Source organism: Natator depressus, chromosome 3, assembly GCF_965152275.1.
Source record: "Natator depressus isolate rNatDep1 chromosome 3, rNatDep2.hap1, whole genome shotgun sequence".
Classification (NCBI taxonomy): domain Eukaryota; kingdom Metazoa; phylum Chordata; order Testudines; family Cheloniidae; genus Natator; species Natator depressus.
This window is the reverse complement of record NC_134236.1, coordinates 150,041,636-150,303,297: the sequence shown is the minus strand read 5'-3', so window position 1 is coordinate 150,303,297 and position 261,662 is coordinate 150,041,636. Positions and strand designations below refer to the sequence as shown.

The following is a 261,662-nucleotide window of genomic DNA, read 5'->3' as shown; positions in this document are numbered from 1 at the left end:
TCCTGTGAGCTGTGGGCCAGCGGGATAAATGATACCAAGTTGCACTGCTGTGATTAAAAAGTATGGAGTGTGCTTAATGAATCTCAATTGAGGCTTTCAGGATTCTCCTTCCGGCTCATTCCCATGATGAAGTGGCAACTTGATCTAGAGAATTAAATTTGTAAAGACAACATCATTAGAAACGGTTTAGCTTTACAAGAACAACCTGCTTCATTGAAAAAGCAGTGGGGAAGCCAGCAGCCATTTGTCACCACAGAGCGTGGATGGTACAAGCTCTGCAAAATGCTGGTGCAGAAAGTTTCACACTGGGATGAATCTGGCTGCAAACAAACAGATGCCCACAACTACCAGCTAAAATGCACCTGTAAGAACCTGGAGCAATGCAGGACTCTCTCCCCCTTAAGTGCAGCTTTTACGACTTAGCCTAAGAGAAGAATTGTCATTAACTTGCACTTCTTACGGCTTTTCTCTTTGTAGGTCTCAGCCACTAGACCGTGAAAAGAACCTACATGGTCACGTTTCATTCTATTTAGTAGAGGGGGTGCACACGCACGCACGCACACTTAAACATGGGCTTAGGAGGAGTCAGTTTTAATTGCTAAATTGTCTATTTCTCCCTTCATTTGAAAACCATTGTTAACTACCAGCCTTTCCGAGAGGGGAATTTAAACACATCAGATGGGCAGCAGGTATCTCCATGGGCAGCTGTTCTACTGTCTATTCTATTTGGCAATGAATTCCTAACACACACACTGGTCAAATCTGACAACTACTGAATCAGTTACATATTGACTTCTACGGCCATTGAATTTTGAACAAAGATTTAGTACCAAAGGGTTTTTGGTTTTTAATTTCCTGCTAGTACAAAATTGTTAGTCTCCCTCTGGCAAACACTTTGACGGATACCATCAAATCTTTATACCCAACAGTGTAAAAAAAATTAAACTTCCCAAATGCACGTATCTGTGCTAGGTGCTTGAGAGACTCTCAGGGCAGCAGAAAAGACAGTTTGTAGTTACAGCACTGGACTGGGATGCAGGAGAGCTGGATTTGATTCCTGGCTCAGCCACGGACTTCCTATGACACCTTTGGTAAGTCACATGCCTCAGTTTCCCAGGTGTAAAATGGAAACAGCACTTCCCTACCTCACAGGGGTGTTGGGAGGATAAAATCCTTTAATGATCGTGGCGCTCAGATACTATGGTGATGAGGGTCAGATATTTACTATTTGTATTAACAAAGCACTTACGAGCCCTAGAGATAAAGGCCTGTACAGAACTGGATGCACAGAGAAAGACTCTCACCCTGCTCTCTGTCTACTCTAAGCCCAGGGATGCTGTAGTCCATTTAGGGCCTATTACAAAGAGAAATCCTATTATTTTATTAGAACAGACAAAAGTGGTGTAATCCATGGGAGGGGGTTGGTGATCATCTTTAAAGCTCAGCTGGCAGCCTTTCTATGAAGATTCCGGCTCTAAATGCGATGGACCTAGCTTTAATAAAACAAAGTCACAGGTGCTTTCTTTGCAGAGGGTTAAATATAAATTTTATTTCACCTTTCCCCAAACTGCGAAAGGACGTGCCAAAGCATCAGAAACAAACCAAAAGAAATTCTGATTTTACAGCCAGGGTTTTCAGTATGCCAATCTTCCTCAGTGCTGCCCCAGCTCATGAGGTTGAACAATCCCAGCATCCAGATTCGGCCTGCCTGTAGCTTTCAGCCTTCAAACTGACTGCATAACAGTTTCAGCACTCTGCTCTCAACTTCCTGGTCTGAGCATCCGGGTTTTCATTCTGAAGGCAGCAGTCTCAGTTCACAGGCTTCAGCCTTACCTGCACACATAAGGCTTGCAATCTTTCAGAACTACTCCCCATTCACACACTCAGGAAAGCTGCTCTTACCTGACCCTACCCCTGCCTTGACTGGCCCAGACTCTACCTTCCTCACCAAGCCTCACTGGATCTTTTCATAGTTGGATTAGTTCCTGTTTTCCTGGCTAACTGTTGTCATGACAGCCTCAACTTATTTCCAGGTGCCTGCACTCAAACTCTGGAATTTATTTAATTCCCAAAGAAAGTGAAAAAGGAACTAGAACAGGAAAATGCTGCACCATAAATAGACAAAACAGGTGGGGGGGGAGGAAAGGGAAACATTCATACTCCATTCATATAACTTTTACTCAATCATATCTCATGCAACACAATTAGTTTTATAAGCCACAGAAACTTCTTAAAAGAGGAAAAAGGCTTCCCTAACTCATACAGCTCCACAAAGCCTCAGACAACCCTGTCACATGCCCTTCCCCTTAAGAGGGAACTACTGTTTCCATCTGCATCTCTCTATATCTCAACAGGTGGTCAGCATTTTTGTGTTGACTTCCTGCTCCCAAGTTTCTCTCCAATTAATACAGTTGTAGGGCTAAATACCACCTAGTAAAGCATGTGTTCTTATCCTTCATTGTATTAACCAGGTGAGCAGATGGTGATGAGTTACTAGGATGAGAATGGAGCCTAACAAGTAATATCTTTGCATTTCTACATCTCATTTTATTGCAAGACATTCTTCTTCTAGCGCATTGACCCATTGCTCCCTTAGGAATAGTTCCCTACTAATATAGGAGATTAGGTATTTTTCTCCTTTCTTCTCTTGGATTAATACAACCCCCAATCCTACTTCAGATGCTTCTGGTTAAACTATAAAGGGCTTCTTAAGACAGGATTTACAGGAGGAGTTCTGTGCTACAGGCCTTTTTTAATGCATCAAAAGCAATTTGACATTCTTCAGTCTAGTTTAGCCCTTTTCTTTTTGGCTTTTTTACTAAATCCATCAGAGGAACAGTAATCTGTGATAACTGGAGAATAAACCTATGATAATAGCCAGCTAATCCCAGGAAAGATCTCCCCTCTTTCTTTGTGAGGGGGATTGCAGCCTCCATAACTATTTTAACCTTGAACACTTCTGGCTTAATTTTTCCATTGCTAACAATATATCCTCATTATCTGGTCTCAGAACTGCCCAGCAACACATTTGAAGATTAACAGTCAAATGGCTTTAGATATCGCACCTGTCACCAACTCTATGTGCTTCAGGGGACTTTCCCCATCAGGACTGTAAATGATGTTATTCAGGTACACCATAGCATAGCCTACATAAGGCCGTAAGAGCCAGTGCACAAGGCACTGGAATGTTGCTAAGGTCCCAAACAAGCAAAACAGCATTATCTTAAACTGATACAGTCCCTGAGACAAGGTAAAGGCAGTTTTACATTTGAACTCCTTCTCAAGGGGAACTTGCCAATAACTTGAGGCTAAATCCAAGGTACTGTATGTAGCACTGCCTAATAAATCCAACAAATCATCTATCTGTGGCATAGGAGAATTATCAAATTTTGAAATGGCATTCAGTTTTCTTAAATTTATACAGAAGTGGCTTTCCCCAGGTTTGTTTGTTTTTTAGCTATCACTATTGGAGAGCACCTAAGGGCTGTTTGATGGCTCAATTATTCACAGAGCTAACATTTGCTTTATTTCCTCCTCCACTTTTAAGTTTCAAGATGTCCTGGAATCTGACATGATCTTCTGGGGAGAGGAGCATGCCCTTCCCTGTCAATAACATACTGAATCACATCATTTGTTCCTGGCACAGCAGAAACTATGTGCTGGAATTTATTGATACACCAGTTCTAATCTGCATATTCAGCAATTAATCCACTGCTTTGTGGGATGATCTCCTGTCTCCTGTACTTTTTAATCTGTCCTAATTACATTATTATGTACTTCAGGGAGAATTGATGTTAAATTCCTAGTTTTCCTTTAAATCCAGAGTTTAACACATTTAACAAATGTATCTCTCTCTTTTCTGAGAGTCTGATGTCATAATCCACCAGTTTTACTGGTCTTAATATTATAAATGGGCCTTGCCATTTACCTAGCAGCTTATTTTCGGTAACAGAACTTTACTCCCCATCCTAAACTGTTGTTCCCAGGCCTGTTTATTGTACCACCTAGCTTGTCTAGCTTGGACATTCTCTAAATGTTCTTTAGCTAGTGGAAGTGTTCTGCAAGTATGTTCCTCATGTTTATAACATAATAAGTAACACTGGAGGAATCAACCGTTTGTCTCTCCCGACTTTCTTCAATCACGTCTAATGGACCACGAGGGCTGGTGGCCACACAACAAATTGAACTGAGCTTGTGGGACTTCTCAATATGAAAATAAGAGACAAAGCAACACCGTATCCCTTCATCTAAGTTCTGACTACATAGCTTTTCAACATCTTTTTAAGGGATTGAACAATCCTTTCCACTAGGCTATATGGGAATAATAAGGGATCATCTGCAGGGGTTTAATGCTCAGGAGTTAGTATAATTCTTAACAGGGATGCCTGGAAATTAGCTCCCTGATCCATCTGAATTTCTCTTGGGATTTCCACCCGTGACCCTAAGAACCACTCATTGCCAGCTGACAAAGGGTTCACTACTTAGGCTATGTCTACACTAGCACTTTTGTCAGTAAAACTGTCGCTCAGAGGTGCAGAAAAAAAAAACACACCCAAAGGCTGGTCAAATTTAGCCACGTTAGGTCAATTTTATAAGCAATGCGGCTACACAACCAACCCATTTCGTCGACCTAAAGAGCTCTTAAAATTGGCTGCTGTACTCCTCCCCGACAAGGGGAGTAGCGCTAAAATCGACCTTCTTGGCTCGAATTTGGGGTAGTGCAGACGCAGCTTTGTGCAATTCGACAGTATTGGCCTCCGGGAGCTATCCCAGAGTGCTCCATGTGACCGCTCTGGACAGCACTTTCGACTCCAATGCACTAGCCAGGTACACAGGAAAAGCCCAGGGAACTTTTGAATTTCATTTCCTGTTTGGTCAGCGTGGCGAGCTCAGCAGCACAGGTGACCATGCAGTCCCAGAATCACAAACGAGCTCTAGCATGGAGCAAACGGGAGACACTGGATCTGACTGCTGTATGGGGAGAAGAATCTGTGCAGACACAACTCTGATCAAAAGGAAGAAATGCTAATATATATGCCAAAATCACACAGGGCATGGTGGAGAGAGGCTACACCAGGGACACACAACAGTGCTGCGTGAAAGTTAAGGAGCTCAGGCAAGCCTACTACAAGACAAAGGAGGCAAACGGTCGCTCTAGGTCAGAGTTCCATACATGCCGCTTGTATGATCAGCTGCATGCCATTCTCGGGGGGGACCCTATCAGTACCCCACCACTGACCATGGACACCTGCAAGGGGGGAGTCTCACACAAACACGGAGGAGGATTTTGTGGATGAGGAAGGAGGAGGAGGAGAATGCGCAGCAGGCAAGTGGAGAATCCATTCTCCCTGACAGCCAGGACCTTTTCATCACCCTGGAGCCAATACCCTCCCAAGGTGAGTTCCTGGACCCTAAAGGCGGAGAAGGCACCTCTGGTGAGTGCACATTTGTAACTACACTACAGGGGTTAAAAGCAATTGTGTTTAATGTTTGATTTGCCCTGAAGAATTGGGATGCATTCACAACCAATACAGCTACTGGAAAAGTCTGTTAACGTGTCTGGGGATGGAACTGGAATCCTCCAGGGACATCTCCATGAAGCTCTCCTGGAGGTACTCTGAAAGGCTTTGCAGAAGGTTTCTTGAGAGAGCTGCCTTATTTCGTCCTCCACGGTAGGACACTTTACCACGCCAAGCCAGTAGCAAGTATTCTGGAATCATTGCAGCACAAAGCATGGCAGCAAATGGTCCTGGGTTTTGGTCGCACTCATGCAACATTCGGTCTTTATCTTTCTGTGTCAGCCTCAGGAGAGTGGTATCATTCACAGTCACCTAGTTGAAATAGGGGAATTTTTGTAAGGGAACAGTAAAAGGACCCTGTTCATGCTGGACTATCTGTGCTTGGCTAAAAGGGATCATCCTGGAGAATAGCCACGTGGTGGCAGGGAGGCGTGTGCTGCACATCCACCCCAAAACCGCAACCCCTCCTTTTAAACGGCAAACCCCACCGGCAGTGCTTGCTATGGGAAAGGAGGGCGCTGCAGTTTGAAACCATTCCCACATGTTATGAAGGCGGAAGAAGCCAACCCCGCGTAGCCTTTGACTTATCATGGCTGCCTGGAAACCGAATTCTGTTGCCCAGCTGTGTGTGATGTGTCACCATACCAGCAGGCGCTCAATATAAAAGGCAAAATGCGACCTTGTACCTAAAGCACAGGTGCTGTCTGCTGTGAATTGCTTGATTCACTGTGAAAGTGTCTCCCTTTTGTTCTCAGAAATGTATCCTCTTAAATTTTATTCTCCCTTTTTATCCCCCCTGCAGGTGCAAATATTTCTATGCTCCCCATATCAACTCCGTCTCTGAGATTATCACAGATTAGAAGGTGGAAAAAAAAAAAAGCACTTGCGATGATATGTTTTCCGAGCTCATGCAGTCCTCCCACGCTGATAGGACACAGCTGAATGCACGGACCTTTCCAAACCATTCGGTGGCAGAGGCCAGGAAAGCATTCAGTGAGCGTGATCAGAATATGCAAGAGGAGATGCTGCGGCTGATAGGGGAGCAAGCGGACATGATCAGGCATCTGGTGAAGCTGCAGGAAAGGTAACAAGAGCACAGACCGCCACTGCATCCATTGTATAACTGCCTGCCCTCCTCTCCAAGTTCCATATCCTCCTAACCCAGACACCCAAGAAAGCTGGGGGGGGGCGGGAGGGAAGGCTCCGGGCACACAGCCACTCCACTCCAGAGGATGGCCCAAGCAACAGAAGGCTGTCATTCAAACAGCTTTGATTTGTAGTGTGACTACAATAAGCAATGTGGCCTTGTCCTTCCCTCCACCCCACCCCGGCAACCTTGTCAGTGATCGCACTTTTTTTTTTTTTTTTTTTTTAAATAAAGACAGACTACATGGATTCAAAACAATAGGGACTTTATTTCTTTTGTCAGCTGTGGTCAAATCGGGGGACGGGGATTGGCTTACAGAGAAGTAAATTCAACAAAGGGGGCGGTTTTGCATCAAGGAGAAACACACACAACTGCCACACTGTAGCCTGGCCAGTCATGGAACTGTTTTTCAAAGCCTCTCTGATGCGCAGCACACCTAGCTGTGCTCTAATCGCCCTGGTGTCTCGCTGTTCAAAACTGGCCGCCAGGCGATTTGCCTCAACCTCCCACCCCGCCATAAACGTCTCCCCCTTATTCTCAGATATTATGGAGCACACAGCAAGCAGCAATAACAATGGGAATACTGGTTGCACTGAGGTCTAAACTAGTCAGCAAACTGCGCCAGTAGGCTTTTAAACATCCAAAGGTGCATTCTACCACCGTTCTGCACTTGTTCAGCCTATAGTTGACCTGCTCCTTACCCCTGTCCAGGATGCCTGTGTATGGCTTCATGAGCCTTGGGAGCAAGGGGTAGGCTGGGTCCCCAAGGATAACTATTGGCATTTCAACATCCCCAACGGTAATTTTCTGGTCTGGGAAGAAAGTCCCTTCCTGCAGCTTTTCGAACAGCCCGGAGTTCCTAAAGATGCACCTTTCCTGACCATCCCTCACTGATGTTGGTGAAACGTCCCTTGTGATCCACCAGTGCTTGCAGCACCATTGAGAAGTACCCCTTGTGATTTACATACTGGTTGGCAAGGTGGTCCGGTGCCAAGATAGGGATATGCGTTCCATCTATCACCCTACCACAGTTAGGGAACCCCACTGCAGTAAAGCCATCCATTATGACCTGCACATTTCCCAGCGTCGCTACCCTTGCTAGCAGGTGGTCACTGATTGCCTTGGATATTTGGATCACAGCAGCCCCCACTGTAGATTTGCCCACTGCGAATTGATTCCTGACTGACTGGTAACGGTCAGGCTTTGCAAGCTTCCACAGGGCTATTACCACTCGCTTCTCAACTGTCAGGGCAGGTGTTATCTTGGTATTCCTGCGCTTCAGGGCTGGGGAAAGCAAATCACAAAGTTCCAGGCAAGTAGCCTTACGCATGTGAAAGTTTTGCAGCCACTGGGGATCATCCCATACCTGCAACACTATGCAGTCCCACGAGCCTGTGCTTGTTTGCTGGGCCCAGAATCGGCGTTCTACTGTATCAACTTGCCCCACTGCCGCCATGACGTCCCAATTGCCACATTCCATGCTTTCAGGAACATCTCTGTTCATGTCCTCCTCACAATTGTCCTTGTGCTGGCGGCTCCTAGCCAGGTTCTGCACATACTGCAGAATAATGCATGAGGTGTTTACAATGCTCACAACAGCAGCGCTGAGCTGAGCGGGCTCCATGCTTGCCATGCTATGTCCTCTGCATGGGTAACCCAGGAAAAAAGGCGCAAAACGATTGTTTGCCATTGCTTTCAAGGAGGGAGGGGAGACTGACGACATGTACCCAAAACCACCCGCGACCATGTTTTTTGCCCCATCAGGCATTGGGAGCTTAACCCAGAATTCCAATGGGCAGCAGGGACTGTACGATAGCTACCCACAGTGCACCACTCCATGAGTCGATGCTAGCCACAGTATTGAGGACGCACTCCGCCGACCGACTGTGCTTAGTCGGGACATACACCATTGACTGTATAAAATCGCTTTCTAAAGATCGACTTCTATAAAATCAACCTAATTTTGTAGCGCAGACATACCCTCAGTGACATAAGTTACACCAACAGAAGCATCAGCGTGGACAGCACTATGTCCGTTCGCTGGGGGTGGTTTAATTATGCCAACAGGAGAGCTCTCTTCCGTTGGCATTGAGACCTTACAGTGGCAGAGCTGTTGTAGCACAGCTGTGCCGCTGTAAGGGCTCTAGTGTAGACATGGCCTTAATGTCAACAATTCCTAACAGATCTGAAACTCACTATACCTAATACTACTTATGGATAAATACCATGAAAGAACTGTGCCTTGACCAATGTCAAACAAAAGCTGGTATCACACTGGTCATTAATATCGCTATGATACGTATGTCCAGATTATATTTAAAGAGGTATGTGCTCCTACTGAAAACATGTTTTAAACTATGTAACAAGGCAGAGTTGACCAACAGATTTTCTACCAGGCAAAGCATGTCTATTCACCTATTCCTGTCCTCTGATGTGAATAAAACATTATAACCCAGACACAATGGGAGCTACATTTGCATGTCAAGTCAACATAAGGATGCGAAGTTGACATGGGGTCAGCACACTAGAGAACAAACAAACAAACGAGGGCATTTCAAATGTTTATGGGACTCTACCTGGAGAAAAGAAAGCCATTTGAGGTGTCTATTTACTGAAGAAATCACTTCAAGGGGATGGGGTATTCATGAAAACTTGGATCCTGGTTTTGACTGAAAACCAGCAGCACTGTCAAAGACTGAATCCTTGGGAGAAAAATCTTCATTAAATAGGAATCTACTTTATTAAATAGGAAAAAGATTTTATTAAATAGGAAAGGTAACCATTAGTAAGTATGGACGTAGGATTGCATTTTACGTTATATGTGTAACCCTTTCAGTTTCCACTTATCTTCACTCGCTACCTTTTAAAAAACTTCTTTGATTCACAATAAATGTATTTCAGTGCTGTGATGTTATAAAGGACTTGATTTTTTACCAGTGAGTTTGACTGGTGAGTTTTACCAGTCAAGCAGTGTGTGTACACAGTTGCTTTTGGGAACAACATACCTGACAATTTCTGTGAGCGTCCAGTGGTTAAGGACTGGATACCACAGGGGGATGCTTTCAGAGGGGCTTAGGGATTGGAATGCACCTATTGCTAACCTGCAAGGGGAAGTGAGGGCTTGCAAGGCTCTGAGGAGTCTGCTTGGGTGGTTAAGACTGGCGGATCAGGTCAACCAGTTTAGCACCAGCCAGACTCTCTCTTGGTGAGGCAGGAGGGAAACAATGGTGACTCTCAGTCCTGGGCACCGCAAGAAACTGTCACACCACCCTAGTAAACATGGTCACCAGCTCCTCTGCAATTCTCCTGGCAGTAGCACTGTGTAAATGGAATGCCTCAGGATATTGGGTTATACAGTCAAATAACTAAAATGTATCTGTTCCCCTGGGTACTCCATTCTAATGGGTCCACAATATCCATTACAATCCTTTCAAATTGTATGTGTACAGTAGGACTCAATCAATAGATGTCTTTCTTAATTGCTTCTGGTGCCACCAACTGACATTCAGGGCAGAACTGACACCATTAAGCTACTTCTTCAGGAACACTGGGCCAGAAAAATCTTTGTAAAATCTCTTGTCCCTCCCCGTAGGCCCACTTAAGGAACTTGATGAGCCATCTTCATGAGCCCCTGCCTAAAACCCTGGTGACTACCAGCTGTTTCACTCACTTTTCAGTCTTAGGGTGCTCACATATCCATACAATATACCATTCTGGACTATACGGTAAGGGAATTTAGTTTGACCAACATTCTTCTCACCTAGTCCTTTAGAGAAAGGTTTGAGGGCATAATCCCTCTTGCTGATATTTAGCAATATCCATATTGTATATATGGATACTTGCAAGCCCTTAGCCCTTTTCCTTTCTCCCCTGGTAGGGTGAGTCTTTCCCCCCTCCTTCAAAAATATCTGAAAAAAGGAAAGATAGATCCTCATCCTCCTCTTCCTTAAAACTTTTTCCCAACTGATTATAACTGTTACTACTTGAAGTCAGGCTATCAGTCTCCTTTATTAAAGTTAGTGAAATTAGGAAGATCTTTCCCCAATACTACGGGGAAAAGGAAGCTTTTCAGCCATGCCCGTTCTCATAGGAATCTCTTGTCCATCTACTTGGAGCTTAACTACCACCAGGGAACATGCTTTAGTGTCTCCATGGACACACCTAACTGTTATTGAGTTTATTGGCTGTGTATGTTTCAACATGTTCTTGAACCAGGGTCTGGTGACTCTCAAATCCACCAAGGCTTTTACTAGCCTTCCTTTTAGTACTACTAGTTTTGAAGCGAAGGTCTCCCCCACCCATCATGGAAAAGTTACCAAATTTTCCCCAGGAGCGGGTCTTAGCCCTGGAACAAAACCTCCTCAGGTGCCACAGTTTGTCACATTGGTAGCGATCTTCTTTTTGGGTCTCCCATCCCACAACGTTCACCTCACAAGTAATGATGGGATTTGTTCTTAACCAGATTCAACATTGTTCCTGCTTCTGCCTTACAGAGAGAAAATGCTGACATTAGGAGAAAGAGTTCCCCAGTCTATGCTCCTGAACCCAGATCTGAAGATCACCTAGCAGGTTGGATAGAAACAATTCCAGGACAAGTATCTTAGTTATTTAAGCAAAGGTGCAACATTTCTGAACTTAATCCATTTTTTAAATAAATTCCTTCAGATGTTTACTATCTTCAAGGGTCTTCAGAATTTCTATATCAGAAGGACTAGGACCTTTGTTGCTAGATCTCTGGATTATACTACCATCTCTACAGGGTTTCCATAACCCTAGGCTTCTTGGCTCTCCAGTCCACTAGGCTTGTAGAGCCTTTTCAGTGAGATATGGGGTAAGCCAGAGGATCTTGTGGCCATCTGCAGGGCTGAGTTACCCTTCTGAATGTCAAGAGACTTGCCTCCATATCATCTTCTATTTCTGGATTCTCCCATTCTGTGGTCAGGCAGAGTCATCTCAGCCCACTGCTGATCCTCCTATTTGCGTTGCTCTTCTTGGCATTTTCTGAACTCTGCTGTTAGTCACTGTTCAGTCTCCATCTGCTATCCATCTTAACATCCCCGTCTCTTCGGGTGAGTCCCCTTGCAGTCCTTTCAATGTTTTAATATCTGCAACTGGGGACTTTAAAGACCATCCACCCTCCACTTGGGGCCTGCCATCCAGGCTCTGGTCCATGCCTGGTATAAGGCCCTACCTCCAGTATAGCATCTCCAGTGGCTCCAGCTAGCTCTTCCTCTGACCATCTTTCTTTCCTGGGCAGTCAGTAGCCAAGCAAAAGTCTTACCACTGGGTCTTTTGGGCTTTGGTCCAACTTCCAGGGCCTCAGACCACCCTGTCACAATGCTACAGAGCAGCAAAGGCTGGAAGAAATATGCATCATGTAGGCAACTATTGGAGACGGGAGGATCAAAAAAAAGAATTGGTCACCTGAAATTACAAGTTAGGCAGGCATCTGGGGGACAAGGCTTGAAAAGTGTAGTGCAGCGTCAAGATAAGTGGTTAATATTGTATGGCATGAGCACTTCATTGACAAATGCCACACCCTAGAAGATCGAGCTTTTCTCCAACACACACAGGGCTAGTTAGTGAAGTATATTCAGAAAGCCAGGCGTTGGATTTGCCACTGTTGGTGTCCAAAGTGGACTTAATTTGCAAAATCCCTTATTTGGTGACCAAACTCACTCTGTCCATGCACACACGCGCACACCACTGTAGTCAGAACTCACACTGAATCCATTGTGCTCTACCAGGTGAAGTCACCAGGCACCAGCTCTCCAGCTGGCTGTGCCAGTAGTACCTGTGCTATTCCCATGTCACAAAGGGGTATCACTACTTTCACGTCCCCTTTTTCTGATATTTGTTAGCTCTAGAAGTTGCTGCCCACTCTCAGGCTGACGTCTCAGAAGCCCACAGGGGATCTGGTGCTACTTGAAGGAAAGATTATTTTTAGTAATATTTGGAAGGCCCGCTCTGAAGTTATAGCAAAGTAAAGCCTGCATGCCACTTTAATAAAAGCTTCTCCAGTTGCCTCAGTGGAAAGGTCCCCAGTTTGGAAATGGTGATATAACACTGATCTTCATCAAGTTTTACAAATGATGCAGGACTCCAGCGCCTCAAGCTCACAAATGCATTTACATTTAAATGTATTTCAAAGATTTGCTGAGCCACAAACTTCCTTGAAATTCTGCTGCCTGGGGCTAATAGGAATAAGTTTCTGTACAGAATGTGTGTGCAGCAAGGCTGACTTGGATTTGAATGGAACATGTAGTTAGTTGGACTGAGTCTCCCTTGCTACTAAGAAAGATGAAATTCACCATGGTTCTAGCCTTCTAATTAGCATCTGATCTGCCCGCCGTCAGTCATCACTGACTGCGATTAGTGCAAACAGAACAGCGCTCTGCATAAATCCTGAGCTTGAAAGATACAATGGTGAATGCCAGGGGCATCTCTCACAGCAGAACGTACTCAATTTTGCTCTCAGCTGCTCATCCGGTTTTAGCAGCATGCTCAAAAGTGACTTTGACCTACCATGAGCTTTTGGGAGACGCTGTTATACATGGAGTAGCGGGAGGAGGTGCCCTCCACAAGAGAGTCTGCTTTGAACTCATTGCTGCCAGAGCCGAAGACTGGACGCCTCTCATCGCTCTCACTGTCAGACCCACTGCCACTACTGGAAGACTCTGAAAACGAAACAGAGGGGAGAAATTAACAAGCGTTTGTTTCGCTAATCAGAGGGGAAGCTGTATATGGGAATTCCAAATTCACATCCCAGAAGGCTAGGGGATAGTAAAGAGTCCGCTTCAATAGCTCAGACTGGCTGTGGGGAGCATGCAGACTTCAGATACAACTCTCAAGACAAAATACCAGCTGTCTTGCTACTTCATTCCACCATAAAGAAGGTGAAAGACAACCCCCCCCGCCCCCCAGGGCTGCCACTTGACTTCTCCCTTGAGAACAAGCTGACATTTACATTTGTGATAAACACCAATTCACACTCTTTTCTGACTAGTAGAAAATGTTTTAGATATGTGGATTTACCATACCTGATAATACCAATGGGGAAAGTGGGGGTCATTCTTGACCACAATGATAATCCACTTATGCCCTGAACTAGGATATTTAATTATCCTTATCTTGCTGCATATAGGTAGGACCGAATTCTTTACCTTGCACATGTAAGGTGCAGATGTACCATAGCCTTGTATTGAACACATCTTCTCCCTAGCCCTCTATAATTGAGCAGTACACTGAAATGCTGTCAGAACATGATCCGAATTTCAGCAATCCTGAGGAGACCCCCATATGGCAGAATCTTCCACAACAACGAAGAGTGGGCAGCTGCCAAATCTCCTAGAGGTAGTGTTATCAGGGCAGTGGGACTGTTACTGAATGAGATTATGTGGGAAAGTTGGTGGACAATACTCCCTCCTTGAGCAGATGCACAGCTCAGTGAGGCATGCTGGAGACTTAGAGTGGAATACCAGCCCAGCACACTGGATTCCAGGAAGGCAGATGCCAGGATTTATCAATAAAAAACCCAAGAATAAAATAAAGCTTTTTACATGAAACCTCTGTTACACTGGAAACCAAACTCTACCCACTTGCTGGGAGTAAGTCAGTGTAAAAGGCTCCAGCTCTCTCTCAAATACCTGCTCACCAAGTCTCTCTGGCCCTGTCAGCATTAAGGACTTTACACTGGTGTAATTAGACTGATGGAGCTACACCAGTGCAAACCTCCACAGACATGCAAACCCTTCATACAGACATCATTTATTGCAGCCCTTGCTACCTCCACAAAATAAAACTTAAATGCTGGACTGTAGTGTGTGAGTGTGAGTGTGAGATTCCCCAGCCACCCCACATATAAGATCCTTGGATAAGGTGGCAGGGACTGAGTTTTCCCTCCTCCTGAACCAGACCCCATCTCACCCAAAAACAGGGAGCAGTGGCTCCCGACTACCTTCCTACCACAGGGTTCTGTGGGATATCATCCAACTTATATAATCCTACCAAGCAGAGAGCTCTGTGGGAACCCCACAATGCAACCCTCTGCTTGGGTTCAATGATCCAAATGCTGACACCCGTCAGCATCCCCTGCTGCAGGGAGTGGTAGAGGCCCTGCCCAGGGTCATTTACTCTTTGAAGCAGTGGCTGGGGTTCCAGCAGCAATGACCGGGTTCCCTGTGCTCCTAATAGCAGCCGTCAAGTCCTTTCCACCTCCCTACTCCCCTCCCCATAACACCACAAGTGGCACAAAAGCAGCCATGGCTGCACCAGGTACACTTGGGTCACGTTTGGAAGGTTTCCTTCACAACCATAAGGACTAACACAACCTCTCTTAAAAGGAAAGCTGACTCAAGAGATTGAAGGCACTTGCCCAGGAAAGATTCCTGATCATCCCGATCGCATGAGTTTTTCAGGCCTTGCTCTAGCTATCAGAAGTTCCACAGATTGATTGTGCGTTGTGTGGAGAAGTACTTCCTTATGTTGGTTTTAAACCTGCTGCCTATTCATTTCATTGGGTGACCCCTGTTTTTGTGTTAGGTGAAGGGATAAATAACACTTCCTTATTCACTTTCTCCACACCAGTCACGATTTATAGACCTCTGTCACGTCCCCCATTACTCCCATTATTTTCCAAGCTCAACAGACCCAGTCTTTAATCTCTCCTCATATGGAAACTGTTCCATACCCGCCCCGATCACTTTTGTTGCTCTTCTCTGTACCTTTTCCAATTCTAATATATCTATTTTGAGATGGGGTGATCGGAACCACACACAGTATTCAAGCTGTGGGTGTACCATGGATTTATATAGGGGTGTTATGATATTTTCTAGTTTATTATCCATCCCTTTCCTAATAGTTTCTAACACTGTTAGCTTTTTGTTTGGTTGGTTTTTTACCACACACAGCCGCTGCACACCGAGTGGATATTTTCAGAGAATTATCCATGATGACACCAAGATCTTTCTAGAGTGGTAACAACTACATTAGACTCCATCATTTTGTATGTCTATTTGAGACTATGTTTTCCAGCGTGCATTACTTTGCACTTATCAACACTAAATTTCATCTGCTATTTTGCTGCCCAGTCACACAGTTTTGAGAGATCCCTTTGTAACTCTTCACAGTTAGCTTTGGACTTAACTATCTTGAGTAATTTTGTATCGTATGCAAATTTGCCACTTCAGAGTTTACCCCCTTTTCCAGATCCTTGGGGGACCCTACTGTTTACCTCTCTCCACTATGAACACTGACCATTTATTCCTACCCTTTTTGTTTCTTATCTTTTAACCAGCTACTGGCTCATGAATGGACCTTCCTTCTTATCCCATGACTGCTTACTTTGCTTAAGACTCTTAGGTGAGGGACCTTGTCAAATGCTTTCTGGAAGTCCAAGTACACTGTTGGATAACCCTTGTCGACAAGCTTGTTGACACCCTCAAAGAATTCTAACACACTGGGAAGGCATAATTTCCTTTTTCAAAAGCTGTGTTGACTCTTCCCCAATATACCATGTTCATCTGTCTCTCTGATCATTCTGTTCTTTACTATAGTGTCAACCAGTTTTCCTGGTACTGAAGTTAGGTTTACCAGCCTGTAATTGCCAGGATCACCTCTGGTGCCTTTTTCAAAAATCAGTGTTACATTAGTTATCCTCCAGTCATCTGCTACAGAGGCTGATTTATGCAATAGGTTACATACCACAGTTCGGAGTTCCGCAATTTCATATTTGAGTTCCTTCAGAACTCTTGGGTAAATAGCATCTGATCCTGGTGAATTATTCTTAAATTTATACATTTGATCCAAAACCTCCTCTATCGACACCTCAATCTGGGGCAGATCCTCTGATTTGTCATCTAAAAAGAATGGCCCAGGTGTGGGAATCTTCCTCACATCCTCTGCAGTGAAGACTGAGGCAAAGAATTAATTTAGTTTCTCTGCACCTCAATTATCCATTGGCTCACTGGTTATTTGGCAGGCTTCTGATGTACTACTTTTTTTTTTTAAATTGCTATTTGTGTGTCTTTTGCTAGTTGGTCTTCAAATTCTTTTTTGGTCTGTCTTATAATACTTTTACACTTGTTTTGCCAGAGTTTATGCTCCTTTCTATTTTCCTCAGTAGGACTGACTTCCAATTTTTAAAAGGATGTCTTTTTGTTTCTAACTGCCTCTTTTACTCTGTTTAGCCACGGTGGCTTTTTTGGGTCCTCTTACTGTTTGTTTTTTATTATTTGGGGTATAAATAGAGGCTCAAATTAAATTTTAGTGTTTTTAAATAGTTTCCATGCAGTTTGCAGGCATTTCACTCTTCTGTTTGTTTTAATTTCCATTTAACTAGATTCCTCATTTTGTGTAGTTTTTTGAACTCCCTTTTTGAAGTTAAATGCTACTGTGATGGGGTTCTTTGGTATTTCCCTCTTACAAAGATGTTAAATTATATTATGGTCACTATGCCAAGTGGTTAGTTATATTCACCTCTTGAACAAGATCCTCTGCTCCTTTCAGGAGCTTGCCTCTCCCCTTTTGGGTTCCCGGAACAGCTGCTCCAAGAAGCAGACATTAACAGTGCCTAGATATTTTCTCTCTGCATTTCGCCTTGAGGTGACAGGTACTCAGTCAATATGGGGGATAGTTGAAATCTCCCATTATTAGTGGGTATTCTGTTTCTGTAGCCTCTCTGATCTCCCTGAGCATTTCACAATCACTATCATCATTCTGGTCAGGTTGTTGGTAGTATATTCCTACTGCTATTATTCAAGTCTGGAATTTAGTGGTACAGTTTGAATCATTTAAGATATTTACTATATTTGACTATGCTTTCTTTCACATATAGTGCTATTCCCCCACCAGCATGACCTACTATGTCATTCCTATATACGTCTAATTATTTTGCAGCTTGGCACAAATCAGAAGCAAAACTAAAGTAGTAAAGAAGCAATATCACTCACAATTTTCTAAACATACTAAAAATATACAATAAAAATCTAAATATTAAGCTATATAATTGCTTAAATAAATGTATATAGTTATACTGTACCCTTCTACGTAGCAAAAAGATGTACCAAATCTAGCATAAAGGCTCTATGTAGTTGTAAATCAACATGTTTTAATGGCTATATCAACCTGTAAAAATGCACCTTTCTTTAGAAAATCACTGAAGCACAAATGGAAAAGTTGATTAAAACTGGTTATTTAAATTGTGGCTTTCCACGTGGTGATTTAAATTGGTGACTGAAATCAATCCACCCTGGCCCCAAGGGTCCTTGGCACGGACATGTCGTTCCCAGTGAGGATGGAACAGCTCTTTCAGAGCCATCAGGTTGCCAAGGTTTTGTAGAATATTTTTAGTGACCGCTCAATAACTCTCTTTATTGGCTGGGAACATTTAGCAAGAATAGAGACCAGAGACTGTCTGGCAAGTGTCACCACAGCCACATCCTAGTTAAAGAGACCCAGCTCCAACCTGGAGCACCCCCGGAGTCAGCGCCTATAGGACTGAGTGGGAGCTAGGAAGGTTTCTGCACTGCAGGGCACAAAGCTGCCTTCTCCCATATTGAGCTGGAATACTGCCTGAGGCCTAATATTTTCAAAGTAGTCTGAGTGGGAGAAGACATTAGCCACAACTCCCATCTTAGTCAATGGAAGTCACTCAGTTAACACTTTTGCACAGCTTCGCAATCAGCCATTCAGCATAAGCAGAGCTGCTGGGCACCACTGTGGTTCCATGGTTAATGCTATCCAGTTAGAACTCAAGAGTGGGCAAAGCTATTACATTTAAAAAAAAAAAAGTCTAAATGTGAACATAAGAAATCAGGATTTTACAGGTATATGGAAAAAAAGCAAAATGAGTTTAAAGCAGAAAAAACATACTTAAGAAAGTTCCATTAAGGCCTTAATGGGCAATATTGTAATGACAATATAATTAACCTGAGTAATATGACCATCCTCCTTTAAAAAAAAAAATCACAAATTTTTAGGCAAAGAATTACTCTGCCAAAGCAAGTGACAGGCATAACTGCCTCTACAAGGACCTTGTCAGATAATCTGTAAAACATTATTGAGAATCCAAGACATTATTTAGGATTGTCATTTAAGACTTTTTCATCTGAACTAATGCAGCAGTTACTCTTATGGCTCTAGAAGAAAGGAAACAGATCAGGAGTAAGAGATAGCACATTTTTCAATACATCAGTGATTCATAGATACTAAGGTCAGAAGGGACCATTATGATCATCTAGTCTGACCTCCTGCGCAACGCAGGCCACAGAATTTCACCCACCCACTCCTGCAAAAAACCTCTCACCTATGTCTGAGCTATTGAAGTCCTCAAATTGTGGTTTAAGGACTTCAAGGAGCAGAGAATCCTCCAGCAAATGACCCGTGCCCCATGCTACAGAGGAAGGCGAAAAACCTCCAGGGCCTCTTCCAATCTGCCCTGGAGGAAAATTCCTTCCCGACCCCAAATATGGCAATCAGCTAAACCCTGAACATATGGGCAAGATTCACCAGCCAGATACTACAGAAAATTCTTTCCTGGGTAACTCAGATCCCACCCCATCTAATATCCCATCACAGGCCATTGGGCCTATTTACCATGAATATTTAATTATCAAAACCATGTTAACGCATCATACCATCTCCTCCATAAACTTATCGAGTTTAATCTTAAAGCCAGATAGATCTTTTGTCCCCACTGTTTCCCTTGGAAGGCTATTCCAAAACTTCACTCCTCTGATGGTTAGAAACCTTCGTCTAATTTCAAGTCTAAACTTCCCGGTGGCCAGTTTATATCCATTTGTTCTTGTGTCCACATTGGTACTGAGCTTAACTAATTCCTCTCCCCTCTCTGGTATTTATCCCTCTGATATATTTATAGAGAGCAATCATATCTCCCCTCAACCTTCTTTTAGTTAGGCTAAACAAGCCAAGCTCCTTGAGTCTCCTTTCATAAGGCAAGTTTTCCATTCCTCTGATCATCCTAGTAGCCCTTCTCTGTACCTGTTCCAGTTTGAATTCATCCTTCTTAAACATGGGAGACCAGAACTTCACACAGTATTCCAGGTGAGGTCTCATCAGTGCCTTATATAACAGTACTAACACCTCCTTATCCCTTCTGGAAATACCTCTCCTAATGCATCCCAAGACCGCATTAGCTTTTTTCACAGCCATATCACACTGGCAGCTCATAGTCATCCTATGATCAACCAATACTCCAAGGTCCTTCTCCTCCTCCGTTACAGTTGAAAAGGGCAGCAATATTTCTGGTATTGAAAAACAGAGTAACATCTCACAGGGCATGCTCCCTGATGCTATGTATATCTAAAGTGAGTTCAAAGGAAAAAAAGACACATGTGTGATGAATTTTACAGAACACAATCGCACCAATTAATAAAGTACTAAATTTCATCTGAGTTACAGCCAAATGGTGAATCATTAAACCAGCTTTAATAGCAATCTTATTTTTAAGAAACCATTTGACCACGATGAAGGTTAGGTTTTAAAACAAATAAATTGGTTTGGGAGAAGGAGTTAATCAATCCAGTGGTCAAATACCGTTTTACATTTACAAAATAAATTTATCAGAGTTCACGCTAAATTCAATCACAGCCATCTGCAACCAATGTGGCAGAGCCTACTGTGTGCACACAGAGATGCCTGAGGTGTGCCAAACTGAAGGCTATACTGGCAGATTCCCAAGAGCCTGAATGTGACACCGATATCTATCTGTCCATTAGGAAGAAGCAGAAAAGGTATGGGGGTAATGAGGGGGTTTGTGTGTGTGTTTCGATATTTCAGGCCTGTTTTTTAATGTTAGAAATCCAGGTAGTGACTGAAGAACAAGTGAAATGAGGTCAGCAGAAGAACTGAGAACTGTGAAAGTTACAGCAGTGGAGAGAAGAAGGGAAATGTAACGACTTTTAAAAACCTCTGTTAAGGTTATTCAACTTCAGTGACTAATTAACACTACAGAGAATGGATACATTTGGATTCAGCACACTGCCCCTTCAATTAAGGTGCATGAGCTCACAATATGCATCTTTTGAGAAATTCAGAAGGTCGTCCAGGTAAGTCCATCCATGACACTCTCAATATTTCTAATGTACAAAAGAAAAAGAGTAGATACAAGGGACAAAGCAAACAAAGGTTATATGATTGTTATTTTCAGATGGCAGTAAAGAGAGTGTCCAGATAAGATTATGGAGGAGAAAAATTTAATTCCCCCCCCACCCCCAGTTTGGGGATAGAAACTGTATAGTCCTTCCTTCTAGAGAGGAAGGATGGTCCTGGAGTTAAGGCACTGAATTGGGATCCAGAATACCTGCATTCAATTCCAGCTAATTAATTAAATCCCTGAAGAGAAAAGCAGCCTTTCCTACAGGGCTATCTCCTTGCAACTCTGGTGCCCGTACTACTTCTGATCTTACCTTGAGTTGCATGATTACTACATGGAGGTTCATCATCGGAAGTGGAACTGAGGTTCAGCCCCAGATCTTCTGCCCTCTTTTTCTGCTTCTGGTTGCTGTTAAATTCGGGCTCTGCTCGTCTCTTCATTTTTACTGCAAGGAGAGAACAAACAGTAAGCATCCAGCAAGTTCATTCCCTCCAATACTGGGGCAAGATCTGTGTTGTTGCTGCGGTCCAGCAGAGTGCATGGTTTTTCATGCTATTTGGGCACTATGCTTTGCCTCCAAAACCTGCCACAGATAAACGTGGTTGCTTTTCCCTTGCTGCCATCCAAAGCTGTTAGTCCAAAAACAGGGAACCAGGACACACAGCAGCTTTCCCTACTGTTGACCAATTTAAACCACAACTGTATGTGAAACCCCGCAACCAGGAGAAGAAAGTAACTGGTGAGAGGTCTCCCCACACTTGGGAACTCAGACATTTGATTTGGCTCCAAAAGGGCTTTTTAACAGTGCATATTAGAGATTCGTTCTGCACTAGCAGTACAGAATTGAGGAAATGTAAGATCAGTTCAGTGGGTGTTTTCAGTTTCCTCTGAAAAGCTGCATAAAGGAGCCAACTTCTTCTGAAGGAGGCAGAACATTCTGAAACCTGATCCTGCAAACGCAGATTTTTAAAAATAGTTTTCCCACCCTTTTTATAGCAAAGCTGTAAATAAGGATGCATACGGAAGTCTCTTTCCCATTACACTACATTAGTTGGGACCTGTCTTTCCTATTAAATTACATTAGTTGGGACCCTCCTTCCAGATGACATCATGGTATCCTCTCGCACTGAGGATCTCTCTCCGGGGGAGGGAACTCCAGTTATTAGGAAGAGACAGGTAAGTTGTGGGGGATTTGATCATTAGAAACACAGATAGCTGGGTTTGCGATGACCAGGAGAACCGCATGGTGCCTTGCCTGGCTGGTGCAAAGGTTGAGGATCTCCTGAGACATCTAGATAGACTTATGTGTAGTGCTGGGGAGGAGCCAGTGGTCGTGGTACATGTAGGTACCAATGACATAGGGAAGGATAAGAGAGAGATCCTGGAGGCCAAGTTTAGGCTGCTAGGTAAAAGATTGAAGTCCAGGACCTCCATGTTAGCATTCTCTGAAACACTTCCAGTTCCAGGCACAGGGCCAGTTAGACAGGCAGAACTGCAGGGTCTCAATGCATGGATGAGATGATGGTAGAGGGAGGAGGGGTTTAGGTTTATTAGGAACTGTGGAAACTTTTTGGAAAGGGGGAGCCTATACAGGAAGGATGGGCTCCATCTAAACCAAAATGGAACCAGATTTCTGGCACTTAAAATTAAAAAGGTCATAGAGCAGTTTTTAAACTAAGGGTTGGGGGAAAGTCGACAGGTGCGGAGGAGCACGTGGTTCAGACAGAGACATCCCTTGGGGAGGATCTATTATTGGAGATTCTTTATGTCCTAGGAAGGAGGAGAAGATGGAAGATGATAAAATACAGGTAGGATCTGATGAGAAACAGTCAAATGAAAAAAAGTCCAATTCAATTACATCATGTACTGGCAGATAGCTAAAAGTGACATGTTTTTAAAGTGCTTATATACAAATGCTAGAAGTCTAAATAATAAGATTGGTGAACTAGAGTGCCTCATATTATAGGAGGATATTGATATAATAGGCATCACAGAAATTTGGTGGAATGAGGATAATCAATGGGACATGGTAATACCAGGGTGCAAAATATATCGGAAGGACAGAACAGGTCGTGCTGGTAGGGGAGTGGCACTATACGTAAAAGAAAGCGTAGAATCAAATGAAGTAAAAATCTTAAATGAACCAAACTGTACCATGGAATCTCTATGGATAGTAATTCCATGCTCTAATAAGAAGAATATAGCAGTAGGGATATATTACCAACCACCTGACCAGGATGGTAATAGTGACTGTGAAATGCTCAGGGAGATTAGAGATACTATGAAAATAAAAAACCTCAATAATAATGGGGGATTTCAACTATCCCCATATTGACTGGGTACGTCACCTCAGGATGGGATGCAGATAAAGTTTCTTGACACCTTAAAATGACTGCTTCTTGGAGCAGCTAGTCCTGGAACCCACAAGAGGAGAGGCATTTCTTGATTTAGTCCTAATTGAAGCACAGGATCTTGTCCAAGAGGTGAATATAGCTGGACTGCCTTGCAGTAGTGAAGACAATATAATTAAATTTAACATCCCTGAGGCCCAACTTGTAGCATTTCATTTCAGAAAGGAGGGCTACACAAAAATGAGAAAGTTAGTTAAACAGAAATTAAAAGGTACAGCGCAAAAACTGAAATCCCTGCAAGCTGCATGGAAACTTTTTAAAGACACCATAATAGAGGTTCAATGTAAATGTACACCCCAAATTAAAAAACATAGTAAGAGAACCAAAAAAGCGCCACTGTGGCTAAACAACAAGGTAAAAAACAGTGAGAGGCAAAAAGGCATCCTTTAAAAAAGTGACAGTTAAATCCTAGTGAGGAAAATAGAAAGAAGCACATAAAACCTGGCAAATTAAGTATAAAAATATAATTAGGAACGCGAAAAAACAATTTTAACAGCTAGCCAAAGACTCAAAAAGTAATAGCAAAAAAAAAATTAAGTACATCAGAAGCAGGAAGCCTGCTAAACAACTAGTGGAGCCACTGGACGATCGAGATGCTAAAGGAGCACACAAGGATGATAAGGCCATTGCGGAGAAACTAAATGATTTCTTTGCATCGGTCTTCGCAGCTGAGGACGTGAGGGAGTTTCCCAAACCTGAGCCATTCTTTTTAGGTGACAAATCTGAGGAACTGTCCCAGACTGAGGTGTCATTAGAGCAGGTTTTGTAGCAAATTGATAAACTAAACAGTAATAAGTTACCAGGATCAGATGGTATTCACCCAAGAGTTCTGAAAGAACTCAAATGTGAAATTGCAGAACTACTAACTGTAGTCTGTAACCCATCATTTAAATTGGCTTCTGTACCAAATGACTGGAGGATAGCTAATGACACGCCAATTTTTTTAAAAGGTTTCCAGAGGTGATCCTGGCAATTACAGGCTGGTAAGCCTGACTTCAGTACCAGGCAAACTGGTTGACTATAGTAAAGAACAAAATTATCAGACACACAGACGAACATAATTTGTTGGGGAAAAGACAACATAATTTTTGTAAAGGGAAATCATGCCTCATCCATCTACTAAAATTCTTTGAGGGGGTCAACAAGCATGTGGACAAGGAGGATTCATTGGATACAGTGTACCTAGCTTCTCAGAAAGCCTTTGACAAGGTCCCTCACCAAAGGCTCTTAAGCAAAGTAAACTATCATGGGATAAGAGGGAAGGTCCTCTCATGGATTGGTAACTGGTTAAAAGATAGGAAACAAAGGGTGGGAATAAATGGTCAGTTTTCAGAATGGAGAGCGGCAAATAGTGGTATCCCCCAGGGGTCTATACTGGAACCAGTCCTATTCAACATATTTATAAATGATCTGGAAAAAGGGTTACACAGTGAGGTGACAAAATTTGCAGATGATACAAAACTACTCAAGATAGTTAAGTCCCAAGCAGGCTGCGAAGAGCTACAAAAGGATCTCTCAAAACTAGGTGACCGGGCAACAAAATGGCAGATGAAATTCAGTGTTGAGAAATGTAAAGTAAATGCACATTGGAAAACATAATCCCAACTATACATATAACATGATGGGGTCTAAATTAGCTGTTACCACTCAAGAAAGATCTTGGAGTCATTGCAGATAGTTCTCTGAAAACATCCACTCAATGTGCAGCACCAGTCAAAAAAGTTAACAGAATGTTGGGCATCATTAAGAAATGGATAGATAATAAGGCAGAAAATATCATGTTGCCTCTATATAAATCCATGGTACGCCCACATCTTGAATACTGCACGCAGATGTGGTCGTCCCATCTTAAAAAATAAAAAAAAAATTGGAAATGGAAAAGGTTCAGAAAAGGGCAACAAAAATTATTAGGGGTATGGAACAACTTCTGTATGAGGAGAGATTAATAAAAGACTGGGACTTTTCAGCTTGGAGAAGAGACTACTAAGGGGGATATGCTTAAGGTCTATAAAACCATGACTGGTGTGCAGAAAGTAAATAAGGAAGTGTTAACACAAGAACTAGGGGTAATCAAATGAAATAAATATGCAGCAGGTTTAAAACAAACAAAAAGAAATTTCTTCACACAGTGCACAATCAACCTGTGGAACTCCTTGCCAAAGGATGTTGTAAAGGCCAAGACTATAATAGGGTTCAAAAAAAGAACTAGATAAATTCATGAAGGATAGCTCCATCAATGGCTATTAGCCAGGATGGCGTCCCCAACCTCTGTTTGCCAGAAGCTGGGAATGGGCGACAGGAATGGATCACTTGAATATTACCTGTTCTGTTTATTGTCTCTGGGGAACCTGGCATTGGCCACTGTCAGAAGACAGGATACTGGGCTAGATGGACCTTTGGTCTGACCTAATATGTCCATTCTTATGTTACTGAAGAGTTTGCTGACAGATAAATAACCATTGTTTAACCCCGGGGAGCAGTAACAAATGAGAGTCAATTACCTTCCACTGAACTCAACCAAGCCTGAGGAGTTTGCTGGGAAAAATGCCAGGGAACGGAATGGGACATAGGGATAAAAATACATATACTACTTAAGAGCAAGAGCTAGGTTCTGTTGGGGTAGGTGAAGTGCTGCAGGAATCTCAGTTAAATATTTAACATGAAGAACAAACAATATCAGTGTTTGTAGTCTAACAGGATTAAAACCCAAGGAAATAAAGAACTGAACGCTAACGGTCTGACAGGACCACAGAACCATCCAGACTAAAAATCCACCCAGGTGGAGCCACGGGGCTTGAAACTACTCTTACAGTAGCGTCAGCAGGAAGGAACTGAGCACAGTTCTGCCAAGAGATACACGTCGAGGGATGTCGCGAATGTAAGCGGGTGTTGCGGGGTTGTAACCAATGGCAAATTTAGACCCACAGTTGCCAGCGATTCTCTCCTACTCGGAATTAGGAGGTACGTACAAAGCCCTTCACAAAAGACCGCAGCACCAGACAGATTCATTAGCCCAACGGGGCCCACTTCATTGGGGGCCCGCGGTCTGCTCTCAGGGCGGCGTCCCCAGAGGGCAGCGCAGAGCGGGTCCCGTTCGCAGGGATTCGTGTTTCTCCAGCCTCTTTCCACCGCAGGCCCCCGGGAGCGCTCCGCGGGCCGGGAGCACGGGCGCGCCCGCGATGTGGGGAGGGGAGGAGGGGCAGGGCACCAGGGAAGAGGCACGGCACAGCCGCCGCGCAAGAGCCAGGCCCTGGGACTGGGGCAAACGCCGACCCCCGGCAGCTCCCCGCGGGGAGCAGGAAGGCCCCTGGGCGGCGGGCGCGGCAGGGCCGAGGGTCACGGGCGGCACTCACTGGGGCGGGGTCTCAGGCCGGCACCATGGCCCGCAGGCGGCGGCGGCGAGAGAACCAGGCCGACTCCGCTCCGCTCACTTTCGTTTCTCCAGCTCCCCGTCGCGCTCAGGGTCCTCCCTCTCGCCTGGCGCGTGCCAGTGACGTATGTGCCGGCTCCGCGCCTGCGCCCAGAGCCGCTAGGGCCGGGGGGCGACCCGAGAGCGGGTTGAAAACAGGGCAGGAGGGAAATGAGGAGGAAGGAGAAGGGGGCGGGACCATTAGTCGGGGCCCGCCGCTGCAGGGCGGGGCATCCTTGGGCCACGCCCCGCCACTAGGCGGGGCTAGAGCCGGACGGGCCGAGCAGCGGTCTGCCGTACCCGGCTTTCGCCGGTCCCCACTCCCAGCGCCGCCCTGGGGGCTGGCCCTGGCAGTCTCTCTGCAGGGACGCAGAAACCCTAAGGCCCCATGGGCTACTGCCTAGGGCTGGACGGAGAGGTGGAGCTAGGCCCAGCTTCCATAGGAGGAGAGATTAAAAAGACTGGGACTTTTCATCTTGGAAAAGACACGATTGAGGGGAGATAGGATAGAGGTTTATAAAATCATGAGTGGTGTGGCGAAAGTGAACAGGGCAGCATTACTTACCCCTTCACCTAACGCAAGAACCAGGGGTCACCTAAGGAAATAAATAAGCAGCAGGTTTAAAACAAACATGAAGAAGTATTTCTTTACACAGTGCACAGTCAACCTGTGGCGCTCGTTGTCAGGGGATGTTGTGAAGGCCAAAAGTATAACTATGTTCATAAAAAGAATTAGATAAACTCATGGAGGACAGGTCCAACACTGGATATTTGCCAAGATGGTCAGGGATGCAACCCCATGCTCTGGGTATCCCTAAACCTCTGACTGCCAGCACCTGAGACTGGACGACAGAGGACTGATCACTCCAAATTGCCATGTTCCGCTCATTCCCTCTGAAGCTTCTGGCACCAGCTACTATCGGAAGACAGGTTACAGGGCTAAATGGACCATTGCTCTGACCCACTATGGCCGTTCTTATGTTCTTGCATCAGGAACAAGGTCGATGACTAAGACTTACTTACCAAGGACCTTAAAACTGGGAAAGGGTTAAATGCAAGATGCCAGGTTTTAGCCTTACTCTTGTTTTCCAGTAGACATTCACTTACCAGACCATGTATTCTGTCACCACCATAAGGTAAATCTTATTTTACATGCTTTACTAATATCTATTGGACGAAGAACTCTATTTGTGCCTTAGAACCCAAAATACATGAAGCTGCCAACTATTGCTCCATTTGAAATATTGCTGTCACAATGTGGTGCCCGTTAAGGTAACCCTACTTAGCAGAACTCACTTTTCACATGGTTGTTCCTTGGATAGTCTGTCCTCAGTGTGTTTCTGCTATTCTGCTCCTTGCAAAGAGCACATTTAATTTTAAAGGGGGGAAATTTACAGTTGTGAAGGGCTATTTTGTTGATAAAGGGTACATGCAGGTGAGCAATGCCTCCCTGGGCCTGGTCTATCACATCATCTCATCTACACCCAATGCACCTACTACTGACAGTATTGGAAGGTGAGCAGATTTCATTAATCCTAGTCCTCCTTGCATTGTGGTTTTAACTAGCTTTAGGGAAGAATAGAAACCACCCACAGACACCCTGAGAAATTAATTTCTTTGACTTAAGTTTTGGAACAGGTATAATTAGACAATGACAGAAATAGCAAAGAAGCAAAATAAATATATTTAGTAAAAATAAAACAGGCAGAAAGAATAATACAGCAACATGGCAAAATACATCAGATAGAAGAAATCTGTAATCCTTGGGCTCCCAAGAGTTTATCCCATGTTAGATGGAAACAGATCCCCTTCTTCCACAGAGAGACCTGGGTTAGTGTCAACCATTCCCAATCCTCTATCGACACTCCTCCCCCGCAAGTGACTAGCACTTCTAAAGAGAATATGCATGTAGGAACTGAATGTCAAGAGCACAGGAGAGCAGAAAACCTCAAGGTAGTGTTGGCTCCTCCACAGCAGGAGAGAAACCTTATACTGAAGTTTAAGGAGGGTGACAGTTACCTGCACCTTGGTTCCCAGATCAGACATTTTGTCCCTGTTACAATCCTGATCACACAAATCATGTCAGGAGGACACACTTGCCTCATGGAATGGCAGCATCCTTCACACATTCCTGCAGTGAGTCCTTTCTTTAGCACAGGATAGTTTAAATTAAGAAATACTACATCCCCAGGGTTAGGGTGCTGTGTGTTTTAACTATATTAAATTGTTGGCTTATCTGCCCCAACGAATGCAGGGCACAATGGTCTGTGTGATTTATCATACAACTCCCTGAATGAACGAGTCTTTTGGAATAACTTCATAAAAACAGTAAAATGCTAAGGCTGCTATGACTATCAGAAGGGAAAATGTTTTTAACGTTAAGCAACCAGATCTATAAAAATGAGATCAGGACCCATTTTTATCATTAAAGTCAAAAGTAATTAGCAGAATGAAGTTTGTGTCTCTGGGTGTGGCAGGCAGAACAGCAGAAGTGCGTTCACATTTCTCTTCTTTGAAGCAGGAGAAATACAGAAACGGGTACATACATACACATGGATAGAGAAATACTACTACAGATAAATGTGTTTTTTTTCTCTCACACACTCAAACAGTACCTTTCAGCTAACAAAACTAACTCAAGTATATAGGCCAATGAAAACAGAACTTCACAGTCAGGTGCTTGCAAAAACGAGGCAAGATTTGTTCACCAGCTCTTCAGTGAGGATTTTCTTTGCTGCAAGGCTAGTGTTATGTCTCAGCTGAACAGCAACATTTTGTAAACAGTAAAAATATGTAGATACAGTACTTTCTCCCTTCTTGCCTTGTGTTTTGCCACAGATGCTACCTCCCCACCAGGACCACCGGACATTCCATTAACTCAAATAGCAGCAGCACTTCTGAAGAGATAAAAGTTCTCTCTGCTTCTGACAGGGACTGACTAGGTTTTTTAAGTTATTGTTCCTAGATGTGCTCATTTCCCGCTTCCTTTAAGCAGGAAAAGGCCTGGAAAGAGAATGACTAAGATGCTTTGCGAGCAAGAGTACAGCACTGGTTAAGGCTGACACTTGGGTAATTCAGTCTTCTCCATCTCTACCTAACAGAAAATAAGTGACATCGGCAGAGTAGCCAGAGACCCAGCACCCCAACCTACAATGAACTGAGCACTCTAGGATCCAAGGACGGTACAGGTACAGTCAGCCAAGTGTTACCGCTTAACGACACAAAGACAAGCATGAGTCAAGCTGTCATGTAAAATCACACAAGGAAAACCCATATTAAACTGGCACTGTACTGGTGTATTAGGTGTACCTCTGCTATCTGCTGGATGGAATGGCAGGCCTGCTCAAATATCTATCCATTCTCTCCACTAGCTGAAATAAAGGAAACAGACAAACATTTGAATAGGTGTAATTCAACCCAGCAGACAAGCAGTGGAGCATGCAGGGAAACCAGGACGTTATTCTACTGATCAGGTCATAAGTGATCATGGAAATCAAAGTTGGTATGTAAACATACTTAGCATGACACGCATTAGTTTACCCCCACAATTCCAGTTTGTATGCTTTAGAGGGCAAGAAATTATACATTCATTTAAAAACAAAAACAGTGCTCTGATAAGCACTCTTCGTCTGCAGCTCGAATTCCAGGCTGTTCAACGCCTATCTTTCCAAACATCCAGTCCATTCACCTCTGACAGCAGTAGATCCAAGCACACTTGGGTTGATTCTGCATGGCTTACAGGCAATCCAATCTGTGATATGGGAGTTCAGATACCATAGATATCATAGATATCATCGTAGTCAGAGTCCTCCTCAAAGTCATCACTGTCATAACTGCTCATCGACAAGATGGAATAGATAGAAGAAATGATACTGCTCTCACTGTCCGTGGCTGGGTTCACTAAGACATCCTGTTTCTCTGCATTCAAAACATACACAGATACTGTAGTTAGCTGGTGGCTAGATTACAGTCAGTGCTAATTGCTAGAATTCTCTTTGAAACTTTAGTACCTCCTCTTAGTGCCACACCGTACGCTTTACAGCAAGTTTTTCAAGCTGTAGGTCTGGAGACCATCTGGGTGGGGCTTGTCTTTTCTATTTATAATCTTGAAAAAACAACATGAATGGGATTTTCTTTGATTTCTTGTATGCGTATTCCAGTTCCAACAGGGCTGCAGGAATAGCACTGAGGGCAAGGAGACATTCTCTTCACCTCTTGTTAATGCTCTCCCTGTTGGTACCCAACCAAATGCTCCCTTGTTGGTACCAATCAATGTGGAGTCACCAGAGGAGATTGCAGCAGCTGGCTACCTCAGGGCCTTATGAGTAAGGAGGGTGAAAAGGAACAAAGTCAGAGAGGGGCATCAAGGAGCAAAAGACTTCGGAGGACAACAAGGACTCCATTCAAGCCTCTGGAAACTATGGGCCTGCTGAGGCAGGGATTGTCTGCTGTTACTTGTTTGCAGAGGCCCTAATCTTTGACTGGAGTTCCTAGGTACTATTGAAATATAACTAATCATTCCCTGTTGAGCCTGTCTCCCAGCCAGTTCCCTTCTGGAATCCATGTATAACTGGAGCTCATTCCAGTTTCAGCCAATCTTTCCACCACTGCATAGAAACAAGCTCATCCATCTCACTGAAATGTGTCAAAATAAAGGCTATTATAACGCTTTCTTTGCCGTAGTATTCAATTAATAGTTAAACACTGTATCGGGCTCACATGAAGGTGGGGCCTGAGGAAAGGATAAAATATTTGAGAACCACTGATTTCCTGTACGTGAGAATGAAGTGGATTCCCATAAAGACACCATTTCATCTGGTCACCGTTAACTCCACGACAAGACACTTCAATGCTGATTTGGTGTACTCTACAGATGTGCATATTAGGCTATTACACCTGAGCAGAGTCAGTTCTGCAGAGATGAAAGCAATCCATGAAGCAGTGCTGGAAAGCCTCTGAGCAGTGCAGCATTTTCTGAGGGAATCAGACTGATTTGGCTAAAGGTGGTTTTTTTCAGGTTAGCATTGACAATGTTTAGTGATGTCATTCTGTTTCACCAAGGAGGATCTGAAATATTTCAAAAGCACCTTTCGTTAGGATGGATCCCAAAGAGCTGTACACATTATACATAAAAGGGATCATGCACCCACCTCTAAAGGGGAACCAAGTAGTGATTTAACAGCACACAGCAACAACCATTTTTAGGAAGAGCAGTGGAGAATAAATTCTGTATTTCAGCACATAGATAGTAGTGATGGGTGCTCTAGAAACAGATTTGGAACAGGGATGTAGAATGGTGTTACCTACATTGGAATTTTGGCAGGATATCAAGCTTCACACCCTTACTACTCTTGTTTTAACGACAAGTGGACAGGACCATGGTTTTGTGCCTCAATCATGCTGAGGCACTAAATTCAATATTGACTCAGAGGGAAGAGTGAGACCTGCTGAATCAGCAACACTACATGCAGCACTCCAGTTATCTTCAGCGGTCTCCCATCCAATGCCAACTATAAATTACTCCTCTAAAAAGCAGATTAGAAAACAATATCCAGTAACTGTGTGCTGGTGCCACGCTTCTCCCTGGCATGTTGCCCGTGGAACTTGCCAACCAGCCCTCCCACCACTCAGCTTTCATATTGACCTATAGCCAGTCGGTTTAACCCACTGTCTAGAAGTCACTTGATAGATTTTTCAAGACCTGCTCTGAGCAATGATAGTTTACTAAAAATATCACCAAATAAACTAATACTGCTTAGCCTCTAGTAGTGAAATCTTCCCACTTCCCTGATTAGTACGGTTCATACGATATAGTCTCTAGAAAGTTCCTCAAACCATTTTACAATGCAACAATCTGGCTATGTAACATTCTGAAATGATTTCCCATCCTAACCTCTGAAAAATCTACTGGAAATATTGACACAGCCGTAACCTCATACAGGAATAAAGGTTCATTCCCAGGACTCTGTGCATTCCTAGTGCATTCCTGTGGTATACAGGTGACAAAGGAAGTTCTGTTAAAGACACGGAGACAGAGACAGCATTTGTCACACCTCATCCACCCACCTCTCACCTTTGCGCTCTCGGATGAGAGCCAGGCGGTGCTCCTTCATCTCCAAGTTCAAGTTTTCTACCATCCTGTCAATGCAGTTGTCCAGAACCAGGGAGCGCGTCTTGGATTGTATCTCCCGCCTGCAGATGGGACACTCCACTTTACGTTTCATCCATTCATTGATGCAGTAGGAGCAGAAGCTGTGCGCACAGTTCAGAGTGACAGCCTGCGGAGGTCAGGAGGAAGAACACCATCAGAGCACTGAGATTGGGATAAAAAAAAAGCCTGTGAAACTAGCAAAACATCATATGGGCATTTCCCCTTAGAGAAAATATTAGTGCCCTTCTTTAGTACCTGCTGTCTAAGGATCACACAGTACTTATGAAACCACCAATCCTTACAAGACAAGGTACATAGAGATTATCCCTATTTTTCAGATGGAAAAACTGGTAAATGAAGTAACTCACCCAAGATTACAGAAAATCTGTGGCGCACTCGGAAGAGAACCAAGAACTTCAAAATTCCAGTCCTGAGCCTTAAACACTAGACCATGCTTTCAATTTAAAGCATATTTCCTGAGGCACCACTCCATAGTGAAACTAGATGGAGTTTAATTTTCTGATTCTCAGACACCAGAACAAGGTCATTGTGTTCAGGTTTCCACTGCTAAGAAGGAATTTCTAAATGACCCACTGAAATGAAAATAAACATTTCTATTCATGCTTTAATAGCCTACATTTCAGGCCTAATCTGAGTTGAGTGTCCCTTCTAGGATTACTGAAGGGGAGTCAAATTCTACCCTTAGTTATAGCCATGCAACCCCAGTTAATTCAATGTAATTGGGTAGGTATAACTGACAATAGAAAGTGACAATACTCAGCAAGGGGAGCAAAACACAAAAATCTGCGTCAGTGTGAATAATTTCCTAGATCTAAAGAGAAGAAACTTAAAAACAACAACAACAAAAACTTTGCTTTGACTTTTGAAAATAAAAGCTTCTTAAATCCTTTCCCTTCTGAACAAAGCCATGTCAGTTACTGTACCTCAATAAAGTGTTCAGAACAGATTGTACATTGCAGCTCATTCTCCAGTACATCATTCATCTGACTCAAAACCTCCTCCTTTTGCGCTCTCGCCTTCTCCTTCTCCTCCTGTAAGGAAGACACACATGGTCACCTGCTGAGGAGCAAAGGGTTTACTAAATAAGGGCAGGAGATGGGGTGCAGGAGCAGTGGAGGAAAGAGACAGATACAGCACACAATCCCAGGGTTTTCTTGTTTCAGGTCTGCATTCTTTCTATATGGAGAGGACAAGAAAGGGGTTTCAAATCAGCAACCACAGCAGTACAGAGAACAATCCCAGACACTGCAGAGATAGTTGTTACAATACATAGTTTCAACAATTACTGACGTCCTACTTTTGTGAAGAAGGTACAAGCTGAGTCAGGCTTTCCAGAATATCTTCCAGATCTTTCCTAACTACTTAAAGGATATTTCCTTGAAGCAAAAATTCACCGCAGGATGAACTCGGCATAAAAGGTCTAAGGTCAGAAGAACTATTGTAGCAGCAGGAATAGAAAGTATCTGTTCAGCCAAAACGGTTCAAATGGAGGAGTGCAAAAAAACAAGTAGATGCTTGGGAATTTAAGATGCTTCCTTGGTCTCATATAGTGATGTAGAGTGAAATGTAACAGGTTGCTAGTCACCAAGGTATACTAGGCATCTGGTCTACTTCCTAAGTAAAATGGAGAAAGTCACAACCAAAGCTACATTTAAAACAATTTTAAGGTTCTGAAGGAACCGAAAGTCAAAGGAAATGCAGCCAAAGATGGGAGATGCCATGTCCTCCTAGAGTAGGCACAATAGAGAGCTGTCTTGATTGCTTTCCATCATGCCCTAGTGCAGGAGGAGACATGCCTTAATTCAGTCAATTCCTTTGCTGTTTTCAGTCCCAGATAGAAGCTTGATGCAGTTTTAGTTGTATGAACTTTAACAGAAAGTGAAACACTAGTTTTCAAACTCACTCAGTTTGGTAGGGCTTTTTTTGAGGGAGGGAAGATTGGGCCACTGCTCCTGCACATTGTGCCACGTTTCTCTGCTCTGCACTCTCTCTTTGAGTTTGAGCTTCCTCCACTGATGCCTATTCACAGTGCCACTCCATGTAGGGGACTGTCAAAACAAGGCATCTTTTCCCTGTCATCCGGAAAGCAAGCCAGTCACCTCCTCAACATACAAGATTTCCACTGCTCCAGGCAATCGGAAGCTCTAAGGAAAGTACTGAACAACCTATTTCCTCCATGGCAGCAAATTGTGCTGCTCTAATGAACATAACAGAAAAATCAATTTCAGTTCAGTACCTTAGTCGCTTCCAACTCTTTATTCTTAGCTTGAATGATCTCTTCAAAATCCTTCTTGCTACGGCTCAGCTCATCCATCAGGGCACGATGCTGTGAAAATATAAATCCAGAGAGATTCTCATAACTTGCCCCAATGAAACATACATGCTCCCTACCATCCTGATCACTCACTGATTTTTGCCAATTTTTTACTGAATCAATGCAACATGAGCCCAACTCCTAGGGGCTTAAGGACTCCAATTACTTCTTTAGATGAGGAATCAAAAGGATCAGTCTTCTATAAGCAAGTAAAATGTAGTCCACACGGTAACACACAACTGGAAAAAACTCAAGCACTAAGCAAACAGACTCTCAGTTAAAAAGGGTAATACCCTTATATAATACATCAATAGATGGGTTAGTCACTGGATTCAGTGTAGGTCAGAAAATACAAACCCAGTTTATCAGAAGTACATTTCTGGGGAGATATAAATCATACCCCAGTTGTGCCTCACTACACCAGGATGTGCAGGAATGGTGTCCCTAGCCTCTGTTTGCCAGAAGCTGGGAATGCGTGACAGGGGATGGATCACTTGATTATTACCTATTCTGTTCATTCCCTCTGGGGCACCTGGCATTGGCCGCTGTTGGAAGACAGGATACTGGGCTAGATGGACCTTTGGTCTGACCCAGTACGGCCGTTCTTATCTTATCAGGTAGTGACATAAGAATTTGGGGGTTAAATCCCAAGAGGTTCCAGGGTTTTCCAACTCCCAGTGGGAGTGTCTCCTTGGGCTGAGGGTAATCAGGATAGCCCTAGTTAGCTTCTTATCCATACCTCAGGCCTTGTCTACACTAACACTTACTTCTGTATAACTTATGTCGCTCAGGGATGTGAATAAACCACATCCAAGAGCTGGTGTGGACAGCGCTATGCTGGCCAGAGAGTTTCTCCCACCAATATAGCTACCGCCTGTCACAGAGGTGGAGTTGTTATGCTGACAGGAGAGCTCTCCCATCGGCAAAGAGCATCTTCACCAGACGCACTGCAGCGGCGCCTAAGTAGCGCTTCTAATGTAGACTAGGCCTTAACCTAATTAGGCTCTGAGCCTAACAAAAAACCTGGGCTCCTTTCAGGGAGGAGCAGATGGTGCTGCCTGCTTAGATCCCAGGACAAGGAGCAATGGAGACACAAGAGCTGTCCCATTCACATTAATTTACTTTGGTATTTAAACACAAAAACAGATGAACAAAGTTCTTGTATTTTGGTCATTCTAGAAAAAATATAAATATAAGTATAAATATAAATAAACCTAAAACCCTTAATAAAGACACTGGACTGATGGTTTATTACAACAATCTGTAACCCACTAATCTCACTTTTTGTCCTATGACTAAAGGGGTGTTAATGGGCCACTTCACCTTGAATGGTCCCATCAAATATGTGCTAACTATTTATGCTAAACTATCTGTTCATCTTGTATTTAGCTGTGACACTCTCAGGGCACGTCTACACTACAATCTTAAATCAAGGTATGTTAGGTCAACTTACAGCCACCACAGTAATTACTGCGGTGGCTGATGTCCACACTACCCTCCCTGTGTCGGTGGTGCGCATCCTCACCCGGAGCTTTTCCAGCGACTGAAGGGGAGAATGGGGGGGGCACAAAAACTTGCCAGTGAAGACATAGCCTGACATAGTTAGGTCGACATAAGGTAGCTTATATCGGCCTAACTCTGTAGTATAGATCAAGCCTTAATACCTTTCCCAGACCTGAAGAACTCTGTGTAGCACAAAACCTTGTCACTCACCAACAGAAGTTGGTCCAATAAAAGATATTACCTCAGCCAATTTGCCTGTCTAATATCCTACAACAACACTGCATGGAAATACCATGACATGTGCCAATAAAAGCTGATTTAGAAAAAAGAAAGCAGCAGCCAGAGATGTGACAGCTAGCTTATAAAAAGCCAGTTAGCAAAGGTTCAGCCAACTGAGAAGTTAAATATTCATTGCAGCTACCTAAAGCTTTTAGATTGTATTTAGTGTATTTTTGCTCTTTTTCCACAGTATTTCTGTTTGCCAATTATCATGGAGTGTGGAACTTGTCACCGATATCACAGAGATGAAAAGCAGTTGCAATCTGTTCCTGAGGGACAGTCCTAGGGCTCCTGGCCAGTTGCCGGAATAGCAGGCAAAGTTTAGGCATTCCCCACATTACACAGCTGGACCACGCCGAGCTTTGTAGTAAATTACCTCCTGCAGAACCTGGGCCAGTTGCTCCTTCAGATTCTCTTCCCCTTGCTGCTTCTTCACTCCCTGAAAAAATAAGACACAAAAGGAGAGTTTTGCTGGGGGGAAGAAAAACAATTATGGAACCAAACTAAGCAATATAAAGAGGTCAGGAACAGCTAGTTAATTATTTTTGTCAAGATATGGTCAAGGTCCAGACTCCAGAGAAAAGAAGAAGAATAAAAAAAAAAAGATAAGTAAATAAAAAGATTTTGGGGTCCATTCAAAAGTGTCTGGCAGTCCGGCTTTGGCCCACAGTCTGCCAATTGACTACCTTTGGGCTAGAGCAGGGATCTCAAACTCAAATCACCACGAGGGCCACATGAGGACGAGTACATTGGCCCAAGGGCCACATCACTGACACTTTTTCATACAAAGATATAAAAGCCCACCCCTCTGCCCCTGGCCCCACCCGCACTCCACCCCTTCCATGAGGCCCTGCCTCTTGCCACCTCTTCCCTGCCCCCATTCCAACCCCTTCCCCAAAGTCCCCACCCCACCCCAACTCCACCCCTCCCTGCCCCTATTCCAATCTCTTCCCCAAATCCCTGCCCCTGCCCCTGCCCCGCCTCTTCTCCGCCTCCTCCCCTGAGCACGCAGCTCCTGGCTCCTCCCCCTCCCTCGTGGAAAGAGCTAAGTGCCTGGAGGTAGGTGGAGGAGCAGGGACCCGACGCGCTGGGGGCGGGGGATGAGGGGAGCTTGGCGGCCGCAGGAAAGAACACTGGGGGGATGGGGTGGGGAGCTTGGCGGACCGCAGCAAATAACTCCACGGGCCGCCATGTGTTTGAGACCCCTGGGCTAGAGGAACAGGGAGAAAGAGAAACTCCTGTTTTCTCTCATGTTCGAAACAGATTAATTAAGGAAGTGTCGCCAGTGTAAAGCAAACCTAAGAAATATCTCACATTCAGTGCTTCCCAGGCTCTTGAATGATCAGAGCCATTTAAACTCACACATTATAACTCTTTGTAGACAATATCCTTCGGTATTAAATATCTGAAACATCTCCAAGTTATTTTAGCTTTAATGGGACTAGAATGTTCATAAGGCAGAGAAAGGGAAGTAATAGGCTGTGAGTGGGGAAATGGAAATGTTTTAACTCCATTTGGGAACATCTAAAGAGATTAATTACTATAGACAACTCCCACCGCTGCTTTGGATCCCTCCTCCAGCATGGGAAGAGAGAGAGAGAATCATCTGTCTTCCTGTATGCAAGGTTTCTACAATGAAGTGTTCAATTATCTGGACCAATAGGTTTTCCTGGGTGTTCCCAATTACTAGGCAGAATGACCAATCCACTTTCAGTTGGATTCTCTCTTGCTTTCAAACATACTTGTTAACAAACTCAAGTACAGAGAGACAGAGACCAAAACTTTTTTTTTTTTTTTTTTTTTTTAAATCTGACAGCTAGTTACTTATCTGCATGAATGTATACAGGCCTGTAAAACTTCCAGATTGAGCACTTTGTGAAGGAAACCGTATTTACAGGTAAGGAAATTGTCTAATGAATAAAATGCAGGAAGGGCAATCTGGGTCAATGGAGTAGCAGTGCCCACTGATTCTCCTGCTTGAATGGGAAAGGGCTTCCAATGCAACTCAGTCTTGACCTGGTAACCTATGTCTAGAGGTAGAAGAGGAGTTCAGTCTCAACGCCCATTCAGTCCTTGTCCTCTCTACAACCACAAGGGAGAACACAGAAACAATATTCATTTCACACAGACTATTCAGCTTTCAAATGGCAATAATGCTTTTTACTATCAATTTGTGCTGAACCTGCCTTTGAGGTTAAACCCCATTACTAATCTCTTGCCTAGTCAAGCCCCTCTTGTTTCTACCCATTCTCTAGGTCTGTATGTTTGGAAGTGGCATACTTTGGAATGGATGAAAATTTCCATACAAATGTGCATACCTCCAGAAGCTGCTGCTGCTGCTCCTCATAGAATATCTTCTCCAGTTGTTGCACCCTCTGCTGCTGATGTTCCTGTTCAGTGCACAACTGGTCCTGCAATTCCTGCAGCTCCTGCTCCATCACCCTGATCTCTTTTTGGCCAGACTTCCTGCTCTTCTTCACACTCAAAACAGCTGTCTGCTTCTCGTCCACCTTGACTTTCAGCCTCATTATATTTCCCAGGGTTTTCCTCAGCATTTCCAAACCAGTCCAAGACTGTGCCAGGCTAGAGGCATTCTGGTCCTTATGGCTAAGAGATATAGCTTTCTCAGAGTTCATAGGATTACAATACACTGTAGCTTTATCCTCCTCCATGCTTGGTCCAGGAGAAGGTAGCTTGACATCCATGTTTTCTGTTGGCTGTTTGGCCAGTTCTGCCCTCCCCCATGATATACCCAAAGGTTCACTATCGCTGGACACTCTGTCCCTTTTAGATCTTGAATTCGAAGGGCCTTCTACTCCAGATGCCTCTGATTCCTCCAAACTAAGTTTACGTTTAGTTCTTGCACCCTTAGGTTTCCCCATCAGTTGGTCATTCCTCGGGGCTAAAAATGGACTAACTTTCTCCCATTCTTCCTTAATCACTTCATATTCATATTCAGCAGTTTCTTTGTTATCCAAAGGCACTCCTAGTTGAATATGATCTCCTTCACCTATTGGATAGGCCTTTGAGGGATCAAGACGTTCCTTATTCAACCAAACACCATTTAAACTCTGAAAACAAACAGAAATCAGCAAAACTTATCAGGAGTACTTGAGGCACCTTAGAGACTAACAAATTTATTAGAGTATAAGCTTTCACTTCATCGGATGCACAGAATGGAACATATAGTAAGACAGATAGACAGATAAGTTGGAAGTTACCATGCAAACTGTGAGAGGCTAATTAGTTAAGATGAGCTATTATCAGCAGGAGAAAAAAAAACTTTTGTAGTGATAATCAAGATGGCCCATTTAGACAGTTGACAAGAAGGTGTGAGGATACTTAACTTAAGGAAATAGATTCAATATGTGTAATGACCCAGCTCACGAAAGCTTATGCTCTAAATTTGTTAGTCTCTACAGTGCCACAAGTTCTCCTGTTCTTTTTGCGGATACAGACTAACACGGCTGCTACTCTGAAACAAAACTTATCAATGTACATTTAAGTTAACTCCTCCACAAGGTACATTTGGTTGCTGCAAACAAAGCCTCCCTTTTCAGAAAGAATATTTCAAAGACAATTCAACAAATTGTCTAACTAGCTTTTGCACTACTCGAACAACTGAGTCAGTGTCCCTTTTTCGTGTGTATGTGTGAGAGAGAGAAATTTAGTTATACCACTAGTAAGGGTTTCCTTCTACAACTCTTAAGAATAAAATTGATTTAGGCAACCACATGGAAGAAAAGGAAGGAACTATCTATGGTGGTTTAAAGAAGAAACAATGGTCTGAAGCTTAATGGGAAATGCTTGAGCTAGCCCCTAGGAAAGACTCTGCAACAGAGATCTATGACACACTGGAATGATTTGTCAAGAACACTTATTTGGGCATGTCACCAAAGAGTTCAAGAACAGGCTACAAAGAAAGAAGGTTAAAGGGACTAAATTCATACAAAAAGAAAGCAGAGGGGAAAACGTAAACCAGCTCTGTACAAAAGTAGAGAAACACAAAAGGAAAGAGAAGACATACGAGAAGATGTATAACATAGCAATGGTTTTATACTAAAAAGAGGGCTATGTTAGATTAGACACCAAGAGAGGAAAAACTTCCTAACAATAAGAACAAGTTGAGAATTGAATTGTGCTCAGTACAGACTGTAGTGTCATCAGCAATGGAAGTATCCCAAAGAAATATGATAACAAGCTTGAGGGAACAGTAGAGATGATAACATGCAGCAGGTGCAGCAAGGGGTTACATTCAGTGGTGAGCTGGAGCCGGTTTGCACCGGTTCGCTGGAATCGGTTGTTAAATTTAGAAGCCCTTTTAGGACTGGTTGTCCAGCGAGGGACAATCGGTTCTAAAAGGGCTTCTAAATTTAACAACCGGCCACTCCCCCCACTGATCACATCAAAAGTGGCACCTTAGGTGCCGACTCCGTGGGTGCTCCGGGCCTGGAGCACCCACAGGGAAAATTTGGTGGGTGCAGAGCACCCACTGGCAGCTCCCCTCCCCGCCACCAGCCCCAGCTCACCTCCGCTCCGCCTCCGCCCCCGAGTTATGCTCCACCCCACTCTGCTTCTCCGCCCCCCCCCCCCGGCTTCCCGCGAATCAGCTGTTCGTGCGGGAAGCCTGGGAGGGCTGAGAAGCAGGTGGCGGCTTCGCACTCAGGCCCAAGGAGGAACAGTGGAGGTGAGCTGGGGCGGGGGGGTGCGAGGAGGGCTGCCTGCGCAGCAGCAGGTAACTGGGGGGGGGGGGGGCGGGGGGGGAGCGCAGGGGAACCGCTCCCTGCCCCAGCTCACCTCCACCTCCCTGGGCCTGAGTGCAAAGCCGCTGCTTGCTTCTCAGCCCTCCCAGGCTTCCCGTGCAAACAGCTGATTCACGGGAAGCCAGGGGTGGGGGTGGGGGGGTGGGCAGAGTGTAACTCAGGGGCAGAGGCGGAGCGGAGGTGTCCTAGGGCTGGGCAGGGAGCTGCCAGTGGGTGCTCTGCACCCACCAAATTTTCCCCATGGGTTCTCCAGCCCCGGAGCACCCACAGAGTTGGCACCTAAGGCGCCACTTTTGATGTGATCAGTGGGGGGAGCGGCCGCTCCCGCTGCTCCCCCCCTCGCTACACTACCCCGCTCCTAGGAACCAGAGGGACCTGCCAGATGCTTCCCGGGAGCCGCCCCTGCCAGATGCTTCCCAGGACCTGCCCCAGGTAAGCACCGCCGGAACTCCCCACCTCGCCCCCCGGCAGGTCCCTCTGGTTCTTATGGGCGGGGTGGGATGGGCACCCACTTCGGTGGCCCACGAGACCCTCCTGCCCGGTTCCAGGGGCAGTCAGGGGACAGGGGAGGGGGCTGGATGGGGCAGGGGTCCCAGGGAGGGGGGGGTGTCAAGGAACACGGGGGTTGGCTGGGGCAGGAGTCCCGGGGGCGGAAGCAGGCCACAACCCCCTCGTGGGGTGAGGAGGCCACCCCTTGTTAAGATTTTGGCAGCTCATCACTGGTAACATTTGATTACTTAGCACAATGGTTTCCAACCACTGCTATATACTTCAGGACTAGAACTTCAGATTTACGTGACTGGTATGGTAGACACCTCTACCTAGCTTAACAAGGAACCTCTGTTGCCCCAATGAAAGAGAGGTTGGTATAGCCAATGGTATTGCTGTGGATGACTGGTACCCCCCAGAAAGATTGGACACCACAGATTTAGAAGGTCTCTTCCAGCCCTAACTTGTAGGAAAGTTTGGAGATCAGTAGTGCAGTATTGTACAAATATTTCAAGGCAACTGACTGCAGGACTCAGCAAGGCCTTTTCTACTCTGATGTACTACAAGCCAGCTAAGGGGTACATTTCAACACTCTCAGAAACAGAATGAGCATAGTTAAAGAATGCCCTCTGACTGAGAAACTATTGAGAGAGAACAAAGTGAAGCATCACAATGCAGTTAGATATACAACCTCAACATCCGGATCATCTAGAAGCTCTCAGTTACCCTAGCCCCAGAACAAGAACTGGAGCTTTGATCCTTCACCGTGTATTTTCTTGCCTTTGTGGACAAAAAGAACAGAGGTGGAGCTGCCATCACAGACAACACATTGTTCACCCGGAAGAATTTTAAACAGCAAATGTAAAAACAGAAGGTCTCAAGTATAGGAAAGAAAAAGTTAATACCTTTTATTTTTAGTTTACTTTTATAGGGATCTAGCCTATTTCTCGTCTCTATTTTTCCTTCCAAGAAAAGTGTGAAATTTACTTCTGTGGAAGGAGAACTACAGCTAAAATGGTGAGAAGGTGCATATGAACAGATGATTGGGGTCAGCACATCTCCTCTCCCTTACTGTCTCCAGTGGGTGCACACAAGTCACTCTGCAATGACTGTAGTAACTAATCTTCTATTCAAAGTACAACACTGCTGCTACTTGGGGCTGTGTGCAGGAGACAGGGGGCTGCTGATAGGGCATGAGGGATCTTTCCATTTAAAATTTACTCCTCTCACCGCATTTCACCTCCAAAATAACTGGAATCTGTTGACTATTAGGGCATGCTGTAGAGCCCACCTCTTTTCCTGGCTCTCAGGGAGGGAGGGATTCTTGGAGCTAGTATTTGTAGATGGGAGATTGGTTATTTTCTGGGGGTTTTTTTCATATTAAAAATACAAAGCATTTAGAGTCTTGGCTATGCACTTTGTATTGTGTGCATCAAAACAAACAAGGTTGAGATTTTAATAACGCTCATTGTACGTCTTCTAGTCCCTCCACCTATTCTTGGCCTTACAACTGAATCCTTTATAAGTCAACTTGTACTATAGAACATTCCAAATGTTACATCTAACTGGTTTTCACTCAGCTTCCTGACTTTAATAATTTTCCAGCCTGAAGGAAAGTGTGGGGAAAGGGACTTGAATTAAAGGGGCAAGCAACTTGCCATTGTCAGCAAATGAGATAGTAGGCATTTTAGAACTTGAATCTCAATTCTTTACTCTAGCCAAATGATGAAGATGCGTTTCATGTCAACCAATGGAATCAAAAGCCAGTTTCATGATCAGAAAACCATCCCCAACTTCAGTTTATTAAAACTAAATTATAGTTGTGCCACTACAATAACTGGCACCAGTTTGTCATTTAATTAACATTGCAAGAGCAATATCCTTTTTAAGAATGCCAGCCTTCATAGTTATTCTTTGCACAGCAATACAAAGTTCACAGATAGGCTCTTAGGACCAATACTCCCCACAGCATTTCACTATCCGATAGCATTAAAGTGCTCTATTAAAGAGAAGAAGCTAAAAGCAGGAAGTATCCCTTGTAGTCAGACATGAATAAGCCTCACACTGCATTCTGGGTCTCAGCTAGGATGAAGTTCCAGATTCAGGGTGCACAACTAGAAGCAAATGTTCCCATAGGTCTTTTACCCAAGTTAGACTATATTACAGCATGACTCAAGGTTACCTGTACTTCATAACTATGACCCCGCAGCTACTCAGACACAGCTCCCAAATGGGAAGTCATCTTCAATATCTCTCAGTGCAATTAAAACTCCTTCAATCTCAGTACCTTGTTGTCTGTAACTGTCCACTGGCCTTGTGCATTCTGCTTGAAAACACAGTGGTAACGAGAGATCATCAGTGGGCAGGTTTTTGAGACCAGCTGGTAGGTGAGACCAAATCCTCGGCCTATAGTTACCTAAAGATAAAAACAGTTTAACAGTCACCATCAGCAACAATAAAGAAAGAGTGATCTGCTTTGATTTTAAATACAGTAAAATAAACACATGGTATGAATTAGCTTTGTACAGTAGTTTCTACTGGGGTTCAAAGTAGTAAGTTTAACACTAACCACACAAGTGGTTACTATTTATAACTTTTACTGAATGTGACATAACTTCATGTTTAAATCCAAGAGTCAAAAGCTAGGGGGAAGCCTTGAAAAAGCCTGACGCACACTGGTGTTTTAGGAGTGGGGAACATTTGTGTCCATTTAACCAGGGTGGATGTGATTTAAATCATGATTTAAATCACTAGTCAGGAAGACTTGATTTAATCATGGATTTCTACATAAAAGTGCATTCCTGTTGGGTGAAGATCTTGCATGTTCAGACATCTTCCTTTCATCATCTTCAACACAGCTTCCTCCTGAGAAGGAACACTCCGCATGATGTTGTTTCCTTCGGGCAACCAGGCCTTGCATTTCTTTGTTGCACTGTTTGAATTTTGCACGCATGCCTGTCTTACCCACAGGTAGGGGAACTTAATTAAAATATTCCCAAACTGGGTCTCTTTTATGGACTGCTGCCATTATAGGTCTGCCCTTCTAGTGAGAGACTGGTCTGGTAGATCTCAAATCAATGAAGGCTACACTCAGAAAGACCTCAAGACTTCTGGAATATGCTGCTCAAACAGTTTCACTTTTCTTTCTACTGCCTGTCCCTCCCTTCTCACATTTATCTCCAGATTTCTTCTCCTTGTCCAGATCTATTCCGCCCCAACAATCTTCTATTCACTGAACTTTTTGAAACTTTGCACTCTTAGAGAGAGGTAAGGGATTGACTCTGTGTATACAAACGGAGGGGGACAATAGGGTTGAGGTCTGTTATTTTGCACCTCTATATATTTAAAAACATTTTTGCTGTTAACAAGCATGTTATCTCTGGAGACACAAATCCACAGTCTGAGAACCGCAAAACTAAGCATCTGTGATGGTATCTTCTAGACTGAGCACTGAGTCTCATTGAGTAGATAGAAAGATTAACCTAAATAATCTATACAGAAGCCTATGGAACCCCATAAGATTGGGTCCCTAATCCATGAACTATTGGAACTCATTTACAAAACTTTTCTTAAACATTACATGAATATATTATCTCATACTATAGAGTTAGAATTTATAATCCCTATTCCATGATGAGAGATCTTTGAGCTATAATCTTTAGATAGGTTTTTTCGTCAAAAAGCATTTTATCAAAAAAATCCAAATTTAAAAAAATCGATTTTTTTTATTTTTTTTTTTAAAAAAACATTGATTTTTATCCACCCTGCATTTAACCGATAACAAATCTCCTTTAACTGAGTACTCCAACAACCAACCCTCTTCTGCCTTCTGGCTAGAATACTTGGAGCACATCTTCACTGCCAACGAGGCTTGTGTAGTCACAGCAGAGTGCTGGGAGAGAGCTCTCCCAGCGCTCTGAAAAAAAAAAACCACCTCCACAAGGGGCATGGCTCCCAGCGCTGGTGCTCTGTCTATAGTGGCAGGTTACAGCACTGAAACTTGCAGTGCTCAGGGGGGTGTTTTTTCACACTCCTGAGTGAGAAAGTTGCAGTGCTGTAAAGTGCTAGTGTAGACAAACGCTTAGTAAAAAGTCTCTGAAAAGCTTCAGAAAACGTGAGCATCCTCACATTTTCTTTGTTCAGAACTGAGGTGAGCAATCTTAGAAGCTTTAGCTGCATAAAGTCCTTTAGGTTGGTCAAGAATCTACAGAGACATTGATGTATAGCAGTATGACTCTCCAATCTTACTTGAGACAGCTAGAATCTCTTACTGAGCTGGAGTTCAGACATTGAAGGCTCACTTGGAGGGGAGAATTTTCCTGGTGAATAATGAGAGCAGGAGTTGTGGTTCCTCTAACTTGGGAGAGGCTGAAGTTTTTCAATGTTCAATCTCTAAGTCAATTTAACAAAGCATCTGAACAGTTTAGTTATTTCCTCCAATCCCTGTGACTCTCACAGGAGTCATCATTTACCTGAAGAGTATGGCACAGCTGAAAGACAGTCATCAATGCAACTTGAAAGTTCATGCTGAGAAATGAAAAATACCATTGTGGTCCAACAATTAATAGCAAAGGCAGCAAGATAAAGGTAACATCATTGATGTACTGTACTTAGATTTGATAACAGATGACATTTTGATTAAAAAAACTAGAACAATGTAAAATAAATATGGCACACATTAAAGGGATTAAAAGTTGGCAGATAGGTCTCAAAATGTAATTGTAAATGGAGAATCACCATTGAAAGGGTGTTTCTAGTGGGGTCCCACAGGGATTGGTTCTTGGCCCTATGCTATTTAACATTTTTATCAGTGACCTGGAAGAAACACAAAATCATCACTGATAAAGTGATGACACTAAAAATGGGGGAGCGGACAGGCCACTGATTCAGAGCAATCTGGATTGCTTGGTAAACTGCACACAAGCAAACAATGTGTGTTTTAATACAGCTAAACGTAAAGGTATACATCTAGAAACAAACAATGTAGGTCATACTAACAGCATGGGGGACCTCATCCTGGGAAGCAGTGATTCTCAAAAAGATTTGCAGGTCAGAGTGGATAGTCAGCTGAACATGTGCTCTCAGTGCAATGCTGTGGCCAAAAGGGTTAAAGTGACCTTTTGTGGCATAAACGGGAATCTCAGGAAGTAGTAGAGGTTATTTTACCTCTATATTTGATACTGGTATGACTGCTGCTGGAATACGTGTCCACAGTTCAAGAAGGATGTTGATAAATTGGAAAGGATTCAGAAGAAACACAAGAATGATTAAAGGATTCCTTATAGTGATAGACTCAAGGAGCTCAATCTATTTAGTTTAACAAAGAGAAGGTAAACGGGTGACTTGATTACAGTCTGTAGGTACCTACATGGAAAACAAATATTTAATAATAGGCTCTTCAGTATACCACAGAGGTTCTCAAACGGGGGAGGGGGAGAATTATTTTGGGGAAGTTCTATGACCTGTGTTATACAGGAGATCAGACTATATTACAATGGTCCCTTCTGGTCTTGGAAACTATGAAAGAACACAACCCGGCATTTCACATATTTACCAAACAATCCAGAATTGTGCAGAAAGTCACATGATCCTCAAGGAAGTGAAAACTTACACATGCATACATCAGTATTGGTCATGTCTTTTCCAAGGCCCTGAGTACTACTCCACACATAAATTACTTAACCGGTATCTACTTTATATTAGTCATTTCTGATTATTGTACCCTTTTTAGCTTCTGTAAGGCACAGATCAGAAAGACTCATTTTTACAGAGGATTCTCACCTGTTTCTTACATTAGGAATTCATGTCTTGTTAATCCTGATTTTCTAGTATTGAGAGGGGAAATTAACTCACTGCTTAAAGCCTTATTTTGGTTTTTTTGTTCCATTCTGTTTAATATATATCTGGTGAACAGCAGGGTGGAAGGAATCTGTCAGAATTTCAGCATCTCATTCCTTCAATTAAAGATTGAGAAAGCCCCCACTCCAGTTCCCTGAACCTCTGAAGAGAAAAAATTCTGCTTCCCCTCCATCACCACCCACAAACATTTTAGGTCTTTTCGATGTCCAAGAGGAAACAAAAGGTCACAAACTCTCTGCTAGGACTCTAACACCTAGCAGGACCTGTAACACCTCTGGAGAAGACTTTCACTCATTCAGACGACCATTAAAAAGCAACTCTGAGGTGGCTGAGGAAGCTGCCACCACTCTGTCAAGATTTCCACACTTCTGCCCTAGTCAGCAAAGAGACCCTCCGCCTGTAAAGCAGAGCTGGCTTCCCCCAGTGAGTGGGAAGAGCTTGCACTCACCACTACCCACTGGACCTCGCCCCCCACCACCGAAGAGACAAGGGCTGGAATGGAAACCAACCAACCCTCGCCCCATACCCCAAGGGCTGCTGCCTCTACAGCAGTCAACCAGGGATACACATACCCCTGGGGCTATATCAACTCGTCTAGATATTCATCTAGTTTTACAACAGGCTATACAAAAAGCATTAGCGAAATTAGTACAACATAAAATTTCACACAATGACTTGTTTACATTGCTCTATATACACTATACACTGAAACGTAAGTACAATATTTAAATTCCAGTCTATTTATTTCATAATTATATGGTAAAAATGAGAAAGTAAGCCATGTTTCAGTAATCGTGTGCTGGGACACTTTTGTATTTTTATGTCTGATTCTGTAAGCGAATAGCTTTTAAGTGAGATGAAACTTGGGGGAACACAAGACAAATCAGACTCCGGCAAGGGGTACAGGAGTCGGGAAAGGTTGAGAATCACTGGCCTGCAGGGCTCAGGGCCCCATTTCAACAGTGGCTTTGGGGCACATGGGGAACACCAGGGAGCCCTCAGCCCCCCCACACCTCACTGCCCCCTCCCCCCTCACCAGCCCACAGACCCCTTCCCCCTGCTCATCACCTCCTCGCCCACCACATCCCGCCACCAGCCGCCTCCCCCCGCTCATCAGCCCCCCGCCTCACCTCGCCGCCGCTCTCCAGCAGGAGCCACTGGCCGCTCATCCCCACTCGCCTGAGGCACCAGGTCCGGCCGGAGCCCCCCGCGGGCGAGGAGCCGCCGCGCTCCGCCATCCCGCCTGCACCGTCCGGCCTCGGCAGCAGACAGGAGCAATCGCTAAAGGGGACAGTGGCACCATCCAACTCCGGGTGGCAGGACGCTCGCTTGCCTTCGGTACCCACAACAAAGATGGCACCAAACCCACGGCGCCTGCGCGGGCGCAGCAGCCCAGTCAATCGATGCCAGAGCCGTAACTCTAAAGGGGCAGGCTCTGTTCTGCGCGTGCTCAGAACTCACTCCGGCGGCCAGCGTCTTTAGCGGCGAGCCTAGCCCGTCCAGCTGCTGCTCTGCGCTTCACTCCCCCAGCCCCGCGGACTCAAGTTAGGGCCATAGGTTGCAGGCAGGGGTCAGTGATGCTCAAACCGTAGCTACCCCGGCCTGGCTGCTGACATGTCCTGCTCCCCAGGGTACAGGATGTGGATCCCAACCCTACAGGGCTCATCCTCTGGGCCATGATGCCCACGAACTGAGCGGGAGAAAACCAGCAGATCTCCAGCCCCCATTGCATGTTTATGAGAGGAAGCTACATGGCTCTCTCCCCCCGGGGCCACCACGGCTCTGTCGTGTGTACGCAGCGTGCTGACCCAAGCCCAGCAGAATAGGCCCACGGACTGTACTGGCAGTACGGTAAACTCGGGTGGGAGCTTCACATGTGAAAGCCCTATCACCCCTTGCACAGAGGATTGTCAGTACACAAACAACCTGAAGAACGATACAGAGGTCAAACATGTCCTCGGGTCTTTTCACTTTATGGGGATCAGAGGTATTACCTGTAACGTGGTAGGTGTACAATTTTGACACAGAAACATGATTTTTTCCGGGTTGTAATCTTCCTTTATTTGCTATTGCCAACTCTCGTGATTTTATCACAACTCCCACAAAATTTTGATGTCTTTCTGAAAATGTCAGCTCTTGGAAGCAAGGAATTAAGGGAGAATCTCACCTTTCATTTAAAAAAATAAGTTTCTGTCCTAATAGGGAAAAAAATTTTTGAAAACAAGACATGAAGGTATCGTGAAGTCACCAAGGACAAAGGCAAAGAAAAAGACCCCAACATTTTTTTTTAAAAAATCATTATTTTGGGGGGTCTGATTCATGACTCGGGGTTAGCACTGCTGATTATTATTGAACATTGGAGATGTGGAAAGTGTTGTCCACAACAAAAGAAACCTGGGCCCCAGCATGCAAAAGTTAATAAATATATGATGCACAGGGCCCCAAATTGGTGGAACTGAACAACAGGCTAAAGGAAAAGTAAGACCCACCAGCTGCCAGGCCAGTCAGAGAGGAGCCAGGTGGACAATGCTCAAGGGTCCAGGTTCATCAGAGAGGGGAACTAGGGTTGTCAACCCTCCCGGTTTCACTGAGAATCTCCCAGAATCAGGCCCTATCTCCCAGAGGCTACTGACACCAAAAGGGGAGATTTTATGCCGCTAAAAGTCTGGCAGCGTAGCGGGGCTAAGGCAGGCTCCCTGCCTGCCTTGGGCCCACACTGCTTCCGGAAGCAGCCGGCACATACCTGTGGCCCCTGGTGGGAGACAGGCGGTCTCTGTACGCTGCCCGCGCAGGCGCCAACTTTTGTTGGTGTTGCTGGGTGCTCGTGCCCCGGCCCCAACTCCGCCCCCTCCCTGCCCCTATTGGACCCCTCCCCAAATCCCCACCCCAGCCCCGCCTCTTCCCTGAGCGTGCCGCATTCCTCCTCCTCCCCCCTCCCAGCGTGGCAAACTCTGGGAGCCAGGGGGAGAAGCAGGACACGGCGGCACGCTCAGGGGAGGAGGCGGAGGTGGAGGCGAGCTGCCAATGGGTGCAGAGCACCCACCAATTTTTCCCCGTGGGTGCTCCAGCATGGAGCACCCACGGAGTTGGCGCCTATGGCTGCCCGTGCCCTGAGTGCCAGCTCCACAGCTCCTATTGGCCAGGAAGCGCCCTCTGTTCCCCATCTCCCCCAGGAGCCGCAGGCTGCTTCCAGGAGCGGTGCGGGGCCAGGGCAGGCAGGGAGCCTATCTTAGCCCCACTATGCTGCCAATTGGGAGCCACCCAAGGTAAGCACCTCCCAGCCGGAGCCTGCACCCTGAACCTCCTTCTGCACCCCTACCCCAGCCTGAAGCCCCCTCCTGCACCCCTCACCCCCTCCCACACCCCAACCCCCTGCCTCAGTACTGAGCACCCTCTCACACCCAAACTCCCACAGCTTGCACCCTGCACCAGCCCTGAGCCCTCTCCAGTACACCTTGCACCCCCACCCCTCCTGCACCCCAACCCTCTGCCCTAGGCTCAGCCAAGAGCCCTCTCCCACACTCCATACCCCTGGGCCCCAGCCCAGAGCTGGGACATCCCAACCCCCCGTCCCAGCACAGTGAAAGAGACTGGGGGGGGGGGGAAGCGAACGAGTGACTGAGGGAGGGGGATGGAGTGAGTGGGCGGGGCCTCACAAAAGGGGCGGGGCAAAGGTGTTTGGGTTTGTGTGATTACACAATTGGCAAGCCTAAGGGGAACTGTCACTGAAGACAAAAAGGAAATGGACAAGTAAGTAGGGTTTACCAGTAAGACTCCGCCCCTGCCACCAAGCTCCACGCTGCTACTTGGCCAGCAGCTGGTGCAGGGGACCGGAGCACCGAGCTCTGCAGAGGGTGGACCAGGCCGAGCTCCGCACACCCCCACCCCACCGAGCAGCGGGTGCCAGTGCCACGTGCTCGGAGGCCGCTTCAGGCGGACCTGTAAGGGGCGCAGATCATGCTAGAAGGTTGAGCTCTGCACACCCCCGTGCGACTCCCCGATCCCACCAGCCCTTGCGGCAGGGATTTCTCTCTTGCTGCTGCCTCTCTCGTTGAGTGGTTTTCCTGTGACGAAGCGAAGCCGGGTCCGGCTTTCAGGAGTTCCGCCCACAGTTAAGATGGCCGCGGGAGGCAATGTGCGGAGGCTGCTCCGGGTCCCCCCGGGTTGGCGCTGCGGCCCGCGCCGGACTCGATCCGCCGCCGCCTGCCCCCCGGCCGGGCAGGTCCGCCAGGCCTTTCTCCGCTTTTTCCAGGAGCAGCACAGACACCGGCTGGTGCCATCGGCCCCGGTGCGGCCCCGCGGGGACCCCGGGCTCCTCTTCGTCAACGCGGGCATGAACCAGGTGGGGGCGAGCCCCGCGGCGGCGCTGCCTGAGCCTGCAGACAGGCGGCTCCCGGGGCCGACGCAGCCCCCGCCCTGGGCCCCCAGCTGTAGCGGCTGGGCCGTGCCCAAGCTCCTGGCAGCCGAGCCCCGGGGCTGCCTGGCAGTGGCCAGAGGCGCGGTCACCTCGCAACCGCATCGTCGCTGCCAGGGGAGCTCTCAGCAGCCCTGGAGCTGTAGCCCCTGGTGCCCTCCGATCCCTCCCCAGCACCGGGCTGTTGAGTTCTGGGGCCAGCCAGTGTCTGGTAAATCTTTCAAACGCTGGTGTAGTTACCCATCCTTCCCTATCAGAGGGGTAGCTGGGTTAGTCTGTATCCACAAAAACAAGGAGGAGGCCGGTGGCACCTTAATGCCTAACAGATTTATTTGGGCATAAGCTTTCGTGGGTAAAAAACCAACTTCTTTAGATCCATCCTTAGCTGTGAGGGTGGCATACTGCATCGGGGCAAAGGGCTGCAGCAGGCCCTCTGGGCAGCACCCATGGATCCATTGTGCATGTAGCTCACCCTATTGCATCTCTCTGTAATAAAAAAAATAGCAATTTGTCTGGCCCTTAGCAGCATAGCATCTAGGTGCCTCACTGTCACTGCTGGGAACACCCCTGTGAGGCAGGAAAGTGCTGTCTGTGCCTGACAGATTAAGTGGTTTGCTCAGGGTCTCACACGAAGTCTGTGTCTGAGCTGAGAATTGAATCCAGGTTTCTTGGGTCCCAGATCAGTGCCCTGATCGCTAGGCCATCCTTCCAACCCTTATGTTTGTCTGCCATGGGGACCGATGCAATATGCAGTGCTTAGACTGCCATGAGAGTTGACAATTGTCCTTCACAACTCCTTCTGAAGTTGGACTGAAAATGAAACCTTTGGAATGTTTTCCACAAACATGGAATTGTGTTGGGCAGGAGAAGGTGGGGGGCCTGTGGGAGACTCAGGTTCAAGTTCCGGTCTGCCTTGATTTGGGATGAAAAACTCTGCTGTCTGAATCAGGGACTTGATCCTGGGTTTCCTACCTTCTAGGCTAGTGCACTAACCACACGGCCAAAGAGCGTCTCTCAAGCCTATCTGACATATTTCATGGAAACAGATACATCTTTGTGAAATGTTTTGGTTTTGTCAAAACGGCATATTGCCTGAATTTGTTCCAACCAGCTCTAACTGCCATGCCCTAAATACTTCAAGGCAGTAAATCCTGTGACAAGCTTTTCTCATTACTGTTATTATTTAATAATTATAGCATAGTAGTCTCAGAGGCCCCAGTCAGGGGCCCATTCTGCTGGGCAGTGTATGAAAATGGCGTGATTTTCTTTGTTTCATTTCTTTGATTCCTTTTAGTTCAAGCCCATTTTCCTGGGCACAGCACATCCCCGAAGTGAGCTGGCACAGTACCAGCGTGTGGTGAACAGCCAGAAATGTGTGCGCGCTGGCGGGAAGCACAATGATTTGGATGATGTCGGCCGAGATGTTTACCACCACACCTTCTTTGAGATGCTGGGGAACTGGTCCTTTGGGGATTACTTCAAAGTGAGATGCTAGCACATGAGCTCCTTAAGGCAGGGATCAGGTCTTGCTGTAAAGTGTCAAGTGCACCCTGTGGCACTGTAAAAATAATTGTACGAGGCATGTTCTCTCAGCTGCTCTGATGAGCTTGGAATTTTTTTGCTGCAAGTTCCATGATTTAAACCAGAGGGTTCTAACCATAGTCAGCAGATCACATGCTGGCATTCTGTGGAGAATTTGCTGGTCTGGAGGGGCTGGCTGATTTTCCAGCTGCAAAATCACACTAAAACAGGGCTCTCAAACACGCTGCCCATGGAGCTATTTGCTGCGGTCCGCCAAGCTCCCCACATCCGTCCCCCCAGTTATTTCCTGAGGTTGCCAAGCTCCCCTCCCCCACCCCCCGCGCACCTCGTCCCTGCTCCTCTACCTACCTCCAGGCGCTTCCTGGAGGCTGTTTGGTGGCACTTAGCAGTTTCCAGGAGGGAGTAGGGAGCCGCATGCTCAGGGGAGAAGGTGGGGAGAAGGCGGGGATTTGGGGATGGGGTTGAGGTGGGGACTTTGGGGAAGGGGTTGGAATGGGGGTGGGGCCTCAGAAGGGGTGGTGTGGGGGCAGGGCCAGGGGCAGTGGCAGGGAGCAGTGGCAGTGATGTGGCCCTTGGGCCAATGTGTTAGTCTTGATGCAGCCCTCCTGGTAACTTGAGTTTGAGATCCCTGCACTAAAAGAAACTACCAATCCGTTAAATGTTTAGCTAATTCATGAAAGTGGCAGTTTGTGTAGTTGTCATTAAAATAGTATGTGATGGCAAATGAGGTGGCGGGGATAGGGATGGGTGACACCAAATGGGAGGGAAGGTTTCCATGAAGTAATCTCTGGTTTAAAGTATGATCCATATTAGGAAAAGGTTTGCTGACCCCCCTGGTTGTTTATGCATCTCCGAAGGGAACCCTGAATTGGATGCTTACCTCTAGAACAGGGGTTCTCAAACTGTGTCTCGGGACCCCATTTGAATGGGGTCACCAAGGCTGGTGTTGGTCATGGGCCTCAGCAAGTCTGAAGCCCAAGCCCCACTGCCTAGGGCAGAAGCCTTTGGGCTTCAGCTTTGGCCTCTGGGCAGCAGGGCTCGGTCTTCGGTCCCCCTTCCTGGGGTTGTGTAGTAATTTTTGTAGGAATCACGATGCAATGAAGTTTGAGAATCGCTGCTCTAGGAATTACCCAAAGAAAATGGTGCCAGCTTCAGATGACTTGAGCTAAGAACTGCATGGTTCATGAGGGTGGTCTATGGAGTATGTGACCCAAATTGGGGTAGAGGTTGCAGCCTAATTCCTGGGGAACAGACATTCACACTTCATACATCACCGTGACAGTTAGTGCTAATGTTCCCCTTGTTGACTTACTCATCAAGACTTACCCATTGCAAGAGGGTACCACTCATAGTGCTCCGCCTATTGGACAGGCCATCCTGGGATACTCAGTTCACCAGTAGGAAGGTCAAAACTTGCCTTACTTAGATAACTGAAAGCCTACCTTGGTGTCATAGCCCCTTAACACTCTGTGATACACTATAGAATGGCAAAGGGAGAATGTAGCTAAGACTAGCTTCTTGAGTATATGATTCCCTTTCTTTCTACCCCTAATGCTCAAGTTGGAGTCTCTCACCTGGGTGCTGCTGAATAGCTATGCTCTCCTTTGTTTTCCCTCACTCCATTCAGGAGGAAGCATGTGGCATGGCATGGGAGCTCCTAACACAGATCTATGAGATCCCAAAAGACCATCTGTACATCACCTATTTCGGAGGAGACGCCTCACTGGGTCTGAGCCCAGATGAGGAGAGCAGGGACATATGGCTTAGCCTAGGGTAAGTGTGTGAGAGAAGCAGAACAGGAGTATCATGGGCAGAGATGGGAGATGCAAGTTCACTCACCTGCTCTTTAGCTGTTAGGATACAGGTGTGGAAGCAAAAAGGATACATCAGTTCTTTGACTCTGTCTTATTTGAGTCCAGTTCAGTTGGATTGTTATGAATTCAATAGTGGCCTGACAGCCCTGAAATGTTTTATCCCTAGATTGCCACTTCAAATGCAGCTCTGGGTTAGTCAAAATGGTTACTGTCTGGCCTGTGTGAAATGAGACCAGTGGTCTCAGTCCTGTCCTTAGTAAAGATGTCCATGCAATTCCACCACCACAGTTGATGTTACAGTAGAACCTCAAAGATATGAACACCAGAGTTACAGACTTACTGGTCAACAGGACGCCATCTGGAACTGGAAGTAATCAGGCAGCAGTGGAGACACACAAAACAAAAGCAAATATTTTACTGCCATGTGCAGGGGCTGCTTCGGGTCCCTCCGGGTTGGCACTGGAGGGCAAGGGGAGGTCAGGGCTCGGGGCTTCAGCCCTGCAGGGAGCACCGGGGCTCAGGGCTTCAGCCCTGTGGCTCCATTCCTGGCTTCAGGCCCGTGGGGGGTGCCAGAGCTCAGGGCTTTAGCTATGAGGGGAGCACCAGTCTCATCCCCAGCTCTCCCCCTGTAGCTAAAGCCCTGAGCCCCGGCACACCCCGCGGGGCTGAAGCCCCAGTGTTCCCCTCAGATCTAAAGCCCTGAGCCCTAGTGCGCCCAAGGGTCAGAAGCCTCCCCCCTCCGCACGGCTACAGTGCCAAACTCTCCTCCTCACCCCCACCCCCCATGGCTGAAGTCCGTAACGTTTGACAGCAGTAGCCTCTTCTGCAAGTGCAGAGAAAATATTTTCTTCATTTCAGTTTATTCAAGTAGTTCAGTTCAATTACTAATACATTGATTTCTTAACTTTCAGCTGGGAGTTGAAAAAGCAGGAAAGCTTGTTTTTCTCTTCCAGTATATGACTTAAAACTAGGTATGAGAGGATGAGATCTACTAGTTCTAAAATCCTGAAGGACATAGTGACCTAAAACAATCAGTTCAATTCACTAACTACAGATAATATTCCCTTTGTTTAGTAAATCAGTTAGTTTTAAATGAAAAACCTGTTTTGATATCCTTTTTGATACATAAGGAAAAAAGTATCCAGCACATTTGTTTTTTAATTAAAAAAAAAATAAAATGCTGTTTTTGTGCATTAATAATTTAATTTGAATTTCCATCCAAATTGAGCTTGACACAAATTAAAAAAATAATTTTCATATTGTATATACAAAAATGCAACAGGCATCATCTTCTACAATAATAAAGAAATTTTTAAATTAAGAATCTGAATATACATACATTAAGATATATAATTGGTTAAATATCTGTGCATAAGTATAATCCTCCAGGTTATCCAAAAGAAGCACTGAATTTAGCGTAAAGGCCATATTAAGTTGCAGATCAACATGTTTTAAAGGTTACCAACAATGAGAATCAGCCTTTCTTTAGGAAAATACCTTTAAAAGTACAAATGCAAAACAAAATTAAAATCGATGATTTAAGTTGAAATCAAGGCTTTCTACTTGCTGATGAAAATTGATGATTTAAATCATTTTGACTTAAATCAATCCACCCTACTCCAGGGCAGAGAGGAAGCTTGTTGGTTGAAAGGGCTGGTGTGTGCGGTAGCTTGTACAAGGCAGCAGCACATGTTCTTTGGTCCAATACCTCTCTCTCGCCCTGTTGAGTACCCTTTCAGATCTTGACTCTATTGGAGTTTGCTCCAGTGAAGGAAACTGGTCGATTGACCCAGTGGAAGAGGAAACATCTCCCACATCAGCTTGCGCCAAACTGAGTCTGTTGGCCAAGTTCAGCAGTGAACAGGGTGCCACGTGCTGTGACTCAGTTTGTTCCTGCTCAGTGGCCATTGTTGGAATAGAATGTAATTAATTTAGGAGAAAATGGTGGGGAGGCTAATTCAGCCCCCTCTGAGCAGAAGCAAGTTAACCCTATAGAGTTTGGAAGGTGAGGTGGCAATACAGTCGGAGAGGGAGTTCCCCCAGACTCCCTGACCCATGGTAGCCTGTGGCTCATCTACTCTGAAGGGAACAATCTGCTACCCCAGCCCAGTCAACTCTGCTGCTTTCCTTTTCAGGGTGCCTCCCAGTCACGTGCTTCCTTTCCCACTGAGGGAAAACTTCTGGGAGATGGGTGAGACGGGCCCTTGCGGCCCCTGCACCGAGATCCACTATGACCACGTGGGTGGCGGCAGGCACGCGGCAGCACTGGTGAACCAGGACAGCCCTGATGTGGTGGAGATCTGGAACCTGGTCTTCATGCAGTACAGCAGGTACTGGGCTCCTGGGAGCTGCCTGAGAGACTCATTTCAATAGTATGAGACTTGCACCTCACTAAAGACATTTACGTTTGAGGACTCCCTGCTCTTCACTAGCAGATGGCAGCACACAGGGCAAGGAGGAGCCTTTCTCTAGCTCCCCACTGCTCTCATCTGTCCTGACTGGTGTCCCCTTTTCCCCTGCTCTGCCTTGCCTCACAGACCTCCCTGCCCTGCTGCTGCTCCTGTCAGTCATGTCCCTGGGGTTGCCCCCTTTTGCTGTGTAGCTGTGCCTGCTGAGTCACCTCTGTGCCCCTTCCTGCACGCTGCCCTGCTGCTTCCATCCCCAGTCTGTATTCCCTCCCCACCGCACCAAGATGGATCAGCACTTGGCCTCAGACTAACTTCTGCTTCTCTGGCTTGTGTTTTGGGTGGGGGCTGGTGTGTTGCCAGAGAGGCTGATGGGAGTCTGCGTCCATTGCCCCAGCACCACGTGGACACGGGGATGGGCCTAGAAAGGCTGGTGACAGTTCTGCAGAATAAGCGCTCCAACTACGACACAGACCTCTTCACCCCCATCCTGGATGCCATCCACAAGGTGATGATCAGCCGCCAGGGGGTCACAGCTGAGCCTAAAGTACTTCCCACTCTGGGTCTGTAGAGGTTACTTGCTGAGCATTGAAATGCAGCCCCCTCTGGGGTGGGCCGAGGCAGCTGTCAAACAATACACAGCAATGCTGCACAACAGCTTAAGACAGGATGTGTGTCCAGTTCGAAGAAGAGTGGGATTTTAGGGAGACAGGAGAGAATTTCCCAGGTTGGAATTTAACCAGGACACCAGAGTTGATAACCCATGTTACAAGTGGCCTGAGATTTTAATTGCCCCAAGTGGCCAGAGCCTGGGTTTGACGATGACTCTGACATACATGAGCCCTGGTCTCTCATGTGCCAGATGGGTGTTAATGTGGTGCACTTGGCATGCAGGGCAGACTGGCATGAGTGTGGAGAGAGGATTAGACACATGCCTGGCATTAGGAGAGAGAACCTCCCGGGGGTCAGATTCAGCTCTGAGAACACCCACCCAGAGCAACATTATGCAGAGTTTATGGCCAAATGCCTTTTGGAGTAGCTGTGCCGTTCAGAGCTGGGTGCCTTGACTAAAACGTCTCCATTTCTGTCCCCACCCCTCCACAGGGCTGCGGGGGGCCTGGGTACCAGGGCCTGGTGGGGGAGGCCGATGTCGGGTCTGTGAACATGGCCTACCGCGTGGTGGCAGATCATGTGCGCACCCTGTCCGTGTGCATTGCCGACGGCGTGTACCCCGGCATGTCCGGGGCTGAGTAAGGATGTGTGATAATGAGGGGAGGGGCTGCTTGGCTGTGAAGAGGGGGAGAGTACAAGCAACAGTAGGGTGGATGCCCTGGCTGGAGGGGGAATGGGTGAGTTGAGTGTAGTTGAGTGGAGGTGAGAGAGAATATAGGGTATACAGGACAAGAGGGGCATGGAGAAACCGGTATGGTTATGCAGGGTTGGCCCTTTGGGGATCAGATGGGATAAGTGTGAGGTGGGGGAAGCTGGTGTGGGCAGGACGAGGGGAGCTGGCTTTTGGGTCTGTGTGTGGGAATATGGGTGAAGAAGGCAGAGCTGGTTTGTCCGTGTGGGGAGACGTGGACAGGGTGGGGAGTTGGTTTGTGTGTGCGTGCAGGGATCTGGGCAGAAAGGGCGAGCTGATTTGTGTAAGGGAATGGGTAGAGAGGAGGGAGCTGGCTTGTGAGTGGGTCATGGGGGGAGCTGGGCTGGGAACGGGGAGCTAGTTGGGAATACTCAAATGGCTGTCTTAGGAATCCTCCCCTGTCCGCAGGCTGGTGCTGCGCCGCATCCTGCGCAGGGCTGTCCGGTTTTGCTCTGAAGTTCTCCACGCTCCACCAGGGTTCCTGGCCAGCTTGGTTCCTGCCGTGGTGGAAGTTCTGGTAAGTATGAAGGGCTCTTCTTGTGGGGAGGGAGATTTGCTTATCAGCCAGGGTCTCATACAGCCAGATGTTTCTCAGGTGAGCGCGGGAGCAGTTTCTCTTGCCAGTGCTTGCTCCAGAAGACTATATCCAGTGCGGATCTCTGACTCTGTGAGATGTTTATCCCAATGACACTCGGCCTTCTTATTTCTATAGGCTCAGGGCTCGTTGTGATAAACAATACGTTCAGCACAAGCATGGTGCGTGAATGTGAAAGAAGAGAGATGGGCTGCCAGCATAGACACTAGTGTGGTGGTTCCCAAAGTGGTCTCTGGAGAGCTGGCGGGTCATATGGTGCTGGCTCTCCTCCCTTTTGTTTCTTCCTGCTAAATCCTACAAAAAGAAACTAAAAATACATTGAATATTTTCCTAATGTTACATTTGCACATAAGCGTTTGCTAGAGTTGCCACAGAGACGTCATGCAACAGCGAATGGGAGGAGAGGTGGAATCAGGGGTGAAAGTAAGTCGAGTGACTTACCGGTACGTTGGGGCCAGCTCTGGCCCCCAGAAGGGGCTGGGCCTAGGACGGAAGGGGCAGGACTGAGGAGGGGTTAGAGCCAGCCCCAGCCAACCCTGTAAGGTAAGTGCCGCCCCTTCTCCTCCTCCTTCTGTCTGGGATGCAAAGTGTGAAGTGGTTAGATCAGGGGATTTGGAGGTGGAACACGTGGTTCTATTCCTGGCTCTGCTATTGTCTGCACTTGAGCAGGTCACTGCCTCACTCTGTGCCTCAGTTTCCCCATCTCTAAGATGGGGGTATAGCACTTACCTTACAGGGAGGAGAGAAGCTTCTTTAATACTTGCAGAGTGCTCTGAGAGTCTCAGATGAAGGTGCAATAGACATGCAGAGGCATCTGGCTAGCTGAGACCCATCCCTGAGATGGGGCCCTCTGGGGCAAGACCTGTGCAAAGGCATTATTGGGGCTCAGACTGCCCGTGTCCCCAGGTAGGGAGGAGCGGTTGTTGTACTGACACTGCACACAGCTATTTCCTGATGCTCAGTGAAATTTGCTCTGCAGGGAGACGCCTATCCGGAGCTGAGGAAGAATACAGACCAGGTGAGCAGCATGGAATCTGCTGGAGAGCAGCAGTAACCTGTCATGGGAATCATTACCAGCCTGCATCTGGGGGCTCCCGTAAGCCCCCACTTTAATTATCCCTGAGTTCTTGGAAGTGCTGCACAGCAGCCCCTAGCATGCTATCAAAGTGGAGTGGGGGCGAGGGATTCACCTCTTTGGGATGTGGACGGATGAGTTTGCCCTACCCCCAGCATAGCCACGTTCTCGGAGGGAGGGGACAGGGCACAGATATACAGAGAATGGACGAAGGTGCTGCATGCAGAGTTGGGAACTAGCAGGGGCATGCTGTGGACTCCCCTATGGACGCTGACTGTGGATCTTGAAGGGATCTCTCCTGTGCCAAGATTGGCTGGTTGGTGTCCAATGAAGCAGGGCAGCCCCTGTGACTACAGAACTAAGGTAAAGCCCAGGCCTTAGTTGGGCCATGTGCCCATGAGCCTGGTTCCCCTCCCAGCACAGGTACCTTTTGCTCCTCCTGTGGTCATTATTTATGTAGCTAAAGAGGGAACTAGACGCTTGGGAATCCTGAGGGCAGCTGTTTTACAAGCTTCCTCCCTGCCCAGCTCTGCTGATGCCCCTCAATCCTGACCAGCAGCGTGACCTGCTGTTCTAGCCCTGGGCACCTCATGCAGAATTTTCATTGGGTTGCAAATGTGGATGACCTACCTAGAGTACCTTGTTAGCCTGATCTCTGGTTTCTCTCAACAGGCAGCTGCCCCAGGTAACTATTTCCTTGTAGCGAGTCATGAGCCCACAGCTGAGGTATAGGAGGTGCACAGTGATAGCAAATGCAGGGACCCTCCTTTGGCACCCACTCTTCCCGTCCCCAGCCATGTGGAGGGCTGAGTTCTGGTGGCTGGGCTGAGCTGAGTGGTGGCGCTCGCCCACACGGAAGGTGGCTGAATCTGCTCCTCCTCTTCCTGCAGATTATGAATGTTATCCGTGACAACGAGGCTGCATTTCTCTCCTCCCTCCTGCGGGGGCGGCGTATCATTGACAGGACTCTGCAGCAGATGGGTCCCTCCAAGCTCTTCCCAGGTGAGTCCCTTCTTGATTCCACTGGGAAGGGGAGGGCAGCCTGGGGGAGGAGCAGCAGCTGGCGTCTGCCAGTGGTTAAGGGTGGCTTGGACCCTTGTTGCCAGGGTGTCTCAGGAGAGGGCTGGGCTGTGTTGGGCCCTTTGGGCTAAGGGGGAGAGAGCCTTGGAAGCAGGCACCCTCCCCACAGCTGGTGGCCTGGTGTTCCTGTCTTTGTGCTGAACGCTAGGCAGTATTAGGCTACAAGTGCACACTGAATGACCCCTCCTTCCCTTCTGCCCCAGACAAAGAATCAGAGTTCCTCCCAACTTCCAAATCAAAGCTACGATGAATGCCTGCCTACCTGCTGCCCTGCCATGGGGTAATACAGCACCAGCCCCATGCTCTGAGCCGGTACTGCCGACCAGGTGCTACTGCCCCATCACTGGCACTCCCCATCTCCCAAACGCTTCTGAGATGACTACCTCAATGCTTTGCTCACCAGAGCAAATAGGCACTTGTCACTGCTAAAGGGGTTCCTTTGGTTCGTAGGTGCTGCAGTGACCGGCTCTGAACAAATACAAAGGTAGAACAGCTAGCACAGTACCTGCATGGAGGAGCATGTTTGGGTGTGTTAGGGACAGTGTGGCTTAACCCTTTCCTGCGTGAGCAGATTTGAACCAACTTCTCCCCACCTGCTCACTAATCTGTGATTCAGTACCTGGTAGCATAAGGCAATGGGAGAGTTCCAGCTGACACCCTTGTATTACTCAGGAGCTTGCAGGACTGTGTGCTGATACGGTTCACTCTACCTGTGTTTGGAATACCCTGCCACTGTGCTGAGACCTCCCTACATGCACGTGCTCTGTTGAGCTCTTGAATGTACCTAATGAGACAGAGGCAAGATGCACCACATTGTCCTGCTCATGGGAGCAGACGCTTTCAAACCTATATGGAAACATCTGTGCTCACAGTCCCAAGGGAGCTGAGTGCTGGAATCCCTGTGATTTTAGAGCACTGCTGATGGGATGTAATGGGCAGCCAGTCCTTGTTGGCTGCACAGATTGGGGGGGATCCTGAGGATCTCATTAGGGATGTGAAGACACCCCCACACCCTACCCCCAGAAAAAGCAAGAGATTCCCTCCATGACTCTGCTGTATGTTCTCTCCGTGGCCACCTAAAGTTTGTGTTCTCATTCTTGTCTCTCTGCAGGGGAGGTGGCCTGGTCTCTTTATGGAAACTTGGGATTCCCCCTAGATTTGATTGGCTTGATGATTGAAGAAAAGGGGATCCAAATGGATTGGGCAGCTTTGGACCAGCTAGCCCAGGAAGATGCTAAGGTAGGATACAAAACCCTGCCTCCAATGCAAGCCTCCATCAATGTGGCTAATGTCCTATTCTTTCTGGTCAGGGTTCCCATGTGTACTTTAAATCCACTGCAGGTGCTCCCCATCACCTCTGTATTCCATCAAAATCATGGAATGCCTTTCTCTTCTAGCTCAGGGGTTTGGAGCAGTGTCCCCCAGGGATCTTCACTTGGACTAGTGCTGTTAAACATACTCATAAATAATCTGGAAACAGGGGTAAACAGGAAGGTGGCAAAGCTTGCAGATCATATGAAATTACTCAAGATAGTTAAGTCGAAAGCAGACTGTGAAGAATTACAAAGGGATCTCTAACTGGGTGACTGGGCAACAAAATGGCGATGAAATTTAATGTTGATAAGTGCTAAGTAATGCACATTGGAAAACATAATCCCAACTATATGTACAAAATGATGGGGTCTAAATTAGCTGTTAGCACTCAAAAAAGAGATCTTGGAGTCATTGTGGATAGTTCTCTGAAAACATCCACTCAATGTGCAGCATCAGTCAAAAAAGCTAACAATGTTGGGAATCATTAGGAAAGGGATAGATAATAAGACAGGAAATATCATATTGCCTTTATATAAATCCACGGTACGCCCACATCTTGAATACAGAGGTGCAGTTCTGGTTGCCCCATCTCAAAAAGGATACATTAGAAATAAAAAGGGTAGAGAGAAGGACAACGAAAAATGATTAAGGGGGTGGAAAAGCTTCCATATGAGGAGAGATTAAAAAGACTAGGATGATTCATCTTAGAAAAGAGATGACTAAGGACAGACATGATAGAGGTCTATAAAATCATGACTGGTGTGGAGAAAGTGAATAGGGAAGTGTTAATTAGCCCTTCACATAACACAAGAAGCAGGGGTCATCCAATGAAATTAATAGGCAGCAGTTTTAAAACAAGCAAAAGGAAGTACTTCACACAAACCACAGTCAACCTGTGGAACTCATTGCCAGGGGGTGTTTTGGATTCCAAAACTAACTGGATTCAAAAGAGAATTGGATAAGTCCATGCAGGAGAGGTCCATCAGTGGCTCTTAGCCAAGATGGTCAGGCACACAACTCCATGCTCTGGGTGTCCCTAAGCCTCTGACGGCCAGATTCTGGGACTGGACAATGGGGGATGGATCATTTGATTGTCCTGTTCTATTCATTCCTTTTGAAGCATGTGGCAGTGGCCTCTTTTGGAAGACAAGATACTGGCCTAGATGGACCATTGGTCTGGGACAGTATGGCCGTTCTTATGAATCCAGCATGGGTCAGTAGTGACTGAACACTGTAGACCCTCTGACAGCTATTTGGCTGGTGACTTTTTCAGGCCAGTTTCTAGTGGACACATTACAAAAGCCATCATCACAGCTGCACTGAGGTCAGCAGAGAGGGCAAGCATTGAATGGGTCGTGAAGAATTAACACCCCTCAATACCAGAGGTGGAGTTCATCCAGGGCAGGAAAGTGGCCCACTGATGGGGCAGCATGGAGGGATTGGGGTGCGGTTTGTATTGCGACCCCCACCTCCCATGCTGTGGATAAATCAAGGCTTTCAGCCTCAGGGGTGTGTATGCAGCACTACGGTATGCAGGGAAAGCATACATTAGCTGCTGCTTGTGACTCCCCTGGGGGATGGTGCAGGGTAGTGCAGCAGTGCTGAGTGTTTGGTGGGGGCCCCAGGTGTAGTAGCAGCCTGGGATTAATTGCTTCCTGAGGCAGCACAGATTTGACTGTGTTACAGGGATGATCTACTGCCACAAAGTCAAAAGCCACAGCCACTAACCTTATGGAAAAAGAAAAGGAGGACTTGTGGCACCTTAGAGACTAACAAATTTATTTGAGCATAAGCTTTCGTGAGCTACAGCTCACTTCATCCAATGAAGTGAGCTGTAGCTCACGAAAGCTTATGCTCAAATAAATTTGTTAGTCTCTAAGGTGCCACAAGTCCTCCTTTTCTTTTTGCGAATACAGACTAACACGGCTGCTACTCTGAAACCTAACCTTATGGAGCAGGCGCTCCTAGGGTGCCCCCAAATCAAACTTTGTCTTCACTCTTGTATAGCGGAAAGCTCAGACCCAGCAGGCAGAACAACTGGAGGGCTCCGGTGTGCGATTGGATGTGCATTCGCTGGCTCAGCTGCGGAGGGACGGTGTGCCTGCTACTGATGACTCGCCGAAATACGCCTACACACTCGGGCAAGACGGGAGATATGGTATGAGCTGAGGCATGGCCCAAAGAGCCTGCGGAGGGTGGGGGGAGGTAGTGTCCAATTCATAGCCTGGGAACCTCTTAGGGATGGATCTAACCAGCTAACCACCACACCTACAAGGGGAATTATGATCTCAGGCATATTGGAGAGTGCTCTGTACAGAATGTAAACTCGTGTATTATCTCCCTCTTCAGCCTATGGCCAAGAGCAGGAAGCAGGTCATATGCGTGTCCACTGAACACATGCTCGCAATGAGGTTCTGTGATGGTTGCTGAGCTGGGAGTTAAAGACTGCTGTTACCCGGTGGTGTAGATGAATTGTATTAGATGTGGTGTCCGTTGGAGATGGGGGTTCAGTGTGCTGGCAGTTAGCCTGTCTGCAGGAGTGAGGACTGGGATGTGTGGGTGCTAGGCATGGTAAACATACCGTAGCTAGGGAGGTCCATGCTGTTAAGGGTTCAGATGGGTAGGTTCTTTCCTTAAACCTCTGGTTTTTTTTACATTTGTGGCAGAATAGGAGGAATAGTGTTCACCCTAAGAACCTCACTACCTGCCATTACAGCAGCTGGCCACTAGATGCCCCTGCTACTTTACACATAGTTTAATACAGTTTTGGAAGCCTTGGCCCTATTGAAGGAATGTGAAGCTGAACTGTTGCTGGTCATAAGTTGGACAGTAGTTCTCAGGCTCCTGCTGAGAATCCCTGGGCAGGAATCTGAGCTGCAGCCCTGTCCCAGTTTGGGGCTTGGTTAATGAGACACATCATCATGAGAGGTTTCAGAGTAGCAGCCATGTTAGCCTGTATCCGCAAAAAGAACAGGAGGACTTGTGGTACCTTAGAGACTAACCAATTTATTTGAGCATAAGCTTTCGTGAGCTACAGCTCACTTCATCGGATGCATGTGATCATCATGAGACTGACCCTGGCTGCGTTAGGAGTGCACCTCATCCCGACCTGGCCCATTTGCTGAGCCCATGTCTCTGTTAATAAGCGTCCTTTGCCAGTTCAGGTGGTTTGTCAGAGGGTTTTGTCAGAATTAACTCCAGTCCCTCAGTTGTCCCTCGCTTGAGTCCTGTCCCCACACATACCCCTAACTGGAGCTGTGGTGGTGCTTTCCACTCGAGTTGGCTGGCCCATGAGGGGGTGTAGACTAAAGCTCCAATGAGAACAAATCATCAGCCGCTAACACAACCACCGCATGGTGTGGACGCAGGCTAGCTCCACTCAGGTGCTGCTAGTCCTCCAGTGCCTTCCCACAATTCCCCCTACGTGCCCAGAAAAGACCAACAAGTTCTCCCACACTGAGAGAGAATTTACCAAGCAGTTCAGCAGTCTCAGGTTATGTCTACGCTAGAGGCGCGAAACTGCGGCGCTGCAGCTGTGCTGCTGTAGCACCGGAGCGTAGACCCTTCCTACATCGACAGGAGGGGTCTTCCCATCGATGCAGTTACTCCACTCCTTTGAGAGATGGCAGTTAAGTCGACAGAAGAATTCTTCCACCAACCTAGCTGCGTCTGCACCCAGGGTTAGGTCAGTCTAGCTATGGCACAACGATTTCCCCAACCCTGAGCAACTCCTAGGTCGATCTAATTTTGAAGCACAGACCAGGTCTTCGTGCCAGACGCTAAGCGGCGCTGCGCTCCTCACGCACTCAGTGAGTGCAGCACCCGTGAGCACACAGCAGCTCCAGTGTTGTGTTGCAATGTGGCTGCTCTCACTCAAGCTAGGCCAACGCAAGAGAAGTCACTCTCAAGTAGATCACTTGAGTCACCCCGGCAGTGAGATGAGCCTTAATGTCTCTGGTTTGCTGGTGTGAAGAGCTGCCTGTCTATCTCTCAGCCACTTCTGCTGGCAGACTGGAGCTTTCTCCTAGTGTGGACCCAAATGTGCTCAGCCTGCTGGTGGCCCCTAGAGTGCTTAGCCAGTCACATGGTGCTGGCTCCTTATTTCCAGCTGCTACCTCACTGATAAAGAAGCTAGAAACCTCCCAAAGCCCTCTTCCTGTGGCTTTTCGGTGACCGTGATTGCCGTAGATGCCACACAGAGTAGGTGTTCCATACAGCCATGAGTGGGAGAGGTTGCACCTGAGACATTGCCCCTGTTAATATGGGGCCTATACGGTGAAGAAGTCGGAGACTCCCCTCCAGAAACTTTCCCTTCCTTAATATCCGCCCCTGACCCTTTGCCAACATCTCAGCTGCTGAGGAACATTGGGGCCTCGCTCTTCATCCCTGCAAGTCAGCTTGCCCCACTGCGGCAGCTCTTTGTGCGTCTGCGAACATTTCCCCTGTGGTGCTCACTTCTCACTCCCTCGCTCTCACTACCTGAAGCGTGTAATTTTTCTGAGCATAGTTTTTTTTCTGGTGCTTCAAAAAGGACGAAGCTGAATCGAGTGTGCACACCTCTTGGAAATGGTTTTGAAGCCTAGTTAGTGTTTGCACTCAGTGGATTGACACTGCCAGAGTCTCACATGAGTAAGGGTTAGTGATGATGGAATTTGTTGCTGCTGCCTAGCAGGGACTCCACATAACCAAGGGTCTATCGTTGGAGACGAAGTAGTTCATCCCGTTGGCTAACCTAGCATTGGTGACTGAGTGCTCTATCTCAGCTGGTGCAAGGTGCAGTCTGTCCAGTCCGTTTTAACCTTGTCCCTCTGCCCCCTGGCCAGCTACATGCGATTGTTGTTTTGCAGTCACTTCAAACCGCACCCTCTTGTGGGCCATAGACGCTCGGCATCCAGGGAGCATCCTAGACTCGTAATTTGGGGGAGGAGTGCACAGTGTGATCCCATAGCCAAACAGGCCTGTACTACTTAAATAAGATAACCACCCAATGCACGACACTAGATTGAGGGATAGAAAGGAGTTGTCAATGCAGTTGAGATTTCAGATGGACAGGCCAGGAAATTCCGTGGGGGTTCCCACATTACATATGATGCTAATGGCCTATTAGGTGTGTTAACACCATCTGCATAATGCACAGGAAAAATATACATGTCCTGCAGCTGCAGGAGGGGTAGCTGTGAATTTCTTGCGTTTTGTGCCTGGAGTTTGCATTCAGTACCGAAGCAGCTATCTTAATTAAAGCAGAATGGTGACCAAGCTGGCACTTAATCAAATCATGGTTAGGGCTGGCCCCTTGGGGGCTCATTGCCTAATAACAGATTTGGGCTTTTGGAGCAGGAGATTCCGAGCTCTGTCCCCTCTGTAGCTGTGAAATCCCATGTGGTCTCGGGAGGCAGCTGAGTGAAAGCTGTAAAGTGCTAGGTTTTGTTACAAAATAATCACAAATCTTTCCTTCCTTTTTGTCAGTGTCACGGCTCCAGCTCTCTTCCCACAGAGTGAAGTGCCTGGTTTTAAAATACCCTGAATGCTGCCAGGGTTCTGAGACTAACTGAGGCTTCCTCCCCTTGCACAGACTCTGCACTCTATGTGGGGTGGAAGGGCTCCAGGGTGACCTGGTGGGCCAGTCAAAACCCCTGTGCTTCCAAGGGAAGGCAGAGAAGTGGGAGGCTGATGCACGTTACTGACTTGTGCTTATCCTTTGCAGCATTTAGCCCGTGCCAGGCCACCGTCTTGATGCTGTACAAAGATCAGTCTCTTCAGAAGGAGGTTGGGGCAGGCCAGCGCTGCGGAGTCCTCCTGGACAGGACCAGCTTCTATGCAGAACAGGGAGGGCAGGCACATGATCGGGGCTACCTGGTTCGTCTGGGACAACAGGTGAGCCTGTCTGCTGCCTGCGACTGGAATTACTGTCAGGTCAGACATGACCTTCCTGAAGCTGTGATCCCTCTCCGCTGTACTAGGCTGCTGGCTGGAGTCCTCAGGCTTGTCATCTTCAGGCTCTTCCTCTTCTCCCAGCTGCGTACTGAGCTGGGCACTAGCTCTGGGCAGTGCTTGGGGTCTGGGAAAAGCCCAATGACTCAGAGCAGAGATCATTTCAGGGAGCTGACAGGCTCATCTGGTTGTCTCTCTAGCCCTTGTCATTCCATTCCCCTGTTTGTAGCACAAAGTGCTGGGGGTGGCTGTAGACCCTTCCTCCTTCACATCCCTTTCCTTCCAACACGCTGCCTTCTATCTCAACTGGGCCAGGAACATGGAGAAGTTGATCAGTCATCAAAAGGTCCTTGGACTGAGCAACTTCTGCATGGCCTGCCCTAGAGACCTGTATGTGATGCCCAGCCTGAGGCTCGCTCTCTCCCGTTTCCCTTCTCTCCCTCCGAAAGGCACTGCGGAGAATTGTCCACCACCACCACCTCCAAAGCATGTTGCTTCAGCCTTATAAAGGAGCTCAAAGGGAAGCAAACTGAAGCCTCTTTGGGGAATTCTAATGCAAAGGCAGAATCTACTGTAGTCATATGGAGTTGGGCTGGATACAGTACCTTAGATTCAGCCATGCAGTGGCATAGCTCCTTTTCCTATCTCCTCAGCCTTGAGAATCACCCGCATGTCATAGATGCTGCCCTTCTGTCCCAGGAAAACTAGCTGGGATTCCTCTACAGCAGTGGTCCCCAAACTTTTCAGGGTCGCACTTCCCCCTTAGCCCTGTCCAGCCCCCTGGAGCCACGTGCAGACGGGTAAGGGGGCCAGGGCCAGGAATGGAGCCGTGGCCAGGGGCCGGGAGCAGGGCTGGAGTAGAACCGGGAGCAGAGTGGGGCTGTGTGGCACTCCATCCCGACCACCCGTGGGGGCTGACCTGGGCCCCGCCACACCCCTCTCCCCCACCCCAAATGTTCCGGGACATGCCCCACAGTGTGGGGATCTCTGCTCTACAGAACTTATCAGTGCTATTCCTTCATAAGCCAAAGGGGGTGCTATTGAGTAACATGAATTACTGTCTGTCCTACCCTTTATCCAGCCCAATGATCTGAAAGCCATCCCTGTGTGTGAAGTGAGCTAGTGGCTTCAGTCCAGTTCCTAAGGGACAAGTGGCCATGTCTCAGAACATCAGGCTCACAGCTGGCATTGTCTCCCCGCTTGCTGGCAGCCTCAGCAGCGATACATGGAACCACAGGGCCGTAGAGATGGAACTCCTGGGCAGGGCTGAAGCACACTGGTGGCGAGGATGGGATGGTGTTTTCAGGACACTTGCCCTGCCTCTTCCTATCCTGTATCCATTCTGGGGATAGACGGGGGATTCCAGTCTCCACGGAAGTCAAGCAGCCACCTTTCACAAGCCATTGAACTCCCCTAAAATCCCTGTGCGGCCAAGGAGTTGAGCGTCTGTGCTAACCACTCCTCTCTCTCTCTCTCTGCTTGGAGGATGTGCTCTTCCCGGTGGAGTCGGTTCAGCTCTCCGGTGGCTACGTGATCCATGAGGTCACAGCCCCCGAGACCCTGCAGGCTGGGGACCGAGTGCAACTCTTTGTGGATGAGGTAAGGACTTACAGCTCTTAACACTTTCTTGGCCTTGCTGCTAGGGGGCGGTGTGTGGCACTTAGCAACTGAGAGCAAAGAGCTGCTGCTCAAAGGGGCTTTTGTCTGTCTCCCATCCTCCTGAGGTTTTGGGTTAGGGCATTTCTCCTCATGCAATGGTGTGTGGAGGGGTGCTCCCTATGGGTCCTTGTCCTGCAGAATCTAGCCTAGCACTGGTGTCCGCACAGCACTGATCAGACGAATGGGAGGAGTCAACTGGAGTCAGATCATGAGGAGGGCGCTTGGACTGTCGCGTCTACCTAGTGTGTGTGAAATACCCCATTTGCGCACACACTAATGCTTCTCTTCCCCCTGTCCTCTCCTAGCCCCTATATGGGTGCAAGGTCCCCACATGGACTCTGTCACGCTTAGGATATACTGACACGCTCTCCTCCCCTCTCACTAGTAGAATTGTGAGGTCCTCGTGCTTGATCTGCGGCGTGTCTGTGGTTTCAGGTTCAGCGGCTGGCCTGCATGGTGAACCACACCGCCACTCATCTGCTGAGCTTTGCACTCCGCCATGTCCTCGGAGATCAGACAGAACAGCGAGGGTCCCACGTGACTGCTGATCAGCTGCGATTCGACTTCAGTACGCAGGTGATGGGGATCCCAAAGCACCCCACTCTGGAAGGGTCCGTGATGGTCCCTGAGGATCCGGGGAACATCCCTTGTCTTTATAAACCACCCTCTCGATTCCCCTCTCCTGCCTGTTGCCATCAGAACTAAACACTCGAGCCCTTCATCTGTTTCAGCCATTGCTGAGTGTCTCGTAGGGCTGTGCTTTAGCTGTGCTTCACGTTCTCTTGTGATGGGATTGTCCCATATGAGTCAAGCCAGGCTTTGGCTGGCTAGAGGAAACTATGCGCTCAAACAAATCTCCTGAAGTAACCCGAGCCCTGCTCTGACTAGGGCCTAGGGTGACCTCTGTGGGGGAAAGGGTGGGTGGGTTTGGAGGTACAGAGGATTGGCAGGGGGGTCCTGGGGTGATAGTGATGGGATCTCACAGACTTAGGCTTGCTGACTTGATTATAGTATCTGCTGGGGCATGCTTTAGGGGGTACATGGTGTCAATGCCTTAGTGCTCCGAGGGGATCCTTTCTCAGGAAAGGGGGAGGTGTACAAATGGGTTACACAGGCTGTCGGGGGCAGATGAGGAAACTCAGTGAGTTTATCCTTAGCATGTGGGTAGTCTCTCACTTGAAGGACTTTACTAACATTGTTGGATTGATCCTGGCCTGTTTCACGGAGTGGGGCAGTGGGGAGGGAAGGGTCATGATGATCGTGACCCCCATTTACACATGGGGAAAACCAGGCACAGAGAGGAAGCATTTTATTCAAGATCTGACAGGGAACTGGGAATAGAACCCAGGAGTCCTGGCACTGAGCCTTCCTGCTCTAACACCACTTCCTCCTTTGTGACACGTGATACTGTGCCCCTCAGGGGATGTTTCCTGATGGTGGATAATCTCCTCTCCCAGGCCCCTGTGACCACGCAGCAGCTGCAGGAAGTCGAAGGTGTGATTCAGGAAGTGGTTGACCAGAATGAAATTGTCTATATGGCAGAAGCCCCCCTGGCACTGGCAGGTGGCATTCAGGGACTCCGGACCATGGATGAGGTATAGTAGAAGGGCATGTAATAAGCCCAGAAGCCTCAGCAGAGGGCAGCTCCCAACAAGGGTTATGAGGGTCATAAGAGACATACAATGATGGAGTCCCCAACCGGGGAATCTCCATCTAGAGGAGGGAAAGGGAAGTGTGCATTAGAGAGGGGTGAATGAAGGTATGTTCCTGGGGGTGCCCAGGCAGCCTCAGGTCTGGTGATGTGGAGGCTGCATGCTACAGGGAGGTGGGTATGGAGCTGCAGTGTGGTCCCACTAATCTGCTCTCTCAATTGTTCTTTCTGAACAGCAAACCCTCTGTGTCAGCTTGTGGGAGGAGCAGTGCTGCTGTCTGCCGCTGGATCTGCTGTCTCTGGGTGGGGGGTGCAACGGCTGTGACCTGAGGCACTGACTGGTTCTGTGACACCGCATGAATCCTCTTGTTTGTTTGCAGCTGATCTTTCTCCTCTCAGGTGTATCCAGATCCGGTGAGGGTGGTATCGGTAGGTGTCCCCGTAGAAAGTGTACTGACCCCCAACTCTCAGGCTGCGATGCAGACTTCTGTGGAGCTGTGCTGTGGGACGTAAGTGCTCTTCTCTAGGGTCAGAAGAGAGCTTTGTGGGGGCACGGCACGTACTCCTGGCTTGTCGTCCCATCCAGATCCAAAGGCAGGGCTTGACTGAGGGTCTCTAAACAGTCTGTACCTAGACTGTAGGGGGAGGCTATGTTGATCAAGACAGAGGAAGCTGAAAGCAAAACCTGGCTCCCTGTTGGAAAACTGAGACTGAATCTAGACAATGGGCACATGCTGATATTTCCCCTCTGCCCACCTCACAGGCACTTACTGCAGACAGGAGCTATGCAGGATCTGACCATCACCTCCGAGCATCAGCTGGTTAAAGGGATCAGTCGCATCATTGCAGTGACTGGGGAGCAAGCCAAGCAGGTGAGACAAGGGAGGCTGAGATTTCCCTGGTTTGATGGCACTGAAACTGGGGGCTGCTGTATGCTCCTCCCAACCCCCCTCCCCAGCTTTGCTGATGCCCCTCGGGCCTGGCCTGCAGCAACCTCTTATCTCCCAGTCTTGTTCCTCCCACCCCCAACATGTACACATCTGCCATTGCACTTCACCAGTGATCTGTAGCCCCCTTTATTTCCAGTCCTGGGCTCCCCACACATGGCTCTGCCCATGCCCCTCACTCCTGGTCGGTAATACCACTTCTGAGGTGATAATTCAGCACTGAATAGCAGGAAACCTTTAACCTCTCTTCACAGGTGGGATTTAAACCCAGGTCTCAGATAGGAGTCTAATGAATTGATTCTCTCTGCCCTAGTTTCATTTCATATCACAGTAGCTTTTAGCTGCTGACCTCTTGTGCTTATGGGGCTCTGGTCTCAGTCTAGCAATTTTTACTTCTTAGCTTTGATCTTTGACTCCTGCTCAGCAGTGATCCTGGCTGGCGAGTCCATGTGCAGAGCAATTGACCTAGTTACTCTGTGCGTGGGAAGCCCCGATGTGCTTGAGCACCTGGAAGTTAGGGACTTGGCATCCCTTCCCATCTCCTCTCATGCAGCAATACAAGGAGAGTGCAGCCATCAGGAAATTATGTTTCTCCTTGGTGAAACTGCAACCCTTTACCCACCCCAGCAGATCTGTTGCTGTCTGATTCTCCCCTGTGCATTCTCAACAAGCCTCCTCCTGCCGTGAAGGAGTGAAGGCTGCGAGGCGCGCTTGCCCTGCTTGCTAGGAGCGCTGACCTGAAGCCGCCTCTGCAGCTTCGTGTCAGTGGTTCACGTTCACCCACAGGTTGCTGTTGTGTTTGGTGCCAAGGTGAGCGGCTTGCAATCAGGGCTGTGCATGTTAATCAGCCTGTGGATGCCAAAGAGCGGCACAAAGCCAAGGGAACGTAGCCAGGCTGGGCAAAGCACTGTCCCTGCTCTGTGCCGGCCCTCCCGTTACACCCACTGCTCTCCCGGGGCAAAATCCGTGGCTTCCTCCTCAGCTCAGGATGGGCACAGATCCCTGCGGGAATCTGTTTCATTCCTCCTGAGTGTTAGATGGAGGCACCGCAGGGAGAGGATACTCCAAGCTGGGAGAGTAAAGGATGTCATCAGGGAAAAAAAAAAGTCCTGCCAGTAGAGATCTGTGAGCCCTACCACTTGGGATTAACACTAGACAAGGCAATGCAAGTAGAAAATGCACCATGCAATCCTATATTGGCTCCCAGGGGGGTGTGCTAGAAGAGTTAACAGGTCTCCAACCCCCACAGTGCACCTTTTAGTGAAAAACAGCCCAAATGATGGGGCTCAGAGCTTCTCCAGCCAGAGCCCCTGATGTCACTGTCAAACGTTTAAACACGCTGTGAAGTGTTTGTTAAAGGGCCTGTCCTGTGGGTGGCTTGGTTCCCTACAACTGGCCTGTTTATCAACGGCTATAAATCTATGGCAAGGATCGTCTTCCAGACCCTCGATATTTCAGACACTCACCTATTTATCACTAATAAAACCCCAAACAAGAGCCACTTGGTGACAGAGCACAAATCTTTACAGCACCCACTTTCTAGCTGTCTTCCTCTTGGAAGTTTGAAGAGTTAACGCCTGCAATTTCACCCATGCCCGACCCTGCTCCTTCCCGTCCCTGCTGAGTGTGTCTCTCCTGAAGGGCTGTTTCTGTTGCTCTCCTAGGCCCGGGAAGTAGGCCAGTCCTTGGCTAAAGAAGTGGACTCGCTCTCTGCGCGGGTGAAACAGGGAAGCTCTTCCCTTCCCGAGGTGCAGAGCCTCTCCAAGGAGGTGGGCCGCCTGACTGAAGTGAGTACTGCGTTCCTTACGCAGAAGCATCCCAGCAGGTGTTTGAAATGCCGGGTCATATCTCTCTCCACCACTGGGTTCCAATCTCACCCAGGTCAGCAGCAGCAGAAAGCTGCTGCCACCTGATGATCTGTTTGGTGGCTGACATGAAAGGAGTTGGAGAGGTCTCAGCCCACTTCCAAGTGTGTGTATGGCAGGAAATCCTGTTGTCACAGGGAACGTGGGAGGAGGTGGCAGCAGTGGGAAAGCTGGTCTAGCTTTGGAGATGATGCCCAGATCATTAAATCACTTTTCTCCTTGGCACCCACTTAGGTTTTCCCCTTGGCACACCGTTGGGTGGGTGGGTGGATGTTTTTAAGCAGCTGCTTGTTTTTCAGGAGGTGGGCAGCACTGTGATGCCCCAGTGGCAGAGAAGGGAACTGCAGGCCATTCTCAAAGCCCTGCAGAGAGCAGCAAACACAGCGATTAGAAAATTGGAAATCAGTCAGGTAAGGGCGCAGCAGCAAGATCTCTGGCAGCTTTGCAGCCTGCTGAAGGCCACCAGATTGTTCTCCACTGAATGGGCAGATTCTCTCAGCTTGATCTTCCCTTACACAAGAACCACAGCTGTTCTGTTCATCAGAGTGACCACTCCAAGAAATCAGATCCCTGGGAATGCGGGGGAAGGGGAGGCCATTTCCAGCTGTGTAGGAGAAGTTCATGTTGCACTTTTGGTTGCTGATTCACCTAACCTACACAGCAAGTCATCCATTTTGGTTTAAATGTTGAAATTAACCTTTCACCGGGGCAAGCTCCCTGCACTGCAAAGATGGGGAAACAACATGTAAGTGCTTTCTCACAACCCCCGCCCCACTGAGAGGCAGGTAAACATTATCCCCAGTGTTACAGGCGGAGACACTGAGAGACAGAACTACGAAATGACTTCCCCAGGCTACAGTGGCAGAGCACGGACTAGACACTGGAACTTCCTCCCAGCCCCGTGCTTATTGCTCTTGCTCATGCAGCATTCAGCAGCAGTCTGTGTTTTGTTCGCTAATCTGATTGTATTTGACACTCCAGGAATGGTGGTTGGTCAATGAGTCTTCTCTGCGACTAGTTCTGGGAACTGGAGTCTTTTCAGAACACTAGTGCTAACCACTTGGTTGCTGCAAAACATACCTGGGACGTCAGACTGAACTTCCCTCTCCCCTGGGGGGCCCCCCCAGGGCACGGCTGAGGCGTGTGGGCAGGGGTGGCTTGCATAGTCTGTTCAGTGGGTAAATAGGGGATTTCAGTATGCAGATTTTAGTCTGGCCCCTGCATGGCATTCGAAGGCTCCCCACACCATGACCACATTCCCTTCCCCTGTGACAGGGCTGGATGTCCACTCCATCCTCCCATGTCATCGGTGGTCTCCCACAGTGCTGTGTGTTTCCTCCTCCAGGCTGCAGAGAAGGCGCAAGGCCTGCTGGAGAGGCATTCCAAGCAGCCAGTCATCATCGATACCATCCCGGCCGACTCGCTCTCAGTGAGTGTGTGTGTGAGATCTCTCCGTGCAGTTGCCTTCTCCCCTAGCGCAGGGGAAGTCAGTAGGGTTAGGCTCTGGAGCCTGATGGAGCTGACACAGCTGGCTAGGGCTGGGGCAGGTGAATTGAGGCACAGGGGAGCTGTCGCAGTGGTTGGAGCAGTTTGGGGGTGAGGTGGCAGAACTGCCAGAGAGCAGAGTAAGCTGAGCTGCTCTGCCACCCAGCACGCTGGCGGTGCGGTAACCTCCTGCTCTAGTATTTCATCGGCTTAGTCATCTGCTCAGGAATCTTCCTCTCCCTTCCTGACACTGCCCCTCCATGCCTCTCCTAGATCCTGATGAAGGTGGTGAACCGGCTTTGTGACAAGTCTCCTGGGGCTTCAGTGTTGCTGCTCAGCCCCCAGGCATCCGGCGAGGTGCTCTGTGCCTGTCAGGTGTCCAAGGTACGCAGGCTCGTGCTGCAGCTGGGAATCTCTACCTGCAAAGGGTTAATGGCCTGTCTGTGTTCTGTTGTGGGGGGAGCTCGTAGCCCAGAGTGTGGGCAGTAACCGCCTCTGCCCCGTTTGGGAGACAGGCCCTCGGCTGCAGCACGCAGCGTCCAGCAAGAACTATATGGGATTGCCCCTTGCGGCCGGTCAGTGCTGCTGCTTAGTCATCCGGAGGAGTCAATGATGAGACACAACGCGCCCAGGCTGAGTCTGGTGTGGCCCTGGAGCTTCCAGACTCTGCTGGCCTGGAGAGGGAGGAGTCAGGAAAGAGGCCCACGTCTGCCATGGGGCAGAGCAGAGCACAAACTGCTGGGCCGTTGGGCTCAGCTTCCACAGTACCACCAGTCCCTATCGGCTCAGGGAGCAAGGACCCCAGGCTGCCTGCGTGCTGCGAAAGGGCCCTATGTGCCCTCTTGGACCCTTCTTTCCCCATCCAGGCTGTGGTGCCTCGTGGCCCACAGACAGGCTAACCTCTCTCCTCATGTCTCTCCCCAGAGTGCCCTGCCCACATTTTCTGCTGCGGACTGGGCCCTGGCTGTCTGTACTCACATGGGAGGCAATGCAGGGGGCTCTGGCATTGTAGCCAAGGGTACTGGGAACACCAAGGACCTTCAGGGAGCCCTGACTGCTGCACTGGAGTTTGCCCGGACTAGACTCTGAAGTAAGGAAGATTCCTTGTTTTGTGGGGTCAGCTGGAGCCAGCAGAGCTCCCAGCCTCCCGTCTCAGGGATGCTGCCACAGAGCTGTCCCTTTGCTGCACCATGTTTCAGCCTCCAACGAGCCCTGTGTCTTGAGTGGCTTAGCAGCTCCCGTTGCTGAACGCTGCTGCCAAGCACTGTGAATCATGGATATCTGGCTTCCTGCCACCGGGGGTCAACATAGGAATAGGGGGCAGAGTCGGGCCGACCATCCTGCCCCAAAGGACTGTCTGGAGGAGGCAGCTGACTCTCTGCTTCTGGCCGTCTAGGCTGGATTCATGGGGATTGTCACAGAAGGAGCCAGTTTTCTTCCGGCCCTCCAGCTTGTGGGGAGGTTATGGCTGCTAGAGGGGTGATCCTGTGCCATGGCTGGGAGAGATTTACTGCCATGTGAGCCACACGCACAAGGAAGCTCTGTGCGGGAGAAGGGGAACTATCCAATGATATCCTGAAACTAATAAAGAACTGAAATTGGCTGAGCTGCAGTTTCCTTTCTGGTTCAGTGCAGCAAGGCCTCATGGGAGTTCTGTCCCTGCAAACTCTACCCTCAGCAGCTGCTTTAACTCTTCTCCTAGCAGTGCTGTTCACCTTCAACGTGCGGGTCAAGGATACACTCCACCAGGGCCGGTAGTGTAATAGCATGGTCCCCATCTCACAGAGAAGGGAGCCATGCAGTACAGAAACTAAACTGGGAAAGTCCTCTAGCTCACTGTGTGCCCAGCCAGTGCTGCGTAGCTTGGGCTGTCTCTAGGTGGTGAGGTTTGCAGCCCTTCCCCAGGGGAGCTCATCCTGCAGCCCTGGAGATATCTGTGTTAGGAATGTGTTCTGGCTATTCAGCCAGTTTGCTCTGTGTGCATTCCATTACACCTACTCCTCCTCCCTTCACCTCTCTCCTAATGCTTCCCTTCTCAGGGCTGGTGTTCTGCTCCTCTGGTTTGTCACGTTCAGCCCTGGCCCTTATTCACATAATACAGCCAACTCAGCCATGGGGGGGGGGGGGGGAATCTATAGAGAGTCAGGAACATGTTTCCCAGAACACCCTGGGCAGCAAACACTGTTGCACTGGTGCTAATGTCATAGGTGTACCAACATAGAAACAACCTGTGGAACTCCCTGTAGCAGGAGATAGCAAGGCCCAGGCTGCACTGGGCTTTTAAAGGATTGGTTGATTTTTATGGGCACTAATAGCATATATAACTCCACAAATTCACACAACCTGGGTAATTTAAACCTCATTATTATGTGTATTACAGCAGTGCCTAGAGCCCCTGTCCCAGGCTATGTCAATCTAAAGCAAAGACACTCCCTGCCCCAAAGGCCTTGCAAAACTTGGTTTATGCCAAGATGCAAAAGGTGTGGGGAGGGAAGGACTGATGGGGTAAACAGTGAAATTGCTGTAAGCAGTAGAGGTAGCTCACCCCTGGCCTGGTCTTATCAGCTGCTAGGGTTTGGGAGGCATCACAGCAGGAGCTAGAAGGATGAGGTAGTAGCGGCATGGATTTTAGGGGGAATTTCCCCATGCATAAAGGGTGGGATGAGGGAAAGCTTGGATGCACAAAGGTACTTTGGTGTTGCAACACTGAGTGTCACAGCGCCTACCTGTTAGGGCCTAGAAAATCACAGAACCATGCTGCAAGTCACAAAGCCTGAGTTCAGCACCTACCCTCCCTACACAGCGCCTGGGGCGAGACCGGCGCTTTAGACCACATTTCCCAAAAGCCAGCATGGTAGGCAGGGAGCTGCCGACCAGCAGGGGATGTGCTAAGCCCTGCTCCTCTCACAGAGACAGGCACCTAGGTCCAGGCAGGGAGGTGTGTATCTCTGCCAGCATTCTTAGCCAGGAACCCTCTTTGGATTTAGGCACCTATGCCACTTCTGCAAGAGGCTGGGCGGGGAGGAGGGCCTCTTTCATAACTTTTAGCCCAGTGGTTCAAGTTCTCATCTGGGAGACCCCCAGTTAAAGTCCCCCCGAGGATTTGAACTGGGATCTGCCCCATCTTAGGTGAGTGCCCTAATTGTTGGACATGTGTGTGTGCTCTCTGTCTCCCTGGCTCAAATGACTAATTATTTATCCACAGTGAAACAGCTTCAACGGGAGAGATTCAGGGAGCCTCGCATGAGACTATCCCATAGCCCGGTGGTTAGAGTACGTCCCGAGAGGTGACAAGAGTCCAGTTCAAATCCCTTCTCCCCCTCAAGTGGATGGAGGGACTTGAAACGGGTGCTCTCCCGCAGCCCAGGTGAGCACCCTAACCACTGGGCTAAAAGAGCGATGTAGGAGGGCCACCCTCCCTGGCGGACTTGTGTGTGCCTGAGTGGCCCAACTGGTAGGCAGCCTCTAAGCATGCCTATGGCTCAGGCCCCATACATTTGGCCAAACTCCTACTCCCCTCCCCCCCCGCACCCCATGGGGCATAGGCAGGAGCCAGGCATCCAGACCCCTAGAGCAACGCAGCAGTGCACATGCCCAGAGCCTCAAACACTGTCAACACAGGAACTTTTACGTCAGAAACGTGGCACTGAGAGGATTTGCCAGTTCTGTGAATCGCCTAAAACTGAGGCTTGGGGCCTCAACCCAGACTTAGGTGCCTAAGTCCCTTTGTGAATCGAGGCCAAAGTGACTGGGCAGTGCAGTCAGGGAATGCTGGCAGAGCAAAAGCAGCATCTCGGCAGCAGGAGGAATTACTAGAGCAGCTGGGGCTAAGTTGTGAAGAGACAGAAAGGTAAGTAGCTCGTGTTCGATGCCGTGGAGCAGGGGGAGCCCGAGGTGGGCGATGAGTTTGTAGAGTGGCTCTTATGGGCCTGGAACTCAGTCCCTCACCTGATGATCAACTCAGTCATTTTTAATAGGGACACAGGCTAGTGCCATAAAATGAGAGCCAAATGCATAGCTGTAGCGTGAGCTGTGACACCACATCCTTTGAACTCCACCCCTGGTTAACAAACCCTCCAGCCCCGCCCTGCTGCACCTGGCGCATGACCCTGCTCTGGGCAAAGGGCTGCCTTTCCTTCTCTTTAGCGTCACGTGTGCTGTAAGAGCATGGGTGGGCTGTTCAGTCTGGGAGGGAGGAAGAGCAAGCACCTTGTTCTGCCCAGCTGCCTCCAGACTGGAGACAGAGAGGGGAGGGTCTGAATGAGAATACAGAATCAACCTGTTATGTCAGATAAGCAGCCCACCCATGTCTGTCTCAAAGCTTAGGCTGGAATTGCCCCGGTGGCTGCAGCTCTCAGACCTGGAAACTCCATGTGAGGCTTAACCCTTAACATCGCACAGATAGCCCACTGTGATCTCGGCTCCCAGCCACTCTACAAGGACTCTTCCTACGAGGGCTTTTCACTGTCATGTGATTGATGTTAACCTGGTCCTTTGAGCAGGAGATGGAAATGCTGGCGAGGGGGGCGTTGGCCTTTTTGTGGAGGGAGAGAGCAGATCTGGTGCCTGTCGTGCTCCCCAGTGCACTGATTCAGCTACTTCAGCAGCACTGAGAATGCAGGCAGCTGCCTCCGCTCTTCTGGGTTCAGCAAGAGCTTGTGTCCAGTCTGGGTAATTGAAACCCTCCTTAATGAGAGAGGGACTTAGGCCAAGACTCCCAGGTTTTCTCTCGGTGCCAAGGGACCTTGAACTTCCAGCGGGGTGCCCAAGCCTTGCTTTACCATGCCACCATACAGCATAGGGTCACTGTTCCCAGATGTGTCTCCCAGTTGTTGTCTGTTTGCCTTCCCTGTGTTTAAAAACAGCTCAGAGCTTGATTTTGCAGCACACCGGCCACCTCTAGCTGCCACTCATGTTGCCAGCGTTATGGCTCTGCATTGGATGCTGTAGGCTAGAGCGCTTTCTGTCCTGGTCAGAGCAGCACTGGCACCTCGGGAAGGGGAGGAAGCTGAACTCGTGCTGACCTCTTGCCATTTCCAAACACAGAAGAGCGGTTGCCCGTATCTTCTCTGCTGGAGGCCTGAGTAAAGAGAGGGGGTTGTATTATCCAACTCTGTGTGGTTACAGGAGCAGAAAGGCCCTGTAACAAGCTGGAGGAGAGGGGGGACATTGGGTTTGTGTAGGTCACTTCCTGCCCTAGGCTGTAGTGTGTTGTTACTGTCTGCTGTTCAACAGCTGCTGGGTTCCAACCCAGAAGTGGCTGTGTTGGACAGCGGGGAGGGATGTTAGTATAAGGACAAAATAGGCTCCAGCCATTCAAGGGGCTGTTTGTTGTGGGTGTTGCTATATGAATAGCTGCTGCAAACACCACCTCCTTCCTGTACTGGCGTGTGGGTGGGAGGAGTAGCTTGGGTGCTACCAGCAGGAACACCAGGCTGAGCCCCTTTGTGTCTTACCGAAGTCGCCAGGCTGCTGGCAGGAGCATTTCGTAGATTAAACACCTCAGGGCTGAGTTCTGAGTGTGAGTTTACAGCCAGCTGAGACCCTTTGCTGGCTGCCCCTGCTCCCTTTAGGGGTGGGTGTGCAGACCTGCACACTGACCTTCAGGGCAATGCCCCTGCTGATGGAGAAGGTGTAAGTGAAGCCACCCTGCTGCTTGCTCCCCTTCACGTTTGCACGCTGCTGCAGAGGAGACAGCTGGAATGTTTGTGGTGGGCCCTGGGACCGCTCAAACAGGGCCCGTCTCTGCTGTAGGAGCTGCTGGGCTCTCAGCACTGCAGAGGGAGAAACAGTCACGAGAAAGGGTCTGATTTCTCATTTTTCTCTCCACACCCATCCCAGGACTCCATTCCCTGCCCTCCACCCCCCCCCGGCCACCTGTGATTCTGCAGCCCAAGCTAAAGATCCCGTGTGGTCAATATTTGGATTGGATTCCCCCAAAGGGAAGTTCAGGATGATTCAAGGGGGCGGGGAGAATGCTCCCTAAAAGCCTGTACTGAGCCAGTGCCCTAGCACGGTGCAAGATGTAACGCTAAGGTCTTGATTTCTTGTCTTGAGAGAGCCCCTTGCACTTTTCCCCACAGGCAGGAGGCTCCCCCGGTGTTGTGGTCAAATCAACTCTGGTAATTTATGTTCTGCTGCTCTTTAGTCCCCGTGGTTTCCTCTGGACGCGTGATACTTCACTTCCCCTTGTGCAGTGACTGGGGCAGCATGACTGCTGTGGCCCACCCCGTGTTGGCCACACTTAAGTAGCGCTGATTCTTGTCTCTACATTGTCTGTAAAGCTTTTTGGATGAAAAGGGCTCTGGGAAGAGTAATGGATCTGACACTGAGCCCTTGGAGGGACAGTTCTCTCTGCCCCAGCTCAAGGAAACAGCTTAAGTGCTGCCAAGGGACTTCTGCGACTCAGCGTTTTGAAAGGGCAGTTTTGCGCCTGGAGCAGCTGGCCAGTGTGCAGGAGAAATCTCTCAGCGCAGCATCGTCCCTGCAGATGTTTACTGGTGTTGGTAGAGCAGGCACTTAGCCTGCACGAGACAGGAACTGGTGGCAAAAGCCTGGCGGGGCTCCATTCTACAAGGCAGTCCCATGGGGAATTTATCCCTGAGGGCAGGACCACCCTTCTACAATTGCTAGGGGTGAAAGGCCCTACTAGCCTCAGCATTTTATCGGTCCACACAAGGGACAAGAGAGACACAAAGATGAGCCCTGGGGGTGCCCTTTCCTGGGGCCAGAGCTGCACCATGGGCTTGGACTCTACAGTCCGACAGGGACTCAGGGTGATGAACATACCCGGGGCTCTCTGGATACTCTCAAGCGACCGCTTCAGCCAGGCCTTTCGGAACCCAGCCCAGTACGGCAGTAGGGTGCTGAAGACTGAGTCCCTCAGCTCATCGAACAGGCTGGGAGGCGGTGCTGGGACATCCTGCTGGAGGGCCTGCTCAGCTGCCCGGACAGCTCTCCCCAGCTTCTCAGCCTCCACCACCACCTAGGGAGCAAGCCACAAACACACTCAGGGGCTTGGGGCAGGGGAGCAAGTCTCCATGTTACCAGCTGCAAAAACCTTTCCCCCTCCCTCGCTTCAACAGCGTAAGGCCACGGGGGGTGGGAGCAGGGATCTGCTAGATATCCCAGCTGCTTCTACGTGAGTTTGGCCTCTCATTCTGCACAGGCTGATGCTGGGCTCTCTCAGCCCCAGTGCTACCAGGTGCTGCTGTGGAAGGCGTTTCCCAGACCAGGTGAGCTGAGGACAGGCTTCGGGTGTGGGGGGGCTGAGCTGGGGACGGTGTGGGAGCTAGCCTGGGCTGAAGTTGGCTTGGGGATTACGTTGGGGTTGATCACTGTATTTCATCATCTTGGAATTTTTTGGGTGGGGGAGGAAATTGGGAACTAGCCTGTCCCCTCTTACAGCATTAAATATGGCCATTGACGCCCAGTCCTGCTGTCCCTGATTTCAGTGGGAGCCCACAGAGGTTACACACCCACCACTCTGTTTTGCAGAACTCCTGTGTTAAATATCAATGCACAGCTAATACTTCAGACCAGCTCCTCCTCTCTTGCCCTAGGCCTGCCTGACAGTCTCTTTGCCCCGTCCCTACTCTGGTGTCAGAGCATGAGGCCTACCTGCAGCCGGGGCTCCAGCTGGGAGACGAGGAAGCAGTTGCGGATCACCTGCACCTTCTTCCTCAGGAGAGCCCTGTCCGGCATGGCATGATGGGCGTTCTTGAACTTCTGCACCTCCAGCTGGAAGTGCAGGCCGTGCTCCAGCACAGGAGGACCATAGACCTGCAGGTGTTTGAGGAAGTGCAGCCTCTCCAGGGTGGGCCAGCCTTCAGCAGCAGCCCTGAGGAATTGGCAGAAGGAGGCCTTGTCTTCCTGGCTGGGCTGGGCTGTAGCTGCTAACCCCCCGGCGGCTTTCCTGGTCCTTAGACGCTTGAGGGCCACCTTGGCAGCCAGCAAATGCAGGAGCGGCTGAAGCTTGGGCCAGCCCTCATCTTGGATCCGGGAAGGCTGTACTCCGTGCCTGTCCAGCCCCTTGCTCACCTCAGCCCAGAAGCTCTCGAAGGCCGGAGCAATGTGCGCATACAAGGCAGCTTGGATTTCTTCCACGCTCGAGTCGCTTACTGCTCCCTGGCCCACCTCTGTCCTCAGTCTCTTCCTCAGCTCCCTGGGGAGATGAGGGCTCAGCGGCCCAGCCCCTTCAAAAAGGTCCAGGAGCTTCAGCACACAGCTCAGCCGCTTCCTGTCCTCTGGGGCTGCCCGGCACCGCTCCAGCTTCTCCAACAGCCCTAGCACCCTCTGGAGCCCTGCATCTTGCATTTCCTGAGCCGCCTTTCTATAGGCTTTGAAAACCACCTTGTTGTTGAGCAGTTCCAGGGCACGCTGGGGTGTCACTGACCCTTCCCCGCTAGCCAGGCCAGTGTGGCCTGAGCCCTGCGGCTTGGCTGCTGCTTTCTTCCCCCGCCTCCTCTGCTGTTCTCTGCCTTTCTGGGCATGAAAACCAGTATTTTCCTTCCTCTTCCTGGCCCTGCAAGGATGCAAACAGGTTTTCAATACAGCCATAGCACATCAGGCTATGATCTTGTTGGATCTCATAAGCTGAGCAGCATCATGCCTGCTCTGTACTTAGATGGGAGCCCCGTCCTTCCCCCCTCCACACCCAGTGAAACCAAAAAGCAGTGATGGTGGTTTTGAGGGAGTACCTACACCAAATCTGTGCTTTCCCTATGTCCTCACATGATGCTGGTGGTTGCTGTGCTGTTGGAGATGTTTTTCAGGGTCTGACCACTTATGGTCAGTGAAGATCCCATGAGACAGAGGGACTGTCCTAACCCTCTTCCAGGGCAGGAAATTGTATCCTGCCTCCTAACTTCCCTCTGCAGTGGGACACTGTGTTCTTCATGTCCTCTGCAGTGTTTGTGTGGTGGGGAAATAGCTGCCTTAATCCACCCCAGACACAGCTGCATGCCAGTGGAGGGCACAGTGATTCTCAGCATGAGAGTTCTGTGAAGTGATTTGGGTCCTTTCGCAAAAGAGGGATAAGATCCAAATATAAGATCATTATCAATATAGCAGCCTGCATTCTCCTCTGGGTATCAGGGCTCTATAGTTCAAATATCATCCCCAGAGTACATGTTCTTAACTAGGCACATGCAGTAGAGGCTACATAAACATAGTGGGGACAGTGGGCAGCAGGGACTTGATTAAAGAGGCTGGAATTTTAGCTGTGAAAATGATTCATCAGCTTGGTAACACCTCTGGGAATCCAAATGTCCAACTGGACACCTGACTTCCTTTTGGAGCGTTCACAAAGCGGTGTTTGCCAGCCTGAATCCCAAGCAACTGTGTCCCCTTTGCTGAGTTCAGACAAAGAAGTACCTGTCTGTTCTCTGCTTTATTCTACTGTCTTTGCTCCTGACATCCTGCACTTCCAAGTAAGAGGCTGGGACGCAGTACCTGCAAGAAAGAGGGTGGCACAGAGCAAATGAGCCAAGTGGGCAGCTGTCTCACTTAGAAGCAGAGTTTAAAAGATTTTTGTGATGCGCACTCGCCGGTTGGAAAGAATTCTCTCAAGCTGCAGCCCAAAGCTAGAAGTGAATGAAATACCCCGGCCAATCCTTCATTTAGCTGCTCCACTCTCAAGTGGAGGTGCTGTCAGGAGTGGAGCAGGAGCGCTGGCTAGCGAGCAGTTCCCAGCTGCTCTAGTCCTGGCCTCCCACAGAAGAAGGGGCTGTAGGGAGAGGAGCAGGAGCACTGACTCTGGGGAGAGCTCACAGGTACTTTCAGCAGGCTATGTGCGAAAAGGTAGTGGGTGAGCACTGGCTTTGGGGCAAGGGGGAGCTCCTAGATCACTCCAGTCTGAGCTTCTCCCAGCAGGACGTGCTCCAGAAGATGATGCAGGAGCACCTGTAGTAAGATGAGGCCCTGAAACATAAACCCTTGGTATCAGAGGCCCGGTATGAGGCCTAAGGCCTGAACTAAAGTAATTTAGTCAAGACTTTGCGAACAAAGCAAAGTTAAGTTGTGAGCCAGAGGCAGGCCCTGCTCACAGAAGCTGGCAAGGAAAGGGCTGATGCTGCAAGAAGATACATACCTAAAAGGTACTGGACACTAGCTATCAGAACACTCCAATACTTGCACATTCCACACACATAACAAGCAACAGGCTGACCCATCCCAAAGACAGGGGCAAAAGGGTAATATGATGGATAGAGTTGTTTTGTTCGAACCAACATGTACAAGGAGAGAGGCAGCACCTGGCTACGTAAAGGGGTTGTACCTTGTTACGTAGAGGGGTTGCACCTCAATACGTCAGGAGTGATGTGTAACTTGTTTGTACCTGTGTATAAGAATTCATCCCTGGGGCAGTGTCTTTGTCTGGCCTAGGGGGCAGTGGCGTGTCCCGCCACTGACTGAGCCGGTCCATTGTCAGGGAGCACATATTCATAGTATGTCCTGTAGGGTGTGTGGGGAACTATTACTGTGCTTCATTTGACTATAAACCTGGCTGGGTGCCTTCGTACCTTATCGGAGTCTGTGGTCATTGGGGGTTCTCTCAGGATCTGCTGTGTCAGCTATCTGCACAGAGCCAGGGCAGAGCACAGAGGGGACGCAGCCGACTGTTATCAACATTGGATAGAGCAGAGCACTACACCGGTGGCGTCTGACAACAGCACCTACTGTAGAAGGCCTGAATCCAGGACTGCCAGCATTTTGTTTGAGGCTGCAAGGAGCCAAACTGTCTGGAGAGGAGGAGTAAAGCCTTTCACTGGGTGCAGTTAGGGAGCTGTCTCAGCTATGTGTCCATGGATAAAGCAAGAACTGAATTCCCCTATAAACCACTTCTCTCCCCCTTGCCTGCCAGTGCTTTACACCCGTGTCTGGAAACCAAAGAAGAGGACCCTGGGGTTCTTTGGACTCACTCCAGGAAGGTGGCTATCTCATGGCGGAGGTAGTGGAGCCAGGCCTCACAGAGAACAACGAGCACATGCTGAGCCACCGGCTCCAAGGCCAAAGGCTCCAGAGGTTGGTTGCTGGAGCTGAGCATCTCCTGGAGCTGCTGGATGTAATGTGGCAGATTGGAGCTGAGCCCTGCCGGGAGAAGAAAAGCAGAGCGGAGTGTTGGCCTTGGACTCCATCTTCAAAGGCAAGTTCGCTGGGGCAGGGAAGTAAGTAACATGCAGCCACTCGACACGAACCCTCCTCCAGTGCACCCCTTTGCACTGGTTTTCCAGAGGAGTCCAAGGAAATCTCCCCACGAGGCAGTGTGTTGGTCCCCAGCTGCCATTTATGGAAGAAAGTGGTGCAGTAAGTCTACTTGAGCAGGAAACTAGATACTCTCCCTGGCCCCTATACACCAGCCAGTGCCTCCCATGTGTCCCTACAACTGAGATGGGCTGTGGTAGCGACTCCTCTCCCAGAGGATGGGCTGCTTCTCTGGCTTTGGGAATTCACTGGGCTATTGCTCCCATTCTAGACCTTCTGTCACCGGGACCATGGAAAATGGGTTATTTAGCAGCTGGAGGAGGGGGGCAACTTGCTTTCCAACCTCAAATCCATTTTGGGTGGCTGCAGGTTCAGACTCAGACTGTCCCTCTAGACCCCTGAATGTTTTCTGGTATTACACTCCCACTCACTTATGTTCTCTAGCACCAATAATTTTGCTCATTAGTCCCTGTGGTCCCCCTGGTGCAGGTCTCTGGGATTCAGCCCGGGATCCTCACGCACACCCAGCCATGGTTGAACCCAGCACCAAGTGGATTTGGCCACTGAATGCATATGGTGTGGAGCTCACCGACATCATATGGCGCACCGTGCACCAAATACATGTGGAAGATCTGCCAGGCTGAGCGGTGGGGCTGGAGCCGGTCTGCCTGCCACTCCCAAGCAGCCTGGTGCTTCTCCAGCGCTTGCCACAGCTGGAAGTTATGGACCTTCTGAGCATCCTCAAACCTGGGGGTAAGCAGGGAAAGAATGTGCATCAGCCTGGGGGAGTGTGAACAGTGAATTAGTCCCGTCTCCTCTGGAGCAGCCAGCAGGGATAGAGCCCAGCTGGCTTGTACAAGGCTGTATGGTGGCCTCTGGAGAAAACTACCCTAAGCCAACATTTGTCTCTGATGCATCAACTCTCTGTCGCTGCTGGAGGTAACACAGCAGCAAAGTCTACATTCCCAGGGATTCCCCAGCTCAGTCAGGTGGCTGAAAAGGATAGGGACAGGAGAGAGAGACTAACCTGGTCAGGTAGTGAAGAAAGCTCCCCCCGGCCCCAGGATCACACATTAGTGCTTGGAGGAGGTGGGAGGTCAGCGGTGTGTCAGGGAGATTCCATGGGAGGTCTGGCTGCCGAGCTGATGCAATCCTCCCTCGCCAGCTTGCACCGGAGCACGGAAGCTGCATCGGATGGACAGCAAGAAGAGGTTTTCAATGCTATATTCATTCTGACCCTCACTGCTGGCTCTCCAAAGGTGACAGAGAGCTGTCTCAGGCCCTGGCCAGAGACAGATCCCCAATTAGAGAAGAGGAACCACACAGAATAACCCTTAGCTGCATTACCAGTCGCAACCCTGCATGGCTGGCTGCTACTAACAGTGCAGAAGGACATCTCAAGTGCTCGAGGAAGAACTTGAGCTGGAGCAGAATTGGTCTGTCTTTTTTTATGGCCCTTCTCACCCAGGCTCTATTCATTCACCCCCCGCCCCCACAAACTAGCCTCGTGTTGAGGGGGCCTGTGATTCTGCTGGTAGCACCTCTGCCTCCTATACCATTTTGGTGGTGTCCCTGCCACAAGCTTGGTGACTGTCTGCCCCACCTCCCATGAGGCAATTACAGAGCCACCCTTATTTTGGATGGCAGGGTGTTGTGTCCACGTGCTGTTAACCTGCCTCAGTGTTGGATTGCGTCACGTTGGGAAGATGCCCACAGGGAGACACACACAATATCCAAACCATGCTCCCTGGAGGCGTTACGTACGCTGAACCAGTCTGTGCTTCTATTCGTGCAGCTCATGCATCCGTCACCCACAACAGGAAGCGACGCAAACACCTTGAGCGAAGGCAGGAAGTCAGTTGCCACGGGCGGCCTAGGCTTGGTCTGGGAGCCTGAGGTGGGGACAGCCCTACCATGGAGTCAAAATAAATATGTAACAACACCCTGCTTTCCAAGCAGTTCCATCTCCTCATTTTAAGAGGGGAGAGACTGAGCCAGAGGGAGAGGTCAGGCAGGAAGGCAGTGGGAAGAGAACCCAGCTCCCCAGTTGGAAACTATGCCCCATCTCAGTCCTCTAACCACTGGATCTCACTCCCTTACTAGGTCCAGGAATAGAAAGGAGGAGTCCTGATTCTCAGCCCTGCTGTAACCACTGGATCTTCCCTCCTCAAGGCCTCTGCAGTTGGTGAGGCCAACAAGGGCTGTGGAGTCTGGGAAGAGCTCCAGCAAGCTTCTTAGTTCTCTTGTGGCTTGTCCAATACAGCAGCAGGCCCTGCCTCCTGACAGCTACAAAAGGAGGAGCTTTCCCTCCCCGCTACCACATCATCCCATTGCACGAACCTGAGGTGTCTGGTTCTCTGGTGGTGGAGGAGAAACCTGGGAACCCAGTAGGCGCGCAGGCGTCTCAGAGCATCATACTGGCTCCTGCTGAAGGCAGTGAAAGTTGCCTCAACGCTGCCCTGAGCCTCACACTTCAGCTCCTGCCAGCAGAGAGGGGAGGACAGCACCTGTCAGCCACACCACCACTCACCATCGCCCGGGCCAGCCACCCGCACCAGGCCTCACTGAGCCACACTGTGCTCTGGGGTCAGAATATCCCACCATGTCCCTGCTTGAGCATGGCTCAGTCTTGGTTTCCTCCATTCTCTGCCTAGGCTTGGCTCCAGCAATGTTCTTTAATACTACGGTCCTCAGCCTAGTGCCTTTGTGACACCAGGGAAGAGATCCCGACGCCCGGCTCCATGGGGTTCCCAATGTGACAACGATGCCCCTCGGTGGGTTGTCAGCAGTGGGGATCAAACCTGGGACCTCTTGAACTTAATGTATGAGTCTCTACTGCCTGCTGTAAAAGACACAGCCAAGGCTGTAGTAGGCCCATTAATCTTTAGCTGGCCTGACCACTGCTGGAGAGGGACAGAGCACCACACCAAGCAGGCACAACTTACACCAAGCTGGGGCAGAGGAAAACAATCAGAGGGGAAAGTCACCCAACCCCCATCTGCCATTAACCCTTTGCGGGACTTGTGGTTAACAATATCTACCAGCCAAGAGGAAGCACAGACCCTAGAAGCCAGGACCTTGGGGGCTGTTGGTTTCACATTCTCTCTCTCAGCATCAGAAGATAAATGTATCCAGTGAGCACAAAATACTCTGCTGAGCCTGCCTCGTAGCTGACAGAGGCTCATTGCGTATCTGGGGAGGGACTCGGGCACAGAGCATTCACTTCAACATACAGTGTCCCACCCATGCCACCAAACCACGGCTCAGTTTGGTACAGATAGGGCCATACTGACAACCTCTGCGCAGGGTGTGCCTCAGGCTGTCAGTCGGGGCAGGCTTGTGAGGTGGGTGGGGGAGCTCCCTGTGTCTGGCTCCAGCCGGCGCTGTTCCTCCCTCGTTCCTTCTGTCCCTCCCGAGCCCTGTCCGGCTCGCTGCCCTCATACGCTATTGTGTGGCTGGACCCTTTGTCCGCTCCAGCCTGGGCAATCAGTCATGACCCTGCGTTAACAATGATCATTGGCCACCAGCTCCTGGATGCTCTTGAGAGGCAAGCGATGCAGCAGGCAGAGCCGGGATGTCGGGCTCAGCACCCAGATCACGGGCTGCATTAAGGCCAGAGTCAACCCCCACGGATGGCCGGGCAGTCGCCCTGGGAAACAGGCAGCAGCAGGACCCCAGTGTCACTGGAAGGCAGGAGCAGAGCAGCTGATGGGGGAGGCAGTTCACACAAGGAGCGTTCCCCAGGGCTCTGCTGTCTCACCTCTGCTAGCAGCTGAGGTGTGAGATTCACAGACCTGCCAAGCGCAAACGTATGTGTCTGCTAAGGCTGCAAGGGGCGGGGGGCGGGGCTGCAAGGGGCGGGGGGGGAGAGGGTGGGCACCTGCACCCCAGCAGCTTCACTCACCTGGGAAGCCAGAGACAGGCTCAGCTTGTACGTGTCTTGAATGTTCCTGCAAAGAAAAGAACAATGGCTTCACCCCAGTGAAGGCTGAAGCAGCTCAGGCCCTGGGCTTCAGACAGCCATGGTCTCAATGCTAGAGTAGCCAGGACGTGCAGGGTACTTCCTAAGCACACTGATCGCCGCAGCTGAGAACCGGACAAGCCAGCTATCCCCAAGCACCTCCGCCCAGAGGGGATCACAACCTGGACAGCGTCCGGTCCTCTGTGCTTCTCCTGTCGCCCTGTCTTACTGGGTGCATGGTGAGTGGCTACAAGGCCACAAGCATCCAGAGACGTCTGCCAGGCGGAACAGACCCATACAGGCTGCTCTTCTCTCATATCTCAGGCCTCCCAGAACCCTAAAGAGCCCAAGGGGTCCTGAAATTGGGTCTGGTTATTCTGCATGGGGCTGACCCCTGCTGGGCCCAAGGACGATGCTGTCTTTGCAGTCCCTGGTATGAGTCTGTCTGACTGGGGTTCCCTAGAGACTTTGCCTGCTCCTTATACAGACGCAGGTGGGAGATTTGGGGGCTCATCAGAGGGATTTGGAGCTGGGATTCTCCAATCTCTCTACACTATGGTCTGAGTGACACCGCCTGGCTGCTAGAAACACAGTACCACCTGCCCCTACTGGAGCGGGAGCAGATCCAGACCTGTGGGCAGCAAGGGTGTGAAGCCACCACCTGGTATGGGCTCAACAGCAGAGCCATTCCCCCTAGTGTGCAAACAAGGGGATGGGCACAGGAGCAAAGCCACTCCCTCTTGCCCCTCCCCCAGTGTGTGAACGAGGGGGGTTCATTGGGACACCCATCCCTACCGGCAGAGGCTGACACAGAGGAGCTGGGCAGCACTGGCCTCTAAGCACTTCGTGCGCTCCATGACATCCTCACAGTCCATCCAGAAGTGAAGGAGATGGATCCCCAGGGTGCCATGGAGAAACTCCTTGAAGCCATCCATACCAGCCCTCTGCAACACAAGGGGGTGGGGGGCACAGTGGGAGGCTGGGTTCTGCACGTGCGGGGAGGAGGCTGGAGTTCAGCCCCAGAACAGAGCAGGGAGGGTCCTCCCCCTTTAACGGAGTCTGACCCCTCCGGGAATTGCTCTACCAGTCAGACTTATAACGCGGGGCACCCAGGGCCCCTTTCCTGACCATCAGTGCTTGGCCTAGATGCTGCTGCAGCTGTGAGGCCCTCCCATCTCCCACAGGGCTGGCACCCAGGAGAATGAAGACAGTTCCTCAGGGTAATGGCTGCAACCCTGCTTAGGCTTCCCTCTCCTGGTGGACAAGCCAGGAATCTGATGGCTTATCTGCCAGGCATTCACCACATCCTCACCACTGGGATAAACAAGGGTATCTCACTGGCTCGCTGTGGTGAGGCCCAGCCCAATTCTCCCCATGATCTCCTGCCTAGAGGGGGCTGGGAGGTCTCAGCGCTGGGATCAGCACACAGTTGTCCCCGGCTCGCCATGTTACCCTGGGTCCCTATGACCGTTCCTACTAGTGCAGAGCAGGGACACCAGTGCTGCAGGACCAGGGACAGACCGGTGGAGGGAAAGTGGCCAGCCCTAGCAGAGGCTGCAGCCAAGGTTTATTCCTAGAACCCCATAAATCCCCCAGTTCTACAAACTAGGGGAGCTGCAACAAACAGGTTTCCTGCCCCAAGGTCCAGAGCGGAGCAGAACTGGAGAGGCAGCTGCTTGTTCCTGACTGGAGGGGGATGGATAGGGACAGGAGGGAGGTGGCAGAGGGAGGAAGGGAGATACAAGGAGCTGTTAGGAGTGAGGCTTGGGGAGATGGAAGTGGGTGGGGCCGGGAATCACTCGTGGGCCTGCAGGCCGGCACCTGGCACAGGGGAAAGGGAGACAGCATGGCAGCTGGCTAATATCTCCATCAACGTGCACCTCAGCCCCATCCTTCAGCAGGGTCCAACGAGACTCACCGTCCCCAGCACGTCCTCCTTCAGCTGCTGAAGAGTGGAACGGCCAAAGCCAGGGAGCAGCCAGGATTCCTCCCCTCCCTCAGAGGCGCTTGATTCGTCCAGGTCAAACTGCAGCACCTTCCTGGTGCCTGAGGCCGGCTCCCCTTGGCGCCTGCTGTGAGAGAAGGGAGAGGGGCTGCTCTGGCACTGGGCACAGGGTGTGTCAGAGCGCAGAGCCTGGGCAACTCACAGGGACACCTGTGTGCAGGGCTACAGTGGAATTACCCTGCACATCCCATCCTGCCCCCGCACCAGCACCCAACCCCACATCCACCCTACTTCCCCTGCCCCTGATTCATCGCACCCACTGAGCCCCCAACCCCTGGCAGAGAGGGAAACGCCCTTTGGGTGCTAGCTGGGTGGCTGGTGGGTCAGCACTCTGGGAACAATGGGGCCTTCTAAAGGCACAAGGGGTCAGTGATAGGGAGGTTCCCGCCACAGGACACAACACCCCAGCACAGCCCTGTACCCCGCACACCTCCAGCACACACCGTACGCATCCACGGGGCACCCCAGGGCAGCCGCACACCTCAACATGCACAACTCCCCCAGCAGACACACCACGGTGCTTCCCCCAGGGACACACACAGCTCCAGGGCATTTGGAAACAGAGCTAAGAAAAAGGCAGCTCAAGGGCAGTCTCGAACCTGGCCCAGGGAGGTGCATGGAAAGAAAGCCACCGAGAAAGCTTGGCATTGAGGTTATCCCCCCCAGCCCTGAGAGCAAAACAACGTAACACCCAGACCCCCCCAGGCAGAATGTGGCAGAGGGCTCCCAAGTGACAGCCCCCACTAACGCTATGGCAGGCCAGAGACAGCCCCATGCTCCAAACTGGGCCTCGGGATCAGACCCGGAGCAGCTGCAGCCCTGTCCTACGGCCCTTCCTTTCCCACTGCCAGTCTGGAATCCACACTCGGCCACATGCTGAGGGAGAGAATCCCTTCCCCCGCTGTGTCCCCCAAGCTAGCCCCCCCACACCAGGCCCCCTCTCTGAGGGCTTCACAAGATCACACAGGATGCTGCACGGAGCCTCTCTCAACCCCCCTCCCCTCCCATCAGACATAAATCACTCAGCAAGGGGAGCCTGCCACCCCCACAGCGCAGCGCTAGGCCACAGCCCGCCTCCGCATGCCCCTCACACTGCCTCTCTGCCTGGCCGAGTGGTGATGACACAGCACCCCCTCCCCCACCGGGGCATTAAAGGGCAGAGGGCGCCCAGGCACGAGAAGGCGGCTAACAAGGCAGCCTGTGAAATGTTAAAGCATAACACTGGGAACCAGGGTGCCAGGCCAGGCTCTGCCCCAAGACACACTGTGCCACTTTGGGGGAATTACAACCTCCCCGTGCCTTGGTTTCCCCATTTGCAAAGGGAGGCTGAAATCTGCAATGCACTTTGAGGTTCTGGGATAAAAGGGGCTAGGTAAGTGCAAGATATTGTCATGCTCCTCACAGCCCCCCTGAGGAGCTGTCTCTTCTTCTCAGCCTTCGGAAGGAGCAGTCAGTGCTGAGCCAGACCACCACGTACTCTCACTTCAGCCCATTCCCAAGCTCCCAGCTTGATCTGACTGTGCACTTGGCAGGGCTGCTACTTCAGCCTAGTTACTGCACATTGCCTGCTCCTCCTCCCCAGCACCGGGAGGTGCATTAACGCCTTCGTAGCCTTACCTGCCCGGGTGGTACTTGATGTGCCCTGCCGTGAGTGAAGAGCTAGAGGCAGCTCTGGTCAGGCCAGCAAGGGATCTCTCAGACCCACCAGCATTGGTCCAGCCATCCACGGATCCTTCTGTAAGCATGACACAAGTGACATGTCATAAATTAGTCCACGTGTCTAGACTCCGCAGCAGCCCCGTGGTGGCTGGGCCAAAATGCCTCCATGGCTAGCTCCTGTCCAGTGCCCGCAGTGGCCCTAGGTAGCAGCCTGTGGGCTGTACCTGTCTGGGATCCCGGCTCCCACTCTGGGATTTGACAGGAAACCAGGAGCCGTGGAATCCACTCTGCACCCTAGGGAGCAGGGGAACCCAGCTGTTATTTGCTCTAAAAAGCTGCACGGGTTGCCAGCTTTACCTGCCACAGAAATGCAAACACATCTGGGATGGAGCAGCCAATGAACAGCCGCATAACACAGCAGCTTAGGACCAGAAGAAGCGATACAGAAGATTGTCCCCAAGTTAAATGGCAAGGGGCACTCAGGGAGATAGAACTTACTTGTCCCTATTGCAACGTGGTCGGACACCAGAGCTAATACCCCGACACCCGCAAAAATTGCCTGGGATCTTTAATGACTACGAGCATGTAGTCCTTGTGTGCCTCCCATCTAGGGTGACCAGACAGCAAGTGTGAAAAATCAGGACTGGGGTGGGGGGCAATAGGGGCCTATATAAGACAAAACCCCAAATATCGTGACTGTCCCTATAAAATCAGGACATCTGGTCACCCTACTCCCATCCAAGTACTGAGAAGCTCAGAGTTTGGGGAGGGAGGAGATGATAGCAGGTTGAATACAGACTTATCCTCTGACAGGCATTGCGTGAATGTATCTAAGAGTAATGAGCGGGTGCCTTCCCACCCATGACTGGGCAAAGCACTTGGTGTGGGGCACTCCAAACTGGAGTACAAGGCAAACCAGGGGCCCATCACTCAAAGAGGTTTTCAGGCAAAAGCAAGAGGATGCATCTGGGTGCGACTGGCAGAGCCTCCGTCCACCCCCTCTCCAAGCTACAGCAATCTCACCGTTGGCCACTCCTGTGCCAGAGTCAGGCAGGAGGTTTCGGAGGTGCAGCCTGCTCAGCCCCTCTGCAAAGGGAGATTGTCCCAGACTCACAGCAGCTGGGAACTCCACAGGGCTCCCCCAGGGCAGCTGGTCAGGGACACTGGAGAAGCAGCCTGCAGGGAGGCAGAGAGTCAAAAGGGAAATGCCCAAGGACAAACAGCTACTGGTGGTGGGAGTCTCCATGTTGGTGCATGGAGGAGTCTGGGGGGCTATGGGCAAGCACAATGGGGTGGTCAGACAGTGAGTGGCCTGGATTCCTAACCCTGCAGGAGCGATGGGGGTGGGATCTAGATAGACTGTGGGGAGGGCCCAGTCTCCTTGGTTCTTTCAACAGTGAGGTGTCACTGATGCTCTCTGAGACCCTGCCTGACGTGGTGAGATCATCAGCTTCCCAGGAGCCCTTCCTAGTTGGCCAGCAACCCAGGAGAGTGATAACAGAACGGGGCAGCTGAAAGACACTTTCGGAGGAGATGAAGAGCCGATGGGGCAGCCAGTGCTGCAGAGGAGGAGGCTCTCGCACTGAGAATGGCCAGGCTGCGCTGAAGAACAGAGAGGAGGCAGGTGCTAGATAACCAGAGGGAGCTGGGGGAGGAAGAGAGAAAGGCAGACAAGTTCTGCGAGATCACCAGGGACCAAGGAGGGTGATTGTGCAGAGCATAGAGTTGGTGGGGTCAGGGCATACTTTCCCTTCTGTGTCACATAGAAGGCCCTGCTCGCTGTTCTGTGGGGTAGGCCTGCTCTAGGCTGGTCTTTAAACTATACCTGAGCAATGTTTGAAAAAGGGTCCCTGGATAGGAGTGTGGTTTTTAACCACGGTCCCTTAGTTCTGTTTGAGTCTCAGCCCTGCCCTGGGTCTTGGCCAGCCTGGGGAGAGCAGCAGGCAGGTGGAGCCCTTCCGGGTTGATGAGGGCAGACACCACGCTGGGTGGCTTTTAGGGTATGTCTATGCTGCTATACAACACCTGCAGCACCAAGTCTCAGAGCCCAGCTCAACTGTCTTGGGCTCGTGGGGCTAAAAATAGACCCTCCCCACTCATGGGGGTCTCAGAGCCCAGTATCCAACCTGACCCTAAACATCCACGCCAATTTTATAGCCCTGCAGCCTGAGCCAGCTGACCCAGCAGCCTGCATGGGTCTTTTATGGCAGGGTAGACGTACTCTTCCTTATTCCCTTCCTAGCACAGGGAGGAAGGTCACTGTAGGGAGCTCTCTCCTTGCCTTGGGGACAGGAGGATGCTCCTGGAGTGTCTGTGGGGGACTCACCTAGCTGGGCTGGGGTGCTGTGGGTCTGACTAGGAGGCCTCCACAGCCCAAGGCTGGGGACCCTGGTGGGCAGCCCAGCTGTTGATGGGTGACTGGGGATTCTGGAAACGGTGGCACTGTCAGACTGACGGCTGTACCCACGAATCTCATGCCGGCTCACTGGGTAGCCTTCATCCAGGGGACGAATCAGCAGCTTTGCCAGCTTGTACTCCAGGTAAAGGGCCGTCCTAGCACCAAACAGTCAGTCAATGACACTGCCATCAAAGATGGCCAATAAACAGGGGCTGAGCAATGGCCCCATGGCATACACAGGACCCACAATCATCGAACGCACCACTGTACATCAACAAAACAAATCCAGAGATTCTGCTGGGGCAGGGAGCCCAGGGCTGGGATACCGGAGGGGCGGGGAGCTGCAGGTCAGGGGTGAGGAGCACTGGCAGAGCTGTGTGTGGAGAGCCCAGGGCTGGGATAGTGGTGATGGGGGGCTGCAGGTCAGGGTGAGGGGTAGAAGCAGAGCTGTGTGTGGGGAGCCCAGGGCTGGGATAGCAGGGGGGCTGCAGGTCAGGGGTGAGGGGTAGAGGCAGAGCTGTGTGTGGGGAGCCCAGGGCTGGGATAGCAGGGGGGCTGCAGGTCAGGGGTGAGGCTCTCGTCAGAACATCACCATCTGCCCTTCACCAGCTTGATCAAAAGTGGGTTAAGTAAAAATTTCATAGCAGATTCCCTCCCAAGTTCGTACTTTCCTGCCCCAGCCTCCCCAAGCAGGGACTGCTGCACTCGCTTTGGCCCTCACCACAGAGTGCGGTGGTTCCCATTTCATTTGCTGCTCTCTCAGTGTGTGTAGCCCTCTTACTTCTCCCTGCCCCAGAGGTTGCACTGCCACCCCTGCCCCAGACCCCAGACTGCTAGACAATCTCCCAGAGTTCACACCAACCTCCCTTGCTGTGCTGGCAAGTGTTCCAAGCCAAGGGACTACCACACACCCAGTCGCACAGGGCTTCTGAGCAGCAGCAGGGATGGAACCCAGCTCCCCCTGCTCCCAAAGCATGAGCCCCTGCCTATAGCTAAAGGAAAATCTCTGTTACCTCTCAGCACTACGGAGCCCATGACACACAGTGAAATAGTTCTTATCCCATCCTGCAGAGAGCAGCAGTGCGCACACACATCCACACTCACCTCTGAAAAGGGGGTAAGCGCTCCCTCCTCAGCCAGCCCAGGATCCTTTCCCTCTCTGCATCAGTGGCTCCATAGTGAAGAGAGCTTGGCTTCATCCCCGTCTGGCTGGGAGACTCCGAGAGGAAGCCGTCCAGCTCCTGCAGTTGCCCCCTGAGCCGGTCGTAGTGCAGTCTCAAAGGAAAGGCCTAGACCAAAGGCAAAGCCTCCCATCAGCCTGGAGACAGACACAGTGCTGGGGACTGACAGGTCGCAGAAGGCTCCCTCTCTATGGATCAGCTGTTTGCTTTTAATTCTGTTACACTGAATGAATCAAACTGAGTGCAGGGGCAGCAGGTTCAGTGCCGAGAAGAAGCACCCTCTCCCCCGCTCACTGCTGACTTGCACCCACCGCTGTCCCAGTCCTGGGCTCCCCTCACACAGCTCTGCCAGTGCCCCTCGCTCCCAACCTGCAGCCCCCCTGCTATCCCAGCCCTGGGCTCCCCACACACAGCTCCGCCAGTGCCCTGCACTCCTGAACTGCTCCCCCCACCCCCGCTATCCTAGCCCTGGGCTCCCCTCACACAGCTCTGCCAGTGCCCCTCACCCCTGACCTGCAGCCCCCCTGCTATCCCAGCCCTGGGCTCCCCACACACAGCTCCACCAGTGCCCCGCACTCCTGAACTGCACCCCCCACCCCCGCTATCCCAGCCCTGGGCTCCCCTCACACAGCTCTGCCAGTGCCCCTCGCTCCCAACCTGCAGCCCCCCTGCTATCCCAGCCCTGGACTCCCCACACACAGCTCTGCCAGTGACCCGCACCCCTGACCTGCTTCCTGACCCTGATTCTAAGCTATGCCACCTTTGTATCCCATTCCCTGGATTCTGAAGGCAGCTAGGGACTAACCCGGTTCCCGGCATAAGTAAGAGCTGCCTCAGGGGCTGCTTTAATGTACAGTGCCTGCCATGGCCCCTTATGGGCGCTGCAGCAGCACAGAATAGCTGGAATGCAGGTGCTCTGGCCATATACCCTGCCTCCCACAGCCATGCCCCCGGTAAATCCCTGCTTGGGGTGGGGTGGTGATGGGCCATGTCATGGCCCTATGCAACCCTATGCTGGGTGAATTCCTTGGGGACTGGTTCCATCAGCTCGGCAGTCCCTTTGCACTCGCAGGGTCTAAGGGAAGGGGCTGCCTCGGAGCCCAGCTCAGCAGCGACTGTAATAGGCTCTGTGTGACATTAAAGGTGTAGCTCAGTTTCCAGCGGTCACATGTCCACATCAGACCCTCCCCATGAAGATGAGCACTAATTGGGTGCTGAGGAAGATCTCCTGCCAAGGACTGGGGAGGCTCCCAGGTCAGGGCTCACTCCTGTCCACAGCCCGGCCTCCCAGCCACTGGCCATCCCCTGAAGGTGCCATGCTAGTGCCGCTTACCTCTCCCCCATCAGGCCCCTGCCCCCTCCAAACACCCACTCACTAGGAGTTACTGAGAAGGGTTCCTTCGGAGTAAATCTGCCCATGCACTTCTCAGACTAGTGGCCAGGCTCTTCCCTCACAGACACTGATGTAAATCAGGAAAACCCCCAACGTAATGGCTGCAGTCACACAGGGATAAGTGAGGGGAGAATCCATCCCTTGAGGTGAGTGGAGGCAGAGCCAGGCAATGAGAGCAGGTGGAAGGAGGAGCTGGACTCACAGGCAGAGCCAGGAAGGCATTGAAATACTCTAGGAAAAGGTCATCATAGGTCAGCAGCTCCTCCAGCACCCCCGGACCTGAAAGGAGAGAGAGACCAGCAGGGATCCCAGGGCAGCAGCTGGAGAGCCCAGCCCTGCCCATGGCTGCAGCAGCAAAGGGCGCCCACATCATCCGCCCAGCTCAGGTCTCCCTGTAGTGAGCTTCCTGGGGTGCTCCAGGGCAGGCAGATGCATGAAGATCAGATGGTGTTACTAGAGGCTTGGTCAGCATCCAGTGCAGAATGAGGAGGGGAAGAGCCCTGCTCTGGATTTCCATCTCCCCAATCCTCTGGACTGGACCCTGGGTGCAGGTCCCAGCCAGGGAGGAGAGAGAAACTGGAACTGGATTACTGCTCCTGCTGGAATGATTCTGGTGTGCCTGTGGCTGGGGTGCTTTCTGCAGTGAGCTGCCCAAGGAGTTATTCCAGGGATATTTGGAGGCACCCTAGGATCACAATGCCCCCAATAGCACTGGACTTATTCCCCATTCCCCACTCAGTGACCCCTCCTCTTCTATCCCACACACACGCTTGGGGGACTTGAATAGAAGACCCTTGTGGGATGGTGTATTTTGCCGAACGATGGATCCACAAGGCAGCTTCCCTGTATGGGTCACATAACTCAGCAATCATTGTACCCCACGCTCTGATTAAACAACCAGTGTCTCTAGGGGTGTCTAGCTGGGGTTCTGGGAGTGGGGGGTCTATGTTTAAATACATTCCCTCGCTCCGGTATTTTTGTGATGGGAGTGTATTTAGAGCTTAGGAAAGTGAGAGACTGACAGCAACAACCAGAGGCAGACAGAGACAACTTTACTCATGCAGTCCTGCCCATGCCCCTCGCTCCTGACCTGCAGCCCCCCCTCCTATCCCAGCCCTGGGTTCCCCACACACAGCTCTGCCCAGGCCCCTCACCTCCAGATACTCTAGTTCTGGATATCAATCACGCCAAACTGTGCTGTGATTTTGTGTTGGGCACTAACACAGACTAGAAAGAGAGAGACACCAAAGTCCATTCCGCTTATCCTATGCTAAGATTCAAACCCAGAGCTCCTGTGTCCCCTAGGAGTTCCCTCCCCATATCCTTCCTGTGACACCAGTCCTGTCACATGAGCTCACTATGCCTTTGACTCTCTCCTTGTATCAATATTAAGATTCAGGCTCCTCCAAACAAACCCAGGCTGTTCTGGGCCCGACGTGTCCAAGCAACACTGTGTAATCGCCTCCGTGAGCCAGGGAGGCAAGTGCGGGCAGTTCGCAGCGCGGAGGCTGGGTCTGCTCAGGGAAAGTGACAAAGGCTGCACTCCCCTAGGCCACGCTCTGCTCCCTGCCTGCACACTCCACTCTGGGCAGGGAAAGAGACCAGATAAACTGTGTATCTGCGAGGGGGGCAGAGCTGCCCGCCCGGCTGACCCCACTGGCGTGAGGCCCCAGGAAGGGGTGAAAGTGCGTGACTGTAGCACCAGTGCCCCCAGGAGCAGGACAGGCCATACCGGCCCCAAAGAGTTTCCTTGTGCCCCTGTCACTGCTGGGAAGATCCCCCTCTCCACACTTGCTCCCCTAACCCCTGGTGTATCAGGATGGCAGAATCTCACTGGGGTCAGGAAGAAAGTGCTCCCTGTGGGACAGTATCACACAGTTCAATGTCCTGGGAGAGGCTGCTCTTCTTGCTGAAACATCCAACAATGACCGCTTCTAGAGATGAATACTGGACTGGAGGGGTCACAGTCTGATCTGCTACTTGGGGGGCTAGCGTGAAACCAACTGAGAGTAACTGGAGAGGGGCTGTCTCAGATCAATGGTGACCAATAGTTGTCTGTGTCTGACAGCTGTTTGGTGGCCCCATATGCAATGAGTTTGGTGGGCCTCAGTACAGTTCCCCAATGGCCAATTGTCTGCATCACAGACCTTACCCCCATAACAGGCCCCCTCAGTAGTCTAAGCAGAGTGGCCACAAAGTAATTGGGACTTGGAGCCTGAGTAACCCTCCCTCCCCTAGAAGGGGCTCCTTTGAGGCAGGGCTGAGGCAGATTTGGGGGGCAGTGTGTATGGGGGTGGGGGGGGAAGCTGGCCTTGGCTGCACCTGTTCTGTAGCTAAACAGAGGCTCCGAGTTGAGGGCTGTTAGACTGGAATCTTTCACGAGCCTGAAATTCACTCCAAAAATCATTCCCCACCCAGCTGCTTTCCTGTGACAAAACTCTGCCCCTACTGACCTGCCCCGGGAGACCTTGCTCTGGTTGCTCCGTCTGCATGCATGGTGAACCAAGCTGCTCTGGGGGAACTCAGCGTCCCTCTCCTCTCCCCGCTCTGTGTTTACACACTGCTCTGTTTGCCTGGGACATATTTACAGTTGGTGGCAACTGAGTCACTGGGTGGGGCAAGGCCAGTCACTTACTCTGTTCTATGCACCCTGCTCTCTTTGGGCTCGGCAGGGCTTCAGTCACAGATGAAATAAGCAGGATGGTTCTCAGCAATTTGTGCCTGGCTGGAGGCTCCTCCCTCTTGCTGGGATCCAAGCAATCTCAGGCCTAAAATTAACAGATGCTAAGCTATCAGCTGCACCAGACATTCTGCTGTCCTCACTGGAAGGCACAGCTAGCCTTGGGTCTCTCCAACATAGACCAGAGCTGTGCTGCCCTCTGCTAGCTCCAGCATCAGCAACTGTAGATTTAACCTTCACAGAGCCCCTGTACCCCACAGGATTCCAAAGCATCACACAATCACTGCTTGCACTGTCACAGCTGAGCTGCCTCTAGAGGCGAGCATCCAGCTTCACTGCATAGCCTATGGGGGAGAGATCCTTGGGAAAACCTCTCTTCTTACCACAAGGTCCTCTGATGAGGGGTACAAACCCCACACTGGCGAAGAACGGGTTAACAGGAGCCGCTGGGCTCAGTCAGCCTTCCCCTGCTACCCCACTAGGGGTGTCAGGCTTGGAGGGCGGTGACAAGAGGAGAGCCCAGCTCAGCTAGGTGCTGGTTAGGAGGAAGAGCAAATCTTATAGACTCATCGAATCACAGAAGATTAGGGTTGGAAGAGACCTCAGGAGGCCATCTAGTCCAACCCCCTGCTCAAAGCAGGACCAACCCCAACTAAATCATCCCAGCCAGGGCTTTGTTAAGCCGGGCTTTAAAAACTTCTAAGGATGGAGCTCCCACCACCTCCCTAGGTAACCCATTCCAGTGCTTCATCACCCTCCTAATATCAAACCTAGACTGCCCCCACTGCAACTTGAGACCATTGCTCCTTGTTCTGTCATCTGCTACCACTGAGAACAGCCTAGCTCCATCCTCTTTGGAACTCCCGTTCAGGTAGTTGAAGGCTGCTATCAAATCACCCCTAATTCTTCTCTTCTGCAGCCTAAATAAGCCCAGTTCCCTCAGCCTCTCCTCAGAAGTCATGTGCCCCAGCCCCCTAATCCTTTTCCCTGCCCTCCGCTGGACTCCCTCCAATATGTCCACATCCTTTCTGTATTGGGGGGGGGGCCCAAAACTGGACACAGTACTCCAGATGTGGCCTCACCAGTGCTGAATAGAGGAGAATAATCACTTCTCTAGATCTGCTGGCAATGCTCCTACTAATGCAGCCCAATATGCCATTAGTCTTTTTGACAACAAGAACACACTGCTGACTCATATACAGCTTCTTGTTCACTGTAATCCCCAGGTCCTTTTCTGCAGAACTGCCATTTAGGCAGTCGGTCCCCAGCCTGTAGCGGTGCATGGGATTCTTCTTTCCTAAGTGCAGGACTCTGCACTTGTCCTTGTTGAACCTCATCAGATTTTTTTTGGCCCAATCCTCAATTTGTCTAGCTCACTCTGGACCCTATCCCTACCCTCCAGCGTACCTTCCTCTCCCTCTAGCTTAGTGTCAACATGAACTTGCTGAGGGTGCAATCCATCCCATCATCCAGATCACTAATGAAGATGTTGAACAAAACCGGCCCCAGGACCGACCTCTGGGGCACTCCACTTGATACCGGCTGCCAACTGGACATCAAGCCATTGATCACTATGTGTTGAGCCCGATGATCTAGCCAGCTTTCTATCCACCTTATAGTCCATTCATCCAATCAATCCATACGTCTTTAACTTGCTGGCAAGAATACCGTGGGAGACAGTATCAAAAGCTTTGCTAAAGTGAATGTATATCACGTCCACCGCTTTCCCCATATTCACTGAGCTAGTTATCTCATCATAGAAGGCAATCAGGTTGGTCAGGCATGACTTGCCCTTGGTGAATCCATGTTGACTGCTCCTGATCACCTTCCTCTCCTCCAAGTGCTTCAAAATGGAGTCCTTGAGGACCTGCTCCATGATTTTTCTGGGGACTGAGGTGAGGCTAACCAATATGTAGTTCCTCGGATTCTCCTTCTTCCTTTCTTTAAAGATGGGCACTATATTTGCCTTTTTCCAATCATCCCGGACCTCCCCTGATCGCCATGAGTTTTCAAAGATAATGGCCAGTGGCTCTGCAATCACATCCACCAACTCCCTCAGCACCCTTGGATGCATTGCATCCGGCCCCATGGACTTGTGCATGTCCAGCTTTTCTAAATAATCCTTAACCTGTTCTTTCACCACTGAGAGCTGCTCACCTCCTCCCTATACTGTGCTGCCCAGTGCAGCAGTATGGGAGCTGACTTTGTCTGTGAAGACCAAGGCAAAAAAAGCATTGAGTACTTTGTTTTTTTACACATCATCTGTCCTTAGGTTGCCTCCCCTATTCAGTAAGGGTCCCACACTTTCCCTGACCTTCTTGTTGCTAACATACCTGTAGAAACCCTTCTTGTTACCCTTCACATCCTTTGCTAGCTGCAACTCCAATTGTGCTTTGGCCTTCCTGATTACACCCCTGCATGCTCAAGCAATATTTTTGTACTCCTCCCTAGTCAGCTGTCCAAGTTTCCACTTCTTGTAAGCTTCCTTTTTGTGTTTAAGCTCACCAAAGATTTCTCTGTTAAGCCAAGCTGGTCGCCTGCCATATTTGCTATTCTTTCTGCACATCGGGATGGTTTGTTCATGTGTCCCCAATAAGTCTTCTTTAAAATACAGCCAGACTCTTAGACTTTAAGGTCAGAAGGGCCCAGCATGATCATCTAGTCTGACCTCCTGCACATTGCACTCCTGAAATAGACCCCTAACCTCTGGCTGAGTTATTGAAGTCCTCAAATCATGGTTTAAAGACTTCAAGTTACAGAGGATTCACCAATTACACTATTTTAAACCTGCAAGTGACCCATGCCCCATGTTGCAGAGGAAAGCAAAAACCCCCATGGTCTCTGCCAATCTGAGCCTGGGGAAAATTCCTTCCCGACCCCAAATATGGCGATCAGTTAGACCCTGAGCATGTGGGCAAGACCCACCAGGCAGACACCTGGGAAAGAATTCTCTGTAGTAACACAGAGCCCTCCCCAGCTAATGTGCCATGTCCAGCAGCAGCAGATCTCTAGCTTTTGCTCTGGCAGAGAAGCCTGGTGGGGGGCCAGGAACTGATGAAAGACTGCTGGCTGCCATAGCCTCACTGAGGGAAGGGGGGCCTGATGCAGAGAGCCCAGGTGAGTGTTAACCAGCAAAGACAGACCCTGCATAGAAGGGCTGGGCCCAGCCATGGACTGGGACATGTGACCTGTCTTTTGAATGTTTTATATTGGTTTTGGAACCCTGATATCCCAGAGGAGGTGGAATTTTGGCGTGACTTAGATGAGGGCTAAGTCCCCACAGCCCCGAGCCCTGTTGGAAGTGACTGCCAGCCATTGATGATCTGGAGGGAAACTGAGGTAGGGTGAGTAGTGCCATGATAGGCCACAAGGGGCTGCTGCAGAACCAACCCTGCCACAGGCCCATTGGCTCTTTAACCTCCATGCGGGGCAGACAAGAGTGTGCTCCTTGAAGTCTTGACCATGAGGTAAGTCTGATTCACCAGTAAATGATGGACACGCCAGCGGTGGGTCAGCAGTGCTCTTCCTCTCTCTTTCACCGCCCCCTCCCTGAATAACTCATGCAGCCCCCAGTTTAAGTACTACAACAGGGGTGGGGAGACTTGATACTGAAAGCCCTGAGCCATCCCCTGAGCTCTCCCCATCCTTCCCCTGTGCAACCCTGCTGGCTGGCAGGCACTTAGAGGAAGCAGGTGTGATGGGCAAGAATGGCCCCTCATCTCTGTCTCACTCACTTGCTCACACCCAGCAGGTGCTGCAGCATTTCCAAGACTGTGCTGTGTGCAGGGTTTGGGGAGAACAGGGCTGAGCATGGCCCATGTTCCCCAGATGTTGTCAGGGCACTGCAGAGCACTCCCCAGTCCGCACTGTGCTGATGCTAAACCAACAGAAGGGCCTGCAGCTCCAGTCACCAGGGTCTGTCTTTTCTTTCCTCCATCACAAAGGCCTTTCATTCCTCTAATCCCTACTGTGCTGAGAGTTACTTTGAGGGAGCTCACAGTCCAGCTCCTAGGCGCCTCTCAGCTCGCTGCTGGTTTCTGTGGAGCACTGCTGTGTGATGGGCTCATCATCTGGCACACACCACTTCTCCCCTGGTTCTTCTGCACTGCCATAGACACTGAGACCCAGCAGCAGGTGGCAGCCTTGAGTCTCTGCTTTGCTCCCAGCTCACTGCAACGTGCCCAGGGAAGTGATGATGAGGGAAAGGGAGACTCTACAAACTCAAGGAGCCAGGCTGTCAGCCAGCACTGAGTCTGGGGGCTGCAGCAAGTCCCCTAGTAGCAGCAACCACTAACCCTGTGATCTGTACTCTGGGCCTTCAGTGTTAATACTAAGACCTAATATAGTGCTTCTCATCAGTAGATCTCAAAGCGCTTTGCAAAGGAGGCCAGTATCATTAACTCCCATTTCACCGATGGGTAAACTGAGGCACAGGTCACCTAGCAAATTGGTGGCAGAGTAGGGACTAGAATCCAGGTCTCCTGAGTCCCAGTCCCGTTCTTTAGGCACAAGGCCACTCTGCATGCCTTCGAGGGCTGTGGGATTGGGCTCCTCCAGATTAGCTCTTGCCCGGCCCATATGGGTGATAGGGAGGGACACTTCATCATGTGACTTGGACTCGCAGTGCTGGCTTGGCCATGAGTCAAGTGCCAGTGCTGGTTTTGGAGAGTGGGAGGCACCAGGAAGGGGATGGTCTGGGGTCAGGTAACTTCTAGTAAGCGGCGAATTAGGTGAGCCCAGAAACAATCAGGGTACGTGCAACAGCAGAAATAGAGGCATTGAACCCCATCAGTGTCTCTTGCTGACTAGTTGCTCCCATTCACTCTGCACACACCTGCTCCTCTCAGTTCATTGGTGTGACAAGCCAGGCAAGTGCCAGTGAGGTGTAAGGAAGGGCAGGTCTCTGCACAGGGTTACACACCGAGCTTGGGACTGACCCCTAGTGTCCACGCACTACCTAGCGGGCACGGTGGCACATTGCCAGGTGGTGTGATATCACAGTATCTCACTGGTGAATTGGCCCTGCCCCTGTTTCTCTCTGCCCGCCTGAGTCAGGGGACCGGGTTAGAGCACAGTTTCAGTGTGTGGTGTAGGCAGGGCTTTGACCAGATACCTCAGACAGGCTTCATACAAGCCCTAGAGAGAGATGTGGGCAGGTCATGCCTTAGGCTTGAGCCTAGCTACATAACACATCTAAGGACCTGTCTACACGCCACACTGCAGCGGGGCTGGAGCCTGCTCCCCTGACTCAACTGCACATGTTGTGTAGCTGAGCAGAGACAGAGAGACCTGAGGGGGAGGGGCGCGTGCTCCTGCTTAACCCCACCGCTGAGAGCATGTTCCCACGAGATCCCCCTCCTCCCGGCGCCAACCAGTCCCTATCACACTGACAAAGGCCAGTCATGTGACCCACGCTGCTTAGCAACCGCGCTGTATGGGAGCCATGGACACGGACTGTCTCTGTTTCACAAATCTCGGGGGGGGGGGGGAGTGGGAGGAGGCCTGTGAGGCACTGGGGAGTGTCCAAATTCTTCAGACCTCACACACAGTAATTCCTGGGCCTCCCCATCCCTTCCCTGTGCCCTTATAGAGAATCCTCATGGACTCTACCACCAATACCACTGCCCGGATTGTGGGCACAGAGCCATTGGGACCTCCTCCCTGGCCACAATCCCACCAAGCTGCCCCTCTGGGACTGGCTAATGATGCCAGGGCCAGAGGAGGCACCTGCCGAGTTCCTGGCCAGCAAGAAACCAGGTCCTAGTGATGCTCTGGGACGTAACCTTCATCCCATTCCCCAGCCCTGTCCCCGCCCCTTCTCCGGCCAGAGGGAGTTCTGCTGGTGACCCAGAGCATGGGTGAAATGCCAGGCTGCAATGGCCAAGCTAGTCCAACTCCGGGATTCCTCATTGTGACAACCCCTCACATCTGCAGGGCACAGCTGATTCGTGTGTGGAGCAGCTGGGTTTCCCTGGTACCAGGCTGAAGATAGGCACATGGCTCAGAGGGGCTGGAGAGTTCAGATGAGCCTCCTCCACCCCAAGGGGCTGCCTGGGGTGAAATGTCCTGCTCCCAGCTCAAGTTTCCCTTGCAAACAAGCAGCTGGGAGGAGGCCCAGCTAATGTAATCCTGTCCCAGCTGTCAGACAGGGGGTTATAGATTCCTCCTTCCTGCCAGTGCCAAACAGCAATGTGTATGGATGAGATGCCTTCTGCCCCGCCCCCGCCATCCACCTCTAGCCAAGACACAGAGAGGACAGACAGGCGGCCGGATGGAGGAAGGACTGTGCAAAGAGTGCAGGGGGTAGGAGACTTCGGTTGCCCTGCTGATGCACTTAGTGAATGATCAGAGGGAAAGGGGAGGCAGCTCCCAGGGCAACAGAGGAAGAGTAGGAGTGATTTCACAGTGGGAGGTGCAGGGGGGACTCCCAGAAAGGAGGCAACAACTCTCTCCAGGGACAGTCAGAGGCAGCATCCTACTGTGCCCCTTTGCTCCTGAGGGAAAGTCCTTGGCTTGTCTTATGGGATGACTTTCAATAGTGGGAACCCTCCAGGAACCCTGTGAGGCAAAGTCCTCCCGGCATGTCTTCAAGGCTGCATCTGGCCGGCAGCATCTGGAAACCCACCGCCATGCAGAAGAGGTTCTCAGCGTGGCCTCTGGGCTGAACCTCAGGCAGCTGTGAGGTGTGAACCCCAGACATACCCGTGGCGGCGGTTTCCAGCAATCCCCTCCCAAGGCCAGGCATTAGGCCGAGTCTCCTGGAAACCTCTCCACCAAATGTCCATCCCTGTGGACTAATCCATAAAGCAGTGCCCAGGACTTCCTCCAAGGGCAGGATCTGAGTGGTGTTCTCCAGGTCTGAGCCCTGATCCTGGGCAGAGGTGAGAGTCTGAGAGTACAGGGGAACCCCAAGAAATCAGAACAAAGAGCCTCAACACAAGCAGGAACCAGGGTAGAGTGCTGGCAGCTGAACTGTCCAGTGGGTCATGCTCACTCCGCGTCAGAGCCCAGACCCTGACTGGAACAGAGGCAGCAAGACTAAGTGTCTGGATCTGCCATCTCTAGGGCAAATCTGGGGAATCCGATACCCCTGCTGTGCTGCCAGGACATCACAAGGGCCACTGAGCCAGACTGCAATAGCCCAGCCAAACTGGCAAGCTTTGGGGAGGGAGACCTGCCAACAGCTGGGCAGATCCTGCAAGCAGCTAGGAGAGAGGTTCTTAAGGCACTCCAGAGAGAGAACCCCCCAGCCATGAGCGTGATCTCAGACAGAGGCTTCAGGTGTCAGAGTGGGTGGGTGGGTGAAAGGTGGGGTCTGCAGCTCTGGGTGCCCTTCCCAGTGGAGACACTGCTGCCACATCTGGAAAAGCACATTGCGGGGTATGATCAGGGGCTGATACTTAACCAGGGGGACAGAGCTTCTCCACACGGCCAAAGGGGTCTCTCCACAGGCAGGCATTTCCCCTCTGGTGCACTGGGTTACTCTGGCAGGGTTGCTTGCTTTTCCTTCTGGAACTTCATGCAGGGATCAAGAGAGGAGTGTGTATGCCCTGGATTCCCACTGAAGGGTGAGGAGGGGTGACTGTCACTACAGCTCAGCCCCTCCCCAGCCCTCCTTCTCTGAGAGCTACCCTGGCCCCCCATCCCTAGAAGGTTGATGGCACCCTTGCTGTGTGGGTGCCAATGTGCATTTTCTGGGCTCTCAGCCAAGTGTGGCAGCAGGGGGTCCCCTCCTCCCCAGGCCTGGGCCCCATCTGGCTTTGCAGCAAGCTGTTCAGGGCTGGCTGGCATGGCATACTCAGCAGTTTCTGAGCAGGGTGGAAGGGAGAGCCCGGTGGAGCAGCTCGATCTAACATGGAGGACCTTTGTCATGAATTCTGGGCAAGCACTGCTGCTCGAGAAGGGCTGAGGGAGATCAGCACACAGAGCAGGATTCCCCTATGCATGGGCATTTGCACACACTTGGGCAGATGGGCTTGCACGCTTGCTTTGACACGTCGACTCACATGACCAGGTATATCATGCAGGCACTCGCATACCACAGCGCTGAGAGGAAGAGAACTGTCTGGAGAGAGACTGGCTAGACACAAGCCTGTGAACGCCTACATGTTTGGACAGGCAGCTCCACATATTGCCACTCATGGAGCAGTCTGTCTGTGTACTGGGCTTTAAGGCAGCCGTGGCTGTGCTATCTAACCCACCACGGGGCTTCACACGTATGCACCTGCACACTTGGACTTTCACACTCAGACAGCTGAACATTTGCACGGACTCTTGCACACATATACACTCTCCTTCAGTCTTTCGCATGCCCATGCACTTTCATACACACTCCTAGCACACTCTCACATTGACTCACGCCTGTACATACACATGGAGTCGCCCACTCATGCACACACAGGTACTCTCTCCTATGCTTGGACACATGCACGTGGGCTCACATGACAGTCTTACACACGTACACCGGGGAGCCCTGGCTCCCTCTCTTATACCTCTGGCATTGTAACGATGCCAGGATGGTTTCCACATGGTATATTGATTTAACAATGTTGGGTTGGGGACTTACTTCCATTTAAAAGCACCTCCTGTCAATTTAGCTGTAGTGGGGTGTTTACCCATTTAGGCTAAATTGAACTAAGGCGCCTGTATCCACCCGAGGTGGCTGCACCAGTTGAACTAAGCAGCTTCCCCTGGTGTAGGTGTACCAGGTCACTTTACTATCCCCCAACCCCCAGTGCTCTCTTGATTTCGCTCCTCTCTCTCCTGCTTTTCAGCAGAGACTTCCAACTCTGGGCCCCAGACACTGGCCAGGAAGAGGGGGGCAAATCAGAAATGACATGGACCTTATTTTCACATGGAGAGGAATTATTTCCACTTGGCTTGGAATTTGCTGCTCCACTAATTTTGTTGTTTCCTCGTTTGCTCATTTGTCCCACATTTTGGTGACTGCTCCCTCTCTCCCTCCCTCCCTCCCTCCTGCGCCGTCCCCCCTCCACCACTATCCCTTTTGGGACTCGGGCAGGTGCAGACGGAGGCTGCACATGGAAGATAATCCATTAACTCAAATATCACTGAGTTTTATGAAGACGCGGGGAAAGAGATGCAAAACCAATTGACCTTTAAAGCACCGGAGTTCTCGGTTTCCCTCCCTCGTCTGGAAGCAGCTCTCTCCTCTCTGTCTCTGCATTTATTTCTAAGCGGTATCAATAATTAAGAGGCTGCCTGCTTGACTGTGCACCCGCGCTGCAGCACTGACGGAGGCATCGCTGACATTTCCCACTTCCTGGCCACTTTATTTCCACTTTTTGTTTTCTCTCTTCCTTGTTAGAAACTTAGGAATGGCCAGCCTGGAATGGTCCAGAGATCCATCTGGTTCCCTTCACGTGGAAAGCCCAGAGGTCCCTCTAGCCAGGTAACCCACCCCTGGTTGTTCCTGGACTGAACAGGCCCAGGAGTTATTTAATCCAGTGCCCCTGCAATGATGAAACAGATCCAGTCCTTCTAGTTTGGTTTTCCAGTGCCTACTGCACTAGAGCACACGTATATTCCATACAGTCTGCGCTTCACAGTGCCTGCTTCTTGCTGTGTGTTTGTACAGCACCTGGCTCAATGGGACCCTGACTTTGGTCCAGGTGCCTCTCGAGGAATAATAATAATAATAAAAAAATAATAATTAATAATCCATTTCCTGCTGCACCAGAGCAAATGTGTGGGTGTCCTAGCACAGTATCCTGTCTCTGGCAGTAGCTGATACCTAATAGTTCAGAGAACGATGTATCCCCCCCCAGAAGACACTTATTTGTGACTTCTCAGTTATAGGGGGATTACTTCCATAAGCCCGCAGCTGGTGGTAAGTGTGTGTCCGGAAGCTGAGAGCCCCAGTGATTTTATTTAGGTATAACTGCAGCTACTAGAGGGCTGGGTGCACTAACTAGACGGAGACACTATTCTCATTCATAGCAAGGCCTAATCCTTTGAATTGTGCTGAGCTCTTTGCCTTGACTGTATCCAACAGCAGTGAGTTCCACAGGCTGAGTGCACGTCGCTAGAAGAGCCATTCCTGTTGTCTGTTGAAATGAGCTGCCTGTTCGTTCTGCTGAGTGGGTCCTCGTTGCTTTGACATTGGCTCTCCTGGGAGGACAGCTCTGAACCCAGCCCTGAGACCTGTTTTCAGAAGCCCCCACCTTAGCAGTCCGCCCCTACACATCACCGCAACCTGCTGTGCATGAATCCAGCCGGAGGCACATGTTGGGGCTGGGGGGCTGGATAGGAACAGGGTGGGAACGGGGGTGGGGGGGAGGAGAGGGACGCGATGGGCTCCCCCCACCTACCTTCCCTGGGAATCAGGTGCCCTTCCCTAGCAGTGTGACCCAGGAGGCTGGGGAATCATCTTCTCGGGAAGGGGATGGGAGCCCCAGCCCTGGAGTTATTTCAAATTGGACTGGACAAGGAGCAGTCCTGCCCTGCGCCCCAGGAGATAGGCCCCAGCTAGGCTAATGGGGCTTCCCCCTCTCTAGTGTCTAGGACTGCGTGTGGAACTCAGACCCCACTCCAAGGCCACTGGTGCCAGCTGCCTCCTCGGGACAATTCATGCTCTCAGCTGAAATGGGCAGGACTGGGGAGCTGCTCAGAGTTCCAGGCAGAGTCCAAGGGGACACACCACTGACTGGTCTGGGCTTGGCCTGCTTGGGCCCAATGGCCATTATCCGGACACAGTCAGAGCTGTGGGATATTGCTGGAGCCACCCTTGAGAAGACTGGCAAGCATCCCATCTACTGCCAGTTCTGCTCTGGAGTGGGGTGCAGCCCCTGCTGAATCCTAGGAGAGAGATCCTGCCGTGCATATGCTGGGAGTCTGGGTCCCAGGGCTGGTGTATTGGGGAGGGGGGGAATCCTGGTGCTTCCAGGAGCTGGCTTGGTTCCTGGCATGTTAACGGGCACATTAGAAATGCCCAGACAAGCCCTGGCATGCTGAAGTGGCTGGGCTAGTCCATCTGGTGCCTGTCACAGTGGGCAGCTTGCACATGTGCTTCTGTTCTGGGCTTAGGCTTTTCCATCCCTGCTGCCTTCTGGAGGGAGGCTGGGAGTGGCTGGGAGCTCTTCCCTGTCCCAGCACCTGGGTGCAGTGCTGGTTGGGCCGGCAGAGGACCACGGAGCAGGGAGCTGGTTAAAGAAGCAGTGGGAGGCAGATCTATCATGGGAAGTCTCTGTGACAGGACATTGATGCATTGCTGGCAGGCTCCCTGGGCCTTTCAGTGCTGGTCTCTTCCGCTGCCAGGAGGGCCGAGGTGCGCAGGGAACAGGGCACAAAAAGACAGTGTCAATTCAGCAGGCATTGTAGCACCAGCTCCAGGGCTGTCATATCCCATCAGTGTCCGGCTCTCGCCACGCTGACCTCACTGTCGTTGTCCTTACTGGGATGGACAAAGTTGCCTCCCTGCCTCATCTGATCACCCTGGGCTAGACTCTCCTCCTGGCTGAGCTCTCTCCACCAAGTGCACATGCTGCACAGGGACACTGATGGTGCCAGGGGCCTGCTAATGGGGGGCACCATCTCCTCTGCCCCAGATCCCACACCTCTACCACTGTCTCATCAGCCATGTCAGCACACCTCCAAGGGCTGCCAGCCCAGCCCCCTCTGGGGAAGGGGACAGAGAGGGGCTATGAGAAGGGGGAGCAAAGGATCACCTTCCCCTCCACTCTCTGTTCTCTCGCATGCCTTCTCTCTCTTCCTGTTCTGTTGGTCCAGCTCCCTTTGGACCTCAGCCAGAGGGGTCATAGCAAAGCAGGGCTCAGAGATGGAGAAGGCGAGGGAGGGACAGCCCCAGCTGGAGCATGAAGAGGCCTGTGAATCTCTGCAGCGGGGGAGAGAGCCTTCCTCCCGCTCTCAGGAAGGGCTCAGCCTCTGTTCCTGACAGCAGGAATTCCCAGGTGGCCAGGTGAGGTGCCCCCCAGGGAAGGAGGGTGCCATAGAATGAATCCACCAGTCTGGGCATTTCTAACACAGAGATGGTTCTTCCTCGCCCCTCCCCACACGGAAAAGGAGCGTGGTGCCAGTGTGTTGCACAGTCCCCTGGCATCGCCTCCCATGTATCACAGGGGTGCAGATGCCCTCAGAAATCCAGCTGGGGATTCCCTTAGTCACATGGCAGAACAAGGGTCCCCCCAACACCGCCCCACCCCACCCCAAGAGAAAGGAGTGCAGGTACCATGATGTGCTGGCCCAGAGCCTGAAAGGGAAGGAGATGCCTTGAGATGCCCAGCAGAGATCCGGGGAAAAAGATAGGGAGAGGCCCCAACTCTGCGCTGGCAGAAGGGGAGGGGAATAGCTGAAGGCAGAAATCCTTCTGCAATGTTGCCCAACTCCTGGAGTCAGTAGATTCTCATGGAAAGGCCAGGATCTCAGCTGTCAGGAAAACAGCCAGTGTATAGCCCTGATGGTTGCAGAGAAGAACTTGAAAGTAGACTTGAGGAGGTCCCAAAGACTCAGAAACCAGGTAGCTAAGAAAAAAGACAACTTTTACTATTTTTTTTAAATCTCATGATTTCAGAGCCAATCCCATGATTTTGGGGGCCTGACTTGCAGTGTTTCAGTGCTTAGGGTTAGTGATGCTGCCTCTGTAGTGCTCCAGATGGAAGGCCTGCACAGGAGGAGTGGGGTGCATGGGGTCATCCTCCCGAGGAGACACTGGGAGAGGGGCAGGGTATCTGAAATATGTGGTGGGGGTTCCCCTGAGGAGACATGGGGAGAGGGGCGGAGTATCTGAGGTATGTGGTGGGGTTAACCTGAGGAGATATCGAGAGAGGGGCAGGGTATCTGAGATGTGTGGTGGGGGTTCCCCTGAGGAGACATGGGGACAGGGGGGAGGTATATGAGATGTGAGTTGGGGGTTCCCCTGAGGAGACATGGAGAGAGGGGCAGGGTGTCACGGAGTGTGGGGGAGTCCAGGCCCTGCACCCCTCTTCCTGGGATTCACTGAGACTCTCAGCCAGCCAGTAAAACAAAAGGTTTATTGGACAACAGGAACACAGTCCAAAACAGAGCTTGTGGGTACAACCAGGACCCCTCAGTCAAGTCCTTCTGGGGGAGCAGGGAGCTTAGACCCCAGCCCTGGGGTTCCCTGTGTTCCTCCACCCAGCCCCAAACTGAAACTAAACCCTCCTAGCAGCTCTCTCCTGCAGCCTGTCTTCACATTCCTGGCCAGAGGTGTTACCTCCCCCTCCCCCTCCCGGCTCAGGCTACAGGCTCTCAGGTCTCCCATCCCCAGGGCACATTCCCAGGTCAACACTTCACCCCTCCCTGCTGCGACACATGGTCACACAGGGTATCTGAGGTGTGTGTTGGGGGTTCCCCTGAGGAGACATAGGGACAGGGGCAGAGTATCTGAGATGAGTGTTGGGGGTTCCCTTGAGGAGATATACGGAGAGGGGCGGGGTATCTGAGATGTGTCTTGGGGGTTCCCCTGAGGAGACATGGGGAGCAGGACAGGGTATCTGAGGTGTGTGGTGGGCGTTCTCCTGAGGAGACATGGGGAGAGGGGTAAGGTATCTGAGATGTGTGTTGGGGTTCCTCCGAGGAAACATGGGGAGAGGGTCAGAGTATGTGAGCTGTATGGTGGGGGTTCCCCTGAGGAGACCTGGGGAGTGGGACAGGGTATCTGAGGTGTGTGGTGGGGGTTCCCCTGAGGAGACATGGGGAGTGGGACAGGGTATCTAAGGTGTGTGGTGGGGGTTCCCCTGAGGAGACATGGGGAGTGGGACAGGGTATCTGAGGTGTGTGGTGGGGGTTCCCCTGAGGAGACATGGGGAGAGGGCAAGATAGCTGATATGTGTGTTGGGAGTTCCCCTGAGGAGACATACGGAGAGGGGCGGGGTATCTGAGATGTGTCTTGGGGGTTCCCCTGAGGGGACATGGTGAGAGGGTCAGAGTATGTGAGCTGTATGGTGGGGGTTCCCCTGAGGAGACTTGGGGAGTGGGACAAGGTATCTGAGGTGTGTGATGGGGGTTCCCCTGAGGAGACATGGGGAGCGGGACAGGGTATCTGAGGTGTGTGATGGGGGTTCTCCTGAGGAGACATGGGGAGAGGAGTAAGGTATCTGAGATGTGTGTTGGGGTTCCCCCGAGGAGACATGAGGAGAGGGTCAGAGTATGTGAGCTGTATGGTGGGGGTTCCCCTGAGGAGACTTGGGGAGTGGGACAGGGTATCTGAGGTGTGTGGTGGGCATTTCCCTGAGGAGACCTGGGGAGCGGGACAGGGTATCTGAGATGTGTGTTGGGGGTTCCCCTGAGGAGACATAGGGACGGGGCAGAGTATCTGAGATGAGTGTTGGGGGTTCCCCTGAGGAGACATGGGGAGAGGGCAGGATAGCTGATATGTGTGTTGGGAGTTCCCCTGAGGAGACAGACGGAGAGGGGCGGGGTATCTGAGATGTGTCTTGGGGGTTTCCCTGAGGAGACATGGGGACAAGGCAGAGGTATATGAGATGTGAGTTGGGGGTTCCCCTGAGGAGACATGGGGAGAGGGGCAGGGTATCTGAGATGTGTTTTGGGGGTTCCCCTGAGGAGACATGGGGAGCGGGACAGGGTATCTGAGGTGTGTGGTGGGGGTTCCCCTGAGGAGACATGGGGAGTGGGACAGGGTATCTGAGATGAGTGTTGGGGGTTCCCCTGAGGAGACATGGGGAGAGGGCAAGATAGCTGATATGTGTGTTGGGAGTTCCCCTGAGGAGACATACGGAGAGGGGCGGGGTATCTGAGATGTGTCTTGGGGGTTCCCCTGAGGGGACATGGTGAGAGGGTCCTAGTATGTGAGCTGTATGGTGGGGGTTCCCCTGAGGAGACTTGGGGAGTGGGACAAGGTATCTGAGGTGTGTGATGGGGGTTCCCCTGAGGAGTCATGGGGAGCGGGACAGGGTATCTGAGGTGTGTGATGGGGGTTCCCCTGAGGAGACATGGGGAGCGGGACAGGGTATCTGAGGTGTGTGGTGGGGGTTCTCCTGAGGAGACATGGGGAGAGGAGTAAGGTATCTGAGATGTGTGTTGAGGTTCCCCCGAGGAGACATGGGGAGAGGGTCAGAGTATGTGAGCTGTATGGTGGGGGTTCCCCTGAGGAGACTTGGGGAGTGGGACAGGGTATCTGAGGTGTGTGGTGGGCATTTCCCTGAGGAGACCTGGGGAGCGGGACAGGGTATCTGAGATGTGTGTTGGGGGTTCCCCTGAGGAGACATAGGGACAGGGCAGAGTATCTGAGATGAGTGTTGGGGGTTCCCCTGAGGAGACATGGGGAGAGGGCAGGATAGCTGATATGTGTGTTGGGAGTTCCCCTGAGGAGACAGACGGAGAGGGGCGGGGTATCTGAGATGTGTCTTGGGGGTTTCCCTGAAGAGACATGGGGACAGGGCAGAGGTATATGAGATGTGAGTTGGGGGTTCCCCTGAGGAGACATGGGGAGAGGGGCAGGGTATCTGAGATGTGTTTTGGGGGTTCCCCTGAGGAGACATGGGGAGCAGGACAGGGTATCTGAGGTGTGTGGTGGGGGTTCTCCTGAGGAGACATGGGGAAAGGGGTAAGGTATCTGAGATGTGTGTTGGGGTTCCCCCGAAGAGACGTGGGGAGCGGGACAGGGTATCTGAGGTGTGTGGTGGGGGTTCCCCTGAGGAGACAGTGCATTTCACCTAGCACAACCCACAGGATGCAATGGTTTCCACTATACTGGGCAGTTTAAACAGCTAACATGTGAGGTGCAGTTTGCTTTGTAATCCCAGCTCTCCTCCAGAGTGGCCTTGGGCAAGTCCTGGCTCCTCTGTTCCTCAGGCTCCCACAGGGGTGCTGTGTTACTCCAATTTGCACTGGCAGCAAGAAGATCACAATCTCTCTCTCACACACTTGATGGATTAACTTTGTTGCCCCTTGAATAACGCCTCATGCTAATGGGGTTATTGCAACAGAGCTGAAGAGCATGAGAGAAGGAGAAACAGCATTTTTTCCCAACATCAGGAAGGAACAGGGTGTAGTGACTACAGCTGCAGACGGGTAATCAGGACTATTCCTTAGTGAGACCTTGGGTAAGTTACTTCATTTTGCCATGGCTCTGTTTTTTCATCTGTAAAATGCAGCCCATCGTACCATCCTCTCTTGTAAAGCAAGGTGCTGTTGCTATATAAGTGCAAAGCAGGATTGTTAATTTTGTGGGTTACATGGGTGGGGACATAAGAGCCTGCCACGGTGATTGAAGAAGGGATTGTTTAGAGTGGTCCAAGGGGCCCTCTAGAAATAAGGAGATGAAATAAATTCAGAGAAAATAGAGGCTGTATAGCAGGAAAAATGCCTCTACAGTGCAATCTGTTTCTTTCGTTTTTGTCTTTATTAATATGATTTTATTATCATAGTAGCACTTACAGGCCCCAATCGAGATCAGACCCCCACTGTGCGAGGTGCTGTACATTGTATATGGAGCAGGAGTCGGTCCCTATCCTGAACAGCTCACTATGTAGACAAGACAGATACAGGAAGTATTATTATCCCTATTTTATAAATGGGAAACTGGGGCGCAGAACGATCACATGACTTGAGCACTTGAAGGGCTGTGGCAATGCTGGGGATTCAGTGCAGGGCTCCTAAGGCCCAGTCCAGTGGCTTGACCCCAAAACTACCCTCCTCCTAGGGATCTGAGACCTGACAAACCTCCTTGCTGGAAGTGGGTGGAGCTCAGAAGCTCTGACTCTCAGGCTCATTGGTTCGTTTTTGGAATGCTTTATTCTTCTCATTTCTAATTTAAAGAAATGGGATTGGGGTCTCCCACCTGGAAGAAGCTCGTTAAGCATGAAGCATAGCGCCATGTGGTGGAGAAGCCAGCAAAAGGTTGTATGTGACTGTATCTGAGCAAGTTTTGTAACTAGATAGGAAAGGGCGGAGGGTGAGGATGGGAGTTGATGTGGGGTGAGATGGGATGAGAGAAGACGCGGGGGGCTGCAGTCATATTGTATGTGCTGCACAATTATTAATTATAATATAGCCCAAGGGTCTGCTTCTGTCTAGGCCCTTTCCTACCTGGCAGCCATTTGTCTTGGCTTCTGCCAGCCTCCACTGTTTGATTTCCATTGCCCCCAGGTCAAGAGACTGAGGAAGTCTCCACATCCCTAAATTAGCAACCAAACCAGCCAAAAGCTGTTTCTTCATCCTCTTTCCTGGGGGTTCAGAAGAAGGGAGGTGGGAGCCCAGCCCAGCACATGTTGGAGTCTAGTTCATTTCATTTTTAATTGGTGTTCTGGTAGAAGGGAACATAGTCTCCTACTCAGACAGGCTGGTGACAGGGAGGAGAGGGGCCTGACCTTTCTGCCCTGCAGTAATGAGAGCCCTGAGAACCCAGAATGGAGGGCAGAGAAAGAGGGAGAGCCCTGCCAGCAGGGAGAGAAATTGAGAGAGAGCAAAGACTGAGAGTAGATCCCCAGGAGCAGGGAGAGAAATGGAGAGGGAGAGCCCTGACATCAGATCTCTGAGAGTGATCAGAAAGCAGATCAGTGAGAGCAGGACCAGAGAGATCCCTGGGCATGGATCATCCCAGCCTGGCTGCTTTTATCTTTTATATAGAAAAAGAAATCCTTATGAAATTAACAAAAATCTGACAAATTACCTTTAAAAATAAAGTGACAGTTAAACTGTCTAACCCATGGGTTCTCCGCCTGGGGACCTTGTAATGAAGGAGACAGTGCCATGAAACCAGCCATTAGGGGCATGGGACCTGCCCTTCCCATCTTGCTACATGGGATGAGGGTCCTGGCTTGATCCAAACTAGATGGGAAGGGGATTTGAGGGTTGTCAGTGTGGAAAGGGGGTCCTGATATGGAAAAGCTTGAGAACCACTGAACTGAGCCATGCTGGGAGACTGTCTAATCCATGTGAATGAGAGACAGTTTGGCTCATGAATGAGACAGGGTTCTCTCCATTGCTGTCTCCTTGTTCTTTATTACCAGGGCCCTTGGCATGAAAGCAGGTACTTTGCCTCTTTGAAGCCTCTCCAGCTGGGCTCAGTACCCTCTTCTGTGTGATATCAGGCTGATTTCAGTGGAGATGATTCCAGAGTGACTGACAGAACATGCTGGCCTCAGCTCGGGAAGCAGCAGGGGAGATTGTGAAGGGGCAAAGAGCTTGTGTTCATGTTAAGGACCCTGGAAATGCAACTTGGGGGGGGGACCCCTCTGTGATGAAGTGGGAATTTTTCATAATTTTTGCATGAATACTGTGTGCGCCTCAGTTTCCCCTATGTGCTGCATGGTTAACTAAGTCGGGGGAAAGGTTGTTTACCCTTTGCAGAGATCCAGGTGTGACTGACATCTGGCTGTCTGGGGCCTGGGTGCATGCCCAGGGAGAGTCCCAGAAGACAAGTGCCTGTACATTTGGCACCTTGCAACTAATGACCATGGATGGCCCACCCTCTGCAGGAAGCCAGCTGGTCTTGACCAGATGGAGAACAAAGAGGGCTAAGGAGGATGTCCAGGTGACAAGGTTTCCCAGGAACAAGAACAAAGGACTCAGGAGGGGCCAGGTAGGTTGGTAAGTGTGGGGCTGCTGGAAGCAGGGAAGCTTCTGGACCAGGACTACAGAGGGATCAGTGGGCTCTGGACCGACCCAGATGGACTTTGCTATAACTTTCCATTCTCTATGTTAATGAAGGACTTTCTATGTTGTGTTCCAGACAGCTAATAACCCATCCTGCTTTTACAACACTGGCTGCGAGTCACTCCAGATTAAGGAAACTGGGGGTGCATTGCTCCCTTTGGGTGTGTAAGTCTCCCTCTGGTGTCCAGGCCAGGTGGACTCGCTGCAGGGAGCTCACGGCATGAAGCAGGGATGCTGACAGCTCTGAGGTTGGGTCCCAGGAGGCGGTGAAGCAAAAGAACTTACCCCAGTGAGAGAGTGTGACACACTGCAGGGGTTCTCCTAGGGACTGTTCCAGAGCTGTGCGGGGATCCGTGACACCCCCCAAACCAGAGGAAGTGGAATACTGAAAGGACCAGGTGCATCAGCAGTTTTTCTCTAAACAGGGGGGCTTATTAATAGTAACTCTACAGTGCCATTGAGGTGCTTGGTGCCTGACAGTCCGATAGATGCTGGTCACTGATTTTCAGTGGGACCCAGCCTCCGCCGTCAATGGCTGAAAACGTTGCTCAGGGTCCCTGCCCCAAGGAGTTTCCAACTGAAATGGGCGGAGAGGACACTGAGCCAGGGGGCTGGTCAGAGAAGGCCAATGTTCACCCCAAATAAGCTCACTGGGTCACTCATGTCTCTAGCTCTCACATCAGGTTACAGCCGCTTTGTTGGGTGACTGAAAAATCAGTGTGGTTGTCAGTCATTATTCCCACGTATTTGGCACAGTGGTGTGGGGGAAAGGATGGGAGGAGGGTTGGGGAGAGAGTCTCAAAGAGGGGTTGGAGGGAGGGGAGGGGAGGCCATTCTTGTGGTGGAAGACAGATTCACCAGTGTGGTGTGAAGAGAAGTGGAACTGATGGAGTGCAGGACAGTGGCTGGGGACGAAAGACACTGAGGCAGGGGCAGAGCGGAGTGCACTCTTGAAGGATTAGACATCCAGAGCTTTACAACCAGGTGGAAATGGGCAGCAAACACCTAGATGAGAATTCCCCCAGTGCAGATGGCATAGGACATAAAGGCCCTATATCTCCCCTGCTTTTTATAGCCTCTTTAGTAGAGGTGTGCCAAGGTCACGGCTGGGGTCCCACGGGGGCATGTCAGTGGCTGGAACGCTCTGGCTGTTCTGGGCTGGCAGAGTGGCTCACAGAAGGCTGTTCAAATCTGCATAAATTAAGAGCAGACCAGGATATGAGGAGGCCTCAGTTGGGACCAGAATCTGGGAGGTGCAAAGGTGGCTTGAAGCTATCTGTTCCTGGGCTGAGCCTCCTGGAAGGTGTGGCTCAGAGTTTTAACCCTAGATGGATAATGAGACTATCCAGAGTTAGGATAAAATATAATACGGCTATAAACCCTCCTGCTTCAGGGTATGCACTAACCTCTAACAGATGGAAGTAGGAAGAAACTTCCCCTATGGACAGGTAACTTTTAACTGCCCACTACAAGGATTCGTGCACCTTCCCCTAAAGCAGCTGGTGCCGGCCACTCTCAGAGACAGGCTACTGGGCTAAATGAACTGTGGGGCTGACCTTTCCCAGCAGTGAGGCAGGGATACTGAACTAGATGTACCTCTGCTCTGATGTGGTGTGGTAGGGACACCAGGCTCCAGGGACCACTGGGCAGATCTGGTGGGCAATTCCTATTTTTTGTGTCTTTCCAATTTTCTAGAGCTCTTAAAGGAAGAAGGTCTTTGAGTCCTCAGCTCCTTGTGGTCTTATTTGCTTTTACCCCCGACTGCTCCTGTGTCACATTTTAAAGGCCAGGGTGACAACATTTGCAGCCTTCCAGCAGGCAAGCACTACCTCCCTCAGTGTACTGAGCAGCCGTGGGCAGGTGCTGTAAGATGTCCCAGTGAGATAAGCCCCTGCCAGGGCTGCTGAGCGTGACTCCCACAGAGCAATCACAGGCAGCAGATGGGCTGATTTCAGTGTTAGCGTCTCTCTCCATTGGCAGGGGAGGGGGGTGGAACCAAATCCAATCTAATTAAGGGTAATTACCATTCATCCCAGCAAACTGCAGGAGACAGAACTCACTTTCTCCCAGTCTATTAATAGCTGTCGGCAGACACAGGGATCCTGTTGGGAGCCAGGGGGAGCGGAAATCGTTGGGAGGAGATGAACTCAGAGATATGTCGCTCTCTGATGTTCCTTTCAGCATCATCTTTGCACAGGGAATTATTGCCCCCTTCCAGGATGCAGGAGTTTCTTTAACTCCCCTTTTGAGAGAGAGGATTCCACTGCCCCAGGGGTGCAGAAGACAGGTAGCTTTTAACTCACTCTTTCAAAATGAAATCTTGTGTGCTAGAAGCTAGGGGTTGAGTCAAAGCCTGACCCAAGTCACCAGCTGAATTTTCTGGTTCATTGTCATGGCTGACTGCTCCACTCCTCAGGACCCAGGGAACTTTTTACTACAAGGGGAAGCTCATCTGTACAGGAGACAGAGCTCTCCTGGGGGTTGGTCCTAGACAGTGGAACAAACTCCCCCAGAAGCTCAGGGCCATCACAAACCTCTGTACCTTCCGCTCCAAGTGCAAGGGGCGCTGCTTCAACCTGCCTTCTCTAGCACAAACACAGAGCAATGTGTACATGCAGAGAACCCAGCACCCAGAACAAATCTCTCCATGGCACACCCAATTCTGCCCCTGGGGAGAGGATAAACAAGAGAATGAGTCACCCATGATGGATGTTGGTCACGTCACTTAATGCACTGCTGAAAGGCGCTCAGATATCACGGTGATGAGCTGGGGGTAAGATTTTGTAGACTAGACTAGAACCACATCCTCATCCAACGGGTGATTTATAGTCATCACAGAAATGACACGTTCAGTGTGCCCTGGGCTAGAACACCAAGGGGGGACTGAGGAGCAGTAGCAGAGCAGATTGGAGAATGTTTTGCACAGACTCTATGCTCTGTCTGTCTCTGGCCACTACCATCAGTCTCCTGCTTTTGTGGGCATAAGACCCACCCAATGTATTAGTGTATTTCCAAGGTCAAATGTGCCCTGCTGGATCATTATATCCGTGCAAACCCCACAGGGGGGGTCACCAAAATCAATTCAAGGGTAACTGCGTTGGAGTGGGATGTTGCTTTTGCTGAGCAAAGCAGCCTGTATAGGAGACCCACAGAGGCAGCTGAGCCACCTCCTCTGCCTGAGCATTCCTTTGTCCTAATTTGTTACTAATTGATGCCTGCCTCTAGTGAGTCACAGGGAACGCCCATCTGGGAGTTTCCTGCCTGTGTTAAATGGATTTCAGCTACTCCTGTGTTCTGTGCTGCAAGGGGTGAGGAGTCTGCTGTGTTAATGGGGGGATCTCCAGACTCAGCAACCAAAACTCTGGGACATCAAAGGCTGTTTTGGCATCTTGTCAGGACTCTAGCCCTGTACGTGCATCTTCCTTGATAGGTGAGCAGGAACTCAGCTATAGAAGCATGCAGCTGAAGAGCTTTGTGCTTTCCCTGAACTAAGAGGAGAGGGTGGATGGAGAGTGCAGGAGGGTGCTTCAGGCAGAGTTTGGCCCATGGGTTGTGTTTAAGGCACCACTAACCCAATGGATCAAAGATGGTACTTCCTGTTCCTAGAGCTATACAGTGTCACACTGGCCCTACCACCACCACCACCTCACCCACAGCTCTGCTGGACAGACAGTATCAGCCATACTCCCACACCTGGACAGAGAGCCACATCCAGGGCACATCGGGCCAAGGAGGGGCTAGTGGGGACAGTAGCAAACAGGGGAAACATACAAAGAGCTGGGAAACTCCACTTGAACAATAAAAGAGAATTCAAGGGGCCAGGGAATGATCAGAGCACCTTTAGCTGGCCTGCAGCCCCTGCTGTTTCCTGTGCAGGTTTCCATAGGAGGTGGAGGTTCAGAAGCTGGATTGATGCTGTGCACCTCTGAGTTATCTGGATATCTCTCAGCAGTCTGTAACAGTAATGTGCACAGATGTAGGGCATTTCAAAAGATCATACAGGGCCAGGGAAGAGGCTTGTGGCTCTCTGAAGCAGCTAGGGCTAATAATACTGCCTCAGTATAAGTCAAGAGCAATCAGAAGTTCAAGCTTCATCCAGCCAGATATAGTCCTTCACCCCCTCTCAGGACTTCATAGTGCTGTGTCCCTCATTACAAGGCTCTTTTATCCCCTATCTAAAGCTGTTACCACTCCTGTCCTCACCAGAAATCCTTCCTTGTAGCAAAAAATACTTTGACCCCTAAACAATCCTTAGAGATACACAGAGAAATTTGCAAAAAGAAAAGGAGGACTTGTGGCACCTTAGAGACTAACCAATTTATTTGAGCATGAGCTTTAGTGAGCTACAGCTCACTTCATCGGATGCAAATTTGAGATGGAGAAGCCCTGTTAGGTCCCATCTTGTTCAGCCAGGAGCCAGGCTAGGATCATTCTCTACAGTTGTGGTCCATAGTGTCTATGCAGGATACTCAACCTGTATTACAGCAGGGACCCTGGAATTTTGGAGCACTACCCCTCCCCCTAAGATACAATAGAATCAGGACAAACTCATTTATTTTGATGTTAAGTTCAACTGATTTTGTGCTGCCCCCAAACCGCAGTGTGACCCAACAATTTTTGGACTGATAATGCATAACTGCACCAAAGAAGCTGGCTGGGGTGAGTTTGAGATTTGACCCCTGGATGGAGGACAACTGGGGTTTTTTAACCCAGGAAGGAGTGAGAGGCAGGACTCAGGAAGAGGATGAGGCTCTTGATACTGAATAGGGAATGAATCTCTTTTTCCCACTTCCCCATTTTTGGCAAGGGCAGAGGAGACTTTAAATCTGGGTTAATGGGGTTGGATTTTCCACCCAACTGACTGCCCCACAGTGCTGTGCCATATCTGCCACTACATCCAGCACTGATGGAAGCAAACATTAGCTGGATAATCACCAATTAAATAGCTAACAATGATATTTCATTCATTCATTCATTAGGTTTCAGGGTCAACACCTAATTGAGATGAATGAGCCAGTTCACCTCTCTCTGCAAACTCAGTCAGACATCACTGCATCCTTTACATTAGTTTCAAATTTTAGAAGTTATTTCAGCAGCCATAAGGGATAGAGGCCTTTTTTAAAAAAATGAAAATTCAGATACTGTAGCACAATTATGCAGCTCACTCAGAAAGAAGGGCAATTAAATGCCAATTTATACAGCTGCATAATTTCATTCTATAAGGAGTGCTGCCTATAGTCTATTCCCTAGGATTTTGTCCAATCTAGTTTAAAATGTCCTGGGTGATGGGGCTTCCAATCCTTCTCTTGAGAGACTATTCTAGCATTTAACAGAGCTCAACTGTTTTCCAGATGTTTAGTCTAACCATCTCTATTCCTAATTTCATCCCATTACTCCAAGTTATAGGTGTTGGGCCCCTGACATTCTTGGGGTTTATACCCTTCAGATATTTAGTCTTCTGCAATGTTTGGAATTTTCAAAGAATCAATACATTTCATCCCATATCTAGTTCATATCTTCCAGATGCCAGTCGACAGACACATGGCTTGTTGCCATAGCAGACCTATATCTAGTTCAGTGCTTCTCAACTTTTCCCACCCCACAACCCCATGTTACAACAAAACAAATATGGGAAGCCCACTCCCATCTAGTCATACAGAAAGGGAGGATGGTTACAACCCCCAGCTGGAGAACCCATGTCAGTTTCATTCTTGTATTCCTTCTACAGAAATCAGTCCTTCCAATGCCCAAAATGAGGAAGGTATATTGCGTTATTATGCATTGCCTCCTTTTTCTACAGTCTTATTTCTGACTGCTACTTATGCTGCTTTTTTGCTTAAAGGGGAGGCTGTCAAAGAAATTAAGCCCAAAATGTGACCTTCTGTATCTTCCAATTGCTCCGCTTTGGTGGGCAATGTCTTGTGGCATCTGCAGATCCACCTCGCTTTTTAAATCCATCACTGTGTCAGGCAGCAATTAAACAAAAACAAGTCCAGTTGCTAATTGTTGTCTAACCAAGGAATCATCAGTGTCACCTGATGATGAGATTTATTCCCAGTGATGTTGTGAAGATTAATTGGTTGGTGGACCCAATCCTGATGTTTTTCTGAAAGATAGGCACTAGTTCAAACAGGAGTTAATTCAGGGAAGTCTTATGGGTGCATTATACAGGAGATCAGGCTAGTTTATTACAGTGATTCTTTCTGGCCCTCTAATCTATAAACCCTTACTTACATGAGTAGTCCCACTGAAATCTATGCATCTGATTCTCACACTGGTGTAAATCAGAAGCAACTCCACTGAAGTCATGTAAATTAGAGGAGAATCTATCCAAGTTTATATGCTGCCCTCTTCTCTGTAGTATCTGAGCTATTAATGGCCCAGTGGAAGTGTTCACATGCATAAGGGTTGTAGGACTGGGACCACTGTAAAGTGCTCTGAGGATAGAAATCAGTAGAGGCCAGATTCTGGAACTCCTACTCAAATTGAGCAGTAACTTGTCTCCCAGGTAACTCTATTGTTTTCAGTAGAAATATGTGTGGTGAGAAAGTGTGGCAGAATCTGGCCATATATAAACATTGTATAAATTATTATTCTAAAACTCATGAGTCAGGCCTCAAAACAATGAAATTAGCTTAAAATCATGAGATTTAAAGAGAATACATTTAGGGGGGTCTTTTTCTTTGCCTCGTGGTTTCTGAGCCTTTAGGGTACACTAAGGTCACCTTTTTAGGCTTTTCTCCACAACCATGAGGGACAGAAACATCTTTGGTTGTTGTTTTTTAATGAAAGGAGCTCAGGCTTTTAGAAAAACATCAGCTATCCCTAGACTCGCAATCAAATCACAGGAGTTGGCAACGCTTATCATTATTCATAGTTTCACTGAGTCCAAGGCCAGAAGTGACCATTGTGATCATCTCTGTCCTCCGGACAGGGACTGTCCATATGTTTGTGTGTTGCTCAGCACTGAGCACATCATTAGCATTTAAAAAGACACCGTCAATCCATCTGCAAATCTTGTTCCTACTGTTTGTACCAGGAAATGCTAAAATGATTAGAATTGAAAGTGATCGGAGAAAGACATTAATTTCTCTCTCAGTACCTTGTGTGTAGTCAGTTTCACTGTTTTGTTAAGGGTTCATGCCCTTCCACGGTCCCTGAAATAGGGTGTTAACTAGTAACAGCAGCAGTATGAAACCAAACAGACCAATTCCTCTGAGCCAGAGTTGAACCACTGCCCTAAGGGCTTCTAGGGGAATTAAGCCTACAGTCCTCCACTCTACCAGCTCAGCAGATAGGTATGTCCGCAGAGAGAACGGGCTGGGGGAGTGGATCTGGGCCTGTTTGGCAGTGTCCTCTGACCTGCCTAAAAGACCTTCCTAAACATCAGCAACAGAGCAAATAATTAGTTTGTTTCTTAGGAATATTTTTTTGGGACACACCATTTAAAGGGGACTCTATCAGAAAAGATGACTGTTTGGAATTAGCCAATTCCAGAAAATTCAAGTTGACAGTGTACCTCTAACAAATGATAAGTAGCTGCAATAACCGAAAGGGTTACAAACCAAACAGTGAAGCCAGAACAAAATCTCTCAGCACAGCAAAGAATTCATCCTTCTGAGTATAGTGTTTGTTAAGCTCTCCAGGGAAAGATCTTTCTGGAATGTCTGGAAAACTGCAGCAGTTACCACAGCTAGCTTTTCGGTTGTCTCAGGTGGGTTCTAGGCCAACATCCTGAGGGGGCTACTGTAGGCCAGTGCCTTGCTGGGGTGAAGGCTCCTTGTTGCACATAAGAACTTAGATCAACATCCCAGGATCCAGATCCTTTCCAGAGACAATTTTCAGAGTAAACTGTTTGGGCTTCACTGGGACCCAAGAGGTGATGGGGGAGGGATTCTTCCAGATCCCACTCCCTCCCACTCCACTTCCCTCCCCTCCCATCTCCCTCAAGCTCTTGAGGCCTGATTCTCCATTGCCCTGCACCTTGCATAGTCATTTACACCAGTGCAAAGTGCATGTCAAACATTACCAAATCCGAACAGCAATGTGTTACACCCACTTTGCCAGATGTAATGAATATGTGAGGGCCAGGCCAATGGACAATCAGACCTCCAGCATCTAAACATTACCCACAACAGCTCAGAGCAGGATGCAGTTCCCTCTGGAGCCCAGCAGTAGTGCTCTGAGTGTCATCTGTGCATGGGGTGGAAGGGGTCTCTAGAGACTCGGGGCTTGTCTGCACTTACAGCACTACAGCTGCACCGGTGCAGTTGCGCTGCTGTAATGCTTAGTGAAGACACTACCTACACCAATGGGAGAGCTTCTCCCGCCAGTGTAGGTACTCCCCATCCCTCCCCGAGAGGCAGAAGCTAGGTTGACAGAAGCCCTCCTGCCAACATAGCGCTGTTTACAGTGGGAGTTAAGTCAGTATAACTGTGTCACTCTGGGTGTGGTTTTCCACCCGTCTGAGCAACATAGTTATACTGACATAAGTTTGTCCCGTAGACCAGGGCTAAGGCCTGGTCTACACACAGCTTTTACACAGGTATAGCTTTGTTGGTGTGGGATGCAATTTGTTTTACTGCTATTGTTGTACCAATATACCCCTAGTGTGAACACTTATATTAATATAAAGCTACCTTATACTAGTGTAGTTTATTCCCCTTCCTGAATGGGCATAGCTATACTGGTTAGGGTTGCCACCTGCCCAGGTTTTCCCAGGATCCTCCCTTTTTTGAGGAAGTTGTCCCAGGAAATCTGCCAGGGAGCTCTGCAGGCACTGCCAGCTGGCCAGTGCATGGGGTCAGGATCAGCGCAGATATCTCAGTTTTTTGTACCCCATTACCACCGTGAGCACCTTTACACTGGCCACACTCGGGGTCTGCATTGCTCTGGCTGTCTCGGGACAGCGTAACCTGCCTAAGCCTTGCAACTTGTGCGTGTAGCCGAGGCTTGAGCCAGGGCTTGTGCCGCCGGGGCGGCTGACTGCTGCAAATGTTGGGGCGCGGGGGAGGGGGGGGTGACCCCTCCGCTTGTGGGGCCGCTGACCAGACCAGTGCGTGGCTCTGGGGCGGCTCTGCACGGGGGGGTCCCCCGCGGCGGGGGCCAGGGCACGCGAGTCCCCAAGCTCTGGGACTGCTCCCGCCCGCGGCACTGCGAGGCCGCCTCGCTTCCGGCCTCGGAATCCCCCCCCCCGGCCCCGCCCTTGACAACGGGCCGCTTCCCCAGCAACCGCGGCCGGGTCCGGCCTGCCAGGCCAGAGCAGCCCGAGGCGGCGCCCACCGGGAGGCGGTGAGAGGCTAGGGTCAGTGGGGAGAGCTCCCCTCCCCCCGCACACACGGGGGCTGGCTGGGGCGGAAGCGGGGAGCCTCCAGACTCGGGGCGGGGAGGAGGAGCAGCAGGTGTACTAGCTTACTCAGACCCGCCTCGCCCCAGGGCTGGGGTTTCCCGCCGTCGGGGTGACGTCCCTGCCCAGGAGCTTGAGTTGGTCAGGGAATGGGCCCTAGAGCTGGTGGCAGAGGGCTCCACCCTGCCGTGAATGCCTAGAAATCCATGTGGGTCTGGAGGGGAGCCAGGGCTGGTTGCGGCTGCCCGCCCCCCCGGCTCTCCCCCTCAGCCAGCTGAACAATTCCTTACAGAGGAAATTTAGGGAGTTTCTTCCCTACCCGGGTTATACCCACTTAGGGAAATACAGGGGCTTTGTGCTGTCAACTCCTTGGACAGGGACTGCCTGTAGTTGACTGGAGCTTGCTGCCAAATGCCTATGCGTAATAACCTCACAGAGTCTGCTAATTCACAAACTCCATACTTGTCATTTAAAAAACCCTCATCCCAACTTTCAGTGGGTGTTTAACAGAAGAGGTCATGCTGTAGTGAGGTCTATTACTAAGACTTCATTTCTTTTACAAAATATACCACAGTCAGTATGCTACTATGCTCTGGCATATTACTCTTATTAATCAGTACTAAATTATGCTTGTCAAAAGACATGATAAAGCATATTATGTGATGCTTTCAGTATGATTTCTCTAAATTGTGTTTGGTTGCCTACTCTTTAATTTGCAACATTTGGTAATCACACATGGGCCTGTCATTAGTACAAATTAGTGAGGTTCTGTTGCAAATTGGGACTCCAATACCATGGAGAAGGCTCAGAGTAAGAACTTAGGGAGAATACTTTTTAAAATACTTGATTTGAAAATCATTTCTGCCTTTGCTTACTTCCCAAAATCTGCATTGAGGCCCTCAGTTTCTTTTTTCCTCTGCTGGAGCTGATCACATCACTAACTCCTAAAATAGCATTTTTCAGCTTCTGGTGCTAGTAATGCTATCTGCAGTTATAGGAGAAACAGAACTGTGAGGGCTTGAAGTCAGATCTTGGCAGATAGAAAGCCCTTCAGTTCACCTTTAAGGATCCTGACATTTACAATATAGAAAGGAATGCCAGCAAGTCATTAGTGAGGAGAAGGGATCATGTTCTGGTTGTTAAAGCAAAGGCCTGGGAATTTAGAAATAAGTTCTATTCGTAGTATTGTCATGGGCTTCCTGTATGAGCCAGGCAAGTCACTTCCCCTTGCTGTACCCCATTACCCCCAACTGTAAAATCTGGAAATTATTTTGCCTACCTCAATGGGGGATTAAATTAACTGATTGTTAAGTACGTTGAGATCCTTGGATGGAAGGAGCTAAAGAAGGGCAAAGTATTGTTTTAATTAATTATTAAAATTAAGTGACCAATTAACTTTTATTGGGAGTCTAGAGAACAGCTTGATGGAGAGGAAAGAGGATAAAGTCATTGCTAGTTCAGGACGTTGCTAGAGCTAGATTTGACTTGGTTGAGCAAGCACTGACGTTTTTGGAAGTGGCTGGATATTCTCCTTGCCTCTCTGTTGACTCCATATATCTGTGTATTCCCATCTTGGATGTCACCTTTCTCACAATTACTGCCGCATAAAATGCCCCTTCAAGGGTTGACAAGACAGTGCCTGCCACTGCTGACTAGCAAGTGTTGTCACAGGTGGTGGTGAATTCCCGAGCAGCTACCTTTCTTGAGGTGTTACTTCTTAAACACAATGACTTCCATCACTGAGGAGTGTCTGATATGTTGGTGATGACTCAGGGCACCTTAAGTAAAGGGAGATATAGAAGATAATTTTGTCTCTGGCATAGTTTGTTGTACTGTTCATGTAAATAACCATGTTAGCAAATGGATGGCAAAGCTAATTCTGCCAGATCTGAACTTGACAGCTGTTTTCCAACATGACCGTAGCTAGCACACTTTCCTTGTGCAGTATATATGGGCATGCATGTGAGCGTATAAAAAATTGAGAGCCATGCTATACACATTACATCTTAGAAGTCAACAGCATGGTTGCTTAATACAAATATCATACATTGGCAAAAATGGCTCCCATAAGTCACCACTGGTGGAGTTTCACCAGTGGTAGCAGTGGTGAGAATGCTAGACAGAGCTCAGGTGTATTTACTACTGTCATCCAGTCCTGCTCAGAGCAGATCTAGATATTGTGATAGTAAAAACACCTGCAGCTTAGCCAGTGTTTCCACAGTGCTAGAGCAATGGTGAGCAAACTCCCTAAAATTCTGGGTAGACAGGACCTAGATGTGGGTGCAAACTCTGTTGGGCTGTAATTGCTTGAAATAGTTTCAGATACATTTATGAGCTCTAGTGCTGACAGGGGCTTTATGTTTAATCCATTTCTTGGACTGACTTATTGCTGTCAGGGGGCCCTGTGAAGTCAATGGGATTCTTTACGTTGAGTTCAGTGGCACTGGATCAGGCACAAAAGCCAGAAACCTTTCTCTTTGAGCAGACTTCCTTATTTCTTACTTCATGCCTTGAAGAAGCTAGAATAATAGCAGTCTAACCTGGAATCATTGGGTGGAATTATTTACCACCAGAGGAAATAGGTCTTTTTAGTAGTTTTATGCAGAAAGGCAAATTGCCTTAATCTGTGCATAAGTAAAATAGCTTGGGAATTTACTACCTGTCCAATTTAATTGCATATCATTTAATAAAACCTTTGTATTGTAAGTGATTTAAGTGTAGAGTAGGTGGAAAGGAGCATGCATTACTTTTATTGACTATTCTTGGCTTATCGATAATGTTGTGATGGGACCTACCCTCCATTAACTTATCTAATTCTTTTTTGAACGCAGTTATATTTTTGGCTTTCACAACGTCCCCTGGCAATGAGTTCCACGGACTAACTGCGTTGTGTGAAGAAGTACTGCCTATTAATTTTAATTGGGCGACCCCTAGTTCTTATGTTATGTGAAGGGGTAAATGACACTTCCTTATTTACTTTCTCCACACCGTTGATGATTTTATAGACCTCTATCATATCCCCCTTCAGTGATCTCTTATCGAAGATGAACAGTCCCAGTCTTTTTAATTTCTCCTCCTATGGAAGCTGTTCCATATCCCTAATCATATTTGTTGCCCTTCTTTGAACTTTTTCCAGTTCTAGTATATCTTTTTTAGCATGGGGTGACCAGAACTGCATGCAGTATTCAAGCTGTGGGTGTACCATGGATATATACAGTGTCACGATATTTTCTGTCTTATTATCTATCCCTTTCCTAATGGTTCCAAATGTTCGGTTAGATTTTTGACAGCCATTGTACTTTGAGCTGGTGTTTTCAGAGAACTAACCACAATGACGCCAAGATCTCTTTCTTAAGTGGTAACAGCTAATTTTAGACCCATTCATTTTATGTGCATAGTTGGGATTATGTTTTCCAACGTGCATTACTTTTCACTTTATCAACATTGAATTTCATCTGCCATTTTGTTGCCCAATCACCCAGTTTTGAGAGATCCCCTTTGTAACTTCTTCACTGTCAGCTTAGGACTTAACTATCTTAATTTTGTATCATCTGCAAACTTTGCCACCTCCCTGTTTACCCCCTTTTCCAGATAATTTCTCAATATGTTGAACAGCACTGGTACCAGTACAGATCCTTGGGGAACCCTGCTATTTACCTCTGTCCACTGTGAAAACTGACCATTTATTCCTACTCTTTGTTTCCTGTCTTTTAACCAGTCCATGAGAGGACCTTTCTTCTTATCCCATGACTGCTTACTTTGCTTACGAGACTTTGATGAGGGACATCATCAAAGGCTTTCTGGAGGTCCAAGTACACTATATCGATTGGATCATCCTTGACCACATGTTTGTTGACACCCTCAAAGAATTCTAATAGATTGGTGAGGCATGATTTCCCTTTACAAAAGCCATGTTGACTCTTCCCCAACGTATGTGTTCATCTATATGTCTGATTGTTCTGTTCTTTACTATAGTTTCAACCAATTTGCCTGGTACTGAAGTTATGCTTACTAGCCTGTAATTGCCAGGATCACCTCTGGAGCCTTTTTTAAAAATCAGCGTTACGTTAGTTATCCACCAGTCATCCACTACAGAGGCTGATTTATGCAATAGGTTATATATCGCAGTTCGGAGTTCCGCAATTTCATATTTGAGCTCCTTCAGAATTCTTGGGAGAATAGCATCTGGTCCTGGAGACATATTATTCTTATACATTTGTTCCAAAACCTCTTCTACTGACACCTCAATCTAGGGCAGTTCCTCTGATTTGTCATCTAAAAAGAATGGCTCAGGTGTGGGAATCTCCCTCACATCCTCTGCAGTGAAGAAGTTGTAATTTGCTTTTTAGTATCCATCCATCCATCCATCCAATGTTTAAATATATGCGACGCAAACTCAGCTGCTGGAATTTGTTTGCCACATCAGTTATAGTTTTCTGTCTCAGATTCCTAAAGCCAAGATATAGGGGTACATGAGCCCAAATCAGTGAAAGAAGCCATTTCACGAAGGGATTTGTGTCTGGACTGGAAGCATCCAGAAAACCATGCCATTGAACAGGAGCAGGGGTATATGATTACCATGCCAAAGGTTGTGTGAATTGATTCAGTGTGATCAATGACTCAGCGTCAGACTTGGCACTCTACAACACCTTGGAGCCTTTGAGTTGATTCAGACACCTTTGTGGAATAATTATCATCCCATAACAACCTCGCTCCTGCTATATTCATGTTCACGCTGAATGCTAAGTAGGAACAATGGAGAACTGGAAACGGAGAGAAACATATTTTGTATCGAACCAATGATAGAAACATAGGGGTCCAGTCTAGTGGCTGTATGATTACTACTGTGCAGCATCACATGGGGGATTTGTCTAGATTAGGAAAAGAGACTGAGGTTAGGTTTATTTAGATAACATGTGTTACCTAACCCCGAGCTAACTTTAATCTCTTTTCCTAATGCAGACTGACCCAAGATCTATTTAATTCACATCACCACTCAGATCAAAACAGAACATAGCATCCTGGGACATAGATTCCACAGGCCACAGCTCTGTTAAATCTGAGGGCACTTATGTACTGCATTTGGCCCAGAGGCAGCAGAAGCTACTTTGAATGAGGGGAGAGGGTGGAGGTGCTTCTACATGGGGAGTGGGAAGAGTCAGAGGCAACAGGGAGAGGTCAGGGTGGCAGCAGGGAATACTTGGAGTGTGAGAGAGAGGATGGGGTGTAGTAGTGACTTGCTCCTCAGCGCCACAGCAGCTACCTCAGCTCCTCTGCCCCGCACGCATGCACACAGTTTACAGGGAATGACTCGCAGGGGGGGAAACGTAGATCAGGCCCCACAGTATTTCCACTGTGTGGGCGCTAACCGCCTGCCATTCCACCGCCCCTGATTTGGCCTACAGGCTGCAATTTGGTCACTCTTGGCTGATTATTATTTAGTTACTTACCTTGCTTTACAAAACCAAATAAAGACAGGTTTCAGAGTAGCAGCCGTGTTAGTCTGGAACTGAAAAAAGAAAAGGAGTACTTGTGGCACCTTAGAGACTAACAAATTTATTTGAGCATAAGCTTTCGTGAGCTACAGCGCACTTCATTGGATGCATTCAGTGGAAAACAGTGTTCCTGTCGCAGGGAGTTTGCAGTCTAAGCTAAGGGAGGTGCTGTAGCATTGGGAGGACAAGGGTGAAAACAATTTGGTTATGTGGTCACATGGGAGAATGGTGCTGGTATCTTGGGGATGGTGTAGTTTGTTTTTAAAATATCTGTAAGACTGTAGGTTACAAACTTCACAGATTACAATGATCTATTTATTGATTAGTGCAGGATTCATATTACCTAATGAGGGATTTAGGAATTATACCTTTCCCCAATTTCATTGCCCTGGAAATGGAATATGCAATGTGGCTTTGTTTAGTTGGTCTCTAAAATCATTCCACGTAGTCACTGTGCCATTAGTAAATTGACACTCAAACCATTTTCTGGGACATGACCATGAAGTAACTCTAGGCCCTGGTCTACAGTAGGACTTTAGGTCGAATTTAGCAGCATTAAATCGATGTAAACCTGCACCCGTCCACACGATGAAGCCCTTTATTTCGACTTAAAGGGCTCTTAAAATCGATTTCCTTACTCCACCCCTGACAAGTGGATTAGCGCTTAAATCGGCCTTGCCGGGTCGAATTTGGGGTACTGTGGACACAATTCGATGGTATTGGCCTCCGGGAGCTATCCCAGAGTGCTCCATTTTGACCGCTCTGGACAGCACTCTCAACTCAGATGCACTGGCCAGGTAGACAGGAAAAGAACCGCGAACTTTTGAATCTCATTTCCTGTTTGGCCAGCGTGGCAAGCTGCAGGTGACCATGCAGAGCTCATCAGCAGAGGTGACCATGATGGAGTCTCAGAATCGCAAAAGAGCTCCAGCATGGACCGAACGGGAGGTACGGGATCTGATCGCTGTATGGGGAGAGGAATCCGTGCTATCAGAACTCCGTTCCAGTTTTCGAAATGCCAAAACCTGTGTCAAAATCTCCCAGGGCATGAAGGACAGAGGCCATAACAGGGACCCGAAGCAGTGCCGCGTGAAACTGAAGGAGCTGAGGCAAGCCTACCAGAAAACCAGAGAGGCGAACGGCCACTCCGGGTCAGAGCCCCAAACATGCCGCTTCTATGATGAGCTGCATGCCATTTTAGGGGGTTCAGCCACCACTACCCCAGCCGTGTTGTTTGACTCCTTCAATGGAGATGGAGGCAATACGGAAGCAGGTTTTGGGGACGAAGAAGATGATGATGATGACGAGGTTGTAGATAGCTCACAGCAAGCAAGCAGAGAAACCGGTTTTCCCGACAGCCAGGAACTGTTTCTCACCCTGGACCTGGAGCCAGTACCCCCTGAACCCACCCAAGGCTGCCTCCTGGACCCAGCAGGCGGAGAAGGGACCTCCGGTGAGTGTACCTTTTAAAATACTATACATGGTTTAAAAGCAAGCATGTGAAAGGATTACTTTGCCCTGGCATTCGCGGCTCTCCTGGATATACTCCCAAAGCCTTTGCAAAAGGTTTCTGGGGAGGGCAGACTTATTGCATCCTTCATGGTAGGACACTTTACCACTCCAGGCCAGTAACACGTACTCGGGAATCATTGTACAACAAAGCATTGCAGTGTATGTTTGCTGGTGTTCAAGCAACATCCGTTCTTTATCTCTCTGTGTTATCCTCAGGAGAGTGAGATATAATCCATGGTCACCTGGTTGAAATAGGGTGCTTTTCTTCAGGGGACACTCAGAGGAGCCCATTCCTGCTGGGCTGTTTGCCTGCGGCTGAACAGAAATGTTCCCCGCTGTTAGCCACAGGGAGGGGGGAGGGTTGAGGGGGTAGCCACGCGGTGGGGGGAGGCAAAATGCGACCTTGTAATGAAAGCACATGTGCTATGTATGTAATGTTAACAGCAAGGTTTACCCTGAAAGAGTGTAGCCAGTGTTTTATAAAATGTGTCTTTTTAAATACCGCTGTCCCTTTTTTTTTCTCCACCAACTGCATGTGTTTCAATGATCACAGGATCTTCTCCTTCCCAGAGGCTAGTGAAGATTAGAAAGAAAAAAAAACGCACTCGAGATGAAATGTTCTCCGAGCTCATGCTGTCCTCCCACACTGACAGAGCACAGACGAATGCGTGGAGGCAAATAATGTCAGACTGCAGGAAAGCACAAAATGACCAGGAGGAGAGGTGGCGGGCTGAAGAGAGTAAGTGGCGGGCTGAAGAGAGGGCTGAAGCTCGAATGTGGCGGCAGCGTGATGAGAGGAGGCAGGATTCAATGCTGAGGCTGCTGGAGGACCAAACCAGTATGCTCCAGTGTATGGTTGAGCTGCAGCAAAGGCAGCTGGAGCACAGACTGCCACTACAGCCCCTGTGTAACCAACCGCCCTCCTCCCCAAGTTCCATAGCCTCCACACCCAGACGCCCAAGAACGCGGTGGGGGGGCTTCCGGCCAACCAGCCACTCCACCACAGAGGATTGCCCAAAAAAAAGAAGGCTGGCATTCAATACATTTTAAAGTTGTAAACTTTTAAAGTGCTGTGTGGCATTTTCCTTCCCTGCTCCACCACCCCTCCTGGGCTACCTTGGTAGTCATCCCCCTATTTGTGTGATGAATGAATAAAGAATGCATGAATGTGAAGCAACAATGACTTTATTGCCTCTGCAAGCGGTGATCGAAGGGAGGAGGGGAGGGTGGTTAGCTTACAGGGAAGTAGAGTGAACCAAGGGGCGGGGGGTTTCATCAAGGAGAAACAAACAGAACTTTCACACCGTAGTCTGGCCAGTCATGAAACTGGTTTTCAAAGCCTCTCTGATGCGTACCGCGCCCTCCTGTGCTCTTCTAACCGCCCTGGTGTCTGGCTGCGCGTAACCAGCAGCCAGGCGATTTGCCTCAACCTCCCACCCCGCCATAAACGTCTCCCCCTTACTCTCACAGATATTGTGGAGCACACAGCAAGCAGTAATAATAGTGGGAATATTGGTTTCGCTGAGGTCTAAGCAAGTCAGTAAACTGCGCCAGCGCGCCTTTAAACGTCCAAATGCACATTCTACCACCATTCTGCACTTGCTCAGCCTGTAGTTGAACAGCTCCTGACTACTGTCCAGGCTGCCTGTGTACGGCTTCATGAGCCATGGCATTAAGGGGTAGGCTGGGTCCCCAAGGATACATATAGGCATTTCAACATCACCAACAGTTATTTTCTGGTCTGGGAATAAAGTCCCTTCTTGAAGCTTTTGAAACAGACCAGAGTTCCTGAAGATGCGAGCGTCATGTACCTTTCCCGGCCATCCCACGTTGATGTTGGTGAAACGTCCCTTGTGATCCACCAGAGCTTGCAGCACTATTGAAAAGTACCCCTTGCGGTTTATGTACTCGCCGGCTTGGTGCTCCGGTGCCAAGATAGGGATATGGGTTCCGTCTATGGCCCCACCACAGTTAGGGAATCCCATTGCAGCAAAGCCATCCACTAAGACCTGCACATTTCCCAGGGTCACTACCCTTGATATCAGCAGATCTTTGATTGCGTGGGCTACTTGCATCACAGCAGCCCCCACAGTAGATTTGCCCACTCCAAATTGATTCCCAACTGACCGGTAGCTGTCTGGTGTTGCAAGCTTCCACAGGGCTATCGCCACTCGCTTCTCAACTGTGAGGGCTGCTCTCATCTTGGTATTCATGCGCTTCAGGGCAGGGGAAAGCAAGTCACAAAGTTCCATGAAAGTGCCCTTACGCATGCGAAAGTTTCGCAGCCACTGGGAATCGTCCCAGACCTGCAACACTATGCGGTTCCACCAGTCTGTGCTTGTTTCCCGAGCCCAGAAGCGGCGTTCCACAGCATGAACCTGCCCCATTAGCACCATGATGCATGCATTGGCAGGGCCCATGCTTTCAGAGAAATCTGTGTCCATGTCCTGATCACTCACGTGACCGCGCTGACGTCGCCTCCTCGCCCGGTAGCGCTTTGCCAGGTTCTGGTGCTGCATATACTGCTGGATAATGCGTGTGGTGTTTAATGTGCTCCTAATTGCCAAAGTGAGCTGAGCGGACTCCATGCTTGCCTTGGTATGGCGTCCACACAGAAAAAAGGCGCGGAATGATTGTCTGCCGTTGCTCTGACGGAGGGAGGGGCGACTGATGACACGGCTTACAGGGTTGGCTTCAGGTGGCTAAAATCCACAAAGGGGGTGGCTTTACATCAAGGAGTAGTTCAGGCAGGACTTCACGGAGGGTTCCAATAAGAAATGGTGCACCTAAGTTATTGTTCTTATTGGAACAAGGAGGTTAGCCTGGCCTCTGATTGATACATGGCTAGATTTACCTCGCTGCACCTTCTCTGTGAGTGACTGCAGTGTGACCTAAAGGAATGAGTCCCCTAGACAGGGGAAGAGGCAAATGAGTACAAAACAAATCTGGTCTATTTCTTGTTTTGATCCACTCCATCTATCTTTTACATCTTTGGCTGGCAGCAGACGGTGCAGAAGGACTGCAAGCCATCCACATCTCATGGCTGCTCGGCAGAAGATGGTACAGTACGACTGCTAGCCATCCTCATCTCTTGCCTGCCCGGCAGAAGATGGTACAATACGATTGCTAGCCATCGTCATCTCTTGCCTGCCCGGCAGAAGATGGTACAATACGACTGCTAGCAATCCGTATTGCCTGCCTGCTCACCATTAGACGGTTCAATACGACTGACTGCAGGACTAAAGAGAATGACCTGGTCAAGTCACCAAAAATTTAGTCCCTGCGCCCATGTCTGCCCAGGCGCTCCCAGCTGACGTGGCCAGGAGCACCTCGGACATGACGAGGACAGCTATCAGTCATACTGCACCGTCTGCTGCCAGAAGGCAATGGGTTGCTGCTACTGTGTAGCAATGCCGTACCGCGTCTGCCAGCACCCAGGAGACATACGGTGACGGTTACCTGAGCGGGCTCCATGCTTGCGGTGGTATGGTGTCCGCACAGGTAACTCAGGAAAAAAGGCGCAAAACGATTGTCTGCCCTTGCCTTCACGGAGGGAGGGAGGGAACGGGGGCCGGACAATATGTACCCAGAACCACCCGCGACAACGTTTTAGCCCAATCAGAGTGCTCCATTGTGACTGCTCTGGACAGCACTCTCAACTCAGATGCACGATTGTTTGCCGTTGCTCTGACGCAGGGAGGGGCGACTGAGGACACGGCTTACAGGGTTGACTTCACAGAGGGTTCCAATAAGAAATGGTGCACCTAAGTTATTGTTCTTATTGGAACAAGGAGGTTAGCCTGGCCTCTGATTGATACATGGCTAGATTTACCTCGCTGCACCTTCTCTGTGAGTGACTGCAGTGTGACCTAGAGGAATGAGTCCCCTAGACAGGGGAGGAGGCAAATGAGTACAAAACAAATCTGGTCTATTTCTTGTTTTGATCCACTCCATCTATCTTTTACATCTTTGGCTGGCAGCAGACGGTGCAGAAGGACATATTGCCTACCTGCTCACCATAAGACGGTTCAGTAGGACTGACTGCCGGACTTAAGAGAATGACCTGGTCAAGTCACTAAAAATTTAGTCCCTGCGCCCATGTCTGCCCAGGCGCTCCTGATCGACCTCACACAGGCGACCAGGAGTACCTCGGACATGACGAGGACGGCTACCAGTCGTATTGTACCGTCTGCTGCCACAAGGCAATGGGTTGCTGCTACTGTGTAGCAATGCCGTGCCGCGTCTGCCAGCACCCAGGAGACATACGGTGACGGTTACCTGAGCGGGCTCCATGCTTGCGGTGGTATGGCGTCCGCACAGGTAACTCAGGAAAAAAGGCGCAAAACGATTGTCTGCCCTTGCTTTCACGGAGGGAGGGAAGGGGGGACTGACGATATGTACCCAGAACCACCCGCGACAATGTTTCAGCCCCATGAGGCATTGGGATCTCAACCCAGAATTCCAATGGGCAGCGGAGACTGCGGGAACTGTGGGATAGCTACCCACAGTGCAACGTTCTGGAAGTCGACTCTAGCCTCGGTACTGTGGAAGCACTCCGCCGAGTTAATGCACTTAATGCACTTCTGTGGGGACACACACACTCGAATATATAAAACCGATTTCTAAAAAACCGACTTCTATAAATTCGACCTTATTCCATAGTGTAGACATACCCTAAGTGCCAGCCTTTCTGGGACTGCTCCAGGAATGTAAGGAAAGCTGTCAGTAGCCACAGGAAACTGCAACTGGCTTGGGAAGTGTAGAAGTACCTGACACCTTTAAGAAAGCAGGAGGTAGAGAAAGGTCACTTGTCCCAATAGTGTGTCCTCTTCAATAAGATAGCAATGCCACCTGAGTTCTTTAGCCCTAAAGCCAGATTTTCAGGTGGTGTAAATCCATTGCAGACAATGGAGCCACACTGATTTATGCCAGCTGAGAATCTGGCCCCTTCTCTTTTTCCCCACAGTTCTGGTTAGCTGTCTCTGAACACCCTTGGAAACTTCCTTTCTGTATTCAGAGCTCGTTGAAGAAATAGTTCTGTTTCACCACTACTTACTCTTCATTTCTGAATATTCTGGTTGCCTCCCCCCATTTCCCCTCACCCCCTTTTGGTGTGGTTTCCCTTCCTCCTGGGTGTATGTTCCTCCTCCTTTCAGCCTTTTCACTGCCACTTCCATAGATATCCCTATGCTAATTCCCCCACCATACCAGGAAACCTGACCTCCCCACCATCTTAGGCTGCCCTCTGTCTTCTCTCCTTCTCTGTAAACTGGCCATCAACAAGTTTAGGCTTGAAATTAGACAAAGGTTTCTACCCATCAGAGGGGTGCAGTTCTGAAACAGCCTTCCGAGGGGAACAACAGTGGCAAAAAACCTATCTGGCTTCAAGACTCAGCTTGATAAGTTTATGGAGGGGATGGTATGATGGGACTGCCTACAATGGCATGTGGTCCATCAGCGACTGCCATTAGCAAAAATCCCCAACAACTGGAGATGGGACACTAGATAGGGAGGGCTCTGAGTTACTACAGAGAATTCTTTCCCAGGTATTCGCCTGGGTCTTGCCCACATGCTCAGGGTCTGACTGCCATTTTGGGGGTGGGGAAGGAATTTTCACCCAGGTCAGATTGGCAGAGACCCTGGGGGTTTTTGCCTTCCTCTGCAGCATGGGGCACATGTCACTTTCAGGTTTAAACGAATGTAAATGGTGAATCTTCTGTAACTTGAAGTCTTTAAACCATGATTGGAGGACTTCAGTAACTCAGAGGTTAGGGGTCTATTTCAGGAGCGCAATGTGCAGAGGTCAGACTAGATGATCACAATGGTCCCTTCTGATCTTCAAGTCTATGAGTCTAAAGCCCAATAACTATCTACCATAACCTTATCCCTCATCTCCGATTCCCCACCAGCATATTAGCAGGTCACTGTCCTGTAGAACCTGCTGTGTGCTGTGAATACATATGAAGAAGCTTTTGCTGACTGTCTCTGCAATACAACACAAATCATTTCTCTTTGCTTCTCTAGTTCTTCTTAGCATTTCATAGAGCTCCTCTCTTCCTTCTTAGCAGGTTGTTTTATAATAATGTCCACAGACAGTTTGGGGGATCAGAGGACTGTCAAAACCTACTACAAAGGTTTCAAAGAAACAGGGATTAGTACTGGCTGAGCCAGCACATATCAGTGCTATAAAGGAAGATAGAGCAGTCTCAAAAAGGGGAAAGAAATAATGAGCTTGATCTGTGTAGCAGCATCTGCTTCTCTCCCTTTAAGGGAAAATGATGCATGGAATCAAAGCGAGGCTCAGCAGAGAGGTGTGGGGAGGGACACTGGGGCGTACGATTCTACATGGCTGCAGGCTTCTTTGTAGGATATTATTGGAGGGTCTTTTTGGATGAACATCTTGTCATGATCTAGTGCTCATTTCTAGAGAAGCCTTAAGTTCCATGTCAAACTGGGCTCCAAAGTGTAAATAAAGATCTGGACCTACCTCTCAGCTCATGATTAGAAGGTATGTCACTTGTCTCAGACCCCCACAAATCTAAATCGTCCATTAGTATAAATTACTGCCATTGGCAATGCTGAATCAGGAAAGGGAGACAGGAGTATCTATCTTAGAGAAATGAAGAAGTTGTTTCCTAGTCTGTTCTTTGTCATGTCCCTCACCGGGAGTTTCTGCATTACTCTTTACAAGGCTGAGAGCTATGGGGGGATAGGGAAAAGGAAACTGGCAAATTTGACCCTCAAAAGGAAAAAAAAGAGAGTGTTGGTCTTTAGAGACATAGTGGGTGGAGGAGGGGACTGGCAGTCTATTCTGTTCCAGTTCCATTTGATGGATGGGATAACAGGCCCAGAAAGACTGACATTGGCTGCAGGTGTAGCAGGGTGAAGTCAACTAGGTCCACAGGCTCTCCTTTACCTCCTCGTTGCTAATATGGGGCCTGTCTGCCCCATCACACTGACTCCTCTCACAGGGTGTTGAAGCTCCAGTTAACAAATGTTCGTAAAGAGCACTGAAATCCTCGGATAGAAGGCACTGGGGAAGGGCAGTGAAAAAAATTGCAGATATAAATTAATACAGTTGCAATGAGCTTTAACCTCTAAAGCGTTAATAGCTCTTTATAGCAATACCATTGTATTATTTATTATGTTTATTACACAATGCCCCCATTGTGCTAGGTGCTGTATAAACATAAGAGCAATAGAAAGTCCCTGCCCTGAAGAGCTTACAATCTAAAATAGACAAGACAGACAAAGGGTAGCAGAAAAGGTATCCAAAGTGTGCAGAGTGATGTCATGGGAGTGCCAACATTTTGTTGTTGTTGTTTTTATTAGTACCAGTGAGAGGCTCCAATTATTGGCCCTTTCTTAAACTTTTTTTTTCCCCCCAGGAACCGTGGCTGGAAATGTGCTGGTGATACTGTCCTGATGCAGACTTTCCTTCTGTTTCATCTGCGGGGGTAGGGTTAGATTAGCACGTGAAGATGCAGGAGCCAGTTTCTGGAGACATGAATGTGGCCTCTCCCACATTGAAAACATCAGTGGTGAACCCTGCAGCCAACCCCCGACGCATGCGACGAATCATTGCTGAGGATCCTGAGTGGTCCCTGGCCATTGTTCCACAACTCAGTGAGCTCTGCCTCCAGCACATCGTCAGCAACTTTGAAAGTAAGCCATGGTCCTTCCCCACAGCAGTCCTGCGGACTGCATTGTTCTACCTTGGGTTGTGGAGCCGGCTCACACTGTGTTCTCCGTCCTGCTGAGTGTCAAAGAAAGGGAAAGAGAGTGGGCAGAGGAAAAAATCTCTCCTGCTGCTCAATAGCTAGACGTGTCTATGTAACTCCATTGGCTTCCATTGAGTTACATGGGCGATGAATTTGGCCCACTGGGACTACTGTGCAGAGTGGGAAGCTGCCCTGAACTCAGCCCATCATATCTGTCAGGCTGTTCTTCAGTTTCCCTCCATGCCCTGCTTGGACTCACTATATCAGCTTTTACCTTGACCACTGAAGTCAGATTTCTCTGCTCTTTGTCATCTCACACATTACTGTACCATCCAGGGGCCTGGTCAGGATGGGTCCCATTGTGCTGGGTGCTGTACAGACAGGTAGAACTATTCCCTGCCCCAGTTGAAGAATACAAGTAATGTATGAAGGGTGTGGGATATAAACTTATGATTTCACTAACATTTCCACAGCAATCAGCTGTGATGTTACAACCCAAGAATGGTGACATCCTCAGGTGGAGAGTGTGCATCTGGACCAGATGAATTGCTAAGAAATAGCAAGGCTGCTAGTCTAGCATGCTGCCAGGTTAGGGTTCGGAGTTTGGGTCCTAAGCTGCCTGGATCTGGGAGCCCAGTGAGTCTGGAAAAGGAGTAACTTCCTTGGATCCTCAGTGATTGTGACGGGTTGGGTCACAGAAACCCCCTTGGGACTGCCACCTGATGTGCTGAGACTACCTCTGAGCCCATTTTCCCTGGCAACTTGGAACTTCAGTACCCTGTCTTGTTGAGTCAGACACGCCAACCTGCTACAAACACAGACCCAGGTCTGAACCATGTCCCCCACAAGCTGCAGACTTAACTGAAAACAGCTTAAGAAGTGCTCCTGTCTCTAACACCCAGATATCCAGTTCCCAATGGGAGCCAAACCCCAAATAAATTCATTTTACTCTGTATAAAGCTTATACAGGGTAAACTCATAAATTGTTCACCCTTTATAACACTGATAGAGAGATATGCACAGCTGTTTGCTCCCCCAGGTATTAATTACTTGCTCTGGGTTAATTAATAAGTAAAAAGTAATTTTATTAAATATAAAAAGTAGAGGATGGTTCCAATAATAACAGACAGAACAAAGTAAATTACCAAGCAAAATAAAACAAAAACACGCAAGTCGAAGCCTAATACAGTAGGAAACTAAATGCAAGTAAATCTCACCCTCAGAGATGTTCCAATAAGCTTCTTTCACAGACTAGAGTCCTTCCTAGTCTGGGTCCAGCAATCACTCACACCCCCGTAGTTACTATCCTTTGTTCCAGTTTCTTTCAGGCATCTCTTTGGGGTGGAGAGGCTATCTTTTGAGCCAGCTGAAGACAAACTGGAGGGGTTTCCAGGGCCTTTTATATTCCCTGTCATGGGCGGAAACCCCTTTGTTTGCCTGTGCAAAATCACAACAACAAGTTGAAGTCTGTAGCCACCTGGGCAAGTCACATGTCTATGAATGATTCCTCTTTTTGCAGGCCGATGCCTTAGTTTACATGTTAGTTTGAACGTTCCCAAGAAAGCTGAGATGTGGATTGGCATCTCCCAAAGTCCATTGATAGTTAAGTGTTTCTTGATGGGGCACTTACTGAGAATAGTCCTTTCTCAGGAAGCTGACCAAATGCTTCACTGAGGCTACTTAGAATCAAACAAGTACATAGCCAATATTCATAACTTCAGACACAAAAATGATGAACACATACTGTCATAAATATAAAGGGAAGGGTAAACACCTTTAAAATCCCTCCTGGCCAGAGGAAAAACCCTTTCACCTGTAAAGGGTTAAGAAGCTAGGATAACCTCGCTGGCACCTGACCACAATGACCAATGAGGAGACAAGATACTTTCAAAGCTGGAGGGGGGGAGAAACAAAGGGTCTGGATCTGTCTGTGTGATGCTTTTGCCGGGGACAGAACAGGAATGGAGTCTTAGAACTTAGTAAGTAATCTAGCTAGATATGCATTAGATTCTGTTTGTTTAAATGGCTGAGAAAATAAGCTGTGCTGAATGGAATGGATATTCCTGTTTTTGTGTCTTTTTGTAACTTAAGGTTTTGCCTAGAGGGATTCTCTATGTTTTTAATCTAATTACCCTGTAAGGTATTTACCATCCTGATTTTACAGAGGTGATTCTTTTTTACTTTTTCTTCTATTAAAATTCTTCTTTTAAGAAACTGAATGCTTTTTTCATTGTTGTTAAGATCCAAGGGTTTGGGTCTGTGGTCACCTATGCAAATTGGTGAGGATTTTTATCAAACCTTCCCCAGAAAAAAGGGGGTAAGATTTGGGAGGATTTTGGGGGGACAGACATTTCCAAACAAACTCTTTCCTAATAATAATAATACCGGTGTTAGACGTTTGGTGGTGGCAGCGAAAGTCCAAGGGCAAAGGGTAAAATAGTTTGTACCTTGGGGAAAAGTTTTAACCTAAGCTGGTAAAAGTAAGCTTAGGAGGTTTTCATGCGGGTCACCACATCTGTACCCTAGCGTTCAGAGTGGGGAAGGAACCTTGACACATACAGACAGCATAATCATAACCAGCAAACTACAACCTTTCCATAGACATCCCTCTTGGCCTTCTCTGGACAAGAACTGGTGCAACCATAGGACCCTGGTTGCAACAATGATCTATACTTTCACAGTTTATGTCAACAACTTCAGTGATGCTCTCTGCCCGACTCAGAAAAGTGGCATTGAAGGCCTCAGAAAGGGTTTGACTAAGAGAGGGTCACTGCAATGTGAGGATGTTAGTGTGTGGGAGGAAATGGAGGGAATACTGGAAGAAGTCTCCAAGCAAAGCCACAGCGCTCTTCTTATTTAGATATCTTTAGTAGAGAGAGAAAGTAGGAACTCAGCTTTGCTTCTCAGAATAAGATTTTCCATGTGCAGACAGGTCTCTCTGTTTCTAGTCTCTATGATTCCATCATGGTGATGATAATTAATAAAAATCAGGTATATAGTGCTGTAAGTGTATATGGCACTCTATAGAAATTCCCTGTCCCCAGAGAGCTTCCAGTGTCAGTGAGATGAGATGAGAGATAGGACAGAGGTTCAAGGCAGAGGGTTGAAGAGAGATTACTGGAGGAGAAGGGAACGTTTTTCTGAATAAGGTAGGTTTGAAGGAGGAGATAGAGAGTGCTTGGTGGGCAAAAAATGGGTAACTTTTAGTAGAATATACAATGGTGCAAAGCCAAGAGAAGTTTTATAAAGAACGTCTAAAGAACCCAGACCCAAAATTTTCTCCTTTAAAAGGTTATCATCCTATGGGGAAGTTCTCTAAACAATGAGCCAAATTCTGCTGTCACATATACTGGTGGAAATCCAGAGCAACTCCATTCACATTAGTGATGTTATTCTGGATTTACCTTGGTGTACTAGAGCAGAATTTTCCATTAAATATCTATTTAGACAACAAAAAGTCCACCACCTAGAAATAAAAATACAAAATCACTATCCACAGTTTATGTAGGACCGACAATATTTTTTTGGTGTGGTACTATGGGAGTAGCAGAAGGGAGCACAAATTAACAGATGCTATTCCTCAACAGCATATAAAATCAATGATTGCCAAATGGTAAAAAACTTATGTCAATAGGTCTGGGTTAGAATATTACTCACCATGATATTTCTAGGGGAACTGGATTAGTGAACATACCCGCCCCTCAGATTCAGAATGCTTTTGGGGAGTAACCTCTCCTCTTCATTATTCCCTACAGAGAATCCTGTCGTGGACTATCTCCGGCCAGAGCACCAAAGGAAGGTGCTGGACAGGATTTCCACAGGCCTGCCCCTCACAGTGACCGCCAACCTGATCAGTGACGAAGGCTACTGGAAGAGGTGCTGTACTGAGCGATGGGTGGTGTGTGATGTCTCCCGCTACGGGGGCAGCTGGAAGCGGATGTTCTTTGAACGCCACCTGGAGAACATCCTGAAGTACTTCATCCCTAACACAACCGACCCCAGTCAAGTCCTGGAGGTCATCCCACTTTGCAAGGAGTATGTGAGGAAGCTGGAAATCGATCAGTTCCTCCCACCAGTGAAGCTGGATCAGAATAAGGAAGAGGATGACATGTCCGATTCTGGGAGTGATGTTGGGGTCGATGAATTCTGCATGCATCACTATGATCTAGGAGTGCTCACTGCTGCCCTCTCTCACCTAGAAGAGCTGCATCTGACGTATGGTGTGAAAGACTGTGGCATGAACTTCGAGTGGAGCCTCTTTGACTTTACCTATCAGGACTGTTGCTCTCTGGCCAATGCTTTCAAGAAGTGCCACACCTTGAAAGTAACTTGCCCAAAACTGATTTTTTAACATTTATATTTTAAAGGATAAACTAAAACAGGGACAGAGTACCCTTGCAAAGAGCCAAGAGACCAGTTTTACCTGCTGCTCACCATTAGTCTGCCCAGTCCAGTGGATGGCTTCCAAATGTTTGACTCAAATAATTTGACCGTCTTAGGCAAATTTTCTAATTTGGTGCCTAAGTATATTCATAGGATGCAATTCACTGTAACATGTAGGGGCCAAAGCCAAATCACAAAAACTGGTAGAGTATTTGAAATGCATTTGATACCACACAATGGGAAACATTAAGAGCGGGTTTAAGCAAGTCTGTATTTGTTGAAATTGATAGGGCTGCCTGCACCAGGTTTGAATTTGGCCAAGTGAGTGGAAAGTCAAGATGTGAAGCATCCTTTCCCCCTCAAGCCAGGCTGTCTGCTAGCTAAGGGCAGGGCCTTTCCCCTTTGCAGTGCCTGTCTAACTTCATGTTTGAAATGAGACTAACTTGGTGGCCTGTAATTTAATATCCTGCTAGGTGCTGTTTGTTATCATGTGTTGTGTGAGGTTCAGTAAGGCCTGTGTCTTACTAACGTGAGCAACCCCCTCCCCCCATATAAAATGTGTTCTCTGTAGATCAGGAGGGAAGGAGCAGTCCTGTTGCACCTTCCTGCACAATCCTGGATGGGGATAAGCAAAGGGAGCCAGTTCTCTGTTAGGCCAGTCTCTTAACTTTCACGAGCAAATACATGCAATATGTTACTTAAAGATAAAAATGTGACAGGACGTAACACAGCAGCACAGACACCCCAAAACACCGTGGGGAGATGTTAGAACTCCCAGCACGGAGGATGCTTCTCTCTGGACAATAGTGTAACCCTCAACTCCGTGGTTATTCCAGTACAGAGATTCTGCCCCACAAAATCATAGACAGGTAGGGCTGGGAGGAACCTCAAGAAGTCAAGTCCAGTCCCTTGTGCTGAGGCAGGACCAAGTAAACTTAAGCCGTCCCTGACAGGTGTTTGTCCAACCTCTTCTGAAAACCTCCAATGACGGGGATTCCACAGCCTCCCTGGGAACCCTATTCTAGAGTTAACTAATTCTGGAGTGTAACTAATTGACACATCACAATTCAGAGAAAAGGCAGAATAATCTGACCCCTCGCTCTCTGGATGGATTGACAGGTTCTGCAACTGCCTTCCACCATTAGGTGCAATGAGCTCTTCTATGGCCACAGAGATCCCATTGTGGGGCCCTTTTGTGACTGCCCCCACTAGGGAACCTTGCAAACATGTACCTGTTATATTTCAGTTAGAGGTCAAACAGTGGCTGTTAAATTTGAAGTTAAGATGGATTTGGCATTGCTCTCTAGGGAGGTTAGGTGCCCAATTCCCTTTGACTTTCAGTTGAATTTGGGCACCTAACTCATTTAGGCTTTTTCAAAATCCCTCCCAAAATGATGGTAGTTTCTGTGCCAACAAGCGTAACCATATTTTTCTTCCACAGGTCTTCAAGCTGTGCCGGAGCAAAGTGGATGACGAAAAGAGCCGGATGCTGATACGGAATTTGTTAGATCACCCATGTTTGGTGGAGCTGGACTTGTCCCACAATCTAATCAGGGACCGGGGAGCACGAGCCATTGGCAAACTGATCAACCACAGCAAGCTAGAAATTCTCAACCTGTGTAATAACCGGATCCGGGCTCCAGGAGCCCAGGCTATTGCTCATGCCCTAGCCAAGAATTCTACGCTGACCTCTCTGAACCTGCGCATCAACTGCATTGAGGATGAGGGTGGCCAGGCAATAGGCCATGCCCTGCTGACTAATGCCACCTTGACATCTATCCATCTGGGAGGCAACGAGTTGTCAGAGCCGACAGCTACGCTTTTCTCCCAGGTCCTTGCTCAGAACACAGCTTTGACTAGCATCAACCTTGCATGCAACCACATAGGGCTGGTAAGCAGCTTTCCTGCCTAAAAGAGAAATTGCTTCCGTCTGCTGCCACTACAGCAGCTAGTGCAGTCCAACTTAAGCATCTGTCTGGATGATTTGACATAAAGCAGATGCAGAGCTTCTTTGGTCTGCAGACTGCTGCCCCTCACCAAGGAGCCAAATTTAGCTCCATCTCACACACTGCCAAGGTGATCTTGCTTTGATTATTATAAATTATTGGCAGCAGAGAAGCTGAGGTTACAGCAAATATCACTTAAAAAAGGAATCCCACATTGTTTCACACTCCCTGCACTCTTTATATATAACGAGACCCTCAAGTTGAACCTTGTATTTTGTGAATTTGGCCTTTAGGAAATTGAGAGTTTTGTTCCCAAGTTAAAGAGAGGCCCAGGAAATTCAGGGAATATTTCTGAGACCGTCATGGCTTCATCATGGTACAAAGGCATCACCCTTATAATCTCCCGCTGGTATCGATAGATCAGCGTTGTTAGAAAACTGGCTCACTTGCTGAATTTATGTAAGTCTCTGCTCTGCTACTTAGTCACCATGTGGCTTTGGCCAAAGTTTTCATATCCATATGCCTAATATTCAACTCGTAAATCCAAGTGGCCTGATTTTCAAAACTGGTGGGCATTCACAAATCTCATCGAAGTCACTGGTGGTGCTCAGCTTCTCTGAAAATCAGATCACTTCTATTTAGTTGGCTACATGTGAATAAAGAATCCTAAATCTAGGCATCCATGTTTGAAAATGGCCTCTAAGCTCTGTGCCTCAGTTTCCCCATTGGTAAAATGGAAATAGTAAAACCTACTGTACCTGTCTGCCCAACTCATGGGGGAACTGACAATTTATTAGCCAATGTTTTTAAAGAGCTTTGAAGACAGCAAGCATTTTATTGGTTCTAATTCTTATTAGCCTCTAGGAAAGAGCTAGAACATAATAATAGAAGGAGAAAAGGGTGTTCTAAAGGGTTGAGGTTTATCCTTGGAAATAATAACCCTAATGCTTAGCACCTTCCATCCAAGGGTCTCAAAGCACTTTGCAGATGTTCATTAGTGAAGCCCTAGAACACCCTGAGAAGTGGGTCAGTATTATTGTCTCCATTTTACAGAGGAGGAAACAGAGGCACAGGCAGAGAAAGTGACTTGCCTGAGGTGTCACAGTGTTCAGTGGTAGAGCTGGAAATGGAACCAAGGAGTCCTAACTCCCAGCCCCCTCTTGTAACCATTAGATACACTTCCCTCCCAACATGGGACTCCAAGCGAGGAGTTGTGACTCCCAGGCCCCTGGTCGAACCACCAGAGAGACACCAAACTCAGGCCTTGGTTATGTACCTGCATTCCTGTTGATTTCAAAGGTAGACTCCTTCCCTTCCTTTCCCACTTCCTGCCCTCTCTCAGGCAGGTCAAAGGCAGTGGGAGGCTGGGGGCAGGAGGAGTGGTCACAGAGGGTAGGAGCTAGGGTGACCAGATGTCCTGATTTTATAGGGACAGTCCCAATTTTGGGGGCTTTTTCTTATATAGGCATGTATTACCCCCCACCCCCGTCCTGATTTTTTTACACTGGCTATTTGGTCACCCTAATAGGAGCAGTATGTTCTTTTGGTATCTGATAGATATTGATTGACAATACCTAAGATTCAACACCTCCAGGAAACATCTGTTGGTCCAATCCCTGGAGTGTGTTGACAGGTGAGGTAGGTAATGGTACCAAGGTGAGCTGCCTCCCAAAGCTCTAGAACTCCTAAGATCTCTGCCAGATTTTCTATCGCAGCTTGAATTTCCTCAGTGGATTGAACGTCAGTTGTGTGGGAGGCTCTGCCTCGCCACCAATGTCCCCAGGAGATGGTTTCTGAAAAGGAGGCTATCTGAGTGGACCTCTCTTGACATTTGCTGGAGTAGGAATGGTATATCTAATTGTGCTGGTGTTGACATTAACCAGCAGTGAGCTGATGAATGGGTGACCAGATACACCAGCATGGCTCTGTCAGGTTATCATCTCAGTCTTAACCAGCCATGAGCCTGAGAACTGCTGACATGATACCCAGAGGGAGCCATTAGTGTGTGCACTGCATAAGGTTACACTCCCTTTCTGTTTCCCTGCCAGTAATGTTTCAGTCTTACCGAGAAATAAGATACCCCATGTTTTGCTTATTGTCATGTACTCCTGCTTTGGACATGTGAGATGGAAATGCACATGCTCCTTTCTCCCCTACTCCACTTGCAGGCAGTAGGTGAGTGCCGGTGAAAGGCACTCTGGGGATTGGGGGACATGAAGCAGCAAGCCTGCCCTGGTCTGCACTTCACATCCATCTCCTTTCTGATTCCAGGATGGTGGGAAGCAGCTGCTGGAAGGAATGTCAGATAACAAGACCGTGACTGAATTTGACCTGCGGCTGGCAGAGGTGGGGCAAGAGAGCGAGTACCTCATTAACCAAGCCCTGAAGGCTAACCAGGAAATTGCCCGTCTGAAAACCTTTCACCAGTCAAACTCCTTGAAAGAGAAATCCCCAGATCTGGATTAGCCTATCACATGCCCTTATTTACCACTGTAGCCTTTGAAATGAAATGTCTTTCCTCATTGGGCAGCTGTGGCCATATGATATTAATTCATGATTGCGGGAGGGGTAAGAAAATGTAACAGACAGCGTAGTGTCAAGGCCTAGGCCCTACCTGGCAGTTGGATCCCTAAGGAAATTTCTCACTGGCTCCTTCACACAGTATGGTCAAGGGTTTCCATGTAACTTCACTCCTCCATCGCAGCAGTGCTGCTGGATTGTGTGCTGTTGACACCTGTCCATAGGGAACCATGCTGATTACCCCCAGGTGTGGCTGATTACACTCAGATGTGATTTCAGCGTAGTTCCTACCTCTCACAGACTGGCCTGAAGAGTCATCTCCTAGAATTAGTCTCAGAATATGTTTTTCTTTATATAACCTTTTCAATTATTTTTTCTTACAATAAAATAACTAAAACAGGGAATTATACATATCCCACTGTATTGGCTACTGTTCTTACCAATGAAATCAACTGGCAGTCTATGATAGGCATACTACAGTAGCCTGTGGACCACTAGCAGTCTGAGGCGAGTTGTCACATGGTGCTGGGGCCTTCTTTGTTTCCAACTGCTAAATGGCATTAAAAAACTCAAGCCATGTTCACTACTGGTCTAAATGTTTCCTCTCCAGGTGAGCAATGGTAGTTGCAGTTTGGATGTTATGTAACTGTGACGGGAGATACGGAGACTGTGTGTGGGTATTAAAAATGTGGGTTGTGTTATGAACAGAGTTGAGAAACTAGTGTATACAGAACAGTTAAGAAGCAGGAGGGAGGAGTTAATGCATTACATACCAGATGTCATGTTCTAGAGGAAGACTGTACATATTGGGCCAAATTCATGCCTGGTGTACCTCCACTGACTTGAATGAGTTTACAGGTGGGATGAACTTGTCCTCACCCATAGTTAGATTCTGGATTGTCCTGGGTCTGTAGAACAAGTGCTAATCCTCAAAGTTCTAAGTAAGTGAACCCTGTTGCTTATAACTTGTTTTGGTGTCCTGGTAAATAGGTAAAGCTCATTGAGCTCATTTACTAATACCTAATTAGTTCAGGTGTCATCACATGTGAGTTTTGCATTAGACAGTCATGAATTTAGGGCAAACTTTTTCTCTCAGTCCAAACATTTTGATTGCATCAATGTAGCACTCAGTGAGGTGCTTATCTTTGCTGATCCTCAGTGAAAATGGAGCTGGGGAGAGTTTGAGGCACTTGCTATGGCTAGAAATCAGCTTTGACCTGGAACCTAAAGATTATATATAATGGGGCATTCTACAAACAATGTAAACTGGGCTGCCTTAAGTGAGTATTGTTTTGGACCGTTAGATAACAGCTTTGGCAATATTTTGTTTCCACCTGTAGAGGAAAATCAAATCTTTAGGTAACATGAATTTATTGCTTATGGAGTATTTGTGAGTGGTAGTGAGAACTCTAGCTCACCCAGTCACCTGTATTTCTGTCTTGTCTTTGTTCCAAACTTGTGGTGTAGGATATTTTTCAGCCATAATTTTCCAGAGGATTGTGTAAACTTTACTAGTAGAACAAATTCTTCATTAACAACATCCTAAGCGGGTTGGTAACTTCTCTAATGTGTAACTGCAAAACACGTGCTTTGCATTGTGATGTCATCCTGGCATGTGGGTTAATGTGAGGTAGTAATTGGATCTGATGTGGCTTCATGGAGGCAACTTGCCTCTGAATTCGGACCCCCAAAGTTCTTGAGACCCGGTTATGATTCCTGTAGTGCCATCCAGGTTTTGGAAAGCATTCCAGTAATAAGCTCAAGCCAAGACCATTGAGGGGGAGTAAGCCCAAGCAACAGCCTTTTGTCCCCACAGTGAAACAGCGCAGCATCTTCCAAGCAAAGTGGCCCATTCCAGATCTGACCTTCAGGCCGTGCTGCTATTTCAGGCTTTTCCTGAATGGTGGGTTAAACAGGGTATGTAGAGGTTGGGGAGGGGAGAATGTTGTTTTTTGCAGGTCCGAAACTTTTCTCTGCTTATTGACCCAGCTGAGGCTTTGAATATATTTTTACAAACACTGTCTAGCATTCTAGACAGACGTGTGATGACGCTAACGAGCTGTGTTCCATAAACAATAGATCTCCCCCTCTTAGGATGTGCTGTTCTGCCTTTGCTCCTCAGTGGCATTGCTGTGGCAGCTGGTGAGGCTCGTTTTGAATAGGACACTTGTCTTAGGGAGGGTGGCTGTTTTTAACCAAACTTTTTTTTTTAATCTTGGGGTAGGAGGAGCTGTAACATCCCAGCCAGAACCCATGCAGCTCTGTGTACCCTGTTCAGGGGAAAGCCAAGTTGTCTTGCTGAAAACAAAGCTGCTTCCCCTGCATTCAGAGGGAGGGCTCCCCATCTATCACAACTGGAAGGAAGGGAAGTGAAGGAGTAGTGGCATAAGAGTAAGAGGAAGCCAGGGCTCTGTCTCCTCGCTCACACGCTTCTTCCCTGGAGGGGAAAATACTTGTTGGGCCCAGTCTATTGGCCACCTGAGGAGGGTGATGGGAAAGGGGCCACTTGATTGACTCCCTGAGTCCTTTGATCCCTCCTGCAAGAATGCTGAGCCATGGCAGGCCTCACAGAATAATGTCCTTTTGCCTCTGTGTCCAGGGGGGTCTGGTCTCATCCTACTTGTCCTATGTTCACTACCAGTGAATAACATTACAGAGTCTCTGACGCAAACAAACCCACAGCTGAGGCCGGAGTCAGTGAATCATCTGGAACTTTTATTACACCGATTTGGTTTACAATCTTTGTACTTTGATATTTCCAACAGAAAAGGCAACATTGTGATATACTGTTTGTACAGAGAGAGAGAGACAGACAGAGAGAGCTAGATCATATTGACATATTTAAAAGTAAAAACTGTTCCCAGTGCTCACTAAAGAGTTTGTTAGACAGATCCCCGCCGATGCCTCACTCCACACAGCAGATACAAACGCCCGTGGCTCTGCTGCCTGCGGACCCCAGGCCAATGGGACCCTTAGCTGCTTGATGCTCTGGCCTCATAGATCAGAAAGGATACGGTGTGAGGTTATCACTGGCAGCAATGGGCACCTTAGAGGTGTGTCAACAGCACTACCCTAAAGCCCTTGCAAATCAACATATGCTATTTACTCCCTTCCAAGCTACACTCTGGTGTTCTGCAGGGACTATCACCAATAAAAGAAAAGCCAGCCACAGCAGCTATAAAAGATTTTGTCAAGACCTCTCCAGAACGTAAGCTACTCATTACCCACCACGAAGCATTTTTTGTTGAGGTCGGTGTTTTTAAGTTTACAAAATATTTTCTTAAAGAAGTGGGGGAGGGATAGCTCAGTGGTTTGAGCACTGCCCTGCTAAACCCAGGGTTGTGAGTTCAATCCTTGAGGGGGCCATTTAGGGATCTGGGGCAAAAATTGGGGATTGGCTTTGAGCAGGGGGTTGGACTAGATGACCTCCTGAGGTCCCTTCCAACCCTGAGATTCTATGACACAGCTGAAGTAGATGAGATTTTGTTTAGTAACCTTGCAAAAGCCCAAGGACCATGTTCAGCCACACGGGCAAGCGCCACTCCCAACAATGTGGATGGACCAGTTACGAAAGGGTTAGATTTGTCCCAAGAACAACTCTGTGTAAATTACAAGGGCAGCCCACTTCTTGGAGAGCAGGGTGATGCATTGAAAACAAGTTCAAGGTTGGAAGTGGTTGTGTTCCCAAAATGTACCGTAAACCACTCCACCAAATACACAAAGAATGGTAGGTTTGTTTGGCAGCATCTGCCCTGAGAGGTGGTTAGAACTGGGCAAACATAGTTTTAAAAAAAAAGGGTTGTGAATATTTGTTACAATAAAAATTGTATTAAATTGCCTTCCAGGGCATTCACAACCTCCTTCCTGTAAACAGAGGAAAGTCTGCAAGTAGCTGAACTATAGCAGCTATCTTACAAATGCCTAACCTGTGCCAAGACTCACGGGAACGTCTGTTCAGGCAGCCATCTTGAAATCTCTTGAACTTCCCTCCTCTGGCACCGAAATGAAACCATGTGACTTGGGTGACCGCCCCCTCTTCCCCCTGCCAAGCATGGACCCACAGAAGTGTCAACTAACACGTTATTCACATCTTTGAACAATTTCAAATTACAAACCATTTAGTAAAAATCCAAGTCTGGCCAGGGACCATCGGCAACAGAAATAAGGGCAAATGAATTGAATGAATAATTCACTAGCAATAGTTCACCTAGTGCTATGGAAGGCCAACAGTCCCATAGGACACTGAAGGTGTAGGTCAACTGTGAGACCTCATTGCAAAGCTAGGGAGGAATGACCTTCAGCTCCGAAGTCTGAGAGCAGTTTCTGCTCCACTTGGCTGTATGTTGAGGATCCCCAAATGCTGTTTCTGCCCTATCCAGCAGCATGAAGGGGCAAAATCAGGGCAAGCTAATCAAATGAGACAGCATTTCTTTGTGCGTGCACGGAGGGAGGGGCGTATAAACAGTGGCTTCGAGAGGTTTGAACTCTTGGGAACGACACTAGAGCTTTTGCTTTAAGTGTGCAAGTAAGCGCCCCCGCCTGAGCTGGATGGGGCGAAAAGCTGGTTCCTTAAAGCAGCAGATGGCAAGCTGGCTTCTGCTCTTCTGATCTGAATGCATATGGTGGAAGGGACGTATCTCTGTGGCTGGCTGCCCAAATCTCACAGCTTCTGCTATGAGCAACAGGGTTGTCATTTCTTGGTATCGGAGCAGCAATGTCTCATGAAACGGGCTAGTTAATTTCCAGCACTAGCTGGGAAATGGGGGAGGGTGGGTATGCACAGAGCTCCTTACTTCATTCAGCCCCTTCGTTTGGCCTGCATTAGGTTGGCACTGCCCACACTGAGCTTTCTCTATTCGCTGCCAGGGTGGGGAAGTATTTCTACTGCCGCTTAGTCTACCTTTTGTGCGCTCAGCCAGCCAGAGCGGCTGGAGAATGGCAATTTGGAGGCAGCGGAGGAAGACGAGTCCTGGTGGGTTTGTGAGTCACCCTGAGACAGCAGAGTACGGCCAGTCATTTCCATGGCAGCTGAAAAGGTCTGAGGGACTGGGCAGAGCCTTGCATGCCCAGTCGCAGAATAGCCTGAAACCCTGTTTGGGGTTTTTAAAAACAAATTAGTGAATGAATGTGATGCTCATAAAATGAGGGACACAGAGTGCTGGTCTGAACCATGCATAGTGTTGGCAAGATTCCTCCCACTTAGCCCTGCTAATCCGCCTCAGCCAGGTAGCTCCCCTTTCTACTCCATTCCTGGGCTCTCCACACAGCTCTGCTAATTGTCCTCAGTCTGCACCTGCAACCCCCACTCTCTCACACACTCTCGTTCAGTCCTGGGGCCCACACAGCTCTGCTGGTGTATCTCGCTCTTGATCTGCAATACTTCTGCTTCTACTCTTGGCTCGCTGCAGAGCGGCACTTTTGTCCACAGTGGAGTAAGAACGAAACCCTCTGAACTCATTTCGCTTGTGTCCTATGTGGGGAGGGTTGTAGGGAGCGGGGGAGGTGTGAGGTAGTGTAGAGACACTGCCTGCAAATGGTTAAATTAGGCTGAGAGCATAGCTAGAGAATGAAGAGCTTTATTCCCACTAGCCAGGCCTCAGAAAGCAAGTGCTGCCAGATCCCTACCAACACCATCCCCTCTGACCTGGATGGATTAGCTTCTCCAGAGGCGAAAGGCAATTTAGTTGTTAGCCAGCGACAATTATACATCTGGGCCTCTGGCAACGTTATCCCTTGTGGTTAATGCTCATCTGTTCCTTGGAGAGTGGGCTGAGAGCACCAGCCTGGGAGGCAATGGTATTGCTCTGATAAATTAAGGCGTCTCAGGCCTTGCAGTTACACCAGGCGTTACTCACACAGCTGTCTCCTTAGCCAAGGAGACTTCTCCTTTCAGAATGTCCATCGCACACCTTTCGCTCTACCTTGACGCTGCCTTTGATTCCGCCTTCCGCTGTTTTCTCCCATGGCATCTTCTGTCCTGTAACAGCCTCCCTAGTCCAGTGCCCCAGGCTCCTTCCCCCTCTCCAGCCAACCCCCACCCCCTGAAAAGCCACCACTTCCCCAAAGCCCACACATGCCAAGCAACTGGGCGATCGCATGCTCACCACTCCCACTTAAAAAGATCTATGCTGAGTTCTCTCTGTGTTGTGGCCCGCCTAGTCAGTTTTTATCTGACTCTGTCCAGCCTGGAAGCGCCTCAGGGCAGAGAGCTTCCTCTGTGAGTTGGGCACTGCACATTCTGAAGGCAATGGCAAAGCTTCCTTCAACCTCAGCAGCAGCAGGACTGGATCCTGTGTTTATAAAGGGCCCTGTAGATAACGGGTCTGTGTACAATATTTGTGATGGTGATCGTGCCTTTCGGTCCCTTGTGCCTATAGCGACATGGTTGGAGTTCCTCTGCCTCGTTTAGCTGGCCCCTCTGCTCGGGGAAAGCAGGTATCTATCTCTCAGCTGCTGAGTCCTGGAGGTCAGGAAAATCAATATGGCAGGGCTTTTTACGCTCTGGTGTCATGATCTTTTGGGAGCGTTTTTTCTTGAATCTCTGGAAGGCTCTGACATAGCTGCCTATATGCGTTCAAGGAGTGAAGGAAGCAGCGGGGAAGGTTTTTTTGTGAATGTAGCAACCAGCGTGACTGAAGGAATGATGGCTGTGCTGCAGTGATTTAGAGAATAAAGGAGTTCCCTCATGGGTCCAAGTCACGTCACCGAGCACAGAAGTGGGTTTGTGGCTGTCCCCAGAGATGACAGATTAATCCAAGGTTTGTGCAGCCCTCGGGGGGGAAATGTGGCCAATGGAAGTTGACAACATGGCCGGTGGCTGCCGAAACATAGTGCAGACTGAGGCCACTCCAAATCCCAGCATTCCATCTTGATCCAGGGGATCAAGGGAGCAGGTGGGATGGTCACTCAGGCTTTGGTCATGTCAGTGGGATTATGGGTTGGGAGCTGAATAGGGGAGGGGAGATTGGCTGGAGTTATGCCTGGTATCAGATTGGGGGAAGGATTCAATGGCTCTCCAATTCCAGTCAGACATGGGGACTAGGATGCTCTAAAACACTTCTCACCACATGCTTATTGGCACCACCTTTCTATCCCTGCCCTTCACGGCTCATACACTCACTGCAGCAAACGTGAAACTCCACAACCACCTCCACACAAACAAGGCCAGAGATCAGCTTCCTTTCCCATGAAACAGGCATCATTTTGTCATTTACTGAACTGCTGCAGGAAATAATGGATTACTCTGAGCAACTTAACAAATTTTGGCGCAGGACTCCATCCCGCTAACTGTGCGTATGCACCAGGCCAGTTTGTTTTGATGGAACACGTCTGTGACCATTTCAGATCCTGGATGACTGCAGAGGAGAATTTCAGAGCATCTATTCTGGATCACCCAGCCCATCTAGAATGCTACCACTATAACTTTATCCTTTTCTATTTTCTCCTTCTGTTTCGTTCTCTTTTCCTTGAGGCCTGACTATTTAGTGGAAGTGGTTGAAATTTTTCAAATTGGTGAGGGGTATGAATGAATTTTTCATAAAAAATTCAATTTTCAAGCATAAAAGGAAAAAACGCTTTACCAAAAATTGTTCAGGTTTTTTTTCTCTAGCTCTATTTTGAAGGGGGCGGGGGGAACCCAACAGGAAAAACTTCTGAGAAATTCCTGTAACACATTTTATGGGGATTTTTTTTTCCAACCAGCTCTACAGTGTATTGAGTGAAGCTTCACAGAACAGTAGAATCCATTAGTTTGCAGGGCTGTTGTAGCTGTGCTGGTCCCAGGATATCAGAGAGACAAGGTGGGTGAGATAATATCTTTGATTGGACCAACTTCTGTTGGTGAGAGAGACAAGCTTTTGAGCTCCACAGAGGTGAAAAAAGACAAGCTTTTGAGCTCCACAGAGCTCTTCTTGAAAGTTTGTCTCTTTCCCCAACAGAAGTTGATCCAATAAAAGATGTTATCTCATCAGGCCTCTCTCAGAGGGCAGGTCTACGCTACCAGTTAAGTTGATCTAACTTATGTTGCTCAGGGGTATGAAAACACGCCCCACCCCCCCACCCCCGGCGCAACGTAAGTTTGGCGCTGTGCACACTGGAGCTGTCGGCGGGAGACACTCTCCTGCTGACACAGCTTATGCTTCTCACTGAGGTGCAGTAATTATGCCGATGGGAGAGCGCTCTCCTGTTGGCAAAGTGCATCTACGCTGGATGTGCTACAGCAGCACAGCTGCATAAGTGCGGCTGTGCCGACGTCGCGCTGTAGCGTAGACTTGCCCAGAATCTATTACGTCATTCTCCCACCTCCCCTTCCCCACATCCAATGTCATCACTCAGGGCCATCTGTTCCCCAGAAGAAAAATCTGATCAAAAAAACTCTCTCCCTAACTTGAACAGGAAGAATCCATCTGTTATCACCTAATCTCATGTATCTGCTCCTGCTTCTGGAGACTTGTTTGTATTCTCAGGCCTGTGTTTTGAATCCTTTTCACCCTGATTGCTTCAAGGGCTGCCATCCAAAGTCAGAACTCATTAGATGTCAGCTGACAGTGCAGCTAATGGACACTAGAATCGTGTGACTGATACCAATACTAAATCATCTTGACATATTGTAGCTATGTTGTGTTTCTTTCACTCAGTGAATAGCTAAGATTGCAGAAGTAGCTTGCACTGATGCAGAGTGAGTGATCCTCGTGTGTGTGTGTGTTTGCTCTGCAAAGTCCACTACAGTCTAATCACAGTGGGTGAGCTACAAAATCCCCAAAGCTCCAAGAACTGGCAATATTTCTGGAAGGGCACATGTGTTCCCATAAAGTTTCATTTTCCCCATTAAAAGTCTTAGGTCTTAAAAAAACAAAACACCACTGCCAACAACCAATTGATTTCCAAGGGCCATTGTGCTTGTCACTGGTGCCAGAAGGACATACTGCACATTGGTATGGACTCCTGAAGCCTCAGCAGTTTCGGAAAGTGTTGCATAGGTAGGTGATGTACCTGCTGGTAGAGACTGGCTCTGGATTGCAGGAAGATGATCTCCTTGGACTTCATAAAGACACTGCCCCCAAGACAGACCAGGCATGGAGAGAATAAGGGGAAGTACACGAGGCTTCTTCCAAGTTTAGTTTAGACCTTGGAACTTGTAGGCAGGAAGGCTGTGGAAAATGCCATGTCCTGGCTGGAAAGAGTTGCTGTTGGGGAGAAGAAGGCTCCTGGCCCTAGGTGGCAGTGGTCAATTTGTTTGTTTCGATGCAGCTCACAAGATCAAATCCTTGGGCATAAGGTTCCCCTTCAAAGTGTAACTCTAGGTTCCATGACGGAGGGAGGAGAGCAGAACCTCCTGACAACAGGTTGGCCACAGGGGTACCTGCATCTCACAAGCTCATTGAAGACCAGGTAGATTCTGGAAGGTGATTTATTCAGCAAAATCCCAATGTTAATTCCAGGCATAAAATAAATATTGCAAGGGATTGATTAGGCTGGATTCAAGGGCAAGTGAAGCTGTGGAGAAGATGGGCCATGTTCACCCTTGCGTAGCTCCACCGGCTTCAACAGAGTTACAACTAAGGATGAACACAGCCAATTAGTTTCTACTTGCACCTTGGCTATGCCCCTTCCCCTTCTTTCCAAAATGCCCATTATATCCACTGAAGTTAGCAGTGCCCACAAGGGGGAGGAGAAAAAACAACAACCCTATGTTCCAAACTGTATAGGACCCAACACATCACACATCCAGGCAATGCGAACCCTATGCCAACATGTGCATTTCAGTTGGAATATACAACTGGCCTGATGTTTAAATCACAGGCCATGTATTGGATAGCATGGAGCCAGGTAGCCATATATTTTATTTTCTTCAACAAAGACTAATTTAATTTAAAAGAAAGCATTCATTCTGTATGGAGCGCTATGGCTGCCCATGGTTTGGTAATATGAATTCTGGCTGGTGCAGTAATATTTCAGATCTCCACCACACATACTGCACTTCTCACTGTATACTGCAGGACAGTAGCAGCTCCACGGCCTGGTTTTAAACTTGACAGCTGTAAAATATCACTTGTGTGATAATTAAACAGAAATGCCCAGGGTTGTAATCTGAACGGCTGGAACAAAAGGCCAAGGATGTTATTTCATCATTGGAGTAATACTTAAATTAGAAGGTGATCTTATACTGTTATTGCCCCTGAAACCAGGTGCTACTTGGCTTATCACCCTTTTTGTCTTCTTAAAGATTAAGGCCCCAATCCTACGGTTGAATCCCCACAGGCAGGCCCCTAGTGGACTCTGCGTTGGTGCAGAGGACCACTCCTGTAAAGCCAGTTGCAGAACAGGGGCCTGCATGTAAAGGCCACTCACATGCACAGTGTCAGCCATCTTGCTCTTCTTAAAGAGTATCGCCCGCTGAGCATATCCATTCCAGTGCCCTTCCCCCTGCCTGCTTCCCAGGCAGCGAGTAGAGCAAAATCACCCGTGTCCTCACTTGCTACTTCAGCCTAATCGGAACTCAGACAAAAGATGAAAAGTTAACTAATTACTTGGGAAACAAAGGGCAGCAAAGGGCTATTTCTCTGGATTGTGAGTAGTAGGTGCAAAGAGGGGTTTTTTAAAAAGTCAAGCAAACAGTAGCCTCTACGTTTTCCATAGTGAAAATTTGCTGGTCGTCAGCACAGCCCTGGATTTTCAAGAGTCACATCTTAAAAGCAGTGTGTGTTTGTTGGTGTTCTTCATCAAGCTCCAGCTCTTGGGAGTCACGTTATATGGTGAGGGTCTCAGCTTTCATTTAAATAAAAAAGGAAGTTCTAAGTCCTTGTGGCTGGGGAGAAGAGCTTGAAAATGTGACTTGTAAAGGCTCAAAGACCTAAAGGCAGATGAAAAGAACCCCAAATGTATTTATTTTTTAAAATCCTATCATTTTTAAGCCAGGCTATGCATCTGGGGGGGGGGGGGGCTGATTCATATTTGAATGCTTGCGGTTAGCTATACAGAGAAGTTTCCTCTCCCTGCCTTATCAACAGCACCTGCCATTGTTAAACCTGAATGAACATTCTGAAAATTCACCTGCTGTCCTCATCAGGAGTTTGTTTGAGGCCTGGCATTGCAGGCAATGATACGAGGCTGGTCAGTTTCGCTTCCTTGCACTGCACTAGCAAAACGCTTGGGAACCCAGCACTGTTGGGGAAGGTTCAAAGGCAAAAATGATAATGGCTAAAATGATGGCAATGCGTCTATTCAGATTAGGGTTGACTGAACCCCACTCTCTCACACACACACACACCCTTTAATTAGCAAAGCCAAACCTTGGGGCCTACACTACTTGACAGATTCTTGCATGGCAGCAACAGGAAATGCAAAATAGCTCAAGAGTATTATTTAACCTTATCCTCTTTGAATACTGCATTAGCTGCTCCACGTGCTGGGAAAAGAAGGGGCCTGGCTGCTGTCCCATTCAAGCATCGTGCTCCATGGGTAAAAGCCTGCTGTGTCCAGCATTGTGCTGAGAACAAACCCCAGTCTATGGGAGACTGCAATGGTTGGGACAGGGATGGGAAAAGTTTATCCTTCCCCTCCCCCTTGCTTTGCAACCTAGCTCCAGCGTGCTCCTAACCTTCACTAAGGGATATGTTCTGATCTGGGCTGTAGGTGTGGGGCCACTCTGCTCTCCACATGTACAGGGAGAACAGCGCCAGGCACCTACAACACGGAGAGCAAAATCACTCTGCAGCGATCTGCTGAGCTGTCGGGAGAGGGAAAATCAGCCCTGAGATGAGCCTTAGCTTGCAGGATAATGGCCCCTCCTTGCTTTGCTCCTTTCCCCTCTCCCTGCTTGGGTTTCTTCAGGGCTAGGACACAAGGAAGGAATCTTTGGACAGGAAAAGGTTGCACAGTCCAGCGAGCACATGGTCTGCGTAATAAGACCTTGGAAGAAGTGGGCACTTGGGCTCTAGAGAAGAGCAGGCTGAAGAGAGACAGTACATGTCTGTTCATACAGAAAGGGATGTTCCAGAGAGAAGCAGGGTCAATTACTCTCATTAGTCAATGGAGGAGAAGTAACGGGATTAAGATACAGCAGGGAGAATTCAAGTTAGATATCAGGCAACATGCTATCATGAGATGAGCAGACGGGCAATGGAACGAGCTGCCAAAGGAATCACCATCACCGGCACAGACATAGCTGAGATCAGACACTAGACTGCAGAGAGAATGGATACCTGGCCAGTTCAGACAATGCTGCTAAGCCTATAGCCACATGGGGGTCCCTGGGTCCCATCCCAACCGGAAGGGGGTGAAACGCTAGTGGTGGTTACTGCCACACAGACTGGAGGATTGGTGCTTAGGGTGACCAGATGTCCCGATTTTATAGCAACAGTCCCAATATTTGGGTTTTTTTCTTATATAGGCTCCTATTACCAACCCCCCCCCAAACCCTCTGCCCCAATTTTTCACACTTAGGTCACCCTATTGGTGCTTTGTGCTGACAGCTTAAATAACTTGTGCCCCTTGGAGAATTAAAACATCTCCCCATTCATGTGGGCCTGACTGGACACGTTGTAGGTTCCTCGTTCCTCCTGTTTAATACATGTTTAACACACATGTACTAGCCCCCTCACTCCTTCATAAACCCATGCACCGTTCTGGATGCTGCTGTTCTCTCCCCCTAGCCCCCCGGGAAAGGAATATGGGTGTAAGGGGGGGTGCACTGGACTCTTAGCTGAGGCCCCAGGTGAATGGCTGGACTAAAAGGCCTGTCAGAAGCTGGGGGGGGCAACCGCTGTGAGTCCCTGGTTCAAGCCCATCCTCTCTAGGTTTCTCATCCTCAGCCCAGGCCATCTCCTGTCTTCATCCCTGCTCCCCTCAGGCCCTTGGCTGTGCTCCGCTCCCATGCCCAGACGTGGCACATCCACTATGCTGTTAGAGTCGGCAGCCAGGTCTCCCTACATGACCGTGGCTTGTCCTGCCCCAGGGAGGGAAATGCATGAGCTGGAAGGGCTTGTCCTAGCCCCTGTTCACACTCTCAGGCCAGGCACATGCCTGGCTCCACTGTAACTCAGAACTGGGGGAGGAGGGAACCAGAGAGCGGATGGAGTTCCTCCCTCCCCCCCATCCTTCTCGGTGGGGTCCAGGAAAGTCACATGAGACACATATAGATGGGGCTGCTCTGATCCGTCCCCCTCGGAACCCGGGCTGGGTGACCATTCCCGTCAGGGTACTTTCTAGTGTGTACCAGTGCCTTGGCTAGCGGCTGCACTGCTCCCATCATCATCTGTTCAGCAGACTCTCAGCCAGCGCAAAGGGACGCAGGAAGGATACAGGGGTGATGGGCAGATACCCCGGAGCGCTGGCCCTGCATGCTACCATCTGCCTTAGAGCAGCGCTTAGAAAAAAGGCAGCGTGTTGGAGAAGCTGCTGGATTTCAAAGGGATTAATTGGCCACTGGCATGTCTGATCTCAGCATTTCCTCCCCCTCCCCCCCCCCCCCCCAGCCCAGGGGACTCCTCCACTACCCGGTGAGAATCTCTTATCTGATGGGGGAGGAGAATCTTAACTCAAGTGGACAGCTGGATTTATTAATGGGTAACAGCAGGAGAGCAGGGAGGAGGCAGCTGGGCTGCAGAGCTGAGCTGGTTAGAGGCTTTGTTGGGTGCGGTCACACAGAGACACGCACACACACAGGCTGCGCCTGCCCTTTCTTCATCAGATTGAGATGCCTAGTGCTTAATCTCCCCTCTATGGCACAAGCTTTCCCCATGTATCCTAGCACCTGGCCCTCCCTGTGCGCTGCCAACACCATCAGGTAAAGGGTGGCTCAGGGCTAGCCCTAAGATTTGCAGGGGAAAGGGGAGATAGGGCTGTTAATTGCCTTCCTCTCAAAGTGGGGATCAGAAATGGGTGGAGTTCATGGTGGGAGATCAGACTCCAGGTGGCAGCTTTTCTCCCTGTTGCTGAAGGAGAAGCGGGGGCTGGCCTATGAGATGTCAAGTTACTCTTAAAGGTGCCCCCAAATCAGCAGTGGCTTAGTGGGGCCAGTACAAGTGCTGCTCTGTGGGAGTCCAGGGTTTGATTACTGAACCTGCCTTTTCTCCCCCTGGGGCTGGCAGGGGCTTGGGACATTGTAGAGGCAACACCTCAGTCCATAGAGGGGTAGGCAGGGTGAGAGCTTGGAGGGGCTTCAAGCAATCTTGGACAACCTTGGCTCAGGCTTTGGTGGTGGAGAATTCCAGTCAGAGGGGCCAAACTTCTCCCAGCAGCATTAGCGAGCCTAATGGTGCCACATGAGGACACTGTGTTTGAAACATGAACTTGGTTGTGGGGGGAGTTTGTTCAGTCCCAGGTGCTGGGGCAGTGGGTGGCTCCCATCACTCTGCAGAGACCCTCTGGCCAAGTCAGCAGCAGCAGCATCTAGAGGAAGCCTAGTCTTGCTGGCTGGTAGGACAGTCTCCCCAATGACACTTTGAGGGTGGTGTGGGTGAAAATGGAGCTATCTAAGGACCAAGATGAACCTGAACCCAGGGGAAAAGAATCTTGGTGTGAACAGGGACTGGACAAAGCTCATGGGCAGAGTGTTTGGCAGCAGAGTTTTGCTACTGGCGATAAAGGATGCGGGTAAGTAAACCTTTCTAACCTGCCCTTGCTCTGTGGGCTCCGCCGTTCCTAGGGGAACTGAAAGACTTGCCGACCCCTGTGATAAATGTATGGATCTAAGGCACCTGGCCACAGAAAGATGGCAAGTGTAGCCTAACCTAAGCCATGAGCAGCTTTAAAATGGAACAGCTGGGGAAGGACAAGAGAGCCTGAGTCCCCTCTCACGTACCCCAGTCACAGCCCATTTTAACTCCACTATTTCAGTGGGGATACTCCTCTACCAAGGCATAAGGGCACATTCCATCATCTCCCATTAACGTCACTAGGAGCTATTCCATTGACGTTAACAGGAGTTGCACTGGGCCCTGAGTGAGAGGCGAATGAGGCACTGGCAGCCAAAGTCAATTGGTATAAGAGGAGCCAGTGGAGCTGTAGCCACTTCTACCAGGTCTGGGTTTGGCAGAAGCATTGCATAGCGCGCAGACAACAATGGAAACAGAAGAGCAGGATAGCCTAGGGCCTGGTTATTTATACCTACCAGCTCTTAAAGGGCCACTGCCATTTAAGCCCAAAATGTAGGTTCTGTAGTGGGAGGAGGGGAGTTTCACAAGACAAAATCTGAATGGAACGATGAGGTTTAAAAAAGTTTCAGTCTTTGTTTTAGTACCTGAGAACAAGTGAAACTGACTAGAAAAAAGTGTGAAACTGACCAGCCTAATTTCATTGCATAAGGACAGAGAATAAACTTCATCAGCGATGGGGGGAAAGTCAATGAGATGTTTAAAATTCTTTCAGCTCCAACGGTCTCAGGTCCTGTTAGAAACACGGGGAAAGATCTTTATCTTGGAAATGAGGGGAGAAGTTAGTGAAGTATTAATTCTTATTAGAGAAATTCCCTAAAGGTAGGTCAGATTCTGGAAAGCGACCAACACAACAGCATTCCTGAGGAGTGGTGCTGGGATACAGGGAGTGCTACAGGCACTGAGATCTCATCAGTGAAACAGTACAGCAGCATGACATGCAGAAATGGACCGGGGGAGGTCTGGCTGAACCAAATGTAACACATGGTTCAGTGTGTGTTACCTGTCTCCTTTCTGTAGCTGATCTGCAGAGGGATAGACATGTCCTGCTGCCAGGGACGGATTAACCTTTTGCGGGGCCGGCACCAAACATATTTGTGGGCTTCCATGAGGGCAATGGAGCATGGCGCAGGGAGGTTGGTCCTGAGAACGAGGGGCCAGCCAAGGGCAATGGGGCATGGCATGGCAGGGGTGGCCTCCCTCCGCCCAGCCCAGTGCAGGGCACTATTTACAAACCAGCAGTTGCCAGACACACAGTGGCCTGCCCGGCCCTGTGTTGCTAGCGTGCCCCTTCCCCTCAGGGGTGGGACCATGCCACGCCACACAGCCGCCCCCACCCCCCAACACCCCTAGGCCATAGGTGGTGGGAAGCAGAGACTGCCCAGAGCGAGAGGTGCACTGGGGTCTGGCCAGGGGCTGAGAGGAGCAGGGGATGGGGCCATGGAGCGGAGAGGAGCTCTTGGCCAGCCGGCAGGCAGGCCAAGAGGAGCAAGTGGTGGGCGGCGGGGAGCCAGCAGGGTCTTGGGGCACAGTGCAAGCGGAGCAGGCCAGGGCCCTTTCTGAGCATGGGCCCGGCTCCATGGCACCTCTGGTGCCATTGTAAACCTGGTACTGCCTACTGCTGCTGCCAGCTACTGGAGTTACTCCTTTAGCTCAAGCAGTGGAGGACCATGCTGCTTCTTGGGTTCAAAGCTTGCTGCTGGCTAATGGTGGGAGTTGCTCCACGCCGTTCTCTGCCATGGTGGATGATGGGAATGCAACAGGGCTGATGGACAGCAGGGACTGTGGGGATCACTGGCCAAGGCCAGAACTTGGCCATTCAACAGGCACAGATCAGCTAGCTGAATGGAAAAGGGGCCTTAGGAAAACCGGTGAGCCTATAATGAGTTCAAGAGGTGCGGTGATGTTCTAATGAAGAAGGCAATACAGACAGAACCAGCCCAGAGCTTGTGGGCCTAAGAGGCACTATCTCATCACCCCTTTATCACATCCTAGCACAGACTTTGAAAGATCTCTACAAAAAATACAGTTCAGCCTTGACTACTTTTCCTTTTTCCCTCCCACCACCAAATATTTATGGGCCCGATCTTGCAAATCCTTCCTCATGCGAGTAGCCTCATTGATTCCAGTAAGGACTCCTCACATGAGTAAGGGTTTTCAGGACTGGGAGCCTGCTGAGATGCCGATCCCTAGGTATGTGCATGTGAAGTGGTGAAAGGCGGGCAACCGTGGTCAGTCCGTTCCAGGGTTACAAAAACGGTGGCATTCAGACCCCAGTGTGATGTGACCGTGGGACAAAGGCAACTTACTGCAGCCATGTAATGGGCCAGCCTGGGTTTCCTTGAGCACTTTCCAAAATAATCCCCTTATTTCTAACCACCCTCTGTAGTTTAGCGTAGAAGAAATGCCTCGTGTGGCCATTGCTGCTGCTCTCTGAGGACCTGATCCTGCCACCCTGACCCATGGCGAGTAGAACCACTGACTTCAAGTGACTGCTCATGTCTATAAGGATCAATTGCAGGAGCATGAGTTTGTAGGATCGGCTCTTGATGGCCTCACCCACAAGCCCAACCTAGCAGGAGATCTCACCCACATGCACTAGTTTCAGGGAGAAATTTAAAGAAAGTGACCCATTTAGGCCTTGATCCTGCTATTGGATTGCATAGGTGGACCCTCACTGACCAATGGGGCTCTATGTTAATGCAGGGGGCCACTCACACGGATCCCATCATAGGATTGGGACCTGAAAGGTGAACTGGTGTGGTTTTTCCTGCTGCAGACACCTGAGTTGAAGGTTCTGTTGCCACCCACAGCGGGGCAGGGAGCTGCATTCATGCCACCACTGCCGGTGTTTAGCTGCTCCCAGGGAACTGGCTCCTGCCCTCAGCGCTTGGTGGGTTCTTTTAGCTCCGATAAACCTGCTCGCAGACTCTATATGGAACCTGGGAGCATGGCCTTTGTGGAGTATTGTCAATGGGATTGTTTCTTTCAGCCAGCCAGAGGATTCTGCCCATTGGTCTGTGCTACGAGGGAGGCACCCTAAAGAGGTTGTTGGGCAGGTTGCATACAATAGTCCCCTAAGGAGCCAGTGGAAACCCTTCAGAGAGGAGCGTGGAGCGCAGGAGCTGAGGATCATGCTGAGAGGAGCCCTCTTTGTAACCACATGGGCCAAAGGGGTGCATTGTTTCAGATTGTTAGCAGCCCTTCCCTTCACCAGCATGGACAGCAGAAACTCTGGGCCTCTCTACATCCCCACCCCTCTCCCATCTCCAGCCTCTCTTTGCCCTCAGAACTCTGTGCCAAACCCAGCTTCCCTTCATATTAGTTACTGGAGCCTGGAGCCAGCTTGACTTCATGTAATATTTACTCTCCCCGAGACCCGCCAACCTGCTCTTCTATTATTCATAGGTAAACTGCAGTTGAACCTAACAGAACCTCCCTGGACGCCAGGCTCCTTGCTTGGCTGAATTAATTATGACTAGACCTCACTCACTTCAAGACCTTGGGGTCCCCAGCTGCCCAACTCACCCCTTCCCCATAGGGTGTCTTTGGCTTGCAGAAGGCGCCCAGCACACAAAGGTCTCCTTGGTTTGCTTTGCAGGCTGGGCCTTCTCCTGCCAGACCTTCTGGCTTCATGCTGTGACTGCACTCTAATGCCAGGTAGGGCCTTTCCTTGGTATATTCCCTGTTGCTTCCTGCTTTCTGCAACCCCAAATGGAAAAGTACTTGGCTATAAGCTTTACCTAGGGGATGCCGATTCTTGGCCCTGGAGTGCTGAGGCTTTCTAAGGAGCCATCTGGCAGCGATGCCCATCCCAGCAGCTGGGGACAGTGTAACAGTCGGAGCACAGTCTCAAAAAAAGGGGGGAAAGAGTTGGCCTTGTGGTTTTAAGCATCTCCTCTAAACTGCCCTTCAGCTCTATGGGCCCGGGTGCCCCAGGATCTTTGGCGCATGAGGAGTTAATCGCTGCTCCAAAGGGAATGCGCTGCCAGACCTTGATCCTCTTGGCCCCATGCAGGACCCCTCTGCGGGAGAGTAAGTCTGCAGCGCTGTGGGAGAGGGGCAGAGGTCACGGGTGCAGCAGGGCGGTGGGTGGTAGTTGTCATTTAGCACTATTCCAGCCAGCCGGGGCCTTTTGAGTCCGAGCTTGAAACTACAGCACCCAGCTCCCTCCTTCAGTCCTTTCCTTTCTACCATTTTTTGCATCTGGTCATCGGCCTGTCATTTTGTGCCATGCCACAGGTGGTGCTGCTGCTCGCCCATCCTGCTGCCATCCCCTCCTCCATGACATCAAAGGGGCCATGTGGCTGGGAGGAAAGGCAGCAGCTGTTGAGCCTATCCTTGGAGACCAAGAAGCAGTGACCTCTCCATCCCACATGCTGAGTGGGGCACTGGTGCCTTGTTTTCCTGGCTATCCCCTCCCTTCTCAAGTCCCTGTGTCTGGAGACACGGTGATCAAGAGGGAGATCCTTGCTGCCCTCCGCTCACAGTGAGGTCTCCATGCAGGACCCATTCCGATGGAGGTGACGGTGGTCGTGGTTGAGGCAGCCCTCGTTGCGATGCACGATAAGGACAGGGAAGTAGAGGGCATCCTGGTAAGCAGGAGGGTCCTCCTCTTCCACGGTGACCTGGCTGGAGAGGCGGGTTTGCTCGGTCGGGCAGCTCTGCTCGTTCAGGCTCCCGCTCCGGCTCTGCCAGAGACAGCTGCGCCGGGAGCCATAGAGGCGGCCCAGCGAGAAGCGGCTGCTGCTGAAGGGGATCCTGGGGCTGCCGTTACAGATGCTCAGGGCGCTGCGGGAGAAAATGGACGAGCTGCTTATAGTCCTGTGGCACCGCTCACAGTTCTGCCGGTAGCCCCCGTACCTGCAAGCAGAGTAGCTAGTGCAGCTGGAGAGCCCCACCAAGTCCATCAGGACGGCTTCTGAGTAGCTGGGCACTAGCTGCTGGTTGGACCGGATGTGCCACTCCAGCTCAGTGCTGTCCACCGTGTTGACACGGGGCATCCTCCTGCAGAAGGAGCGCTCCTCAGCTGGTGTTACGGCCACAAAGTCAAACCCAAAGAGCTTCTCCACGTGGTAATGGACGTAGGAGGTGCGGTACTCATTCAGCACCCGCAGAGGCCAGGACAGGCTCAGCAGGGCAGCCACCCAGAAGACATAGTGGGACACATACCAGGGCAGGTTGTCTGGGTCTGAAAAGGCCACCATGTATTCCTTAAAGTCCACATTCTTGAGGTGCATCCCCTCCCTGGCCTCCATGTAGTCGTCCAGCCCCTCGTTCTCGGTGAAGAAGCGGGCGCGCTGGGTCAGGTAGGAGTTCTCGGACTCAACATTGGCAAAGCTGAAGCATTTGGTGAAGCGGAGCCGAGTGGCTGGGTAGCTCTCCAGGTCCATCAGGTCCTTGGAGATGTCCTTGACCCCACAGTTGGAGTAGTCAAACTCGGCCTCCGCCACGTGGGTGTTGACCCTCTCGTGATACACCTGGGTGGTGGTGTAGGCGTCCCCATTGCGGTAGCGGGTGACCTGCCGAGTCCTCCGGACATAGTGGTAACTAATGGCTTTCCACCAGATGCATGGGGTGGCCTGTTGCATTCTCTGCACCCGCTCGTGCACGCTGTCTACGTCCACCTTGTACTGCAGCTCATTGCGGATGTAGCAGTGCCAGCACTCCACCAGGTAGACCACGTAGAGCATCACCAGGAAGGCCAGGGGGATGTAAACATAGCCATTGGAGCAGGGGCTATCGTGATACATCATGGACTTGCCCTTGTAGGCGCTGTCAAAGGTCAGCCGGGTGACCTTGGTCACATGGCACCAGGTCATAGCTCCCATGCAGCCGTACATGAGGAGGGAGAGCAGCAGGCATTTCCAGTGGGATTCTCTGCAGAGGGACTTACTGAGGGACTGCTTCACCGGTCGCTGCTGCTCCAGGTGCCCAGGAGAACCGGGGAAGAGGGGGAGAGAGAACAGGGGGAGAAGTTAATAGCCTGCAGCAGAAAGGGGAAAGCCAGCCCGCTGAACAGAGCGTTGATTCACTCCTGCAATTAACTGGCTAAAGAATTAATTCCAGATTGCTGTCCTCAGAGAGGCAACAGATCCCATTCAGAGGTTACTCCTCAGGGATAATCCTCTCAGCTGGCTGGCAAGACGGGCCAGAGGTCTGTGCTTCGTCTCAGGATGATGCTCTGTGTGACTGATGCCCAATTCCCATATTGTGCAGCCTCTGGCTACCGCACTGGGAGTCGGTGCCCACTTCCTGCCATTCCAGGGTTGCCACGTGCCCTCCTCTCCCAGTAAATGCGAACAGACCATGCTGTCCCTGCCTGGAAGATATGGACATATGACCCCCCACCCTCCAGACTGACTGTGGTCTCGCTGCTCCATTCATGAACTAGCATCAAAGCGCAGAGAAGTCAGGATCCCTCCCTCTCCCCTGTCACTTGAAGCCAATGCCAAGTCTTCCAGGACACCTAGGGAAGGGCAATCCCACCTCTGATTGGGAACGGTAATTGCCCAGCTTGCCTGCAAGCCTCTGCCATGATTCACTGTTGCTGTAGGCTCCAGCCCCAGGCTAAGTGGCTGCCTCCCCTACTCCTCGCTGCCTGCCATGAGTATAAATCAGCGAGGTGCTCCCCTGAGCAGCAATTCCACTCCCAGGGCAGCTGTCTGCACGTATGGCAGTCCAGCTGTTAACCTGCCAGCCGCAGGAAAGGCCCTTCTCTGGGAGAGCTACAACAGGTTGTAAATCCCCCTATGGCTGTTCCTCCAACGATGCCTGACACAAACAGCACTGCAAGCGGAACAGTGCTCTAGAGCAATGCTACTCAAAGTGGTGGTCCGCGGACCGAGCCATCGGCTGCCGGTCTGCGTGCACATTGGGGAAAAAAATTGCCGGTCCCTCACATCAGATAGGTTGAGAAGCGCTGCTCTAGAGTGCAAGTTTCCAACCCTCTCGTACTGCGACAATGACCTTTACTGTGCAAGCTCCCCCGCACTATGGCAGTGACCTCACACGTGCAAGTTCCCCCCCGGCACTGTGACAGTGACCTCACACGTGCAAGTTCCCCAACACCCCGGGAACTGCAAGAGTAACCTCTAATGTGCAAGTTTCCCCCCATCACTGCAACAGTGGCCTTTAGCATGCAACTCCCCTACCCCCCCTCAAGCACTGAGGAATTTAGCTATGACCCTGGGGTGAAAACCCTTCTCGAGAAAATTGCTCGGGGATCTTTACCGAACAGACGTGGGCAGGATACCAGTTTTACGCCCCATCTAAAACACAGCACCTGTACTGCAGCACCTCGTAACGCCATGCTACTAGGAGTTTGGTAACAACTCAGGAAGAGCACCTCCCAATGAAGAACCTACACCACTTCCTGGAAGATGTCCCATTCAAGCACTGATCCAGCCGCACCCTACTTAGAGGGGTTGTTCCTAGGGCAAGTTATTGCGCAGCAAGTTGGGGCGTGAATCTATGCACATCAAATAACACAGCAGTGTCCAGGAAGACAAGTGGAGGCAGACTGTGGGACCCCAGCTGTGAGCTGATAGCAAAGCAGTCATTAAGGGGTGTTGGGATCTTAGATTTGCTCTTCTCCTCTAGCTTATGCAAGCGGAGACGCTTTGATGCATTGTCCATTATTATTATAACGTGTGAATGTCTTTAGTTCTCTTCCTCTTCTCCATGTTTTAGGCCACAAAGGAGTGAACATTTAAAACTTATACCAACATAGCAATATTGGTCAGGGGTGTGAAAAAACCACCCCCCCCAGTAATGTAGCTATGCTGACAGAAACCCCAGTGTAGATGCAGGTATGCTGCCAGAAAGTGCTTTGGTCAGCATAAAGAAAAGGAGTACTTGTGGCACCTTAGAGACTAACACCACCAGTACTCCTTTTCTTTTCGCGAATACAGACTAACACGGCTGCTACTCTGAAAATTGGTCAGCATAGACAATGTCGTTCAGGGAGGTGGTATTCCTAGACTATGCCATCAGAAAAACTTCTGATGGCATCTGTTGTGTCTGCATTATGGGGCTATGCTGGTATAGGCTCTGTAATGTAGACATAGCCTCAGGTTTTATACCCAAAGCACAATTAAACCTCTGGAACTCATTGCTACAAGACATAACATTCAAGTCAAGAGCTTAGCAGAATGAGACATTTATGTGCATAATGAAAACATCCAGGGTTACATTAGAGAGGAGACAAAAATAGAAGGGATAGAAACCGTTCTGTTTTAGGGCATGCATCAGCTTCTAACTGATAGGGATAGGAGGAGACTTCACCTGGGGACAGGTAATTTCATAACAGTCCACTGCAGAGTTTCTTGCACCTTCCTATGAAACAGCCTTTGTTAGCCACTGTCACAGACAGGATACTGGGCTAGGTGGACCACTGGGCTGAACTTGTGCAGCAATTCTATGTTATTGTTTTTCTGTGATAGGGAAGCTGAGCTCCCTGCAGTTGACAGTGTATGTAAATAGCTCTATATTTGGATGAGCCCCTACAGACATGACCCCAAATGATCTTCAGGGATGGTAAAGATCCCACTACACTTTTTCTAAGAATCACGGTTTGCCCTAGTGCCCTTGGCCAAAAATATTCCCTTTCTCTTCTTGTTGTCTCCCTCTCAACATCTCCAATGGTGCCCTAGTCCCTGTACTTTGAAGACTGGATGATATGTGGCCCTGTAAGTGTACAATAGTGTTCTTATTCACTTCCCCTCCTATAAAATATAGTGTTGGTTGAGTATGGCTGTGGCATCCCACCCCAGAGGTGGCTGCATTTCAGCAGAAAGGGGAGCAGTCCCTTCATATGCCCAATCCATGACGTGCTTTGGGATGAAGAATGTGATAGGACTCTAAAACATTATTTACAGCAACACAGTCAAACTAATAATCCCCTATTTGTTTCAATTCCTTCCCTGCATTGCTGACAGCACCTGAGGTTATTGAAATGGACAGAAACTTTAACACCTCATTGATTTGGCTGCACTGATGCTGTCTGTTCACTATGTATGCTTCTCTTCGCTAGTTTCATTTCCTGGTTCTTCTGTATTAACATGAGGCAAGCAGCTGTGTCTAGATAAACCTTCTCCATTAGTAGTATTATTTCTTGTATTACCATAGGACCCAGGAGCCCGAGTCATGGACCAGAACACCATTGTGCTAGGCACTGTACAAACACAGAACAAAATGATGGTCCCTGCCCCAACGAGCTGACCATCTATGTATCAGACAAGAGACAGAAGATGGATACAGACGCATAGATGGGGGAGTACAAGGAAATCATGAGACAGTATTGGTCCACATGATGGACAGTGGTATCCGTGTACTCACCCACTGATGCTGCTGTTATTTGTTTGGGTCTCTGATGAGGTTTATCTAGAATCAGCCATTTGCATTTAAATTCTTTTGTGACTCCTGTCAGGAGGCTTACAAGCCCTACACCGACCTGGAAAGGGTTAACGGGCTACTGGGAGCTCACTCAGCTCCCCCCCCCCCCCCGCTGTTCCTGTAGTGGATATCAGGCCTGAAGGAAGGGGCTAAAAAGAGCGCTGGCTCAGTTAGGGGCTGCCTGGGTAGGAAACCAGACCAACAGCTCTCACTTGGGGAAAGAAAAGTAGTTGGAGTGAGGCACTGAATGAGACTACTGCTTGTCAGAGCTTCCCTGCAGGGAAGGGAGATCCTGACGCGGGACTATTTGGATATACCTGGGACACACTGATGGTTCTTAAGCCAGGTCATGGCAGGGGGTGCCTCACCTGAAGCGACGTGGGTTGTGGGATGAACAAATAACACTGTAGGAGCTCAGAACTAGGCCCAGCTGGGACAAAGACACCTTTATCTGGTGTTCGTTCTGGACTGTAACTTTGGATTCTGCTACCCCAGAAGGGGGATGGACTTTCGTGGTGACCTGGTCAGAGGGCTGAGCCATGTAAGCCACCAGAGCCGGCTGGAAATTCTGTTGGGGAAACTGAGGCTGGGTGGATGCAGTGCCATGAGGAGGTGCACAGGGGATGGTGCACAGGTAATGACCGTCTCCCACCATTTACAAAACCTGAAATGTTGGCCCATGGCCGTCGTTGCTCTTAAACTGTGATCTGCCCATGTGCACCTAGCTAAGCTCACTGTATGTAAAACTTGTGGGTCCAGCCTCACCGACTGGAACCTGTGCCTGTGCTTCTTACCCTGGCGTGCTTCCCCTGTCCTGGTGCACCGTGAATGAATGTACTGTCAGCAGTGTGCATGCAAACTCAATGGGCACAGCCTCTGCCCTGCTGTTTCAATAACAACCACCTTCTGGCCCCTTCCATCCAAGGATCCCAAAATGCTTTACAGACACTAATGAATTCAGTCTCATAACCCCTCACCCTCCCAGGAGCTGGGTCAGTACCAGTGTCACCCCGGAGAGAGTGGAAACTGAGGCACATAATAGGGAGGGAACTGACTCAGGGTCACACAATGAATCATTTGCAGTGCTGGCAATAGAATCTAGAAATCCAGTGCTTTAACCACAACCCCTTTCCCCCAAGCTGGGGCTAGAACATGAGTCCCAACCTGGTCTCCAAAACGCTGATCCTTCCTCCTAAAACTTGCCAAAATGTGACGCTACAAACCAGGTTCTGGTCCTGCTGCTGCCAATGGGAGTTTTGCCTCTGAGTGGCGTGGGACCTGGATTTGGCTCAGAACATAGATTTCTTCACTCTGCTGCAGTGAGATTCCCACCCTAGCAGAGTGCCTTTAATGAGTGGAACACAGAGCGCTGCGTGTAGAACATCAAAGAGAAATGCAGCCTGGATGCATGCAGTGAGGGGAATGGTGGCTGGATAAAACCCTTCACATTTCCATTGAGAACCTGTGTTTCTCTTGCTCCTGGAGTACGAAGAACGCCAGTTACTCCCCGGGTGTGTACAGAAGGGCCGGCTGGGTTCTAGAGCCTGGGCAGAACTAGTTTCCAGGCAACAGCCTGAGCACAAAAAGCTGGGGGTTGGCTCTGTGTGTGATGGAGCTGGGAGCTTCAGCTCTGACAGAAGCAAGTCCCAGCCCTTCTCTGAATCATGACACAGAATCGCATCAGTGTTCCATCCGCAGGGCTCAGGAGGCAGGGAGTGAAAGAATGACACAAAAAGGGAGAGGAAGGAGAATGGGAAAGAAGGAAGGGAACACCTAGTGGGAGGGCCTGTTCACAGCTCTGCTGAATCCTCTCTGCTCCTCAGCCCTGTAGTGCAGCCACAACAGCTCCCTGGCTTTCTCTTCTGCCCCCACCCCCATGCCCGTTTTCCCAGCTCAGCCCTGCCCAGCATTACAAGATCTCTCAGATTCCCCCTGTGCTCTGCTCCCTAGCTCAGCCTGCCCTGTAGAATTGCAGGAGTTCCCTTTGTCCTCTATTCCCTGGCAGCCCTGCAGCATCCCAGGAACTTCAGGGCCCTCTGCTTCCCTCTTCCAGCTCCCCAGCAGAGCAGTTCCATTGGAGCCTCGCAGCTCGGGAGGTTTCACAGTGCAGAAGGGGGCCACCCAAGAGGTGTTCCCCAGCTCCCCGCTCACAGATTATGGGGCACAGCCTGACCCAGAAGTCCTGAGTCTGCTTTATGATGTAGCAGGACAGCTCCTGTAATGCGGAAGGGCATCAGAACACAAGGGCCCTGGAGCAGGGTGACCCTTGGCCTCTGGCAGATCCTTAAGGTCCATGCTAATCTCAAGGTATGTGTGGGGTTCAATGGAAAATGATGAGCACATTTGTAGAAATCAGGCCTTTTCTGCAGGTAACTCACAAACAGAGAAAAGGAATCAACCACATAATTCAATGTGCTGTATTGGCATATTGGGGTGGGGGAGTCAATCCTGGAGAAAGATGGGCCCCAGGCCATGTGGGGCTTTGGGGATAGTAAGCAGCACCTTGAATTTCACCTGGTGGCCAGTGCAGGGTGTGACATGCTCTCAGTGGTCTGCCCTGCTCAGGAGGCAGACACCACTTGCTGAAGCTTCCAGGTAGTTCTGTGGCAAGTCCAAGGCAAAGCCCTTTGCAGTTACCTATCCAGGACATCAGAAGCACTGCAGGCAAAGCCTTTATCCCAGGAGCTGGGTTCAGAAGAGCTCTAGTCCACGCATCAGCCTACTCCTGGGACTACACAGCATTTAAATACTGCAGTGCTTTACAGGGTCACAGTAACCCTGCTACAAATTGTACACACACACACGCTCTCCTCACGCTGCAGATTTACTCTCGGTGAAAGACCAACAACTCCAAAGCTAACACCTCAGAGGAAATTCTGCTAGAGCTGCCCGCAGGGGCTACCAAGGAAGTGGGGCCCTTCCTCTGGGCCCCTGGCTTTAAGGGAGAGAACCGGCGATATGGAAAAGTCCAGAACACCAAAGAAGCCGGCACAGGGGAAATCCTTTTACTGCCAGAACAGCTTCTCTCTCAGGAGTGGAGACTGCACTGCGAGTGCAGCCGTGATCTGCCCACTGCAGCCCAATGAAATGAGGCGAGACGTTTGCCCTACTTCATTGTAAACAGGGTTTCCCTCTAGCTGAGTTCACTGTAAGCATCCTCCACTGGCTGCACTACTTAACATCCCAGTGTGCTTAGCAACTCTGTTCTTACAACCGCACCTTCTTCTACTACTAACAGACAGGAGCCAGGCTTCCTGGCTTCCATCCCTGGCTCGGACACTGGCTCGCTGCATGACCGTGATCGAGTCCCTTCACCTCTCTGTGCCTCAGTTTCCCACTCTATATGGGAATAATGATCCTGAACCCAGCAGGCTGTGGAGGCTGAGTTCACAGATGTGTGTGAAGTGCTTTGAGATGCTCAGATGGGAAGGGCAAAGGGCGACATTACTATTTTCACCTCCCATGCCCTGACACAATAGCTACTTCACCCAGGTTCTGCCTCTGACATCATCACCGAGATTAAAGACGCTGAAATCCAACGCAAGCAGTCAATGCTGCTACTGATGCCTGAGGCAGAACGGACCCTGTCTTCCTCTCCTCCACCTGCACAGGCTGCTGCAGGAGCTGACAGAAGCAGAACTTATACCTGGCAGTGAAGTGACTGAAAGAAACATGGAGAGCAGGAGGTGGAGGAACAAAATGACACTGTTAGTCATTGTTTGGACTAAACTCTTTGAAAGGTTCCCTGACCTTGCGATCTGGGGAATCCCCTTCTCCAACATATGGAGCCCTGCAGAATGGGCTGTATGGGACAACCCAGCTCCCAGGAGACCAGCTGGATGGCCTTACCAGCCCTTTTCCATTCCTAGCTTCACTGCTGCCCCAACTTTGAATACAGAGCCAATTGAGAGCCCCTTTGAGCTCTGTAGATGACTTGTTGCTCTGATCAGAACTCTTTCCAAACAGTCCATGTCTATGATCCGTCTACTTAACAAGTGACCAAACTGTTCCCTGCCACCTGGGCTCCTGCACTTTCCCCTAAATGGACCCAACCCATGCCCAACTCTGCACCAACAGTTCTTCCCTGCTGCTGCCCTCCTCCACACACATCCCCCCCTCCCCCCACCAATGTGATGGCTACATTAGGAGAAACAGATCAACTGCAAGGGAGCTAGGAAAAGGATTTCCCACCTGTCCTCCATCTCACCAGCAAAGAACATCCTCGATCTCTGGACATGCATCTGCCCCCCAGTCCATCTCCATGACCTTATACCACTCAGCTTTCCAGTGTCATCCAAGTATGGACTGGCCAGGGGCTTGAGGGGGTTATGTGTCCCAGAGAGAGAGCTCCAAAATGCTGAAGTCATGAGCCCCAAGGCACCAGCGTGGGGTTCAGGTGGCTCCTGCATGGAGCAAAGGGGCAGTGCGTTGCAGGTTGATCTGCTGGGAGTCATTAGCAGCAGTTTCCATGGCTCTGCCTTGCAGATTTACTTACATCAGATAAGAGAATAATAAGTCTTGTGCCTTCCCTGCAGCAGCAAATCCCCAGAATAAGACTTGGAGGGGCCACACTCTGCCCAGGGTCACACCTGGGAAACCCCACTGACTTCAATGGGCTGGCCCCTGGGTTGGCTGTCCCTTGTCTGACTCAGTGTGGGTGTCAGCCCCCATCTGAGCAAACCCTGCAGCTGTGCCTCACATCCCTACACCCTCGCTGTGGCGCTTCCCAGAGGAAACATCTGGCTCACCCAGGGCTGGCAGTGCTGCCAATTGCAGAGGGAAGGGGAAGGCTGTGCATCTCGGACAGAGGGAGACCTGCAGGGAACCTGCTCAAGCAGTGATACCACGGCTTCCAGATTACACAGGGATGTGGGGAGGGTTTGTTCTACCCACAGAAATTACTTGAGAATGGGTGCAGGTACCCATAGTTTATTCCCAGGCTTCAGTGCTTGCTGGGGTTGAGGACAGGCTGGAATTGCCACAAATGGATGTCTGAGCGAATCCAATCTGACTTATACCTCATCAGCGTGGATAGGATGGCACTGGGTTCTGCAGAACCAGGCCGCAGTCTGAGAGCTTGGGTGTTAGTGTGATAGGGAGAGGGGCCAAAGTCATCCCTGGTGGAACTGCATGGCTAAGTGGAGTGGTACTGGTTCAGCCCAATTTGCATATGGCAGACAGGAATTTTTTTGATTCCCTCCAGCCCTCAGGCAGCCCTGGGGTTACACAGAGCAGTGGCCGAAATTGTACCAGGTTTCGGGGAAATCAGTGCCCCTGTATGGGAAGTGACCATGCAACGCACAATCAAGGAGGGCAGAGCAACTGTAGTTCCCCTCACTTTCATCTCCATGTTGTCCAGTATCCTGTCGTTCTCTCCAGTGTCCCCAACAGGCTCTGCCCACGGGTCACCTACAGCTGGGAGCTGGGCATGTTCCTCAGGGGCTCGGTCTTTGTCAACAGTGAATGCAGCAGCATGTCCTGCCAATCTCAGTGCAAGAATGTTCCATCCCCAGCAGGACCTGAGGCCTCGGACAGGCTCTGCACGGAGGCAGCAATGCTTCCACCTAACCTTTGTGGTGACTGGGCATTTGAGGGGATATGTTGCTTTTCCAGGTCTGGCCTGATGGGTAGGGATCAAAAGTCACCACAGTGTGATGGCTGTCTGGTACCTATGTGAAATGAACACATGGTATCTCTACCTGGTTCCTAGAGGACAGCTTTCTACATTATGAAAAACGCCAGCATGGCTGTGTAACCCACACTAAGAGAGTAAGGGGCTTTGTCCTTCTCTAATGGAGGTTCCAGATAAGGAGATAAGAGCCTACTATAGCTGCTGGCTAAGGGAAATACTCCTTTAGCTCAAGCAGTGGAGTAGCTCATGCGTTTAGCACTATTGGTCCCAGACTCAAACACTCCTGTCAGCCCGAACTGGATTATATTATACTGACATCCTTGTTGGCAGCCTCAGCAGACAGATCAAAAGCTAGACTATCTTCTCACAGTTCCCAAGGCAGGGGACGGCATGTGTGAGGGATGCTAACCCTGGCATGGCTCATGTTAGACTTGCTCTACACATAAAGGTTGTCATTCTCCAGGGCTCTCATTCCAGCACCATTCACCAGTCCCTATGGTTACATGAAAACAACACTGTTGGTTTAAAAACACACACGCACACACGACTCAGTTCCCTTAGAGGCAGCATCACAGTCAGCCTTCCCTCTGGGGACCTGGCTGTTCAGGTTTAAAGAGATGAGGAACCTTGTCCCAACCCAGGGTAAGCATCTCCCTACAATACAAAATCACCCCACAGTTGGCTCTAATTCTCAGTATCTGCTCAACAGAAGCCCTGGACTTGGGAGACTAATGGTCATGGAATGGAAGTGGGGCAAGGTGGTCAGGAGGAGTGTGGGTCAGCAGGACAGCTATGTGCAGGGAACCCGGGCTGGAATAGCAGGAGGGGTGCAAGTCAGGAGTGAAGGGCAGCAGCAGAGCTGTGTGTGCAGCACTTGCATAGCTTCCCTGTCCTTCCCTCTTTTTCCTGCTCCAGATGGTGCTCGAATCTCCCACGAAAGCATTCACAATTAAACACATTTTTAGAAAAGTGTGTGTGTGTGCCTCCCAAGTAAATGGAGGGCAGAGAATACTGGGATTATGTAGCTGCCAACAACTGTCACCCCACCCTCCCAGCAGCACCCCTACTCAGCTTGTGGCTGTTAAGAACAGCTGGAGTCACTCTCTCCCACAGTATTGACTAACTGCATTTCTGGCTGTGTGTATTCCAAGAACAGATAGCTCAGGCAAGGACCAACCCCACAGCTAGAAGACCAGAGTATTTAATCCCCAGACAGATGCTCACAATATGGCACTGCCCCACAGATCACTGGTGGGTCATCTTGGTCAGCATCCCTTCATTTCCTGGGGACTCTAATAAGTGAACATGCTTCTCTCTGGTAAACAAAAGGATTCCCCAGCATCCCCCGTGCCTCTGGCTGCCTGTAGCACATACAGCTAGCTCCTTGCTGTTCCGTCTCTGATGCTTGGCCTCTGCAAGAAGGCCCATCCAGATGACTACAGCGCAGCAGCATTCCTGGGGCCAGGGGGCACATGGCTCCTAGCCTACCCTAGTGTGCACTTCATGCCTCCCCAGCATTCAATCTCCGCCCCCACCCCCCGCCGCCGCAAAAGCCCACGAAGAGCAGCTGCATCTCCCTTGCAGCCCAAATCCCTGATGCGCCCCATGGAGCAGCAGCTGGGGAATCCCTCTAGCTTCCCCGCATCAGCAACCCCCCTTTCCCCAGGGCCAGTCCAACTTCCTTCAGGGGGAATCATGCACTTATATGCTGGCCCCCGGCACGCTGCCAAGAGGGTTTCCCATGTTCTTACTGGGCACCACAACTTCCTTCTAATGCGATAAGCCAACACCTTTCAGGTCAGTGCCCAGTGCTTTCCCCTTGGCAGGAACAACAAGCTGGTGCTTTCATCTGTTCCTTCTGCCTCTCAAAACATTCAACCCTTCCATGCTATCCCATGCATGTCCCCCCGCATCCAGATCTCCTGCCTCCCCTCAGAGCTTTTCAGTCCCTGTGTTTGTTTGGTTTTTCCACTTCAGAGCAGTACAGGCTCACCTACCATGGTGATAAGCACAGAATGAAACAAGAGTGAGAATGGAGAGAGGGATGTTTAGATTGTAGGTAAGGAAAGAGCTAGATCGTTCCTATGGATGGTGATTACCTAGATAAATCTTCCCGCACCCACAGGCTGGCTAAACCTGCCCTGTCAGGTATGAGGTAACCGGGTTAAGGGGGACCAGCGGCCAGACAAGGGCTTCCCCTAGCTGTGGCAAGTCCGCACTGCCACCCACCGGACTCTGGCACAGTCCCTTACAGAGACCCCCTCAGCCTAAATTTGCAGCTGGTATAAGAAGCAGGACTCCATTACCTACAGTTTACTTGCACATGCTTACGCCAATGGAAAATTTGCTCCATGCCATTGGCCAGTCTTAACTATCTCCTACCCACTGAACCATACAAGTTAGATCAAGGGAAGCCCCGTTAGGTCTCCTCCTGTCCATCCCCGGGGAACCAGAGCAGGACGGATCCCTATAGGTCTATTTTCTACTGCCTTGTGCCAGGCCCTGGGGCTCCAGCCCTTTGTGGCGGGAGGATTCCCCAGCATCGTCCATCCAGCCTACGTTTCCCTTTGTTCAATTTCATCCCGTCCTTCCTAGTTCTCAGCCATCGCCCCCACCCGGGGGGTCTGCACCCCGCAACGCTCGCAGCTGGTCCCCGTCCCCCAGCGCCCATAAGAGCTTCTCCTCCCCCGGCCAGCGGGAATCCCCCGGCCCGGGCCCGAGTGAGCCAGGACCGGGAAAGGGGCTGCACTGCGGGGTGCCCTTCTCTGCTCCCCTCGGGGCGCCCGAGCCCAGCCCGGCCCCTGGCGCGAGCGGAAGCTGCCGTACCTGGATGCAAAGCCCCGGCCCGCTCAGAGCCGGGGCGGGACCCCGCGGAGCGGAGCCTCAAGCGCTGCCCCGCCCGTGCCATGCAAAGCCGCTCGCATGCAGCCGGTGAGCCCCAAGCCGCCGCCCGGCGGGGCGGGCAGCTCGCTCTGTCCTCACCTCCTCTCGGGCCCCCTCCGCCTCCTCGGGAGGCGCCGAGGTGCTGCTGCCTCTCTCGCCGGCCGCGGCCGCCGAGGCTGGGGGGGACATGGTGGCGGGGCGGCGGGCGGCCCCCCGGCGCGGTGCCTCCCAGCTGGCCAGCGCTGGCGCCCGGCAGGCGCATTATCCCGCCACCAGCCAGGCGCTCGCCGAGCGGCTGGGCGCCGGGGGACGCCGGGGAGCCGCCGCCGCCGCCGCCGCAGCGCCCGGCATGGCCCCAAAGCCCCGCGGCGCTGGGCGAGCGGCCGGCAGCTCGCAGCCCAGCCGCTCCACCATGGACAGCGCGCTCGGCCGGGCCGCGGCGGGCGCTCCAGCCGCAGGGCTCGCCCGTGCCCGGGCTGCCGCAGCCCCCGAGGCTGAGCGGGGAAGCCGGGTGGGGAGAGGGGACGAGGGGCGGGAGGGAGGGAGGACGGGGGGGGGCAGGCGGAGAAGCGGGGAGCACGCGGGGGTGGGAGGAGGGGGCAGGGGCGGGGAGCGCGGCCGCCCTGGCTCCTCTCTCTCCCTCTGCCGGGGAGAAGTGTCACCTTGAGGCTGCGGCCGCCGCGCTGCCTCCCTCCCCTTGCGCCGCGGGAGGGACCCCCGCCCCCGCCCCTTCCCCGCGCGCCGCCCCGCCTGCGCCGTGCGCGAGAGCCGCCGAGCTCGCCGCAGCCCGGCCCCGCCGCGCGGCTGCTGCTGGGGCGAGCGCGGGGGGGACGACAGGTGGAATCGTGCCCGGGGCCTGGCACGTGGTCTGAGGGACCCTGCGGGGAGGGAGCGGGGCGGCTGGGGCGCCGTGGAGCCCCCCCCCCCACCGTTGTGTGGGTTGCTGCGGGCCACTCCCGCTGCTGTCGGGGAGCCCAGGGAGGGCGAGGCACACCCCACACCCCCGCCCAGGTGCAAGGGAGAAGCAGGGCTGGGGAAGGCTCTGCCGAGAGGGCAAGTGCACTTCATGGTGGGGGAGGACTTAGGATGGCTGAAAGGAAAATCGTGCCCCCCCCCTCCTCCCAGGTTGGGCGGGACCAGACAGTCTTTCCCATCCCATCGCCAGGCAGTGAAATGAGCGTGGTGGGTCTCAGCCCCCTTCCTCACGGGCAGGTGTTCAGCTCACAAACCCAGGGAACTGGATCGTTGCTAGCAGCCTCGTAAGAGGCCAGAGTGACTGAGATCCCCTCCTCCTTGGAGGTTGGTTCCCCCAGGCAGGACCGGCTCTCGGCACCAGCAAAGCAAGCAGGTGCTTGGGGCGGTGGTGAGAAAACCTGGATTAGTGCTGGAAATGACCCACCTTGATTATCATGCGCATTATAAAGAGAGGTTTCAAAGAGGGATGGGCTATTACCAGCAGGAGAGTGAGTTTGTATGTGTGTCTGTGTGGGGGGGGGGGAAGGGTGAGAAAACCTGGATTTGTGCTGGAAATGGCCCTCCTTGATGATCACTTTAGATAAGCTGTTACGAGCAGGACAGTGGGGTGGGAGGAAGTTTTGTTTCATGGTCTCTGTGTGTATATAATGTCTTCTGCAGTTTCCACAATATGCTATGCATCCCATAAAGTGAGCTGTAGCTCACGAAAGCTCATGCTCAAATAAACTGGTTAGTCTCTAAGGTGCCACAAGTACTCCTTTTCTTTTTTCTTTTTACGAATACAGACTAACACGGCTGTTACTCTGAAACCTGAGATAGGCAGCTGTTTTGAGGGGACACCATTAGGGGTTTAATGAATCTGAGCCACATGAAAATAGACTCCATGGCAGGGAGCAAACCCCGGGGCCTTCAGTGCCCAAAGCACAAGTCCCATATACGTGAATTAAGGGGGAAACTCTTTATCGAGTGTAAGTTGCGGGCATTTATCCTCATGGGTTTGAGCCACTCAGAGGAGACATGATCCATCTATGTAGGTACTGATAACTCACTGATGCCATGGTATCATGTACATAAGGTTAAACCGATTATTATCAAAAAAATCTCAAGTTTTACAAAAAGTATTATTTGTTTATTTTCTGATTTTCACCCTCCTTTTTCATCATCCAAATATACATAAAAAACCCCTTGTTTTATTAGGAAAATACAGTACATTGCACGGGATATATGTATTACGGTAATATATTTGTCTGGGTGGATATGCAAAGCTGCCTGTTGAAGTAAGTCTGTGTATTAGTCTACATTGGAGATACACACAATAAACAAACAGGCACACATGCAAGCTCTGAAGTGCCTGCGCATCTGAACATACTGATGAATATCACGCCCACCACATACACATTTCAAGCTGTTAGCAGATAACAGTTTAAAGACTTGACACACTAAAATGGGAAGAAAATGAAAATCTATATCAGAATAGGTTTCAGAACACAAGGAAGTATTCAAAAGTTTTAAAAATACAAAAAGGAGAAAAGGATGAAATTTGTGCTGCAAATGATGCGGCACAATTATTACATGTCAATATTTATAGGCTAGTAGTTCTAAGTCTATAACAGTAAACTGTTTATTCAAATGAAACGTTTTATTTGGGAATTAAAGATATATTGTTTTCTTAAACTCAGAGGTGGCATTGTGTTTTGAGTTCTGTTTTAGTTCTGAAGCAAATCCATTGAATTCCATTAATGAAGCATTAATCTACTGAATACTTTTTCCCCTGTCCTTCCGTCCACCAGAATAAACCCTGATATTTGCCCAGAAAAATTAATACATTTTTCCACCGATTTTTCACCTGTTCTTGTTATTGTAATAAACACCAACAAATTCCTGGGAAAGATTAAATAAAATAAAAACCAAAAATGATGGGCCCTACATGTACACTAAGCCAACCTATTACAGGGGAGCAGGCTCCCTCAATCCCCCAGTGGGTTCTTCTTTCTGCCCAGCTCAGGAGAATGAACACAAACACCCAGTTCACCATCACATTCATTCTCTCTGAATATCGCTCTCCATGTCTCTGTCTCTCTCTCTTTGTGTCACTCTCTTCCTGTCACTTGTTCTCCCTGTCTCTCTGGAGTTCAGTTCAGAACAGCATCAGAAAGTTAGGACTCTTCCCCCAACCCCAATGCTGCTCCCAACCTCTTTGTCCTGCAGATCCGTTGAGATCCATTTGTTCCCGGAGGTCTCTGGTTATTGGCTGATTGTAACCAGAACTCTGTCACCACAGGATCTAGTAGGGTCACCAGATGTCCCAATTTCATAGAGACAGTCCTGATATTTGGGGCTTTGTCTTATATAGGCACCTATTATCCCCCCACCCCCGTCCCGATTTTTCATTCTTGCTGTCTGGTCACCGGGCCTAGGAACCAGCTAGATTTCAAGACTTCCTCCTCAGGCTGAAATCATGGAGCTCAGAGGAGTAGGAGCAGTTTGCTTTAAAAAAAGGCCAAACTTTTCTGCACCTCAAGGTGGTCTAATCTGGAATCTGGGGGAAGCTCAGCCTGGGTCTTGTCTATGTCTATGTCTAACAAAGAGAATTCTCTTTCCAGGATGCCAAACCCCATCTTGTGCTGCAGTCCTTAAAGCTCACAAGCTAAGCAAGGTTGTCTTGGACAGTACCCCAGCAGCCATTAATGTTCTCCAGCAGGTCTGAACAGCTAGTCATCCCAGATTTGACTGCCATTCAGCTGCATACTGCAGCCCTACTGGACATAGTGAAGGGTAAGAGGGTCCTTTCAGACTAGCAACCAAACCTCTAGAGATGGGACTGAAATAAACCCCCTGGATTTGAAATTCAGACCCCCTGTACACCTGTTTCTTTGAACTCCAATTGAGGTCTGGATTTTATATCTTGGGCCCAGCTCTGCTGAAGGCCTTAAGGGAGCAGATTTTCAGCACCTCTTGGATCCATCCAGGCAGGGGCAAAAGCAGAAAGTGCAGATCCCTTTGGAAATTAAATAGATTTCCTCTGAGCTCTGAGGCTTGGCCTTGAGTGTAAGGTTAGTTTAGGTTGGTTCTTCTCTGCACCAGCTCTTCCCACCCTTGGGGGCTGCTGGAGAAACAGCAGTTCACAGAGCTTGTGAGCCTCAACCAGGGAAATGCCTCAGAGGGACCTGCTGGCTCTCATGGAAACAGGTGTGGCAGCTGGTCGGGTAAGGGTGGGGAAGTTCATCTGCAAAGAGGGCTGGGGCTGGATTTCCTCTCTTCTTTCCTAGTGTTTCCATGGGAACAGCAGCAAGCAGGCGAGCCTGTTGTGAATCTCATTGCCTGCTGCCCAGCTGATTCCTTCCTCCCCCATAGGCAGACTTGGGATCCCACAGCCTTCAGAACAAAGAGACAGATCCTCTTCCCCTGAGGAGGAGTCACCTGCACGCAGCCCAGGGCAGAGCGGTGCAGACAGCCACGAAGGGCATAGCTGCCAAGTTTTCTGCAGTTCTACGTGTGATTGTGTATGCAAATTTCAATTGGCTAATTTGCATAGTTGCAAATAATTTCCAAAAAGAAAAGGAGTACTTGTGGCACCTTAGAGACTAACCAATTTATTTGAGCATAAGCTTTTGTGAGCTACAGCTCACTTCATCGGATGCATACTGTGGAAAGTGTAGAAGATCTTTTTATACACACAAAGCATGAAAAAATACCTCCCCCCACCCCCCTCTCCTGCTGGTAATAGCTTATCTAAAGTGATCACTCTCCTTACAATGTGTATGATAATCAAGTTGGGCCATTTCCAGCACAAATCCAGGTTTTCTCCCCCCCCAACCCACTCTCCTGTTGGTAATAGCTTATCTAAAGTGACCACTCTCCTTACAATGTGTATGATAATCAAGGTGGGCCATTTCCAGCACAAATCCAGGGTTTAACAAGAACGTCTGTGGGGGGTAGGAGAAAACAAGGGGAAATAGGTTACCTTGCATAATGACTTAGCCACTCCCAGTCTCTATTCAAGCCTAAGTTAATTGTATCCAATTTGCAAATGAATTCCAATTCAACAGTCTCTCGCTGGAGTCTGGATTTGAAGTTTTTTTGTTGTAATATCGCAACTTTCATGTCTGTAATCGCGTGACCAGAGAGACTGAAGTGTTCTCCGACTGGTTTATGAATGTTATAATTGTTGGCTCAGCTGGTAATTCCTTGCATCATACAGGCCCCAGCATTCAGGAATCCCATACAGTCTGAACTTTGCTATTGGTTATGAGGAGTCCTGGACTTTCACATAGTCCCATGTTAGTGGCTGTGGTTCTCTGTATATGTATATATATATATATATATATATCTTCCGACTGTATTTTCCACTGCATGTATCTGATGAAGTGGGTTTTAGCCCACGAAAGCTTATGCCCAAATACATTTGTTAGTCTCTAAGGTGCCACAAGGACTCCTCATTCTTTTTGCTGATACAGACTAACACGGCTGCTACTCTGAAACTTCCCATGGATAATTACACATGCGAGACTGAGGCACAGAGACAGGTAGCGACTTGTCCAAGTCTGCACTCTGAGTCAGTAGCAGAGCCAAGGAGAGAACCCAGGAGTCCTAATGACCAGTCCCTGCCCTAACCACTAGACCATACAGCCGCTCTGGAGGGCATCACATCCAGGAGACAAAAAGCAGTGGCATCTTTGCCTTAATATCCATTAACACCCGGTAATTGCCTTTCTGCAGGATTTAGAGATGGAGGCAGGGTGCTATTCTGGGCTACCAGGTTGGTAGCACGTGCAACTTTTTCTAGCTTCAGGTGGTCAGGTGGGAGAGTTTTTAAGAAGACATGGCAGCTGGGATGAAGGTGGTCTCTTATTGATGTATCTGTGTGGTCGTCTCCTTCCAGACGCCCTGTGCCTAGTTCCCCAAGGTTGACACCTCATGGAATCACTTACACCCGCAGAGAGTGGATGTAAAGTGCTCTCAGATCAGAATAGTAGTGCTTTACACTGACTTTTCAGTGGTGTAAAAGACTCCATAAGGTGCCAGCCCAGGGAAGAATCAGAGCCTCTGTGCCCACATCTGCAGTATTTATAGCAAAGAGCTTTTTATGTCACTTCATGGCTAGGCAGGTTTTTAGTTTGTACCCAAGTGGTAAATAGTGTGTGAAGCTGTGTTTTAAATCAGTGTATCAGAGTTCCCTGCCCTTGTGTTGGTATTTTGTGTCCTGAACCTACAGTTTCTTATTGAAAATATCCTTTATTTTCAGTGCAATGGCACTGCATTATACTACAATACCCAGTTTAAAGGACCCCCCTTTGCCATTGCCCACTGGCTGTATTTACTGCGCTGAAGCCATTTGCACAGCAGTTGCTGTACCCAATGCATCCGGGCATTCGCGGCTTTTGTCACACAGCCAGTTCCTTGGCTCATGCTGTAGGGCACATGTAGCATATAGGAAATTCTGACAGTTGGAAACTCTTTGATTCCTATACTCTGATCCTTCTCTTTCCAATATGGTGCCATGGGGACTGTCTGCTCGCTCTCCAGGAGACCTCAAGTTATTATCATTGTATTCATTTCCCTGGCTCCACTGCTGTCTCTGGCTCAGGTTACAGTTGTCAGCTCCCTCTCTGCAGCAGTCCATGCCTCACATGGCCTTCTGGTACCTTCACATAGCTCCCCAGATTCACAGGTGTGAGTCACAGGCATTGGCTGCTTCACATTGCCTTTTGACTGTTAATAAGAAATTTCCATCATAAGTAATGTGGTTACAGCACCTCCCACACATGCCCAGTATCTGAGCCAAATACCTCCTCCTCGTCCCCTGGCAGTGCTGCTGGGCCCAGCATCCCCTGATGGGAATTAATCAGGGAAGCAGAAAGGACCATGCACCACACGGGGTTTGGCCTCCAGATAAGAGCTGAGCTGCTCTCAAACTGGGAGTCACCTCTTCCTGCCTGAGCCAGTAGGAGACAAGCTGAGCCAGAATTGAATGCAAATTGTCTCCCCTATGGGAGGCTGGTTGGAAGAAGTCTTCACTGGGACTTGCCTCTCTGTGGCTAATCTGGTAGGAGCTATACTGAGCTGGAGTCACCTATTGTGGCTGGGCCAGCAGGAGCCATGGTGAGTCGTCCCTCACTGATCTAGTTCTCCCAAAGGAAAAAGCTGGCCAGGCAGGTAGAAGAGACAAGCCAGTTGTGGGAATGGGGATAGAGCCCACCACAGTGCCTGCCCTCCTTCCATCTGCCCGCATTACTACTGCCACTGCGCCGTTGCACCCGCTGGAAATGACCACTGAGTGCAGAAGACACGTTACATGTGATCAGCACCAGAAGCAGCTGGTTACCTGAGCAACGCTCATCACTTATTCATGGAGCGCTGGACCCAGTCCCCTCTTCCCTGGGTAGAGCCACCTGCCCTTTGCACAGCTCCACTCCCCCACTCATCAGCTGAATATTTCAACAGGAGAACCACTTGCTCACTCCCACCTGCTAGACCCTGCAGCCCAGATCCAGCTCTTCCCACTTTCCCTATGTTGATTAACCCTTCTCTAACCCCCAGTGTTGAGCTCCTTGGACAAGGACAGAAGATGAATCCATGCCAGGGGGTGGGGGCTGGCTGTGGATCCAGTTATGCTCACATCATAGCCAGTGTCTGTGAGGTTTAGTGGGCAGTAAGGAGACAGATTTTGCAGGGGAGAAGGCCTGGCACTGTTATTAGTTGTGCAAGTGCTCAGCTCAGCCTGAGTCTGTTTGGACTTCTGGAAACAGCCAGGGACTTATTCCCTTCTCACTTACGCCAGTGTGACTCCTCCATGGATTCCATCCAGGTTACTCCCAATTTACACTGCCGGAACTGAGAGGAGAGTCTAGACCCTAATTTACACTAACAGCTCACAGGCTTACCACGGTCAATCCCATACAACTAACTGGACATTTGTCTAGCTTGTCACTGAACTGAATTGATATCTATCCTTATATTAGGGCTGGAAAGAGGTCACTACAAATGCCAACCCCTAAGCTCAGAAGAAACAAAGGGCTGGAATAGCAGGGGGTCTGGAGTGAGGGGCATCGTCAGAGCTGCGTGTGGGGATCTTGTACATCTCCTGCCAGCACTGTATGCTCATGCTGGTATCAGTCCCTCACTTTTGCAAGCACCAAACTCACTCAGGGGGTGAATCTGAAAGGACCTGGGCTGGTGAGGCTCTGGGTGCTCCATCCTCCTATGTGTGTAAGCAAGGAGTAGCAAGAAGCCAAGAAATCAAGGCCAAAGATGGACCAATCCCTCCTTCTAACTGGCACCTCTGGGGAGATGACTCCCAATCCCAAGTGGTGGGTGCAGGGCAAAGAGCTCTTTCCTACCAGAATGTATGCATCTGTGGCTGGGCCATGACAAGCCTTATTCTGTCCTCTACTCTCCAATGGTGACTGTGGGTCACTGATCCCTGCCAAGTCTCCCTCTTAGTTCTGCCAGTTTGGAGCTCCCCCTGCTGGACCTTGCACTTACCTGTGTTCCACAGGCAAGAAGAAACTCTTCTAGTTAAAAGGACATGGCCAGGTTTTAAAAAAACTGGTTCTCCTATAACGTGAATAACAACGGAGGTCATTAAGACCCTGATCCCATGATTAGGATCAGCAGGGGTGGGCCCCCGGGGAACACCATTAGGGAGTCCCACAGGTGCAGGGCTGTGCTTGCCTGGATCCTCTTCCAGGATTAGGGCCTATAGTTGAAAAAAGTCTTAAACATTCCATTTCCTTTCCCCCTTTCATGATGTTTGTCCATCCTCTGCATTTGTCTCCTCCTGGACAGTGAAAACAGACTGATCAGTTTCCCTTTGGTTTCTAGTTAGTTTCAGGCTCTCCTGCACTATCCCACACTGCAGTGTTTGGGAGGCAGTTATAGCAGGGAAAGGTTTGGTTTTTTAAAAAGCACTGAGCCCAATTCTCCTTTCACTTATACTGGTGTAAATTGGGGATAAACCTGTCGAAGTCAATGGAGTCACACTGATGTGAGGGGAGAACCAAGCCCACCATGTCCATTGGATTATTATTTTTTTTTTATTAGTGGGTTAAGGATTTAATGAGAGCCTATTTCTTACAAACTCTGCATTTGGAGGTGACTCTGCCCAGATAGTGACCCTCTAAAAAGAACAATGATGAGGGACTAATGTGGTTCGGATAAGCTCCTTCACCCTCTGTGATATATTGGGAACATTTGGGATTGCCTCTTTTGTCAGGACTGTGAGCTTTGCTCATAACAACGCACCATCTTCATTTTCCTCTCCTCAAATGCAGACATCCCTGTCACGGAGTCCCTGGGCGATGCTCTGGAATTGCTCCCTATGAAGCCAGTCAGGACTCTGGTGAAGTCTCCTCTCTGTGAACAGACTGTCTGCAGAGCAAGAAGCTCACACAACTTCCACCTTCCTGGGTCTGACCTCAGAGTATTCAGCATCCTCTGCCCCTCCGTGCACTTCCCACAGCGAGTCTGCCCTGGCAGGGTCCTGAGGAAGCCAGAGGGTCCTGCACCTCAACTTCACAGTCAGACGTGACTCTTAGCCAGCCAGTAAAACAGAAGGTTTATTAGATGACAGGAACACGGTCTAAAACAGAGTTTGTAGGTACAGAGAACAGGACCCCTCAGCCAGGTCCTTTTTGGGGGCCAGTGAGCCAGACAACCACGTCTGAATCATAGAATACCAGGGTTGGAAGGGATCTCAGGAGGTCATCTAGTCCAACCCCCTGCTTAAAGCAGGACCAATTCCCAATTTTTGCCCCCGATCCCTAAATGGCCCCCTCAAGGATTGAGCTCACAACCCTGGGTTTAGCAGGCCAATGTTCAAACCACTGAGCTATCCCACTTCACTCCTCATCCCCAGCTAGCCCCCAACTGACTCACCCTCCAGCCTCTCCTCCTCTGGGCTTTGTCCCTTTCCCAGGCCAGGAGGTCACCTGATTCCTTTGTTCTCCAACCTTGCAGGGGGGAAGGGCCAAGGCCATCAGTTGCCAGGAGACAGAGTGTTGGCCATTTACGTACACTGGCCCTTTGCTCTGCAACAATTACACCCCCTGCCTTATCCCACCACCTAGAGACATAAGAAATGCAATGGGGGAAACTGAGGCACCCCTACAGTATTCAGACGAAATATTAAGAACTGTCCCACTTCTTCATAATTCCCAGTCTCCTAGAAAGGATTCTGAGTAATGGAAGCCAATAGGTATTTCCTGTACTAAGTAGTAGATCATCAGAGCTACCACCAGGATTCTGTCAGGATTCTCGGGCAACTTTTCACAAGAGCTCATTTAGCACCCAATCTGCTGAGCTCCTTTGGAAATCTGGCCCATAGTGAGGGTGCTGAGAGTTTTTAGGAAATCTGTCCTTATGTACCTATATTTCTACCTTATTCCAGGGGCTTATCTCTACCTCTGTGGTGTGGAATTCAGACCATAGATCTGGTTTCTGGTGAGATCTGGGACATCGTGTTTCTAGTCCAGCTAAAAACCCCATAGAACAGCCTCTCCTATGGTACCTTGGGCCTCAGATCCCAGCCAGAGCCTGGCAGAACAGAGGCAGCTACCCTAAGGTCTGAGCTTGAACTGGAGTTTAGGGAGAAGTTTGGGGCAATTCTAATGGTATCAGAAGCACTCAGTCCATCCCTCGTGAGGGGTCCCTTCCTCTGTCTGACTGAATGTTAGGGGCCTTTTCCACCAATTCCTCAGATAGAGTCTCCCCATTAGGGTTGGCTTGTGCTTCCAGCTGTGTAGATGGAGACAGGAGAGAAGGGAGGCCCCACTCCCCAGAGAGCATAACCGTTCTGTGCTTGAGTGGGACACAAGGGGTGTGTAGGCTGTGTGCTGGCCCTGAGCATGGGGGAGGATTCCATCCTGAGGCTGAGACAATAGATCAGGCAACTACCAACATGGACGAAGGCAGAGCAAGTCTTATGCTCAGCAGCCCCCAGAAAGTTTTCTCAGCACCCTCCCGAGACTGGGTTTGAGCCAGCCCTGTGATTTTCCTCACTCCAAGCAATTTGCACCCCTGATTCACCTTTGGGGAGCAGTGCATTTCTCCTGGGACCCCAGCCATTGCCAATAGCCCAAAGTGTGTGTATTCCCCTACAGAGCAGGATGGCCATCCTTCTCCTCTCGCTTTAGTTTGGATCAGACTAGCCAAGAGGCGATGGCTGCCATCCCTGAACCAGGAGGTGCTGTACGGATCTCACAGGAGGTGCCATCAGTCACTCCTTTTCCTCTTCCACAGTCCAAGTCTCCCCTTAGGTCAATCTAGTGCAGGTTAAAGGTACAGGATGATCTGTTGATTGAAGGCCTCTACTTGTCTACAGATCAACTACAGTCTGGGTGTAAACTCCCTTGCCCATTACCATCACCACTACACCTCACCCTCTGCCCCACCATGAGAGCAGACTTCAGTCCCTCTGGCTTCTCCAATCCATAGCTCACCTATTGAGAGACAGTGGGCCACTTAGTACCAGTGGTGATAGTGCCTGTTGTGATGTGGATGCCCGTCCTCTGGGAACTGGGCTGAGATCCAGCAAAGTCATCTCACCCAACAGATGCTCATTCCCAGTGCTGACCCAGTGCTGAAAGCCTCCATAGTCCATTTCCACTCCCTGGAGCCAGCTAGTCCCCCATGCTACTTAACGTTTTACCACAGAATCAATGTATAATCATAAAAACAGAGTTTATGGAATGCTGAGTGGGGTGGATAGAGGCAGGATCCATGAATGCAGACTCTGGGCTGGATGGCACCTCTGTGGGCACAAAGTTTGAATCTGCAGGGCAGGGGCAGAGATTTGTGATCCACACTAGGGAGCAGGAGGAGAGAAGGGTTAGGTAGCCTTTGGTTTTCTGGGGCCCCTTTGATAGGAACTGGATCTACTCCTAGTGCTGGTGCTGAGCAGTCAGCTGGGTTGTGAAATCTCCTCCCTGAGTTGAGAGGATAATCTAAGTTTCTAGCACATTTCTGGCATAACGGACTCATTCGTGAAGTTTCCATTCCCCAGCGACCAGCAGCGCTGTGTATCTGCATTACAGGCTAGATAGCAGCAATGTGGATTGATACTGACGCCTAGGGGCAGCAAAGGAGAATTTTCCGTGATTGCTCTGTTGATTGTAATGGAAACACTAGCAGTGTAATTTGTAAAGGAAGCTGGAAGTATTTTATGGCCCAGAACTTCTTGTTTAAATCAAGGAGGACTTGTGGCACCTTGGAGACTAACAAATTTATTTGAGCATAAGCTTTTGTGAGCTACAGCTCACTTCATCGGATGAATAACAATAAATTTGTTAGTCTCTGAGGTGACTCAAGTACTCCTTTTCTTTTTGTGGATACAGACTAACACGGCTGTTACTCTGAAACTTGTTTAAATCAGTGGTTCTCAAACTTTTGTACTGGTGACCCCTTTCACACAGCAAGCCTCTGAGTGCGACCCCCCCCCCTTATAAATTAAAAACACTTTTAAATATATTTAACACCATTATAAATGCTGGAGGCAAAGCGGGGTTTGGGGTGGAAGCTGACAGCTCGCGACCCCCATGTAATAACCTCGCGACCCCCTGAGGGGTCCTGACCCCCCCCTCCCGTTTGAGAATCCCTGTTTTAAATCTACAAAAACAAATAAGAATAGAAATATTTCCCTGATTTTTTAAAAAAATATTGCTTGATCTGGATTGAAGCTTTCTGCTGAAATGCTGGAGACCCAAACACACTATAGCCTGGGGACTTGAAAATCCAGCTGGCTAGGAAGAGAAAGTGAAACTGACCCCCACCTAGATAGCTTAGTGAAGGGCAAAAAGCAATTAAACATCTGGAGGGGGTGAGCAAAGTTCATGGTTAAAGCTCTTTCCATCTGCATATGCTTAAGAGATAATAGAAAAACACACAAAGGACATCCTCTAAATATATGATTGTTGATCTTGACAGTGCTCCTGGTGCTGGACTGTAATAATTAGAACAGGGGACTAGGAGCCAGAATTCCTGGGTTCTATCTGACTCACGGAGTGACTTTGTCACTTTCCCCCCTTTCACTCTTTTTAGAGACCTCCATTCAAGGCTCTCAAAACATTTCACACCCATTAATTACATGACCCTCACAGCCCCCTTGGGAAGTGAACAGTGAAGTGAGCATTAGCCCACTGTTACAGCAGGGGAAACGGAGGCAAATAAAAGGGAAGGAATTTGCCCAAGATCATAAGTCAGTGGCAAAACCTTCCCAGCCCCATGATGTAACAAACTATACTCCCTCTGTGACAATGGGGGACCAGACACCACAAGGAGAGAACAGATGGCGTAAACTCCCCAAAATAAGGAGTTAAACCAACTGTCTGTATACTATGTTATTTTGCTATATGAGTTTCTCAAGTAATATTTTTATGGAAGCTTGTAATGCACTGAACTTAGTAGTCAGGAGATGTGTATACAGGTTATGGTTATGAATGTATGTGTATCTATATATATGTAGAAAACTGTCATTGTATCTGTCATGTGAGTTCAGCATCACCTCACAAGAGGGCAGTGAAGCAGTCAAGCAAGGAGGGGTTACCTCCCCAACCAGATGAGACTGGCTTCAAGCACCAAGCCACTGGCTAGCCCAGGAAAGCACAATGAATGAGGAACCATCAAAGCAAATAGGAACAGCTTGAAACTGGAGGGGTGGGGGGGACCCAGTCTTCAAAAAATAAGAAAGGGAGGGAGTTTTCCCCACATTTAATATCTATAGGGACTGAAAGGGGAAAAAAACTGCAGATCCTTTTAAAATGGAAAGGGTTTGAACTGAAGATCATCCAAAACTTGGGGGACAGTCTTGAGGAAGGAGGCTGTCTGTGAACACTGGATCCCTCCTATAGCTGCTTGATACTCTGGGGAATAGTTTTAAGGTAATAGGTAACTTTCATTAGGAAAGGGATTTTATCTAACATAGAAGTGTAAAGCCTGAGGTTGTGTCTTCATATTTATTTTCTGTGTAACTTGTACCGTCTCCCTCACTATTCCACCTTTGAATCTGTGGTTTTTCTATTAAACTTTTGGTTTATTTTTATCCCAGGCAGGTCTCTAGTGTGCAGACTGTGTGGAGTGTGAGCACCAAAGCAAGCTGATAACTAGGGGAGCTGGTTTTGTGCCTGCCCGGATGATGAACTAGAGGGGAACAGTCCAAGTGTCTGGTAATAAAGAACTCGGGAAGGATGTGGAAAGACCCAGGACTGGAAGGGATGTTGGTGTCACCCTGCCAACATTTCAGAGGAGTAGCTGTGTTAGTCTGTATCAGCAAAAACAATGAGGAGTCCTTGTGGCACCTTAAGGACTAACACATTAATTTGGGCATAAGCTTTCATGGGCTACAGCTCACTTCATCAGCTGCATGGAGTGGAAAATACAGTAGGCAGGTACAAATACACAGTACATGAAAAGATGGGAGTTGCCTTACTGAGTGGGGGGTCAGTGCTAAGGAGGCCAATTCAATTAGGGTGGATGTGGCCCATTTTTAACAGTTGACAAGGAGGTGTGAGTATCAACAGAGGGAAAATTATTTTTTGTAGTGACCCAGCCACTCCCAGTCTTTATTCAGGCCTAATTTGATGGTGTCAAGTTTGCAAATTAATTCCAGTTGTGCAGTTTCTCGTTGAAGTCTGTTTTTGAAGTTTTTTTGTTGAAGAATTGCCACTTTTAAGTCTGTTGTTGCGTGTCCAGGGAGGTTGAAGTGTTCTCCTACTGGTTTTTGAAAGTTACAATTCTTGATGTCTGATTTGTGTCCATTTATTCGGTTGCGTAGAGACTGTCCGGTTTGTCCAATGTACATGGCAGAGGGGCATTGCTGGCACATGATGGCATATATCACATTGGTAGATGTGCAGGTGAACAAGCCCCTGAAGATATGGCTGATGTGGTTAGGTCCTATGATAGTGTCCCTTGAATAGATATGCAGACAGAGTTGGCAATGTGGTTTGTTACAGGGATTGGTTCCTGGGTTAGTGTTCCTGTTGTGCGCTGTGTAGTTGCTGATGAGTATTTGCTTCAGGTTGCGGGGCTGTCTGTAAGCGAGGACTGGCCTGTGTCCCAAGGTTTGTGAGAGTGGGGGATCGTCCTTCAGGATAGGTTGTAGATCCTTGATGATGCTCTGGAGAGGTTTTAATTTTGGCCTGTAGGTGATGGCTAGTAGCATTCTGTTACTTTCTTTGTTGGGCCTGTCCTATAGTAGGTGACTTCTGGGTACCCGTCTGGCTCTGCCAACCTGTTTCTTCACTTCCCCAGGTGGGTATTGTAGTTTTAAGAATGCTTGATAGAGATCCTGTAGGTGTTTGTCTCTGTCTGAGGGATTGGAGCAAATGTGGTTGTATCTTACAGCTTGACTGTAGACAATAGATCATGTGGTGTGGTCTGGATGGAAGCTGGAGGCATGTAGGTAAGAATAGCGGTCAGTAGGTTTCTGGTATAGGGTGGTGTTTATGTGACCATCGCTTATTTGCACTGTAGTGTCTAGGAAGTGGATTTCTTGTGTGGACTGGTCCAGGCTGAGGTTGATAGTGGGATGGAAATAGTTGAAATCATGGTGGAATTCCTCAAGGGCCTCCTTCCCATGGGTCCAGAGGATAAAGATGTCATCAATGTCGCGCAAGTAGAGCAGGGGCGCTAGGTGATGAGAGCTGAGGAAACGTTGTTCTAAGTCAGCCATAAAAATGTTGGCATACTGTGGGGGCATGCAGGTACCCATAGCAGTGCTGCTGACTTGAAGGTATATATTGTCCCCAAATGTGAAATAGTTGTGGCTGAGGACAAAGTCACAAAGCAAAAGAGTAACTGCAAAGAATAACTAAGCTGGTGAAAACAGCAGAAGACCTTGTTGCTTGTGAGCTGGCTACTGGTGTCAGGGATCTGAACCATAGCTGCACAGCAGAAAGGCCCCTAGAGTTACAGGGCAGGCAGTGACAGATTGAACCCCTTACTGGTCTGAGTTCCCAAAACATCACACCCTTCCAAAGCCTTTGAATCCCAGCAAATCCCAACAGCCAGAACAGAAGGCACCAGCAGGGGGTTCCCTGTTCAGTCTCTTGGCTGGAAGAATCCTGCTGCAGCAGCAACACAAATTGCGGCTGAGACCCTCCGGGAGACTGGGTCATGCACGTTCTGGTCTGCTCTCAGCTCCCACCCCCACAAGTCCCAGCAGGATTTCCTCCCTCCTGGCCAGCCCTTCCCTGGGGCCATAATCCCTGTTGCCTAGCAGGGTGAGCAGGATGGTGCAGAGCAGCATTCCACACTCAGAGCCTTCACTGTCTGGTCTTGGGACCTAGCCCTGTTCATGGGAAATCCCAGCATTGTACCAGCCAAGATGGGAGATTCCTTTATGGCTGCAGAGGAAACCAATTCCAAACAAGTGCTGGTCTTCCTTTCCCAGCCCAGAGAGGTCTGGCAGCCCCAGCGCTAAAAGCAGAGAATTAGCTGAGTTGGGAGAGCATCAGCTTGAAGAGCTAAAGGGTACTGGCTCAATCCTAGAGTGTAAGCTCTCTGCGGCAGTCTGTGTTTGTACGGCACCCAGCCCAATGGATCCCTGATCCTGACAGGGTTCACTGTGGTAAATACTAATAACTTGATGTGAGGTTGTGGGGCTTGTCGTGAGGCTCATGACTCAACGCTACAGAGCTGCCTTGTGACTCAGCCAGGAATTAGCTCAGGAGCAGCTTGATACCTACCCACTCCTGTGGTTTCTCTCCTAGGGTCTCTCTCTCTCTGGAGTTAAGTTAATCCCTCTTGGTGGCTTCACCCTCTGGCTACATCACTATAATTTTCCCCTCGAGACAGTATTAAAATCCTACTGGATAAACTGACTTAGGCGGCCTTTGCTCCACTGCCCAGTCTGTGCCACTTCCCCAGTGGCGGGTAAGGGAACCTGGGCCCATCCTCTACTCCAGATTCCAGGCCACAGACCCTATGCCCAGTGTCCACACCCTTCTCTGGGCAAATTCCTACCTTTCCATCCTCTCTTCTAACTCACCCTTGGGTTACCAGTGGAGCTTCCTCTGCTCCCTTTAGCTGTCTCACCACTCTCAGGTTTTTGCCAGAGTCTGTATCCCAAGGCAGGATCTCAGGGCCTACTCTCCCTTGTCTGTTGCCAACTCCCGCATCCCTAAGGAGTCACTGTAGAGTTCCTCCCTGCAGCTTTCTCTTACCACCAACTTCCTCTCTTTATGCCTATCCTAGCTCCTCCCCCAGTTGGACTTCATCAACCCAGTCACAGGGTTAATTGGCCCTTTTTACCGAGCCAGGCATTGCCTGGGGTAGACGTCCTATCATGGAGCTGTTCCGTTGTATGCAGTGAAGGTAGCACCGGCAGAAGGTGCTGGATCAGCAGGGGCAGTGTGGGGTGTGATATGCTGAGTTCACCCATGACCTGGAGAATGGGAGGGTATTTCTGTCTCTATGGTCTGTTCAATTCTTGACCTTGCTGTGAGTCCCCCAAGAGGGGCAACAACTAGTTATGGTGGTGGACTCTATGATGTGGATACCTTACCTGAAGCTGGGCTGAGGCATCCCTCCAGCCTCACTTCACACCTCATGTCACTGTCAGCCTGGACACAAACCAATGACCTCCTGCAGAATGAAAGGCCCCTGAGACAGCCAGTCACACTTATGTGGCTGATATTGACCAGACTGTGTGGGTTTGGCTGCCCATCAGTCTCACCTTGTTCTGCAGAACGGGGGTGGGATGAGGGAGTTATATTTGGCACAACAATCAACTAGAAACAGAGCAGCAGATCAACCACACTGACAGCCAAAGGCAAATGCCGACTGGCTCAATGGATTGGTCATGGGAAGGCTCTAAGGTCACTGGTTAGCAGTGGAGGAGTGTTATCCTCCAGTGGCTGTTTGATGGCCCATGTGTGCAATGAGTTCATGGATCTCAGTTTCTGATGGGAAAGTGTCTACATAGCAAAACCACTATTAACTTTATCTCTAACTGGCATAAAAGCCAAGCAGCAGATAGGTTATAGAGATCTAACTCTCCACACACACTAGAAGAGGTCCTTCCAGAAGCCATCACTCTTCAGGGGCTGTCTATCCAGCCTCTCTCACCAGTGCTAAAGTCACTAATAAATCAGTCCAGGACTGGGCTGGCTGACGTGCTTTGTAAGACATGGCCTGAGAGCTATGAGTTTGCTTCCCATAATGAATATCACATGCACACATCTGGGTCCTTAGACAGAAGTCAGTGCTCATTGCTGCACCTCTGGGCAGGGTGAAGGGGAGGGATCAGTCTCTAACCCAGGACAGTAGGTTCCAGCAACACGGTAACATCCACCACAATGGGGCTAGAGCAGGGTACAGGTGGAATGCAAAAAGCAAGGGCACTTGGGGAGGTGACCAGAGCCAATGGGGAATGTCTATTAGAGTATAAATTCAGGGGGAGGAGGGAAAAGGAGGTCACCCTTGTGCATTTACTGGCCTGTCTTATTGACTCATGGATCAGATTCCCCAAGAGCCTCTTGGGAAGCTCCCCTTGTGCTCAGTGATTGGAAGCCATCCTCTGGAAGGCAAACATGTGCCAGACATCAGTGATGAAAATCCCCTGAAAGGCATGGGCATGCACTGCTGGCTGCGGCAGAGGAAGGTAGGAATTCCCAGTTACTACCTCAGACCATGGGATGACACAGCATGCTCTTAGGACCGCAGAGTTTCCTGTTCTTCCTCTGCCATCTGGCCATTCCTGGAACCCATTGGCTCAGCCACTGCTATGCTGCAGGGTGTGCTGGACATGATGGTGAGAGAAGCCTGCACAGGCTGCTCCTCCTTCAGGGTGAAGATCCAGGCTCTAGTCAAGAGCTCAGCAAGGCTGTGTCCCAGAGCTGGAACATCAAGATTTGTCTACCTTTGCATCCAAAGGGAGAGAAATGTCAGCTGCAGATACATCCAAGCAGAACCATGGTGTAAAGGAACAGAACAATCTAAAGCAGCATTTTTCAAATGTGGCCACCATGGCCGCATGCGGTCACCAGGGGCTTTCCTTGCGGCCACAGCCTCCCGGGTGATGATGGGGAGGGGGCCGGGGAGTAACCCTCCCCCAGGGCCGCCAGCAGGGGCTGGTCTCTGTCCCCTTCTGAAGCCACAAACACTGTAGGAGCAGGCGGCCAGCGTGAGCTCCCCACCTTCCTGGAGACGGTGGGGCTCGGGCTTCAGGCTTAAGCCCTGGGGTGGTGGGTGACAGGCTCTGGCCGTGCGGCAGCAGGCTCCATCCCCCAGCCGCAGGGCTCCGGGCTCACCCCTCGCACATCGTCCCTGGCCCTCACTGCCTCCTCCAGTCCCCATCTGTGTACCAGGGCCCCAGGCTCTTGCTCTGGGCTCACCTCCTTCATCTCCCCTGACTCCCGCTGCCTCCCATCTATACCCCTATCGCCCCTTCGCTCCCTACCCACTTCCCCATCCAAGCTTGCCGGGGCTGAGTAAGTCTGCTGTGAAAAATGATATTGTTAATATCCCTTTTTTCACAGCCTCCCAGCTAGCTCGCAAGTCTGCTGGGAAAAGTGATATTAACAAATATACAAAAGGTCACTTTTCACAGCAGATTTACTAGCTAGCAAGTCTAAAAAAAAAAAAAAAGCAACCAAAAAAAGCAAAACATGCAAAGCACCTTATTTGTGTTGCTGTTCTGTTTAGGCCCAGTAATGAATAGACAACTATACATTATTTTAAATTATTGAGTTGGCAAAAACAACAACAAAACCCTTCATAAATAAATTACAATGATTTGGACGTGTTTTTGCGCATAATTATTTGTTTTTCCTAAAGTTAATTAAGTCTTTTAGGAAAAATTGGCAGAGCGGCCACCAGCACGCATTGGTGGTTGCACTCTGAGGCCACCCAAAAATTTGTTGCAAGAACCCCTTATCTAAAGGTCAGAGACAGTGATCCAGAGAGTGGAACTGATCACATGAGCTAGGGGAAAACTTGTGACCTTAAATTATTGACAGCTCTAGTGACTTCCTGCACTTGCCCTCCGCCCTCCCCTTCTCCCTCCACCACCTCTGTGGGCACTGTTTCTACAGTAGTTAATACACAGTGGGGTCTGGGAGTAAATGCATGAATGGCAGGTGTGAGCTACTGTGACGGAGGCTCCCATCAGTCCAAAGCAACAGCTGCAGCACTGCAGGGGGAAGTTGCTTGAGCTTTGTGAGCAATCTGATCTAGGCTTTCCCTAGCACCCCTCACCATGGTATCTAGGAACCAGATCCTCAAAAGTATTTAGGCTCCTAATTTCCATTGGCTTCCATTGAAAGTTAGGAGCCTAAATATCTTTCAGGATCTGGGTCCAAGTGCTTCCCAGGTAAATTAGACTGGCGTAGAGATCTCCCTATTGAATTTCCTGTGTCTTCAGTCTTCCCCCCTTCTGTGATAGGACACATGCCTTCCTTTTGGAATTAACTGCCTATGGGCACCAGAGAGGTGTAAACCCGCAAGAGGGAAAGAGATGCATTGTGATCTCCAACACAGGAGATCTAGGAGTTATGGATGCAACTGAGAAAAGCAAAACAGGCTGAACCTCCAACTCTCTTCCAAGGAAAGGGGTGGAAGCCCCATTGTTTGAAGCCCTGAAAATGTAACTGGACAAAGTCTGGGCAAATCCATAGTAGGGAATAATCCTGTAATGGCTATGGTGAGGGGCAGGGCCGCCCAGAGGGGGGAGCAAGTGGGGCAATTTGTCCCAGGCCCCGGGCCCTGCAGGGGCCCCCCTGAGAGTTTTCAGGGGCCCCCACAAGAGTTTTTGCCGGCAATTCGGCGGCGGGGGTCCTCCCGCTCCATGTCTTTGGCAAAGTGCCCTGAAGACCCGGAGTGGAAGAACCCCCGCCGCCGAAGACCGCAGGCCTCCTGAATCCTCTGAGCGGCCCTTGTGAGGGGGATGGCCTAGTTTGGACCTTGGAGATCTCCTCTGACCTAAGATGATGTGCAGCATTGAGAGACAGTGTTATACAGTGGTTATAGCTCTGGTCTAGACAGGCACAGGTCTGGGAGCCAGGACTCCCAGTTCTATTTCCAGTGCTGTCACTAATGTGCAACTTTGGGTTAACCACTTCACCTCTCTGTGCTTTAGCCTCTGTACCTGTAAACTAGGATAATTCTATACAGCTAGACGGAGATTATAGGCACCACCTATGTGTAATGTTGGCTGCTGCATCCCATTACATAGGCGGCATAGGTCCCATAGGACTAAACTGGTTAAAACGTGCATGTCTGTAAAGCAAATCTTGTTCGTTCCTACCACTGTCATTGGTAAGAGGCTCATTCAGTCTAATTTCCAGCACACACTAGCGTACGCCAGCCTTGTCACCCACACAGCCTAGCCTAGCCAGCTCCCTGCTCACTTCTACCGCAGCCCGAAATCATCACCAGAGGGAGGAGGCAGGCCCAGACCACCTGAACAAACACAAGCCACAGCTGGGAATTGGCCGGGCAAACATCTGGGGCTCACACAGACCATCTCTTTCACACTCACACGGATTTTCTCTCACCCATAGCCGCACACACGCAAACTAGGCAGCGGGGCGGGGGAAGGACGCAAGGCGAAGCTTTCTAAGTGTTTGTTTTGCCCTTCCCCTGAAGGGGCTGGGTGCTAAGCTGTGCTGCCCCTGGAGCCAGCCATGTCCCAAGCCAGGGACAGACACTGGCCCAGATTCTCAAAGGACGCCTCCTCCCGCCCCTCCCCTCCCCTCCCCACGTGAATCTTCGCATGGAACCAGCCCTGCGAGCGGGAGGGAGGGAAGGATATTAGCAGCCTGGCTCCTCGCGGCGCGGGGAGCTGGAAGGGGGGAGATCCCGCTGGCTCTGGGGGCGGTGCCCAGCGCTGGGGTCGGCGCCAGGAGCTGCGGGGGCGTGACAGGCTGCAAGGGGGCGTGCCGGTGGCGGGGGAATCCCGGCCGCAGCCGGTGCCAGCGAGGCGTGGCGCAGGCTGACGATGGCTGCGGACGGAAGCGCCTTCCGCGTTCGGGGAGGCGGGGCTCGGGTCTCAGGCTGAGCTAGGTTTGCGCTCGGCCCGGGTAGGCTCTCCATTCTGCTCCGGCTCCGCTCCAGGCCGCTCGCCGGGCATGAGGCCGCCGCGGCCCCCGCTTGCCTTCCGGCCAAGGACCCTGCCCCGGCCAGGCCTCTAAGCACCCCCTTCCTGGGCCCTCCTCCCCTGCTGCAGATTCCCCCCCTTTGCACCCCCTGCTGCCCCAGCCCGGCTCCCCGTTTGTGGCCCCTGCCCCAGCGCGGCTTCTCCCCCGGTTCCTGTCTGAGATCCAGACCCCCCCGCCCTCTCTTTGCTCCCTCCGCCGGCCTGCCGGGTGCTTGGGGGCTGAGCGGCCGCACTGCGCGCCCGCTGCCCTCGCACCATGTCTGGGCCGCGGGGCTCGGAGAGGAAGGAGAGCTCGGAGCTGGAAGAAGGGCAATGTGACTCGGGCATCTTCTCGATCCCCTCCATCCGCTCCCTGCCCGGCCCGCCGGGGGATGGGGAGCACCCCCGGGGCCTCGGGGACACGCTGCGGGAGAAGGACGCCGGCCCCCTGGGCAAAGAGGGAACAGACACCCTGGAAGTGGAGGAGAGGATCGACTCTACCTATGGCTCGTCCTCCCTAACCGAGCACCTGGCCGACCTGGGGCAGCTCCCCGAGGAGGAAGCAGAAACCCTGGAGGGACTCAGCCAACAGCAGCTGGAGGCACTCACCTACATCTCGGAGGATGGCGACACGTGAGTGACCTTGTGGCTAGTGCTGCTCTCCCCCGGGCCCGGGAGGGACACCACAGGGAGGGGAGCCTAGTTTCTGTGGCCCCATCTGTCCTTGGCTTCTAAAGGCAAGGGAGCCAGTTAGTCCTGCTTGTGGTGGCTGTGATGTGGACACTTGTCCCTGGGGAACTGAGCAGCTCATCTCACACAGGGCCACCATACAGCCATTAAATGCAAATGACTTCCAGCCACTGCTGTTCTGCAGTCACATTGACACCAGTGCCTCAGAGGTGAGTGGTTCTGTGTCCCATTCCCTACCCAGCCTTCCCCGTCACCTGGGACTGGTTGAGTCTGACACCACAAAGATAAGAAGCTGCATGTCTTTAGAGATAGCCAGTGCCCACCAGAACTTCGGAGTCAGATTGTAACTGGGGGGACTGTCAGTAGAAGAATCCATGTCCCATCTCCCAGAGCCATACTTTTTTCTTCTTCGGAGTCACATGTAGGTGCTCAGCCCCAGTGAAATGGGCTGGGTATTTAACAATTAATCTAAGATTGGGCGAGATCAAATGGAACTAGCAGAGAGAAAAAGAAATTGTGCAGATCCATTTACTTTTCAGGTCTGAGCAGTGGGACACGTGGACGGAGTTAGGGGTCTGGATGGGACGTGTGGTCAGAATGATACAGAAATACATGTGATGTGCCAGTGAGAAGCTGAGTTTCTTCTTGTTTTGTGGCTGCCAGGAAAATGGGAGGCAGGTTCCCTGGACAAAAATCTGCTCTCTTCACCTGTGAAAACTCCAAAGCACAAAGCTCTGACAGCAAGGGAGATGACTCACCTGCATAGGCTGCTTTAGGTTTTAGCCACCTGACCAAATCCGCTATGTTGGAGAAGACCTGATTACAAAACACTTTAGTTCCCTCTGTGCTGCTGGATAGAACCATGTTGGGGGGTATAGGGGTAAACTGGCTACAGCATAACATGCAAAAAGAAAAGGAGTACGAGTGGCACCTTAGAGACTAACCAATTTATTTGAGCATAAGCTTTCGTGCGCTACAGCTCACTTCATCGGATGCATTCCGATGCATCCGATGAAGTGAGCTGTAGCTCACGAAAGCTTATGCTCAAATAAATTGGTTAGTCTCTAAGGTGCCACTCGTACTCCTTTTCTTTTTGCGAATACAGACTAACACGGCTGCTACTCTGAAACCTAGCATAACATGTGGCTCATATTCCTGGACCTAAAATGCCTTTGCAGGTTCTGTGGCTGAAGCTGATTCAGTTAGTAAGGGATTTTTGTGTGTCTAAAGAGGCAGTGGCCTAATCCTGCATCCCTTCTACTCTTCTGTTACAGCTTTAGGTGCTATTAGCCTCTCTAAGGCCTAGTTTACACTTACAAATCAGATTGAGGTGTCACGCAGGGCTGTGAAAAATCTCGCGCCTTGAGCACCGTAGTTAGTTTGATCTAATCCTGGGTGTAGACAGTGCTAGGTCGATGGAAGATTTCCTCCTCTAGACAAGCCCTAAGTGCTGTGACGTTGGTGTGTGCCAGGGGATCACTGTTTTCCCTTCCCCACTGTGTCTAGGAGATGGAGTCCGTTGGAGAGTCTTCTGCTGATTTATCTGGTTCCATCTTGTAAGGTGCCTGAACCTGTTGCATGTCACACTGGCATGATCAGACCCTGTCATAAGCCTTCCACTAACTGGAGAAGCAATTAACTCCTGGTGGCACTTTTCACTCCCTCCCCACAGGAGGCAGCTTTCCAGGGCTCTGCAAATGGCTGCAGCTGCGCTAGTGCTTGCATGCTCTCTCTCCCCTTTAAGGTGCAATTTAAAACAGGAAATCTTCAAAGAGTGAGGGGGAAAAACGTCTGCTACTTATGGCCGGGCCTTCGTGAGTTAGTACTTAGAGAAGTGGGACTGAGTCTGAACTCCTGGGTTATATCCCTGGACCCTAACTCTGGGAGGGAGTGTGTTGTAGTGCTTAGAGCAGTGAGGCTGGACTCCTGAAAATATCTAGGCCCAGGTGGGTCAGGAATAGCATGCAGAAGTGCTGAGCACTCACAATTCCAGTGGAACTCAGTGGGGGTACAAGTGCTCAGCACCTCCCTTGCGTTCTCAGTTTTTCTGTCTGTAAAATTAGGCTAATAATACTTCCAAGGCTTAATGAATGAATGAAAGGGGCCAGAGAGGGCCCAGAGTTGTTCTAGGGAGGCAGAAAAGATGACCCAATAGGCCTCTTCTATTTCTGATTGTAGATTGCCCAGGAGCAGCAAGAGGAGAATTGCAGTTGTCCCATTATGTGCCTTACTTGAATTCATCCTGTGAAGCAGAGCCTGGGCTAGCATTAGAACCTCAAGCTGATTATTTCTCAGAAGGTTCATTGAGCAATAGCACTTCCTTGTAACCATTCTAATTATGAACACAAAAGTCCTGGGCTTAGAGCTAGTAGTTCCTGTTTCGTCAGCTGTCTGGGTTAATTCAGTCCCTGATCCTGAGTGGGCAAACCATCCATGATCTGGTGGGGGTAGAATGTGCTGTGGGTGCCCAGTGCCTTTCTTGGCTCCCCAACCTGTGATGCAGTTTCCTATGGGCTTGCCTGAGATTCTGTGTCATTGGGAGCTCTGTCCTCAGTCTGACACTTGTGATGAAAGTTCATCAGTGGAGACAGAGATGAGCTTGTTACCAGCCACTTGAAATCCCATCAGGACCTCCCATGGAAACCTGCTTCAAAGGAGTGGGTGTAATTGATGTAGATTGGGGCAGCTGAGCCAAAACTGTGCCTGCAGAACTGAACCAGCTCTGCTCTGAAAACAAGAAGGAGCTCTGATGGTGCAGGAGGGGTTAATGTATTAGCCCACCTGCCCTGGAGAAATGGGTCTGATCACAAGTGAAAAGAGTTAGGCCTCTGCCTCATCCTTGGTGGATATTTGATTGTTACACAATCTACTGCGTAATTGGCAGTTTCTGGTTTGGAGATGCCAGGACTAGAATAGCAGGGGGGGGCTGCAGGTCATGACTGAGTTATATTGGCAGAGCTGGAATAGTAGGAATGCTGCAGGTCAGGAGTGCAGGATCAGCAAAGTTGTGGGGTGGGAGTATTCAAGGACTGGACTAGCAGGAAGTAGTGCAGTCAGGAATGAGGAATGCCAAGGAGGATTGTGGGTCAGGGTTGAGATGTGTTGGCAGAACTGGGTGGGTGAGATCGAGTCTAACCTCTGGAATAGCAGGGGGCTACCAGCCAGGACAGAGGTACTTTGGCTGAGCTCTAGCTGGGGGTTGTTTGACATGGCAGGAGACGTGCTCCAATGGTGGGCTGCTCCCAGGCATGTCAGCATTATCCTCTGCCTGGTAATGTCCAGCTTCTCCTCTTGAACTGACAGTTTGTCTCTGCTAAATTGGATCCCAGGGGAATGACTCTCTGTGGAAGTTGGAGAGGGGTTTTCCAGCCTGGGAAAGGTCTGGCTGGCTCTGGGCAGGCCAGAGAGTAATGCTTGATCTGTGTCCTGGGCTCCTAATGAACTCACCCTCTTTTTAGGGAGTGACTTGGAGAAACTCCCTGCCTCTTGCCCTCACCAGGGAGCTGCAGCAGGGGGGTGGAGCAAGCTGCCCATTGTTGCTTTTGAGGGGGGATGGGATAGGATTTTCATTCACATTCCTGCTCTGGGCAACCCCCACGCCGCCGCTGCCACCACCACTGATAAAGTGATGCTGACTGCTGGCATGGAGGTTATGCCTCGGTTTCCCCCATGTGTTCCAAGTCAAAGGTATTTCCTCTTCCTGCTCTCACCTTCTTGGGCTAATACTCCAGGGCAGCCAAAGCATGGCCCCTGAAGTTCCACCAGGCTGAGGCCTATACTTCCGACACTGATGGGTTTACTGGAAATCTCCAACTATGTTTGGATGAGTAGACTACATATCCCAGCATGCAATGCTCCACCTTGCCCTGAGTAACCAGGCCCCATTGCATGATGGGGGCCCTAGTGCTCACAGGGTTCACCTCCATATGCGAGGGCATATGGCAGCCACTGTCTTCAAAGTAGGGGTGTGGCATCTGCAGCCCCCTCACTTGGGCAAAGCTTGGGGGTCCCCAGCTTAGCCCGCTGCCTGGGAAACAGTCTCAGTGGTTCCTTCGTATGGAAATGGGGTCAGAGCTATTTTGGTAGCGCCAAAGTCTGTCTGTGGTGTCTCAGAGGAGGAGGGGAAGCCTCACTTCCTCCCCCGCAGTGCAGTTAGTGTCGTGCCTGCTGATGGGAAATCACGTGCTGGTGACTTGGGGACTGAGGGCTGATAATCAGGGATCAGGGTGGGTTCATGAGTTAATCCAGGTCCTGGTCCCCGAAGAGATGCAGTTTTAGTCTTCTCTCTGTGTGGTGGTAACTGGAGGCTGTGGTGGCTAACACTGATGGGCATTTTTATTGCTTTGCTCTGGCTTGCTTGCAACTATTCAGTAATCACTGTGCCCTAGGCCCCCCACTGAGTGTCTCAAGAGATGCAGGTAAGGTCAGCAGCTCCCCACAGTAACTGAAGTCAAGAGACCAGCTGCCAGCACCTGACCTATTGTGCTGTCCTGAAGCAGTGTTCTTGCAGCAGCAAGGCTGAGATTGTGCACATTCAAAGTCACTGCTCCTACACACTATCGCTCACTCATCCCCTCCAGGAGGGCGTTCATAGTGCTGATTATGCCATTCAGTTTCACACCACTGTATGTGCAAAAGAGGGAAAAGAATCACTGGCGCTGGGAGAACCCTGGGCAAGCTAGATGGAGTTCAAAGAAGGGCAAGTAAAAGAGGGGTCAGGCAGGCTGAGTTATGGGGAAAGATTAAAAAAGCCTGGCAAAGGGATGACTGGGGGAAGACGTGTGAATTTGCTGCCCAGGAGGGGATGGGATGGAATTAAGCAAATGGAGATTTAAACTGAATCTCAGAAAAGCTTCCAGGCACTGAGATATATTAGGCTGAGACTGGCTCGCAAGGGAAGGTTTAGAAGCCCCAGTAGCTCAAGATCAAACTGTAGTAAATGAATATTAGAGACCAATTCTTCCCTGGCTCCTGCAGGACTGGATGGTCAAACAGGGCTTTCCACCTCTACCATCTATGATTCTAACCACTAACTCTTCGGCTGGTTGGACGGAACACAGAATATCTCCTTCAGGTGGGGTTTGGCTTTGTAAATGTAACTTTCTCTCATTTTGAGCCAGAGGTGCCAGTGTCTTTTTATATGAGGCCGACCACATGGCCAGCTAACTCATTCACCTAGGGAATCACTAGCCTGCACATTCCACTGCTGCCTCATGTGTTCTGGGCTGCACGTGTAGCATATCCAAGAGGCCAGCTGCTCTTGTTTAGAAGGCACACGCCCAGCTCTAGGCTTAACTAGGCTGAAAACCAAACAAAATGTTAGTAAATCTGCAACAGGGAACAATCCCTGATGGGATCTAAAGGGGCTTCCCTGGGCCAGATTATGCCACCCTTATGTGGGGTAGTATCTCACGCTTGAGTCATCCTGTTGATTTCAGTGGGGCTGCCCACAAAGTAGGGTACCATTCAGTATGAGGAAGGTTAGCCCAGTCTGAGCCTGTGGTGCTTGTACATCCATTTTTCACTCCTTTTCTCCTCCATTATTCTGGGGTGCTCCCCCCTCCCATTGATTGTAATGGCCTTAAAAAGTCTGTCCCTGTGTGGGGTTTGGGATGATAGAAGGGAGAGATCCTATTCCCCATAAGAAGGCCATAAAGAGGCCTCCTGCTTCCATTTTCCTCCTTCCTGGAATGTACCAAGTTGGAGATGCTCTTCCCAACGGCAGGCCAAAAGACTGCATGGAAGGGTGGCTTAGGGTATGTGCTCACACAGCCCCAGGCCTGGAAAAATATGCCCTGAACTGAGCCTATGAGCCAGTCTGAAATGCATCCGTGCCCTGAGCCACAGCTCCTCCTGCCTGGTCTCCTAGTGGTTGGGTACCCCAACTACTTTGGGGCCTGAAGATGCCAGTCTCCTGCCGGCTAAACTCTGCACCACCACCATCAAATCAGTCAATCTGTGCGAGGCCACCCCTCCAGAAAACAATTGCTTCCACCTCCCGGTACACACACAATAGATGAGTTCTTGGTAGCCTCACCTGCCTCACTAAATCAATTTATGCTGGCTCCAGAAACAGAGCTGTCTGTCGGGATGGCATGAGAGATGGGGGGCTGAGTTTCTTCTTCTCCTGACTCAGATCGTTGCCTGCCTGAAAACAGTGAGCAAAGGACTCTGGAGTGCGTGGCCTTTCCTACAGGACCCACTCATACACAAAGAGCCTTATGCCGTGGTGGTTTGGCCTCCAGGTGCCAGCCAGGGTGGCAATGCCCCTTCCCCCAACACCAGCAGCAGCATTGGCGCTGTCTCTCTGCAGATGTCATTGCATTGGTCACACATAGGTCACATGTCACAGTCGTAAAAGCTGGAGATGTGGTTTTTTTTTTTAATGGTAGCTCGGACTGTGCAGCGATTGAAGCACTCGCCCAGGAGAGATTCCCACTTGCCTGGGTGAGTGGATTTTTCATGCCTGGCCCCTGTCTCTAGCAGGGAGCTTTCCAGTCACCTTTATCCCAGGCTTGTCTTCTCTCACCCCAAACCACCTCCTGCTGTTGAAACTGCAGGTTAATGATTGGAGGACATTGGCAGAAATGTGTGTGGGGAGCCCAGGGCTGGAATAGTGGGGAGGGCGGAGGCTGTGCCTCAGAAGTGAGGTGGGCCATCAGAGCTGTGGGTGGGGAGCCCAGGACTGCAATAGCAGAGATGCTGTAGGTCAGGTGTGAGATGCATTGGCCCAGTTGTGTGGTAAAGGTTCCTGCTGGTCAGTTTTTCTGAGGAAGGGGTTAGCAGGGAATGTTAAAAGGGAAAACAGGATAACTGGAATTCCTGTGCTGCTCTCCTCAGGAATGTGTGCTCTCTGTTTTCCAAATCGTCCTGCTGCTGGCTCTGTTTCCTCCTTTCCTCCCATGAGTGATCATGTGTTTACTGCAAACACTGATATTTGCATGATTTCCCATGCCTCTCCTGGGAGAGAGCAGGGAGAAGAGTGTGAATTTTCTCTTTAACGTGTGGGCAGGAAGCAGGGGTGGGGATGGCAGTTATATAGAACAAATCATGTCCGATGTTTGATCCCTTGTTCTGGATACTTGTAGGCTGAGTGGGTGGATGGGACTGTAGGGCAATACTGCCTGACTAGGGATCTCAAAGCCCTTTACGAATGGGAATCAATTAAGATTCCCAGCCCCTCCCAGATCGGGATCTGTATTACCAACCCCATTTCTTGAAGGGGAGAGACTGAGGCACAAAGCCTAAGTGTTTCCCCAAGGTCTGATAGCAAGTCAGTGGCAGAAGTGGGAATAGAGCCCAGGATCCTAGTCCCTTACTCTAACCTCAATGAATCTGTGGTGATGCTAAAGCTTCTCTTGCCATGTGATTGGGATTAACCCCCAAGCGTAGAAGCCATAGTTCTCGAGTCATCCTCTCCTCTGCTTTCCCCCTCTTTCAAGTACATGAGCTGCTTGGAGCAGGGTGTAGAACCATCCAAAGCTCTGTGTAATGTTGTAATTAATCCAGGACCATCCAAGATGTCACAGCTGTGGCTGTGCTGCGTGGTGAGCCCACTGGGACATTCTCAGGAATAGAACTCTGACCCTCCTGCTCCAACTGGGTCTCTCTCAGTTAAGCTAAAAATAATCTCCATTAGCTGCTCATGGGTTCAGATCCCCATGGGGGAGCAGTACAGATGCTATGACCCACAGGTGAGGGCTCTGGATTCCATGCAGCAGAAGGTGGTGGTGGTGAATGTATGTTTGCATCTGCGTTCTCTCTTTGCCTGTCTGACTAGTTCATTACAATATTATTATTTCTGCTACAATAGAACCTAGAGGCCCCAGCTGAGATTGTGCCTAACACAACAGGGCCCCAGGACAAACACAGAGCTGGCTATTTCAATAGACCAGGGAGACAAATGGTGTGAGAGGAAATGGAGGCTGAGGAAGGGGAAGGGTCCCCTTGCCCGAGATCACCCAGCATACTGGTGGCAGGTCTGCATGCCAATCAAATGACCTATCCACAGGGCCACACTACCATCGCCCTTTGCAGTTCCATCACCCCCCTTAACTGCCCTTCTGCACACACCCCTTTCCCAAGCTCCCCTCTCCCAACGCAACAGCCTACTACATCAGTTGTCCCACCAGCTTAGTTCCCCCGAACACTAGCAGTTGTGAGGGGTGAAAGAGGGGCTGAGTTAAGGGTGTGGTGTGTGGTCGGTGTATGGTAGCTGTGGCAATGGGAAGGCATATGCTTGCAGGTGAAGGAGTAGAGGGTATATTTTGCTTGGTGGCTTGCCTGTCCATTTCCTTGACTTTTGGGGTTTGTGTTAAGTGTGTGTGTGTGTGTGTCAACCTCAACTGCTTGGCAACAAAGCCTTTTTTATGTTAATAATTGTAGTGGTAGTCATGTCCGTCCCAAGGTATTAGAGAGACAAGGTGGGTGAGGAAATATCTTTTATTGGACCAACTTCTGTTAGGTAGAGAGACAGGCTTTCCAGCTACATAGAGTTCTTCCTCAGGTATGAGTTTGGGTGTTGTCCTCTTTGCTGTGGGGCGAGGCAGCTGGCCAGGCCAGTGGTATTCTTGGAGCTGTATGGTCATCATTGGCAATATTGAGGCCTAGGAAAGAGTAAAGAAGGCTGAGGCCTCTGTGCCTCATGCTTTGCAGGGTCAGGGGGTTCCCGCTTTGGCACAAGATAATCCTGATCCCTCACTTGCATCATCATGACGCCCTGCTCTGTAATGGGGCCGAGGCACCAACTTCTCATGCCGCTGGCTCATCCCTCAGCTCTGGTTCTGCACGCGGAGAACTTGAGACAGTTGGGATCTCTATGCCTGTTTCAGGAAGTGAAGGACTGCCACATGATACAGGGGGAACAAATGCGGAAATGAGACTGGTGGGAGACAGAGTGCAGGGGGAGGGGAAATACTCCCAACAAGGCATGGCCTAGATGGTACCAACTTCCCGGTGAAAGTCCCAGGCACTGATTCAGCAAGACATGCAGTGGGTTGCTAGTCCCTAGTGCCTTTACATGGCAGTCCTCAAAGAGCTCTACAGGGCTTTAAAGGTGGGGCAGTCATATTCCCTCTGTTTTACGGGCAGGGAAGGTGAGTCCCCTCACTCGGCCAGGGTCATGCAGCGCAGTCGCCTTAAACCAAAACCGTTCTACTGAGAGCTGGGGGCGGATTGACAGACTTGGGTTTTCAGCCTTAAGCGTGTGACTGGCCCACCTTTCCCCAACTACCAGTTCTGGGTATGATGTGGTGCGCGTGTTGGGGGGTGGGGGATTCCTGGGGGTGGGGACTGGCTTGGTAGGAATTACAGAGGGCTCCATGTACTTTCATGCCGGGCCTGGCCTCAGTCCCCTGGGAGCTGTTTGGCTCCGAAAAGTGAAAGCAGCAGAAGTTTAAAGTTCAGTCAGAATTGCCCTGGAAAGTCCCATCTGCTGAGACTTCTTATCTAATGCATAGGGGCTGAGAAGCAAGGCCACACCTATAGCCCTGCTGGTAGGGGGACTGGGAGGGACGCAGTGGGAGCTGGCTTATAGAAACAGGGGCTGTCCCTGGTAAATGGGAGGGAGGCCCAGCTGCAGGAGCCACCAAGGACCTTGTCTATGCTGAGGTTGTCTGGTAGTCTCCCAGTGTCTTTTCCCTGGTGTTTGGTAATGGTGCAATTGCTAGGTAAATGGGGCCCAGATTCTTTCACTGCCATGCCCGCTGAGCTACACACAGCTCTACCAATGCCCCTCTGTCCTGACCAGCAGCCCCCACAGCCCCCCTTCCCCCAGTACCCTCCAGTGGAAACCTTGCTTCTCTCTTTCCCCCCCAACAACCAGAGGCTGGTTCCAGTAGGTATTTTCCTTGCTGAATGCCCCATACACACAGCTGTCAGTTGCTCTTCCCCCTACGCTGGGAGCTTTAGCTGTGCAGGGGGCCCCCTCCCCCACCCCCATTTGTTGCTCAAACTGTGGGTGGCCACTCCCTCCAGTGCAGCCGGGGAATTCCCCATGCCCATGTGACCTGGGGCTTCCCCCGGGAGAATGCAGTAAGGCACAGAGGCTTGGTTTGGCTCTTCCTGCTGCTCCTTCTGCCTGAAGGGGACCAGCTTGGGGTCCCCTGGATCCTGGCTGCTGACAGACCTGAGCTGCTGTCCCTGCTCAGCAATGAGGTCGGGATAAGCTTCCAGCATTGCCCAGAAGAAGGCACCAAAGTCGCCCCATGTAGAACTCCTCCAGATCGAACTAGTCCCTCTCTCTATCCCCCTCCTAGAGACCACCAGTCACGTCGGCCACCAGGCCCAGTGTGCTGTCCAGGACACCTGGCCCTCCACCTTTCATGCCCTCCCCTGGGGGCCCCCCAGCACTCCAGCCTTTATGCTACAGTAGTCACCTTGGGGAGCTGCCGAGACCAGAGGGGTTGAGGTGCCCCCAGTAAATGAGCAGCACTCCTTATCTTACTTGTGAACAGCAGCTTCTCCAGGCCTGGCCCGTGGTGACACCTGGACAGGGAGCAGCTGGTGAAAGCTGAGCCCAGGCGCACCTCCTCTATAACTTCCCCCTGTGGCTTCGGGACTCCTCAGTGTTGTTAGTGCCCCAGTGGCTCCCCCCTCACTCCCATCTGCAACCTGCCAGAAGATTGTGTCCTTTCCAGTGAGACCCCAAGCCGGCCATGCTGCCTCGCCTGTTCCTGGCCTCCCAGCACCGTTACTACAACGCACTATGACACCACCTGCCCTGAGAGCAGTATGTCCCTAACAAAGCCACCATCCCCACCATTGCATCAGCCTGGTGCTCTGCTCTGCAGTGAATGCTGAGTCCAGTTCAAGGACGCTGTGGTGGTGTTCAGAGCCTTCCCTGAGGTTGGGCGTAGCTCCCTGGCAATCAGCTTTCCCTTCACCACTGGGCCGTCCCGCACCATGTGGGAGCCAGAGTTCTCGCAGGAGGTGGCCTGAGGCTGGAACAGACTCCCACAGGAGATCAGAGACCTCACTGTGATCAGAACAAAATGCAAAACTTGCCTCTGGCTTAGCCTGTAGCACACATGCAACCACCCCCTCATTTTCACCCCCTCCCGCGCAGTACATGCTAACCCAGCTCTCTGTCCCGCAGCCTGGGAGTGGGTCCTTGAAGCCAGAGTGGCGTTACTGTTTCTATCTTTAGATGCCTTGGAGATGATCAGGCACTGGGGAGATGGGGGACAGGTCTGGCTAGAGAGGGAGCTCAGGAGGGGGTTCATAGCTCTGCTTGGGGGTGGCTTTTGGCGCTGAAGTAATGACAGACGTTCTGTGCGGGGCTGGAAATTCCCTTCAGATTTCTCACTCTTGTTCTGACTGCTCAGGGTGCGACAAGGACTGGTGTGAAACTCGCACGAGTGCGGCTCGTGGGCTCTCACACGTGTCTCTTGGTGTCTGGGGCCTTGGGCTCCAGTCTTCTGTGCAGATTTCTGTGGGGGCTGAGAGTTGGGCCCAGGTGGGGCTGCCGGCTCCAGCAGACAGTGGCGGGTGCTTAGTCTTGGTAGATATATTTCCATCTGGTCAGCCGTGCCCCCTAACCCAGCACTGGTGGTCCCATGGGGTGGGGGGGAGGGGTCTGGTAATCCAGTTCCGGTTTTTCTCTCTTCTCCTGCGGACCCTGGCCCAGTTCATTCCCAGACCAGTCTGAACTGGGGCAACCCACTCTGGCTCGGTGGATGAGGGGACTCCAGAGAATGGCAGGTGGTCTTCAGCTAATCTCCTGGATCCCTCCCACACTGTATCCCACGCCCCTGCTGCCTGCCCTTGAGTCAGGAAAGCAGAAGTGCTGTGGCTGCAGGGAGGGGGAGGGAGTGGAATTCCCCTAGGAGCTGCTGGCCAGCACTAGGTCGTGGTTCCCTTGCTGCCGCATCTCCCTGGGTCCAGGGGATGTGTCCAGGCTCCCTAGGGTTTGTGTCCTAGCAGGAACGACTCTACCCTTCCTGCCTCTGAGAGTCTGTCTGGGTTGCTGGGTCTGGGTCTCAGACAGGAGCTGGAGGGTCAAGCTCTCATGGGCTCTGCAGGGGCATAAGGATCCCCTCACGTTGCTAATAGGATTTGGCATTCGCTCTGGCCTCCTTAGCCACCTCTCTGTTGGCTGCTGAGCTGGCAAGGGGTGGGGGGACCTCTATTATCTGTGAGGCTCTTTGGACTCCTAGGATGAATGGGGTCCCTTCTGCCCATGATCTGTCTCAGGCTGCCTCTCTGTGGGCCCCAATCTGCGTGCCCGTCGTGACTGTCCTGAGCTCAGGTGGGGAATGCTAGGGGGTAGAAATGAGTGAGTTGGGGTCACCTGGTAACACCTCTGCAAATGGGCCATAGAACCACCCCTAGCTGGACCTGGGCCTAGCCTGTGCAAGGCAGCTCTGCCCACCCTGCCTGTGCTCGGGAGAACCTGTTTGGAGAGTGGGTGGAGGCCGGTGAACCCACCGTCACTGAACCTGTTCTCTAAGTGGCCCATGTTGGCAGAGAACGGCTCCGTTCCCTTCTGCCCGACACCAGGAAATGGGCACCTTGGGGATCCACTCCCCTGGTTGGGTGGGTATGTCTGTGCCAGGCTGACATGGCATGGGCATTGAGGGGTTCCTCTCCCAGCTCCAGGGCTGGGGGCATGGAAGCGTTTGTGTCTCTGTGGGGTAGTGGTGTGGGAGTGACAGGCTGGCGCCATGTGGGAACCGCACCACTGACCCATCTCCTCCTCTGCAGGCTGCTGCACCTGGCAATAATCCATAGCTTCCCAGCACTGGCATTCTTCTGCATCACCCACCTGCCCACGGAGGTGCTGGAGATCCAGAACGACTTGTTCCAGGTATGTACTTGGGGGAGGAGGGTGCTCCAATCCGGGTGATCCCCCGTCAGCCCTCAGGAATGGCCTAGCAGGTGGACCTGTCCAGATTAGCCATTCCCCACACCCCCAGGCCCTGGCCTTGTTCCTCATGCCCCCAAGGCTAGTGCCTTGGCCCCCTGGGGGTCTGTGATGCTCTCACCCCCCAGGTCAACACTGTAGGTATTTGGGGTGCCTTAGTTGAATCAAGTTATGCAGACAGCTGCCTTTGGCTGGTGTGTGGGGTACCCAGATAGGACCCTGAAAATGCAGACACTCAGGCCGGCACTGTATGCAGCCCCATAGTTATCAGAGGCCCCAAGCCAACATGAGCACCCCTGGGGGTGGAGCTGCCTGGATCGCCTCCCAACCCCCCCCGGAGTGAGGACTGCGGTGTTCCCACTTCCCTCACCCAGGGGAGGCTGTGGGGGTTGGTAGCTTGTACTACTTCCGTGGGCCCTGCCTGGGGTGGCCCACTGCTGTCATCCCTTGCCAATTTCCCCAACCTGAGGGGCCCCTGTGCCCTCCCGATGCCACCCCTGACCCCTCACTGTCTTGCTGCCCACAGACCCCACTTCACCTGGCCGTGTACCTTGAGCAGCCCAACGTGGTGAGGGCGCTGATCCACAATGGGGTCAGCCTGGACCTGCAGGACCGCAACGGCAACACCCCTCTGCACGTGGCCTGCGAGCAGCAGAACCTGGAGTGCGCCAAGCAGCTGCTGCAGGAGCTGGGGGCAAGCACAGAGCCTCGAAGGAGCCTGCAGGACCTGCAGCTCCAGAACTGGCAAGGTGAGAAGTAAGGCAGGGGTGTTAGAGGCGGTGCCCAGCTCCGTAGCTGCAGGGTAGGCGTGTGATGGGTGCTGGGCTCCACGCTGAGATGCCCTAGGCAGAGACCGTCTCTCTGTGCAGTGTTTGTGCTAGGCACTAGATAATGGGGCTCTGGTCCGCGACTGGGGCTCCTTGGCGCTACAGGAATACAGTACAATAATAGCTGCCTCTGGGTCTCTCTCCTCCCCAGGCTTAGCCTGTCTGCACATCAGCGCCTTGAAGGGGAACCTGCAGCTGATGGGACTGCTGCTGCGGAGTGGAGCTGACATTAACGTCCAGGTAGTACACGGGCTGGTGGGTGAGGGCAGCTGGCCTTGGCACTGCCAGCTGTATTGCTCTGTGCACCTTCCCCAGATCAGTGTCCTGAGGAGTCTGTCTAGCCTCCCGGTTTCTGGAAGCTGGTTCCCCAGGCGGCTGCAGGTTAGATGGGGCGTGGGCCCTGACGGGCACCAGACTCCCAAATGGACGTTCCCAGCTCCATGCCGAAGCCTCTCCAGATCTGCCTGGTGGCAGGCAGAGGGCAGGGCCAGCAGGTCCCCTTCAGGCTGGTGGCAGGTGCCCATTGTGATACAGTCTGTGCACCCCATTGGGGTTCTATCCCCTTGCCCTGGGCCCTACACTGGCAGCTGCAGGGGCGGGACAAAGCCGGGCCCATTCTAACACACTGGGCACTGCTGTTTCCAGGACGGCACAAGTGGAAAGACGCCCCTGCACCTGGCAGTGGAGAGCCGTGACCGTGAGGCAGTTCAGTACCTGCTCAGCAAGGGGGCCCACGTGGATGCCCTGATGTACAACGGCTGCACCCCACTACACCTGGCCGTGGGCAGGAAGGATGCTGCCATGGCGGCCATACTGTACCACTCGGGGGCTGACACCCTGCTGAGGAACATGGAAGATGAGACTGCCCAGGACCTGGCCGACGGCAATGATGATGTGAGTCTGTCCGTGTGCTCCCCTGCGGGGTAACATGTGGTGGGGTGTCCAGGGAGGAGGCCGTGGCCCTGGGACAGGAATGCTGGAGACAGTGGCTGCTCCAGTCCAGCAGGAGGCGCCGTAGGGCTCTCGGGGGGAGCGTGCAGTTGCCCTGTCTGTCCCCACCCTGCTTAGAGGGGCATGGCAGTGCGCTGTGTACTCTCATCAGCACTAACCCACCATTAGTTGTGCATTTCCCCTGGGGTGCGTGGGATGGCTGGGCTGTGTTGGCCCTGGCTCCAGATGCATTCAGTCCCCAGGGAACCTGCTCTCCTCTGGCCTCTCTGGCACTAACCCTGACCTCTCCATGCCCGTTGCCTTTGCAGCTCCTCGCCCTCCTGCCTTTCGATGACCTGAAGATCTCAGGGAAGCTGGTGGTGTTCTCCGACTGAGCGACCAGACTCTGACTGAGGGGTCCAGCCCTGGCTCCCTACGTCCGATGGGACCCCACTCACCCAGCCATGGCACTACAGCTGGCAGGAGTGGAGCCGGCTCAGGAAATCTTTCCCCTTGTAGCGGGCTCCGTGGCCCCCAGCTCTCCACCCAAACACCCTTCCCTGAGCAGGTGGAAGTTGGAAGAAGTTGCATGCGCTGCATGGGACCCTCGGATGATGCGTCGGGGCTGTTGCTGCTCTTTCCCCTGCCTGCAATGGGAGCGACCAGCAGGGGGCTCTGGTCTCAGACTGCATGGAGGAGCAGCTGGGAGGGGGTGTTTCCTGGTCCCAGACTGTACAGTAGGGAGTGCTTCTCCTCCACACCTCCAGACACTGCTGGAGCAGTTGCAGGGGCTCCCACTGCCCTTCCCCAGGAGACGCAGACTCTCATAAACCCTTCTTCTCTACACTCAAGATCAGGACCTCGTGATTCCCTCAGTGACCACTGGGGGCTGCACGCTCTGACTTCTTGCCACTTGAAGACTTCAGCACCCCCATGAGCAGAATTGCCCTGTACCCCAGCCAGCCCCTCCCCAACCAGGAGGGAGCTGGGCCAGAGTGGACATGAAGATGAACAGGAGGGAGCCCTCCTCCTGTGGGTGGAGCTGGATGGGAGGTACAGGTCTCCTTCTGGAGAGGGGCGCAGAACCCAGTGCAGGGGCCCCTCTGCCTCTTCCCAAGGAAGTCCCATACCCTGCTCCCTGAGATTCCCTGTCTGTCTCCCTATGTGAGCCCAGCTTAGCTAATGCTGCTCCCTGCTTGGGCAGTTCCATCCAGACAACTTGCACTCCCAGCTGCAGTCGTAGCTGGACTCAGAGGAGGGAGGGGCTGGGAGACCTGGTGTTTTATCCCCAGCTCTGCTACTGAGTGGCTGCATCACCCTGGACAAAGTGCCTTTCCCTTCCTTGTGCCTCAGTTTCCCCCTCTGAAAGGGTTTAACGACACCGACCCACCCTGCAGAGCAGTGCACACACGCTTGTGTGTGAGGAGCTTAATCCATTGACATCAGTAAAGGACCTGGAGATTCTCCAGTGGAAGAGGCTGGAGAGGGGCCCAGGGTTCTTTCCCTGATGATTAGCCACTTCCCCTCTTCGGGCTGCCTCCCTGTGGCAGGTGTGTAGATCAGGGGTGGCCAACCTCTGGCTCCGGAGCCACATGCGGCTCTTCAGAAGTTAATATGCAGCTCCTTGTATAGGCACTGACCCTGGGGCTGGAGCTACAGGCGCCAACTTGCCAATGTGCCGGGGGGTGGTCACAGCTCAGCCCCTGGCTCTGCCACAGGCCCTGTATCCACTCCACCCCTTCCTGCCCCCTCCCCTGAGCCTGCCGTGTCCTCACTCCTCCCCCTCACCCCCCAGAGCCTTCTGCAGCCACAAAACAGCTGATCGGGAGGGGAAGGGGAGGCACTGATCGGTGGGGCTGCCAGTGGGTGAGCGGGGCGGGGGGAGCTGCTGGGGGGCTGCTGATGTATTACTTTGGCTCTTTGGCAATGTACATTAGTAAATTCTGGCTCCTTCTCAGGTTCAGATTGGCCACCCCTGATGTAGATAGTATAGCATTTGGGAGCCAGTGGGGGAGCCATGGTGCCCGTGACCTCATGTAAGCTGGTGACATTCTCAGCTCGCTGCTTTGGAATGGCTGTTTATTGTGTGGGGGGCAAGTCCTGGATGGTGCAATCGCCCGGGATGCTCTGGAGAGCCTTTTCCTGAATTCTTGGAAGGGCAGCTGCAATAGTTTTGCCAGGAAAAGCTGCAAAACTTCTTAGCAAACACTTTGTGAGCCTCGCCGCAGCCTCTGCGGCTCCTCTGGGCAGCTCAAATCATTGGCTGTCTTTATCTCTCTCCCTCCTCTTCCCCCCCCCCCCGGGTATTTTAGCACTTACACCCTGCTGTGGTCACAAATGAGTTGAGTTTAAAGGCCTCAGCCAAAATCTAGTGGTAATGGCTCTGGAGCTGCTCAAACTAGCTCCATCTTCATTTTGATGTGCTTGGCGGGGTCTGCCCAGGAGAGGCCCAGGACTAGAACAGTGTAGGGGGTGGGATGTAAGAGCCTTTTAAAATACTCTGGTTTCCCTTTTTAAAACAATGTCTCAGGAAAAAAGTAATAATCTGTTCTGTGCTGCCCCCTTGTGGCTGTTGATGGTATTGCAGCACCTCCCCTACGTTGGTGTTTCGCCAGAGCTCCTTGCGTGGCTAGGTCTCAGTCCTGAGCCCCTGGCAAGGTGTGGTTTGCTGGATGCTCTGGTGATGGGGGAGCTCTGGTGTCATGCTAGGGAAGCACTTACGGCCTGAGCTGTTGCCAGTGGTTAGGGAGGGGGCATTCAAATGTTATTTAAAGAATAAAGGGATCAATCCTGTAGAAAATGATCTCGGTATTGATACCACTCTTCTTCCCCTCTCTCATGGCTCTGTGCAGAGGAAGCAGCCAGCCCAGGGGGGCTGCCACTACTCAGCCCCCAAAGGAAGCGCTCTGGGAGCTGGGGTGAAGTCATTACACCATCCTGCTGCCCGTGCTGGAGCTGTGGTTCTGGAAGTACATGTTCCCTGAGCCTGTTTGGTGGAGGCTGACCACCAGTGTGCTAGGACAGGGCCTGGAGAATTCTGGGTGCCAGTCTGGAGCACTGCCCACTCGGTCCTTGTCGCAAAGGCAAACAAACAAACTGGGCCTTCGTTGGCCAAGTTGCACTTGGATCATTCCAAACAGCTTTCTGCAGGACCTTGTGTGGCTCAGAGGACCGAAGTGGTGAGAGCAGAGGCCTGGCAGTCAACGCTTTTGGGCTCTATTCTCAACTGCGGGAGGGGAGTGTGGACTGGTGTCTCACAAAACTGGGTGACTGGGCAACAAAATGGCAGATGAAATTCAGTGTTGCTAATGCGAAGAAATGCACATTGGAAAACGTAATCTCAACTATACATATAAAATGATGGGGTTTAAATTAGCTGTTACTACTCAAAGAGATGGTAGAGTCACTGTGGATAGCTGTCAGACAACGTCTGCTCAATGTGCAGTGGCCATCAAAAAAAGTTAACAATGCTAGGAACCATTAGGAAAGGGATAGATAAATTAAAAAATACCACAATGCCTGTATAACTCCATGGTTTGCCCACATCTTGAATACGGTGTGTGGTTCTGGTTGCCCCCTCTCAAAAAAGATATATTAGAAATGGAAAAGGTACAGAGAAGGGCAACAAAATAGTTAAGGGTATGGAACAGCTTCCCTAGGAGGAGAGATTAAAAAGACTAGGACTTTTCAGCTTGGAAAAGAGACACCTAAGGGGGTTATGATAAAGGTCTATAACATCATGAATGGTGTGGAGAAAACGAATAAGAAAGTGATATTTACCCAATGAAATGAACAGGCACCATGTTTAAAACAAAAGGACCGTACTTCTCACAACGCACAGTCACCCTGTGGAACTTGTTGAGGGCATGTTGCGAAAGCCAACCCTGTAACAGGGTTTAAAAAAGAATTTGATAAATTCATGGGAGGCTAGGTCCATCACTAGCTGTTAGCTAAGGTGGTCATGGACACAACCCCATGCTCTGGGTGTCCCCAGGCCTCTGACTGCCAGAAGCTGGGACTGGTTGACTGGATGGATCGCTTGATAGTTGCCTTCTGTTCCTTCCCTTTGAAGCATCTGGCACCAGCCACCATTGGAAGACAGGATACTGGGCTAGATGGACCATTGGTCTGACCCAGAATGCCCATTCTGGTGGCTAGGGGAGGAGACTGGCAACCAGGGCTTCAGGCCTCTATCCCTCAGTTATCTCTGCAACTACTTTATGATGTTCCTAGGTGAGTAAATTCCTCCTCGGTGCCTCAGCATCCTATTCTATACAATGGGGAGACCGATTGACGCCCTCCCCCTCCTGAAGTGGAGTGGGTAAAGCACCCTGAAATCCTGTGATTGGGCTAGGAAAGGGCAAAGGCTTTTTCTTCTGTGGAGCATTTCATCTCTAGGCCATGGGTTTGAAACCAGAGTGGGATCTGGTGCTGCTTTGGTGGCCTAATTGAAATTTGTTTGGGAAGGGAAGGGAGGGTCCTATTCCCTGAGGTTCCCATCCCCAGGGGCACTGATTGGCTCCCAGTTTGTCAGCAGTGAGGCCAGGAACTGAGTGGCACATAGAGATTGATCTCCCCGCTTTCCCATGGGGCAGGGCTTGCTGGGTAGCTGACGTCAAGCTGCACTGGCTACAGCAGTGTGTGGAGATGGGACTCTCTGTCCCGGGAGGAGGAGGGAGCAAGTGATGGGTTACAACCTCCTGGAAGACCTGCTTTGTCTCCTAGCAGACTGGGACTGTCCTTCAGGGAGCAGCCCCAGGGGCTGTGGAGGGAGCCACAGGCACATGGGGGGAGGGATCTGAGTGCCTCTAAGGCAAATCCACTTCAGCGTGTGACCTTACCCCAGTTGAGCTCTGTTGGCCCTGGGCCGCTGCCCCAGGCTGCTGGGCCAAGGTTGGGCGCAGGCTATGCTGTTCCCAGGGCGGGGTTCCATGTGCCTTCTGGGGCAGCCATTGCCTGCAGCCCAGCTCTCTGATGAAAGGTGTGTGACTGAACTGAAAGCCGCTCCCTGCCCCAGGCATGAGCCCCCACTGTAAGAGACCCCAGGCTTGCCGCCTCCTCGAGACATGGTGAGCACTGGAGCTTGAATCCCAGTGCAGGGCTGGTGCAGGAGGCGCTGGACTGAACTTTATCTCCATGTTCCCTGCATGCCTCGAGGGCCCGGGGGGGCTGGAGGCAGTCTCTGCCCCCGAGGGGCTCGCTCTGGCTGCAAGGCCACTAAAGCTAGTGAACGGGGGTGACCGGCAATCTTCTGGCCTGACTGCGGCCGCTTCTGACTCATGAGCTTGTCGGCACTGCCAAGCCCCAAGCAGCTTGTGCTAGTGGCGTGAAGGAGCCGCTCCCGGTGCTGGGAGGCAGCAGGAGGCTGTTCCTGCTCCTGAAGCCTGCACCCAGAGGGAGACACCAGCAGCTGTGCGAGTTGCAGTTATGCAGTGATGGACTAACACAGGGGCCCACGTGGCCTGTGCTTGGGGGCCCTGGATATGGGGGACCCAAATGTTGTGTGTCCTGGGCCCCAATAAAATTAAACCTGCTTCTACTCAGTACCCTGCTACCTCACTTTGTCCCCCCCAGCACTGATCAGGCCCTTGAACCCCCCTCCCACAGCCCCCTGCTGCCCCACTCTTCCCCCCCCGACCCCTACCTGCTGCCCCACTCTGCTCCCCCCACTGATGCCCCTTGACCCCCACCCATAGCCCCCTGCTGCCCCACTCTGCCCCTCAACTCTCACCCACAGCCCACTCTGCCCCCCCACTGATGCCCCTCAACCCTCACCCACAGCCCCCTGCTGCCCCACTCTGCCCCTCAACCCTCACCCACAGCCCCCTGCTGGCCCCCACTGCCCCCCCGCTGATGCCCCTCGACCCCCACCCACAGCCCCCTGCTGCCCCCACTCTGCCCCTCAACCCTCACCCACAGCCCCCTGCTGCCCCCCACTGCCCCCCCGCTGATGCCCCTCGACCCCCACCCACAGCCCCCTGCTGCCCCCACTCTGCCCCTCAACCCTCACCCACAGCCCCCTGCTGCCCCCCAGTGCCCCCCCGCTGATGCCCCTCAACCCTCACCCACAGCCCCCTGCTGGCCCCCACTGCCCCCCCGCTGATGCCCCTCGACCCCCACCCACAGCCCCCTGCTGCCCCCACTCTGCCCCTCAACCCTCACCCACAGCCCCCTGCTGCCCCCCACTGCCCCCCCGCTGATGCCCCTCGACCCCCACCCGCAGCCCCCTGCTGCCCCGCTCTGCCCCCCAAGCCGTTTCCCCTTCGCTGGCCGAGGCACGGGCTGGGTCACTCCCCCCAGGCTCCTGCCCTCGGGGCCCCTCCCGGCCGCCGGGTGGCGCTGTGGGGAGCGGCGCGGCTGCGCTCTGGGCCGAGCGGCGCGGTCCCTGTCTCTGCTGCCGCCGCCGCACGCCGGACCGGACGCAGCCGCCGCGGGGAGCTCATGGGCGCGCGGGGCGGCCGCGGAGCCGCGCGCACCGGCCCGGCCGGCAGCCTGGGCCGCAGGTGGGGGCGGGGGCTCCGGGGGGAGCTTGGATCCCGCCGGCCGCAGCGCCGGCTCCGCGCCCGGGCCCCGCCGGGGCGGGGGGCAGCGGCTCTGGGGGCCCCTGTGTGGGGAGCGGCCGGCCCCGGCTGGAGCCCCACTGGCCACGGAGCGGAGCCGGTTTGGGGAGGGCTGTGGGGCAGCCGCCTCCTGCAGCGGGGCTCAGCCCGGGGTCGGGGGCAGGCTCCCCGGTGAGGTCCCGATCTGGGCCCGGGCTGGCCCCTGCTGCAGGGCTGGGCGGCTCCAGGGGGCTGGGCAGACCCGAGTCCGTGCTGGAGCGGGGCGCTCCGCCTGGCTGTCACCCTCCCAGCGTGTCCCCGTACGGCAGCCCCTGGGGCGGGAACGGGCCCCGAGCGCTGCTTCCAGCCCCGGCCACAGGTGGGTGGTTGGGCAGCTGCCCGAGGCAGGGCTGGCACTTGTCGAGAGTAACCGGCGACTAGATTAGCCCCTGCGGGCCCTTTCCCTGAGCCACGTCTTGGCCCAAGCCTGAATTGGGGAAGTGGGCAGCCATGCCTTGCTTGTGGTGACATCTCCCTTTGTGGCGTGGTGGGAACAGCGCAGGGCATCTGCCTCTGGCCTGCAGGGTCCTTGTGGCCATGTGTGTCCAGGACGAGGCCTTTATTAGCAGCAGTCCCTAAGGAGGGCTCTGGCTTTGGGGTAGAGCCCCCAGAGGCTGGTGGGATTGAGCCAGTGAAGAGGTTTTTCCCTGGAAGTTGCCTGTGTGTGTGCGCGCGTGGGGGGTAGGTTCCATGCTTTCTAGGGGTGCTCGGTGTCTGCGGGGTCTGGGTCTCACTGGGCAAATTGACCAATGTCTCTAATATGCTGGAGCAGTGATTCTCAGTGAGGGGCCTGGGCCCCCTTGGGAGGCCACCAGCTGGTTTCAGGGAGTCTGCCAAGCAGGGCCGGTCTTAGACTCACTAGGACCCACGACAGAAAGCCAAAGCCCAGGGCCCCAAGCCCTACCACCCGGGGCTAAAGCCAAAGCCTGAGCAGCTTAGCTTCACGGTGTCCCCGGTGGCACGGGGCCCTGGGCAGTCACCCTGCTTGCCACCCCCTAATGCTGGTCTTGGCTTTTATATGCAGAAAACCAGTTGCTGTGGCACAGGTGGGATATGGAGTTTGTATAGCATGTTGGGGGGGCCTCAGAAAGGAAAAGGTTGAGAACCCCTCTGCTGGAGGAAGGAGTAATTCAGGGGATCTCCCTGAGAATGGCTCCTTTGGTGGTATGTGACACCTAGATCAGGACTGGCTGGAACTAGATTTCCCTGGGCTCAGCCGCCAGTCACAGCCCTTAGTTTCCAAGCTTTTCCCTTCTCCTAAGGTGTTCCCTAGAGTCCCCATGGCCTGGCTAGGACTGTCCCAGGCCTGATCACTGCAGAGGGGCAGCTCTTTTCAAAAGAGCTCAGCATGCTCATTCGGGGCCAGATTGTCAAGTGCTCAGCTCCCACTGAGGCACCAGAGTCAGGAGCATATTTTCTGTAGCACTCCGTTCCCACCTTGATGCTCATGGCCTGATTTTCTATAGAGCACTGAGCTCTCTTGGAAAATCTGGCCCTACCAGACAAATCAGAAAAGGCAGAATGCTGGTAACTTGGCACCACCTGTTAGTTCTAGGGGGGAAGCCTAAAACCCACTTAAAACCTTTGAAGCAAGAAATGGTCCCCCCAGATCAGAGTGCCCCCTCACAGGCCAGAGAAGCCCAAGGTCTCCTGGAGCCAGGCCATTCCCTTGTTGACTGAGTGATGTTGACACCCTCTGTTCCACCACCGCAAGAGTGTCGTGCTGGTAATACTCTGCACAGGGAGCTAGATAAGGTCTGCCAAGCTCACCATGGCCCTGAAGGCTGCTGAGGGAGAGACTTGTTGCAGCCCATGCGCCCCCTCACTCCAGGCTCCATGCTGCTGGCAGATCAGGCACTGCCAAGGCCAGTCAGCTGTAGGAATCCAGGGGCTATGGCTCGTCTGTTGAGTGGGATGGGAACTCCCACTGGGCGGATGAAGGTAACCGGTCATGTGATCTCCCACTCCACAAGGAATTGAAGAAAAGTCACTGCAAATAGCACTCACATCTGGTTTGGCCTCTCTAAATAGGCACCAGCAGCTATGTCAGGCATGGGGTGGTCAGGAGTGAGGAGCATGGGTGGAGCTGCATGTGAGGAGCCCAGCATGGGGATAGTAGGAGACTGTGGGTCAGGATTATGGGGCATTGGCTGAGCTGGGGGTGGGGGGAACCCAGGGCTGGAACAGCAGGGTGGGGGCTGCAGGTTGTGACCGAGGAGCAGCAGAGCTGTGTGAGGAGCCCATGGGGCAAGGGGATTTGTTATGTTCTAAGGGTTCCTCTCTCCCCGTCCCTGTGGTCTTAGAGCTGAGCTAGGTTAGGTGGGTTTTACTCTGCACTCCTAGTCCAGGGCCCAAGTACTGAGGTGCCTGAAAGGCTAAGTTAGAAACTCCATCGGGAGGGGAGGGTCAGGGGCTCTGTCCCGCCCTGGCTCTGGGATTGTGCGTCAGAAAGCTGCCCCGTCTCTGGGAAGGGGAACAGTAGCTGAGTTTATCCGCCCAATTTCCTGGCTGCTCTGTGGGCCTGAGCCTATGAAAGCTCCTTTCATGCCTGGTGAGTGCTGCCAAGCTGCGGCTGTGTGGTGCTACCTGTAACACTAGCCACCCTGTTGGAGAGGGGAGGGACCTGGTGTGTGGAATTGTTTGGTGGGGCCTGCTAGCTGCAGGGATAGAGCGAGCCATTGTCCGGCTGCACCCTCCCCTTGGCTGTGGGCCTGGAATACCAGAGCTGTTATTCCTCCCACGGGGGCCTGGATGGGGCCAGGAAGGCATCAGCAGACACCACCCAACAACCAAACCATTTATCACTCGCCCTCTCTGAAATCTCCCCAGTCCTAGGGATTACCAGTGGTGGAGGCTGACCTTAGCTCTCGCCCCAGCTGACCCCTCCTGCTGTCCTCAGCACAGCTGCTGGTCCAGGTATCGGGTGGGAGGGGCACACCATGTCTGCTAGCCCTGACCCCAATCCCGCAGTTCAATCTAGTTTAAATCTGACCTCAATGAAGCAGGGGGCACTTCTCCTGTTGGCCCCGCTCCAGTGCCCACGGTACCAGGGCCACTGTGATCAATGAGGATTTAATTTTGAATGAGGACAGTTCAGACAAATCAGGTGGGGGTGTGTATGTACTTTCACCCCATGTCTACGGTTGGGCCCAGGGGTTAAATTACAAGAACCCCGTGTGTGTGTGTGTCCCTTGCTGCAGGAGATGCTAATGAGGGGAGCAGAGGTGGGATTTCTGTGGGATGGTGCTAAGTCAGTGATGCCCTCAGTGTCACTAGCGAGAACCCAGCCTGCACAGAAATGTTCTCAGGGCCCTCTTCCTTAAGGAAACCAGGGTTATCGAACTGTCCCCCTGCTGTCAGCACCCAGCTGTTGCAGCTTGTGCTAATGCATGTGAACCAGACAGCCCCAGAGAGGAGCAGTGGTTTGAACTTCTCTCTGGGTTGAGAGTTTCTGTGTTGTTAGTCACATGAGGAAGGGAATTTTCTGTGCAAATTGTGGTGTCTATCTTGACAAGGTCCTTAGAGTTTGGGAAGTGGGTTCTAGCCCAAATAAATTTGTTAAGTCTCTAAGGTGCCACAAGGACTCCTCATTGTTTTTCCCAAGGCTGTTTGGGGAAGGGAAATGCCACACAGGTCTTTCTCCTAGAGGGAAGGGAGGGGTTGTAGGTGGTGGGATGTCAAAGGCAACTTTCTTTCCTGTCTTTCCTCTAGGCTGCTAAGGGTTAAATTTATATCCATGATCCCCATAGCCCTGATACTGCAGTGTCCTCTAAGGAGGCTCCCTAGGGGACCCGTCAATGCACTTCTGTTATAATGAACACTTTACCCTTCTCTGGCCCCTTCCATGAGAGGACCTTGCAGCAGTTGAGACATTAATTCAGGCTTGCAGCCCCTGAGGGAAGAGACTATCATCATCCCTGTTTTACAACCAGGGAAACTGAGGCGTGAGCCGGGGAAGGGACTTGCCCAAGGCCATAGATTGAGTCAGCAATTGCCAGGAATAGAACCCAGGAGTCCTGACCCTCCAGTGCCCTGATCTCACTTAGTAGGCGGCTCTGACCCAGTCTAATTGCCATGGGCAGATGTGTATATAGAAAGTCATCGTTTTGGGGATGCAGCGACCCCAGCATCCGCTGACCCAGATCCCCACCTTCCATGCAGGCCTTGTTCCTGTTCTTGTAATGTAATGCTGTCCCAGGATATTAGTTAGAGGTGAGGGCAATACTGGGCCTATCCTGTTGGGGGGAGAACCCCAGTCGGTCCGTGTGGACCCCTACTGTGTTAATGGTGGCAGATTAGTGGCTAAGCCAGTGTTGTGTGAATGCTGGATACTCCCAAGGAGGGTGGTGTTAAAATCCCCACCCCAGATGCCTATGGGAAAGTTCCTGAGCTCAGATGCCCAGACGCTCTCTCTGGCGTTGAGGATGAGCCTTGGTGATTTCAGCTCTAGTGAATGGCCTTGCACATTCTAAGCTATGTGTGTCCGGTCACCACTCTCCCCTTTTCCCCTGAGAGCCCCAGAAGTTCTTCCCCCCCCAGTCCGACCTCCACCTGCTGCAGCAGGATGTGTGAGGGGAACTCCCAGCTGGGCCCTCCCCTGAGCCACAGCTGTTGTTTGCTTTACAGGAAGGTGCTGAAACAGGAGCTGCTGCTTCCATTTCCTGGCTTCCCCCTCTCCCCCCCAATAAAAGATTGGCTGAAGATGAAACACCTGCCAGTGAGAGCCCCAAAGAGGAAAAGTATTTGGAGCTAGTGTGTGTCTAAAGCCATGTCACTAGCACCATCCCAGACACTCCGAGAGCCTGAATGTTCAGAGGTGCAAACACCCTGGCTCCTAAAACCTGAGCAAACAACATTCCTTTCTCTTGTGCCCTTGACCTCCAAGCGCCCTGCACACTGGAATTGCTTCACCTGCCCCAAAACGTCGCCCTGGTGGTGGACGCAACAACTGTTTGGCAGTCTCACAGCAACACCGGATGAGAAGGGAGGAAGACTCTTGTGCCCAGCTGAAACTGGGGAGGCTGAATGGAATTTAGCCAGGACACATTTAAACTGAGAAGTTTCCCGTGTTCCCTGGTGACTTACACCAATGTTCCATTTGGGGTGAACTTTGATCACAGTGTCCCGTGTTGAAGGTGCACATGGGTAACTCCCAAAGCAGGGGAAGGGGATCTTGCACTCCCAGCTTGCTGCTGACGTGGTGACTTGGAAGGTGGTAGGAATCCTCGCAAAGCCATAGGAAAGTGCTGATCTCTGTGTTCGTTGGTGTGCTGAATGGCTCCTGAGCTGTGGGGGGTGGGGAAATCTGCCACAGGCCGCATGTGCTGTGGCACATCCCTGGTGTTTTTGGCTGGGCCAGTGGCCCCCCCTGCAGCTCCCCGCCCAGATTGCCATCTCTTGGCAGATTGTGCCTGGCTGTCGTGCTGACTGCTGTCCCCACCATGGCTGCCAGTGACTTCGCATCAGCTGCCCTACAGGACTCGTGGGGGGACTTCTGGCTCTTCCGTTTCTTCCTCAATGCTGCGGGCTATGCGAGCATCATGGTACCGGGGTTTCTGCTCATCCAGTACTTCAAGAGAAAAAATTACCTGGAGACAGGTAAGAGGGGGCCAATGCACCTCAATTCCAACCTCTGTCCCCCTGGGCTCGCCTCAGACCTCCGCCAATGCACCTCAGTTCCAAACCCCAGCTCCTCTACCTCTCTGTTGTTCCAGGCCTGAGCCCCTTGCAGAGCTCTCTCGCTGCTTCAGTGCCAGCTAAGGGCTACCCGGAGATGGCTAAACTCATCTAGCTCATCTGCATGGCTTTATCTCAACTGTGGCTGTTTCCTGTTAGATATTCTGGAATCTGTTAGAGGCAACCAACATAGAGCACTGTGGGTAATATGCAGAGCCCCTCAGATCTGCAAATGGGTGAGCTCTTGGCTCTGGGCACCTGCCTACTGTCTGTTCTCAGCTGGGAAGGGCCCTGTTGGCAAAGGAGGATTGGGAGTGTGTGAGCAAGCCAATTGAAGGTGCTTTATAGATACAGCCCACAGAAGGCCCCAGGCTCTACCTTGCCACTGCCCAGACAGGTTGGTGGGTGGGTTAGCACTGGCAGAGGGGGGTGGGAGGGAAGAAAGTCTTCCTCCTGAGTTAACGTGACCTCCCTGGTTCTCTCAACCTTCCAGGCCGTGGCATTTGCTTCCCCATCATCAAGTCATGCGTCTTTGGCAGTGAGGCCAAGTCCACACACCCAGATGATGTCTCCCTGGCAGCCCGGAATGAGACCATGGAGTCCTCAACGGCCCAGCAGGTCCTCAAGCTGCTCTTCTGTGCTGCTGGCCTCCAGGTAGAGCCCCGACGTGTTCATGGCCATCCTGCCGTGGGGCGGAGATGGAGCTATGACCTGGCACAGGTTGCCAGTTGGTGGCCTCAAGAGACTGAGTCCCAGCATCCAGTGTTCTCATGGAGTTTTGCCTGGCAGCATTGCATGCTGGGACACGGAGTCTCTGTGGGGCACTCCTTTTTTGTGTGATCCAGCCTGGTTGCCAGTGTGGCCCTTTGGGTGTCTTGGAGAACCATTCAGCCAGTGTCGGGTGGGTTGGAAGTTATTGTCTATCTGCTCTCCGCATACCTGGATGGGTGAGCTGCTGCCATTTAGAAGTGGTTTTTGAATGCTGTTTGGCCCCCAGCACTGTGCTTCATGCATCAGAGCACTACACAGTTTAACCCGTGTTCTCACCTCTGGGGCTGGAATGTCCTAAGCTCAGGTTCTGCCCACAGGTAGATTTTATTAGGAAACTGAAAAAAATCTCTCTGGTGTTTGAGTTCAGCTGAGGTGAATAGGAAACTGTGATCCTGCTTCTTTGAGTCACAGCTACGGGAAAAATGTCCGAAATGCCGCCTGAACAATGAGAGGAGGAACTGCCTTGAGGTGAAGGCACTGGATGGGGACTCAGGAGATCAACGTTCAGTTCCTGGTTCTGTCACAGACTCGCTGTGTGATTTAGGGCAAGTCACTTTATCTCTCTGTATGTCAGTTTCCTAGCGGTACAGTGGGAGGTAGGAGAATAACTCCATTATGTCTGTGAGGAGCTCCGATACTGTGGCAGCAGGGCCATGTAAGTACATCGATGGACAGATGATAGCTGTCATGGAGGGCAGTTTCCTCTGCTGGGTTTGCAATAAGAATTGGTTTTTATTTAAGAAATGACCTAGGAAGGTAAATGCAAAAACCTGTGTTAATACACCACCGAGGCTGCAGAGTTAAAGAGCAGGAACTGCAGCGTGAAGGTTCCACTGGCATCAGGATCTTGGGCACGTCTTGGCCATGTTGTCTATTCCTGTTTTTCTGGTTAAACGGGCAGCTTAATACAGAACTGTTTATCTTGTGAAGTGTATCCCATAAAGTGTACAAGGGCAGAGTTAATGCGACAGCTGGGATGCTTGCTTTGTCACTTCCTGGGTTGTTTGAGTTTGTGGCTGTGCACTCCAGAGCCAGAACAGGTTTTTCATTGGGTATTTATAGCCTTAACTGTAGGGGGAGCTGCCCTTGGGTGGAGAGTGCTCTCCAGATCTGTGCGTAATGAAATGCTGCCCATTGATCCCTCTGCACAGAGCTGGGCAGGAGCCAGGCTGACTTCTCCCCTGGCTCTCTGGTGGGGGCAGTGGGAGTGAGGATGAAGTAGCTGGGCAGGCTGGTTCACTGCTGACATGATGGTGGCGGCAGGCACCATCTCCTTGCTGGGTGCATTGGGTATGCAGTGGGGGGGCCTGGTCCCTGCTGGGTGCAAATGGAGAGATGCTCAGACAGGCCTGTTCCTCCCTGCATGTGGTGGCTGCAGGCTGCCATCCCTACTCCTCACTCACCCTCTGCTCTTTGTGCCTTGCAGGCTTCCTACCTGACGTGGGGTGTCCTCCAGGAGCGTGTCATGACCCGGACGTATGGGGCCACTGAGACCAATCCTGGCGAGAAGTTCAAAGACTCCCAGTTCCTGGTCTTCATGAACCGGATCCTGGCCTTCACCGTAGCAGGCCTGTATTGTGCCCTGACCAAGCAGCCGCGCCACGGTGCCCCCATGTACAAGTATTCTTTTGCCTCACTCTCCAATATCCTCAGCAGCTGGTGCCAATACGAGGCACTCAAGTACATCAGCTTCCCTACCCAGGTGCTGGCCAAGGCCTCCAAGGTGATCCCAGTCATGCTGATGGGCAAGCTGGTGTCGCGCAAGAGCTACGAGTACTGGGAGTACCTAACGGCGGTGCTTATCTCGGTGGGGGTCAGCATGTTCCTGCTCTCCAGCGCCCCCGACAAGCACCTCTCCACCGTCACCACCTTCTCAGGTGTGGTCCTCCTGGCTGGCTACATAGTCTTCGACAGCTTCACCTCCAACTGGCAGGACGCCCTCTTCACCTACAAGATGTCCCCGGTGCAGATGATGTTTGGGGTGAACATCTTCTCCTGCCTCTTCACGATGGGCTCGCTGCTGGAGCAGGGCGCCCTGCTGGAATCAGCCCGCTTCATGGCCCGCCACTCCGAGTTCGCGGTCCACGCCGTGCTGCTGTCCATCTGCTCCGCCTTTGGCCAGCTCTTCATCTTCTACACCATCAATCAGTTCGGGGCGGCCGTCTTCACCATCATCATGACGCTGCGCCAAGCTTTTGCCATTCTGCTCTCCTGCCTCATCTACGGGCACGCCATCACCGTGGTGGGTGGGCTGGGCGTGGCCGTGGTCTTTATGGCTCTCTTCCTGCGTGTCTATGCCCGCAGCCGCATGAAGAAGCGTAGCAAGAAGCTGCCCACCAGCGAGGTCCCAGTGCAGAAGGTTTAGGGGCCATGGTACAGACTGTGCCCTCCTCTCCCACTGCAGGGCACTTGCTTTATTTCTCTTCTCTTCATGAACCTACTGAGGAGTGGGGGAGAAACAATGACTCCCTTTGCCAACTGCTTTTCCTGGACAAGGAGCTGGAGTGGGCTTGGAGGAAGCGAGGTGCTTTCCGGGCCTCCAGCGCACCTTTCTCCTGTTGCCTTAATAGGTCTGAGTATTTCAATTCCCTGAGATGGCCCCAGGAAGGGAGCAGGGGCAGGTCTAGTTCCCAGGAGTGCAGGGGGGTTAACTCCTGCCCTAGCTCCATCTGGTACTTGGGGCTTCTCTTTAAGATTATTTATGAACAAGGGAGCTTTATTCCCTGGCACTTTCTTGTCTCCAGCTTCACTCCCCATTTCTTTCCTCATTACAGAGCCGATACCAGGCAAGAAAACACTATCATTTTTCTTTACAAATATGTATGATTGGGAGGGAAGCTCCAGTCTCAGCCTGCCCCAGCAGCAGGTGGTGTAGGGAGTGAGGCAGGAGTGCTGGCTGGACGCGGGGGGAGCTCCCAGCTACGTCAATCCCAGCCTTTCCAACAGGAGGCGCTGTAGGGAATGGGGCAGGAGCGTGGAGCCTCCCTAGCCACATCCCATTCCAGGGCTGGTAAAAGAGCTGCTGTATAACAGTCTGGATTTGTGGCAGGTCAGTGCACTACGCTGTCCCCGCTGGGAGCCTTCTCCGTTTCTGTTTCCTGGCCCGGCCCTTACGCTGTGATGCACGCAGGCTCCCTTCTGTTTGCATTTTGTGCTGCTTTTCCTTTCTCGTTTACGTTTACTCTTGTCATGAGTTTGAACTAGAACGCCCAGGATCCCTTGAGGGCGCTTTCTGCTCTCTGGCTTTGGGAATTTGGAATTGGCTCCTACCATTTAGAAAAGCACAAAGATCCCCTTCCTGAAATATCCCTCCTTGTTTCTCCTTTTCCTGCAAGCAGGAGGTGCCAGCACCAGCCCACTCAGCAGCCTGGCGAGGGCTATATGATATGCAGCGGTCCCAGAGACAGGACAAAGCCCAGCCAGGTTCCTTTTCCCTGCACGGGGCTGCTCTCAATCCTGGGTGCAGGGAGCCACTTGCCCTGGCTACACCTCGGGAACCCGGATTTGACGCAGTAACTGTTTTGTCTCTAAACAGACCGGGCCCCCATCTGCTAGGGGAATGGTTTGGGTACTTTTAAAATGCAACTTGGTCTCTTTTTATTTTATTAAATTAAAAAGCTGCTGCAAACGGTGTCCCGGGGTGGAATGTTGGGGTCTGAACGCACAGGGGGGAGGGCACCACTCCCGGGCGCACTCTGGCTGGGGACTTGGATGCTGTTGTGGCTGAGAGGCGGGCACAGACTGTCTCACCACCTCCCCCTGGGGAGGCCGGGTAGCATTATTAGCCCCAGGGCATCGCCTCAGGTCACCCACGAATGGTGGGGTGGACCTTGGTACTGAACCTAGACTAGTCTAGGGCCTTACCCATAGGGCCATCCTCCCTCCGTTGTAGGCAGAGCTGGGTTCGGGGCTTTGGGCTTGCACTGTGTTCCAACCTGAGCCACTGCTCACTGTCCCTGTTTGTGTGGCTGGTGCAGGGATTCTGTGGGATGGGAGGGCAGCTGTTAGCTCTCTGTGCCCTGAGTCTGGCTGCATGAATGTCTTGTTCTTGGGCAGTATGCTCTGGTCAGCCCTGGCCTCTTCTAGCTCTGCCTTCCACAGCTGGGTAGGGGCCACTCGAAGCCCTGCTGAGCGCCTGCCACCCAGAGTCTCTATTGTTGTAACAGTCTGTAAGGGAGTAAAGCCTTCATGGAGCTGTGTTCTGTGCCAAACCCCAGCTTCAGACCCTCCACCCTAGAGGAGGAAGATGTGGGGAGCAGTTAGTCAGGAGCCAGCAGAATGGGAAGCTGTTTGAAGAAGAGCCAGGGAAGAGCCTCTCTGCTAGGCTAACACTGTTCCATAAAGTGCTCAGATGACTGTGTTCACTTGTGGTTGCCTGCTCTCAGAAAGGATTAAGCAGCCAGAGAGGCTGGCGGTCAGAGCTGGGTGACAAGAATACTCAGAGACTGGGCGAGACTTCCACGGCAGGAGAGACTGAAAAACACAGGGCTCTTTTATTGGAGAGATGAAAAGCGAGGACATGAGTGGTCTATAGAAGGTAGGTTGGGCATTGCTCTTCAGCCTTTGTCAAAATACCAATATGACACTGAAAGGTGCCAAATTCAAACCGGATAAAAGGAGACACTCAGGTAGTAACTGGGGAACTCACTGCCACAATATTCTGCAGTGGCAAAGAGCATAGCAGAATTCAGAAAAGCAGCAGGCATTTGTATGGATAACAAGAACTGCCCCATTCAGACTGGTGGTTAAAAATAGAAAGGTTATAACCCCCCCTGCTTCAGAGCATATGCCAGCCACTGCCTGTGGGCATGTTGTCCTTTCTGGTTTCTTTACCTTTTCCACTGAAGCATCTAGCACTGCCCATTGTCAGAGACAGGAATCCAGTGTGAGAATGCCCCTGTTCCTTAAGGTACAACTGCCTTCTCCCTCTCAGCCATCTCTGCCATAGTGCAGTCATGCAAACTAGAGCATGTTGCCTGCCTGGGCGAGAGCAGCCACTTTAGACATGACACCTCTCGGTGGGGGCCACTTTAGTGTGGCTTTAGGCTACCAATCCCTGTCCCCAGCTCAGTGCCCCTTCCTAGGCATGGGGAAACTGCAGGGCAGTGGCAAGCTGGGTTGGTGAGTCACTGACAAGAGGTATTGTAGAAGAAGGGAGGAATTAGGCACAGGGGTGATTTTCCCCCAGTTTGCCCACTTTGACTCACCCTTTTCACTCCCTCCACTTTGCCCCTGGAAAAAGGGGGGGAGGGGATTACAAGTTGATGTTTTGTTGAGAGGGAAGTGACATTTGTTTTTGGAATGGATCCTTTTTTTGCATGTGAAAATATTTTGTGTTTGAAGAACATGGGCCCGCCCCCCCCAAACAACTGTTGGGCCAGGACTGCTGTTCAGCAAAAGCTCCCTGAACGTCTGAGTGTGCGCCACTATAAAAGTGGAGGACTACAACTCCCAGCATGCAATGCAGCCCACCAGCCCCAGGGCTATACTCTAGGGCACAGGCCCTGTTGCATGCTGGGAGCTGTAGGCTCTGCTCCTTTGTGTTGAAGATGGAGCTTGCTCCATTTTGTGCAAGTATCGCACAGGCTGTGGCTTCTGGCAAGTAACCAACTAAGCACTTGGCTCAGGTGCCCCCTTGCCAAGCCTTGTGGACAGAGTTGCTGGGGGCTGCAGCTGGGGTAGGTATAAGTGTACTGGGCACTGAGGACCATGGAGGTGGCTGGTGGTGCTACCTCTTCCTCTGACAAAACCTTGTAAAGCTCCCGCTAAGCCCTCAGAAACCTGCAGGCAGCTGTGGCCAACCCCAGCCATGTACCCAAACTCCATATAGCTTCTAGACCTGATAGAGTTCTTCCACCTGTGAGCTAGTCACTGCTCCCCCACTTCCACACTAGAGGGAGCAAGCGGAAGACAGGTGCCTATAGCCCTACTATACCTACAGCCCAGAAGCAAATGGTGGGAGGCTCCTGCTGAGCAGAGGCAGGTGCTGGAGCTGCAGGATGTAGGGCCTGCTAGATGGTAGGATATAGAGAGCAAACCACCACAGAAAGTGGAGGGTAGGTAACCACCAGCCCCTAGCCCGGCTTTTACTCCCAGTCCCCTACTGCTAAAACTCCTACCCCTCCTGTTGAGGGTAGGGCTGGACTCTTCCCCAGACTCCACCCCACTCAGCACACCAGGCAAACCTTAGATCCGTTAGCCCATCACAGCTGCCCTCTGACCACCAGCAGCCCTGAGGGCCAGAGCGTAAGAAAGATCCAGCAGCTACTAGCACCCTCCCCCAAGCTGTGGGTCCCAGCTCTCAGCCTGCCCCACAAGGAGGAAGCGGCAGCCGAGCAAGCAACAGGGTTTACAGGGAGAGAACCCCCAGAAGACAACCGACAGGAACTACTTCACCCAGGAGTGTGCTGGCTCCAGCACTGGGCCTTGGCTGTGACAGGAACAGGGTGCCACTTAGTGGCAAGGTTGAGTCCTACACCTCTTCCACCCCCTTGGAGAGAAGCACAGGGACACTCCCGACCCAGGAGCAGCTCTCCAGCCTGCCACATGGCCTAGGGGGAAGGGTGAACTCATCCCACACTGGCTCCATTAGGCCTCCTGCTGACAGCAGCAAGTCAAGTCAGAGCTGGCACTTCCTCCACACATGTTCCAGGACTAAGATCATCAGAGCTGAGAAGGTAGCCCAGGAGAACACAGAAGCAACTCTTCCACTGTGTAGATTTTAGACTGCCCAGGCAAGGAAAGCAGCTGCTAGCTTAACCAGTAGATACTCAACCGCCACCTTGGAGGATCCAGGTCAGCCCAGGAAGAAAGCCCCTGAATTCTAGCTCTAAGGACATTCCTGGTTGTGCAAACTGGAATGGGATCTTAAGAAAGCTCCTGGGGAGAGCAGGCTGAGGACACAGGTTGCTGCCCAGAGACTTTGGGGCAGTGTAGATTAGTTCTGTTGTTGAGACAAGATTTACACAAATCGCAGCAGAGGCAGGACTCCTACTGGCCTTGACTCTGCCTTAGCCTTCCACAGCATTTGCACATGTGCAGCTGCCCCCTGCTGAAAAAGGCAGAGGTGAGCTAACCCAGCTCCTCAGGAAGCCACTGTCAAAGTGAGGTAGGTGCCTTCCACGTGGGAGCGGGAGGGTAAGCAACAGAGCAAGTGGCTAGGAGCTGCAGCCTCAAACCCTGCCTTCCCTTTGAAGAGACACACCCAGTTCCCAGCACTTGGTACACAGCCTGAAGTTTAGCAAGTGCTACCCTAGCAGCCAGATACACATGTGCCAAGCAGGTGCAATAGCATCACAAGCTCCAGCCTCAGCTCCTGCTCCAGGGCCTTTCATTAAACTGACCCCAAGGGCAAGGGCTACAAGCGCTTGGGACTGCAACTGGTCTGAGCAGTTCTCCGAGAGAGAGCAGAGCCGAGCACAGCAGCATTTTGAATGCAGCACTCAGCCTCCACAGAGTACTGCTCTCCACAACTGGTGCTGCAATGGCCCCAGACTCCCCCCCCCACCTGCCAGCACAACCCAGACCTCTCCTGGGCACCACCCCAGTTGGAAATACTGGGGCCCAGTCTCCCCACACTGTGTAGAGCTGGCACAGACAAGGCAGCCGCTCTGTGTAAACCGCATTCTCTATTTGATACTTTAATTTCAGTAGAACAAAAAACCAAACGGCCGACAAAATACAACATCCTACCCTAGGATGCAGGCAGCAGCCAGGGGGTTGGGTATTGGGCTCCCTGCTGTGCTTGGGGGGGAAGGGGCAGGGACCCTCAAGCTCAGTGCTCACCCCAGCTGGGGCAGGGTGGGTGCTTGGTGCCCAGGAGCAGCACAAGACCCCCCCCATGGGGGAAAATCAGAACCCATCAGCACAACCTGCCACCCCAAGCAGCTGGTTCAACACAAGCAGAAAGACAGATGGACCAGACAGGGCTGGGACCCTGCAACCCTACCCCCTACTGACAGGGGGAAACAAGTGGGGAAACACAACACTAGGGGAGCCGAGGAGTCAGTAGCAGTTGTAGAGGCCAGGCCCTGCCCCTTCCAAGCAGAGATGATGCAGGGAGCTAAGATTGGAGAGGGAATGGCCCCCTTTAGTCCACCTCCTCCATGCGGGATGCATCTTCCTCTCCCTCTAGTGGGGGGATCTCGTCAGGGACAGCAACGCTGGGCTCCTCTGCAATCACCTCATCCTCATCGATACCTGGGGAGGGAGGAAGATGTGCAGGCTGGTTACTTTGAGGGCCACCCCCAGGATCACACACAGCACTGCAGAGCAAGGGGACCTCCAGAGAGGATGGGCAGCCACAAGAGCAACATGGTCTGAGTGGAGGAACAGGCCCCTACTTTTCAGCAAAAGGGCAGTAAGCCAAGAGTGCAGCTAGGCCAGGGCCCTCTCCTGGAGGACTGGGCAAAACATTTCCAGCCCATCGAGTTGCAGCAGAAAACCAGCTTTCCATCAATGCTCTTTGTGCATGCCAAAGCATGTCTGCTTTCCCTGGAAAATGCACACTGCCTGTCAATAAGCCACAGCCTGAAAACCACCTTTCAGTTCAGAGATGCTGCCGCGGTGCCTCCTGCTCCCATTCTCCTCCATGGGCCAAACTCGCCAAGGGATTACATTCCCCATGATGCACCACAGCAGCTAATGGGAGAGTGGTGCATTGTGGGAGATGTAGAGAGTCCCACAGAGACAAATGGAGGCATGACATACAAACTACAAACTCCAAGAGGCCCTGGTGGCAGCATTGCTGAATCAGAAGTTACCATGGAACGTTTTGGGTTTTCAATTTCTTGCTGAAGAGTCAGTTTTCCACTTGAAAAAAAAGCCCATTTTCAAACCAGTTTTCCACTCACATGCTGCCAACACCTCCCACTGGCCTTCCACACGCTGGCTAATGCACAGGCCCTACCATGATTAGGTTGCATGCCACTCTAGCTTGCACATTTTACACTCTCCTGTCATGACTTAAAACTAGGATATGCTTCATGCCAGAAAACAGTGCCTCCCGCTGGCTGTTGCCTCCACTGCACTTCCTGTGTGAGCCAGGTCAGGAAAGCTTGCCTTGGGACCACTCCTTCCATAAACTGAGGAAAGGATAAGCCAGGACTGAGGGGTCAGAGCTCCTTCTAGTGGCCAGCATGAGTGTCCTTGGAGCAGGATAAGAGTTATTACCACCAAGGAGGCCTGCTCTGTGCTGAAGCCAAAGACAAGCTCAACTGGCTAACATGCCCCTGACTTCTAGCTTTCAGGATAAGCCACCATGAACAGGTCTCTGGATCCCAGACATTGAAGAGCTGGAAAAAGCTCCTTCTCCAGTGTCTACCATCAAATGCCAAATCTTTGTGGTTCCCAGTCACCTGGGGCACTTACCCAAGCCGAGCTTGATCATCCTGTAGATGCGGTTGGAGTGGGTCTGGGGATCTTCCAGGGAGAAGCCAGAGGAGAGCAGGGCTGTCTCAAAGAGCAGCACCACCAGGTCCTTGACAGCTTTGTCGTTCTTATCAGCCTCGGCCTTCTGGCGCAGGGTCTCCACGATGGGGTGGTCAGGGTTGATCTCCAGGTGCTTCTTGGCCATCATGTAGCCCATTGTGGAGTTGTCCCGCAGCGCTTGGGCCTTCATGATACGCTCCATGTTGGCCGTCCAGCCATAGGTGCTGGTGACGATGCAGCACGGCGATGAGACCAGCCGATTCGAGATGGTCACCTGCAGAGGCACCCCAGGGTTAACAGGCCAGAGAAAAAACAGCAGGGTCTAGGGCCTCTGACTGGGTCTGGTCACAGCAGATGCAGGGACTCCAGCCCTTACGTCATGCTCAGCCGGAGACACCCACAAATGGCCTAGGAGCCACAGGCAGTGGAGACCTGGCTGCAGGGAAGGGCACAGATGCTCTCCACAGCACAGCATCTTCCCTCTGGCTTGGCCACATCATCACCACCACATCCCGAGGACAGACAGCCCCGAAGCAAATAGGGATCTGTAAGCCAGCTTCAGGAACACAGCCTGGAACAGCTCCAGCAGTTCAGCCAACCCCTTGGTACCCAGTACACATTCCCAAAGCACTACCCCTACAATCAAAGTTTTGGGTCAGTGCCCCTCACCTGCAGCCCAGAAGCTTAGAGCAAGATGCTGCAGTGCATGCTGGGACCTGCAGTCTCCTTCAGCTGATCCTCTGCTGGAGACAAGGGAGGCCAGAGGCCATGCACTGAGCCAGGGTCCAATCCTTGTCTGCATTCAGTGGGGCCCCACTCTCCTTCTCCACTGAGCCAGGACTTGGCCCTGGGCTGGGATCCTCACCCCACCCCCAGTTACCTTCTCAACCTTCTTATCCAGGATCTCCTTCATGAGCTTGCAGAGGTTCTCAAACTTCGCTTTGCTTTCCTCCATCTTCTTCTTCTCATCCTCATCCTCGGGCAGCTCCAGCCCCTCCTTGGTGACTGACACCAGGCTCTTGCCATCAAACTCCTTGAGCTGTTGCACGCAGTATTCGTCAATGGGCTCCGTCATGTACACCACCTCAAAGCCACGCTTCCGCACACGCTCCACAAAGGCGGAGTTAGCCACCTGCTCCTTGCTCTCACCTGTGCTGGGGGAAACAAGAGGTCACCAGGGCTCGGAGCTGGCTACGCTCTGGGGTCTCTGGCAGTCCCTTGGCAGGGACCGGCTAGACTTCGGCTGAGACATGGCCCCTGCAAGGCTGATGTTGAAGACCTATTACAAGGGTCTACTGGCCCCACAGTACCAGGGATAGGGCCTGGCCATTCCCTTAGAGAAATGAGACCACACAACTTGCATACCCACCTCCCAGCCAATGATCCCAAAGCACCTGATTAACAAGAGCCTCTCTCTAGGAAGTAAAGTTTCTGGGGAGGAGGCTCCCCCTTTCCATACAAGCCCACCTGCCGGGGGAACTCCCCATGTCACACCAGCGACCAGAGGAGCCAGGCAGTAACTCAGCAGAAGAGTCCATTCTGGAGTGACAGGAGGGGCCTGCACAGGAATCTAACCCTCTTGGTGTTGCATTAGCTACACCAAATCTAGCAGGCTGAGGAGATCCCCATTCTGAGGGACAGTCTCTGCCTGGGGGGCGGAGTCAGGAAACATGCCTGGGTGATGGGGGAGGAGGGAGGTTTGGCCCCCCCGGCCAGCAGCCCTCACCTGTGATGTAGTAGATGCTTTTCTGAGTCTCCTTCATGCGGGACACGTACTCAGAGAGGGAGGCTACCTCGTCACCAGACTGCGACGTGTGGTAGCGCAGCAGCTCCGACAGGCGCTTCCGGTTGGTTGAGTCCTCGTGGATCCCGAGCTGGGGGCAGAGGAGGTGATTTATATGCAGGCTCCAGGAAGTGGCTCACTAACACTCTCCTGCCCTCAAGAGCTAGGAAATCTAGCCCCTCCCTGCAAATACCCCACCCACACCCAAGGGCTGAGGTTGGGGGCAGATGCAGTTAGGCAGGCATTTCCATTCAAGCACCCTGGGGCACACCCGCCCTTCTTGGTTGCTAAGACGACAGATTGTTTGGCCCCTCCGCTCCAGAGCCCTGCCAGGAAGAGCAGGTTTGAGCCTTGAGCCCAACCCAGAGAAGTCACCATCTTGGAACAGATCACAGACTAGTTCTGGATCCTCAAGTGCCTGCCTGTGGAGCATGTTGAGGCAGAGCAGCGTCCCCTTTGCCCCCAGGTGCTGGGCTGGCTGGCTCTCACCTTGAGGTTCTTGGAGAAGGCTTCATAGAATTTCTTGTAGCTTTCCTTGTCCTCTGTCAGCTCCGAGAAGAGCTCCAGGCACTTCTTGACAATGTTCTTGCGGATAACCTTGAGGATCTTGCTCTGCTGCAGCATCTCCCGGGAGATGTTCAAAGGCAGGTCCTCAGAGTCCACCACACCCCGGATGAAATCTGAGGGGAGGAAAGAAGCCAAGGACCAGGGAGGGGGATTAGAACAGTCAGGCTAAGAACTCCATACACCCATCCCCCATGCACGAGAACAGAAGTGCCAAGCAGGAAGCCCAAGCTCCAGGCTGTGTCAGGAGACCTGAACCTCTGCATCTCTCCCAGCAGTGCCGCAAGGCTGAATGATGTACTGGGGCGGTGCAATGGGGAGGAAGCAACTAACATAGCTGGGAGGATACTAGAAGCCGGGGAGCTGTTTAGAGTGGGGTGCTACACAGAGGGCTCTTACTCAGGTACTCTGGGATGAGCTCGTCACAGCTGTCCATAATGAAGACACGCCTCACATACAGCTTAATGTTGTTCTTCTTCTTCTTGTTCTCAAAGAGGTCAAAGGGGGCACGACGCGGGATGAAGAGCAGAGCTCGGAACTCCAGCTGCCCCTCCACAGAGAAATGCTGCAGGTTGGGAGACATGGGGGGTCAGATGAACAGAGCTCCCAGGACTTCATTCCTCTAACCCTCCCCTGGGGAGAGCCCTTCCCTTTGGCCCGGCTGCAGGAGCACCCAAAGGGCCTTGGGTAGGGGGACTGAATGGCTACCTTAGAGCAAACTGCACAATGCATCAGACAGACAGGTGGGACAGCAAGTCTCCCAGCACCCTGACTCTGCACTCCCCTTCTTCCCCACTGTGCCAACATCTCCGCCTCCAGCAAATGCTGGGCAGGATCTAAGGCCCCCAAAGCAGCAGCTCCTATCCCCATTTGCTCATGCCAGAGAGTGGCAGCCAGGGCCTCAGGAGAACCCTGCACACAGGGATGAAGCAGCGGATTGGGAGTGAGGGTCACCCTGATCAAAGGGCCAGCAAACCTGCACCACACCCACGTGGGAGGCTCCATGCCCAGGAACAGCAATGACAAGTCAAACGGGCTCAGCCCAGCTATTTGCTTCCCCGAGAGGGGAACCAGCTGCAGTTCAGTCACTTCTCACTGGGTCTAAAGGAGCATTTTGGGGCCCCCAGCTTCCTATACTAGAGCCCACCCCTGTGATGAAGAAATGTGGACCTGTGCACTAATCCATCTTGCTTTGAGGTAAAGAGAACCTTGGCCTCTACCAGTGTGCCCAGCCCGGCCTCTACACTCACCTTGACAGCCAGGTGGTCCTCCCAGTCATTGGTGAGGCTCTTGTAGAACTCTCCATACTCTTCCTGGGTGATGTCATCAGGATTGCGGGTCCAGATGGGCTTGGTCTTGTTCAGCTCCTCCTGGTCGATGTATTTCTCCTTGATCTTCTTGGTCTTCTTCTTCTTGCCCTTACCACCCTCTTCTTCCTCCTCATCTGAGCCCACGTCCTCGATCTTGGGCTTCTCCTCATCCTTGGGGGCTGTGTCCTCATCCTCCTTCTCCCCCTTCTCTTCCTCTGCCTCATCGTCACTGATTTCCTTTTCCCGCTCCTTCTCCAGCTGTAGGGAGAGGAGCAAAAGAGGGTCATGGCCAAGGCACCTACCTTACTCAGGGCCTCCTATGCACAAGAGAGAAAGGGCAGCGACAGACAGTTGCCCCAAGAGAGATGGAAGTTTCAGTCTGGTGGGTTCCATGCAAAGGCTAAACATTGCAGTGATGCGCTGCAGGTAAAGCACTGGTTCAAATTTCTCACATTTGCTTTCCAGTGGCTGGGCCAACAAAGAGGATAAAGAATCTATGGCTACTACCAGCTGGTGAGACCCCCCATTGCTCTTGCAATAGAGGACAATGTAGGTGAAGACAGAGTGCTGGGGTCCAACCTCAGTCCCTCGCCTGGCAGTTTAGGCAATGGCCCAAGGTGCCAGCACAGATTTAGGGATGCGATACACCCTTTCGGTGATTCCCCACCCCCTAGCAGCAGTGAACTAATTCCTACCCTTGTACCATTCTGCTGGCCAACTCCTGCAGCAGCAGGATGAATGCACAGCCCTTGCCTCCAGACCCTGGTAAAGCCCATCACGGTCTCTTACACGCACACCTGTGTGCAGCTTGGGAAGACTCAAGGTGGAATGTACCATCCTCTCCCCATTCTCAGCTTGGGCTTCCCCCCATGCTCCATCTGGCCTTCCCATGGGTCCCATCATCTCTCACATACGTACATAAAGGGTGATGGGATAGCCGATGAACTGGGAGTGCTTCTTCACCACCTCCTTGACCCGCCGCTCCTCAAGGTACTCTGTCTGATCCTCCTTCAAGTACAGGATCACCTTGGTGCCACGCCCAATGGGCTCACCTATGACATCGGAGAGAGACAGTGGCATTACTGGCTACAGGTACTAGATAGAGCTCACTCTGCAGATCTTGTGTCAATGCCAGGTGCTGCCCACAGCTAAACTAAAGGGAGGATCATCACAGTGTTTCTAATAGGAACCAAGATCAGACACCCCATCCATAAGCAGGGAGGGAAGATCCACAGCTACCACTGGCCTTGCACCAGGCTTAGACCATGGATTTGGTTAGCAGTGAGGGGCGCTTTCTCCCCCAGCTTTCTCCACAGATTAGACCTGGGACCTAACCCAAGCTGACTGGTCACTTAGGCTTCACACATGACCCCATGAGCCTGGACCCTCTCCCCCACTGATTCAAGCTTCCCCACCAGGTGGCAGCTACAGACTACAACACCTTATCCAGCCATACCATCTTGTCACCAGCCACCTCAAACCCCTTTGGGGGCCCCATGGCAGACAGGGTGGGAGGGGGGTGACTAACTTCACACAGATCCCTCTCTCTGGGACCCCTTGGCATACAGAGAGGAGGAAAGTGGCTAATTCCCTGCAGACCCCATTACCACAGTCCGCACCATGATCGGCTTTGACAGTGAAGGAGCCCCCAGCTGATGACTCCCAGGCATACTGCTCATCATCATTGTGCTTGGAAATGACCACGACCTTCTCAGCCACCAGGTAGGCAGAGTAGAAGCCCACGCCAAACTGCCCAATCATGGAGATATCAGCACCCGCCTGCAAGGGGAAGGAGAATGGGTGAGAAAAGCAAGACACCAGAGACAGGTAATGTCTGAGACGCAACCAGGTGTGTCCCAATAGCAGGGAACTGGGCCAACACACAGAGATAAAGCCACAAATACAGACAGGGATAGGGCAGGGCACAGTCACCTCCTCTCTGTGCAGGAGGGACCAGGGGAACACATGGACAAGCCAAAAGCACTGCGGGCTGCTCCCTGGGAGGACACAGGCCCAGAAAAGGGTCATCTCTTAGCCAAGTACTGAGTGTTGAAGTTGCAAGGCTCTACAAAGGACATGAGCCCAGTAGCTGGCAGGCCCACAAGGGGTCCAAGCGCTCTAGAGCCGAGGCTGAAGGCCACTCACCTGCAGGGCTTCCATGAAGGCTTTGGTACCAGATTTGGCAATGGTGCCCAGGTTGTTGATGAGGTCGGCCTTTGTCATGCCGATACCTGTGTCCACCAAGGTAAGGGTGCGGTCCCGGGGGTTAGGGATGATGTCAATTTTTAGCTCCTTGCCACTGTCCAGCTTTGAGGGATCTGTCAGGCTCTCATAACGGATCTTGTCCAGGGCCTGGGGGAAGACAGAGACCATTAGCAAGGCACACCCACCATTCACCTACTCCATGGATCCTGTACTCTCCCTGCTCTGGGTAGGAAGGCCCATGGTCTCTCGAGATAGCATCACCAAGACACAGATCTGCCACAAAAGCTCTGGCTTCACTCAAACCCCTCCAGAGGGCAAAACAAGAGGCCCTTCTTGAGAGAGGCACCACGGCTACCCCATCAGAGCAGCATGCAGGGCAGAGAGACAGGCTCATTCACCCACCACATGCACAGAACAGAGAATGCCTGGAAACAAACAGGAGACACCAAATGCCAACTCCATGCCAGCTCCTTGAACAGCAGAAATGAAACTAGGGGATAGGGGCCACTGCCGGCAGGGCTGCACCACCGCGTTCTGCTCATGCCAGGACCTACGGGCATACTGAATTACTACTCCAGCGAGAGGGTGCGAGGGGAGAAGAGGTAGATTATTTGAGGCTCTCCAACCCTTTCCTAAGGGCAGGTGACCACCAGCCCATCTGGCATTAACCAGCCCCCTCATTGGCCATCTTAGGACAAAGGCAGGGAGACAGACCCCCCCTTAGGGATGGATCCTCTAGGACAGGGCCGAGGCACCTTACAAGGCACTTTCATCACTAGCCAGGCTCCTTTAAGGGCATCAGCAGGTAGGGGAAAATCAATGGTTGCCCTAGTAACAGGGGCGGGCAGTGCCCGCTGTACCCAGCGGCAGCACTGCAGAGCCCCGCCCCGCAGGCTCACATCGGAGGCGTTGGAGATGATCTCCCGCAGGAAGATCTCCTTGTTGGAGTAGAAGGTGTTGATGATCAGGGACATGAGCTGGGCGATCTCTGCCTGGAAGGCGAAGGTCTCCACTTCCTCCTCCCCATGCTGCACTCCTTCAGGCATCTGCAAAACAAGCCCCGGGCTCAGAGCACAAGTCTGGCGCCCCCCACCCCGCCCGCCTCCCGCGGGCCTGCTCCCCGGCGCGGGCTGGGCACCCGCCGGGGCGGCACGGGAGAGGCGGAGCCGCCGCCTGCTGGGCGACCAGGGCCCCGCTCCCCACCCCAGGCCGGCGGGGCCAGGCCGCGTCCACGGCCCAGCCAGGCCCGGCGGGGCCTCCAGCCCTAGAGGCGGGGGCCGAGCGCTCCCGCAGCCGAACCCACCGGGCCCCCGCCCCGAGGGGCCCCGCTCAACATGGCAGCGCCCAGCGGAGCCACGTGCGCCCCCCGCTCCCACCCCGGCGCCCCCCGCCCGGGGCGCGGCGCCCCCCGCCCCGCCCGGGGCCGAGCCCCGCCGGCCGGCCCGCCCGCGCCGGGCTAGGCCAGGCCCCCGGCCGCCCTTACCGCGATGTGTGGCGGGAGATCGGGCAGAAGCGGGCTCGGACCCTGGTGCGGGGACTGCGGCGCGGCCGGGAGAGAGAGAAACCGGGGCCGCCTCCGCCCGCCCTATATAGGGGCTGAGCCCGGCCCGGCCCCCGTCTCCCTCCGCCTTAAAAGGGCCGGGCTGGCTCTGCAAGACCGGGGATTGCTGTGGGTTCTGGTATTTTGTCTCCCTGCAGCAGCTCTTTTCCCGCCAGACACATATGCCCCGATTCCCCCTCTCACCCCAATACCCGGGAAGCTCCTTATATCCCCTACCCTGTCACCCCAGTACTTGTAAGTCTGCCTGGTAGTCCAACTTCTGACACCCCAATTTCCCACTCACCCCACTATCCAGGAATTCCTGTGCCCTATCCCCCTAATGCCTCAAATCTCTCAAGGGATTCTTCCTGGCACCCCACCCCCCCTGCTCCCCTCGGTTCTTGGGGGCCAATTCCCTTGTAACTCAAAACCCTAGGAACCCCTTAACACATCAGCAACTCCACTCCAAGTACCATCCCCTGTGTTTCCCTGGCTTCCACCATCTCTTCTCATACCGCTGCGTCCCCTCTTCTGCTTCCGCCCATGGTCCCAACCTCCCTGACCTGTAATTTTCAAGAAGACTAGAAAAAAGTTGACTGCCAACATTTAAGAAGGGTAAACTGAATGACCGGTGTGTAGACAAGGCCTCAGTCCCACATGACATTTTGATTAAAAAAATGTAGCACTGTCACCCCAGTACTTGTCAAAAACCAAAGTGACCCATATTAAATGGATTAAAAAATGATTAACTAACGGATTGCAAAGAGTAATTGTAAATGGAGAAGGATGTTTAGAAATTGGAAAGTGTTCAGCAGAAAGCGACAAGAATGATTCAAGGTCTTGAAAGCATGCCTGAAAGTGAGAGAACTTGCTCACGGTCTACATTCAAGTACCTACATGGGGAAGAGATTCCTGATAGTAGCTGCCTCTTGAATCTCGCAGGAAAAGTCATAACAAGATCCAGTGGTTGGAGCTGAAGCTCAATGAAGTCAAATTCAGACTAGCAATGAGGTACAAATTTTGAACAGTGAGGGTAATTAACCATTGGGAGGAAAAAACTTACCTAGAAATGTGGAGGATTCTCCATCACCTGCAGTTTTTACAGGCAGACTGTCTGTCTGTCTAGAAGGTATATTCTAGCTCAACCAGAAGTGAGGGACTTGCTGGAGGGATCAGTAGGTGAGGTTCTAATGCCTGTGTTACAAAGGAGGTCAGAGGAGATGACCACAGTGGTCCTTTCTGGCCTTAAAATCTATGAAGCTTTGGAGGCGCCTACTGAGCTTGCTCCATGGACTCCCACCTGGCACCTGTGAAATCCTGGAGCACTTGTCCCAAAAGAGCTTGGATGGACCCCACTAGAAGAATGTCCCATGTTCTCTCCCTCCCCTGCCCTTTGCAGCTCTCAGGACAAGTTTCACTACGTGATGAGTTCCATGGGCTAGAGAAAGGCACAGAGTTACACCACGGATCAAATTGCCCCATCATGTTTTGGGGTGGGAGCTGGTACACTCCCTGCTTGTGTTGAGGGGTAGTACATAGGCCTCTGCACAGTTTTTGCCTTGCGGTAATCGTATTGGCTTAGAAACCAACAGAGTTAAATCAGTGCAACCCTGCTAGTGTGGACACAGTTATGACAGTAGAAGCAGCATAACAAGCCTTCTTGGGGTGCAAATGCCCTTGGCTGCTTCACTGAAGGGCCTTATGGTCAGGTGTGCAAGCTCACAGTTATGTGTGGAAAGCAGGTGGGTATTATCTTCTTGCTCCCCTGGTGAGAAGCAGTTCAATTATCCAGCAGGGGCTGGCGCGAGGTGGGGGGCAGATTTCAAATGGGGGAAGCCCTGGGAAATGCCTATTGCTCTCAGCACCTCAGTTTCTAGACGCTGCCTTGGGGACCATCTACGCATGGGCTTTTGCACCGATATAAGTAACTACATCAATGTAGCTACACCAGGGCAAATCTCTCATGTAGATGCATTTAAACCACTGTAATTCATGCTCAAACTGGGGCCTGGTCTACACTAAAACGTTAGGTTGCCCCAGGTATGTTGCTTAGGAGGGTGAAAAATCCATCTCCCTGAGCGACTTAGTTAAGCCAACCTAACCCCCAGTGTAGACAGGGCCAGAATTCTTCCATCACCCTAGCTACCGCCTCTTGGGGACGTGGGTTTTCCATACTGATGGGAGAACCCCGCTGTAGCGTTTCAAGGATAGCTGAGCCCTGGTTCACTATAATCTGGTAATTTGCCATGTCAAACAAAACTGGTTTAAATGCATCTACATTAGGGGTTTCTATTGTAGTGACTAAATCATTTTTAGTTGACCTGTGGGCTGATCTACTCTCTATTTTTACACTAATTTAACTAAATCAGCAGAAAGATCTTTATACCAGTAAATCATTTATATTGGAATAAATAGTATCTTCACAACGGTATTCATTTTTATAATGGTTTAATACTAGAGGGTTACAGCAATAATTATTAAACTAGTTACGTGACCCCGGAGCATGCCCAAATAAATGTGTTAGTCTCCTTGGTGCCACAAGGACTCCTCGTTGTTTTTACTGACACAGACTAACACGGCGACCACTCTGAAACCTGACAGCAATTTAACTACACTTGATTTTCTTCTGGAGGTGTCAGCTCAGATAGACGTTCGTGTGATAGCTTTGACCAGTCTAATGCTCTAACAATAGAAGCACAGCCCCGGTGGCACAGAGGGTGGGACAGGGTAGCTGCCCCAAGTACAATCCTGTCCAGGACTCTTGGTACTTAACTCAGGGGGCTAACCCACCCCACTGCCCATGCCATAACAGCAGTTCTGTTTTTAGGCTGCTAGCTTCATCAAAGCTAGCGCACGTACGGTCCCCTGGGCTGGAAATTACACCCCCAGTTCAAAGTGTAGACGTACCCCTAGTTAAATTGGTATAAAAACGGAGTTTCAGTGGAGCCCTGGGACAAGTTTGCTAACATAGGCAAGCCCCTAGCTTCACTCAGTAGGAGCGGATTACAGAAAGACCAACAGTTGAGGGTTAGTTTGTAAAACAGGAGCACCTGTCAAAGCCTCAGAAATCCCACAAGCATCTGCAGTTAGCTTGTGTGTTAATTTTATTTTAAACATACTTTTGGTTCTGGAGCCAGTGTTTGGACTTGACAGGATTAACTTTTTCTCATTGGTGAACAATGATTTTCTGACACTCTCTGCTTAATTCAACAGTTTGTAGAATAGCCTCTGCTATTCCGGCCCTGGGCTCTCCCCAGCTCTGCCAGTGCCCCTCACCCCTGGCCTGCAGCCCCCCGCTTCCTGCTATCCCAGCCTGGGCCTCCCTACTCCCAATTCTGCCGATACCCCTCACTCCTGACTCTCAGCTGCCATGATGTTCCAGTTCTGGTCCTCCTAAAACAAGATTACTATTTAAATTCAATATCATGTGGGCCAAGGGAAAAGCAGGAATAAAACCACCACCAGGCTAGAATGGGAGCATTTTACACTCATTCTGAGAGTGCCGGAGTGTAAATGAGGAGGGTGATGGAGAGTTAGGCCCTTCGTTAGTGTGATAAAGTATTTAGGTGCTGCTGAGGGGTAAACAAAGCACAGAACCCTGAGGTGTTGGTCAGGGGTAAATACACCCACCACGATGGGGCTGTGCAATATGCTTGGCCTAAACAGACCGTTGGGGCTAGGTGCTCGGAGCTGGACGCCCCCCAGCCATTTGTCATTCGTGTCCCATGCCGGTGGCAAGCTGCTTTGCAGCACAGCGCCACCTCTGCTACCTCCTAGCCTTCCTGCTGACTTCTGGGCGGGGACAGAGGCTCCCTGGGACTCCCAGCCTCCGCCCCTACTGCAGCCCGCAGTGTGGGGCCCACAAGGGTTTCCGACTTAATTCAAGAGGAAATGAGCAGGCGCAGGCGGTGAAGGCCACTACCTGGATCTTCCCAGCCCGGGGCCTCCCCCTGGGGCTGCTCCCCAGAGGCGCGCGCGCCCGCGGGGGGGCCGCCTGGAGCCGGCAGCCGGGGCCGAGGTCCCCGATCCGGATAGGGGCCGCCCAGCTTCCCCATAAACTCCCTTCCGGCGGCTGCCGCGCCCCGGCCGGGGAGGGAGGCCGCAGCCGGCTGCGCAGGACACGCGGAAGCCGGTCCCCGCGCGAGCCCCTGGGGGCGCCTCGCCCCCCCCCGCCGGCCAGCGAGCAGCGGCGCACGTGGAACCCGGGGGAGGGGGCGCGCGCGGCGTGCTGCAGGCTGGGATTTGCACAGTCACCCCGGGGCGTGCCACCCGGCGGGGGGGGGGGGGGAGCAGCCGCTCCGCGTGCCTGAGTGGAGGAGAGGGCGGGACTATTTCCTGAGCTGCTGTGAGAGGTGGCGGAGGGACACCGGTGGCTCGGCCGGGCTGTGCTGCAACTTTCTTCCAGTAGTTTCCATGCTAGGCCTCCCCCTCCCCCTGCAGCCCCCCCCGCCCCCTCTCCCTGGGGAATCCGCGGTGGCTGCAGCAGCCCAGGGGCTGCCACTGCAGCACCACAAGGGGGAGCCCTGGCGCAGGGGGAGCTCAGCGGGGGAGGGTCCCCCCCTTGCTGCCCACTCCCCTTCCCTGTTACCCCCAAGCCTCCAAAGCTGCCCTGCAGCCAGATGCCCACAGGGGAGGGAGCTGTGGCTACCCTCTTGGCACCTATTGAGCCCCCCAACCTCCTGTGAGCTCGGGGGAGGGGATGGCTGCACAGAGGGGGGTGCTCAAGATGGAGTGGGGGAAAGGCCCCCCAGATTTACCCCACATCCAAATAGGCTGACACTTTACAGACTTAGAATGAGATCAGCTCCCTGCTGCAGGGAGCCCGGCAGGCCCACATCTCAGAAGGGAGGACAGTATGGTCTAGTGATTAGAGCCAAGGGACAGGACTCCTGGGTCTGCTGTGTGACCTGGGGGCACCTTCTCCCCACCCCCGGACCTCAGAGTCCCCATCTGTAAAATGCTCCTCTTTGTAAAGCACTGAAAGGCCTGGGCTGCACAGTTTGTGCACTGATTTAGTTACCTGCATCTTGGTGCAACCCCCTGGAGTGGGCTTAAATTGGTTTAAGAGTGGAGCTGCCCTGATTTAATGACCTTGGTTTATCGGTGAAAAAAGCCAAGAGAAATTGCTAGATAACGACAAACGACTGGAATAGAACCCAGGAATCCTGACTCCCAGTCACCCCTGCCCTAACCATTAGGCATCACTCAATTTATCCAGACCTCACTTTATTTCCACACTTGCCCGTCTCTTTCCCTCCCTTGCTCCCGCCTTTGGTTTGTTTGCAAACATTCATGTTAAGCTCCTGTTTCCAAAACAAACAAAAGAAAGGAGGGGAAGAAGAGGAGGGTGATGTCTGTCAGCTACGGGAGCCAGTAACTGCTGTCCTCCTTGGTGAACCAGTTTGGGCCTCAAAATGGGGTGGGAGGGGTTGTCTCTGGGTCATAACTTCCTCCCCCCGGGCTGGCAGTGCAGGGATCTCCCTCAGACCCAGGAGCTACCTGCCCTTTGGCAACACCTGAATAGTTTGTCATGTCAATTAAGTCTCATTGGATGGAATTGCCTGCAGTTCTGGACCTCTCCCCATGGCACCACCTAGTGCCCAATCTCCAGTATGACAGGTATTTGCATTGCTGTGTTGCCAGCAGGGACCCAGCCTACATGGACCAGTGGAAACAACCAACGGCCTGCAACAGGGAGGGACTGCAAACCCGGCGCCCAGGTAGTTGCCCTGGGGATCTCTGGGCCTCTCAGCCCCTCTTCACAGTGTGAATTGAGTAAAGGCGTCTCCACTGTGACTGGAGCACATTCCTTCCTGGTGGGGCCTGGCCTCTGAGGATGGGGCGGGTGTAATCATAATCAACCCAGGCAGGGACTGATGCTGTGACCCAGTTTGGGTCCCATCCACACTGGCTGGGCCACATCAGGGGGGAGCCACTTCAGTCACAATTCAGCCTCTACTTTAACAAACTCATGGCCCCCATGACTGGGCAGGGATTGCTCTGTGGCACCCCTCAAACACCTCGCTGGGCAGTGGGGACAGGACTTGGAGCCTTCTGCTCCATAAGGTCCAGGAACAAGGAGAATCTCTGTTGCCACCAGTATTGGACCTGTGACCCTTGGGAGCAATTCCAACACCATCCCATCTGGGGCAGCTCAGGGAAAGTTGGGACCAAGACTTCTAGGGAGGGAAGGAAGTGCTTCCCGTTAGGGATGAGGGCACCCTGGAGATCTGTGATGAACTGGAAAGCCTCACCCCTGGATTGAGGCAAATGTCCCCATTGCGGTGGTGATAGTTTTTCCAGAAACCCAAAGGAGAGCTGAGAACAGGGCTTAGCTGGGGAGACCCCGTGCACCATACTTCCAGTCTCTCCCAATGGCCTTCTCCTGCTTTTCCTGCATGTTTCCAGTCTGCAGCTGGGCAGGTGCTGCTCTGGAGAGACCCTGCTTCCCGAACAGGCAACACGTAGCGGGGTACTGGAGCGCCAGTCAGCTACATTTGGACCAAACCCTTTGGAATCAGATAGCAAATACCTATGAGGAGGCCAGAGTCCCCCACCGTTGGGGGTCTCCCCAGCTGCCCCCCTCCATGAGCATGTCTAGGGGGAGCCCTAGGCTGGAAGTGACCTCTTCAGTCTGGGATGGACACCCCCTGGGGCCTAGGGAAGGAGCATGTGTCCTCTGGCCTCCTCCTCCTCACAGAGAGTGGAAATGATCTGAACCCTGC

The 261,662-nt window shown here is 50.8% G+C and overlaps 9 protein-coding genes, 1 long non-coding RNA gene and 1 pseudogene across 19 annotated transcripts in view; 6 read left to right on the top strand and 5 right to left on the bottom strand.

The window, feature by feature from the left end:
• Nucleotides 1-26,769, bottom strand: part of CMTR1 (cap methyltransferase 1) — a 57,011-nt gene extending 30,242 nt beyond the window's left edge. Inside the window, exons 1-3 of the mRNA XM_074949093.1 lie at nt 26,544-26,769; nt 21,093-21,224; nt 13,192-13,343 (exon numbers count right to left, since the gene is read on the bottom strand). Coding sequence (XP_074805194.1) covers nt 13,192-13,343; nt 21,093-21,219 — 279 coding nt within the window. The 5' untranslated portion in view covers nt 21,220-21,224; nt 26,544-26,769. The remainder of the gene's footprint in view (nt 1-13,191; nt 13,344-21,092; nt 21,225-26,543) is intronic.
• LOC141985196 (myb/SANT-like DNA-binding domain-containing protein 7) lies at nt 4,519-6,613 on the top strand (annotated as a pseudogene).
• Nucleotides 26,770-28,312: 1,543 nt separating the features above from the next.
• On the bottom strand, nt 28,313-49,248 carry RNF8 (ring finger protein 8). 4 transcript variants are annotated; one of them, XR_012638884.1, is made up of 9 exons: nt 49,109-49,248; nt 44,407-44,535; nt 39,186-39,938; nt 37,244-37,306; nt 35,008-35,097; nt 33,695-33,802; nt 32,666-32,877; nt 30,610-31,666; nt 30,380-30,517 (listed from the first exon to the last, which is right to left on the bottom strand). XR_012638884.1 is itself a non-coding variant. In XM_074949095.1 (8 exons), exons 1-8 carry the CDS (start codon nt 49,214-49,216, stop codon nt 30,478-30,480), a joined length of 1,503 nt encoding a protein of 500 aa, XP_074805196.1. In that variant the 5' UTR covers nt 49,217-49,248; the 3' UTR covers nt 28,313-30,477. The 4 variants fall into 4 exon arrangements, 2 of the variants coding, with proteins under 2 accessions (XP_074805196.1, XP_074805195.1); XR_012638885.1 differs by having other exon boundaries at nt 32,673-32,877; XM_074949095.1 differs by lacking the exon at nt 30,610-31,666 and having other exon boundaries at nt 28,313-30,517.
• A 1,870-nt stretch (nt 49,249-51,118) lies between these two features.
• AARS2 (alanyl-tRNA synthetase 2, mitochondrial) lies at nt 51,119-78,718 on the top strand. Of its 3 annotated transcripts, none has more exons than XM_074949090.1 (22): nt 51,119-51,244; nt 53,687-53,875; nt 55,562-55,707; nt 57,884-58,078; nt 58,517-58,661; nt 59,258-59,403; nt 59,925-60,033; nt 61,091-61,129; nt 62,077-62,188; nt 63,378-63,505; nt 65,588-65,738; nt 69,285-69,454; nt 70,997-71,110; nt 71,606-71,746; nt 72,628-72,765; nt 73,221-73,330; nt 73,585-73,693; nt 75,433-75,555; nt 75,933-76,043; nt 76,979-77,062; nt 77,392-77,502; nt 78,043-78,718. In XM_074949090.1, exons 2-22 carry the CDS (start codon nt 53,840-53,842, stop codon nt 78,205-78,207), a joined length of 2,583 nt encoding a protein of 860 aa, XP_074805191.1. In that variant the 5' UTR covers nt 51,119-51,244; nt 53,687-53,839; the 3' UTR covers nt 78,208-78,718. The 3 variants fall into 3 exon arrangements, with proteins under 3 accessions (XP_074805191.1, XP_074805192.1, XP_074805190.1); XM_074949091.1 differs by lacking the exon at nt 51,119-51,244 and adding an exon at nt 51,640-51,728; XM_074949089.1 differs by lacking the exon at nt 51,119-51,244 and adding an exon at nt 52,076-52,320.
• Nucleotides 78,719-81,564: 2,846 nt separating this feature from the next.
• LOC141984138 (uncharacterized) lies at nt 81,565-83,960 on the bottom strand. The gene is made up of 3 exons (XR_012638662.1): nt 83,908-83,960; nt 82,720-82,892; nt 81,565-82,198 (listed from the first exon to the last, which is right to left on the bottom strand). It is a non-coding gene; the product is annotated as an uncharacterized LOC141984138 (long non-coding RNA).
• Nucleotides 83,961-131,422: 47,462 nt separating this feature from the next.
• On the top strand, nt 131,423-155,920 carry DRC5 (dynein regulatory complex subunit 5). The gene is made up of 5 exons (XM_074949085.1): nt 131,423-131,506; nt 145,957-146,233; nt 150,045-150,613; nt 152,114-152,563; nt 154,890-155,920. Exons 2-5 carry the CDS (start codon nt 146,050-146,052, stop codon nt 155,082-155,084), a joined length of 1,398 nt encoding a protein of 465 aa, XP_074805186.1. The 5' UTR covers nt 131,423-131,506; nt 145,957-146,049; the 3' UTR covers nt 155,085-155,920.
• LOC141985190 (uncharacterized) lies at nt 131,449-139,649 on the top strand. 2 transcript variants are annotated; one of them, XM_074949088.1, is made up of 3 exons: nt 131,449-131,519; nt 138,101-138,509; nt 139,122-139,649. In XM_074949088.1, exons 2-3 carry the CDS (start codon nt 138,104-138,106, stop codon nt 139,616-139,618), a joined length of 903 nt encoding a protein of 300 aa, XP_074805189.1. In that variant the 5' UTR covers nt 131,449-131,519; nt 138,101-138,103; the 3' UTR covers nt 139,619-139,649. The 2 variants fall into 2 exon arrangements, with proteins under 2 accessions (XP_074805189.1, XP_074805187.1); XM_074949086.1 differs by lacking the exon at nt 131,449-131,519 and having other exon boundaries at nt 137,715-138,509.
• A 12,716-nt stretch (nt 155,921-168,636) lies between the features above and the next one.
• TMEM151B (transmembrane protein 151B) lies at nt 168,637-187,892 on the bottom strand. The gene is made up of 2 exons (XM_074949084.1): nt 187,803-187,892; nt 168,637-175,713 (listed from the first exon to the last, which is right to left on the bottom strand). Exons 1-2 carry the CDS (start codon nt 187,890-187,892, stop codon nt 174,277-174,279), a joined length of 1,527 nt encoding a protein of 508 aa, XP_074805185.1. The 3' UTR covers nt 168,637-174,276.
• A 21,727-nt stretch (nt 187,893-209,619) lies between these two features.
• NFKBIE (NFKB inhibitor epsilon) lies at nt 209,620-226,865 on the top strand. The gene is made up of 6 exons (XM_074947084.1): nt 209,620-210,384; nt 223,144-223,246; nt 223,830-224,052; nt 224,282-224,370; nt 224,776-225,024; nt 225,390-226,865. Exons 1-6 carry the CDS (start codon nt 210,029-210,031, stop codon nt 225,453-225,455), a joined length of 1,086 nt encoding a protein of 361 aa, XP_074803185.1. The 5' UTR covers nt 209,620-210,028; the 3' UTR covers nt 225,456-226,865.
• A 4,636-nt stretch (nt 226,866-231,501) lies between these two features.
• SLC35B2 (solute carrier family 35 member B2) lies at nt 231,502-241,733 on the top strand. 4 transcript variants are annotated; one of them, XM_074949080.1, is made up of 4 exons: nt 231,502-231,563; nt 237,064-237,257; nt 237,829-237,989; nt 239,533-241,733. In XM_074949080.1, exons 1-4 carry the CDS (start codon nt 231,502-231,504, stop codon nt 240,469-240,471), a joined length of 1,356 nt encoding a protein of 451 aa, XP_074805181.1. In that variant the 3' UTR covers nt 240,472-241,733. The 4 variants fall into 4 exon arrangements, with proteins under 4 accessions (XP_074805181.1, XP_074805182.1, XP_074805183.1 ...); XM_074949081.1 differs by lacking the exons at nt 231,502-231,563; nt 237,064-237,257 and adding an exon at nt 237,442-237,571 and having other exon boundaries at nt 239,533-241,731; XM_074949082.1 differs by lacking the exons at nt 231,502-231,563; nt 237,064-237,257 and adding an exon at nt 237,515-237,534 and having other exon boundaries at nt 239,533-241,731.
• Nucleotides 241,734-244,825: 3,092 nt separating this feature from the next.
• On the bottom strand, nt 244,826-255,028 carry HSP90AB1 (heat shock protein 90 alpha family class B member 1). Its single transcript, XM_074949092.1, has 12 exons — nt 254,881-255,028; nt 254,297-254,443; nt 253,338-253,544; nt 252,812-252,971; nt 252,111-252,244; nt 251,133-251,450; nt 250,282-250,447; nt 249,808-249,998; nt 249,262-249,409; nt 248,416-248,684; nt 247,476-247,809; nt 244,826-246,305 (listed from the first exon to the last, which is right to left on the bottom strand). Exons 2-12 carry the CDS (start codon nt 254,441-254,443, stop codon nt 246,196-246,198), a joined length of 2,184 nt encoding a protein of 727 aa, XP_074805193.1. The 5' UTR covers nt 254,881-255,028; the 3' UTR covers nt 244,826-246,195.
• Between the last annotated feature and the right edge of the window lie 6,634 nt (nt 255,029-261,662).

Coding starts and splice junctions, on each gene's coding strand:
- HSP90AB1 (XM_074949092.1), bottom strand. CDS start 254,443: ATGCCTGAAGGAGTGCAGCATGGGGAGGAGGAAGTGGAGACCTTCGCC. Junction 250,448..251,132: donor AGGACCACCTGGCTGTCAAG/GTGAGTGTAGAG, acceptor CCCAACCTGCAG/CATTTCTCTGTGGAGGGGCA. Junction 249,410..249,807: donor CCTTCTCCAAGAACCTCAAG/GTGAGAGCCAGC, acceptor CTCTGCCCCCAG/CTCGGGATCCACGAGGACTC.
- LOC141985190 (XM_074949086.1), top strand. CDS start 137,927: ATGCAGAGCTCATCAGCAGAGGTGACCATGATGGAGTCTCAGAATCGC. Junction 138,510..139,121: donor AGGCGGAGAAGGGACCTCCG/GTGAGTGTACCT, acceptor CAATGATCACAG/GATCTTCTCCTTCCCAGAGG.
- NFKBIE (XM_074947084.1), top strand. CDS start 210,029: ATGTCTGGGCCGCGGGGCTCGGAGAGGAAGGAGAGCTCGGAGCTGGAA. Junction 223,247..223,829: donor TCCAGAACGACTTGTTCCAG/GTATGTACTTGG, acceptor TGCTGCCCACAG/ACCCCACTTCACCTGGCCGT. Junction 225,025..225,389: donor TGGCCGACGGCAATGATGAT/GTGAGTCTGTCC, acceptor TTGCCTTTGCAG/CTCCTCGCCCTCCTGCCTTT.
- DRC5 (XM_074949085.1), top strand. CDS start 146,050: ATGCAGGAGCCAGTTTCTGGAGACATGAATGTGGCCTCTCCCACATTG. Junction 146,234..150,044: donor CATCGTCAGCAACTTTGAAA/GTAAGCCATGGT, acceptor TATTCCCTACAG/AGAATCCTGTCGTGGACTAT. Junction 152,564..154,889: donor CATGCAACCACATAGGGCTG/GTAAGCAGCTTT, acceptor TTCTGATTCCAG/GATGGTGGGAAGCAGCTGCT.
- SLC35B2 (XM_074949080.1), top strand. CDS start 231,502: ATGGGCGCGCGGGGCGGCCGCGGAGCCGCGCGCACCGGCCCGGCCGGC. Junction 231,564..237,063: donor GCCGGCAGCCTGGGCCGCAG/GTGGGGGCGGGG, acceptor ATCTCTTGGCAG/ATTGTGCCTGGCTGTCGTGC. Junction 237,258..237,828: donor AAAAAATTACCTGGAGACAG/GTAAGAGGGGGC, acceptor TCAACCTTCCAG/GCCGTGGCATTTGCTTCCCC.
- RNF8 (XM_074949094.1), bottom strand. CDS start 49,216: ATGGCGGAGCGCGGCGGCTCCTCGCCCGCGGGGGGCTCCGGCCGGACC. Junction 33,803..35,007: donor AAGAGTTGGAAGCGACTAAG/GTACTGAACTGA, acceptor TCTTCCTTACAG/GAGGAGAAGGAGAAGGCGAG. Junction 32,878..33,694: donor GTTCTGAACACTTTATTGAG/GTACAGTAACTG, acceptor TGACCTCCGCAG/GCTGTCACTCTGAACTGTGC.
- AARS2 (XM_074949089.1), top strand. CDS start 52,096: ATGGCCGCGGGAGGCAATGTGCGGAGGCTGCTCCGGGTCCCCCCGGGT. Junction 61,130..62,076: donor TGAGGAAGAATACAGACCAG/GTGAGCAGCATG, acceptor CTCTTCCTGCAG/ATTATGAATGTTATCCGTGA. Junction 71,111..71,605: donor TGCAACTCTTTGTGGATGAG/GTAAGGACTTAC, acceptor CTGTGGTTTCAG/GTTCAGCGGCTGGCCTGCAT.
- TMEM151B (XM_074949084.1), bottom strand. CDS start 187,892: ATGTCCCCCCCAGCCTCGGCGGCCGCGGCCGGCGAGAGAGGCAGCAGC. Junction 175,714..187,802: donor CGGAGGGGGCCCGAGAGGAG/GTGAGGACAGAG, acceptor CACCTGGAGCAG/CAGCGACCGGTGAAGCAGTC.